General features: G+C 45.2%; 5 protein-coding genes across 21 annotated transcripts; 2 read left to right on the top strand and 3 right to left on the bottom strand.

Moving 5' to 3' along the window:
- Window positions 1–5,217: 5,217 nt before the first annotated feature.
- Window positions 5,218–49,185, bottom strand: PATZ1 (POZ/BTB and AT hook containing zinc finger 1). Of its 6 annotated transcripts, none has more exons than XM_088477911.1 (7): window positions 49,124–49,185; window positions 14,985–16,167; window positions 11,681–11,744; window positions 11,234–11,293; window positions 9,817–9,988; window positions 7,568–7,705; window positions 5,218–6,136 (listed from the first exon to the last, which is right to left on the bottom strand). In XM_088477911.1, the coding sequence occupies exons 2-7, from the start codon at window positions 16,154–16,156 to the stop codon at window positions 5,625–5,627; spliced, it is 2,118 nt and encodes a 705-aa protein (XP_088334037.1). In that variant the 5' UTR covers window positions 16,157–16,167; window positions 49,124–49,185; the 3' UTR covers window positions 5,218–5,624. The 6 variants fall into 6 exon arrangements, with proteins under 6 accessions (XP_088334037.1, XP_088334036.1, XP_088334035.1 ...); XM_088477910.1 differs by lacking the exon at window positions 49,124–49,185 and adding an exon at window positions 16,990–17,209; XM_088477909.1 differs by lacking the exon at window positions 49,124–49,185 and adding an exon at window positions 17,003–17,209.
- A 42-nt stretch (window positions 49,186–49,227) lies between these two features.
- On the top strand, window positions 49,228–67,161 carry DRG1 (developmentally regulated GTP binding protein 1). The gene is made up of 9 exons (XM_088477917.1): window positions 49,228–49,397; window positions 58,669–58,792; window positions 59,676–59,851; window positions 59,952–60,021; window positions 60,271–60,440; window positions 61,955–62,085; window positions 62,169–62,336; window positions 64,522–64,644; window positions 66,938–67,161. Exons 1-9 carry the CDS (start codon window positions 49,356–49,358, stop codon window positions 67,035–67,037), a joined length of 1,104 nt encoding a protein of 367 aa, XP_088334043.1. The 5' UTR covers window positions 49,228–49,355; the 3' UTR covers window positions 67,038–67,161.
- Window positions 67,162–103,346: 36,185 nt separating this feature from the next.
- Window positions 103,347–128,089, bottom strand: EIF4ENIF1 (eukaryotic translation initiation factor 4E nuclear import factor 1). Of its 6 annotated transcripts, none has more exons than XM_088477897.1 (20): window positions 127,905–128,089; window positions 126,991–127,109; window positions 124,721–124,794; window positions 124,467–124,594; window positions 123,876–124,168; window positions 123,567–123,768; window positions 122,190–122,356; window positions 121,490–121,537; window positions 121,271–121,406; window positions 120,391–120,567; window positions 113,388–113,620; window positions 112,844–112,918; window positions 112,157–112,334; window positions 111,940–112,007; window positions 107,745–107,881; window positions 107,553–107,640; window positions 105,300–105,423; window positions 104,849–105,175; window positions 104,509–104,661; window positions 103,347–104,063 (listed from the first exon to the last, which is right to left on the bottom strand). In XM_088477897.1, exons 2-20 carry the CDS (start codon window positions 127,078–127,080, stop codon window positions 103,855–103,857), a joined length of 2,907 nt encoding a protein of 968 aa, XP_088334023.1. In that variant the 5' UTR covers window positions 127,081–127,109; window positions 127,905–128,089; the 3' UTR covers window positions 103,347–103,854. The 6 variants fall into 6 exon arrangements, with proteins under 6 accessions (XP_088334023.1, XP_088334024.1, XP_088334025.1 ...); XM_088477898.1 differs by lacking the exon at window positions 127,905–128,089 and adding an exon at window positions 127,793–127,814; XM_088477899.1 differs by lacking the exon at window positions 127,905–128,089 and adding an exon at window positions 127,712–127,732.
- On the top strand, window positions 127,909–210,473 carry SFI1 (SFI1 centrin binding protein). 2 transcript variants are annotated; one of them, XM_088477896.1, is made up of 33 exons: window positions 127,909–128,126; window positions 133,359–133,497; window positions 133,678–133,848; window positions 136,913–136,984; window positions 140,761–140,871; window positions 157,132–157,226; window positions 162,065–162,182; window positions 162,265–162,367; window positions 162,764–162,920; window positions 171,043–171,204; window positions 175,990–176,060; window positions 176,157–176,249; window positions 176,864–176,961; window positions 177,047–177,113; window positions 177,271–177,401; window positions 182,853–182,934; window positions 184,863–185,041; window positions 187,356–187,431; window positions 195,467–195,562; window positions 195,742–195,818; window positions 198,005–198,107; window positions 198,181–198,277; window positions 198,366–198,526; window positions 198,772–198,846; window positions 198,979–199,053; window positions 199,122–199,298; window positions 204,377–204,606; window positions 204,688–204,813; window positions 204,953–205,205; window positions 205,419–205,557; window positions 207,815–207,962; window positions 209,144–209,255; window positions 210,332–210,473. In XM_088477896.1, the coding sequence occupies exons 2-33, from the start codon at window positions 133,478–133,480 to the stop codon at window positions 210,458–210,460; spliced, it is 3,804 nt and encodes a 1,267-aa protein (XP_088334022.1). In that variant the 5' UTR covers window positions 127,909–128,126; window positions 133,359–133,477; the 3' UTR covers window positions 210,461–210,473. The 2 variants fall into 2 exon arrangements, with proteins under 2 accessions (XP_088334022.1, XP_088334021.1); XM_088477895.1 differs by having other exon boundaries at window positions 127,909–128,176.
- On the bottom strand, window positions 210,474–254,057 carry PISD (phosphatidylserine decarboxylase). 6 transcript variants are annotated; one of them, XM_088477903.1, is made up of 8 exons: window positions 253,894–254,057; window positions 253,648–253,706; window positions 252,940–253,115; window positions 222,654–222,890; window positions 221,327–221,459; window positions 220,882–221,016; window positions 219,242–219,402; window positions 210,474–211,346 (listed from the first exon to the last, which is right to left on the bottom strand). In XM_088477903.1, the coding sequence occupies exons 1-8, from the start codon at window positions 254,040–254,042 to the stop codon at window positions 211,122–211,124; spliced, it is 1,275 nt and encodes a 424-aa protein (XP_088334029.1). In that variant the 5' UTR covers window positions 254,043–254,057; the 3' UTR covers window positions 210,474–211,121. The 6 variants fall into 6 exon arrangements, with proteins under 6 accessions (XP_088334029.1, XP_088334031.1, XP_088334030.1 ...); XM_088477905.1 differs by lacking the exons at window positions 253,648–253,706; window positions 253,894–254,057 and adding an exon at window positions 234,061–234,226 and having other exon boundaries at window positions 252,940–253,061; XM_088477904.1 differs by lacking the exons at window positions 252,940–253,115; window positions 253,648–253,706; window positions 253,894–254,057 and adding exons at window positions 234,061–234,226; window positions 239,869–239,929.
- Window positions 254,058–269,655: the final 15,598 nt, after the last annotated feature.

The following is a 269,655-nucleotide window of genomic DNA, read 5'->3' as shown; positions in this document are numbered from 1 at the left end:
TCATATGTTACACAACGTAATAAGAAGTCTGATAACAGTTCTCCTGTTACCGCCTATGCTGGACGCCTGTCGGTGGTGACCTTGCTGCTGAGCACAGCCTGAGCTGCCGTTCTGGGAGCCGGGGTGAGGGGCAGCTCCCTGGCACAGCTCAGGCAGTGAGAGCCGGGGTGAGGGAGGGGGCAACTCACTGGCACAGCAGCAGCAGAATAGCTCAGGCAGTGGGAGCCGGGGTGAGGGAGGGGGCAACTCACTGGCACAGCAGCAGCAGCAGAATAGCTCAGGCAGTGGGAGCCGGTTTGGACAGGATCTGCTGGGCTGTATGTGTGAGTTCATGCTCCTCCTCTGTGTCCTCCAGCAGCTCAGGCTCATCATCTACATCCACTATTACACTGTAGCGCTGTACAGCATCCTGCCCTCCATAGCACCCGCTCATACCTAGACAAGCAGCTATCACTTCCTTAGCTGATTCTACTTGTTACCAGTGTCGTCATCCAGATGTGATGAAAAATTGGGGTCTGGAGACATGTTTTGTTGTCGATGATTTTTGCTTAGTATCATGTATTTAGATTCTAACAGCTAATATAAATACAAACAGATCACTACTATATGTTGCTGGCACATGCATTGTTTGTGTCTGTGTTTTCTCTCTGCCTACAATAAACTGTCCAAGTTGCCAGGGACACTCATCTTCAATACTAATTATTATAAAATGCCTGTAACACATTAATCTGTATTGCCATGTGTTACAAAATACTCTACATTCAGGCGCAACATGTAATAAGAAAGACAACCAGTATGCTCGTTTTCTTTTACAATGTAACACTACTAAAAGTAGATAACAAATGTTTCTTACGTTCTGTATATTTTCCAAGGCCTGGGTAACATCTCAGTTCTCAATATTTTAGTTTAACAAAATGTTTTTCACAATTACATTAAAATTCTTATTTTTGTGCCCAACGTGTAATACTTGTGCTGAGCTCTACAGTCGATTCAGTTAGAGTGGGGTGGGCAATAAGCGGCCCACCAGCTGTTGAACTACACATCCCAGCATGCCTTGCAACAGTTATAGCATGGCCAAATAGCAAAATTGTGGCAAAGCATGCTGGGATGTGTAGTTCTACAACAGCTGAGGGGCCACTTATTGCCCACCCCTAAATTAGACAGCTGCATATGCAAAAACAATTAATTATTGCTTGGCTTTACCAAGCCAAAACATATGATGAAAAGACACAGCAGTATCCTGGCTCAGTCTGCAAGAGCTCTACAAACTATGGAGACATTGATGAAAGCTCATTGGCCAGTAAAACATCGTTATTTAAACATCTGTAATAACATGTCAGAAGGTCCTCTCTGATGGCTGGTGGACTGCAGCCATGTAGTGCATTTCAGGCAGCTAAGCAGGAGGTGTCAGAGAAAGCAGGACCTGATAAAACAGACAGCGTGCTCAACTTTAGGTCCAGCCTTCAGGGTTTATTTTAGGATTGCCATATTTCTTCTACCTGCTTCATTAGGGCAACCATCTGTAGGGAGACCTCTGTCAATCAGATTTTAGTATATAAATCCTGCTAGAACAGCAATCTGATTATAAATGTCTTTACAATTATATTGAAGTTTATGCACAATTGGTAACAATTTATGTTGAAGTAATTTGCCAGTCATCCAAATCTATACCTGTTAAGGTCACAATCAGAAATTGACTGTAATCTACTGTCACTGTGTGCTCATACATACATCCATTTGTGGCCACCACCATGTTTCATCACCATGTGGCTGCCACCACGTTTCACTCTGGGGATGGTGTTCTTGGGGGTGACCTGGGATGTGTTGGGTTTGCGCCAGACATAGCGTTTTCCTTGGTGGCCAAAAAATTCAATTTTAGTCTCATCTGACCAGAGCACCTTCCTCCATACATTTGGGGAGTCGCCCACATGCTTCTTGGCAAACTCAAATTGTGTCTTCTTATTTTTATCACTAATGGCTTTTTTCTGGCCACTCTTCCATAAAGCCCAGCTCTATGGAGTGTATGGCTTATTGTGGTCACATGCACAGATACACCAGTCTCTGCTGTGGAACTCTGCAGCTCCTTCAGGATTACCTTTGGTCTCTGAGCTGCCTCTCTGATTAATGTACTCCTTGCCGGTCTGAGTTTGGTGGGCGGCCCTCTCTTGGCAGGTTTGTTGTGGTACCATGTTCTTTCCATTTGATGATGATGAATTTGATGGTGCTCCGGGGGATCATCAAAGATTTCAATATTTTTTTTATAACCCAACCTAGAATTGTACTTCTCAACAACTTTATCCCTGACGTTTGGCGAGCTCCTTGGTCTTCACGGTGTGATGCCTCTTGCTTAGTGGTGTTGCAGCCTCTGGGGTCTATCAGAAAAGGTGTGTTTATACTGACAGATCATGTGACACTTAGATTTCACACAGGTGGACTTCATTTCACTAATTATGTGACTTCTGAAGGTAATTGGTAGCACCTGAACTTTTGAGGGGCTTCATAGCAAAGGGGGTGATTACATATGCACATGCCAATTTTCAGAATTTTATTTATAAAGATTCTTTTTTATATACATTTTTCTCATTTCATTTCACCAAATTAGACTATTTTGTGCAGATCCATGACATAACATTCAGATAAAAAATAAATAAATTACAGGTTGTAATGTAACAAAAAAGGTAAAAAGCCAAGGTGGGTGGATACTTTTGCAAGGCACTGTACATATGTATTCAAATTATACAGAACAATTACTACAACAAACCACTTATTATGGCAAAATATGTAAATGTATACACTCTAACAGTATGGGCCGTATTCAGTTAGCGGCGAAAAGCCATTTTTTGAGAAAAGGTTTAGAGAGTGACGTAATTTCGCTAGCGGAAACTTATCTCCGTATTCAATTGTTGCGAGTTTTCGCCAGTGCGTAAACGTAATGCAATGTACCCAGCGGAAAAGTTTAGCCTAGTGAATAGCTGTCGGAAAAAAGTGCAGAATTGCGCCTTTGGGGTGCAAAGGTGGGGAAACCACCCTGCACTCTTAGGACAGGTCCCCAAAAGGTAAACTGCGTCAAAAAAATCCAAAAAAGAATTAAAGAACACCCCAACAAATGTCTTTCAAAAACAGGGCGAAAAAGTTCAAAGTTGGGGTACAAACTTAAAAACTAGTGAAATAGACTTTGGGGCGGTCTGCAACTATGGGGGAGGTGTTTTTTATTGCAGGTGCTTGCTGAAGGTGCGTTTTTAATGCTTTTTAAGACCTCACTTTAGCAATTTTTAACCATGCTTGCACCATTTTCATATACCCCAAATTTGCTGGGACTAGTTATTTTCACCCCAAAAAACTGCTAAATGCTATTCTTCACCACTTGTGCAGAGACGCTAATTAGCAGCGAATGTGAGCATTTAAGTACCCCAAATAGCTTCAGCAGGGCTATTCGGGGGCATCTACCATGATCCCCAATGTTAGTGCATCTTTTGGGGGGGGGGGGGGGTGTCAGGCTGATTTCCCCAAATCTGACAGCACTTTGCCTGTTTTAGTTTCGCGGGGAGGCGCGCGATACTTTTTCGCATGCAAAGCCAGCGATGTCGGCGAAAAGTCCAACGTACAGGACTTTTCACCGCTAATTGAATACGGCCCTAAGTATTTTCAAAACCTTTTTTGTAACAATTATGAACATTACACATAGCCAGCTAAGGCTCTTGATATTCTTACTTTTGGGATTTTTACACTCTGTCCTTGTACATTCTGATTGGTGTCTTGATTTCGGCGCCGGAATATAAACTACATCCAGTTAAGAGGTCTCTTTGCATGCACTGCATGTTCCAGACCATCACATGTAATATTTAATTCTGGGTGCTGAGAAGGATATTCCAGAATATTTCCATTTATGTATGTTTTCAAGTTTTTTTTTAATTACTTTGGTGTTTTAATGTCTAGGTCTTTAGCTGTATTGTCAAATCGGGATGTAGTTATGAGACCAGCCTATCTTAATCCCGGCGCCGGAACGCCGAGGACGCCAACCAGAATTTAGGTAAGTCCGGGGCGCCCTTAGCGTTAGCCGTGCAGGGGGAGGTTAGTATTAGGGAGTTCAGCGGGGTTAGGTTGGGGGGGGGGAATTAGGGTTAGGCACCCCTAGGGGGAGGGTTACGTTAGGGAGCAGTAAGAGCAGGTTAGGCACTGGGGGGTGGGGGGGTTAGGCACCACTAATGGAGGGTTGGGGGGGGCAGGAGAGGGATAGGATACTTACCTGCCCCAGTCGGGATCTTTATCCTGTCGGGCATCCGCTGTCAGGATTTGTATCTCAATCCCATTCCGTTAAATCTGCCACACACAGGTTTTCTGTGCAATTGGCTGTGACAACCCTACAGCTTAATAGGCCATATTTATCTGTACACTTTCTGTATCTGACGAAACTAGGCCCAAATAGCCTCATAGAATACAAAAATAGTAAGGACTCAACTGAAAAGATTATGTTGAAACCTATACATACCATAAACATTTTTATTACATTTTCAAACTGATAAGATCAGCACTAAAATTTACAGATTGGTAACATTAGAGTAGATGTATGAAGCAGGAGAGAAGTTACCTATGGCAACCCACAGTGGGGTAGATGCATGAAGCAGTGGAGAAGTTAAACATGACAACCAATCACAGTGGGGTAAATGTATGAAGCAGTGAAAAGAGTGGAGAATTGTGCCTGTGGAGAAGTTACCCATGGCAACCAATCTGCTCCTATTATTTTATAGAATGTATTTGATAAATGCAACCTCAAAGCTGATTGGTTGCCATGGGCAACTTCTCCACTCTTTTCACTGCTTCATATATCTACCCCTTTGTACCAAGGCCCTAGAATTCTTTATAAATGCAATTGAAACTGCAGGGTGAGGGAAGGGGAGTTGGTGGATATTAAAAGGCTTCTCCAATCTGCTGACCTCAGTAACAGGCCGCGGAGATATGAAATCTCATGGAACGGCAGAACACGTGTGCGAGCAGAGGTGCAGCTACCCACTTATGTGCCATCTTTCGAACCTCTGATTTGGAAGTATGGGGAGCCTTTGCTAACTGGCAGATTAATTTGAGCTGCTAGCTTTATGTAGAATCTTACCTCTTATCGAACATCCATGTGTTGTTTCCAGCCTGAACTAAAACATTGATTTTGAATTTTAAAAAGTAACCTTACAGTGTGTGTTTGCGGTAAAAACAGCACATAATAACTTGTGAGGAATCTGTTTATTACAATGTGTGGCCAGCTTTGTGCAGGTTTTCAGAAGAGTACAAAACATTCACATAGAAACTGTTCATGGTCGGCCCCCACTAAGACACTTTAACCCCATCAGTTCAGGAGGCATTGTATAATTCAGAGCTTAGTGTAAACATGACAGCTTTAGATAAAAACCCAGGTACAGTAGGTTCTTTCTTGGTCTGGTGATTTCCACTGAAATACAGCGTAATGCATTTATTTCACATTGAAACCCAGCTCCCTTCCAATGATTTGTAGTGCTTTTTCTGGGGCTCTTTGATTCATGACTAGTGATGCTTTTCACATGATTTTCCCTCGTTTGCACTACCATGTTCCTTCTCCTCCATATTTGTTAAGCATCAATCACTTTTTAACTCATACTTTACTTCCCTTCACTCCCTAACCCCTGCTGTTCTACCTCAGGTTCCACAAGGGAAGACGCAAAAGCAGACTGCACAATTTGGAAACCAAATGACTCCAAAAGGGACATATTCTGCTGTGGGGAGAAAGGTGATGCCAAGGCAGACCCTAAAGCTGGCCCAAGAGATGCACCAAGAGTTGTGCCAAGTGAGGGCCCAAGAGCAGGACCTAATGTTGGGCCAAGTGCTGGGCCTAGAGTTGCCCCTAAATCCCCAAGGCCTGGACCCAATGGCCTGGCATGTACTTTCTGGATGTGCTTGTTGAGATAAGCCTTTGAGCGAAAGAAACTGCCACACTCTGAACAGGGATATCGTTTCTCAGGCTCTGCCTCAATTTTTTTGGGAATCACCAAGTCACAAGCTGCATATGATCCATTAGAACTCTGCTTCTCTGGAGATTTGAGATCACTTCCATCTGACAGGTCACCATAGGAATCAGAGCTCTCCTGTTCCCCATGCTGACATTTCTCCCCCTCTGCAAGGAAAGAGAAAACAGTGACAAAAAGGCCCGCTGTTTTACTTACATGCAATGATCTCTGCAAAGCCATTTCCAAGCCACCTGCCTATCTTAGGTTATTTTATGATACCCTGAACTCTAGGACCAGTAACAATCTACTTTATCACTTCATAGTTATTGAATATTTGGGTGTGTAGGTTGCAGTAAAAATCCAAAGATGATATCACACAAAACTTACTACATCATATACAAAGTGTCAGGCATTAATGTATTCATACTTGTGACATGGCCTAACAATCCTGTCTCCCTTGGAACTTTTAGTTTTTTGGGGGTCTATTTGGCATTAACTTTACAATATGCTGTGGTCCCATTTAAGGTAAAATATTTGTGCGCTAGATAGATCCGTGGTGATAAACTAGCTGCTCATCATACTGTTAACTATGGCTCCCTACTTGCCTGCTGGGAACAGGGTCAAGGCATGGCACTGGTGACTGGGAGGAGGGAGGTCAGACACCACCGGGAGTGGGGGGGTCAGTTGGTACCTTGCTGTGCATCACAACACCTTTTATGTACAATAAAGGGTGGTCACAATGCCCATCCAAACAAGAGAAAGAGGCTGTGCTCTATTTGGGGCATCAATGGGAAGAGAGGTGAGAGGACTATTGTGAAGATATAAGAGGCATCTTGGCAAGAGTTGATGGCCATGCTGGCCAAGAAGGGTGGAGCTGATAGGATGTGCAGGGGGGTTGATGACATTTTGGATGCAATAGCTCTTTGCTGTATCTACATATTTATCTTGACTATTCGGACCAGTTGGCCATCCCTACACTTTATGTTATCTCAGATAGTATTAGTTAACAAGAAGACTATAGAGGCACTAGTTACTGATGTCTTCAACAGTCACACATTGGGCAGATATAATTTTTGCTCCTATTTTGTTTAATGTCATATTTCAAATTAGTCCTCATTTGGGGGATGTTTTCTAAGTTCTACACCATAATTCTGAGTATCCCTGTTTTACTGCCACTGTATTTACTCCTAAACTGTGAGAGAGTCCACATGAATCCTTTCTATATCTTTATTATTTCCATGCACTTGTACTTAATTCTATACTGTAATCAGGTACTTACATCTCTATGTTTTATCTCCCCTTTAGGGACTGGGCTTTAAAATTTTTAGTGAGAGTGCACTATCCATATTTTATTTTAGATCACTATCCAGAAAGGATATATCTATTAGGATATCCTCTCATTTCCCCAAAGCAGAGATTTTATGTTTGTGCAGGCAGTGTATTACCCTGCACATATTGGTTAGTGGTCCATGATTCATCAATGTCCCTAGTTCCTGATGTTTAGTGCTTTCACTGGTAATGTAAAGAACACCTAACAACCTATTCTAGCTCACACTTGCGCCCCCCTCTGCACGGACAGCCGGCTGTGCAACGCTTGCCTTTCACGCCACAGGTCCGGACACAGTGGAACAGCGCTGCACCATTTGGGACGGACTCCGGCCGGTGAGGGCCCGCGCTGAGGAGGGCGCCATGATGTGTTTTTACATGGACCTTTAAGTATGAGGCAGAGGAGAAACCTAAACAAGATAAAAGCAGGTAAGACACTGCCACAGACAGACCTACAACTGATCTCAGTCATCATTGACATTTCCACACACTGACTGTTTATTCAGTAATTATTATTACATGCACACACTGCTTATTTGCTGGCTATACTATAGGCTACTTGTTCCTATGCTGGGTACACACCTGAGCGACCCACAGACAACTGGCCAATTTGGTAAGCTATACACACTTACCAATCAGCTGCTTGATATGTCTGGCCAGACATCACAACTGGACGGGCCCAATTGTGATGTTAGTGTCGGCGGTTCCTGCAGCAGGTGTACAGGTGAATGGTGGGTTGCCAGATGTACCGATATATCTGGATTATATATCCGCATTGGCTGTGCTGCAGGTCCAGCCTGATCTGTCTGTGAACGACGCTGCTCACTGGCATGTTGAGTGTACACATCTACCGATGCACTTACGATATATCGTTCGTCCAAATGGCTCAGGATACACTTAGGGTTTGATTCTGATTCGCATACAGATACAGCTGCTTATATTTGCCCATATGCAAAGCTGTAGGTATCTTGCAGTGCACTTGCCACTATACGTACCCTTGGTTTGCTACCCATCATCAATGTGCACTTGTACACACCTATGCTTGGTACAAAAGATACTTCTGTAAACAGGCATATTTGCACCTACAACCAACTCTTCACAGCCCACAGTTGCATTGATATGCCATTACTTAACTTTGTCTATGTGAGAATACTCCGTTATGCCTCTTGATATGACTGAAATGCTTCTGACTCTGCATTACCTGTCCTTGTGTATGCTCTGTACCAGAGCATTAGGTGCGCTCTGCCAACAGGCGTACATACATTCTGCATTAGCCTGAAGGTGAATTACCAATTGGAAAATTTAGGTCACAGACTCCCTACATTATTATTACAGTATTAAGAACTTCATAGTTCAATTAATAGTTGCTTACAAGCTCCCCTAGCACTTCCAGACAATTACATTATTAGTGGCGATGTAGCCTCTGGCCAACCTGGCTTTCTATCCAATCAAATGTTATTATTTACAATGGGCCAATCTCCCCTCTTTCAGCAGTGTGATATGACATGATAGTGTTGAAGACTGAATGTAGAATGGATTTTAAGCTGAAGTTCTTATTAGACTAAGGGCCTGATTCAGATATTGACGGAACTGCAGAGATGCACACAAGCGGCGGTGCAATTCCATTCATCTCAAATGCAGCAGGAAGTGTCTGTAGGAAACTGACACCTATTTGCTACAACCGCGATCCCAGGGCTGCAACCAAAGCCACAGTCAGGGATCACATGGTTGTGCCTTTGGCCAGACTGCGGAATCTGAAGCTTACCGTAGCCTGGCTGGATCCTGGCAGCTGCGAAGCCAGGAAATCCGCAGACTCTAGCCTCGTCCCTCCCGGAAAATGTGGATGATGCCCGTTTCCAGGAACGGTGGCCTGCTACACCCCCGCTCTGCCCCCCTAAACGGCGCAGCATGTCAGTCATGCTGTGGCTTGGGAGGTCTGCGAGCGAGATCGCAGGACCCGTTCTGCACATGCGAAGACCCTAAACCATTGGAGATGTAGTACACTAACCACCGGGTAAGCGTACATCTCTGAATCAGGCCATAAGTTCCTAAAACAAGGATGGAACAATTTGCTCAAGGTTGACTGACCAATCCTATGTTCATGGTCAGCATACATGAAAATGTAATCCATAATAATTTGTGTCTTTTCACTTTCTTTCTTCAGAGACAGTTGACAATTTTGCTTCAATTGATTCCGCAAAGCTCTTTTAAAGTGACTGTGTCGTCTATGCATAGTTGAGGCAGCCGATTGGTGGGCTAATCTCCTATTCACAAGAATGTAGCTAATCAGTTCACTGGGAACCTCTAACACAGAGGAACATCTACTATGTACATTGCATTGCGTTACTAGTGAACCCAACCCAAGCCATTTTCATGCTGAAACCCACATGCCTTATAAACACCATTCCAAGCACAACGAATGCATTCAAGCACTCGCTCGCTCCCTCTTTTCATGCATTAATATACAAACACAAGAACACCTTCACTCTGTGAGCAACAGTGGATCTACCCTGCTGGTTACCTCGGTTACAGATGGTACAGAAGTTGCTAGGTCCCTCGCTGTGTTTCTTCAGATGGTCAGCCATATAAGCAGCCCGTAAGTATTTCCCACACACTTGACATGGTACCTTGTCCTCATGACATGCTAAGTGTGAACGTAGTCGGTCACGCGTGGCAAAGGAAGCATTACATGTCTGAAATTACAACCATATAAATTGGTGTCAAAATAGTTTTAAAAGAAATACAAAGTGGGTGTTTCTATCCCATGTTTATTTTCTTTACTGTGAATAGCTTGTAGGATATCTTAGGCGGAGCTTGTTCTTCATTATCCTTTAAATATTTTGCACATAGATACCTACACATGCTTAGGTACCTATTTAATGGACGAACAGGATAAAATATGGACACAGAAAACAAGTTACATTTCCTCTGTTTTGTAGTCAATCTGTTTCTGCATATTTTCCCACATTACAGATCTATGAATGGAAGCAGCTAGCTAGATGGTGGAGATCCATTCAGAATCGGGGCTAGTAGCCGTGTTGCTTCTGAATCTACAACCAGCCTTTTTGTTAAGCTGAAAGATATTTTCTACTGAACTTAATTGGTTGCTAAATAAATAATGCATCAATTATGTCTTATATTAAGTACATTTATTTAGTATTCCTGCACTTAAAATAGTCAGATCAGTAAATTGTGGAATCAGTTTCTAGGATTGGGCTAAATGCATAAGATCAATTATAGGAGGTATAAAAGTTTATTTATAATTTACTTTTACATGTGTTTCCCTATCTAGTGTAAAAGAAAGAAGAACATTTGGTGCCATATTAGCCGTATGTATACTGAGCGCATACCATAAAGGAAATTTTAAACAGGCAAAGTCAGGGGTCGAAAAGTATTCACAGGACTAGAATAGTTTGTTGATACCAATAAGAGTCATTTTACATATTCCAATCCTGTGAGTGCTTACACCCTGGCTTTTAGTTACATATATATTGATGGACTATACTGAAAAATCAAGAACATATCATGAACTCACTGTAAGAGCAGTCTGGTCATTGAGTGGCAAATCACCTCCAGAAATAAAAATGTACACATTTACAGACACACCAGCATCTGTATAATGTAACTGTCACACACAGACATTCATGTACACATAGGTGATATTGCTTCCTATGTCATTCCATGAAACCAGGGCCTTAAGAGAAGCAGCAGTGAGACTCTGAATAAACTGCAGTGCAGTAAGGTCCTTCCATCCCATCAGCTGTTATACACACATGGACAGGTAGTTACCGATATGCATATATGCACGGAGACATACCATGGGGTGCATTCACACAGACATACAGGCCTAGAGACTCTTGTTACTCAGGCCCATTAAATCACCAGTCCCGCTTCCTTGGTCCAAAAAGTATTTGTTTTCGCTTTCCATGTTGGATTACCTGTCCTCCTCCTCTCTCCTGCTCACTGCGCACTTGACTGGGAAATCCTTCTGCAGTTTTCTAGTTTGGAAAAAAATGGGTGTAAAATCATTTTTGTGGGCCCTTCCCATAGGAGAAATTTGATTTTTCAAAACTTTATCACGCCTTGATCAGCAGACCACTGTTATCTCAGCAGGGGACATGAAAGCATTATTAATAATTACTACCGGTAAGACATGAATGCAATTTCAAAGCAAATAATGTTCTGGTTAATTCTCATTGTGACTCTTACTTAAACTGGACTGGACGATATAGGAAATGGATAATAGTATATTAATAACAGACTGCAGAAATAGTCACTGTAAAGTGGGACTGGTGCTTTAAGTCACACATGATAAGTCTCGGACATTCTTTCACTCTCACACTATAGTAACCACCAGTCCCCCTTTCCCGTTACCTCTTCCGTACCTCACACTTGTGGGGTCTCTCAGATGTATGAACTTGTTTTATATGTCCATTGAGGTGGTCCGGCCTGTGGAGGAAAGTGCATCACACAGAACTTAAGTGACAGGCTGAGGCAGAGAGCATTACACAGTGACAGATGTCCTCAAGTAATGTGCATTTATGGGAGAGACAAATAACATCTTACAGCAGAACACTATCCCCAGCCTAGGCAGAAAATGAGAAGAGACACACTTTGGGAAATAAAATATACCAAACTACAGTGGGAAGAGCATGGTATACAGAGAAACATTGCTTGATTTAATGGCATTCTGTAGTGTGCAACCAATTACCAATAATTCACTGCAAATTCTATTAATGAAAGCAAAAAAAAGAAATGTCAAAAATGTAAATTGCGAACAGATACTGTGTTTGATACATTTAATGAGTAAATCAGAAATACTGTCCACTCTGCTTCACAGCAATCAAATCGCACTATAAAAAAAAACCAGTGTGTTTAAATAAGTGTGAGCCATTTGTGTGTCTTATGTAGGCTTAAGTGTATATATATATATATATATATATATATATATATATATATATAATATTGATCTATTTAACCATGCATAATAAGGTGTGCGGGGATTTCTCCACTGCTTCTCTCCCTTCACATAACTACACACACTGAGTGGTGATAGTTGCTGCCTCTAACACCCTCCCCTCTCTCTCTCCCTGTACTTTGCAGGGAGGAGGGTGTACACCACATTTTCCTGCTGGGGGAGGAGAGTCTGCCTTTGTAGTTCTTCTGGCACCCCTCCCTAACTCATTCTGACCAATCACTGAGAACAGGCTACAATCCTCCATTTGGGTGGGGGGCCCTTGGTGCACACGTTCTGAGATGGCGTCCCATGGGCAAATGAAAAAGGGGGGGTGTGGGGAACTGACAATATTTTGCATGCAAACAGCTTACATTGCAAGTGACATGTAAAAATAAATAACAGGAAATTACTCTCAATCTCAGGGGAAAAGAATTACATTCTACATATCTTATAAAATGCAGGTTGTCAGTATACAATATCAGAAACCAGGTAACAGCTTATAAGCAGATATTATCTCACCTCATTCTCCAACTACTGCACATACAGATGTGTCCTTATACATTTTTGCTGCAGTCATGCTAAAAGGCACATCTTGGCGCGCCAGGTCCCGAGAGACTCTGTTACTGCTGGGCGTCTTTTTTTTGGACAAAAATGCATCTAAATTGTGACGCGATGCAACTAGGACGCACCAGCAGACTGTGCGGTTTAATTTGATATGTGACACTTGTATATCCTATGTGCGACCGAGTCTCTGGATCTACATGAAAAGCTACAATGTAGCAGCCAAGGCTTTTTTTCATTCCAAGTTCCGTTGTGCTTCATATACAGACTCAGGTGCACACAGATATACAAGTGTCACATATCACATTAATCAGCAGTCTACTGGTCCTAGTCACATTGCATTGCGACTTAGATGCAGTTTCAGCAAAAATAAAGGCACCCCACGCCGGCAGAGTAGTACAGGACCTGACGGCTCTCTCTCGCCAGGCAAGTCGCACTGCGTAGCGTATTGAGGCTAGATATATGAGGGCACATCTCTACATACATTGTTCCATCACTTTCTATACTAGAAGTAGTAATTTCCTGTTGTCCTAAAACTTGATGTAGTAAATGTGCAATTTAAGTTACAGCAAAGTACAACTGCAATTTGGTGAGAAAATAGATGCACTTTTTAATGGAAATTACAAGTCTCATATATACCCTTATTTAAAATAAGAATTTATTTTTGCTATATTTTTATATATGTTCAATAAACTTATGGGAAGTTTTTTTTCTGCATAGAGAATCTTGTTCCTGTGCGATTATTTCCTCCTGGACCAGTGATTCCCAAACTGGGTGCCGTGGCAAACTGGGGTGCCACCGGTAGGTAGCCCAGTACCAAATACAATTATTTATGGCCAATGTGATAAGACCAGCGCTGGTGGCTGACAATCATAAAATATATGGACAAACAGAAACGCAACCCTGTCCACCACCATATAACTGACATAGGCACAATTTAGTACATTTAACAGTTTTTTGCTGAATTACTCATTAAAGTAAATTTTGGCCTATGGATGCAGTGATAGATATGCTGAACTCTAGGGTGATGTAAGAAAGTTTGGGAACCACTGCCCTATACTGATATGAAGAGCTATCAAGACTATATGCTAGGTGAAGTAAAAGATATCTCCAATAAACTTCAAAAGACTCCTGCCACCCAGAGGAAAATTATGGTGAAAAATTTAATTTGCATTAATGACTCCACGCCCTTATGAAAAGTGAACCCTACTTAAAGTATAGTGTGTTTGTGGATTATTTTTAAAAGTCAAAACACAGCAGTTCACTCTATGGGTTGGGTACGGAATCCCAGCGGTAGGAATACTGACAGCGACATCTCAACAGTCAGAATTCCGACCCAATTAGATAAATACTCTAACCCTAAACCACCTTTCCCGCAGCCTAACCCTCTCCCTAGTGCCTAAGCCAATACTTGCCATCAGGATACCGGCGAAAGTGATTCTGGTGCCGGGATTCCGACTGCTGTCAGGATTCCGGCGCGCTATTCTGAGTGCCGGCATCCCGACCGCCGGGACGGTGACTACTTCCCCACACTGTGCATACTCCTGTTCATGACTTGTCTTTAGATCTGTGCTTATGCTTCTAAGTAGCAATAGCTCATATGGAACAGTATTCTCCTAATTATCAAATTTCCTTATAAAAAAGTGGTAATCCACCTTCAGATAAATATAGTTTAGAATATATGCCCTTTAAATTTTGCTAAATAATTGTTTTATTTTTTCCTGTGCTTTTCAACTGTGTATTTATGTCACGAGGCAGGGCTGCTGGCTTTCATTGCCCATGGTTATGATACAGTTCTCTGCTGTACCCTCTGCATTGTGTGCAGGTCCTTGTTATGCCCGGGGCAATGGAAATGAAGAACGTTCCTTATGATTTAACTACATGGCTGAAATACACGAATTGAGACCTAAGAAAGGAAGTAGAGACTACTGCAATAATGTAATTTGAAGGATTAAATTATGCGTAAAGTTAAAGTTACAGAAGGGCATGTTTATTATAGTATATAACTAAAAGGCATGTGAAAATGGACAACCCCTTTGTGAATTTACATACAATACCTTAACAGTGCATCTCTGTGTAAATATTGGATAACCCAGTCCTGCTAAACATCCCATTAAATTGAAGGTGCAAGTGCACATGCTACCTCAAAAGTGATGTTGGGCTGCACTTACCTAGAAAATCCTTTTCCACAGCTCTGGCAGATGTAGGGCTTCCCTACAGAGCCATCATGTGAGCGGACATGGTACGACATCCGGTCTTTCCGTTTGAACCGCAGTCCACATACGGGGCAAGAGTATGGCTTCTCTCCAGAGTGAGATAGCTTGTGCCTGTTTAGGTGGTACACATCCCGAAAGATCTTTCCACACAGATCACAAGCTACCTGTTTCCTTGCTCTATTCCTCTTTCTAGGGGTACCTTGTTCCTCTTGGGCTAAGCCATTCTCTCCTAGACGAGGTGTTTGAAGGTCTCCATATCCCAGTTGCAGGCTGGTGACTCCATGCTGTGCCTCATGCTGGCGCAGTCTCAAGGGATCTGTGAAGACCTTATCACAAAGACCACAAGGAAGCACTCCTCCATCCCGCAAGCCACCAACTGCCCCAAAGAGCACAGAGTCTAAAACACTGGGTTTTCTTGGCCTTCCACGGCCTCGCTTGGATCCAAGTCCTTGTATTCCTACTTGGTATTGAGAGGAAAGAAGTTGTGAATTTCCCCCAAGTGCTAGAAGAGAAGCTTGACTTGGTACAGCTTGTCCTGGGCGTACTGAGTCTTCTTCCTCTTCCCCTAATGACCCTGCAATTCCTGAGCCACTCAGAACAGTCCCATTAGTCATGTCTAATGGAAATCCAAGGTCAGACGCCCCTGATCTAAAAAGCATGAGCTCTGGTCGTGTAGGGGGCACTAGGATTTGCACATTGGATTGCTTAATGACCTCCTGACAAATGTCAATAACTGACCGCATTAGCAAGAACTTGGCAGCTGTCATTAGCTCTGGAAAACTCTCCAGCCGGATAATGATGCGAGCAGTATATGCAAAGTCCAAAATGTCCCCAAAAACCTTGGAGCTGATGGTGTGCATCTCGAGCTCCCGTGGTATTGGCCCTTCTGCCTCTCCAAGTACAGACTCAAAGTACTGACTACAGGCAGCCAAAACGGCACGGTGGGCCGGAAAGCTATCCTCACCAACACGTAGAACTACATCACAAAAACGCCCCCCGCTCTTTCGTTGCTGGTTCAGTTGATTGAGAACATCTGAGCTGTGCTGGCTCACCTGGTATGTGTAGTATGATGGCCCACAGCCCTCTGACAAACGCTCCATGCTAACGGGATATGGATCCAAGGGCATGTAATTGAGACCTAAGAAAGGAAGTAGAGACTACTGCAATTATGTCATTTAAAACTGGTTGAGACAGACAAATAATGGTGATAAAAGAAAGTTTTAGTGTATCTAGAAAAGGGTATTTAGATACCCAATTCAGTGCTTCAATGTATCTTTATATATCCAGGTGGCTGTTACACTTTTTAAACCAGATTGATAGCAAATACCCAAGTGGAAACAATTAAATGTAAGATAAGCTAGCATTTCTATTACAGGTGTTAAAAACAAGGCAGCAGTGTCATATACTACCATTTAAAATATAGTACCGTGAAGCAATATGCTAGGACAGTGTGCTCCTCCATTGATTTTAAAAAAATAAATACAGGTGTTAGGATAATGTGTTCAATAAGGAAACTATATTTACAAGAAACAGATGGAAGTACAAATGTTGCATTTAGGCATAAAACAGTGAGTTACATTGGTACAGTGGGCATAGAGGTCCTATATACATGAAAAGGGTGACTAGCACTGGTTGGCACACTATATTACTCTATAAAGGGGCACACACAGGCTTTACTACAGTAGGAGATAAGAACAGTGCTCAGAAAGTGTACAGACGTGTGAGTGATGCGTTGCAGAATCGGTGGCTGATGATTACAGAGATGTGCTGTGCGCTATGGATATGACGGGGAGCACATTTATTACTGAAGTATTTGGGGAGGGGGCGGGAAACACAGTGGGTGTCAGGAGGTACAGGGCGTATAGTGAGGCCTGAATTATACAGGGCCAGCAGAAGGCTTATTAAGAGGTCTATGTAGAGGGGTCCCCTATTATATATTGGGGTTTAGGGGTGATGTCACCTGGTGCGCGTACCCGCGTGGCTCCTCCCCTTGCCCTTACGCGGGTGCGCGCTGCGCGGGCCGGTGTTGTCTGGGGCTCCGGTGCAGACTGTCGGTGTGTTGCAGCGCTGTACTCTCCTCCCCGGAGACCGACCCCCAGCAGGACACCGGGACCCCCCCGCACCGGACACTGGGGTAGCTCTGACCGGATCCTCCGCAGCCTCTTTGTGTCTGATCCCCCCCCCGGGCTGAGAATCTGTGACCGCCCCCCGGTCCCCCCTCCCTGTGAGCACTCCCCCCGCCCCTGTACAGAGACTGGGAGACCCCGCACATGCCGACCCCCCCTCCCCACTTTCACCCCTCCCGGAATAATATGCATATACACTATGGACACAAGGTAATCTGCATCCATGGTGTACTGTTATACACAAGACTTTGCCCCCTAGGAAAAAAAATTATATTTCTTGCCTGGAGGAAACCCCTAAAATAATCTTCGTCGCCAACAATCTTCAGTAATCACAACATCCCCCTATGTGCAATATATTGCTGTACTTCTACCCAAATATCATCCCAAGTATAATAATACAGTAAAGCTGTGGTGTGCTGCCAGGGCTATTAAAATATATTTCTCCTCAATGATCTGAAATCTTTATCTATATATCCTCAATAATATGTCATTTGCATGATCTAATAAAATACCAGTCAAGGTGCTGGTAGAGTGAGTGATAGACCCTGATGTGCCATCTATTTAGTGGCATTGCACAAAAGCCACTCACTCCCAGGTTTGCCAAAACTTTAAATTTATTAGATTTATATTCTAATAAGTATTCCAGTTCACCTGTCTCTAAAGGGAACAGAATGGTTTTACGATATTATTAGTTATGTGTGGCATATTTTTACATAATTAATATTAAAATATAAACTTCTGTAACAAATCATATTCAGACAAACCTCGAAATTATTAACCTTCGAAAGTCAAAACACAGTTTAACAGTGTAAACGGAGTAAAGCTGGGTACACACTAGACGATCTATTGGACGATTTGTCGTTTTGAGGTGAATCGGAATGACACATCGTCCAGTGTGTTTCAGTCCCGGGCACCTTTTGTCGTATCTTCAGGTCTGTCTGCAGTGCAGGCCAATCTGAAGATCCGGCATACGAAACCATGCTTCTGGAACAATATAGCGGGCGGTCATATACCAGACCGTGCAGTGTGTACAGACCTCTCGATATATTGTGCCATCGCTGGGCACACACATCGTCTAGCTTAAGGGTAATTTCACATGGGTTGTTAAGATCACAAGCTATGCGTGCGTGAGACCCGCTACGACCGACAGCGCCGGTCGTAGCGGGTCTCGATCCAAAGGGGGCGAGCTGTCGATGTTGATTTACAGCTCGCCCCGTTTGGAAGGCGGGCCGGGGGGGTGGCAGCCCAAACGGAGGCGTTCCCATGGGCGTCCCCGTTTGGAGGCGGCCCCAGTGACATCACTAGTGATGTCAGTGGAGAGCTTCCGGCTCAGACAGAGCCGAAAGCTCTTCGGGGCTTACGACAAGGGAGACCCTACCCTAGGGTCTCGTCGTAAGCCCCGATGGTCGCGATGGTCTTGACCATCGCGACCATCACCTTAGGCGGTCGTAAGGCTGTGGGTGTTAACCCACAGCCTTACCACCGCAAAGGAGGACGTCTTGAAAATTCAAGACGTCCTCCCCTCATTCAGATCGACCGCACGCTCTGTGCGACCAGCTCTGAATGAGGTCCTCAGTCTTGGTAAGCTGCTTTAATTTCCAAGTTGTACATAATTATTGTGCCATTAGCATATGTTGCATTAGTTTATTAATCAGTACTGTGCCCCCTACAAATATACATTTGATAATTCTTTTTTGTTGTATCCATTTATTGGTATTTTTTTTTTCCCCTCGGGTCGCATCCAAAAGTGTGGAACTGAGGACTGCATGTACCATTTCAGGGGGGTTTCTTAGTATATTGTTTTAAAATCCAATTTAAGTTATTGAAGAGGCATTTCTAGTTGTGTAGTAAAAGCTGTATACATGCCTGTAAAGTGTTGTGCAATTTTGTCACTTTTATTTCCACAATTATTATTACTTTGCTTTTGTATGTCTGCAACCCCTGTCTTTCTCTTCCTTTGTCTTTGGGCTGCACCCCCACCACCTCTTTATACCTTAACCATCTTAGCCAATGCCATTATTCTATTATTTTTATTGATTCCATGTGAGCTAGTTCAATTATTAACCTTGTGTCGCATTAGGTACACACTAGATGATGTGTGTACCCAGCAATGACAGATGTGATGGCACGATATATTGGGTAGTCCGTACACACTGCACGATCCAATGTCTGCCCACCTGATATATTGTTCACCTTCCTGGCATCAACAGCTGGATCGCGCCATCTGCGCTGTGATAATTCACAATGTAAAAACCTCCTAACGCTACAAAATGGCCACACATATGACAATCTGTGCAGTTTTACCATGGCTAGCTGCCATTCCCTATATCTAGCGTTCATGCTAGGCTGTTTCAGCAGGGCACCGTACCCTGCCCTCCAGCGTGGCGCCCCGCTGAAACAGCCTGCGGGTTCTGTCCTCCACCCACGGGCCACAGTGTCCCACGGGTGGGGAAAACGGCAGAGCAGCGGTCACCGCCAGTGAATGGACGCCATTTACAGTGACTGCGGCGCTTGGGGGCTGCCCGGCATGTCCATAAGTGCCGAGCACACCCCCAAGACTGATGAAAAGGGGACGCATCATAAAGACATATCCCCTTTTCATCGACCACACCCCCTTTTTGGACGCGGCACACGCAGATGTGCCCTAGCTCTAGGTCCGGCGTCCTGCCTGCCGCCGGACCTAGAGTGAACACTTTATCTCAGCATGTGTGGCCAGCATAACTATGAAATCATTTTGATTTTCCTGTAGAGGAGGACTTGTTTTATGGAGCCTAATCTGTTGCAGTCAGTCATCTTATAAATTACTAGCTGGGATACCTGGCGTTGCCCGGGATGAAGACTGGACCCTGAAGTACTCCTGCAGCCTTTATTTGTTTACACATTGCCCTGTCTATAACCCCATGCCATTGAACCTTAAAAGGACCCCACTGTTTGCTAACATGCATGCAAACAGTGGCGTAACTACCGTGGGTGCAAGGGGTGTGACTGCTATGATGCCCGAGCTGCCTCTGTGGCCCACCGCTCCCCCTGCACCCAGTCACGCACACAAGGTGGGTTGGTCCTGTCAGGGCCGCCGAGGGGGGCCCGGTTGTCAGCAGCTGTGTTGATTTGGTGCCGGCAGGCAGACATGGAGAGACTGTGACACCGGTCGTGAGGCAATCAGAGCTCGCGGACCGGAAGCCAATCATCAGTGGCAAGTCTTGTTTGGCTGCCGGTTCGTGAGCTCCGATTGGCTTGCAATCAGCGCCAGATTCAAATTTCGCCAGCGCTGCCTGTCCATGCCTGCCCGTGTGCCAGCTGTAAATAACTGACGGCCAGGCCCCAAATTTACACCTGATGCCTGCTGGAGGGACACGGGGAGGTGAGTTACTATGTAGTGCTGACCGCTCTCACTGCGGTCTGCACTACACTTGTGGGGACACTAGTGGCGGGGGCAGCGGCGGCTATGGGCCCCTGCACCACAGCGGGCCCTGGTGCAAGCCACCGGCTGCACCGCTACTAGTTCCACCACTGCCTGTTATCACCTGCTCACTGATGACAAACAAGTTAAGAAAGAGTTAAAGACCAAAAGGAAAGAAGGAGCCACGACAGGCCCTTTATAAGGAACTCCAGGAACAGACATCCATACACAGCCCTGACGAAGCCCGCAGTTGATTCGACGGGCGAAACGCGTTGGGATGCCCCCCCTCCTGTATAGTGCAGTACATTGGAAGACGCCGGCAGGCGAGGAAGATCGTGCACACTCACTGCCGGACGTCCTCTCCGAAATCCTTGCTGACTGCTCCGGACTAACGCCATTTATAAGGAACCCCGCAAGCAGTAACAGGAGGTAAGAGGATCCCGCACTAACAGGGAGAACTACCATTTGGCACACACAGGCGGGGGAAAAACACTTATACAACACAATCAATATTCAAAGCGCTTGTTTTTTTTCTGAGATATACAAAGAGTCTTAGGGCCTGATTCAGAGCCGCTCATAAGCGTCCGCTCGTTCGTTCCGAGCGATGTTTGCACAACTGTGCATGCGTACGGATCGTAATACGCATGCGTGAACCAGTCAGTGCGGCCGAAAATCGTTTGTTCGCTACATAGCGAATGCCTGCTATTTTGAGTGACAGGAGGAGGCGTATGTGGGTGGTAACGGGAAGGTGCTTGAAAACGGGGAGTGGAGATACGAACTCAGGCGTGCTTAAAGGTCAAAACGGGCGTTTTATGGGTGTGCATAATTAATACAGCAGCGTCATTGACCACGTCACTGGGTTATTTTATAGTCAGAACTGCTCGCAAGATTGCGGTAGGAAAAACCAACCACAAGAATAGCGAGCAGTTCATACTCTGGTCGATGTACTCGATTAATCTAATAAATAGCGGACATGACGTAGGATGCGAGCGGCCAGGGGGCGTAGTTTTCCAAAAAACGACCGCATGTTTGGTTCGCTCGTTCAGACCTAGAGGCGTGAACAGACCGCAAAGAGCGAACGGTTTATTTGAATAGCCACCCCTTTTTTCTGAATGAGCGAGCGCAAATAGCGTCTGGCTCTGAATGAGGTCCTTAGTCTTACCCACATATGTACCGCAGCAACACCACCCTGAGATCCACACAAAGTGGAACTCTGTCATCATTAGCCAGGCTTGAAACTCACTTTGAACCGGAATCCCTGGCAGGCCACGATTTCTTTGAAACTTTGGAACTCAAGGTGCGCGCACCGGGACTTTAAAACCAAGGAGTTACTTATCTTGCCCTTGCAGCATGTCTGACCAGCCGCAAACTTGGCAGCTCTCTTGACTTGCAGAGAGCTCTCATGCTGCCTAGGAGGTCCCAGGGGCTAATTTATGCACGCCCATGCAACAGACTTGATACAGTCAGACGCCTGCGTTTTCCTGACCCCCCCCCCCCCCCGTTACTGCCTCAAACGCTGACTGCCTGTCACTCATACTGCGATGGGTCCCACTGCACGTCTGTAATTACAGTGTGTTCTCTGCGCACGCTCAGTGCGGCTTATACGCATGTGCAATGGCAATCGCTCGATCTGCCCTGTAATTACCAGTACGTTCATCTCTGAATCAGACCCCTAGTACACAAACACAGGATATCAACAGTAGTCTTTAGTGTTTCAGAACTCTTTATCAATGTTCTTTCATCCCAGCGCAGGAAGTAGCTACACACACACATAAACACATATTTTGCACACACACAGACACATTTTGCACACATGAACACAAGTACACACACAAAAGTATTTTTCTTGTTTATTTTGGTCTGTTTCATTGTCACAGGCTACAGCTCATTCCTCACCCATCTCTTACCTCTCCTGATGTTCTGCTCTCCTCTAACAGTACAGTGCCTCATTATTGTTGCTACCAGGTACCTCTGGACGGTGGAGCCTGGACGAGAACACCCAATGAGAGGAAGCTTAACACTTCACCCGGTCACCACTGTGGGACATATAAATCTCTGGGGGGGGTGAATGAGCAGGGTATCAAACGACCAGAGCTTTGCTGCCATGCACAGGGACACAATTGCGAATGGACCAGGAGGCAGGGCTTAGTGCTGCCAGGGACGGAGCTTCGGGCGGCATGGGGAAGGAGCTTTGGACAGCCCCGTTGGTGAGGGGGTAGGGGTTGAGTAACGGGGCTTCGGAACTCGGATTGGCGGGTCAGGAGGTGAATGGACGGGTCACGGAGCATTGGAGTCCTGTAGGTGGTTACAGGAGAAAAGTCTTTTTTTCCTATGAGCTGGAGTCGATCCTAAAGGGCGTATTTTCATATGGGGCCTGGAGCTGAAGCTCCACCCGCCCCATAATTAATCCGGCTCTGACCAGAGAGCATGTTTAAGCCAAATTATTTTCAAAACCCTTGGTATTTTGACAGGAGGCATCCTGACTGCCGGCATTACATACCGATTCCATCTGAAGCTGACAGTGCTCTCGTCATTGACTGTGACTATATCAGGCGGTTTTGTGAGTGTGTTTTAGAAATATTTTGTATGATGAGGCCCTGCAGCAACTACCATTTGCGCTGTTCCAGGCCCTGTTACCCTCTTCCACATCGTCTCAGTGCTGAATAGCACAGTGTCTGCTATCAAAGGTGAGCTTACTGTGCTCAGTACTGTGTGATGCTCCCTTCCTCTCAAAGGAATCCTTCAAAATTGTGCACATACTTTATTTATATTGTTACTGTTATTCACTCACTCTGAATACTTATCACTATAAGTCCCGTTAACAATGGGGCACAGTTCATTAAACACATACTTGCCAACTCTCCCTGATTGTCAGGGAGACTCCCTGAAATAGTAGTAATCTCCCTGACTCACTGAAGAGTCTACTAATCTCCCTGATTCCACCTTACCCTCATTATGAAACTTGTATTGAAAAAAACAGCATAGATATATACATTCAAATGGGATCATTAGTATGATTTCCCTGCATTGGTTATAAGGCACAATGATCCCTATGGGTACATGCATTTTCTGAAAACTATCTGTGTTTTCATCAACAAGTAGATCTTACTAACTGCTTTGGGGCTTATTTACATTTGAATGTAAATCAGTATTATGACACGCCTGTCAGATGTAGCTGTACATGCCCACTTTACTGCCGCGCTCATAGGTGGTGCTTTCACAATCTCCCTGAAATGCTTTTTCGAAAGTATGCAAGTATGATTAAACAGAGCTTGGCTAAAGGGGTATTTATTTTGTAAATTCTTTACTTTTGAAATACAAAGTTCACATTCATGGATATTACAATTTGACCACTACTAAATATATACATATACCAGGGCTCGACAAATCCCGGTCGACATGGCGACTAAGATTCTAGTCCTGGCAAACGGGATTTCCAAGCCCCCCACCGCCGCCGCAGGGAAGCTCCTGCCGGGCGCCCGCTGAAATGTTATCAGCGGACTCCCGACTCCACGCAGCGGAGGAAGTGCATGGAGAGGCAGCAGGAACAGCTAGGCAACATCGGGGATGCAAGGAACCACCTTCTGACATAGGCCCCACTCTGGATTCCCCTGAAAGCAGTGGCCGGCGACTCAGCAAGTCGCGATTACACCAGCACATGGGAAAAAGCAGGGATCTCTGACGGAGGTCTCTAGCACGATTTGTGACAGTACCCCCCCTTTTAGAAGTGGACTCCGGACACTTTCTAGGCTTGTGAGGAAACTTAACATGGAAGGCTTTTAGAAGAGCAGGAGCATGAACATCAGTAGCAAAGATCCAAGTTCTCTCTTCTGGACCATAGCCCTTCCAGTCAATAAGGTATTGAAGTCGTCCATAGCGGCAGCGGGAATCCAGGACCTTCTGGATCTCAAATTCTTGACCACGCTGAGTGTGGACACTAGGTGTCTTAGGGAGAGTTCTTTGAAATTGATTCAAGACCAGAGGTTTTAGGAGCGATACGTGGAATGAGTTAGGGATTCGTAAAACAGGAGGTAATTTTAGCTTAACAGCCACTGGGTTAATGACCTTTTCCACAGAGAACGGGCAAATGAATCGTAGAGCGAACTTCATGGATGGAATACGAAGTCTAAGGTTTCGGGTAGATAACCATACCTTGTCTCCAGGTTGGAACTTTGGAGCGGCTCATTTCTTACGATCAGCAAATTTTTTGTGGCGTATGGAGGTTTTCAACAATGAGGAATGGACCTTCTCCCAGATAGCCGTCAGATGCTGAAGAGTATCTTTAGCAGCTGGTACATCAACAGTCGGAACCAATGGAAACTCAGGTAGGCGAGGATGTTGACCATACACAGTATAAAAGGGTGTATTCTCCATGGAGGTATGATAGCGATCATTGTGAGCAAACTTGGCCCAAGGAAGCAGCTCCAACCAGTCATCTTGAGAAGACGAGACGAACAAACGAAGGAACTGCTCTAAGTCTTGGTTCACCCTCGCCGTTTGCCCGTTGGTCTGAGGGTGATAGGCCGTGGAATATTTAAGTTTTACCTGCAGAGCTGAGCACAAGTACCTCCAAAACTTGGCCACAAATTGGACTCCTCTGTCGGAGATGATATCTTGAGGAAGGCCGTGTAAATGGAAGATCTCCTTAATGAAGAGTTGTGCAAGCTGGGACGCAGAAGGCAGGCCTGTTAACGGCACAAAATGAGCCATCTTGGAGAATCTGTCGACAACTACCCATATTGTGTTATGGCCTTGAGATGGAGGCAAGTCCTTAATAAAGTCCATGGATAAATGGGACCAGGGCTGTCGAGGAACAATCAACGGATGCAGTAGACCAGGAGATGTTTTCCTAGAAATTTTATGTTGAGCACATTTGATGCAGGAAGCAACAAAGTATTTGACATCGGTTCTCAACGTAGGCCACCAATAAGAGCGTTGAATTAATTTGACAGTCTTCTCGACTCCAGTATGTCCATAAAATCTGGAAGCGTGGGCCCAATGTAACAGCTTCTTACGAAGATCCGGGGCTATGAAGGTCTTTCCCCGAGGAGGATCTGGCGTGAGCCTGGCAGAGGCAAAGGACGTGGGATGCAGAATTGGAGGAGGAGGTTCCTGCTTGACCTCTTGTTCAGAATCCAGGGAGTGGGACAAGGCATCAGCCTTTGTATTCTGAGGACCTGGACGATAGGATAGTTTAAAATCAAATCGGGAGAAAAACAGTGCCCATCTGGCCTGTCTGGAATTTAGACATCTGGCAGTCTGTAAATAGAGCAAATTCTTATGGTCAGTAAAAACTGAAATGGGAAACAAGGCTCCTTCTAGCAAGTAATGCCACTCTTCCAGTGCTAGCTTAATTGCCAGGAGTTCTTGCTCTCCGATGGGATAATTCCTTTCTGCCGGTAGGAATCTTCGAGAGAAGAAACAGCAGGGGTGTAGCTTGCCATCATCGGATCGTTGAGAGAGAACAGCTAGCACCCCTTCCATAGAGGCATCTACTTCGAGGACGAAAGGACGGGTTACATCAGGCTGTCTTAAAACTGGTGCGGAGATGAAGGCTTGTTTCAGCTGGTGGAAAGCCGAAAAAGCCTCAGGAGACCAAACACTGTGGTTAGCACCTTTACGAGTGAGAACTGTAATGGGAGCAACAAGCGAAGAGAATCCCTTGATGAACTTGCGGCAGTAGTTGGCAAATCCTAGGAACCGCTGAATGGATTTCAATGTAGTAGGTAGAGACCAGTCAAGTGGTAGTTAGAGACCAGTCAAGAACGGCTTGCAGCTTCTGTGGATCCATTTGTAGACCGGTTCCCGAGATAATATATCCTAGGAAGGGAATTGTTGTGGTCTCAAATGTGCACTTCTCGAGTTTACAATAGAGCAGATTTTTTCTTAGACGAAGCAGAACTTCTATGACTTGGGAGCAATGTGACTGAAGATCTGGAGAAAAGATTAAAATGTCATCCAAGGGGGCGTGGCCTAGGAGCGCATGGAGTAGCACGCAGGTTGCAGTGCTCTCCAGGTTATTAATATCCGGACGCAATATCCTGCTCTTCCCCGGGACCCAAACACTTACCTGCAGACGGTGGAAGGTGAGGGGAACCTCCTGGACGCTGGCTGAGCTGCTGAGCTGCACTGACGGCGCAGTCGGGGCTCTCTCCTCCTAAGCCTGCTGCTGAGTCCAGCCGCGTGAGATGCCGACGGCATCCCCACCTGGCTCCCTTCAGCGCGCACCACCTGATCTGCATTCTAGTCTGCACACAGGGACGCTGACCGGAGGGCTCTGCGGGGAATCTCCTGAGCTGCTGAGAGGTGCGGAGGCTGAGCGTGTACAGCTCAAACAGCGCGGACCTGCCGGAGGGCCTGGCCATATTCCCTGGGGACTGCACTATACGATCACTCTCCTGTGAGTGGTGCCAGGTGAGCCATCTAGTTGAGCTCACATATATCCTTCATCTCCTTTGAGCTTCATTGGTGCCCCCTGTGAAACAGAGAACTGTGTGTCGCCCTGCTGTGTGTTAGAAAGATCAGATCCTATTAAGTAAGGTCAGAGCTTGCTGCTGCATATGAGACTGCTGTCACTACAGACTTACCTGTGATTTATATAAATTGTCTCAAGACATCCTGTGCCATTTCTCATCATAAGTGCATAACTGTGAGCTGTACTATCTGCATATAAAAATGGTGAAGCACCAACACAATGCAGCTGCGGCTGCAAAATTAGTACAATACACTAGAGGTTATGGCGCTCAATCTAAAGCTGCTGATCATGGATGCGACTCCCCCCCTGTTTCGCCCACTGAGTCTGCGGCATCAACTTCAGATCCCCCCTCAGATGTTGCAATGCAGCGAGTTACTGATGCAGTTACGGCATGTGAAACCCGGCTCTCTGAAAAAATTGGCAAAGTCCAGTTGGATCTATCATTAATACATCATGATCTGCAATGTGTCAGAGAACGAGTGGGGGAACTCAAAACCCGCACGTCTACACTAGAAGATCAAATAACACCTCTGGGTATCAGAGTTGGATCCTTGGATGTGTAGATGGCAGCGGTCCAGAAAAAGTTATCAGACATGGAGGGGCAGTTTAGAAGAAATAATGTGAGCTTCCTAGGACTGCCGGAAAAGGAAGAGGGCGCTAGTCCAGAACAATTCATTGAAAAATGGCTGATTGATACTTATGGTAAATACTCTTTTTCACCATATTTCTCAGTGGAAAGAACCCACCGGATCCCTTTTAGGCCTCTGCCTCCCGGAGCTCCGCCTCGCACATTAATTGTAAAGCTCCTTCATTACAGAGATCGAGATGCTATTCTCTGCCTGGCCCGTACAAATGGCTCCTTACAGTGGAATGGATCTTGAATATCCGTGTTTCCTGACTTTGCTATAGAGATACAGAAAGAGAGGGCACAGTTCTCAAATGTAAAACGGCGCCTAAGAGATCTCAACATACCTTATGCCATGATTTATCCATCTAAATTGAGGGTTTTTGCCGATGGAGAAACAAAATTCTTTGTATCCCCACAAGATGCTGCTTTGTGGCTGGACCGGCACAGGCCGGCGAGACTCCTGATAGCCCAGGACTGAGCCGTATAAATCTCTATGTTCGTAAGAAGTTTTGAGTCATCACAGTTAATAATGCTCGTATGTATACTAATGTTGATTGTATAGTCAAAACATTTACCATGTTGGTTTAAATTTTAGTACTCTACTTATATTGTGGATACATGTCGGTTGCAGATATATTGATGTCACTGAGTATAACTTTTGAACAAGCTAATTTTTCTCGAAAGTCCCGGGGTACACACCTATTGACCTGGGGACCTCACTTGTGTTATGCCTTAGGGCCATTATATATTTTGCCTCATATACACTGCGCTGGTAGTGGGGTAGGGGTTTAATTTACCTTAGTTGGTTTAAACACAAGACGTAGGGGGGAAGAGGGCGGGTTTGTTGTTTTGGGATGAGGTATGCCATATTTCGGGTTGGTATAGAGGGTGGGGGGTGGGTGAAGAGCACAAATTGTTGGGTTTATGTGCTGTTTTGGACCTATATATTACAAAAACGGCAAATTTGTATAATTTGGGGACTGGATGTGCAGGCTGTCAGTTTCATAAATATTATAATACCTTGAGATGGCGTCAATAAATGTAAATTTCCTTGTTTGGAACGTTAGAGAGTTAAATGACAAAGTCAAGCGCTCTCTGGTCTTTCAGCAGATTAAACAATATGCGGCAGATGTAATCTGCCTCTTAGTGACACATTTAGTTGGAGGACGATTGCTGTCATTAAAAACACCTTGGATAGGTTGGGCGTACCACTCTACCCACACATCGATGTCTAGGGGGTCTCGATATTAGTACGCAAGTCAGTTCCCTTTGTGCTAGATCAGATACACACTGATGTGGGGAGTAGATACATTTTTTTTTTTTAAAGTGTAGAATACACTCTTAATCATTATTGCTACTGGTAGTGTACATCCCTCCTCCATACTTACATGAGGTCCTTAAAAAAGCAGCTGAATTTATGGCCACACTCCCGGGATTACCAGTAATATGTGTCGGTGATTTCAATAACGTATTAAATACGTCACTGGACAGACATGCTGCTACAGGTCAGACTGGCAGAGACCGATGGACTGGGTTTGCGGATATGGTGAGTGAGTTGGGTTTTGTAGATGCCTGGAGGTTTAGACACCCGTGTGAATGGCAATATCCATGTTTCTCATCTACTTATAGATCAATCTCGAGAATTGACCTGGCCTTGGTAACTCCAAACATTATGCCCCGTATACAAAAGATCCAATACCATACCAGGGGCATATCTGACCACTCTCCTATCTCACTGACCCTTGACTTGGGGGGCCATAGAGGTCAATCTTTTTGTAAACTCAACCCGTTTTGGCTAACACGTATGGGTGCTGGTCTTGAATTGGAGGCGGCATGGTCGGAATTCTTTGATCTTAATAGTGGGAAGCTTTTTCAACCCTATTTGTGGGATACTTTTAAGGCTTTCCTTAGAGGTACGTTGATAAAGAGAGTATCTAGCCTTAAATTATTCTATAAATGACAGGAACTTGATTTGGAGACTAGATGTAGAACACTAGAGTTGACCTATCTTTCTGACAATTCGGAAGCTAATAGAAGGGATTGGGTAGAGGCGCAAAGGGCATGGAAAAAGTGCTTGGAAGACAAGGCAAATTTTAGACTGTTATTTTCTTCTCACCTCCAATATGCTTCAGGTGATAGGCCCGGGTCTTATTGACCAATTTATCCAAAGGTGAGAGACCTTCCATAAATGTAGCCCAGATTGTTGACAGCGATGGCGTAGTATACAACAAGGTACTGGATATTGCTGAAGAATTTGCTAAATATTACCGTCAATTATATAGTTCTCATTTAGATAGTGACTTACAGGAAATTCATAACTATTTAGCGGATATATCTGTTCCACGACTTAGGAAGGTCGTGACCTCTTGGACTCTCCCATAACAATAAAGGAGATTGAACTGGCCATTAACTCCTTTCCTACTGGAAAAGCCCCAGGGGTGGACGGGATCCCTATTGAGCTATACAAGAAACACAAAGCCTTCTATTTGCCCCGCCTGCTTAATCTTTTGAAGCAAATTTATGAACACAACAGGCTCCCAGATTCTATGTCAGAGGCTTTAACAATTGTTCTGCCCAAACCTGGTAAGGATGCCTCACGAACTGATTCTTATAGACCCATATCGTTATTACCCACTGATGTAAAGATACTAGCATAAATCCTAACTACCAGAATTAATCAAGTTATACTACAATTGGTACATCCAGACCAAACGGGCTTTATGCCCGGCAAATCAACTGCCCTTAACCTCAGACGCTTGTTCACACTTTTGCAAATACCCCGTGAAGACAGTTTAACATCCGTCATTGTGTCTCTCGATGCCGCTAATGCATTCGATTCAGTGTAGTGGGAATATTTGTGGGAAACAAGGGATTTGGGATTGGCCCGAGCTATATAAAATGGGTTAAACTACTGTATTCAGCCCCAGTGGCAAGAGTTGCGGTAAATGGGTATGTGTCCTCCCAGTTTCCACTGTGTTGAGGTACCAGGCAGGGCTGCCCCCTATCGCCAATTTTGTTCGCCCTTGCCATTGAACCATTGGAGTGTAAGATTAGAGCTAGCTTAGATATACTAGGATTTACCACGGGAAATAGGGTGGACAAGATTGCGTTATACGAAGATGACATTCTATTGTTTATTTCAAATTATATTGTTTCAATGCCACATGTTCTAAATATTATAGACACATTCGGTAGATATTCCGGTTTAAAAATAAACTGGGATAAATCTTATGTACTTCAATTTACGGGATCTAACCCAATATTACAATCCTCGCTGCAATGGGTAAACTCCTTCAAATACCTAGGGATTTGGATCTCCAATGACCCCTCGCAATATATATACCCCTTAATATTATCCCACAGCTGGAATATATTAAAACTCGAAATTCTGTCTGGGGTAAACTACCATTAACTTTGACAGGCCGGGTTAACCTAGTCAAAATGGTTTTTCAACCTAAATTAATATATGTTTTACACAACTCCCCATTATACATCCCGCAGCGAATATTTAAACAAATTGATGGTTTACTTTCCTCCTTAGTCTGGTCTAGCGGGAGAGTTCGGATTTAAACTGATACACTGTCTAGAAATAGAGATTCAGGCGGTCTGGCATTGCCCTCATTTAGACTATACTATTATGCCTCACAGTTAGCGCAATTGTGGGAATGGTTTCAAGAGTTGCAGGTATCTCATTGCCTAATCTCATTATGGCTGGGAGTGGCACGGGCCTATCTCCGGTACAGCTACTCCTCAGTGATAATCTGACAGTGGTCAGGGTTCCTCTGTTTAAACAAGCTGTAATGATCTGTAGGTTGACCTCGCGGATTCTACAAAATGCGGGATTAGATCCGGATACCCCGTTAGTTTATACAAAAGCGCTTACTGAACTCTCTGAGCTACAAGTTGGGGAGGTGTGGAAAAGGTGGGGTGTGATTTCTATTGGGCAATTATACCAAGAAGGGTATCTGAAATTATTCCAGCAACTCCAAGACGAGTTCAAAGTCCCTGGGGAATACTTTTATACATTCCTTCAACTAAGGCATGCACTTAGTGTTCAATTTAGTGAAGTTCCTTTGCTTCTTCAAGATTCATCGCTTAAAAAATTATTATCATCTGCAGGCTCCCGCCGTCTGAATTCTATTATATATAGTAAACTGCTGGATGGACATCATGATTCAGCTCTAGTACATATTAGACAGAAATGGGCGAGTGATGTTGGTGTACTCTCTGATGAGGAGTGGGACGAGGCCCTGGCTAGTCCACGTAATGCCACAGTATCTGCTCGATTTCAGCAAATACAGCTGTTTATACTTCACAGAGTGTACATGACGCCTACCAGACTACATGCAATTGGGGGTAGGGCAAATACACAATGCCCTAAATGTAATTTACCAGGAGGCACTTTTTGGCATCTTATGTGGCAATGTCCAAAGATATGTACCTTCTGGCATGAAGTGTTTTGTATTATATCCGATATGGGTATACCAAGAGATATCCTCACTCCAGTATCCTGTGTTTTAGCATGTATTGAAGAAAATTCCATTGGTAAATACCCTAAACTATTTGTAACTAATATGTGTATGCTCGCCAAGGTGTGTATAGCGAGGGAATGGATGGCTCCCTGCGGTCCGAGCATTAGCGCCTGACTCTCACTGGTGAACACAGTCGTCTCACACGAAAAATACGTATATATAGCCAGGAAATCAGAAAATAAGTATCTTAAAATCTGGTCTAGATGGTTAGAATCCTCTTATGCTGATCGTGTTAATTAAAAAACTCGGCAAAGATTTGTAAATGCACGTTGAGCCTTGATGACTTCTGCAAAATACTAATGTTAGTGAGTTTCCTATGTGAGATGTTTCAAGATATGCTAAAATGCTTGATGTTCTCTTTGAAATTTGATATATGAATGTTAATTGTAAATGACCCTGTTTAATTCCTCTTAACAAACGATTTGTTAGATAACCAAAACAATGCCCTGGTTATTACTGAAATGAGAGTCCGCATCTTTGTTCTCCTTGAAAAAATATATACTTTACTGTAAATTAACAGATGCCAATGTAATGTTTTCAAAATTATACAGCAAATTTTTTTTTATTTATTTTTTATTCATTTTTCTATTAAGTTGTTGTAAATGTTTACAAAAATTCAATAAAAAACTTATTGAATTGAAAAAAAAAATGTCATCCAAGTATACTACGACTGACTTATATAGAAGATCTCGGAAAATCTCGTTTACAAAGTGTTGGAAGACTGCCGGGGTATTGCTGAGGCCGAAGGGCATCACTAGACCCGTCCCTGGTGTTAAAAGCAGTCTTCCATCCATCTCCTTCACATATACGGATCAGATTATACGCACCCCTTAGGTCAAGCTTGGAGAAAATAGAAGCACCTTTCACTCTGTCGAACAGTTCTGTAATGAGTGGAAGTGGATAACGGTTCTTGATGGTAATATCGTTAAGTCCACGATAGTCGATGCAGGGACGGAGGCCACCATCTTTTTTCTTCACGAAAAAGAAACCTGCTCCTGCGGGCGAGCTGGAGGGGTGAATAAACCCTTTCTCCAAGTTTTCTGTTATATACTCGGACATATACTGGGTCTCTGGTAACGAGAGGGGATAAACTCGTCCACGCGGTGGAGTTTTCCCTGGAATTAAATTTATAGGATAGTCCCATTCATGTTGAGGAGGAAGGGTGTCAGCTCCTTGTTTACTGAAGACGTCAGAGAAGTCTTGATAAATCTCAGGAAGGCCTTCTAGAGATTTCACACAGGAGTTTCGTATAGGAACTACTTGAGGAAGACAGTTCTGAAAACAAAATGGACTCCAGGAGACAATCTGCAAGGACGTCCAATCGATACGGGGATTATGTCTTTGAAGCCATGGGAGACCCAGGATCATTTCATGAGAGGCTTTAGGAATGACAAGGAAAGATAAGGTTTCCACGTGAAGCGCCCCAGCTTTGAGCTTAGGGACACTGGTTGAGGTAGCCACTCGGTGGATATGCGATATCTGTGTACGAAGTCCGAAGTGAGGAAATTCCTAGCTGATCCTGAGTCAAGCAAGCGAGAACACTTAGGTAGACTTGGTTCACTTCCAACAAGGCAATGAGATTAGGATTGGTTCCCTTGTGTGATTCCATAGATACTCCTAACCTAACCCCTCTGTCATAGGTTAGGAGGGGGCGTTTCCTGGATGGGGCGGCCAAGATTTTACGGTAGTGGTGCGAGGAAGCACAGTACAGGCAAAGATTTTCCAGTCGTCTCCTTTGATGTTCTTCAGCAGAGAGTCGGGAACGATTTACTTGCATAGGCTCTTCAGGAGGAGTTGAGAGTGAAGTAACACGAGGAACAGAACGACCTTTAGTGCGGTCGAACCGATTTCTTTCCATGGCTCACTCTCTATGACGCAGGTCAACTTTATTACATAAAGAAATCAGGGCATCCAATGATGAGGGCAACTCCCGGGAGGCTAGGTCATCCTTAATCCTTTCTGATAATCCGTTCCAAAAGGCTGCGACTAAGGCATCCTCATTCCAGGTTAGCTCGGAAGCTATTGTGCGAAATAGAGTCACATATTGGCTGACCATCCTGCATCCTTGACAGAGACGTAAAACATCGTTAGAGGCAGAAGTCGTTCTACCCAGTTCGTCAAAGATTCTTCGAAAGGTGGTCACAGACTCAGTATAGTTGGAAAGAATTGGGTCAGCTTTCTCCCAGAGGGGAGAGACCCAGTCCAGAGCTTGACCTGGTCAGAAGTGATATGATGTATGCTACTCGAGTCCTGGAAGTAGGGAAGCTTGCAGCCTGTAGGTCAAAATGAATCTCGCATTGATTTAAAAAACCTTGACAGAGCTTTGGGTTCCATCGAATTTATTAGGAAGAGGAAGCTGAAGACGAGATACTGGTGGAAAGACCACTGTGGTAGTGGTTGCAGGTGTAGAATTACTGGACTGGAGATCCGCTCTAGATATTCCTGAAAGGAGAGCTTGAACATTATCCAGACGAGTAGATATATCTTGAATATATTGCAACAGCTGCACTTGTGCAGACTCCTGTCTACCCAGGTGATTTAGTAGATCCTGGCCCAGGGCTCTGAGTACCAGACGGATCCATGTGGCCAGTACAAACTGTCACGAGCTGGGTTGAGTGACAAGAGACACCTGGACCAGAAGGGAGTTTGAATTTAGATGGTTTAATGTAATTCTTTAACATACAGATGAAAGAGGACTGAGTGATGGTAAATAAAGTCCTTGGTGCAGAGATGCACAACTGCAGATACTTAAAACAAACACAAAAGTCTCTGAGGTTCACAGGGTACTGTGGAGGAGAATTGCAGGGTTAAATACTGTAGAACTTGTAGATGAGTTGAATACTGTAGCAGAGTAGAATATATCTCCTGGATGGAGTATGCAGGATTGGGGAAGCACTTTGAATAGAACTCCGGGATGGAGTGTGCTGGATTGGGTGAGCACTTGGAATAGAACTCTGGGATGGAGTGTGCTGGATTGGATGAGCACTTGGAATAGAACTCCGGGATGGAGTGTGCTGGATTGGGTGAGCACTTGGAGTAGAACTCCAGGATGGAGTGTGCTGGATTAGGTGAGCACTTGGAATAGAACTCCGGGATGGAGTGTGCTGGATTGGGCAGGAGTACTCCCGGCTGGAGTACACAGGAACAGAGTCACGAGTGAACTGGAACTGGAAACAGCAGGGCTCAGAAGCATAGGTCAGGCTAGAGCAAGAGCAGCATGAACAGCTAGGCAACAGCGTGGATGCAAGGAACCACCTTCTGGCATAGGCCCCATTCTGGATTCCCCTGAAAGCAGCGGCCGGCGACTCAGCAAGCCGCGATGACACCAGCGCATGGGAAGATGCAGGGGTCTCTGACGGAGGTCTCTTGCACGGTTTGTGACACTGGGGGCACTAATACAGGGGGCTTACTACTGGGGGCACTATTTCAAGGGGCTTACTACTGGGGGCAGTAATACAGGGGGCTTACTACTGGGGGCACTTTCAAGGGCCTTACTACTGGGGGCACTATATCAAGGGGCTTACTACTGGGGGTACTGGGGGCACTATTTCAAGGGGCTTTCTACTGGGGCACTATTTCAAGGGGCTTACTACTGGGGGCACTATTACAAGGGGCTTACTACTGGGGGCACTTTTACAAGGGGCTTACTACTAGGTTGAGGGGCACTGAAAGGGCATGTGTGGTGGTCTATACAAACTTTCATATATTTTGGTAATGGACGTTGGTCTGGCTCCTAAACTTTTAAGATGGTGCCTAGATTTTACAAAAAATTGTCGAGCCCTGCATATACTGTATATCAAATGGGTTGGGTATGATATCCCAGCAGTGGGGATGCCTGCTGTCAAAATGCCGACACCAGCATCCCGATGCTCGAGTATACTAACCCTCCCCCTTCTCTTCCTAACACTTGAACACTAACCCTCCCCACCCCATGCCCTAACCCTCCCCATTAATGCCTAACCCTCCCTCCTTGGTGCCTAAACCTAACCGTCTAACCGCCCCCCCTTAGTGCCTAACTCTAATCCCCAACAGTGATGCCTAACCCTCCTAGTGGTGCCGAACCCTAACCTCCTCCCCAAAGCCTAACCCCCCATGGTGCCTAATGCTAACCCCCCCCCCCCACGCGCGGCTAACAGCTAAGAGCAACCCGCTTACCTACGATCGGGATGCAGTCTGTTGGAATTCTGGCTTCAGTGTGTAGGCTGGCTTCGGGATTTAGCCGCCTATGTTTAGTCCTGGGCCGGGATTTCAACAGTCGGCATCCTGGCCGTCAGTATTTTGAATACATCCCATATCAAATATACAATATCCTACAAATGAACACAATTTCATATATCTGCAGGAGTAGTATTTGAGTTCAACTCCCACCATGGCCACAATTGTGTGGAGTTTGTATATTCTACCCTTGCTTACATGTGTTTCCTCCGGATACTTCAGTTTTCTCCCACACTCCAAAAACATACTGGAACAGGGGTAAGCAACCTGTGGCACTCCAGTTGTTGTGCAACTACACATCCCAGCACGCACTGCCACAGTTTTACTGTTAGAGAATGCTAAACTTGTATGGGTAGTTCCACAGCAGCTGGGGTGGCACAGGATGCCTACCCCTGTACTGGTAGGTTAATTGTCTCCTGACAAAAATTGACACGTAGTAGGGAATATTAATTGTACACTCCACTGATGTGAATGGCTAAATATTCTCTGTAAAGCACTGCAGAATATGTATGCGCTAAATAAATAACTTAATAAATAAATAAAGTAATAATATAATATTTTAAAGTGTCTAAAAAAGTTTAAACACATAGTGATTAGGAGATGGTCATGAATGTATTGGGAAAGATCAAAAAAGAGAAAAGGATGGCCTTTCTAGTAATATGCACTCCCGAAGGTACATAGACATATCACTCACTGGCATATGGATGTATGGTGTGTGCACTGCACATAAGCCAGACTTACTGCCCCCTCCCTTCTGTTCCCCACTCAACATCCTATCTCTGTAAGTGTGTATGACTTACACTGTCACACAGACATGCAGGACAGATGGGTAATGGCTGGATTGTTTTATTTTTGGTCAAGCCAGGGTATATATATATCATATAAGTGAAAAACAAAAATGAAAAGACTGGCAAAAGACATCATAGTGTCTTGGACAGGAAGATTGAATGTAATAAAATTAATATCGTTTACTAAAATGCACTATTTAAAACAAACGTCTATAAATATCCCACCTAGATTTTTCACACAGTATCACCCAGGCTGTGTGATACTTTGGAACCAGGACTGCCTCACAGCACTGATATCTCAGGTTTAACTCTCACCATGGCCTTAACTGTATGAAGTTTGTATATTCTCCCTGTGCTTGAATGGGTTCACCTCCAGGCACCCTGTTTTCCTCTCGCACTCCAAAAATATACTGATAGGTTAATTGGCTCCGTGAAAAAATTAACCTTAGTATATGTGTGTACATGTGGTAGGGAACGTAGATGATTTTAAGCTCCACTGAGACTGATGTGAATGGTTGAGCATTCTCTGTAAAGCATTGTGGAATATATGTGCGCTATATAAATTACTGGTAATAAAACAAGAATAACCAGGAACAGGCCAAAGGTCAATACAGACAGCAGACAAGGGTTATGAGCAGGCAGCAAGTGAGCGCTGTAAACTAGTAAACATAGCCAAAGTTCAGCAGAGGTAGCAGACAAGGTATTTCAGTAAACCTAGTCAAGGGTCAGGACAGGTATCAGACAAGGTAGAAATCCAGCAGGAATTCACAAGATGTTAGTGTGCAGGGCTGCAGGAGAACACTGTCATTGGCACCTTTAAACTCTCAGTAGCTCCTATGAGTGATGCTCCACCCCCCCACCTGAGCAATGTAAATGGAATTATGGTCATGTGATGCCAAACCCGAAAGCTGCGTTCCAGTTGCTTAGCAACAGGCCAGTGGGATGAAGAAAGAGATGTCAGCAGCTTCTAAATGTGAACCTCCATGAATCTGAGCTAAAGCTCAACATTGGCCTTTTAGCTATATCTCAAAAGTATGCCTAGTAATCTCATTAATGTATTATTTGAGCCCCCCCCCAGATATTTCCCTACAGTCTATGAATTGTTGGGTGGGCTCCAAGTCAGCAGGTGGATCATGGTAATGTGTTTGAATTCCAGGAACATTTTCCTTGTCTGGTCACAAATTGTGGACATACAGACGTACACTCAAGATAGTCTCTAGAGTTAAAGAAGATTTAAACCAGCCTTTGCTTTTATACTAATTGTCACTTAAAATCTAATGACTATCACACTGGAATCACGCTGGCTATTTGCAGGCTATTGCGGTCTATTCCCCCCGATACGCAGCAAGCTGCGAAGCACTGTGTGTTTTGACACCTTTCTGTCATAGCCAGCATTCATATTTTCAGCAATTTGTGCTACAGTAGCTCTTCTGTGGGATAGGACCAAATGGGCTAGCCTTCACTATCTACCTGCATCAATGAGCCTTGGGCGCCCATGACCATGATTCACTGGTTGTCCTTTCTTTGAACCATTTTTGGTAGGTACTAACCACTGCATAATGGGAACACACCATAAAACCTGTTGTTTTGGAGATGCTCTAGTCGTCACAATTTGGCCCCTGTCAAAGTTGCTCAGATCCTTACGCTTGTCCATTTGTCCTGCTCCTAACACATCAACTTCAAGAAGTGTTCATTTGCTGCCTAATATATCCATCCCTTGACAGGTGCCATTGTAACAAGCTAATCAGTTATTCACTTCACCTGTCAGTAGTTTAAATATTATGGCTGAAAAGTGTATATGCCATCAGAAAATCCCCCAAATCTTTTTTTTTTTTCATTATTAATTTTAATTTAAGATATAAGGGAAAAAAAGGAATGATACAGAATAAAGAAGGTGAAGGGGATTAGGGTAGTGGGTACACACAAAAAATATCAGAGAAGTCATCTGTATATACAGTATTACAGAGTAAAACAAACTCCAAATTTGGTATTCACCAGGTTTAACAAACACATGTATATATGAATCCACCCTGATGGAAAAAAAAACAAATTAACGTACCTATAGAATAATAGCAGTATAAACATCTGCAGACAAAAGAGATATTCTAGTAAGGACAAAGAGACAGAACAAGTTAATTTTAAGGAGGAAAACAAAAGAAAAGGACCTTCATAAGCGTTTGGACTTCTAATGCTCACTCCAACCAAACCAGCGAATATGGGGATTGGAAGCCGAGGATGAATATAGAACTCCAGCCACTTCAAACTCATAATGGGATAGAATATTCAGTTCAACAGCATTTATGGTGGGTACATATGGTGTACGCCAGTGGCGGGCTAGTAACAGTTTGGTGGAAATAAGAATATGTCCCACTATCATTAGGGGTAATAGCTCCACGAGATACATGAAGCATAGCCATAACTGGGCACAGGTTAATGGGAGTATGGATAACTGTCGAGATAAGAGTAAATACCGACTTCCATAGAGTGAAAATCATGGGGCAGGACCAGAAGATATGGATAAGGGACCCTACATGGCCACAATTACGTCAACAGAGATTAGAATTTGAGGGTCGTATAGTGTGTAAAAAGGCCGGGGTTAAATATAAACGATGGAGGAGTTTATAAAAATATTCACAGTGAGATATACACTTAGATAAGCGAAAGCAAGTCTGGAACACAACACGCCAATCATCGTGGTAGAGCAAGAAAGGTCAGCCTCCCACTTCATTAAAGAGAAAAATATTACAGGTGTCTGGGAATGTATCAACAGGGAGTACCACCATGTTATGTTGCCTTTACTACCATCTTTAAAAGAGACCTTGTGAGGGTTTTGTGTCATACTAAGCAACCAGTGTCGTAATTGAAGAAATTTGAAAAAATCTCTATGTGACACGGAATACTGTGTCTGGAGTTGAGAATATGAAACCAAAGAGCCTTCCAATGTGACCTCGCTCAAAGAGGATATTCCCCGAACTATCCAAGAGTGAAAGGACAGGTCAGGGATCAGTTGCGCTAAGCCTGTCATTGAAAGCTCAGTTAAAGGTAGGGATATATCATCTGAAAGAGATCCAAATTCTAACCACGCTTTACGGGAAGCCTGTATCACCATAGAATGAGTAGTCAAATAGGGTTTGACTGTAGACGGCAGCCATAAAATGTTGGTCAAAGGAAAAGGGGATATCAGCCCACGTACTAGGAAAACCCACGCCTTGGGGTTACCTAATACAAACCATTCTCCAAGCTGAGATAGTAGACTCGCTATTTGGTAATAGCGAAGGTCCAGAAATGCAAGATCACCATCAGATTTGGGAAGGGACATCGTACGTCTGGCTATTCTAGGTTTCTTGCCTCTCCAAATATATCTGAGAAAAATGGTATAAAATGTATTTAATAAATAGTTGGGGACTAGAATGGGGATGGTTCTAAATAAATACAGTATTTTAGGTAATATGAACATCGCGACCATCATTTTGGCCGCTCGCTATAGCTGTGGGTGGTCACCCACAGCTATGCGAGCGGCCAGGAGGCCGCTCCAAAATGAAGGAGGGACGGCCCTGATTCAGAGCGAGCGCTCTGTCAGAGTGTCCGGCTCTGAATCAGGGCCTCTGTATGTAGTGTCTTAATCTGTTTTAACTCCCTGTTGTCACCATATGAACTGTCCTATGGCCTGCATCGTACCAGAATGACAAAAATCAAGAACCAATGAAATCACGTATGCTTGTCTCTATTGTTGGTGTAACACTCTGGAAGGTATATAGGCTTGTGCTTTTGGTGCTAGATCTCAGTCATACTCATTTGACGACTGCAGACGTCAGGATTGATGACTGGGACCTGGATCCGGGGAGCATGCGTATGTATTGGCTGTACCTTTTGCATTTAATTGTCTTTGCGCTAATTGTGATAGATCAAAGCATGTAACTTACTTTTTGTTGCAATAAGAACTTTTTGTGCTTTGGAACCACAATCAATGTCTGGAAAGCAATTATTTCATGTTTAGCGATATTGGGGGTATTCATACCCTTATATGCCATCAGACCACTTCATATGCCCCTTTATATGCCCAAGGTTTAGAAGAGGAGAGAAAAAAAAGACAAGACTCCTATCAGGGCACACTACTGTGCTGTATTGATGGCTACAAAATTAGTATTGGAGAAATAGGACAAACTGATTACATCCAAGTGAGATCATGATCATATGTGAAATTTACATGAATGTCTCATTTAGCAGACAGACCACCATATATTTACCCATTTAATATATCTGAAATAGATGTATTGATGTTGATATTAAAACTAAAGTTTATTAAATTCTTAAAATGAAACATAGACACTCGAAATCAACTTATTATACAAAGACAGCATAGACAAATAAGAACATTGTTAGTGTATGATCCACTATATCCAGGTCTATTTGACAGTACTGGAAGTATAGTTATAAATATTTGCTAATGATATACACAATTGAAATCGACAATTCATCGAAATGCCACCCTAAATAGTACACATGCGATACTTCACTAATCACAGAAACCATGCATATGGTGCTGGGGGTATAGTTATAAATATATGCACAATTGGAATAGATAATTCATCAAAGTACCACCCTACCTAGTACACATATTAAGATGCAATATTTCAGTGATCACAGGAAACATACATATGGTATGTCTAGTGAAAGTAGTCCCTCAGTAATCCACCGGAACCAGTGAAAAAATAATACATAGGATGAGCCCACCACAGCCTTCTAATGTGATATTAGTTAATAAAGGTGTAATGTACTGTTATCTAGGGTAGGATATTCTAAGGTTGAGTGGATCCACCTGTATATTTAGATATACAAATAACATATAAATATAAAAAACATGTATCACAATTGACATACAAATACAAAACTAAAGGCGAAATAATAAACAAATACATACAACATGCAAAAGGTATAATGATACCACAATATTAAAATGCTGAACACCACGGATACCACCTATATATATAATATGGAGGTTATTAGAGGCGTCCCTCTATTCCGATCTGGGAGAGTACATATGGTACTAAATATTTTCCTGATATAGATACAGGTATAGAGTGGTGTGCTTATATGCCCAGGATCTGCTGTTGCCTGTCTTAGATATTAGAGGACAGGGAATGAGAGTCCCAGGAACTGGCACCAGAAATTAGAAAGCTGCTTCTGCTGTTACAGCCCAGTCTCACCAGTATCCCTGTTGCCGTACAGCAGCGCATGGAATCCAGGCAGCTGGCTATAATGAGAGAGCAGGAAAAAGTAGAAGAAAGAAAGTACCTGCCAATATTGTCTCCCTTCTGTATGATCGTCCATGGTGCAGGGGTCCAGAGTGCGCACTGTGGAGCCCACCAGCAGGCTGTCTGACACGTGTTTCGCAGTGACCCTGCAATCCAACCCAGGTAGCTACCAGGGTTGGACCCAGGATGGACCCAGGTAATGGTGCAGTGTAAACGGTGCAACCCAGGTTATCTGATCTGGATAATGCCTAAAATGAGCGGATTGGTGGTTGTGGAGCATTCACCTCCCACTTTTTATGACCTCACAGGTTTAGCAGGGCAGACCTGAGTTCAGTGTGAACAGGGCTGACCTGGGAGTAACCCAGATCAAAGGTGCAGTGTAAATGGGTCTGACCTGGGTCTGACCAGGGTTGGAACCATGTCCAAAAACCCAGGTCGGACCTGGGTTTTTGGTGGAAAAGAGGTATTAGATGTAATCAGTTTGTCCTATTTCTCCAATACTAATTTTGTAGCCATCAATACAGCACAGGAGTGTGCCCTGATAGGAGTCTTTTCTTTTTTTCTCTCCTCTTCTAAACCTTGATAATATTTACTCCTGGGATGCACCTCCAGTTTTTGAAATATACCTAGATACGTGTATCCAATAAATCTATAATTAGATCGTTAGAATTAACTGTTTTCCTGTGCAATCAATCTTCTTCCCCTTTTCCTGTATGACCCCTTTATATGCCATCAGACCACTCCACATGCCCCATCATATGCCATCAGACTTCTCCACATGTCCCGTTTATACCATCAGACTCCTCCATATGTCCCTAAAGGTGCATACACACATAACGATTTTGTAACCAACGATTTTCTGTCAGATTTTCCCTTGAAAAAGCGAAGATTTTTTGAAGTGTAATGAACGAATTTTTGAACGATGAACGAATAATGTTCCTTCCCTTAATGAAAATCGTCATGTTGGACAGTCTGAAATGAACGGTAACTACAAACTACAAATGGGAGTGCGCATTTGTGATTATCGTTCATCGTTATAACTCATAAACTGAATGATTTTTTGGAACGATTTAACGATAACTACGTCGTTATCAACAAATCGTTCAAAAAATTGTTACGTGTGTATGCACCTTTACAGTACTACACACCTTGTGTACTAGAGCAGGATCAGACCATCAATCATTGAGAGGCTCAATCAGATGATCCGTCTATCATACAAGCCAAGCTGCAGAGGCTCTGAGCAGTCAGGAATTAGCATTGCACGGAAATAACCACCTTGAAACAGAGGGCCTGATTCAGAGCCGGACGCTATTTGCGCTCGCTCGTTCAGAAAAAGGGGCCGGCTATTTAAATTGAGCGCTCGCTCTTTGCGGTCTGATGACGCCTCTATGTCTGAGCGAACGAACGAAACATGCGCTCGCTATTTTGTAAAGACGCCCCCTGGCCGCTCGCATCATACGTCATGTCCGCTATTTATTAGATTAATCGAGTACATCGAAAGGCGTCTGAACTGCTCGCAGTGCTTGTGGTTGGATTTTCCTACCGCAATCATGCGAACAGTTCAGGCTAAGAGACAACCAAGTGACGTGGCCGATGACGCTGCTTTGTTAATTATGCACACCCTTAAAACGCCCGTTTTGACCGTTTGGCACGCCTGCGTTCGGATCTCCACTCCCCGTTTTCAAGCACCTTCCCCTGTTACCACCCACAAACGCCTCATCCTGTCACTCAAATTAGCAGGCACTCGCAATTTTGCGAACACACGATTTACGACCTCACTGACTGGTTGGCACATGGGCATTACGAGCCATACGCATGCGCAGATGTGCGAACATCGCTCGGAGAGAACGAGCGGCCGCTTACGAGCGGCTCTGAATCAGGCCCAGAGATGGTGGGACTTGTAAACAGAGGGGGATGGCCAAGGAATAATATTGAAAGTGAGTCACAATGTTTACAAGAAAAATAAATCCACTTACTGTATATTTCTGGGCATGGGGCCTGATTCCAATATTTGCGCAAAGCTGATTTTACGCATATTGAGGGATTTTTAGTCATTGCACATGCATGAAAGACGCACTGCGCATGTGCTTTGCGATTATGCTCGCACAGAGGATTCGCTCGCAAAGTGAGTGACAGGTAGTCAGCATTTGGGGGAGATAACGTTGGATGACTAGGTAAATGCAGGCATGTTGGGACCGTTTAAATGCCGTTTCATAGTTGTGCATAAATTAGCCATTGCAATCTTCTTCGCAGCATGAGAGCTCTCTGCGTGTCAGGAGAGATGCAGTGTTTGAGATAGGTCAGACTTCCAATCAGAAGATGTGCGGCTGCTCAATCTGCATTGATGTTCCCGATGTTTGCGCTAATTCATGTCGATGGACGGTTATGAGAAGGCAGCAGTTGGCCTCACAATGCTCAGTGAGGCTTTGGAAGACATTAGTATATTTTTCCTAATGCGATCCATAAGAGATCGCAGTTCCGATTGCATTAGCGTAAATCTCAGAATCAGGCCCATGGCCTATTCAGAATTACTAACACTCCGGACAGAGGGCCTGATTCAGAGCCGGACGCTATTTGCGAACGGTCGTTCAGAAAAAGGGGCCGGCTATTTAAATTGAGCGCTCGCTCTTTGCGGTCTGTTGACGCCTCTATGTCTGAGCGAGTGAACGAAATATGCGCTCTCTATTTTGTAAAGACGCCCCCTGGCCGCTCGCATCCTACGTCATCTCCGCTATTTATTTGATTAATCGAGTACATCGAAAGGCATCTGAACTGCTCGCAGTGCTTGTGGTTGGATTTTCCTACCGCAATCATGCAAGCAGTTCAGGCTAAGAAACAACCAAGTGATGTGGTCGATGACGCTGCTTTGTTAATTATGCAAACCCTTAAAACGCCCGTTTTGACCTTTTGGCACGCCTGCGTTCGGATCTCCACTCCCCGTTTTCAAGCACCTTCCCCTGTTACCACCCACAAACGCCTCATTCTGTCACTCAAATTATCAGGCATTCGCTATTTTGCGAGCACACAATTTCTGACCGCAATGACTGGTTCGCGCATGCGTATTACAACCCATACGCATGCGCAGTTGTGCGAACATCGCTCGGAGCGAACGAGCGTCCGCTTACGAGCGGCTCTGAATCAGGCCCAGAGGGCCTGATTCAGAGCCGGACGCTGTTTCAGAGCGCTCGCTCTGAATCAGTACCCTCCCTCTCTTTTTTTAGAGCGGCCTCCTGGCCGCTCGCATAGCTGTGGGTGACCACCCACAGCTATAGCGAGCGGCCAAAAAGATGGTCGCGATGGTCAAGACCATCACGACCATCGGGCTTGCGACGAGACCCTTGTGGTAGGGTCTCGTTGCCGCAAGCCCTGGAGTGCTTTTGGCTCTATCAGAGCCAAAAGCACTCCCACTGACATAATTTGTGATGTCAGTTTGGCCGGCCCCAGAAGGTAGGCGTTCCCATGGGAACGCCTCCGTCTGGGCAGCAACGCCCCTGGCACGTCCACCAAAGGGGGCGTGCTGTCACTCAACATGGACAGCACGCCCCCTTTGCAGCGAGACCCAAAGCGACGGCTTGCCCGTCGCTATGCGGGTCTCGCGCATGTGAACGACGGAGCCGGCTTCCTCGTGCGCATGCGCACTTGGCCAACATCGACCCGCTTGCGAGCGGGTCTGAATCAGGCCCAGATATCTTTATTTCTGGACTGTCCTGAGAAATTCCGGATGGGCGACAATCTTCAATGTGATCTCGCAATCAAGCATGATACTCTCAGTACCAGGAAGAGAGGATGATGACCCCGTCCCCCATCTGTTAAGGTAAGCAGTGGGAGTAGGGGGACAACACAAGGGAGCATTTTGACAGAGGTGCTAGTCATGACATTATACCTACTAATTAGGCAAATGCTTTTTTTTTTTAAATTTTATAGCTAGAATTTGCATGTTATTTAAATAAACTCTAATTTTGCTGTTCTTCAAAATGTACTGCCTTAAGCTGGGTACACACCTATACAATCATCGGGCCGTTCATCCAATATCGAGAGAATGGCCGTTGGATTGTATAGGTGTGTATGCTGTCCCGATGCAGGAGTGTTAGCCGATAAACGGCTTTTAACGCTCCTGCAATGGTCGGGATCGGGAGGTCGCATCTTATGTATGGTTTAATATTTATCGGACCTCCTGATCCCATAGAAGCCAGTACACACTGTGCTATGTCTGCACAATGTGTACGCTGCTGACGGGCTCACACTGGGGACAGACTGCACGGCTGATCAAAACAGTTTTACCCGATCAGCCTGCAATAGTAAAAGTGTGTACCCACTTTTGTTTCAGTATAGACTCATGTCTCCATTCACCGTGTAGGGACACAAGAGCAATACCTTCCAACATTTCAAAGAGCAAAAGAGAAACAGAAATAAGTTACTCCCATGATCTGCCTAAACCAGGTGGTTGGAAAATTGGAACAGACATAACCAAAATGGGACTTGTTGGGAACTGTGAAGAAATGCCTGCTCTTTATAGTCTAAAAGTTCTCCACCTAATTTGGGAGTCTCAGAGGTATACAAATGTGGTGTATACATAAGTGCCTAATGGTTTTATCATGCCTAAAACATTGGAGTGGGGGCTGAGCTCTAGAAGTGAGCGAAGGCATGCTCACGTCCTTGGGAACAGGCTTAGGGTCCGATTCAGCCCTGGACGATAAGAAGCGTTCGCTCGTAGCTGCCAATGGTTCGCATTGTGCGCATGCGTATGCATCACAGTGCGCGTGTGTGAACCACTGTGAAAGATCGGGAAGCGTTCGCTCGCCGAGCATTGACAGCCCACTAGAGTGAGTGACAGGAGAAGCCGTTTGTGGGTGGTAGCGGGCTGGCCACTAGAAACGGGGGAGTGTAGATGTGAACGCAGGCGTGCTTGACCGAAATAACGCCGTTTCAGAGGTGTGCATAATTAACAGGCAACGTCATAGTACACGTCACCTGGTTGTATTTCACACTGAAATGATCGCAGTGCATGCGGTAGGGTATAGTCTACCTCAAGTGCTGCATTCGCTTCCGATGGTACCCGATGTACCGATGGTTGCATACACTTCCTGGAGATGACGTGCGCTAGTGGGCATCTTAAGACAGGCTAGTGGGCGTCTGCATACACAGGGTGATGGCACACCAAGACATAGTGGGCGTGCTTATGGCTTGCCGTGCGATCGTCTGCTTTGCTGTAACTTAGCCGACGCTGGGTGCGAGCGAACGCATCTAGCGACCGGGTCTGAATCAGGTGCTTGGTTCTCCAAAATGCCAGACTTTCTTCAACACCCCGCCCTTAAAAATCACCCATCAATACTGCGGACTCCAGAGACACTTGCCTCCTGACTTACAAAGTGGAAAAACAAAACACACATAACACCCGCACAGACTCAAACTCTTAATAGCTCTTCCCTATTTATATTTCTGTATATTATATTTATTCAAATATTTTTTATGTTAGGGAGGTGCACCCAGGAATAAGACAAATATGCAAAAGAAAGAAAAGAACAAAGTATTCCGGCACTCATGAGCATCAAAATAATATTATTTAACTATAATCCATCAATCTAGGGATCTAACGATTACCTAAAATATAGCTTTTAATAATTCAATTAAAATAATGCCAGCGAAATATTAAACAAATAAATAATAAACACAAATAGTGAGAGTGAATTTAAAATCAAATATGTTGCTTTCAAAGAAATATCAATCTAGATTCTCCATCATTTCCATATATGTTTAGCATAAATTGCTACTATTTACCACACTGTCTTTGTTACATATATTGTTTCCCTATACAGGGTCCTCTTACTAGGGTTTTATCAGTCACACTAGATAGTGAATTCTGTGACCACAATGCCCAGTTGCTAATAATCTTATTTGTCAAGGTTATCAGTCAATGATGGTATTGTTTCCCTTAATTATTCCAATGTTAGGGTGAAATATCGGATATAATTGTGTTACTAAAATATCCTCACACTTTATATCGTGTGTAATTATATTGCCATATAGATCTGAGTTATTGAAGATTAATAAAGAATAATCTATTGTTGTTATATATATTAATCTTGGTCCTACCCTGAAACCGGATTCCCTTGTTATTGGAATCTCAGCGCCTAATATAAAAGTGTTTTTTTGGATATTTATTCCATATAGTGACAATAGTTACTGATACTTATCTAGACAAGAAAGTAATTTGGTTCATGGTTTGTTTGTTCTTTTCTTTCTTTTGCAAGGTGGAAAAAGCAGCAACCATAATCGGGTCAGTTGGGAGGTGTGGTTTTTGGGTCGTGGGTTCGATTACAACCAGGACCCTATCAATGTGGAGTTTGTATGTTCTCTCAGGTACTTCAGTTTCTTCCCATAGTCCTCTTCAAAGACATAAAGGAAGAGACTGATGTGAATGATTACATAGAATAACAACTGAGCATGACGAGGATGGCTGCCTTACCGTCTGCAATAATCATGTAACGTGGTTGTGTCCTATTAGGCGAAAGACACAATATGAAGAATTTAACCATTATTATTATTTTATTCCCTGATCCCCATCGCTTCTAAATGCATTTACATTTTTGGGACATACTAACAGTGTGTCAGCAAAAAATATAACTGTATTTTTTATTCTGGAAGTATAAAAGTGTCAGTAAATAATAAACATACGTTTACAAGGCTTTGGAACCCTTTACATCTGGAGGACTCGTACTCTTCCATAGAGTGGAAACAGAGAAGCTAGAGCGTCGCTAGGAGACCTGACGCATGGCCCGGCACGTTCTTCTTTTACCCGCTCGGTGGTGATTGCGCCTGCGCGCCGGTGCCGTGGTAGGGTCAGCAGCTGCTGCCGCTGCAGTGTGAGCCGCTTTCTCGTTGATCGGTGACCGAGACCGGCGCTACCATGAGCGGGACACTAGCCAAGATCGCCGAGATAGAGGCGGAGGTGATTAGTCTGTAGGTGTGCGGGAAGGAAATTAGGTTTTTGCGCTGCTGTAAGAACAGCGGCGGAGCAACGTGTAATGCAGCAGCTGGGTGATAGGGAGGGGTAAGATGTTCGGTGTCAGCAGCCGGTTTATAGAGACATTCAGGTACAAGGTTGGGAGGCACTAGTTACCGGACTATACATCGGAGACATGGCTGATCAGGGGTCAGGGAACTTTTTTACTATTTACCCCAAAATATATTTAGATACGCTGACGTTACCCCCTTGATTTGAAGGGAAGAAAATCATATAGTAGTGCCCCCATACTTATGCCCCTGTAGTAGTGCCCCCATATAGGGCCCCTGTAGAAGTGCCCTCATATAGGGCCCCTGTAGAAGTGCCCTCATATAGGGCCCCTGTAGAAGTGCCCTCATATAGGGCCCCTGTAGTAGAGCCCCCATATAATGCCCCTGTAGTAGAGCCGTCATATAATGCCCCTGTAGTTATGCCCCTGTAGCTGTGCCCCTTTAGTGCCGCTTGTACAAAGAAAAAAAAAACACTTACCTTAATCCCCGCTCCTGCATCTGCCGCCATCCTGTCCGCCCAGCTGCTCCTCGGAACTATGAGAGAGACGTCATGACATCTCTCCCATAGTGCGCATGGAGAGAGACGGAAGCTGGAGTTCAGAAGAGAACTCCAGCCTCCGGCTAACGTTGCAGGGAAGGAGCCAGGCGCCCGCTGGTAATAACATCTCAGCGGGCGTCTGGCTTAGAGCCTCCCTGCGGCGTCGGGCTGGAGGACACTGGCACCGCACCCGGCGCCAGTGACCTCCATTCCTGGGGGTAATGGACGGACAGCCGGGCATGCAATGATTAATATGCATGCCCGGCTGTCCGTCCATTACCCCCAGGAATTTCATTTTTACACCATTTGGGGTAATTTACCCCTGTTCCCCGACCAGTGCATTAGATACTGGGTTATAGATGCATCAGGTAGAAGGATGGCTGTCTCTAGTAACAGGGCTATAGTGGCAGTAGGGGACGAAGTTGGGTGGCTCTAGTTACTGGACTATAGAGACAGCAGGGTATGAGTGGCAGTTACCGGGTGGGGGCCTGGTTGGGTGGCACTAGTTACAGTGCTATAGAAGTAATTAGGGTACAATATTGTGCGGCACTTCTTACTGGGCTCTAGAGGAATTTGGGAACAAGGTTGTGGGGCACTAGTTATTGTGCTATAGAGGCAACGGGGGGACATGGTTCAAGGATTATGTAGTTATGAGACGGCGGACACATGGCCACTGGTCTCAATACCGTCAATGTAATCCTGGCAAGGGACCTAATATAGGCGTCAAAATACCAATGCCTATGTTAATCCCAACGCCGGAACTCTGACGGGACGCTGGACCAATTGTCCAGCGCCGGAGGTAAGTATCCACGTAGCCGGGGATGGGGGGTTTAGGGACTTTGGGTTAGGCTAGGGGAAGGAGGAGGGGGGTGTTAGGTTTAGGCACCCCCTTGTGAGGGTTAGGTTTAGGGGGAGGGGAGGTTAGGTTTAGGCACTAACAGGGGGAGGTTAGGCTTAGGGGAGGGAGAGGGTTGGGAATAGTAAACTTACCTCCGCTGTCGGTATCTCCTCCATCAGGCTGCCGGCATCGGAATTTTAACCGCCGGGCTCACGTCCGGCAGTCAAACATACTGATTACAGTTCAAGGTTAGCTGACAGTGGTTACTGGACTAGTTACTGGGCTGTAGAGGCATTGGAGAACATTGTTGGGTTATGGTGCATACACACGGTCAGATAAAAAGGATGTTTCTACTTCAGGGTCCATAGGGGGTCCACAGGGTTGACCTTGGGGTATAGCTGGATCTGGATCCACGGGCACCACGCAGTTAAAGCTTTGCTGCTCCCAGGATGCACTTGGGTCCGTCCTCCTCTATACCCCGGCCACAGGCACCTCAGTTTTAGTTGGTGCCCGGCCGGAGTCGGGTCACCCTGTCGCAGTGGGGCTGCAGGAGCAGCCCCTAAGCTTTATTTTAAAAGAGAAATTTTTTATTTTTTTCTTCTTTTTTTACACTTTTAGAGCGGCAGCATCAGACTGTCCTTTAGGACGTCCACGCTGCCGCTCCTCCCCGCTGGCGCCGCGACGCCAGTACAGCTCTGGGGATCGCGGCGGGACCCCAGAGCCTGTACTAGCCGGGCTCTGGGGACTCCCTTGACTGCTGCCGGACGCGACGGGGATCAGGTAAGCTGCGGGTCGCCGCGTGCGGCGGCCCGCGGATACTTCAATGCAGTCAGGAGCCTCCGGTCTCTGGGGACAGACCGGAGGCGCTAGCGGCGGCGGCGGGCTCCCCCTCAATTGAGGAATACCCCGCGTGTCCGCTAGACCACCAGGGTATCAGGCTGGTAGCGGGACCGGCAACCCGGGGGTTAATTGCTAGCCAGGGGAGGCAGCCTTCCCTGTCTAGCGGCTCCTCCCCTCAGCTCAGCGCGCCTTTCAACAAGCAGTCTGGCGTCGCTGAGCTGCTCTTATCTTACGGCCACTCCTCCTCTGAGGTCTCCGGCGGCCATCTTTACTGGCACATCGCAGACTCCCAGGCGGTATCAAGTGGACCGGTCCCCCTGTGTACCTCTCCCCTGCTAAAGGACAGTGTACACAGCGCTATAGCCCTCCCAGACACTGAATCTGGGCGGTTGATTGTAGCGGAAGGTGCAGTGAGTATAACTTTTCTGCATTGTATGTGACTATTGCTAGTGCTGCCTGTCTGTGACTTATTCTCCTTACTGTCAGCTTATAACTATCCCTTTCCTTCTCCTACGGCCCGGCAGGTGTGTGGGGGAAGGGCGTTTTTCTGAGACCCTCACATATATAAAACACGTATTTGTGGGGTCAGTCACATACTGTTGTGTGCTACACAGTACCATATCTGGGCTGTTGTTTCGCATACTGGTGAGTGCGCGGGTGTTAAAACCGTAATTCCTCTGGTGATACCTATTTCTTGTGTATTTACGGTATCATGTCGGATGAGGAGACTGAGCGCTCTGTGGCTCCTGTGCTATTTTCCTGCAGACGCTGTGCTGCTGGAGTTGATGGGGAGGACTTATCTCAGGATGGTCTGTGCGGGCGGTGCCAGCTGGTACCGGGCCCCTCCAACCCCCCTGTATCACAGGACCCTCCTTGGGCGATGTTTTCACAGGTGCTGGCGTCTATTGCGGACCGGTTATCGGTCCCATCAGCGGTCCCTTCTAGGGCGTTACCGCAGCCCACCATCCCCCATTCCCCGAGGGTTCCACAAATGTTGCGGTCTTCCCCCGGGGCCCAGACTGTGGGTCCTTACTCGGGACTGCCTGTGTATGTGCAGTCTTCCCCAGGGACGTGTCAGTCTGTAGTGCCTTTGCAGAGTGTTGCTCCGACGGCTCCTCCGCCTTGGGTGGATGTTCTATCCAGCTCCGTACAGAGTCTGGCGGCTTCATCCTCGGCGTTTCAGTCTATGTTGCAAGGTGATGTGCCACCAAGGGTGTCTAAACGTCCGGTTGTGAGTTCACTAGCTGCGCAGTTGTCGGACTCGGAAGTGTCCTCAGATGATGGAGAAATCCATGAGGACTCTGACTCTGATGTCATGGGGCAGGAGGTGGAAGCTAAGTCCTCCATTAATGTTCCAGCCTTAGTTAGGGCGGTGCGGGCTATCCTACATGTTGAGGATGATGCGCCGGCTCCTAGGTCGAAGTTTCCTAATTTTAAAAAGGCCAAGGTGACCTCAACTGTGTTCCCCCTGTCTGATCAATTATCGGATCATATGGCGGCGGCCTGGCAATTACCTAGTAAGAGGTTCCATCCACAGAAGAGGTTGGCGGTGAACTATCCTTTTCCTGAAGCTCATTGCAGGAAATGGGAAACTCCGCCGGCGGTGGATTCCCACGTTACCCGCTTGATCAAAAGCGCGACGTTGCCATTGCCGTCTATCTCCTCTTTGAAGGATCCCACGGACAGGAAGGTGGAGACTTGTTTAAAGTCCATTTATTCTCTTTCCGGGGCGGTGGCTCGCCCGTCCATGGCTATCTCCTGGGTGGCTAAAGCCATTGAGGCATGGGCCAATGCCTTGGAGGATACCTTTCCTGATGAGGCTCCGGATATCCAGAGAGCGTTAGTGGGACAGATGCGGGATGCAGCTTCCTATATTGGGGAAGCGTCTTTGGATGCCAGCCTGCTCACTTCTAGGGTGTCGGCTGCAGCGGTGTCTGCTCGGCGCTCCCTGTGGCTGAGGTCCTGGAGGGCTGATGCAGATTCAAAAAAGGGTCTGGAGGCCTTGCCTTTTAATGGTGATTTACTATTTTGTCCGGATTTGGACAGAATAGTGGATACTTTGGCTAAGTCCAAGTCGGCTTTTCTCCCTTCGGCCTCTGCGCCGGCTAAAGTGAGGAGCTCTGCCTTTCGGGTTCAGGGTAAGGCCAAGGGCCAGTCCTTCCCGAGACATTCGGCGACCAAGGCCGCACCCAAGCCCAAGAAGCAGGCATGGAGTGCTCGGCGCCCTTCTTCCAAGCAGGAGGATAAGCCTGCTGCCTGATGGGACGGGCCTCTCTCTGGGGGACCCCAGAGTGGGAGGCCGACTTCTCCAATTCGCCCAGTGTTGGCACAATACCACCACGGATGCCTGGGTTCGAGAAGTAGTCTCTCAGGGGTACGCCCTGTCTTTTCGGTTCAGGCCGCCCCACCAGTTTTTCTGTACGAGTCCTTCTCTGGACAAGACCAAAGCTGGTCAGACTCAGGTAGCTATAGAATCCTTGCTACAAGCAGGGGTCATTGTTCCCGTTCTGCAGTCTCAGCGCGGGACGGGGTACTATTCTACTCTGTTTCTGGTACAGAAACCCAATGGTTCTCATCGCCCTATCCTGAATTTGAAGTCTCTGAACAGATACCTCAGAGTTCCCAGGTTCAGGATGGAAACGTTACGTTCCATCATTCTGGCGATGGAACCCGGGGATTATATGGTCTCCCTCGATATCCAGGACGCCTATCTCCATGTGCCCATAGCACCGGCACATCAGCGGTATCTGAGGTTTGCTATCCTGAACCATCACTACCAATTTCGGGCGTTGCCTTTTGGCCTTTCCACGGCTCCGAGGGTGTTCACCAAGGTGATGGCGGTTATGGCTGCCCACCTTCGGGGTCAGGGTCTACGTCTGTTGCCGTACCTGGACGATCTTCTGCTGCTGGCGAGCTCCCCGGAGGTGCTTCTTCGACATCTCCACCTGACCATTGCTTGTCTTCAAGCACACGGGTGGTTGATAAACTGGAAGAAGTCCTCCCTGATTCCATCACAGCGGATGGTTCATTTGGGAGCCCTGCTGGATTCTCGTCAGCAGCGGATTTTCCTGACTCCAGAGAAGGTCTCCTCCCTGCAGCTGCGGATACACAGTTGCCTGAGCAGTTGCCGCCTGTCGGTCCATTCAGCTATGAGAGTTCTGGGGTCCATGGTGTCGACATTCGACATGGTGGAATTTGCCCAGTTCCATTCCCGGCCCCTGCAGGGGCTGATTCTATCGGAATGGAACGGGTTACCTCACCGGATCCGCTCTCAGATGCTGGTGTTGTCCGCGGAGGTTCGGCAGTCTTTGGCTTGGTGGCTTCAGACGGTGCATCTGGTCGAGGGGCGCCCCTTTTGGATCCCGGACTGGGTCCTGCTCACGACGGATGCCAGTCTTCGGGGTTGGGGGGCAGTGACCGGCTCATTATCGCTTCAGGGTCGTTGGTCCGCGGAAGAAGCACTTCTCCCCATCAACATCCTGGAACTGCGGGCTGTGTACAGGGCCCTGCAGTCGTCCGGCCCCGCTCTTCACGGAACGGCGGTTCAGGTGCAGTCCGACAACGCCACCACGGTGGCGTACATCAACCACCAAGGGGGAACTCGCAGTCGGGCAGCAATGTCGGAGGTGTCTCGCATTCTTGCTTGGGCGGAGTGTCACGTTCCAGCGATCTCGGCAGTCTTCATTCCCGGAGTCCTCAATTGGGAGGCGGACTTCCTCAGCCGTCACGATGTGCATCCCGGGGAATGGTCGCTTCACCCAGAGGTGTTTCAGCTACTCGTGGACAGGTGGGGGCTGCCGGAGCTGGACTTGATGGCCTCCCGTCACAATCACAAGTTGCCTGTTTACGGGTCAAGGACAAGAGACGCAGGCGCCTGTCTGGTAGACGCTCTGTCGGTGAAATGGACGTTTCACCTGGCGTATCTGTTTCCTCCGATATCCTTACTTCCTCGGGTTCTGCGGAAATTCAAGCAGGACGGCGGCACGATCGTGCTGGTGGCTCCGGCGTGGCCCAGACGTCCTTGGTACTCCGATCTGAGGTGCCTCTCCATCGACGCTCCGTACCTTCTTCCTCAGCGTCGGGACCTGTTGTCTCAGGGGCCCTGCCTTTACCCGGATCTGGGTCGGCTGTCTTTGACGGCGTGGCTCTTGAGACAGCCGTCTTGAGGTCTAGGGGTTTCTCCAGTTCAGTGATTGGTACCATGCTTAGGGCACGCAAGCCTGCCTCCGCGCGGATTTACCACAGGGGGTGGCGCACTTATTTTCAATGGTGTGAATCCAGAAACTATGATCCGCAGGTGTTCCGGGTTTCCAGAATCTTGGAATTTCTTCAATCGGGTTTGGACCTCGGCTTACGCCTGGCCTCTCTGAAGGTTCATGTGTCTGCTTTGTCCGTGTGGTTTCAGCGACGGATTGCTACACTGCCAGATGTTTACACCTTTTTCCAAGGTGTTCTCAGGATCCAGCCTCCCTTCGTGCCTCCGGTGGCTCCGTGGGACTTGACGGTGGTACTGAGGGTCTTGCAGGGTCCTCCTTTTGAGCCGCTTGAGTCGGTGGAGCTCAAGTGGCTGACGTTTAAGACCATTTTTCTCCTGGCAATTGCTTCGGCCAGGAGGGTTTCAGAATTGGGGGCGCTTTCCTGTCGCCCTCCTTTTCTGATTTTTCACCAGGACAGGGCAGTGCTCCGCACGCGTCCTGAGTTTTTGCCCAAAGTGGTTTCAAAGTTCCACATTAATCAGGAACTTGTTGTGCCAGCTTTTCAGTCACCTGATCTTTCGGCTGGTGAGGCTTCCTTGGATGTGGTCCGGGCACTTAGAATCTATGTGGACCGGACTGCTTCGGTTAGGAAGTCGGATTCTTTGTTTGTCCTCTTTGGTTTTCACAAGAGGGGTTGGCCTGCCAACAAGCAAACGATAGCCCGTTGGCTTCGTTCAGTTATTTGTGAGGCTTATGCGCAGGAGGGTTTACCTGTGCCAGCCTCTGTTAAGGCTCATTCCACTCGTTCTGTGGGTCCCTCTTGGGCTGCTAGACGTGGCGCCTCCGCTGTTCAGCTGTGTAAGGCGGCTACTTGGTCTTCAATTCAGACGTTTTTGAGGTTTTATGCGTTTGACACCTTCGCCTCTCAGGATGCATCCTTTGGGCGCCGGGTACTCCTTTCAGCACAGGAGCGTCCCCGCCCTTAGTTGAACTGCTTTGGGACATCCCCAAGGTCAACCCTGTGGACCCCCTATTGACCCTGAAGTAGAAAACAAGAGATATGGTAAGAACTTACCTTTGTTATCTCTGTTTCTACGAAGTCCATAGGGTCCACAGGGCGCCCGCCCTGACGCACCTGGCTTCAAATGGGCTGTGTGGCTGGTCACCGGTTTTCCGTCTCCCATTTCTGTGAGTATGGTTTCTTGTGTGTTCCAGTCTTCCTTCTCTCTGTTTAGTCTCCTCCTCCGGCCTTAGCTGCTTACCAACTGAGGTGCCTGTGGCCGGGGCGGGGTATAGAGGAGGACGGACCCAAGTGCATCCTGGGAGCAGCAAAGCTTTAACTGCGTGGTGCCCGTGGATCCAGATCCAGCTATACCCCAAGGTCAACCCTGTGGACCCTATGGACTTCGTAGAAACAGAGATAACAAAGGTAAGTTCTTACCATATCTCTTGTTTTTAAACGATAATTTCGTTTGATCTTTTAAATCCTTTTTTTTTAACCCCCTCTAACGACCAAAGTATGGTCGATGCACGGGTACGGATGGTCAATATCGACCATTGCTCGTGCATGCAGGCCAACCTGGTCGATATCGACCAGGTTAATCTGTTTACTATAGAGACCCGCAATCGTTATGTCGTTTGGGGGTTGGTGCATGTTGCTGGATGTTTGACATCCAGCACATGGAGGACGACCAGACAACTATATCTGATCGTTGTCTGATTGTCCCTTGTGTATGCTCCATAAGACTAATTACTGGACTATAGAGACATGGGGTGGGGGTGGGCATGTATCAAACCTTTTAAAGAGGACGGGTGGAGAAGTTGCTCATATCAACCAATCAGTTTCTAGTTATTTGTCAAGTACATTCAAAAAATAGATGGCTAGAAGCTGATTGGTTGCTATATGCAACTTTACCTGTCCTTTTCAGAAGGTTTTCTGAAATAACCATGGCTACACAGGCTGTGTACAGAGAAAGGGGATTTCTAGAGTGTTAATCCATACAAGTTGACAGTTATACCCCTTTCACATCGCAAAAATAACCCGGGATATTGCCGGGTCGAGGTGCGGTTGAACACTCCACCCAAAAAATTCCTGGGTTGAGTGACCTGGCATTTCAACCCTGCAGTCAAGCAAGGTTGAACACGGGAACAAGCTGGGTTGAAGTGCAGTGTGAACAGGCCCTACCTGGGTTATCCAACCCAGGACCCAGCAAACACCACTGATTGGATGTTCCTGAGTCTCACTAAATGTCAGCAGCCAGACACACAGGCAGCACACTGCAGAGGCAGCAGTTGGAAAGGGGTTAATACCACCACTGTCATTACAGTGGTGGCTAATTGGAGTGATGAAGAAGTGAACTGTACACTATGCTGTCAGAAGCTGCATCATACTCTCACTGGCTGAACCAAATGGCAGCAAAGCACAAACACTCATGAACTCAGGGCTACACAGTGGTAATCCATCAGCCATGATTCTTGGAATGCTGTGAGCAGTCCCCCACCCCTCCCTTGTGTTCCCTATTGTGATCTTATCTTTGTGAGCCTGAAAAAGTAAAATTTTAATGACATCCATAAGGTTTTACAGGGCTGACCCGGGTTCAGTGTGAACAGGGCCAACCCAGGAATAACCCTGGTCGAAGCTCCAGTATGAAAGGGGTCTGACCCGGGTCGCAGCTGGGTTGGACTGTTGTTTGAAAACCTGAATCAGAGCCAGGTTTGCGATGTGAAAGGGGTATAACTAGGCCACAGAGACCGAGAAGATGGTAGGTGAAAGACTTGTTCTCTCTTTCTGCAGATGGCCCGGACCCAGAAGAATAAAGCTACTGCACATCATCTTGGGTTGCTGAAAGCACGCTTGGCTAAGTTACGCCGTGAGCTTATTACCCCAAAAGGTGGTGGAGGAGGTGGTCCTGGAGAAGGTATGCTTATACCGTTTTGTTTTTAAATCGCTGCTTGTGTGTGTGGTAGAATCACGTTACACTTGTTACTTATAATAACACTATCTAACTTTAGACACTAACCCGTGTGGAGTGCACCATTTTAGATGTCAGGAGAGTGTTCAGCCTTTAGAGCCCAGAAATAGGCGATTTTCAGGTTTTTCTTTTTTTGTCCTTTCATGGAATAGACAGTAGGAAAAGGTGTTTTTTATTTATATATATATATATATATATATACATATATATATATATATATATACACACACACTATTTTCCTACATTAGTAACATGACTAAAGTTTTGCTTTAGTCACTGATGGAGCCTCTTTGTTATATTGTGATTCATTGTTCTATGGTGATGTATTAAAATGTTGACGATAGACAACGTTTATCTGTCAGGACATATTTATTTCTCGTATAAGTATCCTATTTTTTTTTTACTTATGTGCGATACTAGGGAGCCCAGCATGACATTTAAGTGGGGGCATTTTTAATATTTTGTAAATAGGCTGCAACAGTCATTACTAAATTATACTGTTATGTGTCTGCTTATCTAAAGTTTGTGATTGCCTGGATAATAAGCTCACATAGCTTCGTAGGTAGACCCACCAACATAACCCCATACATCAGTTACAAATGCTCTGCTCACCTAATTTACTATTGCAGATTAAAAAAAATTAAAATAAAATCAGTTAATTCATCAGACATGGCCTGGAATAGTAGATTTAAATCTGAAGTTCAGGAGCTGAGCAGGTGGAAGGGTCGTGTTTGAGGGTGTGAGCTGTGTGTGCCTTTTTTTATTTTTTTTAGTATAAATAAAAAGGAAGATGTGAGTTTGTAGTTTGATCTGAAATTCTTCCTTATAGGTTTTGATGTTGCAAAGACAGGAGATGCTCGAATTGGGTTTGTAGGATTCCCATCTGTTGGGAAGTCAACACTCCTCAGTAACTTGGCTGGTGTTTACTCAGAAGTGGCAGCTTATGAGTTCACTACACTGACAACAGTGCCTGGAGTTGTCAGATACAAAGGAGCCAAGATTCAGGTACACATACTGGGAAAGGTTTTCTCCTAACAGGCTACACATGACAAATGTCTCCCAAATGTATTACTGCTGGAATTTTAAATAACTATTGTTTTGGCAGTTGCTTGACCTCCCTGGTATTATTGAGGGAGCTAAAGATGGAAAAGGCAGAGGTCGACAGGTCATCGCAGGTGAGCTGCCACTTTCTAATTATGTATGTACTTACACAGTGATTCTCAACTCCAATCCTTAGACCCCAACTGGCCATATTTTTAGGATATCTGTTTGCGGAAGTAGGTGGGATAACTGCTGACCAAGCAAAATAGATTAACTCCTCTCTGCATGATTAAGGAAAACAAAACATGACCTTTTGGGGGAACTAGAGTTAAGAACCACTATACTAGCATGTGGACTTAAGTAGAAGTTTTGTCATCCTACAGTGGCTCGCACGTGCAATCTAATACTTATTGTCTTGGATGTGTTGAAACCTTTGGGACACAAAAAGATAATTGAAAATGAACTGGAAGGGTTTGGAATCCGACTGAACAAGAAACCACCAAACATTGGGTACAAGAAAAAGGACAAAGGTGGCATTAACCTTACAGCCACAGTAAGTTGCGCAGCTTGGGCAAGACAGCAGTTGTTATTGCTGCCAGCACTGTGGATCAGTCAGGGATGTATCTGGAGTTTTGTTCTCCCTGTGTCTGTGTGTGTTTCCTTCTTGTGTGCCAGTTTTTCCCACACTCCCACAGTTACTGGAACGTTAAGTGGCTCCTAATAAAAATTGACACTGTGTGTGTCTGTGTAGTAGGGATCATAGATTGTAAACTAAACAAGGGCAGAGACTGTTAAAAGTGATCGGGTATTCTCAGACACACATTTGCAAAGTGGTAAAATTATCAACTGTGCAATATGTAGGCACTATAGAAATAACTATTAATAAATAACATATACTATGGGCTCAATCCAATTACTTGCGAAGGGTGAGATGTCCCGTTGCCATGGAGTTTAAAAACTGGCACCGCATCTCGCGGCCTGCTCTGAGGCCGAATTTGCGTAGTTGTGATCGGAGCCCTATGGGACTGCAAACACTTTCATGCGAATTTAGGCTGCAGTAAGGTTTGGCCATTGCCGCAATGACTCGCACCCGCAAATACATTGCGTGCAATTGGATTGACCCCTTAAGGCCCCTACACACTACACGATGTCATGAGCGATTTGGTCAATTCAGATGCATCGGAACGACAAATCGTTCATATCATCCAGTGTGTACGCACAATGCCGACGCGCTCCCGCAGGTCGTCCGCCTTATCCTCAGATCTTTTGTACATGCCGAAACATCTAAGGATGTAGCTAGCGATGCCATGCTGCCAAATGCAGCATGGGTCCTCTACCCCTCCATCGCTGCCGGCATCAGCAAGTGTATGCACTTGCAGATGCCGACACCCCCCGCCGGGTCCATCATGCACAATAGATTGGCTGGGTACACATTGTCTAATGTGTACCCAGCTTTAATGTTTTGACTGGCATAATGCCATGAAAAGATTAATATGCTGGTGCACAAATTGGACATGCTGGGAGAAGAATAATGTATAAAAAAGCTGCAGGTTGCTTCTGCTGCATTAATCTGTCATCTGCAAATGTTGCTACTCCCATATACAGGAACAGATGTCTGTGATATTATATTTACGTTGCAGATGTAGTTAGTGCTTTGCTACCAACTAATCAGAGTGAAATACAAACCATTGTTTCTCACTATGGCACTTCATGCCTTTGTCAGGGCTCATCAGTGCAGTACATGGTTTTCTGCCATTCATGTGAGACAACATCTTTGATACGGGATAAAGGTTAAAGGAAATGTGTAAGCACTAGAACAGTATGCAAGTGTGCTACTGCTGAGTAGTAGAAAATATCTGCAGTTCTTAATATTGCTGTACCACATCCAAAACCATAAAGGAAAGAATAGACCAGGGGGTGAACAGACCAGGATCCACTATTCTGTCTTTAGATAGGGTGTTTACGTACATCAGTGTATGTGAAAACAATTTCCCTTTTTTTTTTTTTTCTATTTTATAATCTTTAATAGAATTATCCTTAAAAATTGTGCCTTCTTCCTCCTTTTAGTGTGCTCAAAGTGAGCTGGACAATGAGACCGTGAAGAGTATCTTGGCAGAGTACAAAATTCACAATGCAGATATCACCCTGCGCAGTGATGCCACAGCTGATGACCTGATCGATGTTGTTGAAGGAAACAGGTTTGTTAATACACAAGGTGGGTTGTGATGTCATTACAGCCATACTGTTGTCTTAACCATTCTGGTATTGTTTTTTTTCTCAGGGTTTACATCCCCTGTATCTATGTATTGAATAAGATTGATCAGATCTCCTTGGAAGAACTAGATGTAATTTACAAAGTGCCACATTGTGTACCAATCTCTGCCCATCACCGTTGGAACTTTGATGACCTCTTGGAAAAGATCTGGGACTATCTGCGATTGGTGCGAATGTGAGTGTTAGAGGATCTAGGTGGGGTGAAAACTTAAGCTACGTACACACTATGCGATCATCTTACAATATATTGTGGTGTGGATCGAAACGATACATTGTGTGGATAGTATAGTGTGTGCACGCGATCACATGTGCGCAGTCTTCACATCATCCCATCTGCTGTGCTGCACAGCAGATTGGACGATGCAACTAATGACGCCATGCTGCTAAATGCAGCATGGAATGATATATCGCGTGGTCGTACGCCGGATTGTGCAGTGTGTACGGCCTGCAATATATATCGTTCCACAACATCGTGCCATCACCAGGCAGTGATCGCGCTGAACTAAAACAATTGTGGGTCCCAGGGATACCTTACTTAAAAAAAAATTGGGGGCCTACGCCACTGTTTTTGGGTCCCATCACATATTATTGGGGTGAGGACAGGTAGCAATTGGGGTGGAAGGGGTTATGGGCAAGCAGCAGTTCGGGTAGAGCTAAGGGGTAAAGGCAATGAGAACTTGCGGTAGAGGGGAGTAAGGGCAGGCAGTGCTAAGGGTAACGAGGGGGTAAGGGTAGATAGCTGGCACAGTACTGAGGGGCTAGGGGCAGGCAGTGCTAAGGGTAGAGAGGGGGTAAGGGTAAATGGCTGGCACAGTACTGAGGGGCAAGGAGGGGGTTAGGGGCTTTCATTGGCATTGCACCGAAGGGTTCCACCACACACTGGCAGCATTACTCAAATGTGTTCCAGCAAACACTGGCACTGCACAGCATGGTCTCATGGGACAGTGATAAGATGGTGGAGGGCCACGGGGCAGTGATGGGGTGAGGGGTGTAGGGCCCTGACATGATAGTGCATGTAGGGGGGTTACAGAGCTCTGACTACAATAACTGAAAACATTTCTGAATGGAAAGGTAAAAAAAAAAAAAAAAAACATACAGAGGTGTATTTACCCAAACAGTACTGGCACAAATACACTTAACCTACACACCTGACAAGGCACATACATGAATCATAATGAGAACGGGCAGCAACATTGCAGAGATGCCGCTTGTGGGAGGAGCCCCAGCCACTAATCTCTCTAAATTGGTGGGATTGGAGAAGTAATCCTGGAGCCTGTTTCCAGCACAGCAATGTGTGTGTGCACTTTCAGAACAGTGTAGAAGATGTGCTGTCACTGCATCCTATAGGACCTGGGCCGTCTTCCCCCGCCGGTACACTAGGCTGGTACCCGGCTGGCTGCAGCAGCTGGTGCTCAGTGTGCCATCCATCCTACTGTAGATAGCGGGCGGCGAGCTGGGAACACATCTTACTCTTCATTGGCGAAGGACACGCTGCTTCCTGGGCTGATTGGATGGGGATGGACGAGGAGTCCCTGCCACCTACGTTGATTGGATGGGAAACGCAGGGGAAGTTACTGGGCTGGCTGCTGCCGCATGCACAGAGTGCGTCCTGCAGGACCCGCTCATTTTTAAAAAGTGAGCCCCTCCTTTGCTGTAGCGCGTAAATACACGCTATAACGAGGATTCCGCGATAACTGCCAGCTACACTCCATATAGTGGACCTGATTCAGACCCACTCGCAAGCGGGTCGATGGGGCACTGCGCACGTGACGCGCGCAAGCCCCGTAGCCAGTGAGAAATTCACTCGCTCCAGGGGTCGCTACAAACGGGGTTGATGTTGATCGACAGCTCGCCCCGTTTGTAGGCGGGGAGGAGGGGTCGCTGGTCAAACGGAGGCGTTCCTGTTGGAACGCCTGTCATTTGTGGGCGGACCTACTGATATCACTCCTGATGTCAGTAGTGAGCTTCCTGCTCTATTTGAGCAGGAAACTCACTGGAGCTTGCAGCAGACGAGACCCTACCACAAGGGTCTTGTTGCAAGCCCGATGGTCGCGATAATCGTGACAATTACCTGGCCGCTCGCAAAAGCTGTGGGTGGTCATCCACAGCTTAGCTAGCGTCCAGGAGGCTGGGTTAAAAAAAAAACAAAAACTGCCACCCTGATTCAGAGCGAGCGCTCGCTTTTTGCGAGCGCCTCTGAATGAGGTCCAATGTGTACCCAGCTTTTGTCATTCTTATGTTTCATCAGTAATTAATGTTGTAGGGGCTCCCCTGTGGGATAACTTGCCACTTTGTCATGTGCTTCTACCTCGTATTTTAATATTTTTTTTGTAATTTCATCTCTTTATTTTTTCCTTCAGTTACACTAAACCAAAGGGCCAGTTACCTGATTACACTGCACCAGTTGTACTTCCTGATTCTCATACAACAGTGGAAGATTTCTGCACCAAAATTCACAAAAATCTCATCAAAGAATTCAAATAGTAAGTATTTGTAGCACCTCCTACTAGTAAATGGTCATCAGTGATGTAGTGAATGTTCATTGATCTATTACTCTGTAAACACACTGGGTCTGTGAACCTATGCCAGCTTGTTTAGTATAACTTAAGTGAAATCACTTTGCAGATGCCACCCAAAAAAACCTTCACAGGCCTATGCAAATGTGTGTGATTCTGGCACTTATGCCTGTCTGTGTCACACATAGGGGTCTTTGCCTGACGTACTACTCCGCTGCTATCATACTGTGCAGGTCTGCACTTGTCCTGGCCTTCTGCAGCATTCCTGCTCTGGTTTGTTTTCTTGGACTTGCGCAGCCATGTTTGATGCAGTCAAGTGACTGATCCATCCAGTCAGATTGTGAAAGATGTTCACATGATCTTTGCATTCAAAGAAAACCTGCACCTGTGACTCAGCCAGTGTCAGGACAACTCACTTGTCAGTGCTCTCTGACTGCCTGTATTCACACCAGTGCCAGTAGTCTTGTTCAGTGGCTCTGTCGCCTGCCTGTGATCAGCACTCCAGTTGCTAGCTTGAACTTTCTGCAGTACTACCACCATTTATCTGAATTTGGCTACCTGTGCGCAGTCTCAACAAGCATGGGTTCAGCTGCCAGCCTCACCTTTGCTCAGACTCAGCAAGCATGAGTTCATCTGATAGTGTGCTGTATGCAGCGGGCTTCTGCACACCTCTCGGCACCCACTGGCTTCTATTGCAGTTCTCAGAGTGTCTCTCTGGCATCTAGTGCTTATCTGGATTTTTACTCTGTCCCTCTGGCTATATCCATAGGCTATTACTGTGACTGGTTTCTCCTATTCTGAGTGTCTGTCTATATTGGGGCTGCTCCTGAGTTTCAAGTTTTTAGTTCCAGGGCTGTGGTGGGTTGCGGTTTCCCGATTCACTTGTCTGGTTCAGTCGGGGGTCTGGGGTATCATACCATTGTTCTTTCCCCTGAGTTCCGGGTTCTGATTCCAGTTCCAGGCTTGCTGTAGTGTGGGTTCCAGGGTGATCCAGCCTCTGTGGTTGCTCGTTCCTGACACTCGTTCTGAGTTTATGGATTCCAGGTTTGGTACTAGACAGCTGAGTCTCTACAGCAGTGTGTGTCTGAGTTCCCAGTAGTTGGTTCCAGCCTTGAGTCCCTATTACCAGGTACCTGGGCTGAGTTCTGTATGAACTGTTCCAGGCCCTCAAACTGGTATGCCAGTTCTGTAGAGGTGCAGATTCTAGTCCAGAGTTGCTATCTCGTACTGCCAAACTTGCCAAGGACGCCCAAGCTACTCATATTCTGCCTATACCTGCTTTATATGCAGAAGTCCTATCAAGCCTCCCAGTTTTCATTTCACCTTGTCAGTCCAGCCTGAGGGTCCTGCCTTGGATCTGAATCCCCTGACCGTTCAGCCTGAAAAGACTAGATGGGGGAGAGGATGCAAATCCTAATCTAGGTCGAGCACAGTCAGATCATGTTCGTGCAGTTGTGTACACCAGGCAAGAGAGAGTGTGTGTATTATGTGTGTGTGTGTATATGTATATGTGTGTGTGTGTATATATATATATATATATATATATATATATATATATATATATATATATATATATATATATATATATATATATATATATATATTTTATTTATTTATTAGTTTCGTGATGATGCTGAGAACTGACACTGCTAGGCGCTTTCTCCATTGCTCATGTTTATATTGCTTCAACTAGATGTGAGCGGTTCACTTCTGCTTGGCTATTTTTGCCAAATTAGTGCAAGTTCGATTTTAACTTTTTTTTTTTTTTTGGCTAAACATGTGAAAAGCAGATAGCCAATAAGATGCCACTTATCATAACCGAACCACTACTCTTTAGCTGAATTTGCAAGTTTTTAAGTTACATTGAAGCCTATTAGCGAATGTGATCGATGTGAACTGGACTCTTATTTTACTGATGCTTACTGTATGTGAATAAACCTTGCAATAGTTGCCACTTTACATATACACGCAATTGCATTTTTTTTTTTTTGCAAATACATTTTTCACCTACTGTCAGGGACACAATTCTGACCATCTCTGCATCAGACGCTCTGTTAGACTGTTGAGCATGATACTATACCCTTGTTTTAATGGAGTCCTTTTTAGTGTCTACTGCAGATTGCTATGAACTAGATCAGCATTACTTTCTATGTTTATGTTGCAGTGGATTTTAATTGTACTGTTCTTAGTTGTGCAGCATTGTAGACTGACATAAGAATAATAGAAATCAAACCAACTTTTCTCTCTTCTTCCCCCACAGTGCGTTGGTTTGGGGGGCCTCTGTTAAGCATAATCCTCAGAAAGTTGGCAAAGATCACGTAATGGAAGATGAGGATGTCATTCAAATTGTGAAGAAATAATCCAGCCTTTTCCTCCTGTTATCACTTGTCCCTGCAGCCACTAAACACCCCTGCAAATGACCGGTGACTCCTCTGTAAATATCTTAGAAAACAAAGCGTCAATAAAATCTGTTTTAAATGCCAACCAGCAGCTTTTTATTTGATTCCTGTTGGCCTGAAGCAAAATTATCGTGAACAATGAGCGTTTTCGTAAGAACTTACCTTTTGTGGACTCTTTCTTGGAAGTCCATAGGGTCCACAGGGAGACCTTGGGGGTTGTAGGTGATGCATCTGGAATCTGGGCACCACGCAGTTAAAAGCTTTCATCTCCCAGGATGCACTTGGTCCACTCTCCCTAACCCCGAGCCAGAGGCACCTCGGTTCGCAATAAGCCAAAGGCCGGAGGAGGCTAAGAGAGAAGGAAGACTGGTACACTCAAGAATTGCATTCTCACAAAGGAGGAGACAGAAAACCAGTGACCAGCAACATAGCCCATATGAAGCCAGGTGCATCAGGGCGGATGCCCTGTGGACTTCGAAGAAAGAGAGTTAACAAAGGTAAGTTCTTACCATAATTTTCTTCAGGGTCCATAGGCTCCACAGGGAGACCTTGGGGATGTCAGAAAGCAGTCCTATTAAAGGTGGGGATGCTCCTTTGCTGAAAGGAGAATCCAGCGCCCAAAGGAATCATCCTGAGAGGCGAAGGTATCAATGGCATAGAACCTTAGAAAGGTCTGGACAGAAGACCATGTGGCCGCCTTACACAGCTGAACAGCCGAGGCGCCACGGTTAGCTGCCCATGAGTGACCCACAGACCGAGTGGAATGAGCATTAACAGAAGTCTGAACAGGAAGGCCTGCCTACGTGTAGGCCTCTGCGATCGGTATATGAAGCCCTCCAGCCAATGTTTGTTTATTGGCTGGCCATCCTTTCTTGTGAAATCCATAGAGCACAAATAAGGAATCCAATTTTCAGAGGAAACTGGTACGGTCCACATAAATACTGAGGGCATGGACCACATCCAAAGAGGCCTCACCTGCCGAGAGGTCCGGTGAGTGATAGGCCGGGGCTATAATTTCCTCATTAATATGGAAACTAGAAACCACTTTAGGAAGGAACCCAGGGCGAGTGCAAAGCACAGCCCTGTCCTGGTGAAATATCAGAAAAGGGGAGCAACAGGAGAGTGCCCCCAACTCTTGACACTCCTGCCGGCAGCAACCGCCAGAAGAAAGTCTTAGCTGTTAACCACTTAAGTTCCACCGAATCTAGTGGTTCAAATGGAGGGCCCGAAGAACTACTGCCAAATCTCAAGAGCCACTGGTGGGACAAAGGGAGGTTGAATCCAGAGGACACCCTCGAGGAACGTGTGGATATCCGGTAGCGGAGCAAGTCTATGCTGGAACCATACTGACAGAGCAGAGACATGTACTTTCAACAAGGCCAGGCGGAGACAAAGGTCCAATCCAGCTTGAATGAAGGGCAGGACTCTGGAAATCCGAAACACATGAGGGTCGTATTTTCTTGGACGACACCATTGGAAATATGTATGCCACACTCTGTGGTATATCCTAGCCGAAGCTGGCTTAAGCGCTCTAAGCATCGTGTTGACGACAGAGCAAGAGAATCCCTTGGACCTTAGAAAGGATGTCTCAAGAGCCACGCCGTCAAAGACAGACAATCCAGGTCCGGGTCAAGACTAGGACCCTGAGACAACAGGTCCTGACGAGGTAGCAGGAACGGAGTATCGATGACGTCTGGGCCAAGCTGGAGCCACCAGTAGGACCGTGCCTCTGTCTTGTTTGAACTTCCGAAGAACAGGAGGGAGACTGGAGGAAACAGGGATGCAAACTGGAAGGTCCATTTCACTGACAGAGCGTCCACCAAGGTTGCCTTGGCATCTCTTGTTCTGGACCCGTACACTGGTGATTTGTGTCGGGAGGCCATGAGGTCCATCTCTGGGAGGCCCCATTTGTCCACTAGGAGTTGAAACACCTCTTGGTGAAGAGACCATTCCCCTGGATGCACATCGTGACGGCTGAGGAAGTCCGCCTCCCAGTTGAGAACTCCCAGAATGAACACTGCCGAAATGGCCAGGAGGTGACACTCTGCCCATGGCAGAATGCGTGACACTTCTGTCAGCTTCCCAACTTCGAGTGCCTCTTTGGTTGATGTAAGCCACCATGGAGGCGTTGTCTGACTGACCCTGCATGGGTTTTCTGTGAAGTATGTCTCTGGCCAGCTTGAGGGCACTGTACACCACCCGAAGTTCCAATATGTTGATTGGAAGGGCTGTTTCGACTGCTGTCCAACGGCCCTGAAAAGAGTGCGGACCGATTACTGCACCCCAGCCCCAAAGACAGGTGTCTGTTAGGAGTACCCAGTCCGGAATCCAAAAGTGGCGACCCTTGGTTAGATGAGAAGTCAGTGGCCACCAAGACAGACGCACCTCCGGAGAGAGCACCATTGTCTGAGCTTTGATCCGGTGGGGTAATCCGTTCTACCTGGAGAGGATCAGCCCCTGTACAGGCCTGGAATTAAACTGGGCATATTCCACCATGTCGAAGGTGGACACCATGGATCCCAGAACTTGCATCGCTGAGTGGACTGACACCCTGCGACACTGGAGGCATCTGCAAACTCGTAGTTGTAATGTAGAGATCTTTTCTGAAGTCCAAAAGATTCTCAGCTGTTGAGAATCCTGAAGGGCTCCTAGATGAACCATCCTCTGTGACGGGACCAGGGAGGACTTTTTCCAATTGATTAACCACCTGGTTTTCATCCTGCACCTGGGCACCCTGAGAAATTTGTTCAGGGATTTGAGGATAGGCCGATGAGATCTATTCGGTTTTTTTGCACCAGAAAGAGAGTAGAATAATAACCAGTCCCACCCTGGGATAAAGGGACTGGCACAATTACTCCTACTTGCAGCAAGGATTGTATGACTTTCTGTATCTGTAAGGTCTTGTTCTTGTCTGAAGGAGGGCTTGTACAGAAAAACTGGTGGGGAGGTCTTCGAAGGCATGAGAGGGCATACCCCTGAGAGAGACTTCTCTTACGCAAGCGTCCTTGGTAGTTTGACACTAGCACTAGGTGAACTGAAGAAGTCGGCTTCCCACTCTGGGATCCCCGCCCTGTTCGGCTGAGGGTTTATCCTCTGGTTTGGAAGCAGGGCGTCTTGTGCTCCAGGCCTGTTTCTTAACCTTGGCAGCTGACTGTCTAGGAAAAGACTGCCCATTGTGTTTTCTTTGGGGACAAAAGGAAGAGGTTTGAGACTTTGAAGGAGCAGATGCTGAAGGCAGAAACGTAGATCTCTATGTTGCCAATGTGTCAACAATCTTGTCCAGGTCTGGACCAAACAAGATCCCATTGTATTGTAAGGCTTCCAGGCCTTTCTTAGAATCAGCATCTGCCCTCCAAGAGCGCAGCCACAGGGAACTGCAAGCAGCTGTGGCCGAGACTCTGTACGTCAGTAGACTGGCATCCAGTGCAGCCTCACCAATATATGCAGCCGCATCCTGAATGTGGCTCACCAATGACACCTGATTCTCAGGAGCTTCCCAGGAGAAGGAAGGCTCAAGTGCATCCTCCGAGTTATCTATAGCTTTAGCTACCCATGAGATAGCCATGGACGGGTGGACAACAGCTCCTGAAAGAGTATATATGGATTTGAGGCAAGTTTCCACTTTCCTAGCTGTAGGGTCTTTTAAAGAAGTAATGGAAGGGCATAGGTAATGCAGCGCTTTTAATTAAACGTGCAACATGGGAATCCACCACAGGGGGTTATACCCATTCCCTGAGGCTCACTGTAAAAGATGGGAAACATGAAGCCAAACACTTTTGAGTTTGATACCTATTGCCAGGCTGCAGTCGTGTTCTACTACCTGATCTGATAGAGGGAATACTGCGGAAGTCACCTTTACCCGTTTAAACAGAGGGTGTTTTGATTGAGGGGCTGGCTCGTCATCATCTATTACCAATATGGACTAACAACACGCACCAAGGCAGGAATATTAATATTTGAATTAGTCTCCGCCTCTTGCTGAGGGGATTCGGGGTTAGAGGCATCGGCTACCTCTCCCTCGTCAGATGACATCTCAGCTCTCAGCCTCAAAGCTGTGTGGACTATGATGACAACACAGGACGCTTAGCTGGCTTTAGGGGTTTCTCACTCTGCAACATAGTCTGAAGGGCAGTAGAAGAAGCTGCTAGGCTCTGCACTGAACTAGAGAAAACATCTACCCAGGGTGGAGGCATAACCTGTGGAAGTCCCTGTAAGGGAAAGACAGTCTACTGAGGTACAGGAGCAGTCTGCACAATCTGTGGTAGTCCCGGACCGCTAGGTGGCCCGCAATGGAGGCCAGGACATGAGAAAAGGCAGCCCAAGGGGGCTCCTGTACAGGTGTTGGGGGATTTAAGGTGCATGGATTATAACACCTCACACACAATCCTTCCCGAACTAAATCCTCCTTACTTAAGCCTGCAGCACATAATCTGCAAGATAGCAGAATGGGTGCAGAAGTGTGCTTGTTGTCAGACATATTTGTAAGCAATATGAGATACAATATGGCACTGGGTACAATGCAACCACGAGTATATATGATACTAGTAGGTTAGCAACACACTGGTCCTGTTTTATGGGGTAAACTGCAAGAGCCCACAGCCTAAATATGGCACAGTGCAGCACACAACAGTACGTGACAGACTTCACAAATATTACTGTTTTATATATGTGAGCTATAGGAACCACCCTAAATACACCTGTATTAGGACATAATTATAGAGAGGGTATAGATATATGCTGACAGTTAGGGAAAACAGACACAGGCACCGCTAGCATAAGTCACATACAATGCAAAAATCACACATGCAAATTGGCACTATACTCAACTACACAGACTGTCTGGTAGGCTATAGTGCTACATACGCTGACCCCTGGGAAAGGTACGTAGGGGGATCGGACCACATGCTGTCCTGAGAGCTGTGACTGAACCACTGAAAAAAATGGCTGCCGGAGACCTCAGAGGGGGCGTGGCCAGAGGTGGAGAACAGCTGAGAAGCCAGACCTCATAGGAAAGACTTCCTGACCTCAGGGGAGCAGCCTCTGTAATTGAGAAGCTGTCTCTTTTTAACCCACCCTGGCGGCTGGCTCCCGCACCTGGTGGTCTAGTGCAGGGGTCAGGGAACTTTTTTACCTTTTTACCCCAAAATATATTTAGATACGCCAACGTTGCCCCCTTGATTTGAAAGGAAGGAAATCATATAGTAGTGTCTCCATATAATGCCCCTGTAGCAGTGCCCCCATATAATGCCCCTGAAGTGCGGCTTGTACAAAAAAAAAAAAACCTCAATCTCCGCTCCGGCATCCGCCGCCGTCCTATCCGCCCGGCTGCTCCTCTGAACTATGGGAGAGACGTCATGACATCTCCCCCGTAGTGCGCATGGAGAGAGGCGGAAGCTGGAGTTCAGAAGAGAACTCCGGCTAACGCGGCGCTGCAGGGAAGGAGCCGGGCGCCCGCTGGTAAAAATATCTCAGTGGGCATCTGGCTTAGAGCCTCCCTGCGGCACAGCCAGGCATGCATATGAATCATTCTATATTATAGAATGATTCATATGCATGCCGGGCTGTCCGTCCATTACCCCCAGGAATTTCATTTTTACCCCATGTGGGTAATTTACCCCTGTTCCCTGACCACTGGTCTAGTGGATCACAGTGGCTGGAGCCTGCATCCACACTCAGCACCCCCGGTCTATCCTCTGAGATCAGAGGTATGTCTGCTAACATGCAGGTCATCGTGTGCGGTGACCCTCCTTACCTGTCCCTTTAGTGTCTGGCTGCAGTCTGGGTCCTCCTATGGGGCCTTTGCTAGTACTAACCCCGGGATGCCCGCCGAGATCCCCAGCTCTGTACTGGCGTTGCGGCACCGGAGGGGTGATGGAGCAGCAGTGCAGACATCCCACGGACAGTCTGCTACTGCGTGCTCTATGTTGTAAATTAAAGAAATGATAAAAGTAAAGAGCTTAAGGGCTGCCTAATGGTGACCACCTCCAGCCGGGCACCAACGAAACTGGGGTGCCTCTGGCTCGGGGGCGGGGTATAGGGAGAGTGATCTAAGTGCATCCTGGGAGCTGAAAGTAACTGCGTGGTGCCCGGATTCCAGATCCATCACTTACACCCCCCCATGGTCTCCCTGTGGAGCCTATGGACCTTGAAGAAGAGATATGAATTACAGACCTGCAATCTGTTCTGCTTCCCAGTGGGGAATAGGATGGTAGTGTCATGGAGTACAAAAGTTATTTATATTTGTTACTGTTCCGGTGAACAGAGGATAAGGTAACACTGGGAAGTGAGAGGCAAAATAAAAAAAACCCTCCCCAACCTTGGACTTGCAGTACATACGGTCAGCTTCCCTTTGATGGATTGAGCTAGTGACTGGATTATAGATTTGTTTCACGGGCTAGGACACGTACCCCCTCGACAAGGGTATACTGTGGTTCACTGTCGTACATACCGCACATGAGGCATCTGGTGACAATGCTGTTATGTGAAACCTAGAACATGCAGAAACTAAAGTCAGTACTTCAGTAGTAATAAAAAGTGGAGAGTACCATGACTGAACACATTAATCACGTTAGCGCATAAGATCCTTCTGAATAATACCGTATTCAATATAATGGAAGGACAACTGCGCAATAATGTAAAAACATATAGGGGCAGATTCAGTTAGCCATGGTAAAATCTTTTACTGCAGCTTGACAACGCACATATTGCTCTGTAATTTCGCTTGCCGCATGTGTGTACGCTCCCACTTATACAGATGGAAAAGTCTTATCCCGGCAGTTGTGTGGTAATTCTGTCTGGTAAAAGATGTCAAATGGCTGATTTCTGCACTAATAGAAACAAGAGTTTTTCAGGGTCCATAGGGCTCCACAGGGAGACAATGGGGTGTAGGTGGGACTTGGAAGACCGGACACCAACAGCAAAGCTTTTTCAATACCAGGACGCTCCGGTCCTTCTCCCTATACCCTGCCCACAGCCTGAGGGCAACTCAATTTCGTTGGTGTCCGGCTGGAGCTGGATCACCGTTATAACAGTGGGGCTGCTATTAGACCTCCCAAGCATATTTTTAATAATTTATCTTTCTTTTCATTTATCTTACTATAAATATTTAGGGGCATATTCAATTAGCCGTGGGATTTCACCCGCAGCTAATTGACAGGCTAAAGTCCCGCGACGCGGGATTTAGCTATTCAAAGAAATAGCTATTTCCCCGCGTCATTAGACCGGGAGTCCCGCGCGAGAACACACTGATTCCGCGAGAACTGCGGAATCCGTGTGTAACAACCTCTCGCGCGAGGCTGAAAAGGGCGGCCTCACGCTGATTTTACCTCGCACCTACATGAGGTGCGAGGTGAAGTCAAACAGCGGGGACTCGTGAGTGGGGTCTCAGGGACACCCGCGCGTGGAATCCCCGCTAATCGAATCCCGTCCAGCGCGAGAATTAGCCGCGGGGTTAATTGAATATGCCCCTTAGGTGTAAATAACAAACATGTCTTGGGAAGATATTAATTTAACGTTCTTTTCAGTACTTTTTGTAGCAGCCACAGTAAATGCCATAGTGGTTTACAGCAGCAGAATCATTCCAGGAGAATGGTCCCTGCATGAAGCAGCTTTTCCACTTATTAGATTATTTTGTCTGCCTCAGATCTGATGGCAACTCTTCATAATACCATTTCTACTCTTGCCACTGGAACATTAGAGCAGTAGCGATAGATACCCTAGTTGGAAGTTCCATGGTTCTGACAGCATGTGTTACTTGTGTTTCATCTCATTGTTCGCATACTATACAAAATTAAAAAGGAATCAGTGGAGATCATACCAATTCTTCCATTTTTGACCTTGTAACTTCATGTTTGTCGACACATGGAGGGTGAATATGAGAGGTCATTACACTTGCTTATCAGGGATAATAGAAAGTGCCTGAAATATCAAAAGGTACATTCTGCAAGAGTAGTGACAACTTAATGGGCATGCAAGGCCTAATCTTCAGCCAATGCAGTGGAGTCACTAGGGAGGTGCGGACCACACCGGATGTCACTCTCAGAGGGGCTGACATCAAAATGTCAGCTACCCCTCAGTGACAGGGAGCCGTGCGCTGCAAACTAACATTACCGAATCCCGGTCACTGAGGAAGAGCAAGCAGTGCAGGGAGAGTCTCTGGATGTAGCCCAGCATGTCCATGAAACCAGGGGATTGCTGCGAGGCCTGGTTTCCCTGCCGCACTGGGAGTCACTGATCCCAGTGCTTATTAAGAGTTAGATGGGGGCCCCCTTCCCCCCCCCCAAAAAAAAATAAAACCCGCAATCTGCACCTTGTCAAAACGATGGTGCACACCCAGTGGGTCAGATTTAAAATGTGAAGATTTATAGTTGGGTTGCATCCTGGCTTATATCTAAATTTCAGTGTAAAAACAAAGCCATAGTATTTGTCCCCTTCATGACAAAAAATAAATGCATTTTTGACCCTTTGCATTACAAATTTTTTTTATTATGGACTCGAGTCCATTGTGCTCTAGATGTTATATTCTGTACTGATGCAGTTTGGACTTAAATTTAGAAATATTTTAATTTATGCACCATCAGTGTTTTTGTTCTTAAACATACCCTATTCACCATACTGCTGTGGTACATCCCTTTGTAACAGCTGCCAGGGAGTATGAAAAGGAAAGCCAATTACACTCCGTTAACATTCACCATGTGTGCCCAATATTGCCATCTGTTTGCCATGTTTAGTCGGATAGCTTTGGTGGGAAGGATTCTACCATATAAACAGGGGGAAGGATCTACCTTATAAACTCTCAAGAGGTGTTTTCTTTTCCTTTCCATACTCTGCAAAATTTGGAGGTTAACCCATTGTAAGTGCTGCCATTCAGTATTTCTAATAAATAAAATTAATGGTTAATATATTTCTCTAATTACCCCTCTCACACTGCAAGTTCCCTCCTCGTACCCGAATACAACCAAATCACCTTACTCACAATTCTATCAAACAACTTTCTACCTCTCTGCACTAACATACAGTATGTCCCAAGCTTTTACATTATCCTGTTATTAGCTGTCAGCCTAATGTCTCAATATCATTCTAACTCTTGCTCCATATACTTCTCAGTGTCATCCATGATTGCATCCATGGCTCAAAGAATTGTGCCACCATAAGAAACTCATCCCCAAAGTAAAACATCACTAGCGATGTCTGTCTGGTCCGGCTATAGAGATTGCTAGATTCCAGCAGGTCGGCACGCAGTGTACCCCCAATGGAATCAAAAGTAATAATAATAATAATTTTATTCATATAGCGCTTTTCTCCTAAAGGACTCAAAGTGCTTTACATTTGCCTTTACAGTACAAAATAAGCTTAAACAAGGGACATTAGTGAAATGCTTGGGTGAAGAGGTAAGTCTTGAGTCTATTTTTGAAGGATTCTAGAGTGGAGGCCTCTCGAACTGTGTGCGGGGAAGTGAGTTCCATAAGGTTGGAGACCCAAAACTGAGAGCACGACCGCCAGACGAATCCGGGAGATTCTAGGTACTGTTAATAGTCCTTCGTCAACGGATCGCAGTAATTGAGTGGGACGGTAAGGAATCAGAAGCTGCTTTAGGTACCTTGGGCCATGGTCATTTAGGGCTTTGTAAGTTAGTAATCCAATCTTTAAAACAATTCACCATCTGACAGGCAGCCAGTGAAGGGGGTAGAGAGTGGGTGTTATGTGGCTGGAACGGGGCTGGTTGGCTAATAGCCTGGCAGCTGCGTTTTGTACCATCTGCAAGCGGTGCAATTCTTTTGCTGGGAGTCCAAGGTAGAGGGCATTGCACTAGTCTAGGCGTGATGATATAAATGCATGTATGACTTTAGGCAGATCTTCCTCAGATGAAAGACTGAGGATTTGATTGTGGCTGATACCTGATGTTTAAGTGTCAAGCCACTATCCAGGACAACACCAAGATTCCGCACATATTCAGTGTTTTGTAATTCTGATCCCCCAAGCGTAAGTCCTGTTGGTTGGCTATGCTGTGACCTATCATAAGGACCTCTGTTTTATCAGGGTTCAGTCGCAGCCAACTGGCACTCATCCACTCCTGAAGCTCAGCTAGGCAACCATTTAGGGTTGTTATGGGGTCCTTTGTACCTGGAGCACAGGACAGGTACAGTTGTGTATCATCTGCATAGCAGTGGTAGACCAGGCCATGACGTCTGATTATTTCACCCAATGGTAGAATGTATATTGGAAATAGCATGGGAGATGGTATAGAACCCTGTGGAACACCACATGGAACTGGCACTGGTGATGAAGAGTTTACTCCAGAAGAAACTCTCTGTGACCTGTTGGTCAGAAATTATTTGAACCAGCTAAAGACTGTGCCATCCAGTCCACAGAAATTTTTCAGGCGCTCAATTAGAATCCCGTGGTCCACAGTATCAAATGCTGCTGAGAGATCCAGAAGCATTAAGATTGAACAATCACCTCTGTCTCATGCCATCAGAAACTACACACATACCAGAGCTGTTTCAGTGCTATGTCCTCTCCTGAATCCTGACTGGAATGGATCATACATATCATGGGTAGACAGGCGGGTTTCCAGTTGCATTGCCACCACTTTCTCAATGACCTTTCCTAGAAAAGGAAGGTTTGATACTGGTCTATAGTTGGTCATGCAGTCGGGGTCTAAATTAGGTTTTTTAAGAAGTGGTCTAACAATTGCTTCCTTTAGTGGTTCTGGAAAAATGCCTGTTTGCAAAGAGCATTGAACTATTTTTGCAATCACAGGGACAGTCATGTCCATACACCCTATGAGAAACTTGGTTGAGGCAGGGTCCAGATCACAGGTGGTGGGTCGCAACATTCTGATAATTTTGGCAATGTCTTTTACATCCATTATGTCAAAGCTGTTCCAGGGAGAGGTGGCTTACCTTGGCAGGCTTGGTAGTTTGGCAATCCTTTGATGGCACTGTGGGGATTTCAGCCCGGATGGAGGATACTTTATCTGCAAAGAATTTTGCAAACTCATTGCATCTTGACTGGGAGAGGGTTTCATCAAGCTGCAGGCATGCTGGTTTGCAAAGAATCTCCACTGTATGGAAAAGCTGAGCTGGCCTATTGTTTGCTGCCTTGATCTCATCTGAAAGGAACTCTGGCCCTGATTCAGAGCCGGACGCTCTGACCAGAGTGCTCGCTCTGAATCAGGGCCGTCCTATTTAAATTTGGAACGGCCTTTTGGACGCTCGCATAGCTGTGGGTTACCACCCACAGCTTATGCGAGCGTCCATGATGATGGTCGCGATGGTCTCCATCGGGCTTGCGACGAGACCCTGCGGTAGGGTCTCGCTGCCGCAAGCCCTGGAGTGATTTTGGCTCTATCAGAGCCAAAATCACTCCCACTGACATCACTAGTGATGTCAGTGGGGCCGGCCCCAGACGGTAGGCGTTCCCATGGGAACGCCTCCGTCTGGCAGCCACGCCCCCGGCACGCCCACCAAAGGGGGCATGCTGTGAATCACCATCGACAGCATGCCCCCTTTGGTGCGAGACCCGGAGCGACAGCTTAGTTGTCGCTATGCGGGTCTCACGCATGCGCACGACGGAGCTCCCTCCATTGTTCGCATGCGCATTTGGGTACCATCGACCCGCTCGCGATCGGGTCTGAATGAGACCCTCTGTTTTCTTATGGGTGATTGCTGATTGATATTCTCCAATATGTTTGATTACTGTTAACTTATCCTTTACCAGGTAATCTTCCTCCATCGTCTTTCAAGTCTACGCCCCCTTTTCTTGTTGAGTTCACTAATACTATTGTCAAACCAAGGGGCTTGACGGTGTGGTATGCGGGGTCGTATACGCACAGGGGTGATAATATCCATTGCAGCTGTCACATCTCTGTTATAGTAATGGACTAGAGAACAAGGATCTTCACAGGCCCCCATTACCGCAGAAAGTACTAAATCCAAATTTTGTCAATCATTCAAATCAGACACTGCAGGGTTTTTGCAGCTTTGAGACATCCCCATGGTATACAATGTAGGTGACTGCCTGACAGTTGCTCAGCCAAAGCTACATACTATTCCGCCCAAGAGGCACTCAGCGATGTCCTAGCATTCTCCTATAATTCAATAGACAGGCTCCCAGCCCCTAATACATGTCTGCTAGAAGATATATTGAATAAACCATTCTCTGAACAAGGACGAGTTCTCTGTGGAAATGACTACAAAATATCATGAGACTAAAACTAAAGAAGCCACTACACAGAGGCCTAAATTTGATAAGAGACAGCTACTTAAAAAGCGATTCTTCTGCCACAGCATATCTATCATTGTGCAAACATAGCTCATAAAATCTAAATACAGTTAGAGATTGACACTAAGGTTTAGTGTGAAGAGACACCTTCATAGAAAAGGTTATGTAGCTCTAAAAGATATAGGGCCTGATTCACACTTGGGAATAGAGTGAGATATCTCTCTCAATTTATCATCTTGGTGAAACCATGCTGCACTGCAGGTGGGGCAGATTTAAAATGTGCAGAGAGATTTAGATTTGGGTGGAGTGTTTCCAAACTGACATCTAAATTGTAGAGTAATAATGCAGCTGTGCAGTATTTGTGGGCTACATGCAAAATCAGCCAGTATTTATCCCATATGTAAAAAAATGTATGTATTTATACCCCTTGCAATGCAATATGGTTTGTTCAGGTTCACAGTTGAGAGAGATATCTCACTCTATTCACAACTCTGAATCAGGCCCAGAGGCCCCAACTATAGTTTTCCTGCTTGCCATCTCCACAGCAGGAAGGGTCAATATTTCCCTAACACCATATTCACCAGAGGTGGTATACAATAAATAAATAAAAATAAAAAAATTAAGGTCAAACCATAAACATAACAATTCCCAAAAGGTGCAACAAACTACTTGGCCAGTCCAGTGCTACCAGCATAACCCAGTCAGTCTGATAGCACAGTTTTTATAATGTGGAAATACTTTCCTGCTGGAGGGAATAGTCTTACCCAGGGGGTGAACACAGACAACAATGTTGGAACATTCTGTTTTCCAACAGAAGATTCTGTTGAATTAAGCAACCCAAAAAGGACAACCTCCTACACTGGTTGGTTTCTCCATCTCCAAGGGAATCCATTGATAACTCAAAGAGTCTAATTAATGGTGCTGTTCAAACTGTGGAGTTACATGTCCCATTAAGTTACAGACTTGATATAAAACCTTATCTTAACTTGTGGAAAAAAAACACCTCAAACAAAGCATAATAAAAGTAGGGGGGCGTGGCCTAGCTTGCAGCCGAGGCAAACGTGCTGGAATACAGCTCCTGCCTTATATTCCCTCTGGGACCTATAAATCACCCCATCGTTGGCCACACTGCATATAGGGCAGACCCTAAACACCCGCTACCCACCTGTGACGATACCCACCCCTGGAGTGGCCCTGTGCCCCTGTACCAGTTGCAGTCTCAAGTTTGAGATGCCCGCGGTGCGGCTGTCTCATCATCGGAGCGGCAGTTACCAGACATCACCGCTGCCTCTGGAAGGGTCCGCTGCTTCTCTCCTTCTGCCGCCGGCTCCCGCAGACCTCCCTTCCACCTTCTCAAGGCAATTGGTGTCCACAGACCCGCCAATTGCAGGGAGCCGCCATTTTGGCTTTCACCACCCTGCCCTGAATCTGTGGCTGCAGACCCCGGTTTACCATCCCACCTTCATTGCAAACACCTTTCTGGCTAATACAAGTCCTGCTTAGTTTTGGATGTCCTGGAATCAGTGCTTACAGCCTCTGAAGATACACTGCCCAGTTGGTTGCCTTCTTCTATTTACATATATTTCTGCCTGTCTCCCTCTGGAGTCTGCATACACCATTATGTAGCCTTATATGGTTTCCTGGAGAAGATTTATACCATTATAGCATGGTTCTACACCGCTCAACTTATCGGCTGCTTGTCGCTTGAGATATAATGCCCTCTCATAGCATGTTTCCCTAATAGGGATGGAGACACCCTAGCCCATGCAGTATTAAAGTGCCTGAATTTTCCTATCACATCACTACCAAACACCACCTGTCTTCCAAAGGTCATTTACACGTTTATTTGTATTACATTCTTTTCCGGAATGTTCGCAGCTTTTCGCACTGATATCCTCTCTGGGGTGGAATCCTCAATTCAGTCGCTTAAAACGTAGCTCGTGGGATTAAGTGGTCATACAGATCATTTGGAGGGAAAGATGGGCGAATTTGTTTCCTCACACAATGACCTTCTAACTGCTCATTCTGAGCTACAAGCAGAAGTATCATCTATTCGTGATAAGATGGCGGATATGGAAGACAGGTCGAGAAGGAATAACATTAAAATTCGGGGTATCCCTGATTCGGTTGCTCCTACAGAATTACAAGAATATGTGACCAAACTATTCCAAAAACTCCTGTGCAGTGCGCATGAATATTGACTTAATTAATGAATATTCGCCATTTTATAATGTCAGTAGCAGAGAGGAAAAAAGTATAAAAGATTGATCAAAAGGGGAGGGGTCGGTCAGTCGGGTTGAGCAGGAGATATCGTAGGTCGAGAGAGTCGTGGGGCCCTGGGCTGTAATTATAAACAGGGCTGGCTGTCACCTTGTGAGTCTAGGCTAGGCATTGTAAATAATCATTTTGTCACTGCTGCTGAACTAATGTTTTTATGTTATAAGTCTGCTTTGTCAATAATACATGTATAATTAATTTGCTTTTAAGTAAAACATTGTCATTTATTTTAGAGTTGGTATTGGTGTGAATTATTTCATTTCTTCTTATAATAAGTAAGGTTTATAAACACTATCCAAAACACATCGCACTATCAATCTTTAAGCTGGAATCAATATGCCAAGTATGTTTTAACATTTTTATAACTACCCAGCTTTGCTCTGATATTATTAGGTGACTGCATGGGTGGGTGGTTTTTATGCTGAGCCCCCTCCCCAATGTTTTTTACTTTGCTGTAATTTTTCCTTTGCAGCAAACATTCTAGCCCTGGTTCTTGGGCTAATTTAGTTTATTACTTTTTTTAATTTTTTTCAATATATGGTAGTGTTGTTGTTTTTTTATTTTTTTCTCCCCCTTTTTTTTCCTGATTAATTGTAGGAATCCAGATGCACTGTTTTATATATGTTTGTTGGAGCTTTGGATCTATTTGGCACCAAATGGTTACATTTTTTTCTGTAGATACACATGGGCTGAATTCCCCTAATAAAAAGAGATTAGCACTGGCTACTTTTTCTTCGGGAAAAAGCAAAGATGATAGCATTGCAGGAAACGCATTTTCCATTAGCGCCTCCTGTGATTCTAGGTATCCAGAAGTATATTATGCCAATGGTCCCTTCAAACGCAATGGGGTGGCTATACTATTTCGTAGGTCAATATATTGTGAACTCTCCTGCAAAACTGTAGATAGGGACTAAGGAATCTATATTTGAACCTCTATATACCCCTGCCTAAACCTCTAAGGATGACACTATTTTGCGTACGCAGTTTATACAGTAAATAAAGACTTCAGACCTAGAATCTGTGGTTCCAAAGCACAAAGTATTATTCAAGTAAAAGTACAGCAGTTACACGCTATGATCCTCATATAATCTAAGCGCAAAGAGATTATACAGACCCAAGTACAATTATACATACGCAGCGCTCTCTGGTCCAGATGTTAGGCATCAGCAAGAAACCCCTCGTCAGTCAGCATTCAGCAAGAAGACTAAGACCCAGTGTTGGAGCACACATTTATACCCCCCAGAAATAGACAACACAATAGAGAAGTTTGTTGCTGATGCCATTGGTCCTCAAGGGGGATGCATCTGTTACAGAGCATTTAACAGGCTGATTCAAATAGACACAACCCAGCCTCCAACAACTGAGGTTCTCTGGTTTCCCGCCCGATGCAACATCCTAACAGTTGTTCATAGAATATACATTTTGTTGCTTAAAGTCTCTGCGGTCCATAAGTTGAGAATGCATGATGCGATCTCCACACCGATAATACCGCAATTTTGTTGAACGCATCAGTACAAAACCAAACACGGTTACTTAGCATGTATAAAACCTTAGTTACCAAATAATCTTTATTTCACAGCATTTATACTAAATGAACAAACTTAAATCTTATACCTTAAAGCTTATTAAACCTTTTATGTGAATATGTAATGTGAGTATGCGGGGTGTGATGTAAAGACGCTAGTTAACTTGGGGCAGATGCGTGCACATGAAGCTAACAAACAGCGTTTTCATACAGGATCTTATGCATTCGCTAATATGCGATTAGTTACCAGCGCAATTGTGCGTATTAATGTGTGTATGATAAATGGTGCACTTAAATCTCACTTAAATTAAGTGAACACCTAGCAGTGTGGAATGCTGAGCCTTATAGTTCCACACGCCCTCCTCTCTCAACAGCCCCCACCCTTCTCAGGCTCAAAAGTAAAGTTCTTTGTTGTCCCAGGCTCTTGTGTAAATGCAAATTAGTACAGCTACAAGACCCAAACCTAAGATAACACTCTTGGCTTTGAAGGTATTTTATTGCAGGAAGTCTGCTAATGTAAGGTGTGTATTCGAGCAGGGCCACCTGGAGTGAGAGCCGACGTTATATCCAGGAAGCTTGTCTACACAGGCTAGTTGTCACGTGGCCATTTGCTCTGTTTAGCTAATGCAATACATCCTTTAGGGGAATTATAATAATATACACTTTGTCCAGAGCACCCAAACTACGTAAAGTCATGAAATGGGCTTTTGGTGAATCGCCGTAACTTATGGCGATGGTCACAGATGCAATCGCATGATGCTAATAGTAATATCGCCACATGTACTAAAGTGTGAGTTTATCTAAAATGGCGCTTAGGCGGCCATTCGCAAAATGGCATCTTGCGGCCAGTTGCAAGATGGTGTCACTGCGATTCAATTTTAAACTGATCTGGTCTCAGCCAATAAACCAGCTTCGACAGGATGGCAGATTTCTAATATTAGTGGGGAAGTTAGATGATAGGGAAGTTGCCTTGGTTTCCCTCTACGCTCCAAACTCAAGACAAGTTCCCTTTTTAAAAAAGGTGTCAGAGGCCATCTATAAAGTTCAAAAAGGTCATCTTGTGATCATGGGTGACTTTAACTTGGTCCCTGATATTAAACTCGACAAATCATCTAATGTAGGAAATATGAGTCAGGGATCAGTTCCCTCAAATAGTTATGATGTCTGGCGAGTTCATTCACCGACAGATAAAGATACCTATTTCTCACACGTTCATAATTCCTACTCCCGAATCGATTTTATTTTATTAGATAAATGGATATTGCAGACAGCTCGCCAGGCTAAAATTGTCCCGATAGTATGGTCTGACCATGCAGCTGTGACCTGGTTTTGGGACTATAGTAACTCTAGATTCCCCCCTAGACCATAGAGATTCCCTGAGTATTTGTTGACATCTCCTGAAGCAACAACGCCCATTTCTGATGCTTTTTCCACCTATAAGGCTACCAATTCCCCAGTAGTCACATCTATCTCTATATATTGGTGCACTCTTAAGGCAGTGGTGAGGGAAGTAGCCATGCAGACTGGCTCTAGGCTAAGATGGCAATATCTACAACAACAGTCAGACCTAGAACAACGTCTTGCACAAATAGATTCCCTAAATCGTACTAGACCATCTCGTCCTTTTTAGGAGAGAAATGGTGGCCATCCGAAATCAGCTTCAAAAATTATTTTTCACTCGTATCTAAAGTGTTCTGTCTAAGCTACAACAGAAGTTTTATACTTTGGGCAATAAGTCTGGTAAATTTCTAGCTCGTAAGCTATGATTACGCTAAACAAGAAATAGAATTAAAGCCATTATCACCCCAGATGGACAGAGGCTACTTAACCCATCGTCCATAGCAAACGCATTTGCTAGCTACTATGAGAAACTGTATAATTTAGATCAAGATCCTACCACCCCTCAACCCACAGAGGATCTTATCACTATGTTTTTGGACAAACTGCATTTACCTAAATTGAAAGCTGATGAGTTGGAATCCCTCAATGCTCTGTGGACTGAGGAGATTTTAGCTGCTATTAAAGCACTTCCCTCGGGGAAAGCTCCTGCCCCAGACGACTTTGCCAATTCCTTCTATAAATTTCTCCTGCTCTTACTATGCTTTATAATTCAGCTACTAAGTATGGTTCTCTCCCTGCTGAAATCTTAGAGCCCCAGTTAATCACTACTCCCAAACATGGGAAAGATGCTTCTTTATGTCAGAATTACAGACCTATTGCTCTCCTTAATTCTGATGTGAAGATTTTTTTCAAAATTGATAGCTAACCGGCTCTCTCCCTTAGTTCCCCAACTTATCCACCCTGATCAGGTGGGTTTTGGCCGGGGACGTCAAGCCTCGGAGAACACCCGTAGAGTTTTTGATTTAGCTGAACTACTGGTCAAAAAGAAACAGCAAGCCCTTTTGCTTTCTTTAGACGCTGAAAAGGCGTTTGACCGCCTTCATTGGAAATTTCTTACTGCCACTTTAACAAACTTTGGTTTTCAGGGACAGATATTCTCTTCCATTGATGCTCTATATAGTAAACCAAATGCTAAAGTATTGAGCAATTTTTTTTATCTTCTTTGTTTGCTATCTCAAATGGCACGAGACAGGGATGCCCCCTCTCGCCTTTGATGTATGTTTTAGCTATTGAACCCTTTGCAGCTACCATTCGGCAATTATCACTTTTCCCAAGTATCACTGTAGGTTCCTCTTCATACAAGTTATGTCTATTTGCTGATGACATCTTATTATTTGTGACTAAACCGGAGACATTGTTGCCTGCCCTGCATGAAGTTATAGATAACTATAGTAATGCTTCATTTTATAAATTAAATACCACCAATACAGAGGCACTACTCGTCAATATCCCCCAGAAGACATTGTCCCGCCTTCAAAATATATACAAGTGTCAATGGAAGAAAGATTTTCTCTTATATTTGGGTATACATATTCCAAATAACGTTTCCACTTTCCCAGAGATCAACTTTTCTCCTATTATTATACATGTGGCTGGTCTCTTAAAAAGTTGGGTGGGCTTTGAAGTCTCCTGGTTGGGTAGGCTGGCAGCATTTAAGATGATGGTACTACCCAAATTAATGTATCTATTCCACATAATACCTTATTTAGTCCCTCAGTGGTATATTAGACAAATCCATAAATTAATTTTGAACTACATTTGGAAGGGTAAAACCCCACGAATTGCCTATCAACGCTTAACGCGTCATAGACACCTGGGCGGTCTCAATGTAACTGACCTTTTGGCATACCAACATGCATGTTTAGTGGCTCAGATCAGTGACTGGACTCTACCTCTTAATTCAAAACCATGGGTTGATCTGGAAAGAACTTTATTACCTCACTTTTCACTGACAGAATTGATTTGGACCCCTAAACAATTTGCCCAATATCATTAGAGGCCCCTAGAGCAATATTAGATTCCCTTACGGCTTGGGATTCTACTATAAGTACTTCACGTTGCATGACTTTGCCCATTCGTAATCTCTCCTTATTAGCTCTATCTAGTTTAATCCCAGATCTACGTATCTCACTATGGCGCTCTTGTGGTATAGTTACAATTGCTGATGTACTCAGTAATAACTCTATGTTCCCCTTTTCATATTTGCAGACGCAATATAAACTACCCTCAGGAGAATTTTTTTACATATTAACGCATAAGCCAATTTGTTTCTGCTGCTATGTTTCGAATTACTGGCTCCTTAGCTCCGCCTCCTACCCCCGTTCTAGCTAAAATGTCAACTGGTAATTCTCGCGGAGCTATAAAGTTCTGGTATTCCCTATATTTGGAGGATGCGTCGATAACTAAATCTGCTGCACAAATACAGTGGGAAGCGGATTTACAGATGTTATTTACCCTCCAGCAGTGGGAAGAGATTTACTTAATGGCTCATCGCTTCTATAAATGCGCCAATCATTTGGAGATGCAATTTAAATTGTTACATAGGCTATATTTTACTCCAATCAAGCTTCATAAGATATGGCCTTCGCAGTCAAAATTTTGTTGGCGGAGGTGTCCGGAGCCAGGTGATATTTTTCATATATTTTGGGGTTGCCCTAACATTCGCAATCTTTAGTATGAGATATTTGAGTTGGCCTATAAAGTTCTCAACATTAGTTTTCAAGAGTCGCCTTCTATAGCTTTATTTCACATATATCCCTCAGAGTTGTCTAAGTCGGATAGTTATGTTTTAGGCCATATCTTGATAGCCTCCAGAGCGGCCATAGCACAAAATTGGAAGTCTCCATCTCTCCCCTATATACATAGAATTATATGTAAAGTTCAGTATGCTTTCCAAATGGAAACGTTAGGTGCTCCTTATTTCTCTGTGGCCTCTTCCCCAAATGGCATGAATTTGTCACAGATATGGAGGATGCCACTTTGCTTCTTGATTCTCTCTGATTCTAAGTGGCCTTTTCCACGTATGGGGTAATTGCTGGTACTATTAAAGATATTTCATATTTGATCATCTGTGTAATCGCTATATATATTCCTAATATATATAATTTATGTGATATCAATATGTTGACAGTGTTGTTTGATTCCTTCCCTCCCTTCTTCATGTTTTCTTTTTTTTGTAATTTTCACTATCTATTTTGTTCTTGGAAAAAATCTTTAATAAAAACTATTGATGAAAAAAAAAAAAAAAAGCATAAAAAATTTACATTTATTTAACTCTATGGATAACACAATTGAGTCAAACAATGGTCATGAAGGAAAACTTCAAAAATTAGGAATTCTCTATAATATATTATTCGCTCATGGACTATAAAAGGTCCATGCCATCTCTCAAACCAGAGCTAAAAGAAAGACTGCAATCCCGTCTTTATAGAGAGATCATCAAAATAAGCAAGAGTCACCCCTGTGAACCTCAGAACGGCAGCCATAACTGCCCTGACCTTTGTGAAAAACACATAGCGCCCGTGTCGGCATCAACTGGAAGCACAAAACAGACAAGTTGAGACTGCACCACAATCTGAGAAACAAGTTTTTAAAAGGGATGAATCTGTAGGTAAACCTATATGACTGAACGCTCTGGTTTCAGTGGACAAATTTAACTAGAATTGTGTAGATTTAAGACTTAAGTTCAAATGGGCAGAAAGGCTCCACCCAGTTCTCAGACTACAAAAGAGGTCTGGGAACACAAACACTTACTTTTTTTTTGCAATATATATTTATTGGTTTAAGATGACAAAACAAACAGCACTTACAAAATGCATACAAATGCTACAGCAGTGCTACTTAAAATAAAAATATACACTGAAATATATTTTTCGAAACTTATTTAGAAATCAAAACATAAAATCAGTATTTCACAGTCAGAAGAAATATAACAAAAATAAATAAATAAATATATACCACTATACTCGAATCAAGCACACCAAAGAAAAAACTAAAAAGACCAGACTGGGGAAGACGGAGTGGGAATGGGGGGGGATGGTGGGACCCTGAACACCAAATACTCAAATCAGAGCTATGGCATATTCAGTGGAAGTTTTAAACTGAAGCCAAGGGGCATTAAATTCACCGTATTTCTCAACTCCAAGGCGTAAATCCTCCATGTCCATATAGAGGTCTATTTGGGCAAACCATTCCTTAAGTGATGGAGAAGCCACTGATTTCTAGTGAATAGGTATTACAGCTTTCGCTGCACTGTTAAGAAATTTGAGGAGAGATTTTTTATACAATGTTAGCGCCCAGGATATAGGTTTAGTAGCCAAAAGGAAGGATCTGGGGGAACCTCATGTCCTAAAATTGATGCAGAAAGAGAAGTTACTTTCTCCCAAAAGGGGCTTAATGCTTGGCAGTCCCACCAGATATGTAGGAGCGAGCCTTCTGTGGAATTACATCGCCAACAATTAGACACAGTAGGGAACATTTTAGCTAGTATTTGAGGGCACCTGTACCAGTGCGTGATCACTTTATAATGAGTTTCAATAACCGAGTAGCTGACAGAACTGGCAAAAGAGTTGTCAAAAATCTTAAGCCTATCCTGAGGAGAGAAAGAAACCCCCATATCGCGTTCCCAATCATCTAGAAACTTAGGAGGTAAAGAGTATGTATTCTCAATCAACAGTCTATAACACAAGGAAAGGGAATGGGTCGGACGAGTATCTACTAGGCACATATTCTCAAAGGAGCTCAATGGTCTACTGCAAGCCAATCGCACTTCTCCACTTTGAACAAAATGCTTTAGCTGAAGATATCGCCAAATTTCTGCCGCTGGCAAGATCCATTTGTTCTGAAGGGAGCAAAAGGGTATGACCCTACCAGATTCCACCAACTGACTGACCCGGGAGACCCCCTGCTCAATCCATTTGTGAAACAAATGTCCAGAGGTACCTGGAGGAAAATCGGGATTATCAAACAACGGTGTCAGGGGTGTAAAAAGAGAAGATATTCATGAACATCTCCTCAGTCTTCTCCATCGAACCAGGGTAGGGCCTATTGTGGGATGGGACAGACCAGGAACTTTGGACCTCCATGGGTATGCAGAGAAGACTTTAGAAACCGAATGGCTTTCCAACCGAACCCACTGTCTAGCATCCCCAGCCCTCGTCCAGTCCATTATGCGACCAAGCATGATTGCATCATAGTAAGTGGGAAAGTGCGGAAGTTGAAGCCCCCCATTGTCTTGCGTCTAAATAATATAGCATGTTTAAAACGGGGTTTGCGGCCTCCCCAAAGTCCCTCATTATACTGTGCAACTCCTGGAACCAGTGTTTAGGTATATTTATGGGCAAAGATTGAAGCAAGTATAAGACCCTAGGAAGAATATTCATTTTAACCACACTAACCCGTCCCAACCAAGAGAGAGTTTTATTTGTCCAGGTCTTTAGCTCTGATCACAAGGTCTGGAGCAATGGTTTAAAATTGTGGTCAAATAACTTGGAGAGTTCTTTATCTAGGGTGACTCCGAGGAATTTGACACTAGACTTGTGCCAAGAAAATGCAAATGCATGTTTCAGCGAGGCGATGGCGTGTGTGCTAGCTGTTAGGTTCACTGCTACAGATTTTGAGTAATTGACCTTGAAATTAGACAGAGCACCAAATCTACTGAATTCCGCTACTAAATTAGGGACAGAAGTAACTGGATTGGAAAGCACCGCTAAAAGGTCATCCGCAAATAAAGCTAATTTGTATTCATTCTCCTTAACCCTTATACCTGTCACATTGGGATTAATCCTAATAGCACGCACCAGGGCCTCTATACAGAGCACAAAGATAAGAGGAGAGAGAGGACAGCCCTGTCTAGTGCCGTTTCTAATCCCCACTGTATCAGATAAAACCCCGTTTACCCTAATCCGAGCCGAAGGGAAGTGATAAAGCGACATTATTCGATGTAGACATTCAGGACCCAGACCCATGTGTGTTATGACTCCCTGCATAAACAACCACTCAACCCTATCGAATGCCTTTTCGGCATCAGTGGAGAGGAGGATAACTGGGGCTGAGTCACCTGTGGCCAAATGTATCAGATCTATAACTTTAGTGGTATTGTCCCGAGCCTCCCTCCCTGGGACAAAGCCCACCTGATCTGAATGTATAAGATTCGGAAGTAACATTTTAAGCCGATAGGCAAGGAGTTTAGCAAATAGTTTAATATCTACATTGAGCAATGATATAGGGCGATAGCTCGAACATTGGGCTGGATCTTTACCCACCTTAGGGATAACGGTGATGTGTGCCTCAAGGGCTTGAGGCGAGAAGAATCGGCCATCTGCAATAGCGTTAAAGGCCAGGGGCATTTTGCTGAGCAATAGTTTCTGGAACGACTCATAGTATACAACAGAGAAACTATTGGGCCCGGGCTTTTCCCGGATGGGGTCATCTTAAGGGCTCCCTCCAACTCAGACAGGGAAAAGGGGGATTCCAACCAGACCCTATTTTCATCCGTGATAGTTGGGAACTGTACGTCGCGAAGATATTGGGCTACCATCCCTCGAAAAGTGCTAATCTCATCTGGAGACTTAGGGTCACCCAAGTTATATAGCTTAGTATAGTACGATTGAAAAGCAGATGCGATATCACGAGAGAGTGTGTGGGTCCAACCCGAGGAAGCATTAATAGTTTGGATAAATTGACAGGCTCTTTGTGCTCTGAGGGTCCTAGCTAAGTACTTGCCCAGCTGAAAAAAATGACTTCTACATAAGCGAAAATCACGCCTTATTGAATCAAAAAAGTTTATTCAAGGCTACTCTGGTAGCTGTCAAGTCAGCGAGAAGCTGGGAAGAGGGATGCCTCTTGTGAGACGTCCCTAAGGACTTGAGCTTCTGCAGAAGAGCCACTTTCTGTTCTGTTTTTTTCTTCATCAGCATTGACGCCAACTGGATCAATTTATCTCTGAGGACACATTTGTGAGCCTCCCAGACCGCAACGCTGGAGCCCTCCGGAGTTTCATTAATTGAAAAATATTCCTGTAAAGCAGACTCCAGTTGAGTCTTACAACGAGGGTCAGCTAGAATTTGTTCATTCAAGTGCCATAAGCACTGTTTAACAAAAGGGTATGAGGTCAACAGCGTCACAGAGATAGGGGAATGATCCATGTAGTGGGCCCAATGTCAGAATGCTGAAGGTGAAGGAACCTATGCGGTAAAAACAAATAATCGATTCTAGAATATACATTATGTGGCTGTGAATAAAACGTATAGTCCCTGTCACTGGGATGTTGGAAACTCCAGGAATCAGCTGGTGATCATGCAGGGTACGTCTTACTTGCCTATGTCTCTTGGTGGAGTGTCTAATGGAGGGTCTTGAGATATCAAGCTCAGGTTGGACAGACCAGTTCAAATCCCCACCAATGACAGGGATACCAGACACCAGAGGATCTATCTGATCAAGAAACATCGTCTGGTTCTGGTTGGATACATAAACATTAATAAAAGAGTACGACTGGCCATACAGAGAGCATCTAACCATATGCACTCTACCCTCTATAAACACAGTATGCGAAAAATCTTGGAAAGGGAGTGTCTTTGAGTGGCATGGCCACTCCCAATGATTTAGAATTACTATTGTACTAAGAAAGACAGTGGGATAATTACGGTCTGAAAATTGAGGGCTGAATCTGATTTAAATGTGTTTCCTGAACAAACACCACCCCTGCTTTAGCTGCATAAAAGTCTTGGAGAGCCCTAGAACGTTTCTCTGGAATATTGAGTCCCTTGGCCGAGACTATTTTAATAGTCTGCATTCGCAAATTAGCCACCATCATAAAAATCAGAAGGCACTAGGTGAACAAGGTGGAGTAAAGACACAAAAGGAAAGTACAAGGGGGAAAAAACACAGACAACATACGACACACACAACATACAATGAACTAAGAATGCAATTAATAATGGAAACGGCACTTCCTGAGAGCCGGAACACAAACATGTCTAGTGTCCCAGGGGGCGCAGTGAAAAAAAAAAATAAAGAGAAAAGATCAAACAGATACATAAATAAGTATGATATAACCGACATAAATAAGTATGATATAACCGCCACTTGGGCGTTTAGGCGTGAAAGACACGACCGAGACCAAGATAGAGTGAGCGGTGAGGGGGTCACCTGGGGTCAGTGACCACAGCATCCCTGAACATTGAACGAAACTGGTAAATAGTGAGTACACTACACTATACGTAACCTAATAAAATATACAACAACTAAACAGATCATCTATGGTAAGTAGACCTAAAGTAAAACAGGCCAATAAGCTTACATAGCCGGAACATCGTTAGAGAAATGAAGCATGCCGCTTTCAGCAACATACATAGCCTGGTAGTGTGTTACATCAGTTAGAAAATAAACAAGCCACAGAGCATTAAACTGAGCAAGAAGTAACGGATCATCTCAAAGGAAAAAGGGCATGCTTGTAAGACAATAGAAGAATGGAGCGAATCCACCCTAACCTGAGTCAGCATGTAGTATTCGTTACTCTCTAGCAAGAAGATAAATCTACGAACTTGCCCGGAGGAGATCAATCATGTTTGAGCAAGGGGCCCGAGAGCACGTGAGGCCCTGGGAGGTTTTGGGTTACGATGCACCCTCTGCCAATCATTATTGGGGTGAGCAAGTTCCTCTGGAAAGGAACGTAGTAGAGGCTCCTGCCAATCCGATAGGGCAATCAAAGGCAGACCCAATTGTGAACAGAAGTAAGCAAGATCAGCTGTCCTTGAAGGTATGCATCTCGCCATTGTGAGAGACTTGGAAGCTAAGAGGAAAGCCCCACCTATATTTGATCCCCAACTTGCAAAGGCTGAAGAGCTTTGCATTTCTGTAAAGACAACCAGGAGAGGTCCTGGAAGATCTGGATACGCTGATCATCCACATTGATAACATCTTTCTGACGTACTGTGAATGCTCTCCTTCTGGGAAAAATAATGGAGGCGGCAAATTATATATCTCGGGCGGTCTGAAGGGGCACCTCTAGGCCTCAAGGCACGATGAGCCCTATCAAATTCAATTCGGGAATCAGGATCTACACCTAGGATCTCACTGAAGACTTTGGTGAGGAAGTCAAATAATACCCTGAGGTGGAATATCCTCCGAAACTCCCCTGATCCGTAGGTTATTCCGTCTTCCACAGTTGTCCAAATCGTCCAAGCGATCATGTAGTTGTTGAAAGTCAGCAGCTTGACGGAGGACAACGGCACGGAGGGCGTTGTGGGCAGCAGCAGAGTCAGAAGTAAATTCCTCCAGGGAGACCAGTCTAGTGCCAAGCTGGGACACTTCTGATTAGATAGAGGCAATCTCTGATCGGACAGTATCACAAAGTCGGTTTTCCAACTGCTCAAAGTCTTGTTTTGTGGGCATGGAGCGGAGCATATTCAGGATCTGAGAAATCCCCCGATTCCGCAACAGGGACATGATCAGAAAACTGTTCCTCTATCAGTGATGGAATATCCCAGCAAAGTGCAAAAAAGTAAAACAAGGAGGACTTACTTTCCTGTTGTAATGGCTAGCTGACAAGCTGTAATGGGGAAGTCTCCAGTTTTAGTTCAAATCCCAGCACCTTAGTCTTGGAGGGCTATATTGGATGACCACAATGCTGAATATCCCAGAATATACCAGTGCTGAGCCACTTTAGTGACTGTACAAGGTTTCTGAAGGGAGCCTGAGGGATGGTGTAGTAGCTCCCAGGAGACACACTGCCTGTCTCTTCACATGTGCAGGCAAGATGGCGGGGGTGTACACCCGCAGGCCCAGGATCTTCAACAGCTGGGGCTGTCTGCACAACCCAGTGGAAGTGCCTGAAGGAGGCAGCTGCGGGAGCAATCATCTCTCCTCAGGAAGCGTGTAGTGGCGTGCAAGGAGGGATTCCGGCGGTGGGAGTAGAGGCGCTGCTACTAGAGGACGCGGCTTCTCCACGGAGGTAGGCCCCGACTGGCAGGTCCGACGCCGAAGGTTGCGGAGGGCAGCCGAGAGTAGCCCCTGGCTAAGGGAAGGGGGAATTAAGGTCAGGCACCCCTGGGAGGAGGTTAGGGTTAGTAAACCACCCTGAATCACTAACCTACAATCGAATACAAAATAAAATAGGTGGTGTATGCTGTGTTGAATGGAGGACATTTTTCCCCTAGCAGTCAATAAAAAGGAGACTTATGTCTTCTCTGTTAAGTCTCTTTCTTCGATTCCATAGGAGAGACAGGGACAACTCTGGGTATAGCCTGGAGGAGAGACTGGGCACCAAACAGTTAATGAAATTTAACAAAAGAAAAAGGATGTACAGTGCGCTTATTCTAGAGCCCAGGAATGTATATTAAGAGCTGCTCATGGCTGGAGAGGTCATCAATCTCCCTTTAAATAGAAATCGGTAGCAAGGTTAGCCAGCACTCACTTCATAAAGTATTGTGGCTAGATACTTTATATAAAGGAAAGAATAAATGATGACAATGGTACGTAAAAACAGTGATATTTATTAATTCTTAATAGAGCTCTTATGGATTTATATGTTGATCTCAAATGGAGAAACAGACTCACATTGATACATGAGGGAAAGGAAATGGGAAGGGAGGGATAAATTACAAAGATTCCTATATAAAAGAAAACAAAGTATATAAAAATGGCAAAAAGTAAATATCCAAAGAAGCCTCTGTGGTCAGGCAATAATCAAAAAGTAGAAAAGGTTTGAGACAAAATGCCAGTCAAAATGGGGAATGGAGAAATTGTTCTTTCATGTAAAGAAATAATAAAAAAAATTGAATTTCACTGAACCTTTTTTCCCACTTCTATTAAAATCATTATATCCAAATACATAGGTAACAAGATTAGGATGAATGTGCACTTGATAATGTTAGGTAGGATTGGTCATCTGTTGTACAGTCAGTCAGACACATTAGCTGCTGAGGTAAATTCCATGGAACGGTCAGACCCATATGTTGTTAATACACAAGGCTGTCAGTCCTGCAGTGATGGACAGTCTCCCCAGTGCTGTTATAATGGCAGGTAAGAAGCGGGGTGGCGCTCCTCTAAACTGCGATGGCAGGCAGTGAGAGAGCGAACCCTAAGGTAGCGGCTCCAGGGGTGTAAGGGTTCTATTTACTAAGCAGTGTTAGGAGACAGAGTGAAAAGTGATAAGGTGCCAGCCAATCAGCTCCCAACTGTCATCTCACAGGCTGTGTTTGAAAAATGACAGTTGGGAGCTGATTGGCTGGCACCTTATCACTTTTCACTCTGTCTCCTAACACTGCTTAGTAAATAGACCTATGAGTGTGCAAAGTACATGGGCGGAAAGCACCTGAAGCTGGTCCGCTGCTAACACTGGGCTTTACCGCTCTTCTCCGGCACAGCGCACCTCCCTTGCTTACCTTGCTCGATGGTAATGCCTGTGATCGCTGCGGATATTTCCTCTGTCTGTCCTGGGGCTGGGTGCTGCCGGTGAGTAAATGGTGTTAGTGTGATGAGATGGCATGTCCTGACCAACGCGTTTCAGCCAGCTGCGGTGGCCTTTATCAAGAATGCATGTCAGTCTCCGTGTATCCATTTAAGTACTTAGTCAATGTCCCAGGTCTGCTCTGTGAGTTAGATTTGATAGGTTGTTTCCCCTGTCAATCAGAGTAATCTGATCTGTGACTGGTTCAGTGAGTTTAGTTTGATCGGTTGTTTCACCTGTCAATCAGGGTGAGATTGCAATCTTGTACACAGGTGTAATGTGCCTCCAACAAAGGGAAAAAAAGACAAAAAGGGGAAGGGGAAAAGATTTCTGAATAGCAGGGAAAATGGATTAACTCGTATGAGGGGAAAGGCGACCACACACACAAGATATAAACATATATATTTAGATACGATAAATCTCAGTGACTCATCTGTCACACATTAGTTAGACTGCATTGAAGTTAAATCTGAATCATTTATATTAAATGAGTTACTGATTGGTTATTGTTCCTTTAAGTTGATTAATTTTGTATTTTGGCTATGGTTAGGTCTGGATAAAACAACCTGATCTGGAACCTTAATCAATTGGGTTCATTCACAAGTAGGTGACCTGTGGTGACCCTAGTAAGAATCTGTTAATCCTCTGAAAATGAATGGTTAATTTCCACTATGTAGTTGATGTCTGTATAATATATATTCAACTGATTCACTTGTAATAAATTGTCTCAGCATTGATGTGCCTCTATAGGCCGAGTACAGGTTTGCTAATCAAAGGTATATTGTTAAAGAAGGGGAAGGGATCCATATAATGTCACTACCAGATATATATATATATATTATAGATAGAACTGCATGTTTTGCCAGACTTAGTACAGTGGTACTTGAATGCCATAAGAAATATATTAATCAGATGTGTCTTATTGAAAAAAAAAAAAAGGGGAATGAGCTTGATATTTGCCAGATATGGATATCTGTAGAATGTTACTGGCAAATCTATACTTTAACATACTTAGCCCACTGATCGTATATTATGGGTGAAGACTGTTCTTGTGAATGTTTTATTTTGGTGTCCTTATGTCATAATTAGTGTAGTTGGATAACTACTCACATCATATTGTTTGGCTCTATTGTCAGATTCCATCAGACTGAACAGTGTGAGAATGTATTGTGTGTATGTGTATATACAGTACTCTTGCTTGGTGTTATGTTGTGGGGGCATAAGTCAAGGATGGAGTCCTTCATACTTATGTCATTCTGAAACACGATTCCTATTTTCCCTTACCAATGATGGAATACAGAGCTATGTTACCCTATTTGTCTCAATTACAAATGGAGATTAAATGTGTGCTAGTATCTACCTTGTGTCTTTATTATGCTGGTTCTCAGGTCCCCCGATTTTCACAAAACTCCAGTGGGTTTGCTCTTTAGAGAATATTCTGGATTTCTAGATCTAAATTCAGGCCAGTGGGTGCTAACGTTTTTAGGGAAACAATCCATTTAATTTCTTCTTTGCCGAGTGCTTTGTCATGGTCCAACCCTCTCCAATTTTTCTTCACTGCCTTGATACCGATGAAACCCAGTTTAGTGGCATCTTCGTTATGGTCCATTTTAAAGTGATATGACACACTGTGTTCCTTCAATCCTCTAGTGATATTTCTTCTGTGTTCCGTTATTCTTTGTTTTAAAGCTCTTGTGTTTTGCCTACGTATTGTTTGCCACAAGGGCATGATAACAGATAGATCACTCCCTTTGTGTCACGTGATTAAATCTGATCTTATGGCAGGTTTTTGTGATATTTGAGAGGAAGTTGCTGATGGGTTGAGTAGTGTTACAACCGTATAATTTGCAATTGGTACATAGTCTGCAATGATAGAAGCCTTTGTTCTTCTCCATCAGAAGAAATGTCTGTACCAGACTGGTGGGTGATGGTTTCCAATCTATTTTTTCTTTATATCAGGAGCTTTTCTGAAGACCACCTTCAGAAATTCAGGTAGGAACTGAGCCAAATAATCTTTAGTTAGGATGTTCTAATGTTTGTTTAGGCTCTGCTTTAATCGTTTTGCTGCGGGATTGAACTCTTATGAAACAAATGTCAAATTCTCTTTCTGGGAGGATTCTTTTTGTCTTTGTAAATTAATAGATAATTTCTAGCTCTCTCTAATACGTATTGAAATGCCTTATTCACCAGTTTTTTCAACATACTTTTTTGGTATGTTCTCCAGCCATTTTGGATAATGGCCACTGGTAGATAGGAAGAATGTTGATGTGAAGTTATATACTATGGGTTAGTGACATTTACCCACAAGCCCACTCTCCTATACCTCACCCCAGCCACTGGGACCTCAGTTTAGTTTGCAAGCCCATGGCAGGAGCGAGGGGGGAGAAGGAAGGCCAGCATACATACAGAACCATCCATAGCATGGAAAGTACAGCCGGAACAGTCACCAAGGAAACACCCATGGTAGACAGGGCACCCACCCTGACGCACCTATGACCCCTATGGAGTCAAAGAAAGGCTTAACAGGTAAGACAAGTCTTCTTTTCTTCTTCAACCTCCTCCACTAGAGGGCACAGGGACAACTCTAGGACGTCCTAGAGCTGTCCCTATGGCAGGGACGCTCCTGGGCTGCAGTGAGCACAGAACGCTAGTGTGTCAAAAAGCGTAAAATCTTCTAAAAATAATATGAGCAGACGACCGTGTGGCAGCCTTAAAGTGCATACACACAAAGATTCTGTCCAACCATCCAACTAGTTGATTGCTGATTGTCATTTGCTTTTCAATCCAACCAATTTGCTCCCAAATGCCAGAAAATTGACAAACGGTTTGTCAGACAAGTTTGAACAAATTGTTAAATCTAAGCAAACCATTTTCATCTGTTTTCTGGCATTTAGGATCACATTGCTGATCAGTTACTCACATACCTTACCAGATTTTCATTCCAACCAACTAGTTGGATGGTTGGACAGAAAATCTTTTAAGTGTGTACCCAGCCTTACAAAGCTGTTCTGCAGAAGCCCCACAGTGTTCTGCCCAAGAAGTCCCCACTGACAGTGAAATGGGCCATCACATCAGGGGCAGGAAGGTTCACCAAGGAGAATGCCTGGTCGAATGGTAATGGAAGCCAGCGGACCTAGGTCTGCTTAGTAGCTGGCCATCCTGTCTTTTTTTTTTTTTGGTCCTGTATGATTTTCAAAAAAGTCAGACTTCTGAAACCTTAATCCAATTGACATACAAACAAAAAGCCCTCACCACAGCCAAAGCCTTAGAGGTGAGATGGATCCGTAGACTGAAATGCAAGAACCACAATTTCCGGATAGAAATGAAACCTGGACACTACCTTGGGAAGGTAGCCTAGGGAGAGTCCCTCAGACAGCCCTGTCAGAATGGAACACAAGAAATGTAGAGCGTTGAGCGCTCAGAGACTCTCCAAGCCAACACAATGGCCAAGAGAAACAGTTTTCCATGTGAGCCAATGCAAATCGACAGTCTGCAATGGTTGAAAGGAAGCCGACTGGAGAGCCCCGAGAACCAAAAGGAAAGATTCCAGGGAGGCACAGGAGGAAGAAAAAAAAAAAAAAAACACACACACCACAACTGTGGCTGCACAGTTGGGGGAAAAAAAAAAAAGTTCTCTGTTCAGGAAGCAGAGTCTTGTCTTTAAAAAAGGACAGACAAAGCCGAATGCCCAAGGCCAGACCTGTCTATAGAACGGAAAGGCCAAAAAGACTGGGGGACTAAAACCCCTGGTTGAACACCATGTACGTCAAATCCCGTGATAAACACACGCAGAAGGCGGCTTTCTGGTTTGCATCATGGTCCGAACAACTAGTGTAGAGAATCGCTTTGCTCTTAGGATGGATGTCTCAAGAGTCACCCCGTCAAAGAGAGCTTGGCCAGGTCCTGAAGTAGACATGGGCCCTGGGACAGCAATTCCAGCCACCGCAGAAGCCGTAGAGGAGCATCTACAGACAGGCCCAGGAGATCTGCGTACCAGACGTGACAAGGCCAATCCAGAGCAACCAGGATCAGATGCCTCCTTTCAGCTTGAACTTGAAGGACCCGAGGAATCATGGAGATTGGAGGGAAGACAATTCAGTAGAAAGGTCTAAGGAACTGCCTTTGCATCTTACCGGGAGCAATATTGCGGAACCTGGTGATTGCAGCGAGACGCCAACATGTTAGTTTGTCGCTGGGGCCTACCAATCATTGACAACTGGAAGACGTGCGGATGTAATGCCCACTCTCCGGAAAGTATGTCCTGAGGACTTCGGAAGTCTGCTTTCCAATTTTGAACTCCTGGGATGCAGACTGGACAGTGCTGGAAGATGACGCTCCATCCAACGAAAAATTCTGCCTGCCGCTTGCAAGGCTCCGTGACGGAGTGCCGCCCTGGTGATTTATGTATGTCACCGTGGTTGCATTGTCCGACTATCTTCACTGGACGTCCCCGAAGGAGATGCTGTGCCTGACAGTCTGTGCATGGGCCAAAGCTACAGAAAGTTTATGGAAAGCTGGCTTTCCTGATGCGTCCCACGGCCCTGAAAGGTGAGCTGACAAGTTATAGCCCCCCACCCCCGAAGACTTGCACAGTGGGGAGAAGGACCCAGTCCTGGATACAAAATGGAGCGTCCTTTGTCCAGATGAGAACGCCGAAACCACCTCAGTAGGAAGACTAATTTCCTGGGGGAGAACTGAAGTCTGAGCATTGAGGTTCGGACAAGACTTGATCCAACGCCTCAGAAGTAGTCCCTCCAGCATGACAAAAAAAACGACCCCAGAACCTGCATGCGTGAGTGACTGGACACTCTTCAGACTGAGAAAGTTGCAAATTATAGTTTGCAATGACAAGCTCATGTCTGGAGGAAGAATGAGTTCTGAGATCCAACAAAGCCTCCAGGTGGAGCATCTTCTGGGATGGCGATCGCATCGACTTCTTCCAGTTGATTATCCACCCGTGTGACTGAAGAAGCTGTATCGTTAGTGCAATCTCCAGAGGAACTCACATCCATCTAATAGAAGCAAGTCATCCAGGTATGGTAAAAACCTGACATGGTCGTAGATGTGCTGCCACGACCTTCGTGAACACACAAAAGGCAGTGGACAGACCAAAAGGTGGTTGGTTTGTTCCACAAACCTGAGGAAACATAGGTAATGTCACAATTTGTAGACTGTCAGTACCAGTGTCAGACGAGATGCCCAAGCTGGTTTTTGTCTACAAGTCATAGGAGAAATCACCGGCTGTAGGGCCCAAAGGAATTGACACAGGGCATCATGCTCCAGAGCCAGAGGAGAAATGATAGTCAGACACTGTTTACACTTGCACATTGCTGAAGCGCCCGTCCTCTTAGTAGCTTTATTTCAGGACATTTTTTTTTTCTGCGACTACAAACACCACAAGAAACAGCTAGTGAGGTGTAAGCAAAACAAGTGTCTTTAGTAGTGCAGTATACTCCACTCAGACCACTTGATGCAGAAAGTGGGCAAAAGCTCAAACCAGCCTACATTAGCAGGAAGGAGAAATAACTAGCGCAGCTGCTGAGTATGCTATGAAAAGGAGACTGGAGCCCTGTGTCCCTCTCCCACGCGGAGGCAACGAGCTAAAATGGTCGCTCAGCGTCCAAGAGGGGGAGAAGAGAAGGGAGGTTGGAGCATGCGGCTTGCTGCCGCTAAGAGAGAGCGTGCCCCAGGCTTGGAGGGTGGGGGAGAGGGCTAACAGGGAAGTGCCTGCCCCATGGCTGGTTACAACCCCAGGGACCTGTCACCACTGCATCATGCAGCCAGTTATAGTGTCCCTGGTGGTCTAGTGTCTAAGCGTGGTCAGACCAGGCACCTGCACTACCACCACCGTCAGAGGTCTCCAGCTCCGGCAGTGTAAGCCGGCTTACCTTCAATCCCTCTCAGAGCGCCGGCTGTGGCTGGCGTGTCCTGTGTGCTTCATAGCAATGGGAGTCCTGCGGCCGAAGTCACTGACCCTGTTGCCAGTGCTGTGGCCACCAGCACTGGGGCATCCTGTAGGACGCCTTCCGCTGCCCACTCAAATAAACCACAGTTTAAAAATAAAGACATTAAATAAAGTGGAGGACCACCTAAAGTAGCCCCCCTAATAACTGGTGCCCATATCCTGCCAGCACCAAACTCAGGTAGGGTATAGAGGAGAGGAGAGTGGGTTTGTGGGTAAATTTAACATTTTTGTGCCCAGTCTCTCCTCTCCAGGCTATACCCAGAGTTGCCCTGTGCCCCCTAGTGGAGGAAGAAGAAAGTCAGAGCCACAAGTGTCTAGTGAAGAGTGCACTTAATGACAGCAACAACCCAACTCCTGAAATGGAGACATGACAGAGCAGGAGCTGGTCTAAGGGATTGACTGCAACCTTAGTCCCTACCCATGAGGGAGGGGGTGACAAGCAACATCTCCTGGTTCCACAGGCACACAGTTCAGTGCTGTGGCGCAGAAAAGGTATATCCAGTAACAGTAATTTGTTTCCCACTGCAAGTCATCACCAAGACCAGATCTAGAAGAGTTTATTTTCACTTTCCTGACTCAGCCTGGCTACAGCACAAAACTATGGCTGATGTCCATAAGAATGGATACACACAAGGTCTGGACCCATTGATTAAACTAATGTGCTCCTGAGTTGCTATAGGAGACTAGGTCAATGCACAATGTATTTTGGGGCAGAGGCTACAGGACTTCTCCCAACAGGAATGGCAAGCTATGGAGCTGTAGGTGTGTAATAGAGAAATGATAAAACTGTGGAGAGGACATGGCCCAAGTTGTTAGATTATCCAAACTGTAAGAGAAAACGCTTGTAACCCCCTCCCCTCCCTTGCCTTGCACCTCTCCCCTGGCATCCAATGGTGTATGCACGGTGGTCACTAGCTGCTTTGGTTTACATGACATTTCCTCACCAAAATTGTAGCTTTTCAGTTAAAAATATAAAAAGTGTAGATGCAGTTTATTTCGCATTTTCTTAATGAGAATTTTAAAATGAAGTTCGCAAAGTGGTGGTTTATTCAAGGTCTAGACATCCTTTCCATCTTTGGCTTTTTATTTTTCTCCTCTGAAAATATACATAGGATTGTAACGACTCCCCAAGCCTAGACGTGGAGGGGCACAGGGGACAGTTAAGTGGCAGATCTGGCGTATTTTTTTGTTGCTCCATTGCAAACGCAATATTTAAATGGGATAGAACAAAAATAAATTCTAGGTCTCCGCCTAGTTTGTAGGTGTGCTAGTTAGCCTGCTGGCAGAGCTTACCAACGTTTTCTCTTACAGTAGTCTCCTATAGCAACTCAGGAGCACATTAGTTTAATTAATGGGTCCAGACCTTGTCACAGTAACCATTAATAAAACTATGCACCACAGAAGTAAAAATTATCCAAAAACTCACTATTGGCATATGCAGATTTAATTGAAAGAAAAGACATGTACAAATTAAAGGGAGAGCTCAGACTTTGTAAGTGACAAAACAGATTAAGCTTTCTCATCTGTACAGCTAGTCAAACAAGAAAAAAACAAATATGTCTAAATGTGAATATATACACAAAACAAAAAACCTTTTTACAAGTCTGTACACAAAGTTCATCACCTGGCAGAGTTCTCCATTCCCCCTCAGCACACTGCTAAGTCAAAAGGAAAAAAAATAAAATAATGTGCCCCTTCCCAAAATAGGCTTCCTGGAAAACGAGACGATTCCTCCTTTACCAGACAGTCTGCATTGGTATTAAGCAGATAAGGGAATGCAGACCACTTCCTTTGCAGCTTCAGTGTACCCTGTACATTGTAGCCAAATTTAAACAAAAACAGAGTTGATTAGTTGGGTCTTATAATTAAAGACACCAGTCATCCTCTGCCTGGAACAGATCAGACTGTACACCATGATTAGTTACTCAGTTCTGCTTCATTGTCTGTATTCAAGTTCATCCACACTGATCACTTTAGCAGGCATAGAAGGGAGTGGCTGCTGAAGAACGTCAGATCCAAACCACTTGGCCAATCCCACAGGGGAAGTACTCCTTTGAAGACGATGATCCATCATGTTTAGATTGGACCGACTTGACAAGCCTTGTGAAGGTGCATGAATGCTGGAGAAGCTTTGGGTGCCAGATCCTGGGAGAATAATTTTAGGTTATAATCTGTGAATTAAATTAATAATTCCCAGACGATCTTTCCCCCTCCCCTCCTTTTTTTTGTTTTGTTCAATTTTCTATATTATTTACTATTATTTTTTATCAACAATAAATATAAATGTAATATGTCTCATACGTAATAAATGGTCTTTTTCATATCAATAAATATGTTATTGTATCAATGTTCCAATGTTATAACATGTATAACTAAAATGTTTGAAAACCCAAATAAAAACATATTTGAAAAAAAAATTAATTAATTCCAAGCCCCAACCACAGTCATTTAAGCTGCCCCCCTTTCAATAGAATAGTATACACTGCTCAGCTTTCAAAAAGGCTTAAAAAAAACACAACAAAACAAACAGACTAGGTGCCGATGTTTTATACATGGAGATTTTAGTAAATACCAACAAAGTCCCTCTTACCTGATCGTTGCATCATTGCAAGTTGGAGGGGGTTTGTAGGGTGTTGGTTGAGAAGAGGGTGCCCTGTAGGTGCTAATGGATAGAAAGGCTGTCCTAGGACAGATGGTGGTAGAGTATGCAGTGCTGGCAGGTCAATACCGGATGGGAGTAGTCCTTCGAGGAAAAGGAACAAAATTAAAACAATATTACCAAACTTGAGCAAATGTAGACTGGTGCACAGATAGTTTTACAAGGGAATTATTTTGCAGACAATACAAGCTGATAAATTTAGAAGGCATTAGTTTCTGCATTAGCTGTCACTAGCTATAACCAAAGTGAATACAGAATTTAGTGCACTGACCTGCCTGCAGAAGGGAGAGGTGTTGTGGAGGAACACCCTGTGCCAACATCTTCTGTACCAACCCTGGATGTAGCTGGTGCGATGGTCGAACTACTGGCACCACAGGTACCTGATGGAGAGGGCGTAGAAACGAAGCTCCAGACACTGGAGATACCAAAGTAGGAGTTTGCCTTCCTGTAGATTTTGTACGATAGTCCTGGTCTTTGGTGTAGCGATGGGTTAGAGGTGGGGTACACCCAGAGCGTTGAGCTGCTGGAAACCTTGCTCCCAACACCGGAGATGTGCCTTGGACACCGTTGTCAGGTATGGGACTAATTAAGGCGCCATCTGTCACCAGGAAACAAAGTTTAAAGTGGGCAGGAGAAAGGGCGCGCAAGGCAGGAAAGCAGAGAGCCATGTGAACACCTAAATCAATATGCAGTAACCCCACCTCGATACCAAGACGCATTACCTTCCTGCACTCTGCGCAAGTCTTCTTTCCCATAGGATCTTCCTATAGAAGTCTCGTCTTTGCTCTTCTCTTTACTTTCATACATTTTACGGATCACTGAGGTAGGTGTAAAGGATGGGGACAGCTGTAAAGAGAGTGGTAAATGAGAACAGCCATATCCTCATGACACCCCATAAATGCAAGCTTTATTTTCTAACAATATTCTCACTTCAACTCATCACCCCAAACCTGTAACCATTTCTCCACCACTAGTCTCCCCCCTCCCATTCTGAATTCCTGACCACACTCCCAATTTCCCACCATCCCCCAAATAAATTCATTTTCCTCCTTACACCCTGTGAAACCACGAGGTGCGATTAAAGCATGATGGCACTTTTAGTCCAGCGCCCCTTTTTGTGTACCCTGAACTGTCATTGTCGTGATGCTTTTCAGTTTCTAGTTATTGATTAAGGTTAATTTATGGCAGGAGTGGGGAACCTCCGGCCCGTGGGCCGTATACTGCCCGCAAGGTGAAATCATCCGGCCTGGCTGGCTGTCAGCGGCAGAATCAGCGTAGTGTAGCGGCTGTCAGCTGCGGCAGGTAGCGCAGCGGGAGAGCGGGGATGTCAGGATTGTCATGGGCGGCTGGTAGCCAATGACAGCCCTGACACACCCCTTCTCCCCGCTGCGCTATCAGCAGCGGCAGGTAGTGCAGCGGTGGAGGGTGTCAGGGCTGTTATCGGGCAGACTAGTGCAAGGGCTCTCTATCAGGGCAGTCATTGAGTGGCATGCAGGGCTCTCTCCCCGAAAGCGGCGACAGGCAGCGCACAAGGGGGGGGGGGGGCGGGGGGCTGCCATTGAGCTGGTTAGTGCAGGGGCGTGCAGGGTCTCACCCTAACAGCGCGGGCAAGCAGGCAGTGGTGGCACAGCAGGGGGTTCTGTACAGTCAGTGCTGTCAACAGGCTGGTTAGGACTGAGAGGACCCCAGGGCTGCCTTATCAATCTGCCTGTCACACATCCATAGGGACTGCCCCTCCAGACTGCCTGGCAACATACCAAAGAGAAGCCGTTACTTACAGCCATCGCATTAAGGGTGCGTTAATAACGTTTTTAGCCAAATATAGGAGGCAAATTTTAAGTTAATAATTTTGTATGGCCCCCGAATGATTTTCTAAAAGTCAAAATGGCCCTAGGCAGAAAAAAGGTTCCCCACCCCTGATTTATGGTGTGGGTATTTATGTTAATTGTTCTAGAAGTTAAACAAGTTACTCCTAAATGTTGCCAGGTGGTGTGTATATTCAGATATAAACTAAAGGAAAGCAATGGTGTGCTGGTGCCCTGGGTTGGACTCCTAGGCACCTGCTCCACAGGCAGCCAACACTCACCAACCGCCATGGCAGGAAGACAGAGTTAAGGCATAATTTTTCCCACCTATCACAATCTATTGCCCTTAATCCGTCCACCACTAGCTCCAACACAGTGGGAATATTTAAGGGGATATAATCTAGGTCAGTGTTGGCTAACCTTGACACTCCAGCTGTCGTGGAACTATATATCCCAGCATGACCTGCCACAGTTTTAGCATGCCCTAATAGCAAAACTGTAGCAGTGCATGCTGGGTTATGTAGTTCCATAACAGCTGGAGTGTCAAGGTTAGCCAACACTGATCTAGGTTTCCAACTGCATTGGTGAGTTCATGGATTGGTGATTAGAAAGTACACTTCCATCACTTGTGTACACTGTGCCTGCAAAGAAGCGCATCTGTCTGAGGAGAAAATAATAAAAATATAAAATATAAAATATATATATATATATATATATATATATATTACACACACACACACTCACTTGTCTGTATTGCCATCTATAGAACAAACTGCATTTTGATAACCTTCTCCTGCTTAGGCTATTTAAAACTCACTAGGACGCACCCCCCCTAAACTAACACCCAATTGTTTATTTTCCCCTTCCATCACAATTTGGTATTAGGGACATGAGTTTTCTTCTACTTCAGATCATTAACAGACTGAAGACGAGTAGCATGGTGAGGACATCCCCAAAATCACTCACAGCCAGTAACGAAAAAAAAAAAAAAAAAAAAAAAAACACCCCAAAAGTTAGTGCCATCCCATCTACCCACTGCTTTTACATAAAGCAACAAGCGGGAGGGCTGTGTACAAGATTTTTTTTTTTTCCCCTGTGAGAAGTTCATTTGGTTCACTTTTATAGAGCCATTTCCAGCACAGGGCAGTACACCCTTTATTTGGTGCTTACCATACTAGTAACAGGTGCACCCGGTCCGGGAGATGCAGATGACCCTCGTAGGCTGCCTACTGGGGATTTATTCATCCTCTGCGGTTGCCTGGGAGTAGAACTGAACAGTTAAGTCAAACATACCACAACATAGCATGACATCCACAACTTCAGCACAGTGACTAATGTTTCCAACCTTCTAATAACACCGACCTGTGACGGAAACCATCCCTGCTTTTGTCCATCTGCATTTTTCCATAAACTGGGTGATAGTAATTTGAAGCTGGGAAAGCAAGATCATGTGGTACCAAACCTTCTAACACAGCTTGTTGCATCTCCAGAGGACTAACCTTTTAAAAGTAACCAAAATAAAACATAAGCCAAACATACATTGCAGTACTTCCACACACAGAGTCTAATCATACCATTACAGATGTAGTTTGAGCTTTCATTACATTCTTTATACATATTGTGAGGGTGGGTTGGAGTGTATACATAATTTGCTGCCTTCATATAGTTTCACAAAAGAGGACATGCAAGGGAGCATCCTTATCCCACATGAGGTCTCTAATGCATAGATTAGAGATCCAAAAGTGGGATCTGGATGCTTTGTTCTTGGAGAACTTTAAGGGTCTAGAATAGTATTCCTTGAAACCTTTTTAGCATGTGGGAATATGGGGAAACATACCCTGGTATCTGCCCACCATACCTTCTGAAACAGTCCTAGCAGATTAGTGACAGGAGGTAAGAGTGCTACCAACACCAGAGGTAGGCATATCCAGGTGCTGAGCAGACTACAGTCATGTTTACAGAAGGAGTGAAAAGCATTTGAACCAGATCTGATTGTTTTGGATGCTATTCTTGGAGAAAAGAGTACTCTTCTCCCCATGACCTGGTTAGTTCCCCCCCCCCCCCACTCCCTCTCCTGACATAAGATCTGTTGACTAATCTTATGTCAGGAGGGTGCTAGAGGACTGCTGCATTAGCCGACAGCCAAGCAAACATCTACACTTCTTTAGGTTTGGCACACGGGACTGTATTGTATATGCATTTGGAAATCAGTCCAATCATTAATCTCAATAAAAAGTACAGTTTTAGGTAGCAACAAGAGTATACAATTATAGTACTAGCATATGGTATATAGAGACTAGTCTAAACAGATTATAGAAAATACTCAGTATGTAAATACAAGGCGCCAGACCAAGTTTGTAACTTCCAATTATTAAAGCATGCTTTGCAATTTACTTTATTTTCCTTTCATACATAAAGCAATAAGTTATACGGTTTGGTAGATGCAAGGTTTAGGAACAATTATGAAAATTACATACATCTCAAGATTAGACATAAAATGTCAAACAAGAATGCAGTTGATTAAAATACCACAAGCTGTACCACAAAAACAAAGCTTCAGGGTATACCGGAACACAACACGCACAAGGTAGAATTACATGTTTACACTGAACTCCTCCCCAGGTACATACCAAGTACAGAGATTGGCAGATCATGCAAGATGCAGCTAGAACACCGTAATGAGATATAATAAATATCTGCTAGCCATCAGACCTCGACCAAAGTGGCTAACTACACAGAGAACCAGGCCAGTTTTCATCTAGAACAGAATAGGATTTTCAGGAAATATGTTGCCATGGGTGCTAGTGACTGCACACCAGGGTATGAAATCACATACCATCTCACCAGTGCCATCTGAATGTGTCTAAGATAGGTCAACTCCAACAACATGTTACATGCAAGATACCAGACTAGAATTGGAAACTTTCTAATATACCTTCTTGGGACAGTGTTTCACATACACCATGTTCTCAGCAGAGCTTGGAACATCACAAAAGCCATCATGTCAATTAACTAGATTGTCTTATATTTTTAAAATCCAAACTACTGGCCAATGGAGCGCTTGAATAAATATATTCTAATTGACAGGACAAGATCAAGCGGCTGCAGTCCTTAGAGGGGAGTTGCCAAATCATAAAAAAATAAAATAAAAGTCCAGCTCCTTATATTGCTCTATTTTTCTATGCTGATTAATTATAGACTAAATTGTTTGCTACTGGGAGCTACACTAACAAAGGCTGTTTACAAACTCCAAGTTCTATGCTGGTTTATTATTGCTGCAACTAGTGACATTCATTGTTTCTGTAAGTCCTATTTAATGCAGTCGTATGTGGCGTGACTATTATAGACTCGAGTGTATATGTACCAACTGTAATGCTCTAAGATGAATGCAGTATGATGTAAATGCAAACCATATTTATTTACTTCAGTTTAGGGTATTTTGTTTTTGAACAAGCTCTGCCTGATCTGCTTGCTTTGAATTTTTCAAAAAGTCCTCCTAATAGAGCGTTAAAAGCGCCGGGAATAAAAATAGATGGTAACAATTCCATCTATCATGCAATAAGTTTAATACTGAAAACCTACACAATATAATTAAAGACTTCTCCAGAGACAGATTACTACAACAGGGGACCAACATTGCAAATTAAGGCCAGATAAGCAGTATTACAGGTTGAGTTTCCCATATCCAAAATGCTTGGGACCAGAGGTATTTTTGATATCGGAATATTCTGTATTTTGGAATAATTGTATGCCATATTGAAACGTCTTAGGAATGGGGCCCAAATATACACACAGAATGCATTTACGTATTATACACACAGCCTGCAGGTCATTTTATACAATAGTTTCAAGAATTTTGTGGCTCAAACAAAGTGTTTACATAAATTAATTTCATTTATGTTTTATACACCTTATACACAGCCGATAGGTAATTTTATACTTTATTTTTAATAATATTGTGCCTTAAACAAAGTTCGTGTACATTGAACCATCAAAAAAACAAAAGATTTCACTCAGTCATGCTAAAAAAATTCAGTATTTTGGAATATTTGGATATAGGAGACTCAACCTGTACTATAAGGTTTACCCTGTAGATGTTAAAATGCCTCCAGTGCTATGGTGAGTGGTCACCCACATGTAGTAGCAATAGCATACCAGGTACTGAGGTGTGCAGGGATACATACATACAGTTGCCTGTATAGGGATTTATGACTCCTTACAAAAGCCAGGCACTCATGCATATTTCTATGCATGAAAAGGTTCACCTGTTAAAAAAAAAAAAAAAACTCCATAGCAAGGTACACCAAAGCAATATCAGTCTTTGGAAATAAACACTAAGTTAAAGTACAGTGTCCTCCCCAGAAAAGTTTTCCAGCCGGGTGGCATCAAGAAGAAGCCGGGTAAGGGCCTTCGCAATAAAGTTTTAAACCCTGACAATCAAACTTCGATTAACATTTCATATATTAATTCTCTTCTTAGAGGCCCAGTCCTCTGCAGCTTTTTCATAATCAGTCTGTAGGATCTGGTCCCTCTAGTGAAATCAGCATCAGGTTATTTAGTGCTGGCACCACAGATTTTTTTTTTTTTTTTTTTTAAATACAGCTCCCAGATACTGTGCCCACATAAATGTTTTTATTCCAAACACCTGATCTACTGTTAAGACTAATGATTGGCTGAATGGCTTGAATTGCATATTTTTACATGGCAGGGATGCAGACCTAAAAGTACATGAGAAGAGGCCAAACTCCCCCAGGCACGTGCAAGGAGAACCTCCAACCGTGGGTCATCCTGCCCGCAGGCTCCCCTGGGATTCATGCACTGCTGTTTGCAGTGTTGTAGGAACAGCGCAGGAGGTACACAGTGCCAAGGGGAGGAACACATGAGGCTTTACTTCAAATCAGAGGAGTTAGTGTCCGGGGTGGGCAGATGACTGAGTTAGTGACAGTGCCTAGTGCGATGTTGGTGACTGGTCTGTGGTGCCCTGCTCAGTGTAGCGCAGTAAGCAGCTGCGTACCCGGTTTAATGGCAGGGCTGGCCCTGGTGCAGCTAGTAGTCACAGCCAGTGTTCGTGGCAACAAGCACACTAAGGGTGACGAGTAACAGGGGACATGGCGCATTGGGGCAGGGGAGGGGAGTGCCGGGTGGTAGCAGTTTCTTGCCGGGTGGTGCGCCCGCAAAAAACAGCCTGGGGAGATCACTGAAGTAATTTCAAACTAAATAAAAAAAATAAAAATAAATTTAGACAAAATGTAGTGCATCCAGTAATCATACCCCTTCTGATGACCATGGGAAATACTGCTAATATTGTATAAGACACAAGCTTCAACCAAATGCCATGCTTTCCATCTTTCAATACTAAAATGTATTGTTTTGCATTTCTAGCTTCAGCTGATATTTTCAGAATATTCTCTTCTATTTCTGAAGGTGGAAGACCCCAGCAGAATCATGAAAGGCCTCTGCTTGCTGCGTAGCCATTTCTGCATTTCTTCATTGGAGAACAAGTTCCCAAGACAACATAGAAGTGGAAACGGGAGTAGTAAATAGCTCGAAGTTCTACCTGTGCCATGAGTGGGCTGTCAGCCTTGGGAACTGCAGTGCGAAACTGCTCAGGACCTGCAGAAAATCCTGTCCATGTAAAAAAAACAAACAAACAAAAAAAAAACACACGTAATGAACACCTTGGAAACCTACACAATAAGCAAAACAGGACACGAAAGGCACCATTTGGAATGTATAACCTTTGACACATGCACCAATAGAAATAAAAGCGTCACCTAGGGGAGAAGGTATTCGAGCTCGTATGTAATCTGCAGAGGAGGCACGCGTGGGGAACACCGGTGGTATTTGAGGAGAGGGAGTCCGTTGCCTTAGCAGGGATGTTGTAGGGTGGAGCGTTCCCATAACATTGTTCAGCACATTAGAGGGATCAGAAATAGGAGGGCCAAGGAGCTCCTATGTTACAGCAGTGAAACATTTAAAATTGTAGAATTACAAGGATAAACTTAAATGCAAATAAATGTACACTGGTCCAGATTCAGAGACGACGCAAATGCCATAGCAGCTGTGTTCTCTCACGGATCGCAATTGCAAAAATATGCTAATGACATTCGCCATCCAGTTCTTCGACACCACGAAAGCATCTCGCTTCCGGTGCTCGTGCACAAAACCGGAAATAAGTGCAGAAAGCAGGCTGATGGCCGCCATAAGTCTAAGCGGTCGCAGACCTAGCTGGTGTCCAGACACGCAGAGGGCTCTCCTACTGTGAGCAACAATGCAGTGGTCAATTTATACCCCAGTTACTTTCCCCCAAAGGCTGACTGTCACCCACTTTGCAAGTGCGGCCTACACGCATGTGCAACGGCGAATAAACCCTCAGTCTGCGTAAATAACGGCATTGCATCCATTTCTGAATCAGGCCCACTGTCCAGAAACAGTTTGCTCACGGAAGTCTGAATTCATACCTGCAGAATGTTCCGCTGGAGAGTAGAGGGGCCTGTGACATCAGAGGAGGACATCAAATGGCCATCTAGGGTTCGCTATAGGATTAAGGAATTTATTAACTTGCTAGATAAATTCTAAAGCAGATTATAGTGAACACCTACACCCCAGGTGACATTCCTCTAACAAGTGAGCACACAGGTAAACCAGGCATGATATGTCACATTAATGGGAGAAACAGTCAGAATCAAGCTTAGGAAGCAATTATGTAACAATCATAAAGCCGTAAAGTACAACAAAAAGCAGAACACAAGTCAGGCGGAATAAAGCACATTAATAAATCCAAGTAATAACACTACCGTGCACAAAGATCTCCCATAAGTAAACATACTAAAAGTATCAAAGCAAGAGGCACAAAATGAAGAACTAGATCATGAAATACATATTCTGAGATGCAAAGAGAGAAGGTTGGTCTGATGCTGGGTGTACATGGAGGATATGGTTTCTTCTCCTGTACACACAAATGCCTGGTCTGAACACCTTTTCTTATCTCACAGTAGTACTTACATTCACTTTAGGTTGAAAAGGCAGCGTCCCACTTGCCTTCATGCTGCTTACAAGTTTGTTAAAAGCAGACATGTCACCATCTCTGTGTGGTTTCCTTGGCCCAGCCATTGCTGTTAATGCCTCCTCCAACTGCTCAGCCATAAACGGGGTGGCAATCTTCCCCTCTTGCTCAACTCTCAATCCCTTCAATCCAGCTTCAACTTCTTCTACTGACAAGGCCACTCCAGAATGTGCTGCATCAGAGACAAAACAGTAGTTTGTGATTACGGATATACATTTCCCCAGAGTACACTGCATGACAGAGAAGGGTAGAGCTACCGGTAATAGGCACTGCTTTATCAGACCTAGGGCCGGATAAAAGATGAAGTCGTGGCCGGCGAAATGTTTGCCGCTGCAATCTTTTTGCCCCATTTGCCTGTTTTTACGCAAAGTTATTGCGTACTTTCACAATGCACGTTCCAGCTATCTGCCCGAATTACAAAACCGGTGAAAAACGCAGGTGCGCGAAACTAAAAAGGAGTGCTTATTTTGGAAAGGTGTACCCCATAAAAAGCCTAACTGACCCTAGAAATCAATATGAGTATTAATAGACCTAACAAAAGTGTTTTAGCTTCTCAAATTGAACCAAAGGGCTTTTATTTGCATAAGTGTGGATAAATGATAAAAAGCAATTTGTGAAAAATTATTTTTGCAGTTAAATTGGGGGTTCATTTAAATAGGTATTAGTATATTTGTGTGTCTATCAAGTGCATTATTAAAAAAAAAAAAAAAAAAAAATCAGCTCCTGTCATTTATCAAACAGCCTGTAAAACTGCAGCTAGCCACTGATTGGTTGGTACCTTCGCTCCCTCCAAGCTTTGAAAAATCTCCAAAGGCCTTTGAAGATGGGATTTAAGAGGACTTCAATATGGCAAACATAGGAATCACAGGCACACAGGATTTTGCGAGAAAAATTGCCCAATATAACAGATTTAAGGTGCTTATTCCTCAATGCTGAGGAACACTGCCATGGGATGAAGGTAAGAGGAGAAAAGAAAAGAAGAAAAAAAAAAACACGACACTTTCTAAATTATTGGAATACGATCTTAGCTTGTCAGGCAACACTGAACTTGCTTGTAGACTGAGCCTTTATTAAAAAGGTGTTAACTACATAAATTAATTGCCCTTTATAATTTTGTTCATCATAGCTATAGTCTCAAGAGCTGCAAGTTGTTGCACTTTACCTAGGATGGAAATTACAGACTTCTCTAATCTTTTACACTTTAACTGTGAGAGACAGAATCAGAACAAAAAAATTCCAGAAATCACATTGTATGATTTTTAAACAATTCTTATGGAAAATATTTGGACACCTACCAACCAGCAAGAATTCTGGCTCTCTCAGACCTGTTACTACTTCTTTAGGAAGCTCATCTATCCTCCGCTTGTTACCTGTATTAATGGCACCTGTTTGACTGTTTGTGGGTGTGGACAGGTGTCTTTTATACAGTTAGCCAGTTCAGACTGCAACCTCTCCATCATGGCCAAGACCAGAGAGCTGTCTAAGGACACCAGGGACAAAATTGTAGACCTGCACAAGGCTGGGATGAGCTACTCGACAATAGGCAAGCAGCTTGGTGAGAAGAGATCAACTGTTGGCGCAATTATTAAAAAAAATGGAAGAAATACAAGATCACTGACATCTCCCTCGACCAGGGGCTCCATGCAAGATCTCACCTTGTGGGGTATCAATCTTGAGAACGGTGAGGGATCAGCTCAGAACTACACGGGGGGACATGGTCAATGACCTCAAGAGAGCTGGGACCACAGTCACAAAGGTTACCATTAGTAACACACTAAGTCGTCATGGATTCAAATCCTGCAGCACCCTAAAGGTCCCCCTGCTTAAGCCAGCACATATCCAGGCCCGTCTAAAGTTTGCCCGTGACCATCTGGATGATGCAGAGGAGGATTGGGAGAATGTCATGTGGTCAGATGAGACCAAAATAGAATTTTGGTATAAACTCCACACACCGTGTTTGGAGGGAGAAGAATGAGGAGTGGCATCCCAAAAACACCATACCCACTGTGAAGCATGGGGGTGGAAACATCATGCTTTGGGGATGCTTTTCTGCAAAGGGGACAGGACAACTGATCCTGATTACGGAGAGGATGAATGCAGCCATGTATCGTGACATTTTGGGGAAAAACCTCCTTCCCTCAGTAAGAGCATTGAGGATGCTACATGGCTGGGTCTTCCAACATGACAATGACCCCAAACACACCACCTGGGCAACTAAGGAGTGGCTCCGTAAGAAGCATTTCAAGGTCCTGGATTGGCCTAGTCAGTCTCCAGGCCTCAACCCAATAGAAAATCTGTGGAGGTAGTTGATAGTCCATGTTGCCCGGCGACAGACCCAAAACACGACACATCTAGAGAAGATCTGCATTGAAGAGTGGGCCAATATACCTGCTGCAGTGTGTGCAAACCTGGTCAAGAACTACAGGAAACGTTTGACCTCCAATTGCCAACCGAGGTTACTTTATAAAGTATTGAGTTAAACTTTGATTGTATATTCTTTCGGGGGGAAAAAAAAAATATTTGGACAAATGGTTTCAAAAATCATACAATGTGATTTCTGGAATTTTTTGTTCTGATCCTGTCTCAGTTGAAGTGTACCTATGATGGAAATTACAGACCTCTCATCTTTTAAAGTGCAAAAACTTGCACAAATCGGTGGCTGTCCAAATACTTTTTTGCCCCACTAAAATAAAAAAAATATATAATATAATATAATTAGATAGATCGATATATCAAACATATACATACTTTTATTTCTTGATGGTTTTATGTTAAGTGAAAATGGACAATTTTGGAGAAGCAAAAATAAATAAATAAAATAAATAAAAAACCAGTCCTGTAAAATGCTCCTTTACACCAAAGGGAACATTAGTGAGAAAGGAAGTCAAAGGATAAAGCACTTTAATGTACAACAGCCTCATACCACCTTAAAATTACAGTATTTGGAAAAAAAAGGGTACACATTGATCAGTCTTATGATAGTTCCTGAGATCGAAACAGACCTGAATATTTTGTGCAAATCGTATAGCATGCACAACAGACTGCAGTGATGCAATGAATGACACCACGCTGCTAAATGCAACATAGAACAAAATAACTAGCAGTTGTACAGCTGGCACAAAATATTGTTCCATTGCTGGGTACACATCGTATAGTGTGTACCCAGCTTAACCAATGCCTTATCCTTTCAACCATAAACTAAGATTGTGTGTACAGGTAACAATGGTGCAGTGATGGTATAGTATGTGTTAGAAGTAGAACAACTATGCATCTTTAATCTTAGGATATATATATTTGCCAGTCTGTATACATAAAGTTCTATTGATTGAGGTGCTGAGCAAAATTAGTTTTACCTCAATTTGACAGGCACTGATCACCAGAATACCATGGTTCATTTACTAGCTGACCATTTAAAAAAAAATAAATAAAAAATATTGGTCACCTAAAGTATAGGTGATGTTCGAGATGAGGGGTACAAACTGCAAGATGTAGACGAGTATCTATAGCCTATTCTCCCTTTGTGCAATCAATCCACAAGACACTTATGGCTTTGATTTTTGGACCACAGACTAAAACCATAGTCAGGCATCACTACTTAGAAATGGATTCTACAAACCTTGAAGAATTGAAATTGCTTGAATTAAAGCGCATACAACCTACATCCAATGTTTGTGACATTAAAAAAAACAAAAATAGAACTTCACACTAAAAACACGTGGATGGTCTAAGACAACAGCGCAAAATTTTGTAATGGAGACTTAGGGCCATATTCAAACAGCAGCGAAAAGTGCCGTTTTGGACTTTTCGCCTGGTTTCAACTTCTCTCCGTATTCAATTACAGGTGTTTTCCCCTAAGCGAAAGAACTTTTTTTTTTTTTTTTTATGTATAGGCAGGTGAATTGGAAGTGCAAAATCACTATTTTATGGGGCAAATGTGGGGATTTGGTCCAGAACCCTTTGGACATCCCCCTAATGACTAAGCAGTTAAAAAAAGAAGAAAGGATGGGACAGGCGTTTCTGGGATTGCATGAGGCTGCAGCAGGTGTATTTAAGAAATTTTAAATCTTCACTTTAGCAGGGGTGGGGAACCTTTTTTCTGCCGAGGGCCATTTTGATAGAGATCTCTATCTATATCATTCGTGGGCCCAGTCCAGGCCATGCAACATCACATGAGGGTGGTGCCACAACCATCAGTGATTACAGCAATGCCAGGAGCATCCCGAGGGTGCTCTGGGGAGCTATAAGGGTAGCGCGGTGTGACTGTCTGAAGTGTCCCAAGGACACTCCAGATGGCACTGTTGCATAGATTCTGGCTGCAGGGTGCCAATCTTTCCTATACATGCCATTCTAGGCACCCTGCTAGCCAGATGATGCTAGCAGAAAAAAGCTTGAGGGTCATACCAAATGATTCCGAGGGCCTTATAAGGCCCCTGGGCCAGAGGTTCCCCATCCCTGCTTTAGAGAATTCAAAATATGCCAGTACACATTTTCATTTAGCCCAAATTTGACCTCTGTACTTATTACCCCCTCCGAAAATTGCTATCATTTTTCTGCACCTACGCATATAAATACCCAAATTCTGACACTAAGGGCGGAATTCGATTACACGGTACGGATTTCCCGTCTGAAGTGACAGGAGATCGCCGGCCGCTATTCAATTGATGTCGTTTTCGCACTGATCGCGCCCATAGAGGTCAGGTTTAGCCGCATAAAGCAGCTAAACCCGACCAAAGTGCTGGGCGCGACTGCTTGGGCGCCCAAACAGGTCACTTTTCGCACATTTAAGCTCTCATCCCCATGGGGCTGCGAGCTGAAATGTAGCGCTGGCAGCTGATCGCGCCCGACAGGAGCAAGAAATTGAATAGCTCCGTCGGGCACGATAGGGGCTGGAACCAATTGAATCCCGCCCTAAGAACAAACATTTATTAGTGCCATTAGAACACTTCTATATTGCTTTCTAATGCTAGTGCAGCTTTTTCAGGGGTACAGACGGATTTCCACAAAATCTTAGGGACTTGCCAGTTTTGCTTTCCGACTATTTCGCCCATTTGCCTTTTCGCGTCTTTTGGAATTGAATACGGAGATAGCGGGAGCGCGCAGGGAAAAAATATCTCATAAAAACAAGCGACGGCTGCGAAAACATCGTGGCTCGTCTTTTCGCAGCTAATAGAATTTGGCCCTTACTATCAAACATCTGCCTTCTCCATTGTAAAAGGCTAGCTGCTTCACACATTATATGCATTTGTTAGTGTATTACATAAACTTCTGTTATGAAATCTACTATATATCTCAGGATCTCAGAACATTAATATTGCCCTAAATATGCCATCATTAAGTGCAAATGTTCCCAAACTGGGTGCATCGGCACTCTTAGGACTGGGCCACCTCAGCACCAATCAAATTAATTGGTCCAGCATGTTTTAGGCTGAGCAGCACACTGCCTGTTAGGTTAGATGCATTTGTGTGGCCATTTATACAGGCTGCACTACAGGTGGCTGTGCTGTCCAGCCCCTTCTCAAACTCCCCTCCATTATCCATCCATCCTGTTAATCTCCCAACTGCGGTGATCCTTCTGAGGAAACTGACAAGTCAAAGAAACTTATGAAGTTTTGCGCAGGTCAAGTACTTCTCAAAACAAAAACTCTTTAAAAGTGTCTCTGCATTGCTAGAACTGAATTCTATACGCTGAGCTGAAATGACTCAAACTACTGAAGCTATACCAGCATGTAGAACGTAACTGTTAAAGTACATGAGCCTACTTAACGTCAGATGTGCATACAGTTCTTTGGAACCACTATCTACTGCAGATCTTAGCAGCACTTCAATGGAGGAGACTAATACATCATATGGAGAGAGACATTTTGCGCTTACGGATTCAGTATGATTTACCGCTGGCCCTGGCCGCCCGAAAAGGATGAAAATCCCGATCGTCCCAAGGTAAGTATTCACTAACCTATTCTCCCCCATAAACCTCCCTTAGGGGTGCCTAAACCTAGCCCCCCTTCCCCTAGCCTAAACCAAAGTCCCTGGGCCCAACCCCAACCTCCCCCGGGGTGCCTAATCCCAAGTGCCCCCTGAACACCTCTCCCAGCCCCCCCGCGGCTGTCCGTGCCCGGCCTACCTTCGATCAGTAAGCCGGGTGTTGGTCTCCCAGTGTAGGGAAAATGACAGGCGTCAGGATTTCGACGCCTGTCATTTCACCCTTGCAGGGATTATACAGTCGGGAAGCCGGCGTTTGGTATTTCGTCCATCGGCTTCCCGACTGTTTCCCGAGCTTACATAAGCTTAAAGCAAGAAGCACTTGTTTTACAAAAGCAGTTTACGCCTTTTGTCCATTTTATTGAGGTTACAGTAAAAAGCTTTCAAATATCTATTTAAACAGTATTGCAGCAATTTGCCGTTACAAGCCACATTGATCTTTAACTTTTTTTTTTAAATTTTAGCAATTAGCTGATCAACTCTTTTTCCATTCACGATCAATCATTTTGTATTCTGTTTCCATATAACTTGGAGATCTTACCCACACAAAAGGAATAGGTTACACATAAATAACACTCACTGCCTATTTAATAAGATTGATGTTAACATGAGAAATTTGGCCTGAACCTGAAGAGAAAAACCCTGCAGTCAAGTGGTTTAAGCTTAAAAGCTGCTTCTGTTGTTAGCAGCCAGGAACATAGGCTCCAGTACATCACTGCAAAGTTAAAAACTTAGATATCTATCAAAGTGAGGCACTGGATGGATATTATAGTCTACAGAAATTGTGTCAAGATTATAATAACCTGGATATGATCAATAAGGCAAGTAACTGGAGGGGATACAGGAACACAAACTTAGGAAAACTAGTTGTACTGCTGTGCATCGCAGTCTAATGCCATGACATTTAAATTTGATAGAAAAAGACAGGTGGGAACCTGTACTCCCATACCAACCCCAACTTACTGCTCTCCCGTAGCTTCTCCTTATTCGCTGTTAAGCTAGATAACAGCGGCTTCAAGTCCACTTTGGCCTTGTGCAACATCTCCAAAATGTCAACTTTGTCAGCATGGTCTTCAAATTGAATAGGTGCAAAATAGTTTCCAGAGTTTTGTCCGAGTGTGGGAATCACTTGGTCCAAGCCTGGAGACAATAGCAAGTAATGCATAGTAGCTGCACACCATTTCTTAATCAGCATTCTGATCCACTCCAACAGCAAAAAACACACAATTATCAGAGTTTCCACTCAACTGTACAGAGACAGTGCTCTGCATTTGACAGTAGCACCAGAATCCAGAATCCAAAGTAGACTCAAATATCCATGCAGTGTATAAGAGGACAGCCAATTATTTACAAGGTTACCACAACACCCCTTCCCCCTTTCATCAAAAATTCCTCACTAGCAGAGTATTTCTGACTGGTACATAGCATCTTCACATCAGTGGGGATTGGCAGTGCAAACACTGGGTATGATGGGGCAAACATTTGCAGAGTAATACATATGCCCAGTTAACTGTCTAAGTGACCATTACTACAGAGCTTACAAGTCTGTCATTCTAGCAGTGTAAACTTAGAGATAAGATGTGGACCATGTTTGCAGAACCAAAACGAATACACTGCTTTTACAGACTTGGATTAGCTGGCTCTGCTTTCTGCACTTACTTCCTGCTCGACATGCCAGGCTACAATGTAGAGTCTTTGCACAGAAACAGAAGCACTACAAGTAAAAGGTTTGTGCACTTTATATTATAAAAGACAAGCTAAATGGGTAAGACAGATTCAACTTCAAAATTTCAGCTTTAAGGGTAGAAATTAACTATCCATAGAACAAACTGCTCATGTTTACCTGCCAATCTTTCTAGCTCCTCGTGTGGTGTAGACCTTAAACTACTAGATCGACTTTCAGAGTGGCTGTGATTGGAGAACCATTTTCTGAATCTGCTGGAAGACACTGATCCCTCCCCTAGCACATCCTCGATCATCTGCAGGAAGAACACATGTAACATTAGACTTACAGGTGCCACAGAGGTTCCTGGAGAGTAGGGACTACAAGGGAGCTACTTACTTGTAGGAGATGGGAATGCTCTGTGGCTGCGGAATATCTGCTGTGAACCTGAAGTCCAGTTTGAGTTACAATGCCACATCACACAACAGATACTTAACATGAAAGCAAGTTTGGTAGATCACAAAAGCCATGACACATACTCTTACTGCAACCAGCACATTAGAGATCGCTTATTGTAACACAAAATGAGTGGAGAAGCAATTCTCTCCATCACAAGAGTACCACCAAGTTTGTCCAATACCAGAAGAAACAAGACAATCAATCATATTAAAGAACACAAATCGCCAGATGAAAAGCACAGATTACAAAAATCGGTTTAAGGGCGGGGGAGAGGGGAAATGCAATAATCCTATGACCATCTAAAAGAAAACATTAAATTGATTAATTCATGACAACTACTGCAGTTCAATATCTATTGGAAACAATGTGTGAGGGCACAGTTCATGAGATATCAAGCCAGGTAAAAACAATTCCCACACCAACCATCAATGTGCACAACAGTGACAACCCACCACAAGTGCAAACAAAAATATGAAGAGAGATCCCCTGGAAGCACCTCTGCTCACATGCCGTGCCATTGCAATGTACATAGCTGCAAGTTAGAATCCCCCTGTTTAACCCCCATAGGCAGGCAAGGCTACAGTAAGAAGAGATGGTGCTTCCATGGATGCCAGGTGCAACCATATCCCACAGGACTCACCGAAGCCAGGCCAGGCACACTCTTGTCCAGGTTAAAGAACTCATTGAAGTCAAACTCCCCTGGCGTTGGTCCTGGCAGAACAGCCTCTTGAGGCACTTCCTGGTCAGCTGCATGTTCTGGAGGAAGAGCAGCTTCTTCCTCTGGGACACGGCCATTGCACTCAAACACTACACAATAAAGCAGAAATTGTGTACATAAGAAATAATCCACACCAAACATTAGCTATTGATGCACTTATCGTTACTGGAAAAAAATGCAAAGACTATTATAGACTATCGAGTACTACAGATCAGCAGACTGCCGAGTCGCACACCAACACAATCAGGTTAGCATCTTTAGCCGCAGTTGTATCCACAACTTCATGCCAATGCTAGTATAAGACCTTGCCCTGAAGTACAATCGTAAGCCCGAATGTGCAAGGTCTGGGACACACACTTTGAATGACTGAAGTTACAATCACAGGACCAATTGGGATTTGCAACATCATCTCCTTTAGCACATAGCCTCCAGTGTACATGATTAAGCCTCCCAAGTCTAAAACCACTCCCATAACAACCCTTGAGGTGGAAGATCTTTGTGCTTCTGTTTAGCTACCTCACAGTTCGTTATCGCTCAATAGACTGCAGCCAGCACAGTTTATAAGCAGTGGTAAGCATGCACTGTGCAACTTTAGTGATATTGGCACAGTCTAGGGAAAAAAAAAAAAAGCCAAATTATGTGAACCTCAGCATTGTAGCCAACTCATTCAGGCCCCATGAGTGTATTGAGAAGGTTTTAAAGGAATCTTTTTCACCACGTGTTCTGCCTGTGCTCAGCTACAGCTAATAAAAAGGGAGGTATCCTCATAAAATGAACAGCGTAAAAGCTTTGGCAGTCTACTTGCTATGAGAATGACAGTAGTAGCAAACCTTTTTTTTTTTCTTGCACAACTCTAACTCCTGATTAACACGTTACTCAAATAGTAATTACATATAGGTTATACAGCCTTTTAAAATCACATTAGACAGGTTCTAAAGCATCTACAGATGTGTCCTCATATGCCTGGCCTCAAAACGCCAAAGAGGTCAAAAATGGATGTGATAATCTGCTTCACGAGACTGAACTGATTCATTTGATATGTGACATTTGTCTGTGTAACTGAATCTGTATAAAAAGCACAACATTTTGGCATGGAAAAAAGCCACAGATGCTGCATCGTAGCACTTAGTTTACAGATTCTCATATTCTGGTGAAATATACACTAGGCGCAAGCAGAGTCAGACGAGACCTTGCGCGCCAAGAAAGGCTGTTTGTCCTGACTGCAGCAATAGTGTATGAGGACACATCTGTAATAAAAACAAGATACCGGCATTATCCAGCAACAGCTCAACAATTTACCTTCTTTCACAAATGATGGTCGTTTCCGTGTTCGCTTTCTCCCCTTCTGATCCTCCTCCAATATTTTATCGTCAAAGCCAGTTAGTTCTATGGTCTCCGACTGGCTAGTGGGGCCACCGGAAAACCACTCTGGCTCCTCCTCTGTGTAAGAATCATTTCTCCTGCGCTCACCAAAGACTCTCTTACTGTCACCATATTCTCTCTAATATAGAACAAGTACATTGTAGTGTGACTAGAAAGCTACAACTCAGAGATAGCTCAACACTAAACAGCCAATTATTGTAGCACATAAAGATAAAATGCTCTCACCCTGAAGCGCTTGTCCTTGTACTCCTTTTCCCGTTCTCTGCCCTCACGAGGTTCTCTTAGGTCTTTTTCTCCTCCTCGCATATCACGATCAAATGCTCTAGCAGCAATGATTCTACCGCTGCCAATTCTGCGTCCACCGATGAGGCGCAAGCTCTCATTTTCCTTGTTATCTAGAGGGCTTCCAGCACGACGAGAGCCGACAGCAGCCGTTACATGGCACCCACCACCAAAGCTTCGCCTCTGTGGGCTGAGAACAACATCAAGGTCATCTTCCTTAACACGCTCCCTCGGATCTACATAAGAAATAAACAGAGATAAGGGGGTCGTATATATGTTGTTGCAAAATAGAAGTGTAGAATATTCAAGAAAACCCAAACAGATTTTGATGCCACAACTTACAATTGCCATTACGAGAACACAAATGTTCAATAGCATTAGTACATATAACGCCTCCTAAAGGCTACCAATTTTTAGCCGAAACTAGAATCATGATACACGTTTTCATAAAACTGAAAAAGTCCAAACCATAATAAAAAAAACAAAACAAAAAAAAAAAAAAAACACACACAACAAACATGCCCTACTTCTTACCAGCTATCCTACGCTTTAGAGATGTTCTTTCTATATCAGCTTCTTTTCTTAGTGCATCAACAGGAGAACTGCGTCCTGAGTTAGGGTACAGAGATGCATGCCACTTCTCGGGGTCCCAGACACCATCACTGTATATTATATGTATCGGGGGGGGGGGGGGGGGGGGACGCGGGATTTGGAGAATATATATTAAAAAAGTCACACCAAAACAATCAGAGCAACTAACAACAAGATACCTGGACACTGCATAATACCTGTCATATTTATCCAGTAGGCAAGACGGCCTCTGTCTGGAGTGTGGTAGCTCTTTAATATCGAGAAGTTCTTCCTGTTAAAGGGGATTAAGAGTTATGGTATAAGGGCAAATCACACTGTATACAAGAACATAGGTAGTATAGAGGAGGGAAACAAGAAAAAAAAAAAAATTTATATATCTCTATCATCATTTTATTCGTGGGTATGGACCAGCACTCCCTGTCAGGGGGTAAAGGCTGGGTGCTCTAGAAATATGTACTATACAGTCAGAAAGAACTGTGGCACTCCAAAATATTTCAAAACAATGTAAAGTGTATTGGCTGAAACGGCTAACGTTTCAGAGCTGAAATGCTCTTTTTTCAAGGCTGCCACATACTACTTTTGCGGTATTTAACAAGCAAGAATATGCAATACAAGTCTTACCTTATGTAGATCGTCTAGATCACTAAGCTGCAGCAGACCGGGGTGGCGCGGGAACACGCAAACTCGCGTCCCGTCGCACTGACGTCATAGATCAGCAGCCGAGGTTGCCGAGCAACCGGCCTTACACTGACCGCGTCTCCCCAGTCTGCTAAGCAGGCCAGAGAGAAATGCACTGTTTCAACATCGTTCTATGATAACTAATACACAAGTCAATAGAAGGCAGCAGTGGTAAAATTCCATACAGGGATAAGGTCACTGCAAACACTGCTGATAGTTAGAGGATAGGGGGCAGGGAAGGAACTTGAGAGTCTAGAGGTTAAATCAAGGCAAAAATCAATGCCATGCAGCACCAATGTCCTACTGATGAATAGGGAATATAATAATCTGAATACCAGCAATAATTGAAAAGGGGGCAGGCTAGATAGTTACTGGCACAGAACTACGGGAGGAGAATAGGGTGAGCTGCACAGTGCTGATGTCCTGCAAGTAACTAATCGTCCAAATGTCTATGGCTGGTATTCAATTCACAATGTAGTGCTTTAATGCATGATAGGGTTCCAATTTATTTTCTCGTTTAGACCACGAGGCTGAATAGTGTTGAACTGATGAATCCATCTGGTGTCCAGTTTCAGTAACTTCTTTTCCGTCTCCTCCACATAGTGATAGAGGAATGTGGTCAATGTCTATATGTTTAAGATTCTACTTGGTGCCCTAGTTCAAAGAAGTGCCAGGCCACCGGTTGTTCTGAGGTTATTATTATTATTATTATTATCCTTTATTTATATGGCGCCACAAAGGTTCCGCAGCGCCTTACACAGTACATAAATGAGCACACAAGAAAAACAGTTAATAGTAATACAAAACAATGCAGGACAAGGACAAGGTTATAAACTCAGCTGCAAAACACAAGCAGCAGGACATGAGCAACCAGGTGGTAGGTGCCATTGTAGGGAGTTAGGAGTAAATTATACTATAAGTAGGGGGAGGAGAAGCACTTGAGGATGAGGGCCCTGCTCGTGAGAGCTTACATTCTAAAGGGGAAGGGCAGACAGACAGGGGCGACACAGAGGGGTAGATAGTGAAGAAGGAGCATGGAGCAGTGGGTTAGGATATGTGCTGCGGAATGTGTGTGTATAAGACGACCTGATGTTATGTAAAAATTAAGTCCTTCATACATCTATCTCTATGATAGAAAATAGATTGTTTGTGTTATTTACATGAGAGATGTACAAAGTAAAGTAGAAGCACTTTAATTTGTGTGTTACATTTTAGCATCTATATACAGCCTGACAAGAAATGCAGCTATTATGGGACTGTCCCGCCATCCTAATACAGTAGTGACTACTTTAGTTCCAGCTGCTGGGTGCTATGCCATGCTCCTGTGAGTGGGTGCATCTCACATGCTAGACCCACTCACAAATGGTTTTACGATTATGTGCAAATTTGATTGCCGATCGGTGTAATACCATTCTTTCCCACATCGTACGGATTGTTTTGCCCACATAATAATATCCGCAGTGACATGTAATAAAGTAAATTACGTATGAAGATAGGCAATTGAGTACAAATCGAATGTTGTAACTTATATTTGTGGGGATGTTTCACCAACGTCCCGGTGATCATGTGTTGGGAAGTTGTGTAGCAAAAAATATATAAGTTTGCTTGATTAACACAAACGTGCGAAATCCCTTGCTCCCAGTATATTTGGGGTCCCTCATTACACAGTGATATTTTGTGCAGTACCTGCACTAGTCACATAAGCATCTTACCATTTACAACCAGATAAGTTAGGCATAAAAGTAGGGAATTGCAAACACTCCAGTTGTGCAATGATTTGATTCAATACCTTAGAGTATTGGTGATGAGATAGACTCTGAGGGGCCTTCCTGATGTCACCGAAAGGGTCTCTGCTGTCGGAGTCCTCTTTGTGATCCATCCCAACAAGCACAGATAGCCACTATACACCTAGAAAAATAAGTGAGCACAATGTTGATGTACATTCTCCCACTGAGAATTAGCGTGCCACCACCAGTACTCCCAGTGGGACAACCTTGACACATTTATATACACAGTTTGTCAACAGTCTGGAAAACTTGCAATTGCTCATTCTGCTTCTGATGAATAGTAAATATCAGTACACCTGACAGCCACAGTCCATGGGCTGTAAGGTTCATACACCTGCACTAACCTACACAGTAGCTGTCAGATAAAGGTTACCAGCTACAGGACTAGTCTCCCAGCATCTCTCCAACATGCACATTCCTCCATAGTCACAGCAGCCTCCTACACAAAGGCAGCCTGGCCCTTCCCCGGGAGACCTGCAACAGTAGCCGGGATATTACAGCGACAGCTGCCCCCTGTGCTGTAACCAGCGGTGACCCCAGAGCAGACCCGGCCGCACTTCCCCCGACTCACAGTCACCGGCAGGGAGGGGAACTTGCCGTGCACCGTACAGAGAGCTCAGTGCACCGGCGGCAGCCTAGGGGCCGCTCCGCTCACGCAGGAAACCGGCACGGTCGCCCGGACACCCGGCTTCCTGCCCAGCGCATCGCTCCCGCTGGACGTACCGGCGGCCGTGGAGCTGCCTGGGGCCTGCCGAGACTACGGCCAATCATTCCGCACCTGCCCTGCTATCACCCCGGTCTTACCTGAGCACACACCCACTCTCTCCCGGTTCCCCTCCCTCTAATACCCTCCCGCCGCGTCCACACGCCACTTACGCACAGCACGCAACGCACGCACACAGCGCAAGGTACGTACCGGCCCCGCGGCTCCCGTCACTGCGCCGGACCGCTCTCCGCTGGGAGCTTCGGGGCCACCGCGCTTGTTCTCCTCACGCCGGTGTCTACTCTGATGTGAGGCTCCCGGTCAATTCAGGCACCGAAAGACACCTACGTCAAGAGGACCCCGGACGTCTCTAGCGTCACGTCACCTGACGTCACAAAGGGGCGTATCACTCAGACATTTAACCCTTAACAGGAAGTAGGTACCGGTCACGTGACAGTGATGATGTCACACCCACAAAAGTGAAAGTGAGTTGACCAGACATGACTGTGTGTGCTGTCATACAGGATATATATATATGGGACCCCAATATATACACAAAATGCATATATGTGTTATATGCACCTTATACACATAGCCTGCAGCTCATTTTATACAATATTTTCAATAATTTTGTGGCTCAAGCAAAGTTTGTGTACAGTACATACATGAAATAAATTTATGTTTCATTTACACACTATACACACAGCCTGAAGGTAATTTTATACCATATTTTTAATAATTTGTACCTTAGACAAAGTTTGTGTACATTGAACCATCAAAAATCAAAGGTTTTATTATCTCAGTCATGCCAAAATTATTCCGAATATTTGGATATGGGAGACTCAACCTGTATATAGATATATATATATATATATATATATATATATATATATATATATATATATTTTTTTTATTTTTTTTACCGGTGTCTGGCAGCCAGAGACAGATCTCCCCTTCATACCGATATGTGTGTGACTTGCAACAAGTCGTAGTTGTGCATAGATATGAGCTCATCCTGTGACACAAGCAGAGGGTGTACCCCTACCACCCACATCCAAAGAAACCCACTCTTCTAACAGCATCTCCAAATACATTTGTTGTCTGGCTGGGTGAAATTCTCTAGGAGGAGCTCCTTGTGGGGTCCCCTGGTTTGGTAGTCATACCTAAAAACAGCCGTGCTTGCTCCCATGAGTTGGTGACTCAACCTGCTGTGACATGCATCCTCATTCTGCAATATTTAATTAAGCTGATTGTATTTAATTGGAAAAAAGTTGAACTACATTGTCTAAAGGCCCCCATACATCAGCGGCGGATTGCCGCGATGTTGCGATCCTGCAACCCGGCATTGCAGGATTGCTGAAATCCAACATGTTGGATTTCACAGATATGTAGATAATTTTTTGATCGTGATTGGCAGATCCGTGAAATTCAACAGGTAGAATTCACCGATCCTGCCACGCATCGTGCAACATCGATAGCCGCCAGTCAGCGTTTCCGATCGGCGAATCCGATCACAGGATCGCACAATCTGCCAGCAGATGTATGGGGGCCTTAATGTCTAGTTACAGAGGTTCCCAAACGTGGTCCTCAAGGCTCCCCAACAGTTCAAGTTTTAGAGCTCTCCATGCATGTCCACAGGTGACTTAATTGTTCACGTCCCCTTGTCCCGTAGAATCCACAGGTGTACTGAAAAAAAAAGTTATACTCACCTCTGTCCTTGCGCTGCTCTCTGTAGCATCCCCGGACTTGGCCGATCTATGTGGACAAGTATTGGTATGTGTGTTGTCACACATACCAATACATCGTGAATGACAGGTGCCGGGCCACTTCGGGAAATCCCACGTCCCACCAGCCAATCATAGGCCGCTTAACATATATCGGCTACTCATTGGCTGGGACCCACATGTAGCCAGCCAATGAGCGGCCGCTACATGTAAAGCAGGATACATAGATTGGGCAGAGCAGGACAGTAGTTTCAGACTTCGCAGGGACAGAGTGCTAACGTAACCGTTGTCACTGCCAGGACTTTTCCGGCATAGTTGGGAAAAGTAAGGGAAAAATGGTAATGTTCGCCATGATATTGACCGAAAATATTCAAGCCAAATATTGCGATTATTGCTAAATAGATCCCATAGACTGGTATGAGAGACCCCATAGACTGCGATTATTGCTAAATAGACCCCATAGACTGATATGATCCTGTGGCCATAAAGTGTAGGGCAAACAATTTGTGCAGTCCAGACGCTACGTAGTGTAGCTACCAGATGACATGATGGCTCTAAATCAACCCTATTCAACGTGTGGCCGATGGACAAAATATTGCCCTAGATGTGATGCAAACTGGCCTGCAAGACAGAGGCCCTCATTCAGAGGCAGTAGCAAGAAGTGAGCGCTCGCTCTGAATAAGTCGGCTGCTTGACTTTTCTAGTGCGGCCTCCTGGTCGCTAGCTACCGACCAGGTTGATGGTCGCGATGGTCAAGACCATCGCGACCATTGGGGCTTGCGACGTGACCCTAAGGTTGGGTCTCGGCACCCGCAAGCCCCAGTTGCAGTTGCCGAGACCCCATTTGCAAGCCCCAGTTGCGGTTGATCGAGCAGGAAGCTCCCCACTGACATCACTGCTGTTGTCAGTGCGGCCGCCCACAAAACAGCAGGCGTTCCTTAAGGAACGCCTCCGTTTGTGAAACCACCACCCCCCGCCATGCCTACAAAACGGGTTCGAGCTGTCGATCAACATCGACAGCCGCCCCTTTTGTAGTGAGCTCCGGAGCGAGAGAATTTCTCGCGACGGGGCTTGCGCACACGCAGTGTGGCCGCTGCGCGTGCGCAGGGCATAAACAATGACCCGGTTGCGAGCGCTCAGCGCTTGCGACCGGGTCTGAATGAGACCCAGAGTGCTTCATCCACCAACATATAGGGCCTGATTCAGAGCTGAACGCTCTGACCAGAGCGCTCGCTATGAATCAGGACCCTCCTCCCTGAAAATGGAGCGGCCTCTTGGACGCTCGCATAGCTGTGGGTGACCACCCACAGCATATGCGAGCGTCCATGATGATGGTCACAATGGTCTTGACCATCGCGACCATCGGGCTTGCGACGGAGACCCTGTGGTAGGGTCTCGCTGCCGCAAGCCCTGGAGTGATTTTGGCTCTATCAGAGCCAAAATCACTCCCACTGACATCACTAGTGATGTCAGTGGGGCCGGCTTCAGACGGTAGGCGTTCCCATGGGAACGCCTCCGTCTGGCAGGCACGCCCACCAAAGGGGGCGTGCTGTCAATCAACATCGACAGCACGCCCCCTTTGGTGCGAGACCCGGAGCGATGGAGAGCCCATCGCATGCGCAGTGGGGGAACATCGACCTGCTTGCGAGCGTACTGCCGCTCACGAGCGGGTCTGAATGACCCCCATAGTTAGCAAGCGAAATTTTGCTTGCTCATTTTCGACTTTACTTTTGTTTTTGGGATCTTTTTGTGCATGCATAGCAGACAAGATCTACAACATAACATCTTGTCATGAAGTATAAAGAGGGTTTGTTACAAAGAAGAATCAGAGAAAAAGAAGAAAATAGAGAACAGCATATATAAGAGGAAAGTATAAATAAAGCTATATAAAAGGGAGTGGGGTAGGAGGGATGTAGAATATCAATAAAGCTATATGTGAACTGAAATGTCCAGTCTGCCAAATCTCCCTAACTTTTCAGAGTTGCACACTCAAAATAGTAGTTGAATGTCCCTACTCTAAATCATCTCTCACCTGCTCATAAAAATTTAACAAGTTTGTGCGGTGCAACCAAAACGCCTGAAAGACCTTAAGCTCTAAAACACATATAAAGCCTGATTCAGAGATGGACACGATGGTGATTATGTAAGCAGATCGAGCGATTGTTTGTCATCGCACATGTGTATAAGCCGCACTGCACGTGCACAGCAATCACATTGCAATTACAGACGCACAGAGGAATCCACCGCAAAGTGAGTGACAGGCGGTCATCATTTGGTGGGAGGTGATGGAGGAAGTGGGGGAGATGAGAAAAACGCAGGCGTGTCTGACCATTTAAACGTTGTTACACAGGCATGCATAAATTATCCATTGCGATTGCATGCGCAGCATGAGAGCTTCTGCGTGTCAGGAGAGCTGACGAGTATGCTACGGATCAGACCTGCCGCAAGGGAAAAATGGGCGCCTTATGTGCGTCGATGTTACCGATACTTACGCAGGTAAGCGATGTCGTATGCAGATGAGAAGGCAACAGTGGGCGTCCCTATGCTCGGGTGATCTTTGCAACCATTAGCATGTTTTTGCAGCTGTGTTGTCTACAAAATCGCAGCTGCAATCGCATTACCTTCCATCTCTGAATCGGGCCTATAGTGTGAGTTGGAAGGCCTCACTGAAACAAATGTTAAAAATACTACAAAACACAGCCATGTTTATGACCCCCACGATTACACGGGGTTCTAGGTTGTTATTGTAGGTTTCTTCCTGTGAGCTAATAGACCATAGGTGTGATTTGTGAACTTGCAGCTTTTTACCTCTGATGATTTCTATTCTGAACACTGAAAAAAATTGGGCTGGCGATTTGCTGCGAGATGTCTTTGAAATTCAGGTTTTTATGGTGATTTTTCAGCGATGTTGCAGTTAACGCAACTGACAGTAAGGTGCACCCCAAAAATCACAGTAAACTAGTGATTTGAGCAGGTCTCACACTATTACATTTCTAAACCCGGAGTTTGGAAAAATTCAAGCCCACCAGGGTTACAATGGTTTGTTGGCTCCATGTTGATAACTAGGAATAGTTATCTTCAAATGCAGGTGGTAGATGCTGGCTGAGTAATTAAGCTGGTTACACACCCAGCATGCGACTAGCAATGTAACAATACATCACAAGCACCATATACACTGCACGATCCAGCGTACAATGGTACAATGTATTGTTACATGCTGCATGTAAAGCTGGGTACACGCTATACGATTTATCATGCTATATATCTTTCTGGTATAGATTGGAACAATATATTTTACACATTGTATAGTGTGTACGCCCGATCCGTCGTTCATGATAGTTGTTTATTGCATCGTTCCATTTGCTGTTCTACATGGCAGATGAGACGATGCAATGAACAACGTAGTGCAGTTACATGCAACATGTAATGATACACAGCATTGTCGCACACCGGATCGTGGCATGTGTATGGCGCGCACAATATATTGTTACATCGCATTGTTGGGTCGCATTGTCATAGGCGGCCAATACACGGGGCGTTTTGAAAACGTACAACACCTCGGTACATTTTCAAATTCAGCCCGTTGCATCGCATGCTGCTGTGAATGGTAAACGATGCATCTTACAAGATGCTTCAATTACCTATTTAACAGCATGACGGATCGCAGATCTTATGGTATCTTACGGTGTGTACCCAGCTTATTACTGTACTGCGTTGTTCATTGCATCGTCTCATCTACAGTGCAGGACAGCATATGGGACGATGCGATGAACAGCTGATCAGGTGTACACACTATACGATGTGTACGATACATTGTATAGTGTGCACACAGTAATTACTAATTAGTCAATTCCTAAATCCATAGTTTAAATTAATCCATCATGGTTGCAGCTTGTATTTCTCCAGCGACCCGCCACTTGTCTTTCCCATGTATTGTCAGTAGATGGCGCTGTAAAACGGTTTAGCGCTGTTCCAAGGCGTCATGTCTCCAGGACACCGAGCGGGAAGAGTAGCGCGGATGTGACAGCGGCCGGCCCGGAACTCTCGGAGTGGAGTGAATAGATGGAGCGTCCGTACAAGGGGTAATACACGTTCTTTACTAATATATCAGTGGAATGTTGTGGCAATGACGTGTGTACTCACTATACCATGCTAACAGATAACTGGCTGGCATACATATGTGTGATCCATGTAGTTACTTAGCGATCTTTACCAGGCTGCGTAATACAACAGGTGAGCAGCATGTATTTTGTTTGTTTCAGGCAGAATGCACATAAGCCTGGTAATGGCACTGCCAAGCTCCAGCAGAAGGGACCGGTTGCTGCCAACAGAGGCCACGGGAACTTGCGGCCAGCGAAGTACAGCCGACCAGGGCACTACCGGGTGTCTTACACCTGGAACAGAGGTGGGAGGCTGAAAGAACTGCGCCTCAGGTCTGTACACGGTTACTGTCGGTGCCAGCACTCCTGGATGGTTTAGTCATTGCTGTATATATTTCTAACATTGAGAATACTCCACTCCTATCACTATTGTACCCCACTCCTATCACTATTGTACCCCACTCCTATCACTATTGTACCCCACTCCTATCACTATGGGGCCCAGTTATCAATAATTGCATCCTCAATGCGATATTGGTACCCATGATTGCATTGCAGTATGCCATGATCGTGCCAGGATGTATTAAATAGCACACGCAGGGAAGGGCTTCCGAAGTGAAGTGACTGCATCAGCGGCCTCTTTACTCCTGTGCCGGGACCCCAGCGCATGAGAGGTTTACAGACCACGCATGCACTGCGGACATTGCCGGGAGAGTTCCTTCCGGAACCGTCTCCCAGTTATATTTGCGACGTGTAGCCCATAGGATACAGCAGCACAACCCCATCTTCAGATGGCGTAAGCTGCAGGGACCAAACTGCAGAATGCTTTGCATTCCAGAACTTGGTAAATCTGACAGCATCACATCCAGACCCTCCAACATGATCCATTCCATTAGGTACAAAATGCTCTGCTCCTTGACTTCCCTCTTAATTTATGATTGCAGACACCTGTTGTGAAATACCTGTCTCATCAATTACCTAGCTCAACACAGGTGACTGCAATCATACATTAGGTGGGAAGACCAGGAGCAGAGCATTTTGTACCTAATGAAACAGGTCATGTTGGAGGGTAGGTTGCATCCCCCATAGAAATCTAGGAGCTTGCGGCTGCTGCCGGGAATGGAGGAACCGAAGCGGCTATCGGTACATTTTTCCCCAGATATCGGTCCTGCATAATACATCTGGGGGATACTTAGGGGGTCTATTTACTAAGCAGTGTTAGGAGACAGAGTGAAAAGTGATAAGGTGCCAGCCAATCAGTTATCAACTGTCATCTCACAGGCTGTGTTTGAAAAATGTCAGTTGGGAGCTGATTGGCTGGCACCTTTTCACTTTATTATCACTTTTCACTCTGTCTCATAACACTACTTAGTAAATAGACCCCTTAATATTTGTGGGTATCCCCTGAAAATATGCCGGAAATATTTAATAATATATAGGCCCCTATATGCTCACTCTTCTTTGTGGTGTCAGCTTCTAACACAGGGTTAAGCCTGGTGTTTTATGGAACAGTGCTTCTAAAATTCAATCCTCATGCGCATTGACAGTCCAGGTTTTAAGTATATGCATACTTGAGCATAGATAGGTCAGTATGACTCGGGTATTGATTAAGTCGGCTGTGCTCAAGCATGGATATTATTAAATACTGTTTGTGTCTTGTGGACCAAGTTTGGGAAGCACTACATTAGAGAGTGACTGCAGGGGGAATATTTTTTGGAATGCAATAAATATTTTATACCTGCATTAATAGAAACAATTTTGATCAGTTTAGGAGGTTTGGTTTTATTAAACTAGCTACTAATTTAAAGCAATAAATAAATTGGATGTTTTGTGGATGCACATCAACTTCAGGGTTATGTGACTAATGGTTTTCATGCATTTTTGTAAACCTAGTTGTTAATGTGGCTGGGCAATTCCAGTGTAAAGCAAACGATCTATCAGTTTAGACCAGAGGTTCCCAAACTTTTTTGGACCAAGGCACCCTGGTGTAACAGCATTGTTTTCACAGCACCCCTAAGCCAAAAGTTTATGATTGAGAAATTCAGAAAACAATGTAGTGACATAAATTGCACTGACCTGTCATCCTTAGGCTCAGTTATGTGGTGTTGGACAGGTCTGCGTTTCTGCTTGTTTACATATTTACATTACATTGATCATAAGTAATGTGACTTGGTGCTGGACCACCAACCTGAGGCACCCCTGCAAGTGTCCTGAGGCACCCCAGGGTGCCACGGCACACAGTTTGAGAACCACTGGTTTAGACAAAAGTTCCTTTTATTGCATATATTGAATGTTCTTTATGGGGCTCTTTCAACTCATATTTATTGTGAAAAACAGAAACCTACTCAAATCCATTAATGCTGCATACACACTGTACAACCTGCACAACCAAAGATATCGCTGCTAGATTTCCCTCCAACTTTCTGTAGTGCAGAGCAAATGATTTTGGGTGTACACACTAATAGATATCTATGATAGATATTTTATGAAGTCATGTCTTTACAGGCAAATCTTGACAAAATCGTCCAAGTTGGCCTGCATTTACCGTCGACCATAGATATCATTATCATTCATGCGGCAATGCGTATCGTTGGTCGATCGTTTACTGCATAAAAATTAACGATTTATCGTTAAACAATCTCGTTATCGTTCAGGAAAATCGTCCTGTGTGTATGCATAGTTGTTGATTAAAAATACTAGGAGGAAGGGGATAGCAATTAATTTGTTTTGCATTGTTTTGTTTTTTTAAATCATATTATTGCCCCTGGCTTTAAAATTTAAACCTGTACTTGAGAAAATGATATCTGGTATTTTATGCTCTGAAAAAATGTTGGGGTTATTTTGTGTGTGTGTGTGTGTGTGTGTGTGTGTATATTTGTGAAAAGCAGAAGTGTCAGGGATCTTTTGCTTTGTATTTAATACCCCTTTTACACCAGAGCTAAATCCCAGGTTATTGCAGGGTTAACCCGGGTAGCTCCTTGGTGTAAAAGGGGAAAGGGTTGGATTGCCGAGTCCAGTGACCCGGCAATCCAACCCAGGTAACTTGCAGGGTTTAACACGGGAATAACCCGTGAAACCCTGCAGTGTAAACGGCGCTATCTGGGTCAGGGTGACCTGGATCGTTCCGCATGCCTGGCGATTGGCCGGCTTCAGTGGCGCTTGGAGATGATGTCATCTCCAAGCATCCACTTCAATGCCGGAAAAGCCGGGTCTCTGCAGACCCGGCTCCGGTGTGAACGGCTCAGACTCGGGAATATCCTGGGTCGGCACCGGGGAAATTCTGTTCTAATCTCCGGGTCACACCTGGAATTTCGGTATAAAAGTGGAATTAGTAATAATAAAGGGTACACTATCAATACTACGTTGGAATTTAACCATACCGTTTTTATACCTGCAGACATTTGGCCAGAAAGTTTTTGCACATCTGGATAAGGAAAACGTTTGGAAGGGTTTTTCTGTCCACTGCAAGGTAAAATGCATTTAATGTCATAATGGTTTTCTCCCTTATGTATAGTCTGCAAGCATTACACTAAATAGCTCAGATAAGTGTAGAACATATTCCAAGTGATTAAAATCCTTTATATAACTTAAACCTGTTACATTGTGCTAAGCAATACATTTTTCCTGGCTCAGCAGAGCTTACAATCTGATTTACCTACGGTACCAGATGCACACAGCAGTTAAGGAGGCAGTTTATTTAAAATTAAGTAAATTATCAGTATATATTGGTACAGGGAAGAATATAGAGAACTTAGAGAAAAAACTGACACGACCATTGGGAGAATGTGCAAGCACCATCCAGTTAGTACTCTGGGGCAGAATTGATTATTGAATATTACACGGAGCCCCCAAGACCTGAAATGGCTGATGACAGAGTATGGCATTTACTTGAATAAAAAGTGTAAAATGTAAACTTTATCTTTAAATGTAAATATCTCAGTTTTCTCTAAACGTAACATAACACCTTCATCCACTCGTCTCTTCATTATTATAGCAGAGGCTCCCACCCAGGGTACAGATTACTGTAACCTGTTTTTGTTTTTTGTGTTTTAATTAAGTGCTTTTTTATTGATTTTCAAAAAAGAAAACAACAACAAATAGACAAACATAATACAAAATAAAAGGATGTAAGACTAGCATGTCATTGATGTCACATTACAATGAGCAAACAGACTAGCATATACCACCCATATACAACAACTGTCCATAAATACATATACCTATATACATATACATAAACATACATACATATATATATATTCTTTCCCCTCTCGCACGCACCAATAAGTGATTGTGTAGCATTATTACCCCCATTGGTACTAATACATAACAGCACTAAATGAAGAATTGGAAACAGAGAGCCGGTGATGTGCGGTCTGAGCATGAGCAGAATTAAGCCATTTGGCCCATATGTGTTCAAATTTAGATTCAGCGTTTCTAGCCAATTAGGTATATTTTTCATGTGCAATTGTGGCAGAGACTAATGATAACCAATCATAATACTCCGGCCCTGTGGAGGCCATCCAGGAGCGGGCAATGCAAACTTTGGCCAACATGCAAACATTCAGCACATACTGACGAGTGTGTCTATCAAGCAAGTGGTCTTCTATAATTCCAAGCGTATATACAATAGGAGTAAGGACAGCCCGCGGAACTCCTGTAGAGGAGATTACCCTGAGTATTTTTTCCCAGAATGACATAATCTGAGGACAATCCCAAAGCAAATGCCAAAAGTTGGCTGATAGGGCAATTTGAATCTGAACGACCACCAAACCTAAACAGACGATCAGGGGTTAAATAAACCCGGTGCAATAGGAATAGCTGGATTTGTTGGAAACGAATTGAGGTGGTAGCTAATCGTGGACATCCCAATGCATCCCGCCATGAATCGTCCTGTATTGCACCCAGATTAACCTCCCATTTAGCTCTGAGAGCTGGCAGATCATCATGATGGTGAGCCTGCATTACAAAGGAGTAGGCATGAGAAACAAAACGGCGAGGTCCGCCTACAGACAAGAATTTTTTGACAGGGGAATCTTGAATGTTTGCGGGAGCATCAGGGAATTGGGTCGCCAGCGCATGTCTAAGTTGCAGGTATCTAAAGAAATGTGACCGTGGGAGGCCAAATTCAGACTGTAACTGACTAAAGGATTTAAGTACACCTGCATTATATAGCTGTCCCAAGGAGACCACTCCCCACCTGCCCCAAGTCCCCCTGGTCTGCAATGCAGAAAGTTCAGGCAAAGCTCGAGAGCACCATAATGGAGTAGCCGGATCTAAGCCCTGTGTCTTCAGAAGTTTTGAGACAGAGTCCCATATTCTGACAGCTTGAGTAAGTATAGGTAACATAGTGTTAGATATATTACCACTAAGTAGTGCCTGCAGAGGAGTATGACCTGGAGTAACTTGGGAGATCATAACAGAATGTAGGGCCAGAGGGTCAGTGTCATTTATCCATTGCCACAAATGCGCCAGTTGAGATGCAAAATAATACATGCGAAAGTGGGGAAGTGCCAGACCCCCCCTGTAACGAGGTTTAGTGAGCACATCCAATTTTATGCGAGCTCTGCGATCCACCCAGACCATAGAGGAGACCAAACTGTTTATTTGATGGAAAAGTTTTTGGGGAAGATAAATTGGAGAGTTATGGAGTACATATAACAGTTTAGATTGTAGCACCATTTTAATTAAGTTGACACGCCCGGTGAGTGAGAGCGGAAGTTTGCTCCATGTCTTTGCCTGAGCCCGTAAATAGTCCACCTGGGGCACCACGTTTAAGGTCACATAATCTCGGGGAGCATTAGATATCCAAATACCAAGATATGTAAAGGTATTGACCCACTTCAGCGGAAGTGAAACACTCGAACTCACAGGGCATGGTCCTCTAAGGGGGAGAATACAAGATTTATCCCAATTTATTGTAAGTCCAGAGAAACTACCAAACTGAGTAATGAGATCAAGAACATGAGGCATGGAGCTGGAATAGTCAGAAATAAAGAGCAACATGTCGTCAGCGTACAACACCACTTTGTCTGTTCTGGCTCCCAGCTCCAATCCCCTGATACTCCTATGTGCCCGAATGAGACAAGCCAAAGGCTCAATTGCTATAGCAAAAAGGGCGGGAGACAAAGGACATCCCTGTCTTGTTCCACGTGATAAAGGAAAGGAAGAGGATATAAAACCATTAACTGACACCCTAGCTGTTGGGGCCGAATATAGGAGCTGAACCCATTTTATAAACCCAGTACCAATCCCAAAACAGCGCATAGTCTCCCATAGGAAGGGCCACTCAACAGAATCGAAAGCTTTCCCTGCATCCAGCGAGACAACAACTGAGGAGGACCCTTGCCCACGAGAGACCTGCAAATGAGTGAAAAGGCGGCGCAAATTAATGGATGTGGACTTGCCGGGCATAAACCCCGTCTTGTCTGGGTGGACAACAGATAAAATCACCCTACCTAATCGAATGGCCAATAATTTAGCTAAAATTTTAACATCTGTAGGGAGAAGGGATATGGGTCGGTAAGAATCAGAAAGCCTCGGATCCTTTCCCGGCTTAGGCAAGACCACAATAAGAGCCTCTGACATAGATTGTGGGAGAGTAGCTGTAACCTGGTTTTAGGTGTATACTGTATTTTGTTTACAGATGTAGAAAGTAGTATTTTGCTTAGGGCCACATGGGGTCCTATTCAGGCTATATACAATAGTTGTTTACACTGTTTAGCAAGCAATCACATTACAGGTTGAGTCTCCCGTATCCAAATATTCAGAAATATGGAATGTTCCGAAATACAGATTTTTTTTTTTTAGCATGACTGAGATAGTGGAACCTTTGCTTTTTGATGATTCAAAGTACACAAACTTTATTTTAATGCACACAATTATTAAAAATATTGTATATAATTGCCTTCAGGCTGTGTGTGTATAAGGTGTATATGAAACATAAATAAATTTCATGTATGTACACAAACTTTGTTATGTACACAAACTCTAAAATTAACTGCAGGCTGTGTGTATAAGGTGTATATGAAACAATTGCATTCTGTGCTTCGATTTTGGTGTCTTTCCCAAGATATTTCATAATGGTATGCAAAATACAGAATATTCCGATATCCAAAATGCTTGGGACCAGGAGTATTTTGGATATGAGACACTCAACCTGTAAAATATTAGTAGTTTTATTTTTCTGCAACAATGTCAAGTTATAGGCTACACATGTAATATAACTATTTGCTGTTTGTTTAGGCATCATTATTCCCATAATTTATTGCGTTCCTGCTTTTCCCAGTGGAAGGAGGAGTGGTGGATATCATGTAAAGAGTGGAGGCTCGGTATCCGAGCTGACTGCCATTACAGGTAAGCCGGAAACACATTGGGATTCAGTACTATTTCTGCTGTTTGATTAAAGTTATTGTCACTCCTATACGGCACCAACGTTTGGCTTGCAGGGTACCTGGAATGACAGCCTAAAGAGTCGCCCGGATGTCATTAGGATGCTACTGTTGTCACTGCAGATTTGACTAATCCTGGCGGCTCTGCCCCCTTGTTTTGACATCATGATATCACATGTTTGAGGAGCGGGGCCAGCACAAGGTGGAATATCACGCTGCTATAACTCGTCTGTGCTTGTTTCCTGTAGGCTGTTTGTCCTTTTAGTGGAGGTTTTTACGGCTTGGCATTATACATTAATACAGTGGTTCCCGAACTCGACCCTCAAGGCACCCTAACAGTCCAGGTTTTTAGGATATTCATGCTTGAGCAGAGGTGGCTTAATCCGAGCCTCAGTCAATTTAATGTAACAATGTGTGGATATCCTTAAAACCTGGTCTGTTAGGGTGCCTTGAGGACTGAGGGCCTGATCCAGCAGGATCGCAACTGCGATTACGCATGCAATCGGCCGATTGTTGCGTTCAGTGTATGCATCGCATTTCGCGTGCGCGAACTAGCCACTGTGATCGGGACTGTGGCCCTGATTCAGAGCCGGACGCTCTGACAGAGCGATCGTTCTGAATCAGGGCCTGGCATATTTTTTTTTTTTTTATTTTTTTTTAGAACGGCCTCCTGGTCGCTCGCATAGCTGTGGGTGACCACCCACAGCTATAGCGAGCGGCCAGGAATATGGTCACGATGGTCAAGACCATCGCGACCATCGGGCTTGCGACGAGACCCTTGTGGTAGGGTCTCGTTGCCGCAAGCCCCAGAGAGATTTTGGTTCTAACAGAGCCGAAATCTCTCCCACTGACATCATTCGTGATGTCAGTGGGGTCGCCCCCAAATGGAGGCGTTCACATGGGAATGCCTCCGTTTGGGCAGCCACTCCCCCGGCCCGCCCACCAAAGGGGACGCGCTGTCACTCAACATCGACAGCACGCCCCCTTTGGTACGAGACCCGGAGCGACAGATTGCCCGTCGCTATCCGGGTCTCGCGCATGCGCACGATGGAGCCGGCTCCGTCATGCGCAGTGGCCCACCATCGACCCGGTTGCGAGCGCACAGCGCTTGCGACCGGGTCTGAATCAGGCCCAGTGATCGCAGAAACTATGCAGACCCATCGCAGAGTGATTGACAGGAAGTGCCGTTTGTGGGTGGTGATGGGGGAGTGGTCGGGGAAACACAGGCGTGCCAGTGCCTTTGAACTGTTGCAGGGGCTTGCATAAATTATTCACTACGATGCCATACGCAGCTCGAATACTCAGTGCGTGCACTGAAGTTAGCAATTACTGAGTAAGGTCAGACTTTTTGCAAGTGTGCGTGAGGCTGCGATGATACTCGATTGTACCGATGGTTTTGCAGTTTTGCTAAACATTACGGATGTGTGTAAGGTAAGGTGGGCGTCCCTGTGTAGTGCTACGACGGCATAGCGATTGCAATGGATAAGCATATCTTCGCAGTCAGACTGCGTGCGTAATTGCAGCCGTGATTACAGTTGCGATCTGTAGTGAATGAGTCCCTGAGTTTATGAACCACTGCGTTACTAATTGTACAAAACATACATTTTCCTAATGAGACACAATTTATAATTTCCAGTCTAGCAATATGACTTATACATAGTACATCGTCACCCATCGCAATACAGCAGAAGTCTCAACTTTTCCATCAATTCTTACTATAAAATGAGAGGCAGTGATATAGAAAAATATATATTAAAAATACACCTCAATTCCAGATATAATCATATATTTTGTATAGTGGGTACTGCTACAACATATCCAGGACCATAAATTAATGTAACCTTTTCTCATTCATTGTCTTGGGGAACACTGGTACCTTTGGGTTATCCTGGAGTTTGTTCATAGGACCTGTTAAGTCATCGCTTTTGGTCCTTTATGATGGCCACAAGAGTTCTGCTGGCATTAAGGAGCCCTTTGCTAGGTAGATGAATTATTCATCAGACTTACATTGGAGCAGGACCGCTCATTCCTGAAAATGTGATGGCACGCCCCATTCTATCAGATAATTAGGTCCTCCGGGAGTGCAGCGCCTGACTTCTGGCGGGTGGCTATCTGGTCTTCGTATCATTCTTTTACAAAATTAATCAAAGAAAAAGGACAGAGGTTGTCTTGTATGGTGCACTGGGCCTTATTCAGACCCGCTTGCAAGCGGGTCGATGGTGGCCCAGTGCACACGCGAGCCTCGTAGCAAGCGCAAAAAGCACTCGCTCTGGCGCTCGCATCCAAAAGGGGCGGCTGTCGATATTGATCAACAGCTCGCCCTGGTTGGAAGGCGGGTCAGGGGGGGGGCTGGGCAAACGGAGGCGTTCCTGCAGGAACTCCTGCCGTTTGTGGGCTGCCCTACTGACATCACTCGTGATGTCAGTTGGTGGACTTCCTGCCCTATTAGAGCAGGAAGTCCACTGGGGCTTGCGGCAACGAGATACTACCGCAAGGGTCTCGTCGCAAGCCCGATGGTCGCAGTGGTCTTGACCATCGCGACCATCACCTGGCCGCTCGCAATAGCTGTGGGTGGTCACCCACAGCTATGCGAGCAGCCAGGAGGCCGTTCTTTCAGAGCGTCTGGCTCTGAATCAGGCCCACTGTTCTTGATTTAAAATACAACTTTTATTAGTATTTCTTAAAAGATTGTATCACAGCGAAATTTTAAAACCAAAATACAAACACACATATATTAGTGAATAAACATACAAAATAAAAAGGGGTTTTATGATAACAAAAAACCCAAATTGGAGAGTCCCACTGTGTATGTATTCCTTAGTGTAATATTTAATTCACTTACAGTGCATACCAGGATGTATTTCACATATCTATTAAAGTATTCATCTCCGAAATAACCTTAAATTGTGATGTGTGAGCTATGTCCAATTGATGATTGGCAAATATATTGTGTGTGTGTGTGTGTGTGTGTGTGTGTGTGTGTATATATATATATATATATATATATGTATATATATACATATGTATATATATCTCCTCCTTATTTTATTTACCAACAAAGGACAAACTGTATACAGATATGGATATATTTTTATATTATTGGTAATCTACTAAAGGACATATACACTTGGTGAATACCCTCTAAATTAGTGCGCAATATGTATGGACAAAAATTATTATTAATGAGGTCCAAGTTCTATTCTCTATATTGTGCCTTCACTCTGCATCGTATATTGGACCTGATTCAGACCCGTTCGCTAGCAATCGGCCGCTCGTTGCAGATGAAGTTTGCTAATGTGCGCATGCGTATAGTTCGCAGTGCGCATGTGCAAACTAGTACGAGCGATCGGAATGTGCTCGCTCGCCCTGCCAAAAGAGCCCAGTGGAATGAGTGACAGGAGAGGCCGTTTGGGGGTGGTTACAGGGGCAGGCCAGTAGTAACGGGGGAGTGGAGTTGCGGACACAGGCGTGCCAGAGTGTTTCAACGCCGTTTCAGAGACGTGCATAATTAACATGCAGCGTCATAGTACACGTCACCTGGGAGACTTTTACACAGAACTGCTCGCAGTGCTTGCGGTAGGGTACATTCAGCCACAAGCGCTGCTGTCTGTTCCATTGGTTCCCGATGTACCGATGGTTGTATATACTTCCTGGAGATGGTACTCTAGTGGGCGGCTAAAGACAGGCTGGTGGGCGTCTATAAACACAAAGTGATTGCTCGCCAAGACATAGTGGGCGTGCATATGTCTTGCTGTGCGAGCGGATGCCTTGACGTCACTTAGCTGAATTTCCATACGCTGGGAGCGAGCGGCTGCATCTAGCGAACGGGTCTGAATCAGGTCTATTGTTAGTGACTGTTTTATATTGAGCCAGCTCTATCTGCTTGTATATCCTGAACTCAGTTGAAACTGTATTCAATAAGTATCAGTTTACAGATTGTAACTTATTTGTCTCTTATAATGATGCTGGCTGTTTGTTACATTTATATCTTGTTCTTTGAGTGGTAATTGGATACACACTCTCACTGATTATATACAGCACTTCTAACAAACACAGGAGCTGAACTGCTCTAGCAGAACATCCATTATTAATAGAGCAAAATTAACAAGTTTGTGTCCAAAAAAACGCTTGTCTTGGACAGAGGTAGCTGTGCACTGCGACTTCTGAGAATACCCTCCTGTAGGGACAGCTTTACTCCTTCCATACATGCTCTTGTTTTCATACTTGTTCTGCTTGTTTAAAGTTATTGTTTAACAGCAGTGATCCTTTACCTAGTATTGAGGACAGGGGACTCGCCTTTTCAAAATTAGTGAGTCCCTGGGGACACGTTCCGCTGCAGCCAATCTCTGGCTCCTGAGTGGGATGAGATGCTGTGCGCTGCAGCCAGTAGGAACCTTCCCTGTCTACCCCTACAAAAGCTGGAGGAAATGTAATTCGCTGTCACCCCTCCTGCTGTTTGGAGGTGAAAAAACCCAGCTCACAGAGACGGGATGGGCCGGGGGACAGGGTGACAGATGCCCCCCGGGCTGGTTCCATTTTTAGCATCTTGGGTCGACTTCTGTTATCTACATGGGCTGCGCGGCACTGTCTACTGCCAGAGGCATAATCCGGCCAGAAGTACAGTGCAGATGCGATGCCCCGTCCCCTCTCTATTCCTCTCTCTTCTCCCCTGCCTGCTTTTTGAGAACAGCGTGGCCATCGCCATTCAGTGTTAGCATCAGTTTCGGAATAGCCAGCCAGGCGCCTGCTGTGAATGAGGATGGAGAGTACCGCAGAGCGCTTGGAGCCAGCAGTCCCCGGCTTTCTGCCTCCAATCCCCGCCTCCCCTTCGCCTCTAATACCCGGGGGCACCCAGCCATTTCTGTCCCCACATCCACCTTCTGTATGTGGCTCCCCTCCCCCCTCTAATATCCGGCACCCAGCCCCTTCTCCTGTTCCTGCTTACTCCTCCTGTCCCCAGTTCTCCTTCACCTATAATCTGACTCCTCTAATCCTCCTGTTCCCGGCTCCACCTCCCACACATCAAGAAGACGAGGAGCCATAAGGACCTGCAGCATGATCGCAGCCGTCCCCATCCAGCTCTTTCTGCATAATTTTATGTATCGCTGCTATGTAAGAACAGTCTGATGCAGTAAATTTCACAGAAATCTGTAGAAGGCTAACTACCACAGCAGACTGCAGTCCCCATTATTGTCAATGGGAACTGCAGTCTGACCTCTATGTACAAAACTGATGCAATTGGGGTTATCAGATGGGCATTCTAGGGGTATGTGGGGATGTGTGGTGGCATATGGAAAGTTCTAAAGCATAAATTATGATGGGACCCAGAAATGGTCAGCTAGGACCTCCCATTATTATTTTTTTTTCTGTGAAAGTGGAGGGTCACCAGGACCCACATATTTTGATGCTCAGCACGATCACTGTAATAGTTGTTTGACAGCTTTCTTAAATCCTGTCGCATTTCGACTTAGGCACATTTTTATCAAAAAAGACTCCAGGCACTAGCAGAATCTCAGGGACCTAGCACACCGAGAGGGACTTTTTGGCACGTCTAGAGCAAAGATGTATAAGGACACATCTGTACATTAAAACAGGAAAACTTAAAGTGCCGTCTTTGGTTTCCTCATTCCTCACCAGGCACATAGTGGATGGTAGTGTCCGCGGAGCCAGACTACCATCCATATCTAAGCAAGGATCTGTATTTCTGATAAGGCCCTGACACCCTCTGGTGCCCAGCTGCCCAGCTGATTTGCGACACCCAGTTCAGAAGACCCCGCACTTACCCCTCACCTGCTCTGACTCCTGCACCACATCCTGTGCCCTGCATCTGAAGAAGCTGGCCTCCAGAGAAGATAGCTCCCACCATCCTGGATTCATCTGCTCCGGGCGGCCACGATATCTGAGGGTGCAGCAGTTACTGGCTGGTCTGTGACCGCTGCCCCACAGTTGAAATACTGCATCCCTACCTTCCTGGTGTGGCGGTAGTGAGACCCAGTGAGGCACACATACTCCCCTTGTATATTGGACACTCCCTGCCTGTTTTACCTGCCTCCCCTATTTAAGGCTACTGCTGTTGGCCCAGGAGCTAGGTATTAGTAAGGCACTGTATGTAGCCTTAATTATTATTTATAATACCATTACATGGGTGCAGTGGCTTAAGTCCTTATTTTTGAAATCTTGGCTCTTTATTGTAGTTACGCTATATTTGGCCATTCTTCTGCATCTCTATCAGTATTATTTGCAGCACCTGCTGATAGTATTAACTTGATTACAGCTCCAGCACTTAATATTTATGTTCTTATCTAACTGTTAAAAAAAAACCTTTTACAGTAATCGAACAGGCCCCAATTATATTTACCTTCTATATTCCAGCCTTTACTACCATTCCTCCTAAACAAGGGGGAGGTGACATCTCACAACACTTCAATAGAGGTACAAAATCTCCTCCCTCTCTCCTGGTGCTATGGAAAATGAAGGTTCTCAATCACCTGCTCCCTCTACCAAAGAGACCATTTTAGCTCTTCGCTCTCTTATCACAGAATTCAAGACTCTCTCGAATCCACACTCGACAAAGTGGTTGCTACCATCAAAGCTGAAGTTTCCACCCTTGCTGCGAGAACTTGAATCTCGACAGGATGGTCTCCAGAAAGCCCTTCGTGAAACTAGTAGAAATTTGGATCATATTGTTACTGAACTCTCTGATCTTCGCACTAAGGGCCTGATTCAGAGCTGCACGCAAAAAGCTTTTTTAAATCCGGCCTCCTGGCCGCTCGCATAGCTGTGGGTGACCACCCACAGCTTTTGCGAGTGGTCAGGTGATTGTTGCGATGGTCGCGACCATCGGGCTTGTGGTAGGGTCTCGTTCCCGCAAGCCCCAGTGAGCTTCTTGCTCTAATAGAGCTGGAAGCTCACCACTGACATCACTCGTGATGTCAGTGGGGCCGCCCCCAAACGGCAAGGTACGCCTCCGTTTGGCAAGCCCCCCCCCCCGACCCGCCTACCAAACAGGGCAAGCTGTCGATCAACATCGACAGCCGCCCCTTTTGGATGCGAGCGCCGGAGCGAGTGATTTCCGCTCGCTCCAGGGCTCGCACGTGCGAACAGCCTAACGATCGACCCGCTTGCGAGCGGGTCTGAATCAGGCCCTAACAACGAAGATTTGGAAAATCGGGAATGCAGGAATAATATACGCATCCGCGACATCCCAGAATCTGTCACCCATGCAGCACTGGAATCATGCCTGCATAGACTTTTCTCTTTCTCGGCTCTAGAACACGATCGTTGGAAAGGGATCATCACGCTGTTCGACCTAAACCCCGGGACAACGAACCACCCCGTGATGTCATAATGAGGTTCCTTAGTTTTAAAGATAAAGAACACGTCCTCGCCACTACTCGGGGTAAACCTTACATCCTTCATGACTCAGTCAAGCTCCAGTTCTACCAAGATCTTACCCCCTTGCCGATTGTTAAGAGGAGAGACTTTCGGGACCTGACTAGGGCTCTTCACAACAGGAGAATCAGATACCGCTGGGAATTCCCCTTTAAGCTCATAGTCGATCTGAATGGCTCGCTTTTATCCGAGATCTACGTGAATGTAAGGACTCTCTTCACCACCTTGAGGAATCTGCCTCCTCCCCGGGTGGGGACCCGGACGATTTGTGAATGATCATACATCGATCTCATCCCATTGTTTATTCCCTCCAAATTTATTGTTCATTTCCCGAACTACAGGCGCTGATTGATTGTCACCCTCCTTGTATTCATGTCGCCTCCCACCTCCCCCTTTTTTCCTTTTGTCCTTTTTCTACATATATAATTGATTTATAATGTGTACTTTTGTAGATACAGACATCACATGATACTACCGTTTAGACAGTGTTCCCCTACTATGTTTAAATTTGCTACATATGCAATGTCTCTATTTATGTCTTCTATTTAGTCGTTAATTGTTGTGAAGATGTTATTTAATGTTCTCTGTTTCTGCTATTGTTGTAAAGTCTAAAAAATACTATTTTTCCCCACCATAAATGCGACCTCTCCGCTCATTTTTTAGGTTGCCTAGGAGTCTGAACTTTGCATTACCCCTTACGTTATTCTCTCTATGACCAAAACTCCATGGCTGCAACTCTCATATTCATTTTACTAACTCTGATGTATTATATTACCCTATCCCCTCCTACCCACACTTCCCGATTCTTGTACCTCCTCTACTTCTTACTCTCTTTCTAGCGTCTTATCTTCCTTTTTTCTTTTCCTGCCATAATTTTTTTTTTTTTTTTGTATCCTTCCCCCCCACTCCTACACCCAGGGGATGCTACTGCTACCAGACAACTCCATTTCCCTTTCTTACTCTCCACCCTCCTAGGATATACAATCCTTCTCTTCATCGTGATGCTGTCAACATAATTCTTTTTGTTTTCCTTCTTTCCTTAGAGGTTTTTTAGGCTTTGTAGCTTACACCTCCCTGGACAATATGGGAAAGATTTCTGGACTGCACAACCTGACTATATATATGATGGGAGGTGCTACCTGATGAGATTAATTGCAGGCACAGAAACAGACAGATCTTAGGTGCACAACTCCAAATTATTAATAATATATATAAATGCAATAAAATTTTGCAATAGAGGTTTTTAGCATAATCATGGCCAAGGTTATGGGCCTACCCACCATATTCAGGTAACCTCTTTCGGGTAGGTCCCTAACATACTAGGGTTCAAATCCAGAGCACAGGACCCCCCAAAACTGGCCCAGCCAAGCCGCCCCAGGGCACCACCATAGTAAGAAAAGTGCAGTGTAAAGAGATAGTTAGGAGCAGCTGCATATAAAGAATGAAAATAAAAAAGTGAAGTACATATATAGTAAACACACACAGTGAAGGGTTAAAATGTTTTTATAAAGGAAAATGTGTTATAATGCACCCGAGATTTGTCTGTTTCTGTGCCTGCAATTAGTCTCATCAGGTAGCACCTCCCATCATATATATAGTGAGGTTGTGCAGTCCAGAAATCTTTCCCATATGCTCCATTTAATGTGCTTTATTGCACTTCTGAGGGAAAAGAGACGCCCTCATTCTGGACTAGCACCCTTCCTTATTGGTTTAAAAGCATGGAGTATGGTAATGTACATGCACACTGTATTAGGCACAATTCTAGATAAGTTATATACTGTAGTGCAAATTTGGTTCATTTTCGGGGTGTGGGTCCCCCTGGATTGCATTGGTTAATCTGTCTCAGGGCACCGCATTATAACACATTTTCCTTTATAAACACATTTTAACCCTTCACTGTGTGTGTTTAATATAGATGTACTTCACTTTTTTATTTTCATTCTTTATATGCAGCTGTGTCACAATCCTGGCTAGTTTTTACCTTTTGAGACTTACCTCTGCCAGCTGCTCCATGGATCTGTGTTTGTAATTCCCCTAGGGAGATCTGCTCTGGCTGAATCATGATGGCTGTGACAACCCTGTGTGTGCAGACTGCTCTCCTCCTCACACCGATTAATCACCTGGACTCTGCCCTGTCTGTGAGCATTGCTAGTCTTAATTGGAATCACAGGTGTGGTCCTGATTCTCAAAGGCTGCAGAGATGATTACTCCCTCTGCATGTTGTGCCTTGCTCCACTCTGAATGCCACTGCCAGACCACCTGTCTGTATCCACCAATCGCTGCCATGCTCTAGGTATATAGATCTTCCTCTAATAGCACTCAGTGCTTTAACATCTTGTTACGTCCTGTGGTGTACTACTTGTGATATAGCTGTACCTCTGTGTACCAGTATGTCCCAGGCTCCTGCTGGTTTCTAGACCAGTGTTATTCGTAAGCCTGCTGCGTTCAGCTATCCACGCTACCAGCTTCTCCACACGGCTCCCAGGCCGCACCAAGTAGCTTCCACGCTACCAGCTTCTCCACACGGCTCCCAGGCCGCACCAAGTAGCTTCCACGCTACCAGCTTCTCCACACGGCTCCCAGGCCGCACCAAGTAGCTTCCACGCTACCAGCTTCTCCACACTGCTCCCAGGCCGCACCAAGTAGCTTCCACGCTACCATCTCTCACCTACGGCTCCCAGGCCGCTCCAAGTAGTTTCCACGCAGCTTTTCCACACGGCTATCCAGCGCTCCACGTTACCAGCGTCTACCCACGGCTATCCAGCCGCTCCACGTAGCCACCCAGCTACCAGCGTCTACCCACGGCTATCCAGCCGCTCCACATAGCCACCCAGCTACCAGCTTCTACCCACGGCTATCCGGCCGCTCCACGTAGCCACCCAGCTACCAGCGTCTACCCGCGGCTATCCAGCCGCTTCACGTAGCCACCCAGCTACCAACGTCTACCCACGACTTCCCAAGCCCAACAAGTAGCTTCCACGCTACCATCCGTCTGCAAGCTCATCTACTGGTACCCCGACCAGCTCAGTCAGCCTACCTGCTGGTCCCAGTCCGGTCCCTCCAAGTTCCTTCTGGTCTCACTCCAACGCTTCAAGTTTCCAGTTCCAGTCACTCATCACCAAAGGCAGTTCTCACTGCTACCCACTTCTTATATTAAAAGAGCTATTCATGTTATCCATGGTTCCAGTCCAGCCGGCCTCCAGTGTTTCCAGTTCATCACCTGAGACAGGTAACTCACTAGCACCAACTGTGACACAGCTGCTCCTAACTATCTCTTTACACTGCACTTTTCTTACTATGGTGGTGCCCTGGGGCGGCTTGGCTGGGCCAGTTTTGGGGGGTCCTGCGCTCTGGATTTGAACCCTAGTATGTTAGGGACCTACCTGAAAGAGGTTACCTGGATATGGTGGGTAGGCCCATAACCTTGGCCATGATTATGCTAAAAACCCTCTATTGATTGCAAAATTTTATTGCATTTATATATATATATATATATATTATTAATAATTTGGAGTTGTGCATCTGAGATTTGTCTGTTTCTGTACCTCCCTGGACAACTAAGTCCTGATCTGTGTTTTCTTCCCTCCTTTTGTAGGTAGGGTTTTTGTTCCCAGTCCTTGTTCTTTCCTTTTTCTCCGCTTCCCCCCTCTTCTTTTTTTATTTTTTTATTTTTCTCTTTCTTTATTACCCCTTCTCCCTCCCTTCCCCTACGAGCTGGGGGTCCTATCTTCACTTGGCTAATGTCTATTACTTTACTCAAGCTTCACCAGCTATGCCTCTCACTATAGCTTCTAAGAATGTTTGTGGTCTTAACACACCCCAGAAACGATCACACTTGTTCCGCTCTATTCAAGTCAATAAAGGCAGATATAGGGCCTGATTCAGAGCCGCTCGTAAGCGGCCGCTCGTTCGCTCCGAGTGATGTTTGCCCAACTGCGCATGCGGACAGATCGTTATACGCATGCGCGAACCAGTCAGTGCAGTCGAAATTCATGTGCTCGCAAAATAGCGAATGCCTGAAAATTTGAGTGACAGAAAGAGGCGTGTGTGGGTGGTAACAGGGGAAGGTGCTTGAAAACGGGGAGTGGAGATCTGAACGCAGGCGTGCTTAAAGGTCAAAATGGGCGTTTTATGGGTGTGCATAATTAAAACAGCAGCGTCATTGACCACGACACTGGGTTATTCTAGAGCCAGAACTGCTCGTAAGATTGTGGTAGCAAAAACCAACCACAAGAATAGCGAGCAGTTCATACGCTGGTCGATATACTCGATTAATCTAATAAATAGCGGACATGACGTAGGATGCGAGCGGCCAGGGGGCGTAGTTTTCCAAAAAACGACCACAAGTTTTGTACGCTCGTTCAGACCTAGAGGCGTGAACAGACCGCAAAGAGCGAACGGTTCATTAGAATAGCCACCCCTATTTTCTGGACGAGCGAGCTGTAATTGTGTCCGGCTCTGAATCAGGCCCCTAGTCCTTCTACAGGAAAACTATTTTTTTTCACCTGGTCACCGTACTCCGCTTTTAAGAAGCTTCTCCACCGTGTTCTACTTTTCCAGCACGTCTAAACATAACTGGGTAGCCATTCTCATTAATAATAAACTACCTTTTATGCAAGAATCTGTTCACACTGACGCGGATGGTCGGTACATTATCCTTACTGGTAGGCTCGGGCACACAGAGGTCACTATCGCCACGGTATGTGCCCATAATGTAGGCCAATACAATTTTTTTTTTTCTATTCTTCCTTTAATATATTAGCAAAGTGCAGTATAGGTCATCTGTTCCTTGGTGGTGACCTGAACTCCGTTCTAGACCCAATTCTAGATAAATCTACTCCCAGGAACCACCCTTCTACTTGTCCTGTATCTAGAGCCCTCAATAAACATATGAAAGCAGCCGGTCTTTCGGTCTTTTTGATACTCTGTGTTCTCTTAATCCCTCTTTTAGGGATTATACCTTCTATTCTAACCCCCATCACACTTATTCCAGAATTTAGTTTATTCTCTGCAGTTTTCCCATTTCCAAGCACCTCATAGACACAAACATTACTCCTAATTCCTGGTCTGATCACTCCATCGTGACCTCCACCTTTGACCTTCTGGATGCTCCAGTCACCAGACTTTCTTGGCGGTTCAATGAGACCCTTCTGAAAATCACACCATTTCAGACTAAAATGAAAGAAGTCTTAAAAGATTACTTCTCCCTTCATGTCTCTGGCCCCAGATGTTCCCCACTTGTTTGGGAGTGCCACAGTCCGTCCTCCGAGGACATATCATTAGCTTTGCTTCACATAGAAACAAGGAACAAAAACTTTGTCTTCAATGCCTTATGGATCAGGTCCACCACTTAGAATCTCTCCATAAACGTACACCCACTGATGCCCTATACAAGCAACTATCATCTGCAAATCAGCACTTAACTCCATTCTTGCTGAAAAATAGAAAAATCTCTTTGTGGTTAAACAAGCGATTTTATGAAAAGGGCAACAAGGCAGATTGGCAAGGAGTGTAATCGCCTAAAGGTTCGTAAGGATACTCTGGTTATCCCTGTGCTTAAGGACTACTTCAACCCCTTCATAATCAACTCTATTTTTAAAGATTATTGTTATCTTTTTTAACCTTCAGGATAACGCTCCTTCCCCGTCCTCTCCTTCCACTCCCATTGCTGATTACCTGTGTTTCTGTGCTCTACCTAGAATCGACTCCCCTACTTCTGAGAGACTTAATCTCCCTATAACTGAGGAAGGGGTCTCTAATACTCTCAAACTACAGAAACCTTCATAGGCACCTGGTCCGGCTGGTCTTTCCTTCTCCTGCAAGAAAACCTTTCAGAATTCCCTGATCCCTCACCAGTTTTTCCCTCCAGCCTCCACTAGAGCCAAAATAACGGTCATTCCGAAACCGGATAAAGACCCCCAATCGGTTTCTAACTACCTCCCCGATTTCTCTCTTGAACACCAACCTCGAACTCTTCGCCAAAATTTTTGCAAACCGATTGAACCCCATTCTCCCCTCTCTTATCCACCCGGACCAGGTATGCTTCATCCCTTCCCGCCAAGCCCTCGATGTACAATAGATCTTATCCACCACATAAATTCCATCAGGCTCCTTCTTCTTCCTCTTGCCCTCGATGCAGAGAAGGCATTTGATAGTCTCATGGCCTTTAATGATCGATACTCTCCTCAGTAGGGGGTAAATTCCTTTAGACCATCAAGACACTTTATTATAACCCCTCTACCTGTCTTTGCAGGGAGTCTTCTCTCAGAACCTTTCCCCATCTCTAATGACACCAGGCTGGTGTGTCCACTCTCCCCGCTAATCATTGCCTTAATTATTGAACCCCTGGCCTGCAGGTTCTGAGCAAATCCTGACATCTCTGGCATTTCTGTTGGTGGATCTTCTTATAAACTCTCTTTCGCCGACGATGTCCTCCTAACCAAACCACTGATCTCCCTTCCAAATCTATTTAGAGAGCTTTCTCTCTATGGACAATTATCTGGTTATAAAGTTAACGATAAATCAGAAGCCTAACCCCTTCATATCCCGAAGCCGTCATTAGACCTCCTCCATTTCAACTTCACTTTCTCCTGGTGTACAGAATCCATTAAATACTCAGGTATTCACCTTATGAAATCTTACAGTAGTTTATACAAAGCAAACTACCTCTCCCCTCGATACCAAGTTTGCCTTGTCTAATCATCCATCACCTCAAACAGGCCTATGGTTCCATTCCTTTTTTCCCCCTTGTCACTCATCTCACATGGTTTCTATATGGTCAGTGGCTGGCATCACCCATTTTCATCATATTTTGGGTGGATTCACTCCACTATCTTTCTCAGAACTACGGGAAACACACTCCCTACCACAGTCTTGTTTCTACGAAGACCTCCAGATCTGTAACTTTATTGGTTCATCTCTACCATCTCCAGATTCTTTACGAAGCCGTACGGCAATGGAAGACCTTTGTATCTATAGGCCTATGGATAATGACATAATTTCTCAGATTTATCATTCTATTTTAGTTCAGGACTCTCCACCCCTGGAGACTCATGAACAATGCTGGGAATTGGACTTGGGTAGCTCTCTAGATGAAGACTTGTGGGAAGCAATTTTCCTCAACATATCGAAGTGCTCTATTAGTGTCTCCATCAAGGAAACCTCTTTTACAAAGTATACACTCGCTGGTACCTTGTTTCAGAGCTTTTACATCAAATATACCCTGAAACCTCTAACATCTGTTGGAGACACTGTGGACAAATCTGTTCCTTTATCCACATCTGGTGGACTTGTCCACATATTACCCCCTACTGGTTGATGGTCTAATCTCTAATATCTTCACTAGTCTCCCTCGGTTCTCCCCTTACCCCAGCCTCGATGCTGCTGTATGTCCTGGTCTGCTAATTATCTAAACATGATGATAAATAAATTTTACATATCTTTTGTGCCGTTAAATACCAGATCACTAGATCTTGGAAGCAACTGCACCGTCCGATTTGTCAATAGCTTCTCAACCGCATCTGGTTTGTGGCCAAAACAACACGGTGGACAAGTTTAATGCAATCTTGTCTCCATGGTATAGGACTCAGGGTGTCACTCCTCCTGGCCTCTCCTAGACCACTTACTCTCTGCTCCCACTATTTTCTTTCTGGGATCTTCTCCCTGTTTCCTTTCTTTCTCATCTCTTTGGCCCCTCCTCTCTACACTTCCCCCAGCTCGATCCCCTTCTCCCCATATCCAATCTTTAATACCTACTATTATCTTTTTATTTTGTATTTATTTTTTTCTTCTTTCTTTCACTTTTTTTCCCTTGATTTTGCCTTTTTTTTTTCCCATCTAGATTTTTGAGGACTCCATGTAATAATTTATGTGCCGTTGTACAATGTTATCTTCTGACTATTTCTTCCCCTCATGTTATCTCTTGATTTTTCCTCTCGCTTTATGCTATTCACTGCTCTTCCCCATTTTTCATTTTTGCTTCAGTATATTTCATTTATCATTTTGGTAAAATGAATGTTGTTGATGAGCTACTCTTCTCTTTTGTCACCGAGTATGCTATCAATGCTTGTCTGTAGGTTATTCAACTTTTAACATGTCACCTAGCTTTTCTTTGTGACTGCTCTTTTGATATATACAGTACGTCTGTCTGTTTTTGATATGCCAATAAAAATGGGGGGGGGGGGGGACTGCTCATGAGGGCACATTCAACAAGATTGGTGAGTGCCATAGAGCAGTGTGGTACAGGTCCATGATGAGCAACTTGTCTTCAGTCAAGATGATTGCAGAGTTCTGGAAGGGTTTTGCTGCATTCCTTACAATAGAGGTAGCTTTGGGACATCACCAACATACCAGTGTGTCCCCAAGATGATGAATGAGAAAATAAGATTTTTAGATTTATGTTAAATCCTTTTCTCTGACTCCATTGGTTTCACACTTTAGTTCTTCTTGTTTAAATCTAATGGTTGTTGGAGAACCTTGTTTTTTTCTCTTTGTATTGTACCTCTTTTTCCTGTCCTTTGGAACTTGGTTAGAAAAATCACTGACTTGCCAGCAGGCTATGATGATATAGAGAGGGAGGTGTTCAGAGTGCCCTAACTCTAGGATGAGCCTCTATATCTACAAAGTGCCAGTGTCCCCAAAGGATCCTGAGAAAAGGATTTAACTTAAATGTAAATATTCAGTTTCCACACTCCTGTCTCTTAAGTTCATACACAGACTTTAGAAGCAGACATCAGCTCTGCATTTTATATCTTGGTTATTCTGCATTTGTTATTTGCTTTGTTGTCTATTACCTCATCATGGAAAGCTAAATACTTTACTATCAACCTTCCAGGTATACTGTATACAAGATGTGTTTCCAGTCGTGGAGAAACTTTGTGCATACACAGCACAAGACCAGACAGAAGTATCAGGCTGCAGAGAGTCATGGTGAGGCTTTTGCAAAAACCTTTTTGATCCGTGACTAGCTCTTCAATGTATTATGGTCTCCTTATCCAGAAAAAAGGTATATGTAGGTGCTTTTTTTGGTCTAGGTACTCCATATATATATATAATTATTTTAAGCCTGTGAAGTGCTTTAAATTAAATATTTGCTCTATGGAGGTGCTTACTGATAACCTTGTAAACAATCAATTAATGTTTACAATTGTAAAGCACAACGGAATATGCTGCGCTATATAAGAAACTGTTAATAAATAATAATAATAAATTAGATTCAAACACTGAGAGAAAAGACAAGAATGTATTTCAGTGCACATCCTAGTTTGTAATCATCCTAAGTATCTCATTCTCTGGAAAAATAACACAATTATCATAAACTTTATTTATTACTCTTTAAAGTAACGTGTTCTGGTATTAGGCAAAATATTAAATAAAATCAAAGTTATAGTGTTTAGAAAAGAACATGTGTCAGATTTAAAGAAAAATTATTTAAAATTCCTTCTGCCGTTCGTCAATAATGTCCCTTTTCACATAATGTAGATCCGAGGGATAGGGTTCTTAATTTGTGCTCTTGGGGTCTTATTTCGGAGAAATTTCTCTTTATGTATTGATCACCTTCTCTGTAACACTGTTATCCCCTGGTCGCTTGAAATACTTTATTTCATGGGAGAAATATCGGATCTTCGAAGATAAGAACATAATGGCATTGTGACTTTACATTTGCCCTGGCATCTTCTCCTCTCTATACCTGATGGGTATACACCGGGGCGGAGGCTGAGGGCTGCTTCATTGGCTGCCCCTTTCTGCAGCCGCAGGGTGGTGATTGCTGCCGATCTGACCAATCGGCAGCGATTGGCTGCACGGCAGACACGGGGGGAGGGTGAAGAGGGACTGGGATTGGCGGCTACTGGAAGGTTATCTTCCAGCAGGTTCTGACTGGTCACATTGTTTGCGACCATTGCAAGGAAAGCACAGCCTGGCGTTTGAGATCAAGTCAGGCAAGTGGTTAAGGAGCTTCTGCTGACCCCGACACAGGAGGTGGCGGTATTCTGTTTAAAAACTGATTGTTTGATGTAGAGTATTCAGTCCATATAATAATGTTAACCTAATATTGTTAGTTTATTAATAATTCTAGTAGAATTTGCTTCAGTACAGTCCAATCCTAATACATTTGTTTCTAGTACTCTGTAGTACAGATATTCTTACAGTATTAAAACCTTTTATTATGACATACCTCTAGCTATATACGTAATTGTTAATAAATAAATTATTTGGGGCACTTCATAAAAAGGTGCAACGCATTAAACATATTCGATACAAATCATGTGACAATACATATTGGGATAAATGTACAAGAATCATAAAAATCATTATTAAACTGCAGCACTGCATTAATAACATTGCCTTTACAATGAGCATCCAAAGGGCACTTTACCCTGATCATCACTTTCCACCCAGGTTCTAAGGTGTATGTTTACTAAATGTTGATTTTGATCGATTTAAAATCGATGTTGTGTTTCTGGGGCTAAATAACACATTTACTAACAGACAATTTTTTATTTGTTTTTTTAAGTATTAGTAAATGCGATTTAGCCCCAGAAACACAACATCAATGTTGATCAATTTTCATTAAAGTGATCAAAATCTTTTAAAATAGACCTTTAGTAAATAGGCCTCTAAGAGCTTACTTCTAAATATAGTAACATTACCAGATCTACTTCTGTTTATGGGGTTGCATTCCTGTTGGTATACATATACCTTTCATTGTTCATAGGGCCTGATTCAGAGCCGCTCACTAGATGCGTTCGCTCGCGCCCAGCGTATGCAAATTGCGTAGGCAGGGCGTTCTATATAGCAAGGCATTAGCACGGCCACTATGTCTTAGTGTGCAATCGCATTGTGTATGCAGACGCCCACCAGCCTGTCTTAAGACGCCCACTTGCGCACGCAATCTCCAGGAAGTGTATGTAACCATCAGTACATCGAATGCAATCGCAGCACTTGTGGTTGACCATACCCTGCTGCAAGCACTGTGATCACTTCAGTGTGAAATACAACCAGGTGACGTGTACAATGACGCTGCCTGTTAATTATGCACAACTCTTAAACGGTGTTAAGACGCTCAGGCACGCCTGCGTTCACACCTCCACTCCCCCGTTTCAAGTGGCCAGCCCCTGTCACCACCCACAAACGGCTTCTCCTGTCACTCACTCTGCTGGGCTGTCTATGCACAGCGAGCGAACGCTTCCCGATCTCTCGCACTGGTTTGTGCACGCGCATTGCGATGCATGCGCAGAAATCGACAATTGGCCAGCTACGAGTGAACGCATCCTAGCGAGCAGGTCTTAATCAGCTCCATAGTGTTGTTTACAAACACTTCCACGTGAACAGGTCAGAGGATTCTACAGACATTATAATGGCTGTTGCTTAAAAGGAGATGCAGTCAGGAAGCCGATGGTTGCAATGCCGACGACCGGCTTCCCGACTTTCAAATCCCCCCGACAGGGTACTATTGACAGGCGTCGAAATCCTGACGCCTGTCATTAAACCTACATCGGGAGCCCGACGCCCGGCATACTGATCGAAGCTAAGCCGGGCAGCGGCCGCAGACAGCCGCGAGGGGTGGGAGGGTTAGGTTAGGGGTTCCTGGGGGGGACTTAGGGTAAGGCCCCCCCGCCCCCCCGGGAGGATTAGGGTTAGGTTAGGGGAAGTGGGGGTTAGGGTTAGGCACCCCCTGGGAGACTTGGGTTTAGGCTGTGGGAAAGGGGTGGTAAGGTTTAGGCATTTAGGGGGGGTTAGGGTTAGGCACTAGGGGGGGAAGTTAGGGTTAGGCACCCCTAAGGGAGGGTTAGGGTTAGAGGGGGGTGGGTAGGGTTAGTAATACTCACCTAAATCCCCTGTCAGGGTTTCCACTGCTGCCAGTCTGCCGGTGTCGGGATTTGAACGACCGGCCTTATAGCCGGCGGTCATTCATACTGATTCCGCTTAAAAGTACACGTTGTGTCCCCAAATTTAAAGTGCTTCTGATGCCCTTTAATAAATGTGATAGACCATCTGGAGTCTATATAAATGAATTTATATACTCAAGAACTCCATAGTTCACCACCTACTTCCCCCTACTCTCCCCTTTCCTGACAGTGTCCCTCAAGGTTCTGACCTTGGACCCCTTCTCTTCTCCATATACAACTCTTCCTTCTGTGAGTGCATCACTTCCTTCAGACTCCAAAAGCACCTCAATGTCGACAACACATAAATTTACCTCTTTCTGTGACATCTCACCTTCCATCCTCTACCATGTCACCTGCTGTCAGTCAACCTTCTCTTCTTGCATAACTCTGATTACTTAATGTAACATGTCTAAAACTGAAGCCATTGTCTCCCCACTCTGCCTCTGTTGTTAACACCTCGTTCTCCTCTCTCCCTCAAGTATGCTGTCTGGTTGTCATCCTTAAATTAACCAGCCTTTAAACTCATCTCTTCAATAAAACCTACCAACCCACTTCCTAATGCCTTCTGCCTCTGAATTTCCCATCTGCTGCTCCCTGCTTATGTTGAAACAACAGGATTCTGTTCTACATGTTCTACAGGGATGCAGTCAGATTACTGCTGGCTGGGTGCCGGGCGTCGGAAGCCCAAACCGTGACTAAAGATAGGCGTGGAAATCCTGACGCCTATCTTTAGCCCCACACTGAAATCCTGAACGAAGGTAAGCGGGGCTTTCTAGCTCTTAACCGTGGGGAGGTATAGGTTTAGGCACCCCCAGAGGGACTTAGCAGGGTTAGAGTTAGGCACCACTGGGGGGGGGGCGGTTTAGGTACCACTAAGGGAGGGTTAGGGGGACACAGGGAAGAATTAGGGTACTTACCAGACCCAGGGCCTGATTCAGACCCACTCGCGAGCGGCTGTCCGCTCGCAAGTGGGTCGATGTTCTGGACTGAGCATGCGCACGACGGAGGGAGCTCCGTCGTGCGCATGCGCCAGACGCGACGAGCGAAGGACTTTCCTTCGCTCGTTGTGTCTGATCAAAGGGGGCGTGCTGTCGATGTTGATTGACAGCACGCCCCCTTTGGTAGGCGTGCCGGGGGCGGAACGCCTCCCGTCAGAAGCCGGCCCACTGACATCACTAGTGATGTCAGTGGGAGTGATTTTGGCTCTGATAGAGCCAAAATCACTCCGGAGCTTGCGTTTGAAAACTCAACCGCAGGCTCCGGCTCGCAGTTTCGATGGTCGCGATGGTCAAGACCATCGCGGCCATCAAACTGCACGCTCGTATAGCCTGTGGGTGGTGACCCACAGCTATACGAGCGTCCAGGAGGACGCTCCATTTTCATGGAGGCCGGCCCTCATTCAGAGCGTGCGCTCTGCTCAGAGCGTACAGCTCTGAATGAGGGCCCCAGTCGGGATCGGACTTCCGGCGTCGGTATATCATCCAGCGGCTATTGAGCCGCCGGCATTAGATACCAATTCCGTTCTACATGTTCAGTGTGAATGTCTGTTTTCCACTGAGGTGGCTTTTATTATTGTCTTGTCCTTTTTGCCTTTTTAACATTTCTGGCATTCTCAGAGTTGTTGGTGTTTTTTGTTTGGTTTTTTTTGTGCCTATTATTGCCATATGTAATATGTTACTTCCCTGCAGGAAGATTGCTGATTAGAGGATTAGGGAGCCACCTTCTGCCTCTTAAGAGTTGTTCTCAACTTCGTTAACATGTATCTTTCATTCTCTTGGGAGAAGAGTATTTGTCACTAATTAAAACTTCATAATATTGAATTAGGGCTTAAGGGTTCACAGCTGGTTGCATTTCTAGTTCTGTATACTCTGCCCACAGCCCGGAAGCACATTGTATGTCTTGCATGGCATCGCTGGATTATATATGTGAATATCTGCAGGACAAAACATCACATGCTCTCTGAAGCTCTGGAGTTCAGGGAATACAGAGTCTTGTGGTGAGTGGACAGTAGGGTGCAAATCTGAATTGTTGTGATTCAGGCTTATTGTACAGGTAAAACCTGAATTAATATGTTCCAGTAATTCATGGCATATGTGGATGGCCCAAATGCAACGAAGAAAAATAATCCATGAGATGGAGAGATGGGCTTTAAAACACTGGGCTGAGAGTCTGCAGATGAGGGTATGTATTTCTCATGTGAAACTCTTGTTAAATCGTCAGCCCTATGAAGGTGCATTTCTTCCATGCATCCTGATCCTCCTTGGTGTGGCTGATTTGATAACATTATCCAAGTATCCCTGGTTATTTAAATTCATCTGGAAATCTCAAATTCATTTCTGCCTGACCATGTGTCGAAGGACATATATTTTATACCTGTATGTGCTTGGTCCCTAAAAGGGCTAGCCTCACATGCTCTATGTAATATGTGATGTAAGCTTGGTAATTCCTAGTGACAGGCCTCCTATCATACACTAGCAGTGTTGTCGAAATGTTTATTCTGTACTCTTCTGTCAATGCCCTCTTCCATTTCTCTCGCACCTTTCTCCATCTGCCCTGTTTGTGGTATGCCATGTGAAGGCCTGGCTTCAGTGGAGCACATTGTACCTTCATTCTGAGGAAGAGAAGCAGAGAGACAGGAGGGCAGTAATGCACCACCAGCACTGCAAACTGCAGGCTGCAATGCGGGCCTGGCTACTTTATTTACATTATCGGCGGCACAAGAGGCAGCAGCATGGTAAGAGCATTTCATGTATGTGTGCAAAATTTACAGGTGTCTGACAACTGCATCCTGAACTTCCACTTCTTATTCTAATCCCCATGATGTGTAACATAGTAAATGAGGCTGAGGAAAAAAGCTCATTAAGATCCAATGAGCCATCAACTTCTCATTCTTATGTGTAATTAATGATCTTAATGAGCTCCAATGATGGCCACTGTTAAGTTGATTCAGAAGAAATGTAAATGCCTATTAATACCATTGCCAGTGTTGTCTTAAATAGGAGGGCATTTGTTGTAAAATGGCCATACAATTCTTCCTTGACTGACATTGTATCTTGTGCCTAAACTTTAGTTATGTTGCATTTTTTACCTACTAAAAAGAAGCAACATTTCTTCTTCATGGTCCATAGGGCTCCACAGGGGAGACCTTGGGGGGATGTAGGTGGTGGTTGAAGACCGGGCACCACGCAATTAAAGCTTTCAGCTCCCAGGATGCATCGGTCCATCCCCCTATACCCCGCCCCCGAGCCAGAGGCACCTCAGTTTCGCAGGTGCCTGGCCGGAGTCAGGTCACCATTATGCAGTGGGCTGCTTAGGCAGCTCAAATTGTTTTTATTAATTTTTTGTTAGTACTTCTTACTGAGCGTGCAGCAGCAGACTGTCCACAGGATGCCTGCGCTGCCGCTCCGCCACACCTCTGGGCGCCGCAACACCAGCTACGGCTGGGGATTTCGATGGGCATACGGGGTCCTCGCTAGCCAGCGTCGCAGATGGACCCAGACTGCAGCCCGGACACAAGGGGACAGGTAAGGCGGGTCATCGCTTGCGGTGACCCGCGGATTGACAGTCTTAACTCCGGTCTCAAGGGGTCAGACCGGAGACGCTGAGAGTGAATACAGGCTTTGTCCACAGTGATCCACTAGACCACCTGGGTACATATGGAGTGACAATCCAGCATCCCGGTGGTTAAAAATCAGCATGGGGAGGACAGCTTTCACCAGTAAAGCGGCCCCTCAGCTCAGGGCGCCATTCCTCTGAGGTCTCGCTTCCCTGAACTGCTCTCCTCCTCTGACCACACCCCCTCAGAGTTCTCCGGCAGCCATTTTCTCCAGGCTCAGCCACAGCTCTCTCAGAGAAACGCTGGGTCCGGTCCCCCTACATACCTCTCCCTGGAGTCAGGTTATGTAGCGCTATAGCCTACCAGATGTTGAGTCTCTGACCACAGAATCTGTGCAGTTGATTGTAGTGCCATTCTGTGGTTATATTGTATTTCTGCATTGTGTCTGACTTATTCTAGTACTGCCTGTCTGTTTATTTCTCTATACTCTAAGGCCCTCATTCAGAGCCGTACGCTCTGAGCAGAGCACACGCTCTGAATGAGGGCCGCCCTCCATAAAAATGGAGCGTCCTCCTGGACGCTCGTATAGCTGTGGGTCACCACCCACAGCCTATACGAGCGTGCAGTTTGATGGCCGCGATGGTCTTGACCATCGCGACCATCGAAACTGCGAGCCGGAGCCTGCGGTTGAGGTTTTCAACCGCAAGCTCCGGAGTGATTTTGGCTCTATCAGAGCCAAAATCACTCCCACTGACATCACTAGTGATGTCAGTGGGCCGGCTTCTGACGGGAGGCGTTCCCGTGGGAACGCCCCCGTCAGGGAGGCACGCCCCCGGCACGCCCACCAAAGGGGGCGTGCTGTCAATCAACATCGACAGCACTCCCCCTTTGATCAGACACAACGAGCGAAGGACTTTCCTTCGCTCGTCGCGTCTGGCGCATGCGCACGACGGAGCTCCCTCCGTCGTGCGCATGCTCAGTGCAGAATATCGACCCACTTGCGAGCGGACAGCCGCTCGCGAGTGGGTCTGAATCAGGGCCTAAGTAAATACTTTACCTTTTTTTTTCTTACTTTGTCCTAACATACAGGTGTATTCAGGGTTTTTTCCTGTGCTTCACATCTCTACAACAAATGTATTTGTGAGGGTTGTCACATACAGTTGGTTACTGCATTGTGCCATATTTAGCTTGCCCAAGCATAAGACAGGATCAGTATATTACATTCCTACTTGTATTCTACATACCTAGTGGTTGCATAATACCCAGTGCCATATTGTGTGCTATACTACTCTACAGCTATGTCTAGCAAAGGCAAGAGTAGCAAGCAAGCATCTGCACCCATACTGCTATTATGCAAATTATGTGCTGCAGGCTAAGTGTGGATTATTTGGATGGGTTATGTACTAAGTGTTATACTCCACCAGGCCCATCAGACCTTCCAGCTCCTGCACAAGAGCCCCCCTGGGCTTCCTTTTCTCAGGTGCTGGCTACTATTGAGAACCGCCTAGCGGTACCGGCTCTAATTCCTCCTATGGGGTTGCCACAACAGGCTGTAATTCCCCCCCTGGGATTGCCACAACAGGTTCAGGCTATACCGGTACCTCCTGTGCCCCCTCCATGGGTAGATGTACTCTTTAGCTCAGTACAGAGTCTGGTGGCTACCTTTACAGCCTTTCAATCTATGTTGCAAGGTGAGAAGCCCCTACCCAGTAAAACTTTTAAGCGTCCTGTGTTATCCTCACAGTCCACGCAGCTCTCCGATTCTGACATGTCATCTGAGGAGGCAGAAGATGCTGATCTCTCTAACACTGACTCCCCTCCGGGCGGATGCAGATTCCAAGAAGGGCCTAGAAGTATTACCTTACAATGGAGAGATCTTGTTTGGCCCAGGTGTTGACAAGATTGTAACCACATTGGCGGCATCAAAAACTGCATTTCTGCTTTCAGTGACTTCTACTACAAAGCCTCGGACTACATCTTTTAGGTCTTTTCGTCCTCAAGGAAAGCCTAAAGGTCAGCCCTTTCCTAGGCAGTCGGCTTCCACTAGGGCCGCCAAGCCCAGGACCAAGCAGGCCTGGACCACCAGACGTCCTGCTTCAAAATCCGAGGACAAGCCCTCAGCCTGACGGGACCGGCCTCCACATTGGAGACCCCAGAATAGGAAGCCGACTTCTTCAGTTTGCCCAGTGCTAGTGTCAGACCACCACGGATGCTTGGGTAAGAGAAGTGGTCTCTCACGGGTACGCCCTCTCATTTTTATGATGGCCACCCTACCAGTTTTTCTTGGTGGCTACAGACATCTCATCTAACCAAGGGTCGCCCCTTTTGGATCCCGGACTAGGTACTCCTAACAACAGATGCCAGTCTCTGAGGCTGGGGCGCAGTGACTGGCCAACACTCCTTCCAGGGCCGTTGGACATCGGTTGAATCAAGCCTGCAAATCAACATATTGGGACTTTGAGCTATCTACAGGGCCCTCAAACTGGCCCAGGACATACTTCAGGGAAAACCTGTACAGGTACAGTCCGACAATGCCACAACAGTGGCTTACATCAACCATCAAGGAGGCACTCTAAGTCGGGCAGCAATGTCAGAAGTGTCACGAATTATGACATGGGCCGAGGGTCACCTCCCCGGTCATCTCTGCGGTGTTCATTCCAGGAGTTCTCAATTGGGAAGCAGACTTCCTCAGCCGTCACGACGTGCATACCGGGGAATGGTCTCTTCACCCAGAGGTTTTTCAACTCCTAGTGAACAGTTGGGGCCTACCAACACAATCACAAACTGCCGGTGTACAGGTTCAGAACAAGGGATGCTGAGGCAACCTTCATAGAAGCATTGTCAGTGAAGTGGACATTCCAGTTTGCATACCTATTCCCTCCAGTCTCCCTTCTTCCTCGAGTTCTTTGGAAGTTCAAACAAAACGGAGGCACGGTCCTGCTGGTGGCTCCAGCTTGGCCCAAATGTCATTGGTACTCAGATCTTCAGAGTCTATCCATCGACACTCCGTTCCTGCTGCCTCAATGTCCGGACCTGTTGTCTCAGCGTCCTTTCCTTTACCTGGACCTGGGTCGTCTGACTTTAACAGCGTGGCTCTTGAGACATCCCTCCTAAGGTCCAAAGGATTCTCTAGCTCTGTGGTCAAAACTATGCCCAGAGCGCGTAAGCAAGCCTCTGCTCAGATCTACTACAGAATGTGGCATACATATTACCAATGGTGTCGTTCCAGAAGCTACGACCCTCAAGTGTTTAGGATTTCCAGAGTCCTAGCCTTCCTTCAAGCTGGATTGGACCTTGGACACCGCCTGGCCTCACTGAAAGTGCATGTCTCTGCTCTATCCATTTGGTTGCAGCGTAGACTTGCTACACTAATGGATGTCCTCACATTCCTCCAGGGTGTCCTGCAAATACAACCTCCCTTTGTCCCTCCAGTGATTCCATGGGATTTGTCACTAGTTTTTCGTGCTTTCCAGGGTCCTCCATTTGAACCCCTGGAATCTGTGGAACTTGAGTGTCTCACAACGAAGACTCTCTTCTTTTTTTTTTTTTTTTCTTCTGGCTATGGCGTCCGCCAGAAGGGTGTCAGATTTAGGTGTGCTTTCCTGTCGCTCCCTATTTCTGATATTCCATCAGGACAGGGTTGTGCTTCGGACTCGCTCTGGTTTCCTTCCAAAAGTTGTTACTCGTTTCCACATTAATGAGGAATTGTAGTCCCGGCTTTTCACTCACCAGACCTATCGGCAGGTGAGGTCTCCTTGGATGTGGTCCGTGCCCTCAGGATCTACGTGGACCATACCAGTTCTCTTCAGAATTCGTGCCCTTGGATTTCACAAGAAGGGATGGCCAGCCAACAAATAGACATTGACTAGATGGCTTCGCATGACTATTTCACAGGTTTACATGCAGACAGGCCTTCCTGTACCGGCTACTGTTACTGCTTGTTCTACTCGATCTGTGGGTCCCTCGCGGGCAGCTCGCCGTGGCGCCTCAGCTGAACAGCTTTGGAAGGCGGCCACGTAGTCCCCTGTCCATACCTTTTTCTGAGGTTCTATGCCTTCAATACATTCACCTCTCAGGATGCTTCGTTTGGACTCCGGATTCTCCTCTCAGTGCAGGAGCGTCCCCACCCTTGAATAACTGCTTTGGGACATCCCCAAGGTGTCCTTGTGGAGCCCTATGGACCCTGAAGAAGAAAATGCGTTATGGTAAAACTGACCTTTGTTAACTTTTTTTTCTTCGAAGTCCACAGGGCACCCGCACTGATACACCTGGCTACACATGGGCTATGTTTCCGGTCACCGGTTTCCCGCTTCCATCTACGTGAGAGTGCGATTCTTGAGTGTACCAGTCTTCCTTCTCTCTTCTCCTCCTCTGGCCTTTGGCTTGTCACGAACTGAGGTGCCTTTGGCTCGGGGGTGGGGTATAGAGCTGTACTAAACAGTACTAGCATAAGTCACATACAATGCAGAAATACAATATAACTGCAGAATGGCACTACAATCAACTGCACAGATTCTGTGGTCAGTGACTCAACATCTGGCAGGCTATAGTGCTACATAACCTGACTCCAGGGAGAGGTATGTAGGGGGACCGGACCCAGCGTTTCTCTGAGAGAGCTGTGGCTGAGCCTGGAGAAAATGGCTGCTGGAGAACTCTGAGGGGGTGTGGTCAGAGGAGGAGAGCAGTTCAGGGAAGCGAGACCTCAGCGGAATGGCGCCCTGAGCTGAGGGGCCGCTTTACTGGTGAAAGCTGACTTCCCCATGCTGATTTTTAACCACCGGGATGCTGGATTGTCGCTCCATATGTACCCTGGTGGTCTAGTGGATCACTGTGGACAAAGCCTGCTACTCACTCTCAGCGCCTCTGGTCTGTCCCCTGAGACCGGAGGTAAGACTGCCAAAACGCGGGTCACCGCGAGCAATGACCCGCCTTACCTGTCCCTTTGTGTATGGGCTGCAGTCTGGGTCAATCCGCGAGGCCGGCTAGCGAGGACCCCGTATGCCCTTCGAAATGCCCAGCCGTAGCTGGTGTTGCGGCGCCCGGAGGTGTGACGGAGCGGCAGCGCAGGCATCCTGTGGACAGTCTGCTGCTGCACGCTCAGTAAGAAGTACTAACAAAAAATAAATAAAAGCAATTTGGGATGCCTAAGCAGCCCACTGCATAATGGTGACCCGACTCCGGCCAGGCACCTGCGAAACTGAGGTACCTCTGACTCGGGGGTGGGATATAGGGGGATGGACCGATGCATCCTGGGAGCTGAAAGCTTTAACTGTGTGGTGCCTGGTCCTCAACCACCACCTACATCCCCCAAGGTATCCCTGTGGACCCGATGGACTTTGAGGAAAGAGAGTTAACAAAGGTAAGTTTTACCATAACTCTCAGTTTCTGTTTTACTTATCAATCAAGTAACTTCTCAGTGTCCAAATATAACCGAAAATCAGCAATATTAGGAGAGGGGGCAGCATGGTGATGTAGTGGTTAGCATTACTGCCCGAGAGCAGTGAGGACTTAAGTTCAACAATCACGGTCCTATCTATGTGGAATTTGTATGTTCTACCCATTTTTACATGGCTTTCCTCCAGGTACTCTGGTTTACTCCCACACTCCAAAAACATACTCATAGGATTTTTACCTGACAACAAAAATCAACCCTAGTGTGTGTACATGATGTGGTAGGGAATGTAGATTGTAAGCTTGTAATGACAGTTGGGGGGGCAATTCAATTATCCACAATAACCCGTGTTATTTGGGTGTCAACATTTTTTCCACCTTATTTAGTTAGTTGCCCAGTTAACTTGCGCTAATTCTGCATAGGAGTTTTTTTTGGGGGGGGCCCCATCAGCAGGTGAAAAGTTGGTGAAATCACTATTTTAGGTAAAAATATTGGGACTTAGGGCCTGATTCAGACCCACGCGCGAGCGGCTGTCCGCTCGCAAGTGGGTCGATGGTGTGCACTGAGCATGCGCACGACGGAGGGAGCTCCGTCGTGCGCATGCGCGAGACGCGACGAGCGAAGGACTTTCCTTCGCTCGTTGTGTCTGATCAAAGGGGGCGTGCTGTCGATGTTGATTGACAGCATGCCCCCTTTGGTGGGAGTGCCGGGGGCGTGCCTCCCAGACGGGGGCGTTCCCAAGGGAACGCCTACCGTCAGAAGCCGGCCCACTGACATCACTAGTGATGTCAGTGGGAGTGATTTTGGCTATGATAGAGCCAAAATCACTCCAGGGCTTGTGGTCGAAAAACCCGACCACAGGCTTCTGGTCGCACTGGCGATGCTCGCAATGGTCAAGACCATCGCGACCATCATCCTGCACGCTCGTATGTGCTGTGGGTGGTGACCCACAGCTATACGAGCGTCCAGGAGGACGCTCCATTTTTATGGAGGACGCCCTCATTCAGAGAGAGCGCTCTGCTCAGAGCGTCCGGCTTTGAATGAGGGCCTTGGTTCAGAACCACTGGTACACCCTCCCTAGTGATTAATAATGGCATGTCATTATTGGGGTGAAATTCTGTGAAGTGCAGAATAATGGGTTAAAAGATGAGGGACAGGTATATGGGGGTGCTGTATGGATTGGGCAGGTGGTAGTTACAGGTGTTTTCTAACACTTCTTTAACAGTGGTTTAAAATGACAAAAATAAACTGACGGGCTCCCCTAATTCTACTTCAGCATTTCATTTGTTGAAAAAGACTTAAGGTGCCCATCCACTAGCAGACATGAAAACGACTGCACGATTACAACATTGTAACAGTCTGTGATGAGCCTGCACTGAACGAGCAGTCGTTCAGTGCAGACTCATCAATCATCTGCAAACATACTCAACCTGACGTTGACCAGCATGTTTGCACGATGATAGATGTCTAAACAACCAGCGGGCACGCGCATCGCTTGTCGTTTTAGACATTTTTGTAAACTATTTGCAAACGATTTATGAACGATCGTTATCGTTCAATCGCTCAACTAAATCGTCTAGTGGATGGGCACCTTTACTTTCTATGTTATTGAAAAATGCTTATAACAGACATTTGACACACTTGGTAAGTGACTGTAAGGGGCGATAGGTGCGTTAAGTTAACATGTATATGTTAACTTAACGTTTTATCATTGCTAATTGAATTTCCCCCTTTGTCTGTTATTATCTATCTCTTCAAAATTATCCCCTATATCTCTTGCACTTTGATAACCGAGAAATCCCATTAACCTTTTTTTTTTTTTTTTTAAACGGCTAAAATATTATAATAATTCAATCCCATGGAATGTGTTTTGATGTTAGCCTGTAATATTATATCTATGTTCTACAGCGTTGGCTTTGTGCTTCTATCGTGAACATATCACACAGAGATATTTAGCAATGTGGTTCCATGTGTTGGAGACAGTCAGGAGCTTGCAAGCAGTGCAGGAACACTGTGACGCTCTGGCACGCCGATGTGTTCTGCGAAGAGCTTTTACCCATTGGATGCATTGTATCTTTGTGGTTTTGGTTTTCATCTGTGTATGGTAAAGGTAGCTATATACTTTAATAGTCTATATCAGTGGTTCCCAAACTTTTTGAATCACGGCGCCCTAGAGTATCAGCATTGTTTTCACGGCACCCCTAAGCCAATAGTTTGTTATTGAGAAGTTCAGGAAAAAAATGTTGTGCAGTAGTAAAGTGAAGTAAATTGTGCTACCTGTCATCCTTGGGGACAGGTTTGCGCTTTTGTTTGTCCACATATTTACATTCACCATAAAGAATTTGATTTCGTGCTGGACCACCAACCTGAGGCACCCTTGCAAGTGTCCCGAGGCACCACAGGGTGCCGCAGCGCACAGTTTGGGAACCACTGGTCTATATAAATGTGTAACATAATACATGTCAACACTGTCTTTATTGCCCCTTTGTATGGTGGGAATATATTGCTTTAGAATTTTCAGTAAACTGTATAATCTCACTTACCTCATGGTTTCGATGCAGATAGCACTTTTTCAATTGTATCTCAAGGAATGGCTAATGCTGGGTACACATGAAACGATGTGTACCCAGCAGGACATTGTGAGCAGCGGGACCTGGCAGGGGTCCCGGCATTGGCAAGTGCATACACACTTCGCTATGCCGGGAGTGTTACCGCCACAGCAGTAACGCCCGTCTGACCTGCATGCGATATCGCTGACGACACGCGGGAGTGCATCGTCAGCGGCATAGCGGGTACACACTGCCTGATGTGGACGATATGTCCAGTGGATACAGACAGCAGCATCCCGGTGGGTCAAAATCCCAACAGCTGAAGGTAAGTACCCTACCCTCCCCTCTCTCCCCCCTAACCCTAACCTTTCCCCCCCTAAATAATATACATTACTAAATACAAGAGATGGTAAATACATTGAGGGGGGAATTCAATTTGCCACAGTAATTTACCACGTGCTAATTGATACCCAGGGGCTATCCAATTAGCCTCAAAGTCAGCCCGCAGCACTGCACTAATGTGTACTTCTTTTTGGGTTTGAGCAGACTGAAAAGATATACGCGATAATTAGCCTGTTATGGTTTAATACCTAGGTCCGGAGAATTTTCCCAGTTTCTGTGTGTTAACGTCCTATAACAGATAATTTATTGGGCAAGAGAAAAGGCTATAATTGAATAGCCCCAAGCATTAAAGCCTGAGGCTAACACTTTTTTCTCCCGCGTTTAAAGTTATCAAAGTTTTATGACCACCAGGCAATGTTATGCAAAGTATCTGTTCTGCAGATAATGCTGACGTAGGATGTCTGAATCTATATAAGAACGCAAAGACGACTATGCAGAGACTAATGAAGTGCATCACTCATGAGATAATGGGTAAACTACGCGATCTGGCGGACTACTGCAGCAGTGCCAGCATTAGAACTATGTCTGCGTTGGTGAAATGTTTGATGGTAGAAGTTACTAAAGTGTACACAGAATGGACCAGAAGACAAAAAACTCTGTTTGAGCGCAAGGCATGTGGCCATAAATGGCTACTGGATGCTCAAGTGGAGCGGGCAGCCTTGTTCTGTACCACATACAGACAACACTGCATCAAATTCCGGATAATCTCAATCGGACCAATTCAGGTGGCCTCTCAAAGACCAGTATGCCTCACGTTACATCGGTTGCCTCCGCCAGACTGAAGAGTAGTGACGATGTAAGCAGGACCCATGGTTTTATGCTGTTGTGTCCATATCCTGGGCAACTCTGTTTACCCTTTAACAACTGCTGCTCTCAAACAATTCAGCAATTTTACTAATGCTTGGACCACTGCAGCGAGCGCTAACAATTATTCCAAGGTTCAAAGTCCATTAGATTGCGTAGTTTACCAGTTATTCAGGAGTGATGCACTTCATTAGTTTCTGCATATCTTCCATTATTCTACAGACTCAGACATCCTATATTAGCATTATATGCGGAATAAAAACAAAAGTTCTGAGAATGGAAATGATCAATTTAATAAAAGCAATATATAACCATGTACTCCGTTTTTCAAAACATTTGGTCAAAAAAGCGCGACTGTGAAATAATATTATTCCAAGTGGACTTTACCATGACCACAGCCATTCATAAAAGGCTTCTTACTTACTATAAGTTGCAACTCAGACTACTACAAATTGTTATTTCTGCTACTTTGTTGCCTTATCAACATTTATCCACTGAGGACATATACTGATTTGGATTGGTCTTGTATAGAGGATTGTTTCAATTATACAGTATTGTGAGATGTGCAAACATACTCACCGCTCCATTTCATTTATTTATACTAATTATTCTTTATTATTGTGTTTATTTATGTGATTATATGACCTTTCCGAATACACCGTGATTTTATTTTATTGAATGGTTATATATTGCTTTTATTAAATTGGTAATTTCCATTCTGTTTGCGCACTTATGGTTTACTCAGGTGGGGTCAGCTCCCCCTCACTAGAGAGCAGCATCTTGATTTTTTTTTTTTTAATACAGCTTTGTAGTGCCTGGTTATATTTTCCTTTCTATTTATATGCAGAATAGCTACTTTGCATAAAATCGCATGGTTTGCCAAACTAGTCTAGTCTAGTCTAGTCTAAAAGTTTTTAGTCTAGTCTAAAGTTTGACCTTGGCATTTATTTATGTTCATCGTGAAAGAACGACTTTAATCTAAGTTTAGATTAGTATCACTTGGTCGCAGTATATTTCAACCAATAAATACCTTTCTAACCTTTGATGATCCTGTAAGGACTTCAGTCAATTAACATTGACCTCGACAACCATTCTAGTACCATTACACAGGGCCCTCCTAGATTTTCTAGTAGAATAAATACTGCTTCAACTTTTAAAGTAAGCTTATGAGGTGGCTTTTCTCCAGGAGCAAGGCATTTAAGAGATGCAACTTGGTAGTTATTTTCCTTAGACATTTTTTAGGATGATTATACACCTAAATAAATATATGGATATATTTGATGGACCAACTTCTATCCAAGGGGATCCAATGAGCAGTATTACGGATCCAAGTCATCTAAGTACCATGTAGTGAGACATTTCTCGCCTCCATACCTGTCTCCATATCCAGAACTGGGAGGGACATACCAGCCTTCTTAGTTTTGCAGTGGGATTTCACATTCACAGCTTCAGTTTTGACACCGCACCAAGGATATTCACCACAGTTATGGTGGTAATCACAGCTCTTTTGAAGTCAATACCATAACTTGATGACCTTCCAAGAAAATATTGAGTACTACCTCTCTTTTCCTGATCTATTTGCAGATGGCAGGGTAATCAAAAGTCTATTCATATCCCAGCCTAATAATATTTTGGAGTCATTTTGATCAGAGGAGAAGTTTCTGGCCATTCAGAAACAGATGAGAGCTCTGTTATCTTTCTCACACAAGTTTTAGTCCTTTGCAAGAAGCTAATCTGTGCAGTTTACATGCTCCTATTCTCTGACGTTTCAAAACAAAATTTTAGCCAGGTGGTAATTGTCCAACCCTCAATTGGCAACAAAGATCCGCAAACTGTTGCCATGGACTCATCAGTCTTTGCTATGGTGGTTAGAGAGTCAAAATCTCAGAGTCACTTCTTTCTATCTGGGACTGGGCCATCATGACCACACATGCCATCTTGCAGGCTTAGGAAGTGGTGATGCTGAACCAAGAAGAGATAACTTATGCATAAACATTCTTGAACTCTGATGCTAAAAGCTCTGCTGTAAGCTCAATTCCCCTTAAGGGACACACCAATTCATATTCCATAAGGCAATGCCTTTAATAATGGAGGAAGTGAAGAATACCTGTTGGATGTTGTAAGAGTCTTGAGGATTTATGTTGACTAATTCTGTTCCTTGCATAGGACAGATAGCACCATTCTACTTTATGACGCACACGAGAGGATTGCTGGTGACATAGACACATAATGCTGTAGCCAGAGTTTGCTAAGGGAACACCAGTTTCTTATAACATTATAGCCCATTCTACCTGATCATTGAGTGCCTCCTGGGCAGCCCAAAATGGAGTCTCAGTTGAGCAGTTGCCAGGCTGCAACCATGTCCCTCGTCCATACAAATTGTACAGGTCTAATGTCTTTATATCCATAGATGACACCTTTGGGCTAAACACTTTGCGTGCAGCTGTCTCTCAGCGTACACTCCATTAGGGGCAGCTTTGGGACATCACCAAAATTTACAGTGTCCCCCCCCCAAATAGAGAAATCAATTTAACGGGAAGAACAAAAATCCTCTCTTCTCATTGTTCCTGATTCTGTTTTGGGAAAACTTTTCTGTTCTTGTTTGGTTAACTCTGTCCTTTCTTATGGGCTTTGTTAAACAGAAACTGAGAAGCTATTGGTGTTGGCGGAGGGGGTAAAGTAGGTTAGTAACTAATATTTAAAACAAGTTTGCAGTTTAGGATTAGTGCCGCCTTCAGCACCAACGTACCCTATACCCCAAGGTCACCAGTGTTTAGAATCTGGAAGATGGATTTAACAGTGTAAAAGTTCTCCTGTATATTGCAAAAAAGAAACCCTATTCATCCAGCCAAAATAGGTTATAATAACATGTTTTACAACATTCTAACATGTTTCATGTGTTTATTATGTTATACCTGAATATTATTGAAAGTACTGTCCTTCTGTTTCTCTAAATTTGGTCAGTCATGGACATCTTTTGGCAACAACACCTAAGCTGGAAGACTGCTTACATTTGAGTTCCCACCGCATTAATGTTATATACAGTATGTTAAAGATATAGAGTATGCATAGAATTGTATGTTCCTTAACGTTGTCACAGATATGCATTTTTGCTCTGAAAAAGCCAGCTTACAGAAAGTGGCCCAGGACCATTACAAATTCCACCTCATGGTATGATTTTCCTTTATTTTGTTTTATTTGTTTTTATTTTTTATTGTTCAAACTACTGAGTGTAATGATGGTACCTGATTATTTGTGTTATTGCAGAAGATTGGTTGTCGTGCTTTAAAGCTGAATGTATACTTTGTACATGCTTTACAACAAAGAAGGGTGCAGGCTGCTAATCATTACAACTCTGCGGTGAGTAAAAAACAATCACTTTGATTTAAGCATCAAAATTCCTCCCAGTCCCTACCCCTTTCTTATCATCTTCAATTTACTTTCTGTATTTTACTGTTGTTCTCTGCCTTTCCATGATTAGTGCTGTGGAGTGTACTTCCTGTACATAAACTCAACATAGGCGGTTGGTCATTGATTTAGTCCTTACGGAAACATCTCCCTGTTGTCAACTTTTCATCATGTATGCCTCTCTGAGGCTGATTCAATGATATGCAATGCTGGTGATGTGCTTCTGGAACGGCATGGTCATGCTTGTAATGGTGGCACATTGCAACTGCAATAATTTTTACCTTGCATCCCTAACATCACTCATTTAACTCTCACTCCCATAGGGGGCACAGTAAAATGAGCGATATTATCATTAGGCCTTATGTAATATCTTTTCTACTGGGTCTATATGTTTATGAACTCATACATGTAACTTTGCAATGTATTATATGTACATTGCTTCAATAAAAATATATTTAAAATAAATAAAAAATAAGCGATATTTCTCTGCCGTAATTCATTGATGTGCGCAGCCGCACGTTGTGGTTAATTTAATTGCCCCCTCTGGGTCTGTGCCCTCTTTGCAGTTGTTGCTCAGGTTCTGGACTGTCTGGCAATTTCGCATGGAGCAAAAGGAAGAAGGAAGACTTGTGTCTCTTACTGTGGCAGCACATTCTTACTACAGGTACAAAGGTTCTCAGTGGTGTGTTTCCATATTCTATATGCATGATTGTAATCTTACATGACTACAGCATATAATTCTGTTCCAGGTCATTGGTGCTGCAAAAGTACTTCAGAATATGGATACAGGACAAGCAGCAGCGTAAAATGAAAAAGGTACTTGAACTACTGAAAGCAAGGTTTTATATAAAGAAATGTCTCTTAATGCTGCAGAATTGTAGATTTACTTCTTTGAATACTAAGGGGGGAATATGAATGAAACTAATTTGTTTCAAGATGTCTAGATTAGTACTCCAATAAGTTTTCATCGCAGATGCTGAGTACAGCTGCAGAACGTCACTATGTCAAGTACCTGGTGCCTCGCAGCTTCCAAACATGGAGAACACGCACATGTATACAACAGAAGAACAGAGAAATGGAAGATCAAGCCACATACTTTCACAGGTATACAGAAGAGCTCATTCACACAAGTATATTTTTATTTTTTAGTATTACCTCTGTAATGCACATGGAAGTCAGAAATATTGCCGTTGTAAGAATCATTGATCTTTGATGAATAGCAGGTGTCATCTAACAGACACTAATCCTGAATATATTTAAAAATAAATAAATGAAAACATTTACTAAAAATAAAAGTCTTACATGTGAACAAGCCTTTATGAATCCAGACATCTATTATCAAGTGAGGGTGTCAGATCTGTATATAAGATGTGTAACAGAAGTGTCATAAATAATCACTGTGTAAAAGGAATAGATGTTTGTTCATTTCAGACCACAGGTTTACATAAGTATTATTTCCCCTATCGTCTCATCTGAGGGACACTGCAGACTGTAGGTTCTGAGGGTCTGTCCCTCTGGCCGCAGCCCACTCCTGACCCTGGCAGTGGGTCACCATGCACTTTCGGGGGTGCTCTCTGGACCATGATTTTCAGTTGGGCTGCCTATTCTAAAGTTCGGGCTATACATGCTAAACCCGGCTGTAATTGCCACGCATGCAAGCCTGTTGTTGCCGTATTTCAGATCGGCCACCACAGTCTACAGCGATAGCGCTGGATGGCCAATGTGGCGCTGATCCACAGTGAGTATACCAGAGTCTGTAATTCTGGTTCCCAGGCAGGGTTATTGTGGAAAGCTCAGCTTTGTGCTGGCTCATGCATTTCACCTTTTACTTAAAGGTGCCATTTTTACAATGGCAGATGCCATCTTTCAAGCAATTCCCAGGGTGGAAGTCTGGGCCTAACTTCAGATCCCTCAAGCAGGCGGCATTACCTTTTCTAGGTCAGTCCTGGAATTCCAAGCGTAGGTGCCTGTATGCTCCTGTTCCTGGGACATCTAGTTCAGGTATGCATGGACTTCTGGGTTTGGGGTATCCTGTCTCAAGAATATGTCCTGGATGTACTGGGTCCTCGTCTGTGCTGTTTTTTTTTAACCCCTCTTCCACGGAACTAGATCAAACGGACTGCCTTGCTGCAGGCGGTGCGCTCTCTCCTGCCCTCAGGCGAGGTGGTTTCGGTTTCTGCACACCAACAGGGGCTGGGGTTTTACTCCAATCTTTAGAAACAGGACTGGTCTTTTTGTCATATTCCAACACTTAAATGGCTATACCCTCATCTAAAGATCCAAAAGTTCAAGGTGGAATCGTTGCACTCCATCACCGCTTCCATTGAAGGAGGAAAATTCCACACATCACTCAATATCAAGGGTGCCTATTTGCACATTTCCGTCTCGGAATGGCATCACAAGGTTCTTCGGTTCGCCTTTGGGTTCCATCACTTACAATTGAGGGCCCTGCCCTTTAGACTTTCTACAGCACCCAGAGGGTCTGATTCAGAGCCGGACGCTCTGACCAGAGCGCTCGCTCTGAATCAGTGCCCTCCTACCTGAAAATGGAGCGGCCTCCTGGCCGCTCGCATAGCTGTGGGTGACCACCCACAGTATATGCGAGCAGCCAAAAAGATGGTTGCGATGGTCAAGACGCCCCTGGCATGCCCACTAAAGGGGGCGTGCTGTCAGTTACCATCGACAGCACGCCCCCTTTGGTACGAGACCCGGAGCGACAGCCTGGCTGTCGCTGTCCGGGTCTCGCGCATGCGCACGACGGAGCTACCTCCGTCGTGCGCATGTGCATTGGGGTAACATCGACAAGCTTGCGAGCGTCCTGCACTCGCGAGTGGGTCTGATTGACCCCCAGAGTGTTACCAATGTCATGGCACCCATGATCGCCCTGTTGATTCACAAGGGGATAACTGTCGTTCTTTACTTGGATGACTTGTTGATCAATGTGTCTTTACGGAAACTTCTCAGCCGTCATCTGCGGGTGGTGTTATCAACCTTGGCAGAATATGGTTGGATTCTCAATTTTACTAGATCCATCTTGGTTCTGGCTCAGAGGATGGTCTTCTTGGGGTTACTGTTCGACACAACCTGTCGGTGAGTCTTTCTTCCATAGGACAAAATTCTGGCACTTCAATCTTTGCTTCTGTCTCCTGCATCGAGTGTTCAGCCTGCAGTGTATGCAGTCTCTGGGGAAGTTTGTAGCCACCTTCGAAGCAGTCCCCTTTGCTTGCTTCCACTCTAGGGTTCTGCACGGCCGTATCCCGCGGCATTGGTGGAATGTGGACCTATGCCTGAACAGGCAGTTGTTTCTCTGTCACTTCTAGCCCGCCAGTCCTTGGTTTGCTGGCTTCACTCCCCCATCCTGTCTGTAGGTAGTCAGTTCTCAATCTGGGTTTGGATCTTTGTTACGACAGACTTCAGTCTCTTGGGCAGGAGTCTGGTCCAAGGAGAAGGACGCCCTTTCCATCAATGTGCTGGTACGGGTAGTCCGGAATGTACTGCTGCAGGCTCAATGGTTCCTGCGAGGCAAGCCTGTCTGTGTCCAGTTGGACAATGCCACGGCAGTGGTATATATCAACTGGCAGGGTAGGACCGGGTGTTGAGGCCATAGCTGAGACCGCCTGACTCATGCAGTGGGCAGAGAAGTTTGTTTCCGTCCATTTTTGCCATCTTCATTCCGGGGGTGGACAATTGGGGAGCTGACTTCTTTAACCGGGACAATATTCATCCAGGTGAGTGGGCATTACACCATGACACTTTCAACCTGATTGTAGAGAGCTGAGGTCTACTGGACATCAGCCTCATGGAATCCAAACTGAACAAGAAGTTGCCTTGTTACAGTGTGCAGACCAGAGATCCTCAGGCGGCCTTAGTGGACAATCTCTTCACCCGATGGTCCTTTTATCTACGTTAACTGTTCCCGCCCTCCTTCCGCATGTGCTTTGCTATATCTAGAAAGAACAGGCACACATTCTCCTTATTGCACCAGATTGGTCATGGCTGGTGTGGTATTTGGACAGTCTGGCTTTGGACAGTTTGTGTCTGCTCCTGCTGGAGGACGATCTTCTCACTCGAAGACTGTGCCTGACCTGGTTTGCCTTGGCTGGCTTTGTCAGTATAGCACTTGAGAACAGCATTTTAAGGTCTAAAAGGTTTTCTGTGGTGTCACCAGGACTATGCTTCAGGCTCGTAGGCCGGCCATGGCCTCCATTTACTACCATGTGTGGAAAGCTCACATTGGATGGTGTGAGCACCGGGGTGTATCAGCTTCTCCGTTTCACTTGCTGCATCTCCTTTCCTTTTTACATGTCGAGTTGTCTCCGAATCTCTCCGCCTTTCCTCGTTACAGGGTCAAGATTCTTATCTTATCAGTCCTGTTTCAGAAACGTATGGCTTCTCTTCTGGACGTTCAGGTGTTTATGCAAGGGCTGCTGCATGTACAGCCACCATATGTTCCGCCTCTTCTACCTTGGGACTTCAATTTGGTCTTTAAAGTGCTTCAGCCAGCTCCATTTGAGCCTCTGTAGTTGGTTGATATGCGGTGGCTTACTTGGAAAATAACATCTGCTCAGCGTGTCTCAGAGTTGGCAGCACTGTCAGCCAGTTCTCCTCAATTATTATTTCACTCTGACCGGCTGGCGCTCTGTACTCTGCTGTCTTTTAAACCTAAGGTAGTTTCCCGCTTTCATCTGATTCAGAAGATTGTTTTACTGACTTTTCGTCCTTGTGATTCTGATAGGCCGCTCCGCTTCCTGGATGTTGTCCTGGAATTGTGGATTTATGAGGGCTGCAGTTTGGAAGTCAGACTGTCTCTTGGTCCTCTATTACGCTCTTTGAGGCTGTCCTGCATTCAAGCAATTTGTAGCTCTCTTGATTACTTCTATTATTAAGCAGGCTTATATTGCTTTGGGCAAGTCTGTGCCTGACCCTGTCTCGGCGTATTCTATTCGGGACGTTAGTGCTCCTTGGGTGGTTTGGCAGGGTGTCTCGGTCGAGCAGCTGTACAAAGCAACCACTTGGTACTCTGTGCACACCTTCACTACATTTTATCTCTTCCATAAATATGTGAGATTTGGTCGTAAAGTTATGCTCTCAGCCTGGCCTGTGCGTGACACCCCCCCCCTCCCCCCTTCCTCTTTCTTGAGGCTTGTTTTGGGAAGTACCTCCCTGGTTGTTTGTCTGTAGTGTCCCCCAGATGGACTACCTTCCTATTTTTATCAAACTAATGATATTCCTAGAGTGTAATTTAAACTTTCCCAGTGCTACACTGAGACACTGCAAGAAAACCGTGTTAACGAATAATAATGTTGTCCAGAACAAAAAATATATTTGTAAATTGGAGCTTTTTTGTTTTGTTTTTTAAAGAATGCTGACATATTAGCCTGAGTTTTCTTACTGCGGCACTGCTTACATATTGATGGGCATTTATTTCTTGCTAAAGTTAATCTGATGCTGATAGTCCCAGACAGGATGAAAGCAAATGCACTTATATGTACACATGCTGACACAATTTAAAAAGTTGGCTTTGTGTCCATTTTATTCCTGCAACATTTAAAGGTGTTGATTCTTGAAAATATACAATTGAGCTCTATGAGATCACTAATAAGCATATACAGACGTGTCCTCCTACATCTATCCTCAATACACCACACGACATGCTGCCAAGTTCCGTGCAACTCTGCTAGCGGCGGGCGTCTATTTTTTTTGCTGAAAGTGCATCTAAAGATGCATACACATGTAACGATTTTGTAGCCAACGATTTTCTGTCAGATTTCCCTTGAAAAAGTGAACGATTTTTTGAAGTGTAAACGAGTTTTACAGCGATGAACGAAAAATGTTCCTTCCCTTAATGAAAATCGTTATGTTGGACAGTCTGAAATAAACTACAAACGGTAGCGCGCTTGAACGATTTTCGTTCATCGTTATAACTCAGAAACTGAACGATGTTTTGAACGATAAAGACGTCGTTATAGTTAAATCGTTCAAAAAATTGTTACGTGTGTGCGCACCTTTAGTCGCGATGTGACTTTGAAGCTCCAGGAGACTGCTGATTAGTTTGATATGTAACACCTGTATATCTGCTACTGAGTCTGTAAATGGAACTTTGTATGGAAAAAGCTGCAGGCGCTGCATAGTAGCACTTTGTCTGCTGATTCATAGGCTCAGTCGCACAAATATAAAAGTGTTGCATATCAAGTTAATCAGTACAATCTCCTGGTGCATCCTAGTCGCATTCCATTGCAGCTTAGACGCATTTTCAGTAAACAAAGACGTGAAAGATACTCCCGTTGCTGTCAGTTTCACGGGACCTGGCACGCCTAGAGCGGCTCTTTGGTGCGACTGAAGCAAAGATGTGCAAGGACCATACTGCAGAATTTGAATGAGCTAATAAATGCTCTTTAAAAGCAAGGACAAAAGTAAAAGGCTTTAATCTGTGATATTTTTTTTTTACACTAGCATTGCATTTGAATTGCCATGTATAGGTCTTTTGTCTCTATGTACCATGCGCATAATAGCTAAGTGTTTAATTCACTATCATTTTATTTTACTGTTCACTAGGTGTTGTGTTCAGAAACGAGTTCTCGTCACCTGGTACATGAAACTGACCCGCCAACGGGAAATTCGCTTAACAGAGAGAATAGTGAGTTCTGCTTATGTCAGGCTAGAGTACGTACACACTGGAGTTTGTTTTGCATTTTTTTATGCATATATAGAGTAATGCCTTTGTATAGAGTTTGGTATGCATTTTGTATGAACTTTAAGGTAAATACCTTGTGTAAACATTTCTTAACTGCATTTTAATTACTTTGCACAATGTGTTCCTACTGAGATAAATGTAAATTTTCAACTGTGTGTTAGACACCCTGAAATCGATCAAAAGCATGAAAAGAATGCAGCACAACACCAGTGTGTTGGCATAAGGATTTTTAATGTCTTAGCTATTTCTTTTTCAGTCATGGAAACTGGAGGAACCATGGGATATAGCTGGAGCTGGACGAGCCTGGGCACTAAATATTTAACTATTGGGACAGCCCAGACTCCTTTCCCCCTATACCTGCACCCTTTTTTTTAGTGGCAAAAAGTTGCTGGGCACATTTACTTTTCAGCTTCTCTTGCAGCTGGCATTTTTTATTTATTTGTTTTTATTTAATTTTAGTATGCTGGCTCAAGGCGGGGCTGCTGCTAGACAGCGATCCGATCAGCCGCCGGTTATAGTCCCTGGCTCCGACGGGCAGAGCACCCTCACCACCGACAGCTGCTCTGCCCAAGCAGACTCACCGGATAATGTGGCCACAAACATTATCTGGTGAGTCATGTCAAATTCTGCATTGCTCCTCTGAGTGTTGGAGCCACCAGAAGGGGTCAGCCCAGCGAGAGCCCGTTCTTTGCTCCCTCACTAGAGCCACCAGGGAAAATATTACGAAGGTGGTTGAATAGTAAGGTAACAAGACCTCTCACATGTGTAATGTCCTTTTTCATTCTAATTCCTGCCAGGCCAGAGCAGGTTGTCCACTGGTTCTCCTCACGACTATAAGACTGTTCCTCATCAGTCATTCTGTCACAACATCAGTTGTAAGATGGCAGAAACATGGTCAAACTATGAGGTGTGTAGTGTGGTCAAATTTCTGCATCTAAAGGGCACATCAGCAGCTGATATTCACTGCCCACTTGTCAATGTCGATGTGTACAGAGATAACGTCATGTCACAGAAACAGGTTTGGGTTTGGTGTACTGCCTTTGATAACAGCAGGACAGACGTTCAAGATGAGCAGCGATCCAGCCGGCCAAACATGTCCACCACAGATGACAATTTGTGCCTTATTAAAGGTCGGATTCACGAGGACGAATGCATTTGAGTAGGTGATATTGCTGACAAACTGAACATCTCAGTGGGTGCTGTGCACAATATCGTTCATGAGCAACTTGGGTGCAGGAAAAAGTGTTCACTCTGGGTATTGAAGCAACTCACAGTAGTTCACAAAACCAGTAGTACAGGATTGTTTCTCATGTACTTAACGCGGTACCATGAGGCGGGAGTGCAGTCCCTGCAGTGTATTATTACAGTCGGAGACGAAGCAAGCATCCTTGAAATGGAAACACGCATCGTCCCCACCTTCAAAGATATTCTAAACAACTCCATCAGCAAAGATAGTCATGGTGACAATGTTTTGGGACCCAAAGCGTGTGCTTCTTGTTGTTTTAACCACCAAGGGCAGTACTGTTTTCTTGTCTGTAATCACTTAAGCAATGTTCTCTGGTTCCTTCCCCTATACTGTGTATTGCTAGAGACAATTAGAACAGATTCCTTGGGATCACATGCCCTTCTGTGCTGTATTGAAATTATGCATGGGTCTGGCCATTGTAACAACATAGAGCTTCCAAACACTGCCTTGAAGCTGTATTCTCAAGGAAGCAACTGATGATCCCTGCAAAAGCGCTGTCCTTCCCAGTAAGGATTTGTCAGGCAGTAGATTATGTAACTGATAACCTAAAAAATTTTGTTACTTACTCTATGGATAACCATTACTTCACCATTTACAGCTCATTGGCATTTTCCTGTAATTCTAGGCTATCCTGCACTGCAACTGGCAGCTGTTGGGGACATACTGGGGCACATGGAAAAATAGTCTGGCAGCTCTACATGCTGAACGTGAGATGGACATACTGGCTTCTGAGCACTGCCGGAGACAGCACTTATTTCATATGTTGTACACCTGGAGAGAAAATGTTCAAGAAATAAAAACAGAGTAAGAAAAACGGGTTCAGTACTGCTGAGAACTTTAAAAGCCAGGGAATGTTCTCCTGCTAGCTTTTGAAACATTTCGGCTGTAGAAACTGCTGACCTACAGCTACCAGATCGGTGCTTTGATCATACCTCCCACCATTGCCCGAGTCTAAATTGGGATGGGGAGCAGGACTGCGTCATAGGGGGCATCACCACATCTCCAAGTAGAAAGATTTTTTTTATGCTGCACAGAGTGCACTGCTGTCTATAGCATTGGAATACCTCCAAATCCCTGCCTGTGCTGTGTAGATCACTGGAATACCTCCCAACCCCTGCCACTGCTGTCTACAGCACTGGAATACCTCCCAACCCCTGCCACTGCTGTGTACAGCACTGGAATACCTCCCAACCCCTGCCACTGCTGTCTACAGCACTGGAATACCTTCAAACCCCTGCCACTGCTGTCTACAGCACTGGAATACCTCCCAACCCCTGCTTGTTGGTGTCCATGGAATCACTAAAATTTAGGAAGTATGCTTTGCTTGCCTGATGGTCTTATAGAAAGAATCCTATTCGTAGTTTGTTGAGTTACTGTGTGGCTTCTAATTTACTGCAGAACATGTAGATGTTTTATGAATAAAGCCTAATAATATGGGACTAAGACTATATTCTGCTATAATACACATAAAAAGCTGTCCCATGATATTATGCTATATAGGGCCGTATTCAATTAGAAGCGAAAAGTCCGTTTCAGCGATACTTTTTCGCTGATGACGTCATTTCCGCCGGTTTCAACTTATCTTCGTATTCAATTCCAAATACTTTTTTTCTAGGCGGAAAGTCAATGCAATGGACCCGGCGAAAAAGTTTCACCTATGAATAGCAGTTGGAAAAAAGTGCTGAATTGGGGTTTTGGGGTGCAAACGTGGGAAAACCACCCAGCACCCTTTGGACAGTCCCCCAAAGGTAAACTGTGTCAACAAATGTAAAAAAAAATAATTAAGAACATACCAAAAGAGTATTTTCATTTTGGGGGTGAAAAAAACAAAAGTGGGGGTACAAAGTTAAAAACTAGCGAAATAGACTCCAGGGGGGTCCCCAAGTATGCCCCAGGTGTTTTTATGATTGCACGTGGTTGCGGCAGAGGGATTTTTCAAGTTTTTTAAATCTTCACATTAGCAACTTCAAAATATGGTAGTACCCATTTTCATGTACCCCAAATTTGATGGGACTAGTTATTTTCTCCCTAAAAAACTCCAAAATGTATCACCACTACTTAAAACACGCAAAAGAGCACCTATTGAGACCATTTAAAGTGGCCAAATACCTTCAGCAGGGCTATTCGGGGGTATTCAGAGTGATCCCCCATGTCATTGCATCTTTTGGGGGGTGTCAGGCTGATTTCCCCAAAACTGACAGAACTTTTCGCCTATATTTAAGTTTTGCCGGGTCCCGTTTTCGCTGATTTGGAATTGAATATGGGGATAAGAGGGGACGAGCGTGATACTTTTTCGCACCAAAAACCGGCGATGACGGTGAAAAGTCCGGCAACTGACTTTTCGCATCTAATTGAACACAGGCCATAGTGTTTTATTCACTTTATGCTGCTCTGTTACTATACATACTACTTAAGAGCAATGTTGGCTTTGCCTGTACATGTTCTAATTACACCAATGATGCTGAGTGTGTCATGGATGCGGCGGGGACAAGTCTGCCACAGCTCAGACTTACTAAAGGACATTGCTGTGGCGTAGTGCAGTTCTTTGACTACTGCTTGTACAAAGTTGTCTAATTGCTGTATTTTACAGCATCGTTCATTTACTAGTTAAAGGACCACTAACCATAAAATATATGTTGACTTCTATAAAACAGCTGCTATTAACATTAACAAATATAGATGTGTGTTCCATAGCAGAATGCCAGATGTTTTACATTTGTCTGTCCAGAGCTATAGTTCATATACTAGTCCCTGTCTGCTAAAGTGGGCTGATGGCAGTATTTTGCAATGGGATTGCGAACAGGGAGCTTGCTGCATGTAGGAGACTGTACGTTCCCATATAGAATGTTTCGGATGTGCATATGCTATTAGCTTAGTACCCATGGTGCATACCACATAGGAATAGACAAGCACTAGACAGCTGAAGACTTTAGAATAGTGGAATGCAGCGGGTTTCAGCATACTTGCTATTCCATTCCTTTTAACAATACTGCTAAAAACCTACAGCAAAACTAAAGAAAATAAATAACAATTTAGCCATTGAAGAGACAGACGGTTTTGTCTCCAGTGCAGTGACTAAATGCTGCTCGTCATAATAGTGTCCTTGTTTCTGTATCAGGAGAGCCAGAGAGTTGGCAGCTATGCGTCATCACCAGCAGCTCTGTGTGAAGAAATCCTGGCAGCAGTGGAAATTGGTGAGGCCATTTCATTCTGTTCTCTGTACTCTTCAAAAATGTTCTCTGCTTTCTGCAGGAGTGTAGTCTTGTGATATGTGAGGTCACCCCAGATGCCGATCTCCCTCCTGTACTCTGTTAATACTTTAAGTTAATTTTTTTATATTTATTTTTTTTCTTGTGAGCTTTGAGTCCTCTTGGGGAAAAAACCTATATAAATAGAACTGAAAAGTTTATTGAAAGGTCACTGTGTACATAAAAGACAGCAGTGCAAACGTAAAACTTATAGAGGCCAAAATCCAGGAGTGTAGCCAATATTATAATAAGGAGGGAAGGGAAGAAAGGCAATACGGCGTGGCAAGCCGTGAAGAAAGATAGGAAAGAAATTACTGCGAATGACCAGGAAAGAAAAGAAAGAGAACTCTGGGCCTGATTCAGAGACAAACGCTCTGAACGAACGAGCGCTCGCTCTGAATCAGGGTGTTTTTTTTTTTTTGTTCGGCCCCCTGGCCGCTTGCATAGCTGTGACCTCCCACAGCTATTGTGAGCGGCCAGGTTGATGGTCGCGATGGTCAAGACCATCTGGCTTGTGACGAGACCCTTGTGGTAGGGTCTTGTGGCCGCAAGCCCCAGAGAGCTTCTGGCTTTAATAGAGCCGGAAGCTCTCCCACTGACATCACTGGTGATGTCAGTGCGGCTGCCCCCAAACGGCAGCCACCCCCCCTGCCCGCCTACCAAACGGGGCGAGCTGTCAATCACCATCGACAGCTCGCCCCCTTTGGTGCGAGACCCGGAGCAACAGAGCACCGTTGCTAGCCCGGGTCGTGTGCATGCCCTGTGGGCAAACATCGACCTGGTCGCGAGCGCTCAGCGCTTGCGACCGGGTCTGATTCAGGCCCTCTGTCCAATTGGGACACCACAGGCCAGATTCAGAGATGAATGGTTTGCACAGTTGAGCGATTATCGGTGAGTCACACTATGCATGCGTCAGGTTTCATTACTGTTGTCGATCGCAGTAAGGATTTATTCGCAAAGTGATTGAAAAGCAGGGACCGATTGTGGACGGCAAGAGGGGACTGGTGACTCAAACGCATCCGTGTTTCTGTGGTGACTGAGCCTCCGACTGCAGTCTCATATGCATTAAAAATGGCTCCTGCGTGTCAGTTCCGCCGGCCCTTCTGAGTAACCATAGGGTTACTCTGATAGCTGACTGATCTGTGACTGATGCGTCGTCTTTGTGCGCGGTTGCTTGGATTTGCATAGCCATCGGTGGGCGGCGTAATACAAATCCCGGTGGCTTTGACATATGAATCATTTTGCACTGCGGCTGCATACACATTTGCAGCGGTGGTGACAATAGCATACATTTCTACTTCAGGGTCCATAGGGGGTCCACAGGGTTGACCTTGGGGTATAGGTTGGGAACCAAATCTCTCGCAGTTAAAGCTTTTAGCTCCCAGGATGCACTGGGTCCACTCTCCCTATAACCCCACCCCCAAGCCAGAGGCACCTCAGTTTCAGTTGGTGCCCGGCCGGAGTCTGGTCACCGTTAGCGCAGGGGGAGCTGATTAGCAGCCCCTAAGCTTATTTTTTTTTTTTTTAGGGACAAAGTTTTTTCCATGGACTTTGGACTCTTCAGAGCGGCAGCGTCGGACTATCCATAGGACGTCTAAGCTGCCGCTCCGTCACCCCGCTGGCGCTGAGACGCCAGTACAGATCTGGGGATCTCAGCGGGACCCCAGAGTCTGTACTAGCCGGACTCTGTGGGCGCCCAGGACTGCTACCAGATCCACGGGGAGCAGGTAAGGTCGCGGATCACCGCTTGCGGTGATCCGCGCATTTCAAATGCAGTCCTGTGCCTCCGGTCTCAAAGGCCAGGCCGGAGGCGCCGGCAGTGGCGGCGGGCCCCCCATACCCCGTGTGTCCACTAGACCACCAGGGACTTAACGATCGGTGCAGGGAGCCGGCGTCCCGGGGGTTAATAGCCGGCCAGGGGAGGCAGCCTTCCCTGTTACAGCGGCTCCTCCCCTCAGCTCAGCGCGCCTTTCAGTATCTATAGTCTGGCGTCGCTGAGCTGCTTCCTCCGCGGGCCACGCTTCCTCTGAGGTCTCCAGCGGCCATTTTATCTCTGTTGTGCAGCAGAAATCAATCAGGATGGCAGTTGGTCCAGTCCCCCTGCGTACCTCACCATCAGGTCATGTACACAGCGCTGTAGCCTTCCCAGACACTGAATCTGGGCAGTTGAATGCAGTGACATAGTGCAGTATATTATATGACATGTTTATGTATATATGTATATATCTGCATTGTATGTGACTTATGCTAGTGCTGACTGTCTGTACTTTATTCTCTCACCTGTCAGTGTATATCTATCCCTTTTCTTTATCTGCCCTAATACAGCTGTACTTAGGGTGGTTCTGAGACCTCACATTTATATACTTGTTAATATTTGTGAGGTTTGTCACATACTGTTGCGTGCTGCACGTTGCCATATTTTAGATGGAACTGTGTGTTGCATACGCTGAAAATGGGTCCCTGCAGCTAATTTTTGGCATCAGTCAGGACCAGTATAGCGCTGCTTAATATTTCCGCCAAGAGGGTTGGTCAGATATGTCTGACCAGGAGAGAGCGTTATACTGCACCCATTTTTACTATCCTGCAAGTCATGTGCTGCAGGTGTTAGTGCGGAGGATTTGACTCTAAAAAGGGTTCTGTATGTGGCGTCATCTGGTGCCGGCCTCTTTCACGACCCCCTTGGGCGGTTTGTTTTCTCGGGATCCTCTCAATTGCGGATCGCCGGGCGGGCCCCATTGTTGTACCTCACTTGGGGTTACTTCACCATACTGCCCTTTTCATCTCAGGGTATCTCGCAGCTTCTTGCACTCTTCCCCTGTGACACAGACTACCGCTCCCTGCAGGGTTTTTCGCAGTACATGAATTCCCCCTGGTGCCACAATAGTCTGTCATTCCCCTTGCAGGGATTACCACAACAGCCACCCTGGGTGGATGTCGTTTTCTACGAAACGCTAATTGGCGTGGTTGACGCCCTGTGGTTACTTCCCAGTTGGCTCTGCCGTGAACTGGATACTGTTTTGGGCTCTTTCCCTCTTACACGGGGGGAAGCCTATTTCAGGTATTATTATCCCTGCTTTAGGGCTGGTAGCAGGTCCATTCTGGTTAGAGTGAATGTTGACCTGTACCTGTATCATACACCCTCAGTCTTACATGCCTTCGGGTTCCCTGTTGCTGACTAGCGGGTGGATCGCATGGCGGGATTCTGGCTGTTGCCAGATAGGAGGTGTTACAACAGTGTTTGGCCTCCTGTCCCAAATTCCCTGAGGGTCATCACGAGCCCCTCCTGGGGTGGATGGGCGTGTTACTCGTCTGATTACAGACGTTACTACGCCTCCCATTCCTGCGTGGTCGGATTCTTCGGATCCGTAGGTGGTAACTCTGCCTGAAATCAGTATACTTGCTTTCAGGGGTTGTTACCCATCCTACCATGGCTATAGCATGGTTGGTTAATACTATTGCATATTGGGCTGATGCATTTGTAACGTTTTTTCCCCTTCAACACGTCGGGGGTTCAAATGTATTTGTTCGCTCACGTAATATATGCAGTTGTCATAGGTGGAAATGCCTATATTGGATACCAGTCTCCTAACTTTCAGAGTTCCGGCTGCGACTGTATCCTCCGTAATACCCTATGGCTGCGCTCTGGGAATGCAGAGGTGCAGATACCATCTTTAGGGTAGATCTTGTTTGGTCCTGACCTTGACAAGATTGTAGTAACATTGGCAGTATTACTAACGACAAGTTTACCGCTTTCAGCTATGCCCACTACAAGGCCTCAGACTAAGTCTGTTAAGTCTTTTTGTCCTCTGGGTCAGCCTAAAGGTCTGTTTCTTCGTAGACTGTCGGCATCTACAAGGGCCGACATATCCAGTACCGAGCAGGCCTGGACTGCCAGCCGATCCTGCTTCTGAACCTACGGATATCTCTTCAGTCTGACGGGACAGGCCTACAACTGGGAGATACCGATTTTCTCAGTTCGCCCGGTACTAGTGTCAAGTTGCCGCGGCTACGTGGGTAGGAGGGTACGCCCTCTCTTTGCTCAGGCGGCCTCTTTACAAGGACCTTACAATTCCAGAAAGCTATGCAGTTGTTGCGGTAAGCGGAGCTAAATAGGCCATCCCCACTATCTCAGTGAGGGACTGGTTGTTCTGCTTTCTTTCTGGTGCGGTGGCTGAATGGGCCTCTTTGGCCTATTCTCTGTCTCAATTCCCTGAACCAGTTCCTAAAGCTACCTGGGCTCAGGAGGAAATCCCTATGCTCCATCATACGATGTTTGGAACCTGGGGACTTTATGGTATCACTGGATATACAGGACGCGTGCCTACGGGTACTTAGAGACCTTTCCTCAGCATGGGCTGAGGTTTGCTGTATCACAGCAACACTTACAATTTTTCCGGCTCTGCCTGTTGGGACTGTCCAGCGTTTTGAATTTTCTGACAGTTCTCCTGTTCAGTATATCCCATTGCTCCTGTACCTGGACGGCTTCCTGCTCTTAGCGGGATCACCGGGGTACTTTACAGCCAGGTCAGGATGACTGTGGCTTCTTCAGGGTGCAGACGTTTAATCAACGGGGAAAAAGTCCTCCTCCCTGCATCCCTCTCTGGGTATTCTTCATCTAGGATCCCTGCTGGATTCTCAGAATCTGAGAATTCTTCTGGCGTAAGACGGAATCTCCACTCTTCCATTAGGAGTACATGGTTGTCTACGCAGTCGACATATGTCTTTACACTCTGGGATGCATGGTCAAATATTCAGTGTCTGCCTTTGGAAGGGTGGAATGGGCTCAGTTCCATTCCAGGCCTTTCCATAATTGGCTCATCTCCAGATGGAACGAGTTTTTTCTGTCGGATCACTGTTCAAACGATGATGCTCTCTCCGGAGGCAAGTTAGTCCCTGTCCGGGTGGCTATGGCCATCTCGTCCAGGGTATTCTTTGCTATGGACAGTGTCTGGTTCGCATCCTTTTCAGTGCAGTTGGACGTCTGTCGATTCCACCCTGTCAATTAACTTACTCTGGCATAACTCTTGTTTCCCGGTGAACCTGAAAAGGTTCAGTCCGACAGGGTCAGGACAGTGGCTTCCTTTTTAGCAACACTGTTCGTTGGGTGGCAATGACAGGTATGTCACATATTCGGACATAGTCCGAGGTTCTCCTCCCAACCATCTCGGCAGCGTTCATTTCAGGAGCTCTCCATTGGGAAGCGGGAGTTCTCAGCCGTCACGATGTGCATCCCGGGGACTAGTCTCTTCCCCAAGAGAGGTTTCATCTCCTGGTGAGCAGGGGGGGCCCCCCTGAGGTGACCCTCATGGCCTTCTGACTTTATCACACTATGGTGTTACAGTCCAGCTCTGGGGATTCTGAAGCAACCTTCAGCGACTCTTTGTCGGTGAAGTGGTCCTCCCTTCTTCCTCGAGGTCTTTGGAAGTGTTTCAATTGAGACGGAGATGCTTTCCTGCTGGTGGCTCCTGATTGCCCCAGATGTCAGGGGTACTTGGATTTTCGGAGTCATGTACTCCATTCCTGATGCTTCGCTGCCCGGACCTGTTGTCTCAGGGTCCTTGGTTTTGCCTTGGACCTGGGTCGTTTGTCTTTGACTGTGTCCCTACAGTGGTCTTACGGCTTCCCTGGCTTTGTCATCGTTGGAATGATTAGAGCACATGGATTAGCTTTTGCTGGGACCTACCACAAACTGTGGCAGCCATAAATCTTATGGTATTGTACCTGTCGATACAATCCTCCGCTGTGTCCAGGATTGCCAGATATTCTGGCATTCCTTCCGGCTGGCTTGGGTTTCACCCTCGGCCTGGTCTTCCTGACAGTGCGGATCTCTACACTGTCAGTATGGTTAAGATATGGAATTGCTCCACTCTGGTATCCAGTTCATCCTTTGGAGTGTTTTCTGGATTATGCCTCCATTTGTCCTCCCTAGGGACTCCTTGGGAGTTAGTAGTGGTTCTTCGTTCCCTCCGGGGACAGTCAATGGAACCACTGGTTGTGATAGCCATTACATGGTCTATTGCTTAGGCTCTCTCTTTCTCTCAGGGTGTTTATATCAACCAGGAGAGTGTCTGAATTGGGAGCGTTCTCATGTGGCTCCCTCTTCTGGAGGGCATCATGTCAGGGTGTGAGTTGCTCTCACCCTGTGTTTCTTCTTAGTGGTTTTTAGGTTCCATATTATTCTGGAACTTATGGTACGGCCATTCAGTCCCCAGTCCTCTCGGCTGGTGTGGCCTCATTGACTGTGGTCCGGCCTCTGTGGATTTATGTGATCCGTTCAGGTTCCTTACGGAAATCGGACTCCTTATTGGTGGTCTGAGATTTCTGGTTTTCACAGGAAAGGATGGCCGGCCTATAACCAAATGTTGGCTGGATGGCCTCGTAGGTCTTCCTCAGGGGCCTACCCATGGGTAGGCCTTTCTGTTGTTGATGCTTGTTTTTTCTCGGGCCATGTAACCCTCATGGGTGGCTCGCTGTGGCGCCTCGGCTGTTTTGCCTTACTAGGTGGCCACGTGGTCTTCTGTCCACACCTTTTTAAGGTTCTAGGCATTGGTTTCCTTTGCCTCTCAGGATGCTTCCTTTTTGGCGACGGATTCTCCTCTCAGCACAGGAGCGTCCCCACCCTTGGTTGAACTGCTTTGGGACATCCCCAAGGTCAACCCTGTGGACCCCCTATGGACCCTGAAGTAGAAAACAAGAGATATGGTAAGAACTTACCTTTGTTATCTCTGTTTCTACGAAGTCCATAGGGTCCACAGGGCTCCCGCCCTGACGCACCTGGCTTCATATGGGCTGTGTGGCTGGTCACCGGTTTTCCGTCTCCCATTTCTGTGAGTATGGTTATTGAGTGTTCCAGTTTTCTCTCTCTTTTATTCTCTCCTCCTCCGGCCTTTGGCTACTTACAAACTGTGGTGCCTCTGGCTTGGGGGTGGGGTTATAGGGAGAGTGGACCCAGTACATCCTGGGAGCTAAAAGCTTTAACTGCGTGGTGCCCAGATTTGGTTCCCAACCTATACCCCAAGGTCAACCCTGTGGACCCTATGGACTTCGTAGAAACAGAGATAACAAAGGTAAGTTCTTACCATATCTCTTGTTTTCTGAATCAGCCCCTACAGCCAGTAACTAGGGTAGTTATGTAAAGAAAGCCATATACTGGTCATAATTTCCATATTTACAATTACATGTAGTTCTGGGCCACATTGGATTGGCTGTGTTTATCTCCTGGACAAGGAGACTAATACCATATTCATCACTACATGCTACTCCCGATTACACCATTTATTAACGTTACATAACATTATTGTCTCTGCATTCACAAGCTGAGAGGTACGGGAGTTTACAGAATGTTCTATCACAATCATATTATGGACAGGATTAATAAGAATACAGTAATCTCTTTTGCACAAATTCAGGAATCATTTGCCCGTTAGTGTATCTTTTGGATAAGCAACTATTTATTCACAGTCTATTTGAGATATACATTTTAACACTGTATTTGGAGGATTGCAATTGATAGCTAGCCAATTTTATGTAATAATGCTTTTTGATACCAGGATCCTTTTATTGTGTTTGAATAAATCCTAAATCAATAATGCGTAGTGTCATTTATGTGATTATTGTTATTATAAGTGTTTTCAGTATATATTTTATATTACTCTGCAAGTTGGTTCATTGCTGTGAGATTACTCGTGAACGCCTTAAATGCTCCTTCTGTATATAATTACTATACCAGCGTGTTTGTAGCACAAATAATAGAAATTCATTGACACTTATTAAAGTAGAAATGGCTAAATAACTAGTAACTATTAATACATTTTCAAGTGACTTGTCATTAATTAAATTGTTTTCTGACTTTTTATAGCCAAGTAATGACTTTTAGCAAAAAAAATTAATAAAAACGACACAATTCTGAATAAGACATTTTTGATGATTTGTTGATGCTTGTGATGAAAATAATATGAGGATGCTGTTTCTTTGGTGGCAGTTTGTGTCTCTAAGACATCAGAAGCGGCAAACACGGCTTTGTGCAGATACGTACTGTCAGCATGGGCTGCTTGCCAGAGTGCTAAATGCATGGAAGGTATGTATGATCAGTTCAAAGATTTACATCTAATAACATCTTTTTTATATAGAAATTAAAGTTTCCACCTGTTAAAAGATTTTGCCCCAAAAACCTTCTATTCTCTGTCTTCTGGGGAAGTTTGTGGTAGGTAATAGCCATAGTGCTGTGTGGTGCCGATCTTTTCTCCTTTTTTGCAGTGTTATCATAGGAACGCCCAGTGCATTTTGCAGCAGGTGGCTAACAAAGAAACTCAGTACAAAGAATCCATCCTGCGGTGAGTGCACATCCCCAGGCCTACGATATGAGCAATAGATTGTGTCTCATTGCTTCATTAAATATTTATCTGCATCTTGGATCCTTTGAAATACTAAGCGCTACTGGATTCTTCACCCCCCATGACGTGTGTGCTTCAGTATGTTCCTTTGTCCTCCAAATATTGTCTTCATTTTACAGAAATGTCCATCTGCTCATGTCACCGGGGAACTGTGATCACATAAAAGCATTAGGCCGCGGGCCAGGCACTTTTGTTTTCTACTTTGTTCTACAGGATAACTGTGAGGTTACTTACGTCTGAGAAGGGGGTGCATTATTCCTGCTGCAGGTGGCTGACATTTGCACAGTGGGCCTGATTCAGCAAGGAATGCAGTTGCTAATACGCACGCAAATGGCCGATTGTTGCGAACTGCGTATGCATCGCAGTTCGCGTGCGTGAACTAGCCATTGCGATCGGGACTGCGACTATGCAGACCCTTCGCAGAGTGATTGACAGGAAGTGCCATTTGTGGGTGGTAACGAGGGTTGGTCGGCCATTCGCAGGCGTGCCGGTCCGTTTGAACGCTGTTGCATGGGCGTGCATAAATTATCAACTGCAATGCCCTAGGCAGCCTGAGGCCTCATAGCGTGTGTGTGTGGAAGTTAGCAATTCCCGAGTAAGGTCTGACCTTGTGCAAGTGTGCGTGAGGCTGCGATGGTACTCGATTGTACCGATGTTTTTGCAACCTTGCTAAACATGAAGGATGTGTGTAAGGTAAAGTGGGCATCCTTATGTAGTGCAGCAGTGGCATTGCGATCGCAATGGATTAGCATACTATCGCAGTTGGACTGCGTGCTTAATTGCTATTGCATTCGCAATTGCGCTCCATAATGAATAGGGCCTGTGATGGAGTTTAGCTTGTATGGGGTGTAATGTAGTCGGTTTAATCTCTGGCTGCAGTAACTAAAGCATGAAGGAGCTGTGATGACCGGTGACAAATATTCATAATATAATTATACTACAGTGTCATTGTTTATCAGACTGCACATTTCAACAAAGCAATGTGTACAATGTATGTATTTGGACAATATAAACGATACAGATGTCGTTTATTCGTCCTTTTTTTTTTTTATAGCCCCCCTCCAATGACAAAACCACCATGGATGTGCGGGCACGGATGGTCGATATCGACCATCGCCCGTTCATGCAGGCCAACCTGGTCGATATCGACCAGGTTAGCCTGTAAGTCGTTTGGGGGTTGGTGCATGTTGCTGGATGTTCAATATCGAACATCCAGCACATGCAGGACGATCAGACAATGATATCTGATCGTCCCATGTGTGCGGGTCATAAGTCGCACCCAGTTCAGTATGTGGCCACGGCGGGTGAAATTTAGGAAACGTGCATGTACATTAGCGATTATACTCATCTTTGTGTTTCTGAGATGGATGGATCGTGGCCTTTTCTCCCCGCATGAAGCTATGCTTGCATAAGCATATGGTTCCAAATCTGGCTGCAGGGACCATCCTGGGCTGTAGGAACGCTTTTCCTGCAATTCCAAATCAGGTCCCCCATACTTTAGTGTATACTTGTTGTAGGTTCTATAAGCACTAAGGGCCTGATTCAGAGTTGGGAATAGAGAGTGATAGCACTTAACTGTGTACCTGGACAAACCATGTTGCAATGCAAGGGGTGTAAATACATACATTTTTTTGCATGTAGGGTAAATACTGGCTGCTTTTGCATGTAGCCCACAAATACTGCACAGCTTTATTATTACACTGCACTTTAGATGTCGGTTTGGACACGCCTCTCCCAAATCTAAATCTCTCTGCACATTTTACATCTGCCCCACCTGCAGTGCAGCATGGTTTCACCAAGATGATCAGTTGAGAGAGATATCTCTCTCTATTCCCAAGTCTGAATCAGGCCCTAAGCTAAATAAAGTAGGGCTTGTAGAACCGGCATTAAAAACTAGTGAATGTTTTTTTTCTGTGTTGGCGTATGTGGAGTAATCTTTGAAACCATGCCAGATGTGTAGCCTATGTACTGTAGTTTCTGACACAATACATACTGAGAGTCTAGGTCAGATTAAAGGGAAAAGTGGCTTATCCTGATGCAATACAGTAGTATCCTTCAGAATCACAGATTCATATATGTTGCCACATGAGCTGTAAATGAGTTTGCTCTTCTTTTGCATCCTCTAGAGCGACACTTAGCACTTGGAGGAGTCACACAACAGCACAGGCTGAGGAGAGAAATCATACGGCCATTGCAGTACGTCACTATAGAGCCACAACACTAAGAGAGGTACATATTTATGTTGCCTAAACCCTTTAGCTATCTGTTACTTCAGTACTATTGATCCAACTATAACTTACAGGGTGTGAGAGCATGGAGAGAGGCTGCTTGTGTTCTCGCATATGGTCGCAAGCAGACGACAGAGGAAGTGGAAGAGGCAGCTGCATGTTTACAGAAAGGTGATAAAATGTAAAGCTAATGGGTCACAGAGGTGTACTACATAGCCTTTTCATTAGGTTAAGGTTTTCATTCCCCCCTTTCCTTCAGGAAAACTTTCCCGCATGATGATTTATTGGAGAGAACATAGCAAAGCAGCAAAGGAGCTACGATTCAAGATGGATGTGGCAGCAAAGCACCATGGGAGGAATCTGTTGAGGGACAGCATACAAAAGTGGAAAGTGCATCATGCTCTGTGTTTGAGGAAAATGGTGAGTGTCAAAATGGGTCAGCTCAAAATGCAAACATAAACATTGAAGTGCTCATGTGCAGTGTTACCCTTTAATGATTTCCTTATTATGCTGTAGGGGTTTTTGTCAGTCAAGCTTGTACTGTGGAAGCCTAATATCCTATCTACATATTGTCTACATATTCAACTACTGAACTACTTATAACTGTAGGTGTTTCAGTCCAGATAAATAGATCCCTTGACTACATTCTCTGATTCCCTGCACAGCTTCTGCAGAGGCAACAGATCATCTTCTCTGGACAGAGATTGAGGCGTTACTATCTGAGGGAATGGCACCACAGGGTAAAGTGACTTTACCCTATTTACATACTGTCAGTATGAATGCAGACTTACTCACTATCAACTGTTTCTGTCTGATGGACTGAAATATTGAATCTGTGGAAATATGACTGTTAATGGAGGTTTGTGTTGCAGTTATTGGAGAAAGGGCAGGAGGATAAGCAGACAGTACAAGCTCTGTGGCACTGGTCCCTCAACCTGCAGGGAAAGGTATTTTACTGTCAAGATATAGCACAAATATTACCTCAAGTGTATTACTAATAGTGTTGTGTGTTTAGGTGTTTGATTGCTGGTTGGCATATATCGGTGAGTGTCGGAGAAAGAAACAGCGCCTTGCAGAGGCAATGGAGGTGCATCGCACTGATCTCCTGCAAGAGGGGGTGACTAGGCTCCTCCGTTTCATGTCCGGAATGAAGCAGTTCCGAGCTCAGCTGTCTACTCGGCATCAGTTAAAGGTAGGTAAAAATTCTCATTACAGATTAACTGTAATTGCCTATGGGCCTTATTCAGAAATGTATATAAACCCAATATTTTACATACAATTCCGATGGTAAGCAGCTGTGCATGTGCAGGATGAGTCCTGCGTGATCGCACGCAGTGCCCTCAAACCACAGTATAATTCACATGCTGCAGTTTGGGAAGGGGGGGGGGGGGGTTGCCGGGCTGCACTCCCAGAAATGGGGGCTTGTTGAGGCCAGGGTCTGCATTGGAGGACACAGATTTCCTAGCCTCGCAAGCGACAGGAGGCAGCCAAGCTTACTCAGGTGGCTGATGCTTCGATTGCAGCCCTCAGGAAATGTTAGCAAACTTCAGATTTCCAGAAAGACATTGTAACATGGTAAAATGTATTTATTTATTTGTTATGCATTTCTTTTAATAACCACAAGTTTAAACTACTAATAGAGGTAACACATTTAGCACAATGTATAGGAGACAAAAGAATGCAATCTTTTCCCTCTCAAAAGCTGCTCCGGACCACCTATCACAAGCCGTGGGATTTATAACACAGCAAGGGGCTGCATAGGCTGCAGGTATTACAAACCCTGCTGGAATTGCTATTTCATCCCTAATCTACTCAGTGGTGCGGTAATTAACATCTGTGTTTCTTATGGACTTTATGTGATCACATTTCCAGTGACCGAGCTTTTTTATGAATCATTCATTTCTGGTGGACTTTTTATCCCTTTATAGAACAACTATACCAGCATTATTCATATCGGGTTATCATGTGCAACATTATGAATTGGTGTTTATTAAATTATAGATTTATAATTTTCATCACTACAGTGATTTATGCGCCATTGTTTTTCTATTTTTACTTAACGGTTCATACACCTAAGCATTCCTTGACCAATGCTGTATAGAGTAGTAAAAACCCCATCATAATCCATCCAGTGGTTCAAGAGATTAGCCTGGACGAACACACAAACCCCAGTGTGTCTGGAGGCCAGTGTTGACCTGCTAGGCCAGGCCAGGCGCCCGTGTCTATACATGTGAGAGACAGGACTATAAGACTGTTACGATAGCAGACTAGCTGGCCTGTTATACTCCTTTTCCACCAAAATTTCGGGTCTGACCCGGAGTTGGAACAGGGTTCCTATCCGGATCAGACCCAGAATTTAGCCAGCGCCGACTCGGGATATTTCCGAGTCGGCGCCGCTCACACTGCAGTCAGGTCTGTATAGACCCAGCTTTTCCAGCGTGAAAGTGGACACTTGGAGATTACGTCATCTCCAAGTGCCACGGAAGCCGGACCAATTGGCCGGCTTGCGGCGCTCTGCAGGTCATCAAGACCCGGAGTGCGCCGTACACACAGCAGGGTTTCACGGGCTACGCCCGTGTTAAACCCTGCTATTTACCTGGGTTGGATTGCCAGGTCACTCGACCCGGCGATCCAACCCTCACCCCTTTTACACCAAGGAGCTGCCCGGGTTAACCCTGCAATAACCTGAGTTTTAGCTCCAGTGTAAAAGGGGTATTAGTAAGGTTTCAAAAAGTGAGGTAGTGCCCTGAATGGGAGCCAGGTTTTTGTTATTTTTGTTCCTGAATGCTGACCGTAAAGCTCCATTTTGATTATTTAACATGTAACTCTGTGTGTGGACCCTTATTGTGCACATAGACACTGCACCACAGACCCCTTTACCAAGCTAAATTACCCCAGGTCATTACTAATATAGACATATATACAGTCAGGTGCATAAATATTGGGACATTGACAGAATTTTCAGATTTTGGCCTCTATTCACCACCACAATGGTTTTGAAATGAAACAAACAAGATGTGCTTTAACTGCAGACTTTCAGATTAATTTGAGGGTAATTACATCCAAATCGGGTGAACGGTGTAGGAATTACAACAGTTTCAATATGTGCCTCCCACTTTTTAAGGGGCCAAAAGTAATGGGACTATCAACTTAAAAGCTATTTCATGGACAGGTGTGGGCTATTCCCTCGTTATTTCATTATCAATTAAGCAGGTAAAAGGTCTGGAGATGATTCTAGGTGTGACATTTGCATTTGGAATCAGTTGCTGTCGACTCTCAATATGAGATCCAAAGAGCTGTCACTATCAGTGAAGAAAGCCATCATTAGGCTGAAAAATCAAAACAAACCCATCAGAGAGATAACAAAAACATTAGGTGTGGCCAAATCAACTGTTTGGAACATTCTTAAAAAGAAAGAACGCATCGGAGAGCTCAGCAACACCAAAAGACCCGGAAGACCATGGAAAACAACTGTGGTGGATGACAAAATAATTATTTCTCTGGTGAAGAAAAACCCTTTCACGACAGTTGGCCAATTCAAGAACACTCTCCAGGAGGTAGATGTATATGTGTCAAAGTCAACAATGAAGAGAAGAGTGCACAAGAGTGAATATAGAGGGTTCACCACAAGATGTAAACCATTGGTGAGCCACAAAAACAGGAAGACCAGATTAGAGTTTGCCAAACATCTAAAAAAGCCATTACAGTTCTGGAACAACATCCTATGGACAGATGAGACAAAGATCAACTTGTACCAGAGTGATGGGAAGAGAAGAGAAGGAAAGGAACTGCTCATGATCCAAAACATACCACCTCATCAGTGAAGCATGGTGGTGGTAGTGTCATGGCGTGGGCATGTATGGCTGCCAATGGAACTGGTTCCCTTGTATTTATTGATGATGTGACTGCTGACAAAAGCAGCAGAATGAATTCTGAAGCGTTTCGGGCAATATTATATGCTCATATTCAGTCAAATGCTTCAGAACTCATTGGACGGCTCTTCACAGTGCAGATAGACAATGACCCGAAGCATACTGCAAAAGCAACCAAAGAGTTTTTTAAGGCTAAAAAGTGGAATGTTATGCAATGGCCAAGTCAATCCCCTGACCTGAATCCGATTGAGCATGCATTTCACTTGATGAAGACAAAACTGAAGGGAAAATGCCCCAAGAACATACAGTAACTGAAGACATTTGCAGTAGAGGCCTGGCAGAGCATCACCAGGGATGAAACCCAGCGTCTGGTGATGTCTATGCGTTCCAGACTTCAGGCTGTAATTGCCTGCAAAGGATTTGCAACAAAGTATTAAAAAGTGAATGTTAGATTTAGGATTGTTTAGTTTGTCCCATTACTTTTGTCCCCTTAAAAAGTGGGAGACACATATAGAAACCGTTGTAATTCCTACACCGTTCACCTGGTTTGGATGTAATTACCCTCAAATTAAATCTGAAAGTCTGCAGTTAAATCACATCTTGTTTGTTTCATTTCAAAGCCATTGTGGTGGTGAATAGAGGCCAAAATCTGAAAATTCTGTCAATGTCCCAATATTTATGGACCTGACTGTATGTATGTGTGTGTGTGTGTGTATATATATATATGTATGTGTGTGTGTGTGTGTGTGTGATATATATATATATATATATATATATATATATACACACACAATCATACAAACCCAGCACTCGCCATCATATTCTAAACTGTTCTTATAATTCCAGGGAATGTTAGTTCCAAAGTATTGCAATAATTTGTCAAGATGACCAACCACATCACGGTCTTCCCATTCTGGTCAGTCCCTACGCTGACTTTCAAAAATGTGAGCATTTGGCTCTAGGTATCACATAGATTTACCGCAGTGGGTCAAAGCCAAAGTGGATTCGGACTTTTCGCCTCTAATTGAATACATCCCCATGTTTGAAAGTGGAATCATGGTACTCTTAGATGGCTGCAAAGCTAGTTGTGCAGAAAGTCTTGGGAGTGTTGAAAGGTCAGTTTCAAAAGGGCCGCTCTGAGAAATTCCCAGGGACCGCTGGCTGGCAAATAGTCATGCATTTCACAGATATAAACTATGGGTGCACCAAGCTTGGAAGTCTACAGCCTCATATTGGACAAAATTTCCAAATACATAAAATAGCTTTCTTTACCACCCATTATGATTATAGGGATGAGCCTCAATTATTATAAACTAGCTGAAGTACTCGGAATTGCCCGGGTTTAAATCTTCAAGTTATTAAGATTTATTATGTGATGTCGTCCAAATCCATCCAGTAGAAGACCCAAAACAGGCTTCCTGGGTAAAATCTCTGCCCAGCCAATGTTACCAGTCCGAAGTTTTCTTCAGATTTGGCAGCTTTACCTTGAGAGCTGTAGAAGATATTCACCAACAAACTAACTTCTTTTATATACATTAGGTTTCCTACATAACAAATGTAGTAAGATAAAACACTTAGTGCCTGATTCTGAGTCAGACGCAGTGGCGTCCATGTGTGTGTGTGACCGGTCATACGTCTTTATGCTAATACTGCTACACGCCCTTCCCTGGTGTACAGCCGTAGATAGGTCCAATACATTTTAAATACACTTCTGTGTGCATCCATCTGAAATCGCTACTGCAGCTCTGTACAAATACAATTGGGACACATGTACAGTAAAACACAAAGTCACTTAACTGTGTCCGACATCAACATACTGTATGACTCAGGAACAGGGAGAGGTGGAGTTGTTGCCAGCACCATTGTGTCCTGTAGAATGTCATTAATGGAAGCTGTAGACTCAAGAGGATGCTGCGGCAGGACGGAGTATATGTGGATGGTGAATGTAGACTGTAGCCAGCTCAGAGATCGGGACCTAGTGATAGAAGTGGGTGGGTGGGAAAGTTGTTGGGGAATGGGAACTCTGTGTCACACTCCAGGCTCTCACTAACATTTAAAGAAATACATAAAACAAAGGGTAAAAAGTAAACAAACAACAATTAACTGAAGATGACTGGGGTGGTGGGATTATTAGAGGGTGTGCTAGTTATTTCTCCGCAGTTCCTGTCTGGTTAGGTTTCACCAGAGGGATACAAACACACTGCGGAAAAAGTCTCTCACATTTTTTAACGGTAAGGAACAATGTGAGTGAGGAACAGAAGGGGTTTAGAGGAAACTGGAATGTATTTATGGAAGTGATGATATTTTCCTTACACTGAGTTTCAGAAAGACTGTACATAAAATACAGCAGTTATTGCTTGGGTGTGTGTATGAATGAATGTATCCATGTGTTTTCTAGGAGGTGCACACACAGAATCTTGCAGTACGTCGCTGCGCCATGATCTGGAAGCAGAAAGTTTTTAGGAAGCTTCGCCAAATTCCACCTCCTCAGAAAGTCACCTTCCAAATACCATTTTCTGATGTGCAGTCTGAGGAAGGCCCATGCTTCCCGCCTTCAAGCACATCAGTGCATGCTTTGCCTGTGATCGATGCTCCCCTGTCTAAGGGGCAACCCTCCCTCAGCACCATGTAAGAGATTGGGAATGATGGCTGCAGATGCTTACACTGTTTAGAGATTGTATGATTAGTAATATCATGTCCTGTTTTCAGACGCACATTAAGGAAAGATCGTCTGAAACCTCGCAGCCCGGCCTTCTTGCTGCGCTCATTGGAAAGAGAGGGTCTCCTCGGTGCTGCAGACATTGCAGCAGGAAGTGAAAACAGCTATTCTCATCAGTAAGAAGTGATGGGGTTCAATCCCTTGGTTTCATTGAAATTGGAGCTTTGTAGCATTGATCACATGACATGTTAAAATAATTTACAGATGATGGTTCATGGTCCTTTTTTTTTTTTTTTTTTTGAACGTTTAATACAGTGACTCCAATACAACAGAAAACACTGAGAAACACAATTCATGTGTGGACAGGTCACTGCAGCAAGCAATAAAATCCACCAGTTGCTCTCACTCATTGCCGGTACAGCCCTTCCAGTTTCCCCAGTCTGACAATTGGCCAATGACTCAACCTGTCTCTTCTACGGCACCTCTCTACTTGAGTTCCCACCAGGCTCTGCCCATTCCAGCCTTAATGCCCCCCTCTTCCTTTATGCCACAAGCTCAGGAGCAATCAGTAAGTAAACATGACTTCATTATTTCTTGCTATGTAAACATTGTAATCCACCTTGTTATTTTTTACATATTTAATCACTATCTTATTTATGAACATATGTGGTCATTTCTAACTTACTCTTTGCCTACCCTACTCTTTGATAACACGTCAGATATGACTAGTTGTATCCTACTCTACAACAAGGTATTTTTTCTTTTCCTCCACCCACTGCAGAATATTAGTCTACCTCATCCAAGGGAACAGCTCAAATTGACTTCTTCTAACACAAAACAAGTGCCAGATTATTCATGCCAGCTGCTGTCACCAAATGACTTCATACAGGGAACACAAGTACAATCATCGTCCTCTGCAGGTAAGTAGAATGGAAATATAGGACTAGTCAACAACACCATGTCTTCACACTAGGCATTTGTGTGATATAGGTACCACTTTGCCCCAAATCCTGAACATTAGACAGTGCAAGATTTTTTTGTTTTGTTTGAAACCAATTCTGTAAATGAGCACAATAAAATTATCCTTATTAGAAAACCTGACATAAAATGTGTTTTAATGTGCATTTAGAAAGCCGTGATAATGGCTTATACAATAGAAACCAGTAGCTAAAGTTTAGAAATGTACACAGCATATGCTATATCATGCAGTGCCAGATTAAGGTACACATGGGCCTGGAGCTGAAATTTATGAAGGGCCTATTGTGTGACAAGCGCCGTGTCGGTGTGACTAGTGATGTGGGGGTATGACCAGTGTGGTGTGGGTGTGGTCTACACAAGGAGTCTGGCATGTGCAGTGGGTGTGGCTACCTCCATAGAGGGCATTGCTAGTGTCACCGTCATATAATACGGAAAGCATCTCGGTGACCACCATATACAAATAATACAGAGTGCATTACAGTGACCGCCATATAAAACAGAATTGCAGTGATTGCCATATAATGCATTGAGCATTGCTGTGACCACCATATACATATAATACAGAGTGCATTACAGTGACCGCCACATAAAACAGAATTGCAATGATTGCCATATAATACAAAGAATGTCAGTACACCTCTTATACACCAAGCGTCCAAGTGACTGCCATACACAGCTACACTCCATGGCCCCTACAGTGGAATAAATCAAACAACAAGCTGCTGGTAGATCTATCTATACAGAGACAAATGGAGGATTTCTAGGGGGGGGGGTTACCACATTATGCCATTAAAGTGGGCATGACCACCATGCAAGGGGGGTGTGGCTATAATTTTAGCTAATTTTAGACCACAGCTACATCAAATATGATGCCTTGATCTGAGTATAGACACAGGGGTCTATTTACTAAGCAGTGTTAGGAGGAGACAGAGTGAAACGTGATAAGGTACCAGCCAATCAGCTGCCAACTGTCATTTTTCAAACACAGCCTGTGAGATGACAGTTAGGAGCCGATTGGCTGGCACCTTATCAGTTTTCACTTTATCTCCTAACACTGTTTAGTAAATAGACCCCTTAACCACCAGTGGCCGACTGGCAGTCCTACCGACCGAGCGGCCGATTTGGTAGGCGATACACACAATACATAGATAAGACACTCACTTCATTCTGTCCCAGAGCAGGTTTCACTTCTCCCTGCACCCCCAGACCTGGACAAACCAGCAGGCACTGATTCTGCTCTCCTTCTCACGTGGATTCCCATTCCTTGCACACACTCACCTCTTGTTGGTCCCTTGAGCTGTTCTTAGATGCCGGTATCTCCGCTCCTCTTGCTAAACGCTGACTCCTTCTTATCCCATTCATTGCCCCCTGGCAGGGCTGCTACCAGCAGACTGACAGCAGAGCCCTGAAATCTGCTGTGCTGTGAAAGATGCAATCTCAGTCTGGCTGGCACAAAATATGTTACTGCGGGAGCCCTCCTGCCCCATTTAGTGACAGCCCAGTTCGCTATACCTTGCCGCCTCCTTGTTTCACTGCCAGTCCCAGAATGGTGGTGGAGCATGAAGGATCTGAGGGGCGGAGCTACGGGTAGTTTGGGGGAGGAGCTTCAGGTGGTTTTGGGGCGGGGCTTCATATTGCATGTTGAGAAATTTCAGTAGGCCCGGCCGGGGCGGAGCTTCGCACGGACCTGTGAGTAGTCGGGTCTTCAGACGACTGGGGGGCTCAGGTATTTGTGTGAATGGGTGCTGCTAGGTGAGTGATCAGGGTGGTGACAGGAGCTTAGAACGATCTGAGGGGGTGGAGCTTTGGGTGATTTGAGGACGGGGATTTAGAATCCATGTTGATAAGCTTCAGCCAGTCTGGGGGCAGAGCTTCGGACAGACCTGTGAGTAAACTGGGCTTCAGGCGGCTGGGGGACTGAGCTGAGTTATTCTGTGTGAATGGGTGCGGCTTCAGGCAGCCGGGAGGTGAGTGATCGGGGTGGTGACAGGAAAATAAAATCCTGCCAACACTGTCTGAGAAAGCTGTGGGCCTGGAGCTGTAGCTCCACCCGCCCCATTAGTAATCCGGCCCTGATATCATGTACACTATAAACAATTTAATAGTTCTTTGAGACATTTATACTAGGATAGCTGTGATGAGTCTACAAGACCTGTCCAACATGAACATAGTCTTAAATATAATTTAATTCTCCTTCAGCAATATCAGTGAATGATTCCACTGCAGTACAAGAGGAGCCACAAAATTTGGATACTGCAATGGACTTGCAGACAGTCGCCTTGGCACAGGAACTTGCTCAAATACATCAAACTATGCAGCAATACAAAGATCGGAAGCAGGAACTAAAGTATGTTGATATCAATATGAACATTAGAGTTTAAGGGGACTATGTACCAAGCTTTTTTTTTTTAAGCATACAATTATGTAGAAACTGCAGTTTCTGCATAATTGTATGTATTAATGGCACAATGCAGGAGATGTCACAGAAATCGGTCACAGTGCTAATTAGCTCTTCAGATCACAGTCTCTATTATTAGCAATGAGGACTACGATCTGACCCCGATGTACCAAACTCCAAAAAGCAAAGCTTTTCGGAGTTTGGGCCCGGTGGTTTACACCATCTTCAGATGGTGTAAACTACTTGTAAGCCTATGGAGGATCCAGGTGCAGTAGAGAGATCTCTCTCTCACAGGCCCCGGAAGCCGACACTGTGCGCATGCGCAGTGACCGCCTCCCTCAGAGGACTCTTTCACAAATGTGAAAATTCTACAATTTGCCGGGGATATAACTCGCAGGGATAGCGGTTACCACAACTACTGTTCCTGAGAGTTCCCCTTTGTACATAACTGGGATCTTATTTTTAATAAAATCTCCTGCGATATGAATACTTAGTGATCGCTGCATTTCCACGATTATTAGTACATAGACCCCTAAATGATTACTACTTACAATGTAGGAGGTTCCTTACTATTCCCCTTAAAGTGCAAATGAAATAACTGACACCTGCATTGTGTGTGGTTGTGCTGGAATCCCTGCCTAATGTGTGAGAAACTCATTGTAGGTTTTCACCATGGATTAGTACAAGAAAAAAATATTTAGGTATGCAGACATGCTAATATACTTAGGAGATACCCATGGCAAAGCATGGCTGAAATAGTATATTGATTAGGGAAAGTCTGCTTAATAATTGGAATAGAATGGTTCTGCTCCCAGTAGACTTAACTGTAAAGATTTGTTAAGTAATAGTAATATAAAGGATAGCAAAATCAATATCTGTAAAGCAGCAATACCACTTAGTAAAATATCCTAATGTTCCACTCAGCCTAGCCAGGGCCCTCGGGACCACTCTGTACAATCATTTTCCTCAGGCTCTCCCCTTAATCTTACAGCCCTGGCTGAAAAGCAGGGTAGGAGGAGCATGTGAGTGGGAGAACCAAAGTACTAACCAAGAGCAACAGACAAGATTGTGATCATTTCCCTGCATGTTTAAAACGAATAAAAGAAAATGTTTGTTATTTATCTTTGAAGAAGCTGGCGTAGGCATGCTGAAGTGCTAAGAAGGTGGCTGGAGGTAGATGCCCTTCTACTGGACCCCGATGACCATATTGTTGCCGAAGACATTAAGAGTGAACTGCAGCAGGTAGAAAAGGCCATGTGACTTCTATTATACTCAGTGTTTCACAGTCCTGATCCTTGGTGCACTTGGCTTCTGTAGAAACACAAGCAGCTTCATTCTGGACTCCACTTTCTCATATGTTATAGTCTTAACTACATTTAAACTTATTGCAGAATGTAATCATTTGTGTTACCCAACTGTATTTTAACAATTTTATTATTTAAGATTTATAGACCTAGCACTTATAAAAGTAGGCAAGTTCTATCTTTTAGATACCTGCTCTGTAGGTTAGAATGATTGGGGTGGACAGACGCCTTGGCTGCGCAGTGCTGTGAATTATGTCTCTGTGCAGCAAAGGGGAACCAACAATGACATCATTGATTGTTATTTGCATTGTAAAGCTCCCACCCACTTCACTGGGAAATATGCCAGGGACTGGGAGAGTGGTCTACTGTCCTGGGAGACCTGGAGAACTTCATTCAGGCATCTCACAGATGCTCCAAGAGAGTAGCCACGTAAGCCTTAAGGTATACAAATAATTGATTTGACCATATAGTGCTGTTTAAGATAAGTAATAGTCATTGGAAGGCAGTCAGACGTGCATCTATCTCTCGGGCAAAACATGTAGAAATCCACTTAGCATGCTTCTAATATAAGTATTGGGATGGGTGATATTTGATGCTTTAAGTCTTAAGAAGTAAGTATTTTACAAGTTTGTTCTAGGTCAGTGGTTCCCAAACTGCGCCATGTCACCCTGGGGTGTCTCAGGACACTTGTAGGGGTGCCTCGGGTTGGTGGTCCAGCACCAAATCAAATTATTTATGGTCAATGTAATGTAAACAAACAGAAGGTCAAACGTGTCCACAACCACATAACTGACCCTAAGGATGACAGGTCAGCACAATTTCCTGCACTTTACATTTTTTTCAGAATTTCTCGACAACAAATGTTTCCCTTAGGGGTGCCATGAAAACAGTGCTGATACACTAGGGCGCCGCAATTCAAAAAGGTTTGGAAACCTCTGTTCTAGGTATTAACATGAATTGTGTATACAGGTGATGTATTAGACTGTAGCAAATATTTCTATATTTCCTCGACAGCTGGAACTGCAAATAGAAAATCGTGTGCAGAAGCTAAATACAGAGAAGCAGCAAGTACAGAGCTATGTCAGTCGGATCCAGGAGATTACTGAATCGCTGGACTTGTCTGTTCAGCCAATATGTAAATAAAAGATACTTCATATGCGGTTTGCATTTTTTTATTTCAAAATGTATGCTATTAAATGAGTTACTTTGTTAGCAAGATCATCCCATTTTTATAAATATAAAAGTAATGAGCAACAGCTCCTTTGGGCAGTTTCACGCCTTGGATGGTTAGGTAGAAATGCCCTGGTCATATGCCAACACTCCTCATTACCTAACAGGAATGGCAATGGGCACTTTTTTTTCACATGGTTGCCATTATCTTACCAGGGAGCTACAGCTGCCATGGGCGTAGCACATCCCTGAGGTTGGCAGTGCCCCTCTTCCAATCAACAGCCCATTATTATAAAACAATGCTTGCTGCCACCAAAAATAAATAGCCCAGCTGATATTAAAACATATATACATATCCATTAAAACCTTTTGATCCTTCCTTCAGTTCTAAGGCATCCAGCCACACCTCATAGAAAAGTGAAGGGAATGGAAACAAAAGTGCGTAGTGAATGTAGGAAGGAGTCGTGTGAGGCAGTAGCCATAGCGGATGGTTTAGATCTGTATGGTATGACCCACTGTCCTGCACGTGTGCATGGCTCAACCTGCATAGAGACATGGATTGGAGTCTCCCAGACACCAGCACGTAGGAACAGCCTCCAGGTCAATCTTGTGCCAGGAAAGGCTGCCAAGCTGCCTAAAGTGAGCCCACAGCCTCTCCAAAGTGTATTTTCTGTCCAGCCTTAAGATTGAAGTTGAAATCCTTCGGTGCCTCAAATATTAGGACTATGGTGGAACCAAGGTTAAATTCTCCCAGCTGCTCTCCTTTCCTCATTACAATGCCATCCTGATTATTGTTAGTTACATAGCTCACATCATTGTGGGAACCTTTGCTGTAACGAGGACTGTTAGTCTGTAAATCCTAAAGAGAAAAAAAAAAAAAGGCGCAATGATTACTTCTTAGCAAGCACCAGAGATTCCTTGCACTGTTAAAAGTACCTTAAAACAGGTTGAGTACAGTATGCTGGTACTCTGTATTTTACCGTCTGGATTCTCACCGCCGGGATCCTGACACCTGCCGGTAAGTACCCTAAACCTAACCCCAATACTTACCATCAGCTGTTGGGATCAGCTGATGTCCGCTACATCCCCATTAAAACACCTTTGTGCTATTCCTGTATAAAAGGTAGGAGCCACAGGAATAGCCATATATTTCTTATATGTGGCAAAACGTCTGCTATCTTTCTTATGAGGCGATCATTTATGGTATATTCTACACATAGCAGAACTGCTCACCAAATAAGGCTCTGTTAGGATATGAATATTCTAGTTTTGTGGGAGAGATTTAAGTGCAAATCAATGTAACATTATGAATTGCTTCCAGGACTGATGTAGCTCAGTTTTATTACTACACTGAAATTCAAATTGCCCCTAAGTTACCCCCACACGCCTTGGTATTACCCTGCCCGTTTAGTGGTTCATATTGTTCCACATCAGTAGAAGGAAATTCTGGACTGTGAATACCTCTCTTACCAGAAATTACACCTTTAGGTTTTATATATTTAGATGATGCTCTTTTGCAGCTGTATGTTTTCTCATTTAGAAGAATAGATACACTTCTAAGAATTGTTATCTTCATACTGATTAACATATCCATTTTCATAAAAAAAGATTACCCACTAAACTGCAAAAAATTATTCTCCATATGAGTCACAAAGGCCAGATTAGCAACAGATCCTCAAACTCCACTTCTAGAAATGAGTCTTTACTAACTCCTACGAACAATAATGGGGTATTTGTACTTCCATCACATCCATTGGGAGTCACTGCACCACATTTACTGGCCAAAAAGTACAAGGTGCAGGAACAGTGCGACACTCTGTTCCTGCACTGATAAGTAGCGATAGCTCTCCTCCCGATGGAGAGCAGGCCGGGCAGCTCTCTTTAAGCGCGGTAATCCCGCGGCTGGGTCTCGATCAATGAGCTCTCCCTGCAATCTCCCCACGATACATGAAAGATGCCGGTGGGGAGAAACAGCGCAGCATAGCCCCATACGTTCCAGCCGGAGTCCCGCATTGGCGGGTGCAGAGGTTAGGCAGGCTGTTATAGTATCGCCGCCTTCTCCCTCTATCTCTTGGCATGCTCTGCACAGTATGGCACCATTTTACAGAGAAGGGACGCTGGTGCTGCAGGGTTGCCGCAGTCGCAGGGGAGCTTATCCAAACAAAGTTAGGTTTTTAGCCCCCAAAAGGTGGGGAGCTTGCCTGTGACCTGCTCCTCTCCTATCCCTGTCTCCCTTCCATTCTGTCCTGTACTTCAGACTGGGGTGTGTGTGTGTGTGTTGGCTGGCTGTAATTAATATGACAGCAAGAGAGAAAACATCACAAAAGATATTTGCTTACTCTAAATGCAAGAAGATATTCACACATGCACATTCAGAGGGAAATTCCCTATATGATGCGTGTGATACAGAACTGTCTATTGCTCCGCAGGATATGAATATGCTCCCATCCTGGATGCAATCTTTTACTGGTGCTATGGCAGATTTAACTGCTGAGTTGGCCGCCTCCAGAAGGGAAAGGGAAGCTGCTCGGGCAGGTCCCAGTACTTCCCAACCAATGAATGGGCACAAGGTTTATCCCGTTCGGTAGACAGTTTGATAAACTCATCATGTTTATCAAACTCAATCATGTTTATCAAACAGACAATCGAATGTCGGCGTCAGCCCAGAAAACAAGCTTTACCGGTGGTTCTACAATCTGAGGAAGAATCTAATGGAAATGATTCTTCACAGGAAGAGGAGGAAGGCGAGACACTGGAGGACTCAGACCAGCACAAGGAGTGGAGGCTATGATCCTCGCAGTTCGTGAGGCACTTCAGGTATTCAATACAGATGTTCAAGAATCAGTGGATGCAAACCTGTTCAGTAAGAAACCTAAATCCACTGTTACCTTTCCTGTTTCCCTGAAATTAGACGAACAGATGGCGGCCGCCTGGAAACATCCAGATCAGAAATTTGAAGTTCCGCGCCGTTTTCTGTCTCTGTATCCTTTTCCTCCAGATAATCGGAGTATATGGGAAACTCCATCGCAAGTGGACTCTTCGGTGTCTCCTTTCTAAGAAGACTACCCTCCCGGTACCAAGCACTACGACCTTAAAGGACAGATCAGATAGCAAGATAGAAATCACTCTCAAGACAATCTACGTAGCTGCAGGGACTCTTAGACCGGCCCTTGTTGGCTCTTGGGTCAACAAGGCGATGGAAAAGTGGGCTGAACAACTTGTGGAAGGTCTTCGATCTAATACTCCTAGATCAGAGCTTAGCACCCTAGCAGAGCATATACAAGAATCTGCTGTATACCTGGGAGAAGCTTTGCGTGATATTGGACAGGTAGGCTCTACTATTTCGGCCTCTGCTGTGTCGGCTCGTCGAGCCCTATGGCTGCACTCCTGGCAGGCGGATGCGGAATCAAAGCATGCTGTTGAAGGTCTCCCATTTACGGGGGATATTTTATTTGGTCCAGAGCTAGACAAAAGGATCTCTCTAGCTACGGGTGGTAAAAGCACCTTTTTGCATTCTTCAACACCCTCTCCACGCTGACCCTTTAAAGGACCTTCCTTTCGTACCTCTGCTAAATTCCAGGGCAGACCCAGAGGTGCTTCATCCGCTACCAGAGGAGGACGTGCTAGAGGACGTCTAGCTGCCAGCTCTACTTGTCCCGAACCCAAACCAACCGACAAGCTTGTCGCCTGATGGGCTTCTGTCCCACCTCGGGGACTCCAAGGTGGGTGCTCGACTTCTAGGGTTTGCAGAGGTCTGGGCTAAGACGTCTTCGGCCTACTGGGTTCGCAGTTTGGTCGGTCAAGGCTACAAGATCAACTTTTCCCTTCTTCCCCCAGTTCGTTTTTTTACCACAGGTCTTCCGGTCGCTCTGGAGAAAAGTTTGATCCTTCAGCAGGCAATTGACAGACTTTAGACCTCGGAGGTCCTGGTTCCAATTTCACAAAGAACCAGGGTTTCTACTCAAATCTTTTCGTAGTTCCCAAGCCAGATGGTTCGGTACGTCCCATCTTGAACCTAAAATCCTTAAACCTTTATCTGTATTATCACAGATTCAAGATGGAATCTCTCCAGTCAGTGATTGCGGGATTGGAAGAGGCAGAATTTCTGGTCTCATTGGACATCAAGGATGCGTATCTTCACATCCCCATTTGGAAGCTGCATAAGCATTTCTTCGCTTTGCAATTCTGGATTCCCATTACCAGTTTCAGGCCCTGCCGTTTGGCCTATCATCTGCTCCCAGGGTCTTCACCAAGGTGATGGCGGTGATGATTGCCTATCTTCTCACAGGGAGTCAACATTGTCCCATATTTGGACAACCTTCTGATCAAGGCATCGTCGAGGGAGTATCTATTGGAACATGTAGCTTTGACACACCAGTTCCTAATTCAAAAAGGCTGGATCATCAATTTCCAGAAATACCAGTTGAAACCATCTCAACAGTTTCAGTTTCTGGGGATGATTCTGGACACAGTGTTACTGCAAATTTTTCTTCCTCCGGACAAGGCACAGGCTATCCAGGACTTGGTACGGTTAGTCCTCAAACCCAAACGTGGAGTCATTCAAGGCCATCCAGTTCGGTAGGTTTCACTCCAGGAAGTTCCAGTTGGATCTTTTGGCCCAATGGTCCAGATCTCATCTGCAGCTGTATCATCTGATTACCTTATCTCCACAATCTCGGATCTCCCTACTTTGGTGGCTCCAATCTGAGCACCTACTGGCAGGATGTCGATTCAGCATTTGGAAACTGGGTTCTGCTGAATACGGATGCCAGTCTCCGCGGTTGGGGGGCAGTGACCTTGAACAACCAGTTCCAGGCACGCTGGACTCGCCAGGAATCTCTCCTGACAATCAATGTCATGGAACTGCGAGCCGTCTATTGCACTCATTTCGGCGGCTCCTCTGTTACGGGGGACCCTGTTCGTATCCAGTTTCACAATGCCACGGCCGTGGCATACATCAATCGCCGGGGAGGGACTCGCAGCCGCAGGGCCATATGAGAGACGAGACTCATTCTCAGATGGGCAGAAAGACACGTCCCGGCCATCTCAGGAATTTCCATTCTGGGAGTAGACAATTGGGAAGCAGATTACCTCAGTCGGCTGGCTCTTCATCCGAGGGAATGGGCTCTCCATCCCGAAGTCTTTCGGCACCTGGTGTTCCGTTGGGGTGTTCCTCAAATAGATCTCATGGCCTCCAGGAACAAATCACCAATTACCTCTGTATTGCTCCAGGACAAGGGACCCCCCCAAGGCAGTAGGAGCGAACGCTCTCTCTCTACCCTGGCCATACGATCTGGTGTATCTGTTTCCTCCTTTCCCTCTAATCCCACGAGTACTCAAGCGCATATCGGTGACAGACAATTTGGTGGCTCCGGATTGGCCTCGCCGAGCTTGGTACTCTGATCTTCTCTTCCTCCTGGCGGGTGATCCTTGGCCTCTTCCCCTTCGATCAGACCTCCTGCAGCAAGGCCCTTTCGTTCACCCAGATTTACCTCATCTTCGTTTGACAGCGTGGCTGTTGAAACCGCTATTTTAAGAAGTCGTGGACATTCCAAGGCAGGTGATTCCTACCATGCTTCAGGCTCGTAAGCCAGTCACCTCTGCTCATTATCATAGGATTTAGATATCTTATGTGTCCTGGTTTGGCGTTGCGTGGTTCCTCTACTTCCTCTTTCCATTTGCCTCGCCTCCTTTTTCTACAAAGAGGCATGGATGCGGGGCTTTAGTTGGGTTCTCTTAAGGTGCAGGTTTCTACATTATCTATTTTCTTTCAGCGTCAGCTGGTGCTGCTTCCCGAGGTTCAGACTTTTCTCCAGGGAGTTCATCATGTACAAACTCTCTTTGTCCCTATGGGATCTTAACCTTGTTCTCTCTTTTCTTCAGTCCATGGTCTTTGAACCTTTGGCTGACACTGATTTGAAATACCTTACCTGGAAACTGATTTGGTTGTTGGCGCTTGTTTCTGCTAGGAGAGTTTTGGAATTGGGCACCCTTTCTTGCAAGTCTCCCTACTTGGATTTTCATGAAGACCGAGCAGTACTACGTACCTGCACGGTGGTGTCGACTTTTCATATCAACCTATTGCGGTTCTGGCACTGAAGGATTTGTCGGGTGCCTCGAACCCTCTGGATGTGGTGCGGGTCTTACAAATTTATGTATCTCGCATGGAGGGGATCCGTAAGACTGATGCTCATTTTGTCCTTCATGATGCAGCCAAGTGGGGTTGTCCGGCATCCAAGCAGACCTTAGCAAGATGGATCTGTCTGACTATCAGTCAGGTTTGTTTGACTATTTGCCCCTGCCCGTTTCCATTTCTGTACATTCTACGCGCTCAGTTGGCACTTTTTGGGCAGCGCGTAGGGGGTCTATCGCTTCTGAACCTTGTAGAGCAGCTACTTGGTCCTCTCTTCATACCTTTGTCAGGTTTTACAGGCTTGATGCTTTTGCGGCCTCGGATGACCATAGGGTGTTACAAGTTTCACAGCACTCTTCCTCCCATGAGGGGGGCTTTGGGATGTCCCCAGTGTTGTAACTCCAGTGTCCCCTAGTGGATGAAGGAGAAAACAAGATTTTGGTACTTACCAGTAAATCTGTTTCTCAGATTCCACGGGGGACACTGGACGCCCTCCCAGCACTGTTTCCTGTTGTGGTTGTTTTCTTCTGCACTCATTGTTGCAGTGTGTTGTGGTTTATGGTGTGACTGTTGTATACTACCCAGTGTGGTTGCTTCACTGTTCTCTTTTCCTTTTTCGCTGTTCCTTCTCCTTTATGTGATTCTTCAGTCTCCTCTCATGCTCTGTTTTTTAACTGGGGCTGATGGGGCATAAAGGGGGAGGCGACAGTCACACCTTTAGAAATTTTTAAAGGTGCCATGCTCTCAGATTTACCGGTACGTACCAACATTTTTTTTTTTTACCAAAAACAGACATTTCAGAGCTTTATGGGTTATTTGTTTCTGGATAAGAAGTTACCAGCAGATTCTTTAACCTCTATTATTTGCAAGGTGAAACCGCAGTGGTTCAGACTTATTGCACCAACATATACAAGAGATGGAAGTATTAAGATCTAATGAAATTTGATTTCTGTTGGTTCATACCAGATGGGATAGGCTTTGATGACCCCTGGCACCAATGAGTCTTTGCTGCCCAATAGCCTGTCAGCAGGCCGTGGATTTTTCCTCCTCAAACTACTGTTGGTAAGAACTCACAACGGCTTGAGCACCGTACACTCCTTGGCATTTCAGAGATGACAATTATTTGGCCATAATGATTTGTCCCTCATCACTCAGGTGTTTATACCTGCTGTTATCTTCTACATTCAACAAGTCAACTACAAGTACCAAATGTCCGCTTACCGACAAATGTTTTGGCTCATGGGTGTATGTAGGTAATGATCTTCCACAAATTCATGTTGTCACAAATTCTTAAAACCGGTAGGATACCCTTGATTTGAATTCAATTCTGAGCCTCCAAGTCCATGCAGTCTCCAGAACCAGAGATTGCAGAAAATCCGCCTTGATCAACAGATTATCCTGGCAAAGAAGGACCATCAACCCTGGGTTCTGGGAAGAGCAGCCATATTCTCCTAGTTTTCATCTTCTCCAATTTTGCCTGTAACACGTTTCTTAAAACGCATTCATGGCTCATAAAAGCTGCAGTGGAGATGGAAAGTCCGGTGATGCAGAGGGGCCCCAGAAGACAGGGAGCAGCGACTTGCTTAAGACATAAGCAAGGCTTGCTATATCATCCCTTTAATTCAGGACACGTGAGTTACACAGATTCTGTGGCTGACTTAGTCTCCAGATCACCTGGTTTTAATCAGCCACAGAACCGGTGTAATTCACACGGGTCCCGAATTAAAGGGATGATATGGCAAGCATATTAATGAATAAACCCCTGTGACACCAACTCTTACACATGGAGGAGGAAGATTGATGGTCTAAATCCCAAGTCAGCAACTTGCACAGTGACTGAACCAAAAGGGCTACCACAGCATTTTGCAGCACCATGCAATAGCCCCTAGGCAGCCCCCCAGGAGGGTTGGGGTTAGACTAGGGGAAGGGGAGGTTAGGGTTAGGCACCCCCCCCCGGGAGACTTAGGTTTAGGCACCCCTAAGAGAGTGTTAGGTTAGTTTATACTTACCTTTAGCGCAGTCAGGATCTTCATCTCTGCCGACCTTCTGTTGTCAAGATTTGAACCATCGGCCATGCCGATCTCGTTGCAATGGGCACAAGTATGCTAATTTCAGCCTACACTCAACATGACCAGATCCTTAGAATTTCCATCACATTGTCCTCATTACATCCTCAGCGCAGCTCCTCGTATGTGCAATAAATACTACAAAATGTGTCCTCATACACTATTGTGTCGCAATGTGATGCAACAAAACCGCACTGATTCATTTGATATGCAACACTTGTACATCTGTATACAGCTTTTTCTCACACCAAATTCCAGTGTACTTCATCTGCAACTTTGTACATATTTAAAACTAAACGGGTAAAGCTGCAGCCCTGGCACATATTGAGCGTTTTGCTGGCTGTACGGTGCGTATAAGACAAATAGAAAGATTAAGTCGCTACTACCATCGTCACTGTTCAATCGCGCCATGCGTCGTGCACTGTATGGCGCATTGAGGCTATGTGTAAGCACATCTGTATATTCATATCCACATCTAAAATAAAAGCTAGCAATATTTCCATATAATAGATTCCATACCTAAATTGTAAATTTATGTCTCAAGGAAATACTTACCCTGTCAAAATATATACGTATAGATCCTACATTGGTGGCTCCAACGGCAGTGAGCGAGAAAAATCCATGTTTCCAGGCCCCTGTGAGTACAACACGCTCATTATAACAGAACAATTCTTTTATCCATCGAGCGACTCCTGGATTCACAGACATGAGCGACCCTATAGGAGCAGAAAAGATTTACATTTTGGCATTTTACTAGTCAGAGGCAGCAAAATACAAACCTAAACAGACACACAATCAGGAGGCTTCCCCCTTCATATGCTCAGTACCACATCAACCTGACATACACACACTGACTACATCAGTACGAGTCCCTCCTAGCACACACCCAATACCCCAGTACGGTAACACTAGTGTACATTAGCTTGTGTACTTGCAGCACACGCAAATCGCAAAGCTTGTGCCTTTACCCACGCAATACACCAGCCTCTCTCGTTCTCAGTGTATACAGTGTTGATACAAACAGCATTTCATAATGCTCCGCTATTATTGCAACAAGAGCTGCAATGCTACATGGAAACCACATTTATGAAGTCACCAGGATCTCAGTGGATCTCTAAGTGCAGCGCTGAGTTCAGTAATGGAAAACAACGCTTCCCCTCTAGAAATAATGTGAAGCACAATTCAGACATTCAAGCAGACATGGCCTAAATACACACATTAGGACAGTGACTCTGCAAACAAAAAGCACAACTTAGTAATTAGGGCCTGATTCAGGCTTGTACATAAACCCAATGATTTGTGTACAAGTCTGATGGCGTGAGGACTGCGCATGACCCGCTCTGCGCATATGCAAAACGAGACTTGAGATCGCTCACAGTGTCCCCCTAAGGCGCAGCACCGTTTGGGGGCAAGTGATGCTGACCGTTTTACAAAACATGTGCGTGTAACCCCTGTTTTGTAGGCGTGCCGAGGCCAGGATCCGTCTCTTCCGAGATGAGCAGTTCCGGCGGTTATTCCGAGTAAGCCGAGGCTTACTCAGATGGCTGATAGCTGTGACCATCGCGACCAGCTGATCCGATGCTGTGTCTTCAGATGCAGCACTTAGATCTGTGATGCCGGCAGCAGGAGTCTTTTGTCCTTAGACACCTTTAACATCACTGCAGCGCCCAAAGACGCAACAGCAATGCTTATAGTGCACAATTTAGAATCAGGCCTTTCATTTTGTATATGGCTTTGTAGCTTTTCCATGTGTATTAATTATATAACCAATTTGCACATTCGAACAAAAAGAAACTACAGTACGCATATGCCAATATTACTTACTTTCTGATTAAAACTAGCCTTATACAGATAGTTGGAGGGTAAATCAATTGTTTGCACCAGCGGCTGTCAGTGATGGTCGTCCGATGGAACAATTCAGGTGTGATAGCCGTTGGTGCCAGCATTTCTGGTCATTGCCTCCCTGAGGTGGCGAGCAGAAATGTGTGATAAGTCCGAGGTTTGGGTACCCAAACCTGCTATCTGGGTGCCCTAACCAGGACTTTACGCGGCTAAACCCAGTCTAATTAGGTGTGACAAGCAATAGGCGCCCAAAAACAATTGAATTGCAACATTGGGCGCCCATTAATTAGCGCACCTTAAAAAACAATTGAATCGTCCCTTAAATGTTATCCATGGAGCGAGGATGCAAGTACCTGGAAAATGCCGTCGGTGATACACATTCCAGTCTGTCGGTGAGTGAAAGCAGTGATAGTCCCCAGGAGCCAGGTAAATGACACAGTGATATAGTTCATTTCCTTTCTGTGTTACCAGCTGATCCTGGAATGAAGCTGGAATATAAACAGGGATACACCAGTAAGATGATCCTTCATGAGATACCAAATTACAGGGCACAAGTTTAGAAATAAGAGCAAAGCACTCAGACTGTACTCAATGGCAGATAATGGCACCAATCATCTAATACACTGATGAACACTATCACACAAAGACAGCATCCTGCTGCATTTACTACCCAACATTCTCCTGATAGGAGTGGTAATGGATTTACCAGAGAGGTGCACCTTCAGCAAATCAAAGAGTCTAAGGATGTACAGCATGACAGGAACCAGTCACTAACACAAATGCTGAGCTTACACTTACTGAAGGGCAAACTTTCAGTCCACGTCTGCGGCCCTAAGAAGGATTCTAGTGAATAGGTCACTCCTTTCACCTGCTCCACCTCACAGTTTTTCACACGGCCAAAATGCAAGATCTTTCCGTCAGATGGGCTGATCTAGAGAACGGAGAGGACATTAGTTAAAAAAAAAAAAAGTGCTCATTTATTGCATGTTATCCTATTGCTATTGTGGGTAACAGGAAGCATGAGGGTCACTGATCCAAGGAACTTCCAAAATGACCATTTTGCCACAGTAATATCAAAATAAGCAATCTATGCCTGTGGACAGTGATCTGTTCATATAGTAACCTACAGTTGCCTGACGTCAAGGTAAAGGCTCGCAATGAGAAGTAGACATTATGAGAGTTATTCAATTAGATACGTAATATCGTAACATTTTCGCCTGTCCGACTTTTTGCCTCTTTCGCCTGGCGAAATCATTCCATGCGCGTCCCCGCTTTTTGCCTAATTCAATTGCAGAACAGGCGAATACGGAAATAGGCGAATGCGGATCAGGCGAAAAGTACTGAAAGAATTGGGGAAATCAGTCTGTACCCCAGAAAAAGATGCACTAACATAGGAAATCAATATAGATGTGTACTAATAACCCTAATAAGACTATTTTACGTACTTAAGTTGTGGAAATTGCTTGCTATTAGCGTCGTTGTAAAAGACCAGTATTTTTTGGTGGAAACAGTTTTTGGGGTACTTGAAAATGGGTGCTAGCATATTGTTGTATCTCTAAAGTGAACTTTTAAAAAATGTGAAAAATCCACCTGCTGCATGCACCTGCAATCCCAAAAACACCTGACCCATACATGCAGCCCCCAAGAAGCCTATTTCGCTAGTTTTTATGCTTGTCCCCCCACGTCTTACCCCAAAAATGACATGTCTTTTTTGGGGTGTTCTCAGATTTTTTTTTGCAGATTTGTCCTTTAGGGTGCTGTCCCAAGGGTTCTAAGTCGTTTCCCCACGTTGGAACCCCAAAATAAAAATGTTGCATTTCTTTTCACCTGCTATTAATTGGAGAATTTTTGGGGGGAGATTTGAGTTGAGTTTCCGCTTAGGTGAAATTGTCCTGGAATTGAATTTGGTGACATTTTTTTTAGGTGAAAATATCTCAAAAAAAAAAAAAACAGACGAAAAAGGCTTTTCGCCTCTAATTGAATATGGCCCTATTACTGGCATAGACCTGTAGCAGTGCAAACTATGCATATGTGGTGTGGCATAGATGAGGCCTTAGGCATGACCAAAAGCTCTGCATCAGCTAAATTCCTACCCCAGCACACAGCAGGCCTATCTTCCACATACCACACAATGTGAGTCGCACAACGGCCGTGCCTGTGGCTTCAGTTTCCTGCGGAAGAACTCGCTGAGGTTACGGTACTGGTGCAGATCTTCTACTGCTGCCTCTTTCATATTCACCCCGAAAGTCCAAATATACAAACTGTACACAGGTTTTCTCAGCCAAGTTGGTAGCTCCACCTGATTCAAACGTCCCCAAGCCCGTGAAAGCAGTCTGGTTGGCACAGACTTGTAAATGGCAACCTAAAAGCAGAGGGAGCACTGGATAAACTAACACCATTATAAACACCAAACCTAACAAGAGAATTGTATAGAAAAATAAAGTGATTGTAGTGTATTATTGGCATACAAAGGTCACGTGTGATAGGGTGTCCCCAATGCTGCTTTATGTTGATACTGTACTGTGTATGAACAAGCCCATATAGTGCAGCCATAAATTATTAATATTGCACACATGTAGCAGGAAACAAAAGCAAGAACTCTGTACAAAATATAAATTGCCAATATATATAATACATATGTCCTTAGTGTGATGACAGTGGGCCAGAACATACTAGTTAAATAGGACAAATTAACTTTACAAACTAAAATAGAATTGGTCAGTGAGATGAAGGGATTAATCATGAGGAACTCAGTACTGGTTTGGTTATCACACCCTCGGTCATGGGCAATGTCAGATATTCCCCAATCGTTCTCTGTATCTTGCAAAGTATTGACGACCAGTGCTTTTCGCAGACTTCTTTATCTCTATTGATGCAGAGATTCCCTATAGGCCGAATGACAACATTGTCTGTCCTAAATCTCACACAATGGAGACCGACATGTTCCACTGTCTGCGAGACTGGCCCCTGGTTCCCAGTTTTGGACATTAGGTAATAGAAATGCAATAATATTATGTAATGGGCAATATTGGAGTCTAACAACAGTATGCAAGAAAGCTCTGACAACCATTTGCTGGCTTTCTTCCTATTGTTGATATTGTTAAATCTCATTGAGCTTAGGCCATGGGAACTGCATTGTTCCTTTTTAGTATGCATTGTATGTGTTGCTTCAATAAAACAGGTTTTGGAAAAAAAACACAGTTGTCACTATTATTCACTTCACTCAGTAAAATGACTGAGGAATTCAATGAACATTAATAATAAAAATAAACTTACTACTTCATGCAGGGTGGGAGGAAACACACAAGTTTAAAATGCTCTATAGGCTTCAACATATAATGGGCTTATATTACCAAACATCTTAGTTATCCAGCCATTTACCTAAAGAAGATAATGGAGCAGATACTCCCTAACCAGCCCATGCAGTGGGTTAGAGCAACAATATGTAGCTTCATGAATCGATGCTTGGTGAAACCTGTGTGCGGATAGGTAGTAGGGGGGAAAGATGTCCATCCCAGATTATATAGGAGTTATCACTCCCAGATAGGAAATGTGGGCCTGCACCTAGATCAAACACTACATTACGGCATTTACAGGAACAGCATCCTGGGAAGAGAAAGATCAAAAGCATTCTGTCTCCATGATCTATAAATTCCATAATGCTATAACAGTGGTAATCCCTGTAACATGGAAATCCACCATCCCAAACACCAATTAAGAACTGGATTTACAGATTCCATTTCTAACCCCCCCCCCCCCCCCCTCCCTGTCCCAAATCCCTTTCTGTGTTTTATTTTGGTTCCCTTTTATAAACAGAAAACAAAATAGATAACATTGCAATAGTATTGTTTTTCTACTTCAGGGTCCATAGGGTATCCACAGGATACCTTGGGGGTATAGGTGTGACGTCAGTCGCAGGGCACCAAAGAGTTAAGCTTTCAGCCTCCCAGGATGCACTAGGTCCCCCTCCTATACCCCGCCCCCGGGCCAAGGCACCCCAGTTTAGTTTGGTGCCCGGCCGGAGTCGGGTGCACCTGTTGGAGTGGGGGCTAGAAGAGCCCCTGAAGCTTTTTCTTCATGCAGCTGTGGCTGCACATCTGGATGAACAGCATGGACAGTCAGTCCTGACGTCCATGATGTCTTCCCTACACCCCGCCGGTACCAGAACGCCGGTACTGATCTGGGGATGCTGGTGGGCGTCTGGGGTCACAGCTAGCGGTGACCCCAGATGCTCCGGACCATGGCCGGATTCAAGGGGGACAGAGGTAAGCAGCGGGGTCCCGCGGTGGGTCCCCGCTGATCACATGGTCCTAAGTCCCCAGGCAGGGGGCTCCCTGGGGACTGGCTGCAGCGTGGAGCCAGGCGACCAACCTGCGCTTCCACTACCCCCTGGGACAGCGGACCGCAGCAGAGCGGTAGCGCTGCGGCGTCCCAGGGGTTAAATGCATGCCAGGGGAGCGCGCCTTCCCTGTCTCACAGCCGGCGCCTCCCCCGCTGCACACAGCCCTCTCTGCATGCTGCCGACTGGTCCTGTGGCAGCGCTCCTCCCCCAGGCCAGCCTCCTCTCTGCTCCTCGGCGGCCATCTTCTCCAGAACGCATTGTGAACGCTGCTGGAAGCGCTGGACGGAAGCATCGTGGTCTGGGTCCCCCCGCATACCTCTCCTCCGCTGTGGCTCAGGTCTGTGTATGCAGCGCTGTGTCCTACCAGGCCCTGTGTCTGTGTAGTTGAGTAATCAGCGCTGTTAGTGCAGGAATTGTTATTTCTCTGCATTGTATGTGACTGTGCTAGCGCTGCCTGTAACTTTTCTTCTCTAAACTGTCAGCTTTATTACTGTCCCTGTTCTTCTGCTAAAGCCCTTGCGGTGCGGTGCTGCAGGGTGGTCTCTCGCCTATTTAATACTTATTTGGTGAGAGAGGTCACATACGTGGTGCCATCATGTCTGAAAGTGATTTTCCCCTCCGGCTACAGTGTACCACGTGCAAAGTACCGTTAGCGGAGGGGGAGGGTAGCGCGGAGGGCCTTTGCCGGCAGTGTTTGTCCATGGCGCGGCCTATTACGGTTACAGCACCGGTACAGGAGCCGCCCTGGGCTTGTTTCGCTCAGGCGTTAACAGCTTTAGTGGGCCAGTTAGCTCCGCAGCCCGCGTTTACTCCGATGGGTTTGTCCCAGCAGTCTGTGGTGTCGTCACCCATGCAGGGGTTCCCACGACAATTGGTGGTACCCCACAGTCTCCCTATTTCCCCGCTCCCGGGTTCTCAGGAGCCAGCGTGGGTTAACTCCCTGACGAGTTCTGTACAGCACTTGTCGGATGTGTTGCAAGGGGAGTCTGTGATGCGGCCTCATAAAAGGCCGGTGGCGTCTCTGTCCGCTCCTTATGAGGATGACGAAGGGACGTCTGATGATGGGGAGATTCTGGATCCTTACGATCAGGAACCTCTCCATACTAAGGACGCTGATGCTAAGTCCAAAGTATATATTCCTGGACTTATTCGGGCGGTCCGCACAGCCTTGGTGATTGAGGACGAAGTTCCCCCAGCGGCTAAATCTAAGTATGCCTTTTTCAAAGATGTGAAGGGCGATGCCACAGTCTTTCCTCTTTCGGGTCAGTTGGTGGACCATTTAGAGGAGGCGTGGAAACAACCTGGCAAAAGATACCAGCCGCAGAGACGCCTGGCGGTGGCTTATCCGTTCGCGGATAATTATTTTGCTAAGTGGGAATCCCCTCCACAGGTGGATTCTCACGTGACCCGTCTTGTCCGTAGTGCCACATTGCCGATGCCATCCATGTCCTCCCTTAAGGATGCTACGGACCGCAAGGTAGAAATCTGCCTGAAGTCCGCTTATTCCCTTGCAGGGGGGGCAGCACGGCCGGCTATGGCCATTTGCTGGGTTGCCAGAGCGATGGAGCGCTGGGCGGATTCATTAGAGGCTTCTTTTGAATCCGACTGTCCGGCTGAACAGGCGGAGTTGATTGGCAATCTCCGTGATTCGGCCACCTACATCAACGAGGCGGCTCTAGACATTAGTACTCTGGTGTCTAGAATTTCTTCAGCAGCGGTAGCTGCTCGTCGCACCTTGTGGCTGCGATCCTGGAAGGCGGACGCAGATTCCAAGAAAGGTCTGGAAGCGTTGCCGTTTACCGGAGAAGTTCTCTTCGGTCCGGATCTGGATAAGATTGTGGCCACGCTGGCGGCAGCCAAATCTGCTTGTCTCCCGTCGGCCGCTGCTCCTTCTGGTTCGGGACCATCGTCCTTTCGGTCATCTAGGGCCCAGGGCAGGCCCAAACCACAGTCGTTTCCTCGACAGGCTGGCCCTAAGAAATCGGTCAAGCCCCGGAAGCAGGCATGGAGTACCAGACATCCGGCCCCCAAGCCAGATGACAAGCCTTCGGCCTGACGGTCCGGGCCTCCCTTTGGGGGATCCCAGTGTGGGAGGCCGCCTGCTACAGTTCGCCCAGTGTTGGTCGATCACTACGACAGACACTTGGGTTCTGGAGGTGGTTTCCCACGGATACGCCCTCTCCTTCCGGCACAGACCCCCGGCTCGCTTCTTCACCACGGGTCTCCCATCAGACCGGAACAAGGCTACGGAGCTGCGGAAGGTATTGCACACTATGCTCCAGGCTGGAGTTATAGTGCCTGTTCCATTCTCCCAGAGGGGCCAGGGTTTCTATTCAAATCTATTTTTGGTACAGAAACCCAATGGGTCATATCGTCCGATTCTCAACCTCAAAGCACTCAACAAGTCTTTGCGGGTCCCGAAGTTTCGGATGGAGACCCTACGGTCCATCATTCTGGCGCTGGAACCTGGGGACTACTTGGTGTCATTGGACATACAGGACGCTTACCTGCATGTCCCTATTCTTTTGCGCCATCAACAGTTCCTCAGGTTTTCAATCCGCAGCGACCACTTCCAGTTTCGGGCGTTACCTTTTGGCCTGGCAACAGCACCACGTGTTTTCACCAAGGTGATGCCGGTCATGGCGGCTTCTCTGCGGCTGCAGGGAGTCCGCATGTTACCGTATTTGGACGACCTGTTATTGGTGGCAGGATCTCCAGAGCTCCTGTTACGCCACTTGGACCTGACCATTGCACTGCTGCAACGGCACGGCTGGCTAATCAACTGGCAGAAGTCCACTCTAATCCCGTCTCTGAGGATTCTGCATCTTGGAGCCTTATTGGACTCGGGACAGCAAAGGATCTTCGTGACGGAGGACAAGATCTCTGCTTTACATCCCAGACGATTGTGCTCACCCAGGAGGTTCGCCTGTCCCTTACGTGGTGGTTACAGACGACCCACCTCAACAAGGGACGTCCGTTCTGGGTTCCAAATTGGGTCCTGTTGACAACGGACGCCAGTCTTCGGGGCTGGGGAGCAGTTTCGGGTCCACACTTGTTCCAGGGCAGGTTGCCGGTGTACGGGTCTCGCACAAGAGACGAAGGGGCGTCTCTGGTGGATGCTCTGTCCATCCGGTGGACGTTCCGGTTCGCATACCTGTTCCCTCCGGTCTCCCTTCTTCCACGGGTAATCCGGAAATTCAAACAGGAAGGAGGGACGCTCCTGTTGATAGCTCCCGCGTGGCCCAGACGGCACTGGTTCTCAGACCTTCAGGGTCTGTCCGTGGACAGTCCTCTGCGGTTGCCGCTACGACCGGACCTTCTGTCTCAGGGTCCTTGCCTTCACCCGGACCTGACTCGGCTGTCTTTGACGGCGTGGCTGTTGAGACGGCTATGCTGAGGTCCCGGGGGTTTTCCAGCTCTGTGGTGCGTACCATGTTACGAGCTCGGAAACCGTCTTCCGCGAGGATATACCATCGCGTGTGGCATACGTTCTTCCAGTGGTGTCGACCGAGAGGTTATGCACCGCGGGAGTTTCGTCTGTCTCGGATTCTCGCCTTCCTGCAAGCGGGACTAGATCATGGGCTTCGCCTTGCTTCTTTGAAGGTACAGGTTTCGGCCCTATCTGTCTGGTTTCACCGTAGGATTGCTACAATCCCGGATGTGCGCACCTTTATGCAGGGTGTTCTCCGCATTCAGCCGCCCTTTGTTCCACCTGTGGCGCCTTGGGATTTGGCTGTGGTCCTGAGGGCTCTCCAAGGACCGCCGTTTGAACCACTGGGCTCAGTGGATCTTAAATGGCTAACAGCTAAGACTGTTTTCCTTCTGGCCATTGCTTCGGCCAGACGTGTTTCTGAGTTAGGGGCTCTTTCTTGTAGACCCCCTTTCTTGGTTTTTTATGGGAACAGGGCAGTACTCCGCACTCGGCCCGAGTTTCTTCCCAAAGTTGTTTCCCAGTTTCATGTTAACGAGGAAATAGTTGTTCCGGCCTTTAACTCACCGGGTCTTTCCGTGGGTGAGGCCTCTTTGGATGTTGTGCAGGCCTTAAGGACTTATGTTGACCGCACTTCTTCGTTTAGGAAGTCGGACGCTTTGTTTGTCCTCTATGGCTTCCGTAAAAAGGGTTGGCCTGCTTCAAAGCAAACTTTGGCAGCCTGGATCCGTATGGCTATTTCTGAAGCTTATCTTCATGAAGGCCTACCGGTCCCTCCTTCTCTGAAGGCTCATTCCACTAGGTCTGTGGGTCCTTCGTGGGCAGCTCGACGTGGTGCCTCGGCAGTTCAGATCTGCAAGGCTGCTACGTGGTCTTCTGTCCATACCTTCGTGAGGTACTACAGGTTTGACACCTTCGCCTCTCAGGATGCTTCCTTCGGGCGGCGGATTCTCCTTTCTGCACAGGAGCGTCCCCACCCTTAAAGGATACTGCTTTGGGACATCCCCAAGGTATCCTGTGGATACCCTATGGACCCTGAAGTAGAAAATATGAGATATGGTAAGAACTTACCCTTGTTATCTCTATTTCTACGAAGTCCATAGGGTTCCACAGGACTCCCACCCTGTCGCACCTGTGCTGCAGATGGGCTTTGCTCTGGTCACCGGTTTTCCGTCTCCTTCTGGTGAGAATGTGATTCTTGTATGTGTCCAGATCTTTGTTCTCTTTTCCTTCTCCTCCTCCGGCCTATGGCTTGGTAACTAACTGAGGTGCCTTGGCCCGGGGGCGGGGTATAGGAGGGGGACCTAGTGCATCCTGGGAGGCTGAAAGCTTAACTCTTTGGTGCCCTGCGACTGACGTCACACCTATACCCCCAAGGTATCCTGTGGAACCCTATGGACTTCGTAGAAATAGAGATAACAAGGGTAAGTTCTTACCATATCTCATATTTTTTGTTTGATAACTCAGAAGAGAACTATGTGGATGTTAAACATATTATATAGTGCAACAACTAAATAAAGGGAACATAAACAAGTTTATGCATAAAGCCTACACATACAAAACACACACGCACCATATAATAACTTCTGTTGACTACTCATCAATCATCTGCATCATCTTCCAGATCCTCTCTTCCACTGATAACTGTAGATGCCATAGAACAGCGTTATGGGCAATGAGGCGGAACTGGATTGTGATGGGGCGTTCTCACATATGCCAATCTACTGTGAGCTATGCAGAACTGGGCATAAGCCAAAATACATCTGTTTGGAAGCGTATCTTTTGCACCTAGTATAGGGTAGGGGCATGCACACACCGATTACGCATATACTACACGCAATAGATGCAGTTGCATCTCGAGATGTGTACAGCTTGGCATATACAGTTTTTTCCCCTCCAAACATGCTTCTTTTGAGCGCTCTACACCCAAATTCACTTCCACCCCTGCATTAGGCCTACAGTTTTGAAACAAATAACCCACAACATTTAATATATATATAAATTGTTGTGTATCACTGACCTGAATACTTCACATGAAATAACTAATATATATATATCTATCTATCTATATATATATATATATATATATATCTATCTATATCTATATCTATATATATATATATATCTCTCAAAGTGGACCCGGCACTTTAACAACTTGTTAAATTGGATATCACTGGTTTGGATAGAAGCTGTACAGCACATTTTTTGAGCAAAAAACCGGGCTGTTATCGGTGCTTAGGATGTGTCACATGCCGATCATTGTCCATTGGGCCCACATTTTGTCATCCACATACCGGGAAGAGCATCAAAATTAGACATGTAGTCACATGCACCACGTCGTATGCAATATATCTTCTTACGTGCCCATGTGGATTGGCATATGTGGGCAAAACACAGTGTCAATTTAAAGAACGTATGGCACAGCATCGCAGTGCCATACGTCAGGCGATTGAATTGGGTACTAGTGAGCAACCTGTAGCAAGGCACTGTGCCCGATTTAAACATAACGTAGCCAGCATGAGAGCTATCATTATAGATCATGTCCCTAACAGTAAACGTGGTGGTAATAGAGCTAAGATTCTCTTACATAGGGAAAGTCGCTGGATTTATGAGCTGTGCACTTTAGCACCTAAAGGCCTTAATGAAACCTTGGGCCTTCAGTGTTTTTTGTAATACTTTTTTCTTATATTTTGGTTAGAGTGTCTCATCTCATATACAGTCAATTTATGCTATTGATGCATTTGCTATTATTTTCTAATACTAGTCATTTTTCCGGCATAGTTGAATTATATAATATATCTATTTATGTTTCAATGTGTATTTAGTAGTGACATTGATATTTTGTATATTGAATTTCATGGTTAATAGCTGCGTAGTTCTGCTGTCAGTTTTAAACATTGTCATGTCTTTTGTTTAGCGTCTCAGTTGCTTGGCAACTGAGAATGAGAATTGTATCCCTGTGTCGCGCCGCTGATGACGTCACTATGCCCGCGACGGACATGTGCGCCGGAACGAGCGGCTGTGCTTCAGACAGCGGCGTTGCACAGGTGAGTGTGATTATGTTGTTTTCATGTAATGAGTGTTGTATAAATGTTCATTGCATTAGTCATTCTGTATTGTCTGTCCCTGAAGACGGGGAGTTACCCCGAAACGACGTTGGAATAAAGGACATCACCTTTTATCATTAAGTCTGTTGAGTGCCACCTTTCTTCGTTTGTATATATATATATATATATATATATATACACACATATATACACATACACATACACACATATATACATACACACACACACATGTAACATTTAAGTGTATCGTAAATATATTTATGTTCTCTTTCACTCCTATGCACCAGGTTGCCATGCTAGAAGGGTGGTGCTTTCACTTACCAGGCAGAGTTTGAGTGACAGCTTTGTAGAATAACTGGGTAGAAATGACTGTATGGATTGATGGATTACTACAAATGGGCATGGCAAATGGTATCACATTAACTTAAATGACCTGTATGACATCCCATCGCGTTAGTGTCCTATAGTTGTGCTTCAGCTGATGTGAAGTGAGGAGGTATCATTTGCTTCTATGGTATGCAGTTGGGAAGCCGGCGGACGTAATTCCGACGGCCGGCTTCCCAACTGTTTTATCCCGGCGAGGGTTAAATGACAGGAGTCTAAATCTAGACGCCTGTAATTTTACCGCCGCCGGGAGACTGGCGCCGGCATCCCGATCAAAGGGATGCCGGGCGCCACTGCAGACAGCCGCGGGAGTGAGGGTTAGGTTTAGGGCTCCAGGGGGGGACTTAAGGTTAGGCTAGGGGGAGGGAGGGCTAGGCACCCCTGGGGGGGACTTAGGGTTAGGCACCCCCCCGGGGGACTTAGGTTTAGGCGGCGGGGAAGGTTTAGGCACTGGAGGGAAGGTTAGGGTTAGACACCCCTAAGGAGGGTTAGAGGGCGGAGGTTCGGTTAGTGAATATTTACCTTTAGGACGATTGAGATTTTCAGCCATGTTGGCCAGCCGCTGTTGGGATTTGAACCGCCGGACTTGTGCCCGGCGGTGATTCATACCGATTCTGCTTCTATAGGGTTGCAGTAACACTGAACAACAAATTTTTACATCCTTGTTTTAGATCTAAAAATAAACATCTTGGAATTTAGTAGTTTAATGTGTGTGATTATGGTATGAGGCACCATATAAGTTTTAGTCCATCGCTTCCATATCAATCTAACTTCAGGTCTGAGGAGAGCAGTGATAAAACAATCAATCAAACGTATGATCACAAGGTATATTGAAGAGGAATGTGCCAATTTCTTTGTGTAATTGTAGTTGTACGCATGTTTCAGCACCCACGGTCCATAGCATTTTGCAGATTTTGATACTGATCATTATTTGGTGAATGCACTGCCACAGGTAAGAATGTAAGAAGCAATATAATAACGGACATATTTGCACCTGTTGCTTACATTACAAAGGCATGAACTTAAAATACAAGAACATGTACCTTTACAACAATGTAGGAACAGCGCTAAGAGAGAATAAGGAAGTTACGGAGAACAGCGACTAAACGCGTCAGATGTGCGAGTGCCTGTCAGTGGACCATTGGGGGAATTTTGGTACCTTATCAGATTATTGCACTCTATGCCCACCATCTTAAAACCAGCTTAGAAGTTTGGGACGAATTACTGCAAGGATACTTTATTACCGGACCGGACTTACTGAACAGGCATTTCCTTTCATCACTGTGTATTCTATGGTGACTGGTAATAATATCAATTACTTTATCTAGATGTACTGCTGTCCTTATTACTCCACCTTTGAATATGGTAGGGCCGCTATTTTTATTGTACCCATCAAAAAGACGCAATAGAGAACTGTCTATAACGCGCCTAAATTCAGTGTTCTTTTTAGGATATTTTATACTTGCCCTGTCTTAAATATAGTCACATAATATTTTGCCCTATAGTGGAAACAGCAATATATGAGTGTAGGACCAGTTGCTAGGAGAACTACATCAGACAGCATGATATTTAGATGATCCCAGGTCAGACGGTATGTCCTAATGTCTGTCCTGCTAATGTAGAGATTTGTGTCAATATAGTATTGTGGTGAAACAAAAATGTATATAATAATAATAATGCACTCCACAATATAGTGAACCATGGAAAAAGGGAGTACCCCAGGATATAGGATATCACCGCGTGATAATAAGATCTCATTAGAACTATGTCTAAGCTATGTTCACTTTCCCAACTGTCTCTCACAGTGAGCTCAATGTTGCCTAATGATTTGATCGTTCATGGCACAACATCAATAATTGTTTCACATAATACTTTTATACATATACCACAAAGATACTGAACCATCCAATAACGTATTACAGGGTGACTTATGATAGTAGTATTACAAAATCGTAGTATAAAGTCACATAATGAGCTGTATATTAGCGGTTACGGTTACTTATGAATTATAATATGAAGAAAGTCCTATGACATCGCTCAATCAATAGATAATACCTAGGTACATGGCACCTTCATGCATGTGCTCATGCATGCACAGTGCTTCTGCGTACAAACGCAAGTGAACTGCAGCGTGCAGTTCTAGCATGCTATGTAATGGAAATACTGCACGTATGTATTACCGCGTGTGTGTGTATAAACCTAATATTTTACACACAAAGTGAGAAGTAGATAAACACAAGAAACATGCCTAACATGTCCCAGTCCTATGAATTATTACAGTGCGATTAGTAAGAACGGGGGCACTTACCCTGCTGGAAGGCCGCCATCCCACTCTGGCCAAGGGCCTAAGTGCAGCAAATGGTAAGAGGTAATAAAGGATTGTGAGAGGCCAGGAACGCAGTTTCAGGGCTGACCTAGACATGCAGGTCAGCTGCCCCAACCTCCGTCTCAGAGCCAGCTGAGGGAACTGCAACCTGTGGGACCAGACACAAGTGTCAAGAGATCCTGCAAGAACCAACGACCTGCCTCATTTGTGACATCTACACAGCCTGACACCACTGAGGAATGCTGAACAGAAAACCAGCTTACACAACAGTTTGGCAGTGCACAATACATAACACAATACAATACATGATTAAGGGCCTTTGCACAAAACAGTGCCTGTAAGGGACATTGCAGACATTACAGTGGGTGTTTAATCATCTACATCTTAAAGGACATTTAATTCCTCACATCAAGCATCACCATTGATATCCACAAAATCAAACTAGAGCGAACACCAAACTTAATGGTTTTTATTCTTTACAGAGTCATTTTCCATCTACTTCTAGATTCCTTATGTGCCCATAGCATCCATCAAACATTACACGTCTGTACATTCCATGTTCTGAGGATCTGAAAATTGTTCAGTCACAAGCTATTAAAATGTTTTCTGAGATATTCACATGACAATTATCCCTGACTATTATCCTGATACAAGGCGGATTCCCTAAGCTGTACAGAGCCTCCCCTTCCTGATACCAAACACAAACAGTAAGCAGCTACATGGAAGCTGTGACAGTTCCCATTCAAATGGCATGTTAGCTGCAAAGCACACACAATGCTTACAGCCATCCTCAGCAATACTGATCCAGTGACCGCCACTAGTTCACACACATAAGGAAGAAGTACAATATGTATGCACTGTAGGTACCTGTATTTAGAGCACTTTCAGAAGGACAAGGAATCTGCTCAGACTTACTGAAGCGCAGAGATACTTATCCATTGCCGGCATTCAGAATATGAGGTACCCAGAAACCAGGGCCGCCTCTCACTCCCCCCCTTCACTGCAGACAGCTATGGACCAATCCGTGCATTGCTGCCTCTTTCCCCATCTATCCCTTCCAGAAACACATTCCTCTCAGGCCCAGTACCTTATTCACACTGCACATGCTGAGCCAGCTGCTTTTTCTGCCCGACTGGCCACACAGTAGCATCATTCTCTCCCTCCCCCTCACACCACTGAATACATAAGGAGCTTGTGACTAATTAGGCCAAACAAAAGCTTAGCCACTGTATACTCTCCCTGTCCTTCCCCGTCTCGGCTGACCTGCAAGCTGAGGGTACCTGAAGCGTGCCCGTCTGCTGGAAGAGCTATTGTTGGGGTTTGCTGGATCTGAGGGGTCTGATGGTTCCTCCCTGGCCGAGCTAACAACACTGGCTGCTCGTGTTCTGCGGACATTAAGTTTCACTTTGCGTAGGTTACATCTGGAGACTGGAGGGTTGATTACAGGTTTCCGGCATCTCACCATCTCCTCAAATGTATATCCAGAGCGAGCTGGCCCCTCTGTGACAGACACATCATCAGGGCTGAGGCCGCCGATCTCTTTCTGCCTCTTACTCTGGTGGAGGATGTGACGACACAGGTGACGACACAGATTAAGACTCTGTAATAAGCAGGTTGCTATCTTTCGCTCCTCCTCCTCATCAGCTGGGGGTTAGCCGTTCTGATGTACAGTATCAATAACTATTGATTCAACAATTACAGACAGAAAGGCATCTAATGACACTGGATAGTTAAATGAATATAGCACAATTTTACCAGCCAGAAGCAGATAACAAGTGCAATGTTATATAGATGTAAAATGAAGGAAGGGAGGAAAGCTACTTGTCTGTTTGCTGTACATTCTGTAATAACCCAAGTATTGTATTCATTGCACTTTTAAAATGATCCCTGTCAAATCCATAACACTTGTCTTCTCCCAGCACACAAAAGACAAACATGTCATTACAATACTGCTAGATCTCGATCATAAATGCACACAGCTCTGTGCAGCATGTTCTGCCATAATAAGGACCATGAACAATAAATCTACTGTAAATTATAACATAGCTCATAATAGATTGCAAACAGTACATTCTCCAGACACTGACAAGACTGCTGTCTCTAATAGTAACAAGTGGGAGCATTGTACGGAGCTACAGGCACCTAATAAATAAGAGAGAATAATAATAATAATAATAATAAACAAATACACATAATTGAAGAAATATCTCAGTGATGATATAGGACATAATAGAAACACAGGAATGAAAAGTTAAAAGCCAAAGAACAAATGTGTATTCTCTAATATAATTCTAGTGCACAACAACAATAATAATAGCGGCCAAACCAGGAATACATACACAGGTGTCAGCAGAAGACACTGAGGGAGGCAGCAGTGTCCTTACGCTGGGTGGAATGAAAACCTGGTAGTGTACGGGAGCAAATGACAATCGACCATTTGCTCACTAAGGGCTCTATTTACTACAATCCGCATATTGAATGCGGATTGTAGTGTGATATTACCGAGTGAATTCGCTATAAATCCCTTGCAGGGACAGAGCTTGCGATAAAGCTCTGTCCCTGCGGATCCCATCCGCACTCTAGTCGCGACTAAGAGCCCGCGCATGCGCCGACCCACCGTCGCTGCTACCCCCCACCGATGCTAAGCCCCGCCCCCCGCAATCGCGGACCCCCGCGACCCCCCACCTCCCTTCATTACACTTACCTGCATCCTCCTGGCCTCCGGTGATCTTCTCCGGGCTTCCCGATCAGGTGATCTCCCATACTGCACTGGGGCCCGGTCACCTGATGACCGGGCAGCAGTGCACTGTGGGAGACCAGCTGACCGGAGAGGAGCCATCACCGGAGGCCCGATCACCGGTCCATGGATTCAGGTAAGTAAAAAAAAAAAAGTTTCAATTTTTTTTTTCTTTTATTTTACAGCAATCAGCTTGCGGTCTGTTTAGACCACATAGCTGATTACTGGTACCGGCTCCCTCCTCTGCTATCCCCGTTAGAGCAGAGTGGGAGCCCGGTAACCGGGGGAGACCCTGGTGGCGTTATCACAGGGCTTCCCCCGGTATTTTTTTACAATTTATTTTTAGTAACTCGGGTCGGATCACATTTCAATTATGGGAAATGCGATCTGCTTTACTAAAAATAAGTGATACCTAGGGGTTGGAGTAGAATTTTACTAATTCTACTCCAATTGCCCTGTAATAACTACAGGTGAAACTAAAATAATGTGAAAAGGGTGTGAAAACACCCTTTTTCACTTTATTTTAGTAAAAATAATGTTAATAAATAGAGCCCTAACACTGGAAAACAGAGAAAAATGGTCATTCAGACAAATTGGTTAAAACACAAATATATAACCAATTTGAACAATTGTTTTTTGTCAGTTTTCCAGTGTTTAAAATCATATGATCAACTGTCATTTGCTCCCATACATTACCAGGTTTTCATTCCAACCAGCCAGATTGGACAGATATCTGACAGATAATTGTATAGTGTATGCCCAGCATAACAAGCAGCACATTGCAGACACATCACGTGTAACAGTACAAAGGGTCTGATTCTGAGAAGGACATAGTGGTGTCTGTGTTTGCATCTTTTGCCATTATCGTGCCTGCAACCTTATGCTAATACTAATATAAGCCCTCCATAGAAACATAACCACTTGGCCCATCTAGTCTGCCCCTTTATTAACCTTATGGTAACCTCAACCCCTTAGTTATTTGTAAGGAGATCCCAAGCATGTTTAAACTGCTGTACTTTATTAGCTCTACCACCTCTGATGGGAGGCTATTCCACTTATCTACTACCCTTTCTGTGAAGTTATTTTTCCTCAAATTTCCTTTGAACCTCCCTCCCTCCAGTTCCAGTGCATGTCCTTGTGTTCTAGTACATCTCTTCCTTTGAACCTCCCTCCAGTCTCAGTGCATGTCCTCGTACTTCTCTTCCTTTGAGGATGTATCCCTCCTGTACCTTGTTAAACCCTTGATATATTTCTATCATGTCCCCCCTTTCCCTTCTCTACTCCTAACTATATATATTAAGATCTTTTCTTCTTTCTGGGTAAGTGTATATCCTTGCTTTTGAACGTGCAAGTACTGCGACACCCACTTTGTGCGTCTTTAGACGCAACAATCCTGCTTGGTGCGATTTGAGACAACCATCAGACGTGCAATCAAAAATTTACACCAGCCCCATGCTAGGTACAGATTCTCAGACACTCCCATAACACACCGATGCATCTGAATAGCCAACTCCCAGTCACTGCCAAATAAGAGTTTTGGGACCGTGCATGTCAGTCCTGCAACTCTGTACACTCACACTGTGGGACGCATGCGCTCTGCCACTTTTTAGCAACTTAGACACATGTCCAGTTGAAAAACATTGACCATTTGCGTGAATATTGGCATTGCGCAAGACTCAGAATCAGGCCCACAATGTGCAAATGTTGCCTGTCCAGCACTTCAGACCTGTTTTATTCAAACATCAAATGTAACACGCACTAAACACAATTAGTTACGACTCAGGGTTCAACACATTTTTTTAAAATCTAAAAGAAACCAAAATATATGAAAAAAACCTATATAGAAAACCACTTATGCCCCTTTAATGCCCCTAGGGCTACCCCACATGCCATCAGACCCAGATACATAGTATGCCACCCCACTGTGCCCCCCAATACATAGTATGCCACACCACAGTGCCCCCAACACCTAGAAGATGTCTGACATGGTCATATCGCGGAGTCCTGGGAGCTGGTCTCATTCAGCAGCCCAGGCCCGCTTTGCCCCCAGTATTGCTGTAGAGTGTACATCATTCATGCTCTGCAGCATTTGGTCTGAGTGACAGTCACACAGTAGCACTCCTCCCCACACATGGACGCGACAGTCACTGTGTAATGGACGGAGCAGAGTTTCGCTTCTTAAAGAAACCTCACTCTAGTCATTGAACTTTACACCTGAGCAAGGCATGGTAATGCCATTGCAGTATAAGAATATATCGCTTATCAGGTTGGTGCGATATTTGTCCAGCTACTGGAATAATTTACTGACGTAAATGCGGCTACATCTCCTGGAAGGTTTTTTTAAGCAACTTATATTATTTTACATAAAGTATCCTTACATTACTTCTAATCAACCCACCACTTAGATGAAGCATTCTTCTTGTGCTTAACGATAATCAAAAGGGAACATTCCTTACTGGTTCTTGGTAATCTCCTTTATGTATTTAAATGTTGTGGGGAGACTCAATAGTTTGACTAATCAGATATAATATGATCACCCAAAAGAAAAAAAACAGAATAAATCTTTCTAGTGCAATCATATAAAATGACAGTTAATTGTTAATTTAGACTACAAAAAACTAGCGTTTAAAAAAGGGATCCTATGACCCGCCTGTAACACGGCTAGTATGAGAAAATAATAGCGCTCATCATATTGACATATTGACCTAGGGGCTGATTCAAAGTCAGATGCAAAGTATTTGTGTGATATTTACTACCTTATGCTAAGGTTCCGTAGGGCTAATGCTAGGATCCGCGCTGCTCCGCCTACAGCGTAACCATGCATCAGCTTCATTCTCTGTACGCAAAACTCAGGATAGCTACACGAAGTCGACAGTTACACAGGACACAACAGCTCCGTGCAATCACATTGTTGCAGCCCAGTTGAAATGAATATAAGCAGCTGGCACTTTTCCTCCGATTATCTATATACATAGCACCGCAAGTTTATTTTCAGTTTATTCCACTTGGGGGTCCGGGGTTGTTGAAAAATTATGGCATTTCCAATCACTGACCTGGAGTCTCTGAAGAGAAATCCTGGGGTTAAACACCAGAGGAACATGATCCAGAAAAGGCTCCCTCCCGACTCACTGAAGTACCTAATTGAAGTCAATGATTGTGATCAAGAAATGCCTCCCAGCCTACTGAGGTACAGTAGGCCACTTAAAGGTTGGATTGTGTACACAAAAAAAAAAAATGGATGTTGTTGACAGTCACAAGTTTACAGCAATAAAGATTTGTAAGAAAAATGCCTCCCACACTAGGAATATAAAGTTCTGTCAACATTTCTAGTGCCCAAAAACCATGGTGGTTACAAGCATCAGCTACCAGTCTCTCATACTCAAAATTTGTAATACCTTTGCTTAAGGCTGCTCGCAAATGCAGCACATGTATGATTTTCCCGAGCTATCTTCAGGTGGGTACACACTATACAGATATATCTGCAGATCGAGCGATCTGCAGATATATCTGCAGATGATGGTCGTTCATACACACTGAATGTCCATCATCTGTGTCTCGTTGCGGGTCCCGGTGGCGTATCGGGGACGCGTCCCGCCCCCTCCTCGCAGCTGCCGCTGTGTGTGTGTGTGTACGGGTGGTCTGCAGACCGCCCGTACACACTTGCCGATGGACATATATGTCTGCTTGTTAAATGAAATGTGGTGTCACGCAGGCACTCTTCCATCTAGCAAAACACTAGCGTTCTCAGCGGTAAGTAGAGGTTGAAGAGAAGGCTCCTCTATGTCACGCAGAAGTACTTATCATAAACACTTGCTGTCTTTTCACATCAACCAAAGAAACATGAAAGTAACTGAGCACTATGAACACTAGTGCTGTGTGGTTGGACAAAAATCACTAGAGTACCAACTGCCCATGTGATACAATCCTGTGTGCAGACATAAGGGTACAGGGAGCATGGAGGTATTCCAGAGAAATATATGAGAGGAAACTACTATGTATCCTATGCAAGCATGTGTAAAGTCTTGCATTGCATGGCCTAATAGTAGCTTGGTTTACATCATTCACCAATTGTCTTATTTTAACCAAGTTTCCAGAGAGTTTTGCTTACATTTGACATGGAACAGACGAACTCCGCAAAAATGTATAGCCCTACAGTACTGCCTGCAGGTAGAGTTAAAGGTTTGAGCTGAATGCTGTCAGTAAAGTACAGTGGTAGGCTGGCCAATCTATACGAGAGGAGTCAGGCAGTAAGCTGAGCACCACTCTTCCTGATCACGATGGGTGAAAACGCTTACACATCTTTATACAGATGGTATATGCTACCTGCAAATTACATAACTGGCTCAATTCTATTAGGTGCGAACTCGGTCCTGCGAGCCGTTCTCATGGGGGAATTACATTTGCAATACAATTCAATTCCAAATTGGCATTGTAGGAGGTAGAAAAAATCTTTATATGAAGTAATAAAAATAGTCAGGTCACAGCATAGAACCTCTGGTACACCCCTCCCAATAAATAATCATGCACTTGAATTGGGTTTAAACAGCAAAATTTGTCCAATAAAGCCATGCCCGTTTTCAGGTGAATTTCTCTAAAAACTTCAATAGTGGATTAAATGCAGTGGGACAGGTGTGTGGTGGTGTAAATGATGTGGGACAGGTATGTGGAGGTGTATTGGTGAGAGGGGATTTTGAACTTGCAGATGAGGTATAAAGCCGCACATCCGCTAGGCGACTGGGGAAAGACAGTACGATTACAACATCGTAACCATACAGTCGTTCCCCATCCCCTGCAGTGCCTACATTGAACGATTAGTCGTTCAGTGTAGGCACCCTCCATCATCTCCGAACATGGCAAATCTGTCGCTATTGGCAGATTGACCGGCATGCTCGGGTGATGATTGATGTCAGAAACGACCAGCAGGAGCGCGCTTCGCCGGTCGTTTCCGACATTATTAATTGTGCACAAATCGTGCACTATGAGTGATTGCATTATTACGATGTCGTAATCGTGCAATCGCACATTAATATCACCTAGAGGATGTGCGGTATAAGTGTTTATTCCAATTATTTTTACAAACTTGTATAAAACACTGAAAAACTACATACATTTTTCTGTCCCCTAAAATGCTGACAAAACACTTGCTATTATTTTTCATCCATTAGTAAAAAGTGCAAAGATCAGTGATAACTTTTAAAAACCTCCAGTACTTTTCTTATGGCCACTAGCATTCTATATGTTCCTACCATCTCAGTTGTCAGTTTTTTTAAGGTCCAGGATGGTTTCCCACTTTTAGTGCACTTCTCCCAGGTTGCATTTTGTAGAAAAGTCGCACATCCTTGCCACGACTACCGCAAAATGCTTTTTCTAATTGGATCTCGCATTTCTCTGGTGCACGCATTCGTGCATTGCATGCGAGTTCCATGAAATAAACCCGCATTTGTACACTTGCACCCAATAGGATTGAGCCCAAAATCTATAAGGCAGCCGTTCAGCTACACAGCAGGAACTGGGACATGAAAACTCCTTGTGTCACATATGTTGGGTTTGGCCCTTTATTACTCAAATCTACTCTAAAAGCACAATCTATGCATCGACACAGGTTTCTATAAATAAGTGTGTTATATTATAATCTTGTGTATAGGGGTACAAAATGCAGGGAACTGCTTCCAACAGTTTCTGATGAGTCCGGTGCAGTGCGGCACTGTAAGTGGAGTTTATGCAGTCACTACATACATATGAATGTGTGCACAGAACTGGATTAAATATGCTGTACTCTGGTAGTGTTATTTCTAGCACCCTGCACCTACCTATCACAACCTGTGCAGTTCCTCTTTCCTTCCTGGGGTGTCACTCTGCTGTGGTGGTTCCAGCACACTCAGCTGAGATACAGAGCAGAGAGCGACACCCCAGGCAGAAAAGAGGAACTGCACAGGTTGTGACAGGTGCAGGGTGATAGAGTGAACACTACTCTTGGCTAGTATTGTTAAATATTACATTTTTGCGAAAGCAGAGCCAAACACATGACAATCATATGTTAATGACATTTAGACCAAAAAGTATACAAATCGACTATAGAATACAACAGATTTAGACCTTGCTGCAGCAGGTTTGTACACACAGACGACAAGTATTTACCTATACACTCAAAACAAGACAGAGTGGAAAAACTAGTCACTTGTCTTATGATGATGATGATTTGGATTAAAATATAATAAATCTTTATTGGTATTCTTGAAAATATAATGTTCAGGATATTAGGGCGAATATTATTTAAAATAATAGAATAGTTGTGTGTAAAGATATGATAAGTGTATTAAAAAGAGTTTCATGTATCGCTGGTCTAATACATATAAATTTATACTCTTCACATATAAGGGTTCAATAATATCCCCAAATATCTGTCTGTATAATCTGGGATGTCTTTTCCTCTTGTGGCCGCGTTCAGGAAAGTTGGCTACAGTACAGTCCCATGGACTTTAAACTTATAATATTTGCAACTGTTGCCACAGGAACAGCAAGCTGCTTGGAGATGGTCTTATAGTCTTTAACATGTTTGTCTATAATTGTCTTTCTGTTCTCAAATATCACTATAATCTACTTATTTATTATCTCTTCTAAGGGGTACCAACAAATCTATCCAGGCCATTTTAGAGAACAAGCAGTAACTCTTCTTTGCTTTATTCTATGCCCTAATAAAGGAATGCCGGTATACATGAGGTAGTGGGCCTCAGTCACGCACATTCCTCATGCCGTGCCGATGTTCACGTAGTTAATTGATTATTTGCTACTGCGCATGCATGAAAAATTCTGAAATCTACCCAGTGTGTATCCACAAAGGCGCCTTTGCAGTCGGGATAGACGGTATCAGATAGGTGGCGGAAAACTGATGGGCATTCCTGGGCGGTGGCTTCTAGTGCACGCAAAAATGGGCCGTTCAGTGATCTGATTGAGAGTGTTAATGCAAATGGCGGTGTTGAGATGTACAGCCGCAAGCCTAGGAGGCTGTGGTCAGATGGGGAATCTACGTCTGCTATAGGCTGGTGTAAGTTCTGATGGTGCAACCAATGGTGGCGTATAAGGGCGCACCAATCAGTATTACAGCATGTTACATGATTGGTGGGCGTCTCAGTCCATGTACCTTCTGCCGCACAGATAAACTCAAGGGAAAGACTAGTATTCCATTTGCATAAAGTCGCAGGCTGGTGGCCCACCAATGGACGCTGCTGCTTTTGCTTGTGATTGAATCAGACCCAATAGCTTTTGATTTAATCATTTTTCAGGTGGAATGAAGCATTGTTTCAATGAGCTGTAAGGGTTGCAACAAACTTGTTCATGTCTGTATGTATTGAAGCCAGGTTTATGGAGACATCTCACCACTGATGGGCAGCTTTTCCACTCTAACCTATTAGGACTGGATTATCCCACACCAGTACTATGATTTATATGTCAAAATAGAATCCTGCCTCACAGTGAAATAAAGAGACCACTATCCCATATTGTCGTCCTGAAATATATCTCTTCCAGATAGTGATAATCTATTTCCCTGTAGGTAAAAGGGAATTATTTGTGAGGTGCTACCACTACCCCTGTACAAATATGACAATATCAATAACAGGGAGAGCGGTATGAAATATTATTGGTACAACAATTAACCTAAGTTATTTAACTTCTAGGTTACTACTATAGCCGACTGCTGAGTGTTTACACTAGAGAACATATCTGTATCAACTACAGTGTAGCAGGTTGAAATATTGACACAAATTTACTCTGAATCTGGCAACATTTATACGTTATAGTTGCATCAATTTGTGAAAACCTTAGGTGGCCATATATAATAATTACAGATTCTCTGTCAGACATGATATTTATGGGGTAGCATTATTTGGTAAGAATGGTAGAAAAAGAGCCACAGAAAACTTCCAAAGAGATACAAGCTGACTCTAAGGTCAGTGTACTTCTGTGTCTGATCACACCATCCAACACTTTTTGAGCGTCACTGTGCTCCATGGAAGAAGACTTAGGACGACGCCTTTTGAAAAACAAAAAGCAAAGCCAAACCGGAATTAGCTAAAATGCAGAGTGACAAGCCACAGTGCTTTTGGGAGAGTGTCCTTTGGACAGGTGAGTCACAACTGGAGCTTTTTGGCAAGTCACATCTACTTTATGTTCACAAATTAAAAAATGAAGTGTTCAAAGAAAAGAACACCATACTTATTGTGAGACATGTAGAGAGCTTGCTTAAGTAGTAGCATGAAAAACGTAAGTGAATAAAATTTGATAACACTATAGTTGAAACAGTAGGATAAGTAGTGGTATAGCGGTATATAAAGCATTAGCATAAATATATTGATTTTTAAAACATTCATATAGAGCATGTCTGTGGCTCAGTAATCACTGCCCAGAATTATGCACAAGAAAGAAACAACATACCTCCTAAATGTGCAACTTACTGGAAGGATTAAAAATAAATAAATATATATATATATATATATATATATATACACACACACACAGATATATATATATACACACACACACACAGATATATATATACATATATATACACATATATATATACACACACACACGGAAATACATTTTGGAGAGCACTCACCATTGCAGCAATAATATATATATTTTTTTTTCATAAAACACTACAGCTAGATTAACATACAGCCTTGCCATAGACTGACTTGACTTTTTTCTTGAATATATGATAAGATAAAATTAGCCCTTGTGTCTATGTCGGGGTGGTAAGGAAATTTAGATGGTAAGCTCCTTTAGGGGCAGAGATTTATGTGAATAAATATTTACTCTAAAGTGCTGGGTTATATGTAGGAGCTATATGACGAACTGCTAATAATTAGATGGTATTACAGACAGGTAGTTGTGTGTGTTTAAGGAAACTCCCCACGATGAACATACTATGGCACAGATTCAACTAAGTGTGAGGCTGTCCAATGTAGTAATAGGGCCATATTCCATTAGCCTGCGAAAAGTCAGAATCAGCGATAAATTATCGCCGATGACGTCATTTTTGCATGTTTTAGCTATCCCCGTATTCAATTTCAAAGACTTTTCGCCGGTGCGAAAAATCTTTGAAACAAAATGGGGATGAGTTTTCACCATGTTTTACATGGGGAAAAAAAGTGCAGAATTGGGGTTTAGGGGTGCAGGCTTTAAAAAAAAAATAACCTGCACCCCTGGGAATAGCCCCTAAAAACAAACTGTCAAAAAATAAAAAATAAAAAATAGGGACACCCCCAAAAAATATTCATTTTGGGGTAAAAATAAAAATATGGGGAACAAGTTTTTAAATAGTAAAATTAATCCCGGGGGAGTTCCCCAGTATGCGCGGCAGGTGTTTTAAAGAATGCGGGTGGTAGAGGCAGGTGCTTTTTTTAAGAATTTTCAAAATGCACTTTAGGGCCTTAAAAATATGCTTGCACCCATTTTCATGAACCCCAAATTTGATATTTTTTTTTTTGCAAGAAAAAGAAAACCTATGCCCAAGTGCTCTTCTTCACAGGCTCAAAAAGCACCTGTCGCGGCTATTTAAAAACCCGACTTCCCTTCAGTAGCCAAAACGGGGGTACCCATAGTGATCCCCCATGTCTGGACATCTTTAGGAGGGTCCCAGGGACAATTCCCCAAAAATATGAGATATGGTAAGAACTTACCCTTGTTATCTCTATTTCTACGAAGTCCATAGGGTTCCACAGGATACCTTGGGGTATAGGTGTGAAGTCAGTCACAGGGCACCAAAGAGTTAAGCTTTCAGCCTCCCAGGATGCACTAGGTCCCCCTCCTATACCCCGCCCCCGGGCCAAGGCACCTCAGTTAGTTACCAAGCCATAGGCCGGAGGAGGAGAAGGAAGAGAGAGAACAAGGATCTGGACACATACAAGAATCACATTCTCACCAGAGGGAGACGGAAAACCGGTGACCAGAGCAAAGCCCATCTGCAGCACAGGTGCGACAGGGCGGGAGTCCTGTGGAACCCTATGGACTTCGTGGAAATAGAGATAACAAGGGTAAGTTCTTACCATATCTCATATTTTCTACTTCAGGGTCCATAGGGTATCCACAGGATACCTTGGGGATGTCCCAAAGCAGTATCCTTTAAGGGTAGGGACGCTCCTGTGCAGAAAGGAGAATCCGCCGCCCGAAGGAAGCATCCTGAGAGGCGAAGGTGTCAAACCTGTAATACCTCACGAAGGTATGGACAGAAGACCACGTAGCAGCCTTGCAGATCTGAACTGCCGAGGCACCACGTCGAGCTGCCCACGAAGGACCCACAGACCTAGTGGAATGAGCCTTCAGAGAAGGAGGGACCGGTAGGCCTTCATGAAGATAAGCTTCAGAAATAGCCATACGGATCCAGGCTGCCAAAGTTTGCTTTGAAGCAGGCCAACCCTTTTTACGGAAGCCATAGAGGACAAACAAAGCGTCCGACTTCCTAAACGAAGAAGTGCGGTCAACATAAGTCCTTAAGGCCCGCACAACATCCAAAGAGGCCTCACCCACGGAAAGACCCGGTGAGTTAAAGGCCGGAACAACGACTTCCTCGTTAACATGAAACTGGGAAACAACTTTGGGAAGAAACTCGGGCCGAGTGCGGAGCACTGCCCTGTTCCCATGAAAAACTAAGAAAGGGGGTCTACAAGAAAGAGCCCCTAACTCAGAAACACGTCTGGCCGAAGCAATAGCCAGAAGGAAAACAGTCTTAGCTGTTAGCCATTTAAGATCCACTGAGCCCAGTGGTTCAAACGGCGGTCCTTGGAGAGCCCTCAGGACCACAGCCAAATCCCAAGGCGCCACAGGTGGAACAAAGGGCGGCTGAATGCGGAGAACACCCTGCATAAAGGTGCGCACATCCGGGATTGTAGCAATCCTACGGTGAAACCAGACAGATAGGGCCGAAACCTGTACCTTCAAAGAAGCAAGGCGAAGCCCATGATCTAGTCCCGCTTGCAGGAAGGCGAGAATCCGAGACAGACGAAACTCCCGCGGTGCATAACCTCTCGGTCGACACCACTGGAAGAACGTATGCCACACGCGATGGTATATCCTCGCGGAAGACGGTTTCCGAGCTCGTAACATGGTACGTACCACAGAGCTGGAAAACCCCCGGGACCTCAGCATGGCCGTCTCAACAGCCACGCCGTCAAAGACAGCCGAGTCAGGTCCGGGTGAAGACAAGGACCCTGAGACAGAATGTCCGGTCGTAGCGGCAACCGCAGAGGACTGTCCACGGACAGACCCTGAAGGTCTGAGAACCAGTGCCGTCTGGGCCACGCGGGAGCTATCAACAGGAGCGTCCCTCCTTCCTGTTTGAATTTCCGGATTACCCGTGGAAGAAGGGAGACCGGAGGGAACAGGTATGCGAACCGGAACGTCCACCGGACGGACAGAGCATCCACCAGAGACGCCCCTTCGTCTCTTGTGCGAGACCCGTACACCGGCAACTTGTTGTTGTGCCGGGACGCCATGAGGTCGATTTCTGGAAGACCCCACCTGTCCACCAGTAGTTGAAAAACGTCCGGGTGCAGGGACCATTCCCCCGGATGAACGTCCTGGCGACTTAGAAAGTCCGCCTCCCAATTTAGCACTCCCGGGATGAAGACCGCTGATATGGCCGGAAGATTGCGCTCCGCCCAAACCAGGATCCGAGAGACCTCTACGAGAGCCGCCCGACTGCGAGTTCCTCCTTGCCTGTTTATGTAGGCCACGGTGGTAGCGTTGTCCGACTGGACCTGCACCGGGCGACCCTGGAGAAACCGCTGTGCCTGCTGGAGAGCATTGAAGACCGCACGGAGTTCCAAGATATTTATTGGAAGCTCCGCTTCTGTCGGCGTCCACCTGCCCAGGAACAAGTGTGGACCCGAAACTGCTCCCTAGCCCCGAAGACTGGCGTCCGTTGTCAACAGGACCCAATTTGGAACCCAGAACGGACGTCCCTTGTTGAGGTGGGTCGTCTGTAACCACCACGCAAGGGACAGGCGAACCTCCTGGGTGAGCACAATCGTCTGGGACTTCAGAGACTGAGGCAGCCCGTTCCACTTGGACAGGATCAGGTGCTGCAGAGGTCTGGAGTGAAACTGGGCGTATTCCACCATGTCGAACACCGACACCATGGAGCCCAGTAACCTCATCGCCGAGTGTAAGGACACCCGGCGGCTGTGCAGGCAACTGCGCACCCTTGACTGTAAAGCAGAGATCTTGTCCTCCGTCACGAAGATCCTTTGCTGTCCCGAGTCCAATAAGGCTCCAAGATGCAGAATCCTCCGAGACGGGATTAGAGTGGACTTCTGCCAGTTGATTAGCCAGCCGTGCCGTTGCAGCAATGCAATGGTCAGGTCCAAGTGGCGTAACAGGAGCTCTGGAGATCCTGCCACCAATAACAGGTCGTCCAAATACGGCAACATGCGGACTCCCTGCAGCCGCCATGACCGCCATCACCTTGGTGAAAACACGTGGTGCTGTTGCCAGGCCAAAAGGTAACGCCCGAAACTGGAAGTGGTCGCTGCGGATTGCAAACCTGAGGAACTGTTGATGGCGCAAAAGAATAGGGACATGCAGGTAAGCGTCCTGTATGTCCAATGACACCAAGTAGTCCCCAGGTTCCAGCGCCAGAATGATGGACCGTAGGGTCTCCATCCGAAACTTCGGGACCCGCAAAGACTTGTTGAGTGCTTTGAGGTTGAGAATCGGACGATATGACCCATTGGGTTTCTGTACCAAAAATAGATTTGAATAGAAACCCTGGCCCCTCTGGGAGAATGGAACAGCCACTATAACTCCAGCCTGGAGCATAGTGTGCAATACCTTCCGCAGCTCCGTAGCCTTGTTCCGGTCTGATGGGAGACCCGTGGTGAAGAAGCGAGCCGGGGGTCTGTGCCGGAAGGAGAGGGCGTATCCGTGGGAAACCACCTCCAGAACCCAAGTGTCTGTCGTAGTGGTCGACCAACACTGGGCGAACTGTAGCAGGCGGCCTCCCACCCTGGGATCCCCCAAAGGGAGGCCCGGACCGTCAGGCCGCAGGCTTGTCATCTGGCTTGGGGGCCGGACGTCTGGTACTCCATGCCTGCTTCCGGGGCTTGACCGATTTCTTAGGGCCAGCCTGTCGAGGAAACGACTGTGGTTTGGGCCTGCCCTGGGCCGTAGATGACCGAAAGGACGATGGTCCCGAACCAGAAGGAGCAGCGGCCGACGGGAGACAAGCAGATTTGGCTGCCGCCAGCGTGGCCACAATCTTATCCAGATCCGGACCGAAGAGAACTTCTCCGGTAAACGGCAACGCTTCCAGACCTTTCTTGGAATCTGCGTCCGCCTTCCAGGATCGCAGCCACAAGGTGCGACGAGCAGCTACCGCTGCTGAAGAAATTCTAGACACCAGAGTACTAATGTCTAGAGCCGCCTCGTTGATGTAGGTGGCCGAATCACGGAGATTGCCAATCAACTCCGCCTGTTCAGCCGGACAGTCGGATTCAAAAGAAGCCTCTAATGAATCCGCCCAGCGCTCCATCGCTCTGGCAACCCAGCAAATGGCCATAGCCGGCCGTGCTGCCCCCCCTGCAAGGGAATAAGCGGACTTCATGCAGATTTCTACCTTGCGGTCCGTAGCATCCTTAAGGGAGGACATGGATGGCATCGGCAATGTGGCACTACGGACAAGACGGGTCACGTGAGAATCCACCTGTGGAGGGGATTCCCACTTAGCAAAATAATTATCCGCGAACGGATAAGCCACCGCCAGGCGTCTCTGCGGCTGGTATCTTTTGCCAGGTTGTTTCCATGCCTCCTCTAAATGGTCCACCAACTGACCCGAAAGAGGAAAGACTGTGGCATCGCCCTTCACATCTTTGAAAAAGGCATACTTAGATTTAGCCGCTGGGGGAACTTCGTCCTCAATCACCAAGGCTGTGCGGACCGCCCGAATAAGTCCAGGAATATATACTTTGGACTTAGCATCAGCGTCCTTAGTATGGAGAGGTTCCTGATCGTAAGGATCCAGAATCTCCCCATCATCAGACGTCCCTTCGTCATCCTCATAAGGAGCGGACAGACGCCACCGGCCTTTTATGAGGCCGCATCACAGACTCCCCTTGCAACACATCCGACAAGTGCTGTACAGAACTCGTCAGGGAGTTAACCCACGCTGGCTCCTGAGAACCCGGGAGCGGGGAAATAGGGAGACTGTGGGGTACCACCAATTGTCGTGGGAACCCCTGCATGGGTGACGACACCACAGACTGCTGGGACAAACCCATCGGAGTAAACGCGGGCTGCGGAGCTAACTGGCCCACTAAAGCTGTTAACGCCTGAGCGAAACAAGCCCAGGGCGGCTCCTGTACCGGTGCTGTAACCGTAATAGGCCGCGCCATGGACAAACACTGCCGGCAAAGGCCCTCCGCGCTACCCTCCCCCTCCGCTAACGGTACTTTGCACGTGGTACACTGTAGCCGGAGGGGAAAATCACTTTCAAACATGATGGCACCACGTATGTGACCTCTCTCACCAATTAAGTATTAAATAGGCGAGAGACCACCCTGCAGCACCGCACCGCAAGGGCTTTAGCAGAAGAACAGGGACAGTAATAAAGCTGACAGTTTAGAGAAGAAAAGTTACAGGCAGCGCTAGCACAGTCACATACAATGCAGAGAAATAACAATTCCTGCACTAACAGCGCTGATCACTCAACTACACAGACACAGGGCCTGGTAGGACACAGCGCTGCATACACAGACCTGAGCCACAGCGGAGGAGAGGTATGCGGGGGGACCCAGACCACGATGCTTCCGTCCAGCGCTTCCAGCAGCGTTCACCATGCGTTCTGGAGAAGATGGCCGCCGAGGAGCAGAGAGGAGGCTGGCCTGGGGGAGGAGCGCTGCCACAGGACCAGTCGGCAGCATGCAGAGAGGGCTGTGTGCAGCGGGGGAGGCGCCGGCTGTGAGACAGGGAAGGCGCGCTCCCCTGGCATGCATTTAACCCCTGGGACGCCGCAGCGCTACCGCTCTGCTGCGGTCCGCTGTCCCAGGGGGTAGTGGAAGCGCAGGTTGGTCGCCTGGCTCCACGCTGCAGCCAGTCCCCAGGGAGCCCCCTGCCTGGGGACTTAGGACCATGTGATCAGCGGGGACCCACCGCGGGACCCCGCTGCTTACCTCTGTCCCCCTTGAATCCGGCCATGGTCCGGAGCATCTGGGGTCACCGCTAGCTGTGACCCCAGACGCCCACCAGCATCCCCGGATCAGTACCGGCGTTCTGGTACCGACGGGGTGTAGGGAAGACAGCATGGACGTCAGGACTGACTGTCCATGCTGTTCATCCAGATGTGCAGCCACAGCTGCATGAAGAAAAAGCTTCAGGGGCTCTTCTAGCCCCCACTCCAACAGGTGCACCCGACTCCGGCCGGGCACCAAACTAAACTGAGGTGCCTTGGCCCGGGGGCGGGGTATAGGAGGGGGACCTAGTGCATCCTGGGAGGCTGAAAGCTTAACTCTTTGGTGCCCTGCGACTGACGTCACACCTATACCCCAAGGTATCCTGTGGATACCCTATGGACCCTGAAGTAGAAAATTCCTTTTTTTTTTGTGAAACTTACCTTTCCGCCGGCTCCCGTTTTCGCACATTCCTAATTGAATACGGGGATAAAGTGGGCACGCGCCCGATACTTTATCCCCGGAAGACCTCAGATGTGGAGCAAAAAGTCCAGCACAAACTTTTCACTCCAAATTGAATACCCCCCTTAGTGTACAAAGTTCTCTTGGAACCATGTGGCTTAAAAAATCTGCCCCCATGTCAGAAATCTTCAGTTCCAATATGCTGACAAAACTCGTTTTGATAAATAGCATTTTAGTTTAGGGAGCAAGCAACGGGGAACATGAATTATTTAGTTGAGAAGTTTGGTCCTTCAATTATTCCTTCAATACGTACACTGTAGAGCCTGAACGCAAGAGAAATATTATTATTTGTAAGGTTCTCAGAATACTGCAATGCCAATCAGATGACTTTACATGATTCATGGAGTTTAGAATTACCAGATCACACTAGACACATGGTTGTAAGAAATCTAAATGTGGATGTATAACAATTTCATGCAGAGTGTTAACAGTTCTTACCTCCCAGGTGTTAGCCACTTTTGGTGGAACATCTATGCCAAGTTTCTCCAAACGATGGTCCTTGTAATTCTCATACTGTTTGTAACCAGCATAGCCTCCGCCTGTCCCCAACAACACATAAAGTGGCCTGAACTTGACACCCAAAGCGGTAGATGCGGTATGTAACTTTCTTCTATCTGTAGGGTCACACACAAAAGCGGAGGGTCACACGTGAGTACAGGAGGGTCACACGTAACATGGATATGTGCATCAAGGTCACCTGACTACTGTCACCACACTCCATCAGTGGAAACATGGTAGAGCTTATTTCCCCTTCATGCTAGGGACCTGGAAGTGACGTGAGGGAGAACGGAAGGGCAGTTCCATGCCCATTAAGGCCACCTAAAGAAGAAAGCTGTCTCCACCTAAAGAAAGTTGTCTGCTCGCCACGTTTCGGGCTCGGTGGCTTGCTACGCTCGCCACGAGCTTATATTCCCCCTCCATGCCCACTTGGATGGTAGGGAATGACGCTGGACACTGGCTGATGACGTCAGGGTCCTCTCCAAGAAGGGTATTTAGACATTACCGTGAAAACATGTTGCTGACTGCCACAGACTCACAGGGCTCCTGACACTCAGCTATCTATTAAGGAATTTATGTGAACACTGACACTCAGCTCCGTTCTCCTGACACTCAGCTATCTATTAAGGAATTTATGTGAACACTTACTGGAGTGGAGGCTCCTCGCTGTAACACCGGTCTGTAGCTGGCGTCCTCCCTCCAAGAACCTAGAAACAGAAGCACATGCAGCATAAAAGTCACCAACCGCACCACAATGCTGAGCCTGAGGACACAGAGGTAAGAGCCAGAGGCATCTCCCACTATATGACAATGGACAGACCCTAGATAACACACATGCATGGCTCTGCCTGTAACCAGGATACAGTCGCTGGCACTACAACATTGTAGTTTTACCTGCTCAGCTGGCACCGGGAGCCGCACACCCTCCACATGAGCAGCGCCATCTTCTTCTCCTTCCTAGTAGGCGTAGCTGCAGAAAGTGACGTGAACTGAGCTGTCAGCCAAACACATACTTCTAAGCCGCCTCTCTGCTCATGGCTCATGCGGCAGAGAGAATGTTAGAGTTTAGTCTCAAGTTACGGGGACTGCAGCGCCATATTGTCGGAGACCATCACTGAAGTTGATGCCATAGCGCTTATATTATGAGATTGACATCTTTTCAATTGCAAATGGCTAAACATGGATATAGAATAATAGAAACCTACACACATTTAATTGCAATAGCAGTCTTTCTTTAACAGATTTACACTAATCCTAGATTGCTTTACTGAGCACAGCAAAACCGTGAGATTCACAAACATATTCAGGTTTAGATGCATTGCTTTGTTGTACATGATATTAGGAACCAAACCTTTTTTGAATTTAGGGCCGTATTCAATCTGAGGCGAAAAGCCGTTTCTGCGTGTTTTTGGCGGAAACTTTTCGCCGATGACGTCATTTTCGCCTGTTTTGCTTTTACTCTGTATTCAATTTGAAAGACTTTCTGCCTAGGCGGAAAGTCAATGCAATGTAATAGGCGGAAAAGTTTCGCCTATGAATAGCAGGCGGAAAAAAGTGCAGAATTGGGGTTTTGGGGTGCAATGTTGCGGGAACCCCTGTGCTGCCTTCAGACAGGCCCCCAAAGGTAAACTGTGTAAAAAAAACAACACTTAGGAGCACTCCAAAAAATGACTTTGAAAAAGGGGTGAAAAAAAATGTTGGGGTACAAAGTTAAAAACTAGCGAATTTGACTCTGGGGGGGTCCCCAAGTATGCCCCAAGTGTTTTTTTTTATTGCAAGTGTTTGCGGCCAGTGGATTTTTTCAAGATTTTTTCAACTTCACTTTAGCAACTTTTAAAAAAGCTGACCCCCATTTTCAAGTACCCCAAATTTGATGGGATAACTTATTTTCTGGAAAAATACTACTGAATACTATTCTGCACCCCATATAGAAAAACGCTATTTAGCAGCTATTGAGCCCGTTTAAAAACACCAAATACCTTCAGCAACCCAAATTGGGGGGTACCATAGGGAACCCCCATGTCAGAGCATCTTTTGGGGGGGGGTTAGGCTGATTTCCCCAAAACTGACAGTACTTTCCGCCTGTTTAAGTTTCGCCGGGTCCCGTTTTCGCGTACTTTCAAATTGAATACGGGGTAAAGCAGGCACGCGCACCATACTTTTCCGTCTACCAATCAGGCAAAGTAGGCGGAAAGTTTGGGCTGTGAAAAAGTATCGCGGCTCGGCTCAAATTGAATACGGCTCTTAGTTGTAAAGTTTTTATACTTGAAAACCAACAGAAAAACAATTTGGATGCAAAAAAGAACTAAGCTTGCTTTATAACACTGCTACAATAACACTGCTCCAATCAGATTTTGCACAGAATAATCAAGCATTTTAATCATCCAAAATAACTGGGAACTAAAGTCAAAACGTAATTCGGGAATATCGAACTAAACACGTTTCCCTGATGAATGGCTCACGCCGGCCTCATACCTGCCATGCTTTTCACTGTGTTCTAATAATCTGCTTCTCCCAGGGGCGTAACTAGAACTTTGTGGGCCCCATAGCAAAATTTTTAAGGGCCCCCCCATTCACGATATGCCACAGTTGTACTCCTTATAAACATTATGCCACACAGATGTAGTGCCCCTTATAACACATTATGCCCCATAGTAATGCCACTCACAGTACTATTGCCCCATACCTAGGCTATTATTCCACCCCCACCCCCCTCCAGCACCTCTCCCTGTGTCTCTCTGGGAGCATCTCACCTCCCCCCTGTGTCCGCCCATCAGCCCCTATTCTTGTGTGCCCTGATGAATTTGGTGCCGGGCCACCAGCACCTGTATGCAGCCGCTGCCATGAGGAAACAACGCCGATGTCATTTTTAATCGGGCGCCGGTCACGAGCCATTCATAAATCCTGGACCAGCAGCCACTGCTGATTGGTTGCTGGTCCGCGAGTTCAAGAGCTACAATGGCTGTATGCAGGTGCTGGCGGTCCGGCACCAAAAAAGTAAAAAACAAAACTTGGCAGGGTGCAGGGGGTTGCTTGCTGGGCCGGCGGGCCCCCTAAGCCGCTGGGCCCCATAGGAAGCGCACCTCTTGCTCCCTCTATAGTTACGCTACTGGCTTCTCCCACTAATTTTGCAGTATCAATAATAATAAAAATTAAATAAATGTATTTAATTTAATTTATTAAATTGGAAAATAACTGGGAAAGGCAGAACTAAACACAACATTGTGAAAATCAGTAAAATTTACAGCTATGATGTGCTGGCATTCCATTTAGATTTTGATATGTAATTATATAAAATATAAATTACCAAAAAGTTCAAAGTGCAAAAGAAAGATTTTATTTAAAATATATCCAATTAAAATATTTACATAGTATAACAATTCTCATCCAGAATTGCTAATTTAAAAGCATTACATTATACAGCATGAGGACAGTCCATGACTAAGCAGAACTGACCCCCCGATATTGTTTATACACTCATTCTTATACTTTATCACTTAAACCAACGAATCACATCATAAAATATAAAATACAATTAAGATACGTAATATGGGTAAAAGCTCAAGGCTTGAGCTTGGAATGGTGTCTCAAAGTCTGGGGTATTCTGACTCTACGGGCAAAACGTCGCATCTCATCTTGTGCTCAGAACATCTGTGTGTTTGTGTGTGTATATATATACAGTATATACTATATATATATATATATATATATATATATATATATATATATATATATACATTCCAAAGGTCCGGCACTCAAAATAGTATAGTTACTTAGCTGGTTGCCCCCACTGAACTGATGAGATATACGACTTTGTAAAGTGTGGCACTCCACGCAATGAACACACAGGAAACGGCTTGTAGAAGCCGTTTCCTGTGTATTCATTGCGTGGAGTGCCACACTTTACAAAGTCATATATATATATACTATGTGTATATATGGGTTGGGTATGGGAGGCAGCCGTCAAAAGGCCGACAGCAGCATCCCGATGCTGAGAATCCCGACAGGGGCTCAGTAAGTATACTAACCCTCCCCCTTCACCCCCTAACCCTCCCTTCCTAACCCTTCCCATCCATAACCCTAACCTTCCCCTTCCCTCCCCACACCCTAACCCTCCCTATTAGTGCCTAACCCTAACCCTCCCCCCTTAGTGCCTAACCCTAACCCCCCCTTGGTGGTGCCTAAACCTAACCCCCCTGCCCGCAGCCTAGCCCTAACCTTCCCCCCTCCTGCAGCCTAACCCTAACCCCCCCCCCCTGTGGAGCCTAAACCTAACCCTCCCCCCCACAGCAGCTACAAATTAACCTGGCCTGGTATAATTCCGTGCGGGTTGCCGGCTGTTGGGATTCTGGCATCGGCATCTCAACTGATGTCAGGATTCTGGCGCTGTTGTTCTGCCCGCGGGTCTGGATTCCGTTGCCAGGATTTCGACCACCGGTATTCCGTGCGACCATAAACTGACCTAATTCTACCCCCTAACACTAACCCTCCTTTAGGGTGCCTAACCCTAACCTCCCCCCCGTGCCTAACCCTAATCCCCCCTTCCCTGCCGCCTAAACCTAAGTCTCCCGTGGGGGTGCCTAACTCTAATCTCCCCCCGGAGGTGCCTAACCCTAACTTACCCTTCCCCTAGCCTGACCCTAACCTCCCAGGGGGGTGCCTAGCCCTAATTCCCCCCCAGGAGCCCTAAACTTAACCCTCCCCCCCTGCGGCTGTCCGCACCCGGCATCCCTTCGATCGGGATGCCGAGCGCCGGACTCCCGGCGCCGGTAAAATGACAGGCGTCTAGATTAGATGCCTGTCATTTAACCTTCACAGGGATTAAGTAGGCGGGAAGCCAGCGGTCGGCATTGCGTCCGCCGGCTTCCCGAACGTATACCACTGCAAACCATCGATGGCAGCGAAAGTATGCATTTTAGTGAGTGGGTCTGAATCAGGCCCAGAGTGTGCACATAAAACTATATCAACACAATAAATGAAAATAAAAAATAGGAATAAATATAAAAATCAAGGGTAAGAAGTCACCCAATCCACTTGGACTGATATAATGTCCAGAATATATTAATTGTTCTAGGAGCAAATATCCGAATTAAGGCCCTCATTCAGAGCCGTTCGTTAGAGGCAGTACGCTCGTTGCGTTCCGATGTTGACTAACCGCGCATGCGCCGGTGTTACACTGCGCATGTGCGTACGGCTGATTGCGTTTTTTTGTTGTCTCGTTCGTCAAATAGCGTACATGAAGTGACATGCCAAATGTGATTGACAGAACAGGCCATTTTTGGGCGTTGACGGGGGTGGAGATGGAAAAACGCAGGCATGGCGAGGCGTTTTTGGGGCGTACATACATTAACAAATGCGAACGTCAAATGTGTTCGTACCAACTCATACGTCACTGGATGATCCTCTTTCCCTTCAAAATGCTTGCACAGCTTAGGGGCTGGATAACTCGACCACAGTGGCGATGGCCTTCTCCTCCGTCCCGGCACTCCACGATATTGCATCGATTAATCACGGCTTGTCAGAAACTCAATTAGTGTTGGATTGAAAACCGGCTTGGTATGTGTTTGGAAAGCAGTTTTTTTGGATAGCACAAAACCGAACGCAGGTGGAAATCATAGCTGCTAATGTCAGGATTACACAATCAATTAGCGTACATTTGTGGGGGTGTATTTTGGCCGCAATGTGTTCTTTTTTGGACTATTGTAACAATAATGTCATCATGTTTAGGTTTGGTCCCTCATTTTGTGTTTGCAAGGTGTTTTTTACTCCTTAGGTAATGTTTAAAACGTTCCTTAACGAGCACTTTTTTTTCAATGTGTAATTTTGTTTTTTTAACGTTGTTGGCTTGTGGGCCAGGATTAAAAGTAACCCATTTTGTAAAGAATGTCAGAATACAAAGTCGAACATTTCTGCTAAATTTATTTGTATCCAACCAAAAAAAAAAAACATATTGCACTACAACATTTTGGCCAGTGTTCCACAATATTTACTAATTGTGCCAACAATAATTTTTGAATAAGCGTAAATGTAAAAATTAAAAACAATTCACAAGAAAGGAGAGGGAAGTTTTGGCCAGAAAGGAATATGAGGCAAGCACAGAAGGAGTGTGGGAAAAGTAGCCAATGGTGTCACCGTTTTTTCGCCCGTTTGGCTGGGGGAGGGAGGGCGCCAGACCGGGTCCGGGATGTCATCGGGCTGGCCTGTCCAGAGGCAGATGTTGTGGCCTCTGGACTAGGCACAGGGCTAGGCACATTTGGAGGATTGGCTGATGTTGTGCCAGAGGTGGAGGATCCTGATGTTCCGGCAGGAAGGGAGGTCGGCTCCACCATGTGCTGGCGAACGAGCTGCTCCAGGGCAGTGGCGATGCGGATGTTGGCCCTGGTATTTTCCGCCAGGGCCTGACCAATGGTCACGTTGGCCGCAGGATTTGCTCCAGGGCCTCAGCAACCCGTACCAGACTGGCGTCCATCCTCTGCAGAATCTCCGTATGGAAATCCGATTTTAAATTGAGTTCTGTGAGGAGGGACACTGCCTGCGAGGGGGATTGCCCTGGACTGGCTTCTGCAGGGTCCTCAGCCGGATGTACTGGTTCCTCCCCTGCAGAGCCAGCAGAAATTCTGCGGCCAAGGCTCCCCTCTGGAGCAGACTCATCCGCCTGTGTCTCTGTTGGAAAAATGAGAAAAGACTCACATTAGAATCTACATATTGGCACAATAACATTTCACAGTTGGTGACATCACAACATTTACCTGGGACAACATGAGGAGCCGCAAAGTCTGGCATGTCCGTATCCATGTTGGACACGCCAAACACCTCCACAGGCTGCACACACCCCTGTGCCAGCTCTTCTAAATCTGTAAACTCCAATGACACAGGGGTGGGACCTCCACCTGTCCCCCTTGCATGCCTAGCCCTGTGTGCCATTTTTTGTTTCAGCCGATATTTGAAGTCTTGCCATCTGTGGGTTAAATTGGAACCATTACTTTTTATTTGATTGGGTTGTTGGTTTTAGGGTGGTCAAGTGTTTACTTACCGCCGTTTGACATCCCGGGCTAGACGGACATAATCCCCCACCCTATTGACCTCCACGGCTACCTCTTCCCACATTCTCCACTTCTGGCTTGCACTCATATTCTTGTCTGCCTGTGGCAGGATGTCCACACACTTCTGAATCAAAACCTCCATCTCCTTTCTTGTGAATTGTGGCTGCCTTTTCTTTTTGGCAGCTTTGCCCGGATTACTGGGCCCAGCAGCCTCTTCCATGTCATCCTCCTCACCTATTTGGGGTGATTTGAAGAAATCTCAAATTTCCAACTTGCACAATAATATGTTTAGAATTAATCATTGAGTCAAAATGCATGAAATACTTACCGCGGGACTGTTGTCCATTGTTTTCCTGGTCTGTATCCATGTGTGTTGTTCCAACTAGAAATACACCAGAATTGTGTTTTTGTCTTGTGACGTATTTATACATGCGTCCTTATTTTGCGGCCGCATCATTGATTGTGCGTTCCTCTGATCCTTCCTTAATTTGGGCGGGAAACTAAACACTATTTATATGTTGTGGCGTTTCGACTCGAGGTGGCGTTTACTGAATGTTGGAGGTTACGTTGGTTGGAGTTGATTGTTGGCTGGTTTTGGAGATTGCGTTTATTGTTTTTTTTTTTGGTGTTAGCGGTTTTTATTGGTTTTCATTTCCTTTTTTTTCACTTTTGGCATTTTGGCTCGTTTCCAGTTTTGGTAAGTTTGGGGAAGTATAACTTCGGGGCAATTTGTCTCTCATTGTGGTGTTTATTTTTCTCATTTTTTTTTTCCGTCATTTCATCTCTCTTAGGTTTTTTTTTGGCTCTGCCCCAAAGACATTTTGGTCCGGTTTCTTAGATATTAGCTCTTGGTAAGTTCATGTGTTAAATTGTTTAGGGAATGTTCTTGTTTGTCTGTACGCAACTTTGGTTGGCCTTCCACATGTGACGTTGTTTTTTGCCAAATCGAACACTGTGTTTTTTGTTAATATTTTTGGCCGCCGTTATTGTGCCCTGTATTTGCGAACTAATTAGCGCATTTTTACTACTTGCTATTGTGCCCTGTATTTGCGAACTAATTAGCGCATTTTTACTACTTGCTATTGTGCCCTGTATTTGCGAACTAATTAGCGCATTTTTACTACTTGCTATTGTGCCCTGTATTTGCAAACTAATTAGCGCATTGTGAAATGTGTATTCATCCCTTAAGAATGTTTTTTGTCGCCTGGAGCATTGGTTGATTACATTTGCCCTCTATTTGGCGTAGTGTGCGTAACGTCATTTTGCTCTTGGGCCAAATGTGTGTGTGTCCCCTTTTATGTTTTGTGTTACTTAAATTTGTGATAATGACATGGCCAGCATAAAATTATGTATATTTTTGATGTTATTATTTGCAGTTACAACATATCATGACTATACCCCGGCATGTAAGCATCACTGGATGGTATTTGAAAGCAAAGTTACATGTATTTTTAGTGGGTGTGGTAAAAAGGCTGACCTTCCAATGTTGTAATTTCAGGTTGATTTGGGTCAGATTGTTCTGGCCCTGCTCCCGGAAGCCGACCAACCTCAATCTCGTCCCAGGCGTAGGCATCGTAGGCGTGCAAGGCCCCAGATATTTCGAACACGTGTCACCCTTTTTGGAATGCCAGATGATGAGGTTTTAAGACGATACCGTCTTCCTCCAAAAATCATCATAGACACTCTCTCATTAATAGAGAGTGATCTTGAGCGGCAAATTGACAGTCCTACAGCAATTCCACCACTTACGCAATTAATGGCGGTGTTACATTTCTGTGCCTCAGGATCGTTCCAAACAATGGTGGGAATAGTGGCGGGCATCTCACAATCCTCCTTTTCCCGGATCCTGAGGGCAGTGATGGAGGCACTTTTCAAGCACCTCCATCATTTTATTCAAATGCCTTTGGATATGGGTGCCCTTAGTGTGGCCAAGGCCAATTTTTACCAAATAGCTGGCTTCCCACACATCATAGGGGTTGTGGATGGTACTCACATACCACTTCAGCCTCCAGCACGGCTGGAGGCAATATTTAGAAACCGTAAACACTATCACTCCCTCAATGTAATGGTGGTATGTGATGCCTCCCTCCAGATCCTGTCCCTGAATGCAAAATTACCAGGAAGTGCACATGACTCCTTCGTCATCCGGCAATCAGGGATATGGCACAAATTAACCAACCTACAAGCTGGTGATGCGTGGCTTCTGGGTAAGTGGAGACCTTTAGTACATAACAATGTTAAGCTTCATACAGAGTGAGCCTGATGTTGTATTTTCCTTTTCACAGGAGACAGTGGCTACCCTTGCACGTCCTGGCTGCTCACTCCTTATTTGGCTCCCACACCAGGGCCACAAAGTGAGTATAATTCCGCACTTACTGCCACCAGGCAAGTGGTGGAGCGCTGTATCGGCCTTTTAAAAGGCCGATTCAGATGCCTCCACTGCTCTGGTGGCGAACTCATGTATTTGCCGGATATGGTTTCGAAAATTGTGGTCCTGTGTGGGATATTTCACAACATCGCCATAAGGAGTGGTGTCCCAATGCAGCCAGAGGATGCCTTACCTGAGGATGGCCCCCCCCGAGGTTGGTCGGAGGTCAGTATGTGGGGGGGCCATACGCGATGATGCGGTGGCCAGATTTTTTAGGTAATTATTTGCATAAAACAGTGTTGATACCTAATGTGGTTGGGTTTGTTTGAGAGCATCTAATTTTTGCCTAATTTGTTTCTCCCTCTTCTGTTTTTTGACATAATCTTTGGCACTCCAACGATGACTACTTCCTGCTACCCTTACAAAACCTGTATGTGGATATTTTGTGGCTATATTCGGGAACACTTCTTGCCACGCCATATATGTGGAATCATGTTGGCATGGTCCTTCGTCAACCAGTTCTTGATTGTTTTTTTTGGGTGTTTGTTTTTTGGTATGTGTTGTATTTGAGATTATCACTGTGTGTTTTGTTTGTGAGTGACCACTTTGCAATTTTTGTTATGTTGGTAATAAATTATTTAATAGCGAAATGTTGTCCCTTTTTTGTAAAAGTTAACACCAAGTGTAACCAGGTTCACACATGTAACATATGACTAAGGGGTAATCCAGTACTGACGCCATTTGTGCAAAAATGATTCCTTTATTCTGGGTCCAACCCAACACCAAAAGGAAGCCTGTACAATCCTTTTGCTTCGTAATATTGCCCTAAGCTGTTTGCACACCAACTAGGAACCTGGAAAATGTTGAAATATATAATGGTGACTACACCAAAAAAGGGAAATCAGATTTGTACTGTTAGGTGTTTCTTGTGGCTGTTTGACCCAAAAATACAAAACACACTCTTATTGGCCCAAATGTGAAATCCTTGCAGGAACACTATACTTATGTCAGGGTAAACAATATGTGGTTGGGACAAAACGAATGAGCCAGAACGTAACTTCCAACAAAACAATTTATTTACAAAATGATGAACAAAAAAAAAACTAGTCCCTAAGGAGGACCGACATACGGTCAAGGACCACCAGCACCCCGATGATTTGGCTGTGCATCTGGGCCACACATCCTCTTAAATTTGCCCGAAGCCTCTGTTCCTCTGTGGGTGAGAAAAAATTGGGGATTAATACAACAATAGTGAAACCACATAAAAAAACAATTTTAAACCAAAAAATAAAAACCATTAAAATTCATCACACTAAAATGGTGTAGGGCAAAAATACAAGGCCTATGTCCAAAGTCAGACAGGTGTGCTATGTGTATGTTGAAAACAGCCGTAACAGGTTACGGCAAACGACCAAAACCACTTTTTTTTGTGTTAAACAAACACAAAACATAAAATGAAAAACAAAAAACAAACAGTTTGTGTCGAAAAAAAACAGGAAAACAATAAATACCGGAAGACCCAACGCCAGCTCCCGAAGGCCCTCCATCGTCCTCCTCGGAGGTGGGTCCATTCCCCAAAGGTCGGGGCGGGGTAATGACCGACTCCGGGGTAGGGGGTCATTCGAAGAGGGGTGGTTGGAGGAGAGGGGGAATTGGGACGGAGGGGAAGGAGTCCAGCAAAATCGGGCTGAGGGTGTAGGAAGGCTGGGGAGGAGGGGGGAATAGGGGAAGGAGTGGAGTTGGAGTGTTGGCTGGGGGTGGGGGAGAGTGGCCGTGCTCGCCGTCTGGTGGGACGCTGATGGCGTAGTCTTCGCTGGGCCCCTAAAAGATGGTAAACAAATTGTGGTTAGATCCAACACAAATCCGCAAACAAATTCAATATCAAATGCACCCCCAAACATCCCAAAAATTAAAAAAAAATAGAATGAATAAAGATGAAAGACAGGGAAAACATGGCCATGCAGATATGAAGAGAATGAATAAAGATGAAAGACAGGGAAAACATGGCCATGCAGATATGAAGAGAATGAATAAAGATGAAAGACAGGGAAAACATGGCCATGCAGATATGAAGAGAATGAATAAAGATGAAAGACAGGGAAAACATGGCCATGCAGATATGAAGAGAATGAATAAAGATGAAAGACAGGGAAAACATGGCCATGCAGATATGAAGAGAATGAATAAAGATGAAAGACAGGGAAAACATGGCCATGCAGATATGAAGAGAATGAATAAAGATGAAAGACAGGGAAAACATGGCCATGCAGATATGAAGAGAATGAATAAAGATGAAAGACAGGGAAAACATGGCCATGCAGATATGAAGAGAATGAATAAAGATGAAAGACAGGGAAAACATGGCCATGCAGATATGAAGAGAATGAATAAAGATGAAAGACAGGGAAAACATGGCCATGCAGTTAGGGCCACAAAGACAAACATGAAAACCACAATCCATTTAACTTACTCGCAGCGATCTGCATGCGAAAGCATGCCAGCAAGCGGGGCGTCCGCCGTTGCAGGTCCGACCACCTGCGCTCCAGCTGCCCGATATGGCGGCGTGAGCCGAAGGAGCGCAGGCGGGCCCGAACCTCCGCATATGCGGATCGCTTCTCCCGGTTGGTGATGGGTAGAGGCTGGCTGGTTATCTGCCGATCCATCACCTCCGTAAGCACCAGCAGCTCGCGCCTGCTGAATGCGGAGGCTCTCATGATGGCAATGGAGTTTTGCCAAAAAATCATTTTTGATAAAGTGCTCAAAAAATTTCTGATTGGCTAATGTATTTAGGATATTAACAGGAGCAATTCTATTGGTTAGTGTATGAGTCATGTGTTCGACAGGGCCAGAAATCTGAGGAGACTTATGATAGGCTTAATGCAGTGACATGCGTAAGCAAATTTACATAAAAAAATGAACTCCATGAAATATGCGGGGCTAAAAACAAATATACCAATTAGTTTATAGGGGTTAACATGTATTTTGACTAATAAAAACGAATGTTTAAGCCGTACGTATTCTGCGGGTAAACACAAACACGGACATAAATAAAGTTTATTGCATTGTGTAAAAAAAAAAAAAAAAAACCAATTAAGCTATTTGATATATTGATTGGCATGTTACGATTGAGGGAGGTAGGCAGAATAAACGAGCAGTTAATCGAAATGTCTCAGGCCAACTTCCGGGTAGTACTAGTGCGTGCGTTCCCTTCAAGCCACTTCGGGGATGTACGCTCGCTATTTGGCACGCTCGTTAGTTAGAGGAGGGGTCGCCTGAGTTTGGGGAGGATGTTTTGATGCGAACGAAAATACGAGCGTGTGCCTGAATTTAAATATTTCTTTACGTTCGCCTAACGTACGAACGGCCACTTGCGTCCGGGTCTGAATCAGGCCCTAAATTCCATATTCATAAACTAACTGATGGTGCTAGAAGATCCTCCTCTGCTTCTAGAGGAGCAAGAGGTAGAGGGAGTGCTGCTGCACCTTCCCATCGTCAGGACCCTAAACCTGCCGACAAGCCTGTGGCATGATGGGCTGCCAGCCCACCTGGAGACCCCCACAGTGGGAGCTCATCTGTCTCTTTTCAAGGACGTATGGATACAAACCTGCTCCAATGTCTGGGTTTGTATTCTGGTCTCTCAGGGTCACCGGATAGATTTTGTGTCTGATCCTCCTCTTCATTTTTTCACGACCGGACTTCCATCTTTAAGCCAGAAGAGGAAGGTGTTACAGCAGGCTATCGTCAAGCTTCTGGAATCAGAGGTTCTGGTGCCGGTTCCACTTCACCAGTGCAAGTAAGGATTCTATTCAAATCTTTGTGTGGTTCCAAAGCCGATGGCTCTGTTCGGCCCATTGTGACATTTTACAGATTCAAGATGGAATCCCTGCACTTGGTAATTGTCCCAATAAGTCTGGAACCAGAAGAATTTCTTGTGTCCTTAGATATCAAAGATGCCTATTTACACATTCCCATCTGGGAACCACATCAGGCATTGTCAGCAGTCTTCATTCCAGGAGTCGACAACTGGGAAGCGGATTACCTCAGATGCCGGGATCTCCTTCCGGATGAATGAGCTCTGCATCCTCAAGTTTTCCAGATAGATCTCATGGCATCCAGAAACAACCATCAACTTCCTCTGTATTGCTCCCACACCCGGGATCCAGCAGCAGTCGCAGTAGATGCAATGACAACCCAGTGGCAGTTCCAGTTTGTATATCTGTTCCCGCCTTTTCCCCTTCTACCTTGGGTGCTCAAGCGCATCAAGAGGGAGAAGGCCACGGTCATTCTCGTGGCTCCAAACTGGCCTCGCAGGCCAGACCTCCTTCAACAGGGCCAGTTCTGTTACCCCAGCTTACAGCGGTTGTGCTTGATGACGTGGCTGTTGAAACCACGCTGTTAAAGACGAAAAGGCATTCCGCGGGCTGTTATCCCTACCATGCTTAGGGCTAGAAAACCGGTGACTTCAGCCCACTATCATCGAATTTGGAAATCTTACGTGGCCTGGTGTGAGAGACATGGGTTTCCTACCATGTCTTTTCGTTTGAGCCGCCTCTTGCATTTTCTTCAATCAGGTTTGGATGCGGGTCTTCTCCTGGGATCGCTGAAAGTCCAGGTTTCTGCTTTATCTATATTATTCCAACACAAGTTGCCCTTCCTTCCGTAAGTTCAGACGTTTTTGCAAGAGGTTCTCCGGATTCAGCCTCCTTTTGTAATCCCGACAGTGCCAGGTGCTCTCCTTTCTCCAGTCGTCGGTCTTTGAACTGTTAACTTAAAGAATCTTTCCTGGAAAACAGTGCTTCACTTGGCCTTGGCCAGAAGAGTGTCTGAGCTTGGCGAGCTATCTTGTCGCTCGCCTTTTTTGTTTTTTTCATAAGGATAGTGCAGTGCTTCGTACACGATCTACTTTCTTATCAAAAGTGGTCTCAGCTATCCATATCAAACAACCTATTGTGGTTCCAGTGTTAGCAGAGGACCAACCTGCCTCATGCTCCTTGGATGCGGTTCCCGCCTTGCAAGCGTATGTGGCTCAGACAGCTACCTTACAGAAGTCTGATTCTTTGTTTGTGCTCTACGATGAGGTTAAGCGTGGGTGGCATCAGTGGCGTAACTACTGCCCCCGCAGCCCCTGCAGTGGCTTGGAGGCGCTGGGTAGCTTGGGGGCGACGAAGGCAGTAGTAGTAACAACGGAGGGTGCAGCGAGTGCAGTCGCACCCCCTGCACCCTCCATCTGCCGGGCACCCGCTGAGTGTGTTACCAGCGGGCGCCCGGCTCCTATTCAAATCCCCGGCGGCAGCCGGAGGACGGAGCTCACTCCGTCTTCCGGGCCCCGCAGGGCACTATGGGAGTGACGTAATGATGTCACTCCCATAGTGCCGAGGAGCGGACGCCGGGGATGGACGGCAGCAGCACTGGAGCGGGGATAAAGGTAAGTGTTTGTGTTTTTTTCTTTTGTGTGTGTGTGTTTGTTTGTGTGCGCGCGGAGGGGGGGAGCAACTACAGGGGGATAACTACAGGGGGCTAACTACAGGGGCTAACTACTAGAAGGGTCACTACAGGGAGCTAACTACTAGAAGGGGCACTACAGGGGGCTAACTACTAGAAGGGGCACTACAGGGGCACTACTTTAATGGGCACTACTACAGGGGCACTACTTTAATGGGCACTACTACAGGGGGCCCTGCATAATGGGCACTACTACAGGGGCACTACTACAGGGGGCCCTGCATAATGGGCACTACTACAGGGGCACTACTTTAATGGGCACTACTACAGGGGGCCCTGCATAATGGGCACTACTACAGGGGGCCCTGCATAATGGGCACTACTACAGGGGGCATTGCATAATGGGTACTACTACAGGGGGCCCTGCATAATGGGCACTACTACAGGGGACATTGCATAATGGGCACTACTACAGGGGACATTGCATAAGGGGCACTACTACAGGGGGCATTGCATAAGGGGCACTAGTATAGGGGGCATTGCATTTTGGGGGACAACTACAGGGGGCACTGTATAAGGCGCACTAATTTTATACACAGTTTACAGGTTATAAACTATGTTCCCAATAATCTGGTTCTACACGGACATAAAAACTGTGCAACCTGTCTTGAGCTGAGGTGACGGACTGGCAGGAGCAGAAAGGAGGGTTGGTGAAGTAGATCTGTCAGGGTGTGATGTAATGGGCATTACTGTTTGGCATAATGTGTATTTGGCATTACTGTGTGCACAATGTGCTATTAGGGGCATTACTGTGTGGCATAATGTGTAAGGGGCATTACTGTGTGGCATAATGTGTTGTATGTGGCATAATCTGTTGTATGTGGCATTACAGTGTGGCATAATGTGAAATAGGGGCATTACAGCATGGCATAAATTTGTTATAAGCGCTTTACTGTATGTCATTATGTGTTATATGTGGCATTATTGTGTGGGATGTGTAAGGGGCATTTCTGTGTGGCATAATGTGTTGTAAGGGGCACTCCGGTGTGGCATAATGTGTTGTAAGGGGCATTCCGGTGTGGCACACTGTGTTATAAGTGGCATTACTTAGTGTGTCATAATGTGTAAGGCACGTTGCTGTATCATTTAACCACACACCTTAAACGTAGTCTTTGGGTGTGTTTGATCTTTGGGGGGGGGGCGCCTGAAACTTTTTTGGCATGGGGGAGCAAAATTTATAGTTACGCCACTGGGTGGCCTGCTTCTAAGCAGACTCTGGCACGCTGGATACATCTGACGATCCATCAGGCCTATTTGGCTGCTTCTTGGCCTCTGCTGGTGTCCATTTCTGTGCATTCTACATGCTCTGTTGGTGCGTCCTGGGCGGCCGCTAGAGGAGCTTCGGTTTCTCATCTCTGCCGTGCAGCCAGGGGCATTTTAAGAGATGAGGGGGCCCATGTGCAGCCTCTGTTTGATCCAGCGGAGCAGCACTTCGGGAATTGGCGTAGAGGTAAGTATAAATACCTATGGGTGCAGGGTGTACGGTGTGGGCCCCCCTGGACCTGGGGGCCCGTGTGCCTCGCACACCCTGCACCCATTATAGATACGCCCCTGCGTGCAGCCACTTGGGCTCGGACTCACACCTTTGTTAGTTTTTAAAAGTTTTACACTTTTGCGATTTCCGAATCTCAGTTTGGTTGCTCTGTTCTGCAGCTGTCGCAGCGCTCTCCCTCCCGTGGGGTTTAGCTTTGGGGACAGCCCCACAATTCTTGACTCCAGTGTCCCCAGGCTGTGGATGACTGA

The sequence above is a fragment of the Taudactylus pleione genome, unplaced genomic scaffold (genome assembly GCF_031769625.1).
Source record: "Taudactylus pleione unplaced genomic scaffold, aTauple2 ptg000205l, whole genome shotgun sequence".
Classification (NCBI taxonomy): domain Eukaryota; kingdom Metazoa; phylum Chordata; class Amphibia; order Anura; family Myobatrachidae; genus Taudactylus; species Taudactylus pleione.
This window is presented reverse-complemented; position numbering and strand designations above follow the sequence as displayed.

Bases quoted from the DNA above. Each gene is read 5' to 3' on its own strand.
- PATZ1 (XM_088477911.1), bottom strand. From the start codon at position 16,156: ATGCCCTTGGATCCATATCCCGTTAGCATGGAGCGTTTGTCAGAGGGC. The intron at 7,706-9,816 runs GTAACCAGCAGG...TATCTTGTTTAG, and splicing joins CTGTACCATCTGTAACCGAG to GTTTCTCCTCTGCCTCATAC. The intron at 6,137-7,567 runs GCAAGCGTTGCA...CTTTCCTTGCAG, and splicing joins CCGGACCTGTGGCGTGAAAG to AGGGGGAGAAATGTCAGCAT.
- DRG1 (XM_088477917.1), top strand. From the start codon at position 49,356: ATGAGCGGGACACTAGCCAAGATCGCCGAGATAGAGGCGGAG. The intron at 58,793-59,675 runs GTATGCTTATAC...TCTTCCTTATAG, and splicing joins AGGAGGTGGTCCTGGAGAAG to GTTTTGATGTTGCAAAGACA. The intron at 64,645-66,937 runs GTAAGTATTTGT...CTTCCCCCACAG, and splicing joins CTCATCAAAGAATTCAAATA to TGCGTTGGTTTGGGGGGCCT.
- EIF4ENIF1 (XM_088477897.1), bottom strand. From the start codon at position 127,080: ATGGATCACAAAGAGGACTCCGACAGCAGAGACCCTTTCGGTGACATC. The intron at 124,795-126,990 runs GTATTGAATCAA...CCCCTTTAACAG, and splicing joins CTCATCACCAATACTCTAAG to GAAGAACTTCTCGATATTAA. The intron at 112,919-113,387 runs GTAAGTACTACT...TTAATCCTATAG, and splicing joins CTTTTCAACCTAAAGTGAAT to CGAACCCTAGATGGCCATTT.
- SFI1 (XM_088477896.1), top strand. From the start codon at position 133,478: ATGGAGCGTCCGTACAAGGG. The intron at 133,849-136,912 runs GTCTGTACACGG...TTATACCTGCAG, and splicing joins CTGAAAGAACTGCGCCTCAG to ACATTTGGCCAGAAAGTTTT. The intron at 176,250-176,863 runs GTGAGTAAAAAA...CCCTCTTTGCAG, and splicing joins CTAATCATTACAACTCTGCG to TTGTTGCTCAGGTTCTGGAC.
- PISD (XM_088477903.1), bottom strand. From the start codon at position 254,042: ATGAGCCATGAGCAGAGAGGCGGCTTAGAAGTATGTGTTTGGCTGACA. The intron at 253,116-253,647 runs GTAAGTGTTCAC...GTGACCCTACAG, and splicing joins AGCGAGGAGCCTCCACTCCA to ATAGAAGAAAGTTACATACC. The intron at 219,403-220,881 runs GTACTTGCATCC...CTGCTCCTATAG, and splicing joins TCACCGACGGCATTTTCCAG to GGTCGCTCATGTCTGTGAAT.